Raw genomic sequence first — 288358 nt, 5'->3', positions numbered from 1 at the left:
TAAAAGAGATGATTGCAAATTGATTCTGTGTTGGGTGCTAAACAATAGGAAACTTTAGAAATGCTGGTAGGCAGAATTAAGTCTTCCCAGTTTCCAATCATTTTGCTAAAGCTATTACCAGCTGCTAGAAGTAGTATTTAATGGACTTCTATTAGAATGGTATCAATCTCCAATCTAATGCTTGGCATGAATGCAAATAAGCACATTATCCCAAGTGTGAACAAAAACTAGGCTATTGGATACCAATGTAAAAAACATATACAATGGTTTCTGTTGTCCTCTCACTTGACACATTTTCGGCCATTAGGTTTCTTTCAGTTCACTGGTGTCTATACCAACTCCTGCTCAACCGAGCTGCTAATAGTATGACTGCTGCGGTGAATATTCACTTTGTCATGACAACACTGACAAGTTTTAATTTGGATGCTTCATTAACCTGCTACTGTCACGAGAGTGTAGGACATTTCTGATTAACAGAATTCCCTCCTTTCCCTCCAGCCCTGACGCGAAGCCTACGGTGGTCACAGTCAGGGGACTCCAAATGAAAAGTATACCATCTCTGATCATGTACTCATGAGGTGGTCCCACAGCCATCTACACCAAGAAAGGGGATAAGGCGTAATGAATGAGCTTAGAGGAAGATTTCCGAGTGTTGCACAGTGTGCGCTCCGTAGGCAATGAAAAGGCCATATTTTCCAAAGGCCATGGGGGGGCTTATGTCACACAGTTCACTCTAAAGTGCTACTGTACACAGAATATAATTGATGTGTCCACTTTAGCCAGTGCAGGCATCCATCTATGAGCATCATTTAGTTTTAGCATATGGCACGAACTGATTATATTTCCCCACAAAACATCAAATAAAAAATGAAACTTAAGTCCAGATAAATCAAGAGACCTGTAACGACAGTGTCAATAATTCCTAGTCTGGTTTTCCTTCCAGTGTATACCTAGGATTTGTGCACTCTGACTTCAATTTATGATAATAAAAACATTAAAGTATTAAAATTCTAGTTATTGTAGGTCTCACTTTCCACTTCCCTCATTTTCCAGCCCCCCTTTAGTGTAATTTTACGCACCGTTAACTTTCTGTGTTTTGGATTTTAGCTCTCAAAGTAAATTCCAGTTACATTAAAGGAGACATATTATGTTTTTTCAGTCTTTTTCCTCTAGTGTGTTTTTTTTGTGTGTGTGTATATCTAAAAGCTCTGCAAAGTTAAAAAGCCCAAAGTCCACGATAACGGGAGCTCCTCTCCCCAACAGAAAAACGCTATCCGACCAATAATTCCACCCAATTGTGATCATATGACATCATGATTTCCCACATTTGTGTAATACACAACTAGCACCTAGTCTGGCATGCCCCCTAACAGAGCCAGTTAAAGCCAAAGCATATAGGCCAACAGTATAGCTATATGGGGGTGGCTTTAAGAGACAGTAAAACCAAGCACTTCAGACAGAGGCTGAAAAGAGGAGCTGCAGTAATGGACAGTAACAGGAAAGTGATGTTTTTTTGATCATGAGAGTGTAAACCTCTTCAAGTAACATATATTTAAACTATGAATCTGAATATGGACAAAATGTCTTCTTAGAAAGAATAAACAATTAACTTGCATAAAAGGTAAAATTACATAATTTAAAGAAGTTTACAAACTTCTCATTGTCACAATTACATTCAGTATTTTAGACTCAGAATCAAACCTCGTTAGAGTCAGACTTCAGATCAGGATTTTGTGAAGCAAGTTACAGTATGATCTTTAGATGCCAAGGGAGAGGGTGGGTCTAATCATACTCACTGAGTCACTGTAGCTTAATGTGAATAATGATACATGTTCAAGTGCCCAAATCCGATCTAGGAACATGAGAGTGGACAGCATGAACATCCGCAACCGCAAAGAGTACAGCAGGACGTCTCTACTCTGTAGTCATTAGGTATTCACTTTTTCCTCATACTTTTCATACTTGTACATTGATGCCAAACCAGAAATATCACTGAAATGGGTCAAAAAAGGACAGTAAACACACCCCCAGTATTAAGCCCACGCTACGTGCAGTTGCTTTCCATTATGTTTTCTATGCCATGAAAATACAGAACTACTCTTGTTCCAGACGGCCTTACTAATTCAATTAGTAAGGCCGTGGAGTGTGAGAAATTAAGTACCAACTGACTGAATTACACTTTTTGAAATGATAGCCAGAGAATAACGACAAATAGTTTGTATGACGGCATCATAAACATGCATGAAACAAATGCTGAACATATTTTTAAACGTTCAATTCCAGAAGAAGCATAATCTGAGACAAACTAACATTATTGGGCTAAATGTGTTGAAAGATTAATGAGTGTTTGATGCAGAAGGTTGTCAACCCGACCACACACAACACACGTACCCACACTCCCTGGACAGGATTAGATGTAGATTTTTTTTGGCCCACTAAAGCAAAAATGGTTGCGGTGAGTGAAGTCGTAATTGGGCTTCATCAAATCACGAATCACCCGTGACGAGATCGTGAATCCAGACAGCTCTGCAGTTTTACACCAAACATGTGTATATATTTATCTGACCGGGGGGAGGAGGGTGAAAAATAAAAATAAGAGTTCCATAAGTAACATCTGGAGTAGTGGGCTCCTGCATTGGCAGAGTGCACCCATTTGATTCCAGATTTATGGTAACATTACAGTTTTGGCTCCGGCTTTGCAAAAGCAACGCGAGGCCTATTTATTTGCTCGCCTTCAAAACTGGCTGCCACACTCATGCCACGCTGCCTGCCAGGTCCAGCCTCTCACTCCGGGTCTCTCTGCCTCCACCTCCCTGTATGTTTAAATATCACAATATGCTCTTATGAAATGGTCAAATGTGTGTGTGTGTACATCTGTGTTTAATACCTTTTTTTTTAAAAAACATTCAGACTGTTCTGTAATACCATCCTTGTAAAAATATGTCCTGGGCGTTTCACTGGACACATGTAGGCCTGCTTAGTGAGGGATTTATCCATGTGACAATCAAGAAGGTTTGACCCACAACCCTGTTCCTTTTACACACATTGACTCACGCACGTCACTACGCAGACATGTGTTTGAATCCCGCTGCAGTCCACCAACAATGTATCTTTTTGCTCCCAAACACAAAGTGTTAACGTGAGAGGACCTTTCAGTCTCTCTCCAGGCCTCGCTCGCTGCCAAACCGCATTCCACCGTCAGCTGCCATTTCTTACATCTGCTGCATTGACGTGGTTTCACTTGACTGTAGTGAGGAATTTATTTAGCTTTTCTGTGATGAAATATTACACAGAGACACCAGGCCCTGCTCTCCACTACGTCTTATTTGTGATCCCCCGGCTGTCGTTATGTTGTGAGTGGTTGTGGCTTCTGTTTTACTCCGCATTTGCCCGGCGCTGTTGCTGCTGCTGCTGCTAAAACTCACAGCGTGTGGTGGAAACACTCTCTGCCCTCACAGGACTCAAACATCGTAATGTGGATGTCAGGGTCCTTAATACTGAAAGTTGATAAATCAGGGAGGCCAGAGGAAAATGAAACTGCAAACTTTAACCTCTACCCTGGGCATTTACAGGTGGATAAACAGAATTTAAAAGCAGTCAGTCAGTAAGAAGAAAAACACCAATAAAATACTTTGTCAAGGAGGTGGGGGAGTGATGCAGAAACAGAGAAACAGAGGCAGGCAAACGAGCAAAAGCTACACAAAGAGCATTTACCTCCGCTAATGCCAACAGTCTCCTTATGAAATTACTTTTAAGATTTTGATTAGACATGTACCAAATTACTCACACTCGTAAATATCAGTTTCCTACACATCATTTTTTTTTTTCATCAAGATCCATTAATTCTGTGGAAAATCAATGAAAATGTTTGAAAACATACTATTTCACAATGTTAAAGAAAGTGACAACAATCCGTCATCTGAACCAGAGCCACACAAAATGTAATGGGTTCTTTCTTGGGTCATACACCACCCCTCCACAAAATTGAATGGAAATCAGTCGATTTTAGTTTTTGCGTAATCCTGCTCACTAACAAAAGAGCACAGAGGAAAACATACCCTCCTTGGCAGAGGTAATAACAGTGGAAAGAAATGATGACGTGGAACGGGAAAGTGGTTCGTTCCTAACAATGATCCTACAGAGACTGATTGCTCAACTCCTCACTTCCCCTCAGCTCTACAGAGCTGTTCAGCCAAAAAGCTCCGATAAAACCGCTGCACTGAAGCTATACAGTGAACAAACAGTAGTGTAGGATGTGGAAGCTGAAAAACAGATTGTTTTCTCAGGAGTTGTGTTGTATTGAACCCACATTGGTCAGGGGGCCAGAAACACGACTCCAAATGAAGGCGAAAGCTGCTCTGTGGCTGCTGGATGAATAAATGTTTGCATTTGCCATTATAGTAGATATGGTGATAAACTGTCAGTTGTGTTAACGGCATGTTATGCTGCTCCCAAGTGACCAAAATAACTAATGTATTTTAAAGAAAAACAAGTACATTTTCTTTTTTAAATTGGTATTGAATTTGAATATTGTAATAAGTAAACCCTCCTCCAGTATGTCTGCCCTGTTATTAACATTAAATATAAATATTATAAAATATTTAACCTTTTAAATATATTTAGACTTAACACAGTCATTTATCAATGTTTTTATTATCAGGTGTTATTATTCATATGGATGGTTTACTTACACATGTTAGAGGGGTTTGAATAACATGAGTACACTGTGTGCAACTGATGATGAAAAACGAGTTTCTATTCTCAGGTATGTTACTGATGTTATAAAGTGATCATTGACAGTTGACACATCACTTATAGGGTGGTTCGATCCCAGTCTACCCCAATATGAGTTCCCCAAGTGTCCTTGGGCAAGATACTGAACCCCAAAAGATTGCTAGTGCTGCACATTGATGGTAAATGTAAAATGGTCTTGTTGACCACTCAAAGCACTTTGTGTGTGTGTGTGTGTGTGTGTGTGTGTGTGTGTGTGTGTGTGTGTGTGTGACAATTTATAAATGCCTCATATAGGGATGTTAAAGAAACTGGGCCTTCTACACTGAAGGATGGTGCACCCACCTCTATGAGGCACTGTCTAACCCTAACCTCACAAAGATACTACTTTTCTTAAAAAGGGCAATCCATCAGGCTAAAACCAACATTTCAGTGCCTTGCTGAGGGCAAAACCCCACAGAGAACCAGGCAGTCCTATCTGCTCTGGAGGATGAACACTGAAGAGTAAAGTGGCCCTGCTGGTGACACCACAGAATGCGAAAATAGCAATCATGCAATCATGGCATATGGTGCTGCCATGACAGTAATTTCTGAATGTTGCTGCCCCAGCGACAAGCAGCACCCATAGTGTTCACAGGAGCTGAAATTAGACTGCAATGAGAGGTTTCTTCCAACACAAAATAATGGCTCTTTGTACCGAAATATTCAAAACATCATTACTGCGACCTTTGACTGCACCAAACCTTTTACTAGAGTAGATCATGACTTGAGCGATGCTAACGCCCAGACCAGTGGCTCCCAAGCTTTTTAGCTCGTTACACCTTAAAACGAAGCAATGTCTACTTGCACCATTAGTTGGGAAATTGTTAGAAACCCACAAGGGTTTATGAATCCATTATCTCACAAGTTAGAGTCTGAAAAAAAAACCTGAAGTGTCCTGTGATCAAAGACAGAAATGTCAGAAAAAGCTAAAAAGTGGACCATGAGATTCTTTGTTTTGTCAAATTGCTGTTCACAGATCAGAATTGTATTGCATTTCTTTCTAGGAAATGATTTACTTTGCTGGGGTTGCTACTCCGCCAAGCTTTAGGATTGGACGCCTGTGATGTCAGACTCACAATGGACAAACTCTGAAAAGGATTGAAGTCCATGCTGCAAAACATTCAAACATTCTTCTGGCTACTACATTACCCAATATGCAACTTGACCACTAACAGTTTTGTCACTCGTTTGGTTGTGTTATGCTAGTAACAGCCTATGGCAACAGTTAATGTAGCCTGAAACATCTGGCCTCAAGCAGAGACAAGGAGACGGGTCCGGTAAACTCACTTCTCCACACCACCAGATTTTTCTTTTTTTCTTTTATAAACTTGTATTCTTGTAGGTTTTATTTGACTTCTCTTTAACAAGTTTTCATCAAACTTGTAGCCTTGTAGTTTGTATACAACGTTTTCTCACATTAAGTAGCACTTCCCCAACACCTTTAAACAAACTTTGAAGTTTAACGTCAGTGGAATTCTATTTTAGAGTCTACATGTGGTTTGTAAGATCCAAACAACAGCAGTGAAATCATATAACTGAGATTCTATCACTGGGCAATCTCATGTGTATGAAATTAGATGAATCATCTTAATGTTTGTTTGCACCATCAGAAGTGGAAGTACCAGTTCACACCCCCAGCTTGTATGTCATTCTGCTCTCCCCAGGTTGCTCTGCTTCTCCTTGATCCCATGTTGGCAGACGAGTGCTCGCTCGGGCCCACAGCACCCGTGGATTGGGTCTCATTGTTTGTAGCAGCTGTTTAGTCGGCCTCTCTCAGGAGCTCAGACGACGGCCAATTACCAGGATTTAGGCTGTTAGGAAACAGCTGAGGTGCAGGCAGCTAAACCGCCAGCTTGTCTAGCCCTGTTACTGTTATCGTGTGAGCGCAAGTGACTCTTGGATGGACTGAGATGTGGGATCCTGGGAGGAAATTCACAGGCATTATCCTCCAATAAACAAAACAGGGAGAACCAGTGCATGTGGCTGTGCATGGTGGGCCTGTTTGGAAGCAGGAGGAAAATGGAAATGGGTCAGACTAACCTTTGAACACCAGCGCTGAACATGAGACCAGGGCTTTGCGGTGAGACTATAACTGGGATTATGTGAGTTTACAGCAAAGAGGAAGAAATGTTTTGCGTGGTTGGAGTTGGTATAAGCGTTGTTTCACCGACAACACAGCACGTGCATGTACGCGCAACTGCGGTCGGCGAAATCGTGTGAATGACAACTCGACACCAGGTATCAAAGCAGAGATTTCCTGCATTCCCTCGCCCCCCAAAGACCCTTCCTGTTCCATTTCATGAAAAGTGTGTCTCCCTTTTTCTGAGAGCAGTTTACTCTGGCAACTCATCCACCTACATTTATCCATTTCCTAGTCTACTCAGGTCAGAACTGTTCTTACAAAGGCAATTGACCCTTTTTGTTTGAAACTGGCAGTGCCACTTTTTCCCCCCGTTTCAAACCCAGACCCTCTCACAAAACAAAAAAAAAGGAGATGATGTCCACCTGGAATAACACATGTCCTCAATTGGCCAAAACACAGCATTTGCTTGCGGTTCCATGTAAGCACAGCCCTATCCCTCTTGTTTCTCGTGGTTTTTAAAGAAGTTTATTATGAGAAATGAAGACAGGAAATATTTTTCAACTGCCTTAGGTTAGCTCAACAAGGAGAAGACTCAGAAACCGCCTTGAAAAGCTGAATCTAGTAGAGGACCTGGAAAAATATGGCTTTGATACGATAATGGAGACAAGCACACGAAACATCAATTAGTTGGACATGAATGAAAATTGTCTCGTCGTAAAATGATCATCCAGGAAAAAGGAATCCACTTGGGTGTGAACAGCTTGGAACAAAAAGGTTTTCTTCATCCTGAACAAATGCTTTAGGGAGTAATTAAAAAGGTTTTTGCAGGACATCCAAAAAATCTGAATTCATGCGGGAAAGAAACACACTGATCGAGTGCATAGGGCCTTCACTGAAGTAATTAAGTTAGTCAGTAATCTATGTAAGCACTACGCAGTCTAATTCCTCTTCACTGTTAATGTTTCCTTGTATCATCCAGTGGAAGTTGCCAGTATCATGCAAGCTCAGACTGCACTCATTTACAGACGTGCCCTTTGGGGAAAAATGCTAATTTGTAAAGTGCCTGACCCTTTTGTCTCCTGTGTGATTATGTCTGGTTCACACAGTGTGCAGGATCTGAGCAGTGGCCTGCGTGCATCACCTCCTCAAACACCCATGAAGTTTGAGCTGATCCAAAACAGCCCCGGTCCTGAAGTGATTGCGAGGCTGGAACAAGTTTTTAATCAGTCAATTCTTTCAGGAATCTGACAATTAGGCAGCAATTTCTCCCATATTTGTGTCCAAGGTCCAGGAGCAAGCAAAAGACGAAGTTCTGGCTCTAATGAACAGGGGCTCCTCGGAGCATCCTTCACAGCAAGGTAACTAATTATTTCAGCATGCCACGGGAGTCATATTTCCTCATCAAATGGGAAATGATTTTCAGAACGTCTGTGTTCTTGGATTTCATTCCGTGTGGTTTCGCCCGCTGCCGGTGAAGTCGAGTCTCTGGCGGACTAAATGGCCAAGGTGAAGTCTGGAGTCTGTCAAGTCGTGGGGAGAGCCAAGCGAGAATCTCCACTTGTCTGTCTCGTGTGCCGAGATAACCATGCAGTTCCACGACTCCTTTCAAATCTTTCAGCAGCACAGAGAGGAGGCACGGATGAAAAAAAGAAACGAAGGGAGAAGCTATAGGCAGCATGGAATATCACTTAGTTTTTCAATGGAAAATGTGGCTCAGGGGAGGCGGGGTTTGGCCGGCTCAGTGCAGTGAGAGATGAGAGGTCAGAAAACTTGATAGGATTATTTGAGGAAGTTTCGGGGTGAGCCATCTCACAGGGCCACGCTGAGGTCTAGAGGCAGCTGATCCACAGGAAAACAAATGGGGTAACTTGTTGGATGTTTTGGCTGCGTTATAGGCTGTTCCCTGATTGGTTCTGACTGACAATGGAACCACAGGATACAGTACTGTCCAAAACTGGGCAGCGTTCGCAGATTGTGGCATTTGCTGCGACTGGCTTGGGAGCAGCTCCTGTCATCAACTTTATTCCAGTCTCTAAAATCGCTTCTTGTATTTTTATTTTCTTCTTCAGTATCTCTCTCATTCTGTCTTCCGTGACGTGAGAGTGGTATTGGCCTCAGCTCCATGGCACTGCACAGGTTCAGGCGGTGGCATGGTAGAGCCATTAATATACAGGAAAGACATGTGAGACTGAGCCCTGAGGAAAAGGACACACCTAGGAAGTGCGAGACATAAATTCAGTCTTCCCCTGGCCTCCCAGAGATGCCAGACACTGCACAAAGACTCAGTTGTCTGTTGACGCTATCATACAGGATGCGCAATACCACAAGCTTTCAAATTATACGTAGAGACTTCCTAAGGTATCCACATCACGATACACGAAAAACCCCAACTTCATAAAATCTTTATTTATAGACATTTATATCTTTCTGCTGCTGCCCTCTGGAACTCCAGAGAGACAGATTCTGATCTGATCCCAGGTCAGGCAAATAAAGTGAAATGCCCAACATCCTTCTAAAGGTAGCAAAAATACACAAGAGACAGCAAACGATGGGGCCCGAACCACTAATGTGTGGTATGTGGTTGACGCAGCTCACTGCTGTATACATTCAGCTCTTCCAATGGTTTGTCATGATTAGTTTGTTTAGCTCTTAAAAACCACGCCGACTTGTGTGTCATAAACAAACAAATCCCACATTGCGTTCAGTGTCGAGCCGTGGCCCATGGTTAGAATTAAGACTTTTGCCTGGTGACATCAACAAAGGAAATCTAAAATTGCCTAAAGTGGCAGTTTACAGGCTACAATTTGTGTTTGATTTGTTCTTTCCTCAGAAAAAAAATGGGGCTTTCAAATGATAAACACACACAAAAATACAGACAAACATGTAATCTGTGGCTATTTAGAGAAGATTAATTATCTACAGGCATCTTTCAAGCTGCGATATTTTTATATTAACAATTGAACCAATAACTAGTGTTAATTGAAAGGGAATTATTCATAGTGATTAAAAAGAGATTTATTGCCAAAGTGCGTAGTTCCCCTTAGCTCTACAGAATTCGTAACTTAACTTTTTCGGGAAATGTATTGTTTTGAACTGGTAAGCATCTAGCTAGCAAAGGACTTTAGCTGCTTAAAAGTGCTACAACCTAAGTTAGTTTTCTCTGCTGCAGAACGTGGTTTCTTGCTGGGATCAGGTCGTGGTGATAGTTGCTTGCTATAGGAGCTTCATCCGTCACTGTGTTTGCTACACAAGACGTTATCGTACACTTCAACGATATAGGATGGGCCGGCTGGGCCAGGGCAAGTCGGTTAGCATCCTAATTTCAGTAGAAGAAAAGTAGTGACAGAAATAAAAGCAAAGCTTCTCACTGTTGGAGACAGCTCTTGGAAAGTAATGGAATGAAGTTGGATGCGGAACTCACAACATTTCTGCTAGATCAGTAACAGCTGGTAATGCTAATGCTATGTAGCAATAGCAAAAAAGAGCCAGACATGGAGACAAAAACATACCTAAAAATAAAATGGCACGCATTAGAGAACATACCTACGCCAAGGCCCAATAGCCTTTTTAAATTCAATCAAGCTGCACTACTTATAGATACCAGTCCCAGACTCTCCTAAATAGGCCAGATTTTTTTTCCCATCAAGATACGTGAATTATTTCCCGGGAAAAAGGTGAACATTTTAAAAACGTCCTGAAAATAAATGCTGGATCCATTGCTAAATTGAATGGGTTCTTCTGTGACCCATACTGCATCCTTTTTTAGTATAATCTTGCTTAAAAAACAACTAACAAACAAACACACAGGGGTGAAAACAGTCTTCTTGGCAGAGGTAAGGAGTAAATGTTTTTAAACAACTCCAAATAAATGGTTGTTTTTATATCTACTGGATGGATAAAAATAAGAAATAAATTTGCGAACACATTTGCCATTTATATGGTACTGTCACTGACCCCTATTGGCAAATTAGTGTTTTATGCAAATAGATTAAGCTTTTAACAATTCAAATGAACAAGAAACAAATGAGATGCCTTTCATTTAATTTCGAGGTTTATTCATTGCCTTGACCAAGTAACAACTTTTTATAAAAGAAACTTTACATGAGAGCAAATTGGACAATACAAGGAGATATGCATTTGGTCATTGGATCGAAAATCCAGTCTCTATCAAAACAAACAAAAAAAAAAATCTGAATTTATATAACTTAACAATAAAAAACAAACTGTGGTCACCACTTTCTTTGCTTTTACAAAGTCTGTAATAATAATTTATAGGCTTTATTACACACCGTCGCTTTCAATTTGTTAGCATGGTTGTGAAAGCAGGGTTTGTGCTGTAGAAATGCATGTACAGAAGTTTGGCTGTAGGAACCACTTTGTTGGTACCCATAGTGTCTTTGTTGCTGAGCGACTGCAGGTATAGGAACAACAAAGGCTCCTCTGTCGTCTCTGGAGCCTCCTTTCTCTTGCTCTGTCTCTTCCCAGTGAGCGAGTATCGTGTGAGGTGTGAGGGTCGCGAGTGGTCCAGAGGTTCAGAGGTGCGATTAGAAACACACGGAGTGGGCCCGGCACTACCCCGCAGCTACCCTTCCTGGATAAAAAACACATGTGGGAGCCCACAACCCCCACTGCATAAGCAAATAATGCCTGGGGATTGGCTAGTGCGATTCATTTCACTATTATTCCATAGGCACGCTAACAGGAATAATATGCCATTGTCCTTTTATTTCTTTTACTTCTCATCACCTTTGTGTAAAATCACATCCATCCACGAGCCAACCAACCAAAAAACTGTAAGTGCACCTTTTTTAAAAAAAAAACAGTTTGCACATTCAAGACACATAAAAAGGTCAAAATGTCACTGTGCAGTTTAACTCCCTCTCCCCAAAAGTCCTTGACCATAAGCACAGTCTGGGTTGTCGAAAATAAAATACAAAAAACTGCACAATTTATGAAGGAGTGTACATTTTGACACGCATAAACAGTACCTTGAAGATATACATAAAATTAAAAAGTCAGCATAGAGAGCCAACTTCAGTTTCTCCCATAAGCCCAACAGTTAGTGAACTTGGCATCCCTCGCCGCAAACGTGTATACCATATGCACCGTACATAAGTACTTTCTATAAAAAATAAAAAAGATTCTTTCCATCAGATGACAAAACAGATCTGATTGCTATATCGTTAAGAAAAAGTACAAAGTTTGATCGAAAACAAAAATGACCACACATATACAGACAGAAGAAATACTTTGCACACTTGCCTGGGCGACAAAGATAATACTGATGTGTATTTTTGACAAAAAAAAGAAAAGCGAGGGGGAGAAAGTCAAACTTTTAAGTCCTCAGGCTTCTTGTAAACTGCAATTTGAATGTAATGCTTAACAGCTGAGAGGCCTGAGGTTCAGGAGGCTGGGGGAGCGGGTGCAGGATTCTTTTTTTTGTTTATTCACTCCGGACTATCGTGTTCTTAGCACACACAAAAAAAAGTGAAAAGGCCACACTGTCGACAAATAACACTGATATGCCAAGGCAAAAACATCCCTTTTAGGTCATGGCATTCTTCCATTTAGTACAAATACTGTACAGAGCATGTCCTTGGATCTACGTAGAACTGTGTCACTGCATGGCGAGTGTGATGTCATTTGGGTCCATGCGTGTCATTTGTGCACATTTCAGCAACTTAAAGCCTCAGATAAGAAAGGCTTGCTTTGCTGGTTAATGAAACCCAAGGCTGAGATGTGGACAGGGTAGAGAATGTTGGCTGCTTATCGACGTGCTGCTCACGTTCGAGCAACTTATCTACTGTATGTATCCAACAGTATTGTTGGCGTGCCAGAAACAAGAGGCTGACGGAGACAAAACAGGGTTCAGTTTACAGTCAAAATGAAGACTCCAGTCTAAACAAGAACAGAGAATTGATGCTGGGCATTAACTGAGAGAGCGTGTGTGCGTGTATTATTCGAGTTCATCAGCGCCTCAGATGGTGAGCTCATTCACTTAAGGCACATGCTGTTATGGTGCGTTTCCATTCACAATCACGACTAAAGTGTAAAAAATTTCTTCACAAATTCCAAACAGGCACCTCAGGATCTGTTCTTTGCATTGACCACAGTCGGTGAGTTATTTGTCTAAATAACAAAGGCACTTTGGCAAAAATACACATTTTGTAACGTAAAAAAAAAAAAGAGAAATAAAAAAAATCAGACTCTTCCAAAAATAAGTTAACATTACAAAAGTGTCTTGTTTTAGGAAATACTGTAGCGAAACTATCACCAATACTTGTCTGTCATACTTTAACCCAGCAAAGAAAAGGATGGTCAAGGCCTCTTTTGCACTTTTTTGGACACCGATAACAACCCAAAAAGATTTGAAAGTTCTCTTTTTGTTCCACACTTCCTCGCCTCAAAAACCCCCTTTCCTCAAACAACAGTCCTCTATTCATGTCAGGGAGAGTTTATTTAGACTCTGGCGAGTTTGCTGACACAGAAATGTTTGCTGGTTTGCATAGAGAGATGGGAGCATGACGTCGGGGCTAATATTTCTGCAGCAGCGGCACTTTAACAGTCTTGATCTCTGCTATATGAGACGACTTCTGGATGATGCAGCTGGTGGTCCCGGAGGCGCTGTCCTTCCCCTGCGCCAAGTTGGTCAAGGCCATGGCGGCGTTGATCTCCTTCCAGTACGTCTCGTCTTTGCCCTTCACCTTTTCCTTCTGCGCAGCTCCGACACCACCGCTGACACTGATGATCGGCACAACATGCAAACACGCGCACAGAAGAACAAAACAGAGAAGAGCATTAGAGGTCAAGTTGAGCTTGTGATGAATGACAAAAAAAGGATATAAACTTGAGGTCAGGGGGAAAAGAAAGTCCACTCACTTGTCATATTTACTTAATCCATGGTCTGTGGTTTCTGAAAGCACAAAAAGGAGAAAAAAAAGGTTAATTTTGCAGAGTTCTTTGGGGTCAATGAAGATTTATTGAAATTTAGGAAAAAATACTGGTTCAGGAGTTGTGTGTGTGTGTGTGTGTGTGTGTGTGTGTGTGTGTGTGTGTGTGTGTGTGTGTGTGTGTGTGTGTGTGTGTGTGTGTGTGTGTGTGTGTGTGTGTGTGTGTGTGTGTGTGTGTGTGTGTGTGTGTGTGTGTGTGAGGTCTGCATGCGTACACCTAGCCTGTGCAAACATGTGTTGCTCTGTTTTCTCTCTCTCTACTTAGATCTCGGACAAAAAGGACCTTTTTGCAAGAAGCCGTCAAGAAACAAGGTGACTAATAGGATCAATTGAAAGATGTTTCTTATGACTCATAAACTCCATTCGCTAATATTTTGTTCAAAAACAAATGGGCCCAAGCCAGTGTAATTGAGTTTTCTGAAGAACTCAGATCGAAAATGACTGAGCGTAGAAGATTTGAGTGGGAATGAGCAGCAGCAAGTGAGTCAGTGAGAGAAAGATGGAGGCCTTCCCTCCTTTTTCTATCTCATATGTAAAGCATTAGCAGGGAATAGCAAAGTCATTAAACAATGAAACCGAAATTTTCTTCGGGGCAACCGAGTGTGTTTATTTCACTGATGCTCACTTGGATCGTGTGCACGTCTGTGTGTGTTTGCTCTGAACCTGTCTCCTCTTTTGGGTCCAGGTAGGTTTTGCCCAGCAGTGAATACGATGACACTGCCTTGGCCTTTCATGAGGCATTAAAAGAGAGAACAGAGCATCTGGATTTCCTAGCTGTGCTGCCTGCAGGCGCTCTCCTTAAGTTAACTAAACACGCAGCTAAGGCTCCTGTGAGCTTTTAAGAAGTTTAGTCTTGACCAGGTAGAGCTGACTGACTGACTTAAGAATGTTCAAAAGAGGGAAAATTCCCTTCCAATCTCCATTTAGTGCAAGCAAAGTCTTTGTTTTATCTACAGGTCCTTGACTCAACAATGACTTCTTGCTCTCTTGAATGTGTCTCTTTTGGAGCGTTTGTGGCTCAGGAGGTAGAGCTAACCACTAACCAGAAGGTTGGGGGGTTCGATCCCAGATTCCTACCTTCTGCGTGCCTTGGACAAGATAATGAACCACAAATTGCACCTGAGGGCTCTGCTGGCAATTTAATAATGACGTATGATTGAGAAAGTCCAGCAGATAGATGTAGATGCACTGTTTGAATGTGTGTGTGAGAATGGGTGAATAGAAAAACTGCTCTGCTTTGAGTGGTCACAAGGCTAGAAAAGCACCATGTGCAGCCATTTCAACACACCACCATCAACCACTACACAACAGTGGACGGCTGTTCCTGAGCTCGGATTCCATTCCTCTGATTGTTAGACGAGATTGAAAAGTTTGCACGAGGACACTGTTTACGGATTTAGCGTTGTCACAGACGGCCAAAGACGGGGAGACAAAACTCCTCTGGGCTCGGGGAGAAAGCACACACAAGATTTTACTGTTCTGCTTTGTCACCTCTAACCTAACCAGATCCCTCCATGGACTTTCCAAAGATTTGGATCCAGTGTTCAGGATATTGCAAGCTGCCATAAGTGCCTAATTATTCCCAAAGCCTTCCTCTGTTCCTCCCTTGTTTTCCAAAAGTGTTCCCATGAAGCGTGACCCAACACCCAGCACAACCGGGTTTGTAAGGTCCCTGGCTGATGTGGGCCTGATTATGAAATTTCCCTGCAGTTTTCCTGTTTCTTCTGTAATAGGTGTATTCCACAGAGAGAGAGATAGACTTCACTCTCTGCAGTTTTCTTCTGTTGATCGTTCTTAGACAGAAAGAAGAGAGAAATGTGTGCGCCCGTGTGAGACAGAGATGAGGACAGGATAACCCAGAAGTACAAACCACAGAATGAGATTTTAGGTTTTAGAGTTCCAACAAAATCCTCACACACACTCGCCTGGCCACAATTCCCCGTGGTCCTATCATTCCCTCGGTCTTTATCTTGCTTTATCAGCGAGGCCTTTTCCCTTTTTATTGATATTCCTCTTTTTCCTTCATCCTCTGTCCTCATCTATTTCAACTCTTGCTGCAGTGATTGGCTGTAACACCCCTCTGATCCAGGTGCTCAAGACTGACCATGCCCGTACAGTCCAGCCAAAACAAATGCAATATTTCCCGTCTGTGTTTTAATAACGGGTGACTGTGCTATGTCAAGAATAAGCACGTCTTCCACATTTTCAAAAGCTGTTTTGGAAAGCCTTTGATTTTATCCATTCTCTTCTTAATCTCCTATTTTTTTCTGAGGCTCTATTTCAACCATTTTTCAGCCACTTATTATCTTAGCGTAAATTGTGAATATCAGGAAGAAAAAGGCATCCTTTCTGCACTCTATCTCCATCTACTCTTTTGATTGTTGCCAGTGCTCCGAGGCAGATAGCTCCTGATTAAAAATGTGCACAATTCCCCATAATCACAGCACTGTAATTGCAGGGCCAATTACATTATTTTCATGTGTTGTTCATGTTCCCAAGATATATTAGCTCAGTGTTTACTGCTCATGTGTATAAATTGGTGGGTGACAGCACCAAAAAGCTAATCTCAGTGACATCAAAGGCAAAACGATAAGCAGAAGAAAGACGAAAGTGCCTTTTTGTGTGTTGTGAAGTCACTGTGGGCTGTGAAGTGCAGTGTGTGAGTCTTTCCATCCACAGCGTTAAGTGTTTCCAGTGTCAGTGTGTGTGAGACAGGCACTGTCCAGATGCTGCATTCAGAACATACAAACCGTGTTTTTAAAAGACCGTGTGGAGAGGTTGTGAATGCAAAGTTGAATTATGCCAACCCCCCCCCAACCCTTCTTAGACTGAGTATCAGTCTGTGCCCACGGGAACCCACGGGAACCCCGACACCAGGATCCGAGAATGCACCACAGCATTCAAAAACTGTGTTTCCAAAGCCCTGTGCCTAAAACATCTAAAACTCAGATTTTTTAAAACAAGCGCAGTGCCAAAGACTCATATAAATCACCAATAAATCACACAAGACATTTTATTATTCTCTCATTCTTCTCTCTCTGTTTTTTTTTTCTTTTTTCTATCTTTACTACTTTGCTACTGAGCACTCAGGTCCACTTTGCTGTTGCCTTTGGGCTTCACCAACAGTAGGGTTTCACGGACCGCCAAAGGGGAAAGCTAAGAAGTCTGATGGTTTCTGGCGTCGCGCTGGAAATCCAAAAATACTCGCTCACTTAGCATCACCGCGGGGTAATGGAGGGAGAGCAAGAAGGGGGCAAAAAAAGAAGAAGAAAAAAACTGACAAGCTTTAACAAAACTTGGTAAGAATGAGGGAAAACAAGCAGGGGCTGACAAATTAGAGAGGGAGTGAGGTTACACCTGTTAAGACGACTGAGGAGGACAGCGGTCGACTATCATCATTACCATCTGGTGCTGTTGTTAGCAACATACAACAATAAACAAGGCCGGCCCCGCTACAAAAACCAAGGGCTGGGCTGAATTAGGCCAACAAATAAACACACATTCACACGTTTTATATGAGATTTACATTGCAGGCTTCTATGAGGTGTTTTTATCCAAAGCGACTGATAATTGTCGATTCTAGCGGTCAAACTAAATATCTGCACGTCCATAAAAGACAACGGAGAAAACAGGTTGGAGGTATTGTTAGGTAAATAGTTTAAAATGTAATTTCTTTCTGAGAGTTAAATGAGAAGATACCACTGCCATGTCTGTGCATTTACTATGTATGGAGTTAATTTCCTTAGCGTAGCATGACGCTAGCTAACCTGGCTCTAACGGCACAGCTACATTTAGAGGTTTAGGCTTATAACTTCCTGTAAAATGAAAAAAAACACACTAACTTTTTTTCCCCCAAAGTTTTACCACCTTCAGAACACTTCTTTATAGTAATAAAGAAGAAAATGTCTTTGTCGTACTGTACCCTTTAATGAGTTTATAAGTTTTAACATTTGGCTTCATTAATAGTTCATTAATCCTAATCCTTTATTTATGCTGTGTAGATGAGTTCTAATGATTTATGGGTTGCCAGGTTGTGAATCATTTGTTTTACTGGTGAGTCAATAATAAAGTTATTATTTCTATCAAACCATCAAGTTTACAATGTGTTAATAAGTCATTAGTAAAGGGAGTAAACCATCAGGTCTGAAAGTTTCTCAGCTTCTAAAACGACATAAGAAGAACCTTAATAGTCATCAACAATCATAAATGTTAAAATGCCATTGATAAAATACAACAAGTCTGCGGATGTTAACGTAAGTAAACACTAGAAAGCAGCTTTAAAAAATGAGAAATTCTCCTGCTGGAGGAGGATAAACACCCGTCGGAGGGTTTTCATGACAGAGTGGCAAATAGTCATTCTCAGAAATATCTTAAACAAGCGATCTGTCAATTAACCAACACATTCATGTTAACAAATGGATCCTTTATAAGCTTTTTGGGGGTAAAAAACCCCTGAATGATACCAGACTGATGGTGACACGAGTTTACTTTGACAGTAATGAGCAGATTATTCTATCTCTGGAGGAGACTTAAAGTTGGATACTCACACACACGCACAAATCCAAATCTCAATTGCTAAAGCAAGGAAATGATCTCAGCTGATTTCCTCTTAAGCACCTGATGAGAACCAGAGTGGTGTTGCAGACTTGACGATCTGCTCGCCGCTGACCTGTGAAGCCGCAGCACAGGTCAGCGTCATTACGCAGCCTCTTGGTTATATAACACAGATGGCCAAGGTCTGCGGATGAGTCAGAAGTTACTGTCACCACGAAGTGAGTCATAACGCCACTCTGGACTTAAAATGCCTTATCGTCTGTGTCATCGAGATTATACTGAATGTACAGTCTCATTCAAGTGAGTGAATGTGCAGACATGTGATTGCATGGACCAGTTAGGCTACTTTTAGCCAAATCCCCTGACCAAAAAGGAAATGACTAGCGCCCCAGGCGATGCATGGCGACGTCTATCGATGCTATCTTTGATTTGACACTAACCCAAGCCGCAGTCTTGAGCGTGAGGTGCGATGCTGCGCGATCCCTCACATTTTTGGGCTTCCTTATTCATCCTTTATAGGTTTCTTTAATGATCTGTGCTTTTTATAAAGTGAAGGAGGGTCTGTAAATGGAGTTAGAGATGCCTTGGCCCTGTGCTGCCTTGCGTTCTGCCAACGTTACTTTTATATCACCCCTCCCACTGTCTGTCTCAACGGGTGGTGAGAAAGTCCAAGTCTGAGACTCCAAAGAACCAAACTGTCAATTCCATTCAGTTAGCCAAATACATCATACACGGCATGAATTTAATGCCTTCTCCGTTTGCCCCGACAATGCCTTCATCACTTAAAAAATAATATTGAATAATTAGCTCTTACACTATTAAATGGAACATACACACGGTGACACAGCCAGACAGAAACTGAGCCGCTACCCAAAAAAAACTCCCCCCATCCGCTGCATTTCTTTTTCTGTGTTGCTCTTTTTCCGTGTCTGTGCGGCAGATGACACACTGGTGTGGCTGCGGTCGGGACAGATAACCAGGATCCAGCAACGAGGATTGCCTTGTGTGTTCTCGCTAGATGGAGAAATAATAACAGTGTTTCAGAAGTCTAAATGCTGCCAGGTCGTCATTGTGTTTACGAGTGCCAGTAAACAGAGTGTAATCAGGGCCCCAGTAAATCAGCCAAAATGAGAGGAGCGTCTCGACAGAGAAGTAAATACGTTGTCATGGCAAGTGTGTGAGCGTTTCCTTTATGTGCTTGTGTGGATGCGTGCGTTGGGACCGCAAGGGTGTCATGGACAAACAAACAGATAAACAAACACAAAAATCAAGGGCCGCGTCAGGAAAAGGTCAGGGTTTGGGATATGGCACGACAGCGGATGACCGCATGAAAATCAACATCACAGAAGCACTGAAGAGGAGACAGTGATCGCGTCTGAAGCGACATCCACAATAGAACGTTTTCATTTGAAAATGCATCAATCTTGCTACGGATACAACTGGCATCCACACTAGTCAGGAGTTCTAGAGCTGCTAAGACTGAGAAGTTTGGAATCGCTGCTGGCCCCGTTTTAGTCCTGACGGGCAGAAACTGAGATGCTTAAAAATTATGATAAACACTCAAAACCACTTGCTGATTGGGTCTTTTCATCAGGATGTAGCCATCGCTAATTCGTCAGGCGCCTATCACACGAACCTATTCAGAAGAAAACAACTAGTGTTAACCTCGGCTTCCAGATTAGAGCACGACACGGATAATCAATTACAAGCGTGTTCAGGTGAAATCTGCATTTTACAATAATACAACTGTCTACATATGTACGAGATGAGCTATTATTTAAGCAATCGGCGACAATTCCTGTGTCAAGCTGGACGTGAATGCCTTCCTGTTTACACATGCACATGCCAAGTGTACGTGAGTGGTCACATGATATGCATTTTCAGACTTGTTATTATGTACAGGGATTAAAACGGATTCGAGACCAAAAGCTTGTGTGGACAGAAACCTTTTTCAAACTAAAAGGTAGTATGGATGTAGCGTGAGAATCAGAGGGTTCGTACTTAAATTACTGACTTCAACTCATCGCTGATGACAAACAGATGATCGCTTTGATACGACAGGTACAAAGCTGACACAACAGGGTCGACTCATCTCCTCCGGGGGATGAAGGCTTGTTGTTTGCGGCACACAGAAGACACACACACACACACACACGCATGCATCAGGGAAAAAAAAAACTTAAACCACGAGTAAACATTATTTGGATTTTTAAGTGTTTTCATGTGCCCAAAAATATCCTTTTTTCGGGAGCTCGAGGCCAAATGATATGTTTGCGCAGCACTCACTGCATCATTATGTTGCAATTCTTCTCAGTGGTAGATTGAATTGCCCTCTCACACTCTTGGGGGATTTCTCTGTGTGTGTGTGTGTGTGTGTCCTGTGTCCCTGCTAGGTCACACCTCTGCTCTCTCATTAAACCTCGCCCTCTACTCTCTGCTCCGCTCCGTCCCGTGGGAACACAATGGAAGACTATTGTTCTAGACATGGCTCAGTTTTTAAAATGGAAACAATTTGTGTTTTATACAGACCAGGGCAGTGCAGCTCGGTTTCCCTGACTAGGCAGGCAGCTGTGCTCTCTGTATCTGATGACCTTATTATGTGTGTGTGTGTGTGCGTGTGTGTGTGCATACGTCCCAAAAAGCTTTAGCCTGCTGCTGATTTTAAAGCGATCAGATTGTGAGGGCTCATTATTCTGCACTTTTCCAGTTCTATGTTAGGGAGTTGCACATAAACAGTGTCTGCGTCGATGTTTGTCTGTGAACACTTCCCCGCAGGATGACGGCTACAATGAACGCCGCCTCAGTCTGCTGGTGTCTTCTCTGTTTACCTCACACCCAGCCTCCGCTCAGTGGTCTGAAGCCAATATCCCATCTTCCAGTGACAGAGATTCACCATCCGGGTTTTTTTTTTTCTCTCAATTCTTTTTAACTATCTCTGTATCTTCTATCCACCTTTCCATTCGCATGAAGCTGCACCACAGTTTAATGCCAGGATTATACCTCACCTCTGCCAACTCCCAGTCGTTCCCACCGTCAGACCAGACACACCATGAAGGACACCTCACAGGTTCTCATATCCTGTACATCTCTGAAGACTCATCATTGTGCAGAGCGTGTGAAAAATGACTTATGTTTATGTAATATAGTTAGTTATATATTGTGTCATGCACACACAAGCACCCAGCCCACATGGGATTATATGACACCAGCTATTGTTGCAGCTGTAAAAAGTAAATTTAAAAAACTCCCTTCCCAACTCTACAAATAGTTTCTTTTCCTTTTATATAATCATCCATCCAGAAACAAAAAACGGAAAACAATGACCTCTGTCTTTTTCTAAAGCTAATGGTGGAGTACATGAGCATAACTCTGAACATAGCGGTCAGTGACTCTTGTTTAAATTCTGCTTCACAGACGCTTCAGCTGGATTTCAAGAACACATTTTTTCATATGATTGTACAACGATAGTCCTTCTATTTGTATAAATGAGGAATAAACCTCTCACTCTGACACATACAGTAAAGTACACCACCACTATCCTCAATCCAAGTCCTCTCTCTAAACTGACATTAAAGGGTCAATCCACCCAAAGTACCCCACAACTTTTCACCCTGGTGGTTTTTAGACAAGGGATGTTTCAATTTCAGAGTGAAAACAGACACATTGGTTTCTGTTTCTTCCATTTGATACATTTTAAATAACGTCTCACCACATAAAAAAGAGGACATATTTAATTGGCATTTAAGTCACCATCTGTCTCCAACACAATGGTGATTGTGCCTGTGGCCCACAAGTGAAAGTTTTGCAATATTTATGCAGGCTATTTGCAGTATTAGAAAGTGGGTGTCTGTGGAAATGCAGACAAAGTGCACCAAATGCATCACCAAAACATGACAACGGTTATTTTGGTTCCTTTCTGATGACGGATTAGAATAAAATATCACAAGGAGAATAAGAAGAGTCAGGAGCCGCCACAGAAGAGCTGCAGGCGACAGACTGCACATTTCCCTCAAATGGGAATTGAGGGACTGCCCTCAGACTCTGCTACTACCAGTAAGTATGAGTATCACCAGATCAACCAGGACTGAAAGATTCCAGATATTGTATATAAATATATCTGAAAGATTCCAGATATTGTATATAAATATGGACAACACATCCTTTTCCTCTTCCTCCAACCATCTAGCACTAACCATTGGACAATGATTCTGCAGACACATCTTGCTTTTAAATCTTTTAAGGGAACTTTTTTCAATAGCCTGTAATAATAACATTATCATCATCTCCACTGCACTGGCAGGCGTTTCAGTGAGAGGTATTTTAAACTATCTTCACGTCCAGACAACACAAGGAATAAGTGCAAGAATAGCTCTGTTTTTTGTTTTGGGGAACTTAACCTTCACTGTGGTTTAATTGTTTGTGTCACCTAATTCCCAAATCCAAGTTCAATGCCTCAACCAGAAACCATTCTCTGTGTCTCTTAATCATTGCCACCATGCTGTCTTTCTTCTCCCGACAGGCCACTGCTGAAAAAAAGCTCAACTCTCCATCTTGATGGAACAAGTACCTCCCTCTCCTCTTCTCATCCCTTCCACACTGAGTCCTAAAGCCCAACCTGAATCCAGTGACTCTTGGCAAAAAACTGCTGTCTTGGAACAACATCCCCAACATCCTCGTCTCTCACTCTCCCTCTCTCGCTCTCTCCTTTCCTATGAAACTGTGGAAAGAGCAAGTTGAAGCCAGTTTATCCACATCTTTGGATTCCAGATGAGGAGTCCTGAGCCATCACTGTCCGGGAGTGGCTCATTGTCTCCGAGCGGCCGCGTGTTGAGCATTGTCTGTCTGTTGCTCTGTGGCCCACATTGAATTACACCACCGCTCACCAGCAAACACTGACGACTCTTAAATCAGCCACAACAGCCACAAACTCTCAACAATGCTGCTGTGTAAATCATCACAGTCGGGCTTCTCAGAGGAAACGAGAGAGACAATAACAGTAGAGGAAACCCAGTTAATTATATCCTGTTAGTCAAAATATTAAAACAGCCAAGATGAAAATCTCTTTTTATCACGAACAACCATCACATCTTTCGGCCTTTTATACCTCAAGAAAAGAAATCCAAACATTCTTGAACTTTTCCACATTAAGACGACATTTCTTCCATTCACCTGGACGAGTGCTGTGCCACTAAACTCTCCAGGATTCAATAACTGTCTGGCACTCGCGCTGTGGTCTAATATGAAAGGCCCTTGGGATCTCAGCTGCTGCCGAACTGTTTTCATTGAACAGATTAATGTGTGTTTATACACACGTTTAATTAGTACCACTTTAGGTGATCTAGTAGTAGGGCTATGCATAAGGGTAGACTTATTCTAGAAGGAGAATAGCAGGGAAATGGCGAGTATTCAGAAAAATAATAAAGATGCTTGCTGAAATAATTTTTTCTTCATGCTAGTAGTTGATTGAAATATCTGTTTCCAAGAAACTGACAAAGACATTTGTGCAAAAATCATTAGTGCGTTCAGGATGAACTCAAACAACTTTGGTGATGCCCTGACTTTTGGATGGATTGCCATGAAATTGCGTGTTTGTGTGCTTCTGCTTCATCCGTACTTTTTTGGGTCTAATTAGCAAATAGGAGCATGCTAACACTTTAAACTGAGCGGGCAAATAGCCCCCTCGACACATCAACAGTTTCATGTCTGTAGTCGCCAAGAAGATCCCTCATCAGAAAATCATATTTTTTTTTCATTATCTTAATTTAATACATGCACTTTTGAAAGATGCACATTAAAATCGAATTATTGGAAACTCACTGGAGGCCACTGCCTTGCTTTCAGCTATATGTACTCTTCCGCATCAATAGAGACATTGGCAAGTGTTCCACATTCACCATCAGGCTACTGTACTCGGCTGTAATCAGAGACCATAAAGGAGAGAACCTGAGAAAATGTACCACTGTCGGCCTCGTGTAAAATGTCTGACCGAGATCGCTGGGTCCCCGTCCGCAGAAACGTTGGGAGTTATTTGGCGTATAATGATCCATATGATATCGGACGGGGCGAAATCTGGTACTGAGCAAGAAGAAAAACATTCAGCCAGATTCCTGCCATTTAATATCCCATTAAAGGGTAATTTGGCATGAAACCCCTGGCATGTGTGATGGAATTCTACTGCTCCTTGTGTTCAATGAAATTCCCCAAAGGCTTTTGCCTGTAGGTGTATGTGCATGTGGGTGTTTATACTGGATGTGTGTGCCTGTGCTTGTATGAGGCCCGTGAATTGAACACGTGTGTGTGTGTGTGTGTGTGTGTGTGTGTGTGTGTGTGTGTGTGTGTGTGTGTGTGTGTGTGTGTGTGTGTGTGTGTGTGTGTGTGTGTGTGTGTGTGTGTGTGTGTGTGTGTGTGTGTGTGTGTGTGTGTGTGTGTGTGTGTGTGTGTGTGTGTGTGTCCTTTCAAGCCAGCAGAAGTTTAGTTTTCCACTGGGGTAAATCTACACTCTCCATCTCCTGCCACGTCTGACTGCCCTCTGTAGTCACAGATAACACTGTGGGCTCAGGCCGCGGCCACAACAGCCAACTGGCCCGCTAATGGACTTTTGGCCAATGGTATGATGGTTGCCAGGCACGCCACTTCTGCTTGGACCAATCACAATTGTTTTACAGGCATGGAATTCAGCAAAAGAATGTGCCAAGAGACATCGTTCGAGCTCTTTCTTTCAAGTTCAAATTCTTTTCCTCCTTGCTGCCTGAACGACATTTTGTCACTGTCAAAAAGAAACCAGGGGAACATTCAGAGAGCTTCAGTCTTATTTATTCTGTCTGTTTTTTCTCCGTATACCTGCTGTAAGTACAGATTTATGAGAAATCCGCAGCTCAGGGAAGGATTTTTCTCATATTATGAAAACACAATAAAACAATTTGTAAAGAGAAATGTGTTCACTACAAAAATATCTGGAATGTGCAAACCACAGGAGGAAAAAAAAAAAAAAACAGCAGAGGAAATGATGCAAACCCAGGCTTAAAATTATTTCTCTGTCTCCCGCTTTCAATTGCTCTGTCTGCGTCGGCGAGATCAGATGTGGAACTAAAATTTCACTCTCTCGACTTTTCTTTGTTTCATGTCTTCAGCTGGGCGATCGGACCACGAGGGCCCCAGCAGGTGTTCGATCTCATGAGTCAACACTGCTTCAGAGAACTTTCCATGTGCGGACTCAAAAAGCTTCTCTTGCATGTAACAGAGTAACACTTCTGTGAATGTGCCAGAGCACGAGAAATCCAAGAGGGAGACGCCAGTGCCAAGAAATTATATTAACCATAGAGATAAAATAGTTATTCTCTATTAAAAACAGCAGGCCGGCCAGGTGAATTAATCCTCTTCCTGGGATTTCTCTTATTAAAATCTGGTAGAGAGGGCGTTATAAGTCTCACTTGGTCTATCCATCTTTTTCTTCCTTCTCCATCTGTGAGTCCCAGCAGGTGCTTCGCTGTGAAAAAAGCCTGATGTTCGTTCAGGTCACAGGGTTTTGAGTTTTTTTGATCAGGAGGACTGTAACAGTCGCTGTCGCTGATGCATTTTATACAAAGTCTGCTCACACACACACGCACACAGACACACACCCCACCCTGCATCACGCTCCGATAATCTAAAACACATTTGTCCATAAGAGGAGCTTTGAATGAAGCACAATAAAACCTGCTCTTCCCCACACAAAGCCCACATCCTCCGTCACTCCATCACCTACACCTTCAAATCCGCCCCCTCTGGGCCCCGACCTCACTCAACAGAGAACGAAAACATCACTGTCGGTCGGCTATGAAGTCTGTCTGAACAAAGGGGCAGTGTTCTCACAATGAAGAAGACAGATCTGACCGTGATTGTTCACGGCTCAGCTGAGCTGTGAACTGACACGTTGTTAAAGCCCGAGGTTTGTGATTGGCAAGAGCCTGACACCAGATTCACAGATTCACCGCAGAACATGAGCGTCAATGAGAAGCACTCTGAGATTTCTTCACTTCAATTAAGTTAAACTAAGTTTCCCTGCTGCCTTGAATACGTGAGTTAGCCAAACTCAACATTAATAATTGGCTCAAAGTAAGACCAATGGAAGGTTTAATGTAGTATTAAAAAAAACTACAAATCTGTAATATGAAGTCAGCAGCAAGAATTTTCTTTCTTTAGAAAATTAATTTTTATAGTGAACACTGCAGATCATTCACCAAACAAATTATTATAGAGTCACAAAACTTCTATTTATATATTCTGAAATTGTATGAAATTTAAAAAAGAAAATTATACATTTTAAATTTAAACTCTAACAAAAGTTAATTACATTATGTTAATGATAATTATATGTGGATTGTGTTTAATTCCTGTGGGATGTTTTACAGTGATTATAGATTATAGATGGATATACATTTTGCAATGAATGCTTGATTTATATTCAGTTTATTTACTTTTCTATTCACATTTGGTTTTTTAATTCAATTTGAAAAGAATGTGTTAAAATTGGCTAAACTAAAGAGCTGCCGAGCAAAGATGTCCTATAAAACATGTGGAAGTAACATTGTGTGCAAGGTTTAAAGGATTATTGCCTTTTAGTCACTAATTTCTCCACATTTGTTTTGTGTTACCTTCATGAAATCAATATGAAAACGGCCAGAAAGAAAAGAATAAAACCTCCGGCTTCAACCTCCCTCTGGAGGGAAAACAAGGCTGATACCCTCAGCTCTGTTGAACATCTGCGATAATATTATCTGCAATAATAATCGAATGTAAATGGGACTTTTTAATGTTATAATGCATTTGGAGGAAACACTCATCAATCATTTTAATCTAAAAAAATGTGGACAGTTCTGCGTAACGTCAGATTTTTCTTTCGTTTTTTTTTTTTAAAGCCGAGGTGAAATGTAAAAATCTTTCCATATCACATGCTGCTGACACACAAACACAGCTCGACTTCCTTGTCGCTGCTCCCTCAGCAGGACCTCGTGTAGGATCAAAGGCATGCCAAACAGTAGTCTGGGGGTGAGCATGTTCCATATGGCTCTGTTGTGTCTGGCCTGTTAGAGCCTGGTCAGGAGAGCTGGATGGGAGGAATTCCTTCTATGCTCGGCTGGAGTGAGGAGGGGGAGAAAGGGCCACTGTGCAAAATTGTGTGTGTGTTTAAAGTGGCAATACATGAGTGTGTGTGTGTGTGTGTTTGACACATGAGGGAGCACAAATTTTAAGGCTCAGGGTCCTTTTAACTGCATCTCCATGTCAGTAGTCACAAGAATCACCTTGAGCTGCATAAGGCCTGTGTTGAATAAAAGTATGGAGGTGTGATAATGGAGCCGCAGTGTGATACAGAGAGAAGGCCGGCATTTGGAAATAATGGAGCAGCTGCAGGAATTAAAACAAAATGTGCAGATGGAGGGGGACAGAAAAAGAACAAAAGTGAAGGATGTCGTGTGTGAGAGGGAGACTCTTGAAGGGGAAAGAATGTGAGAAATGTGGCTCCTTACCAGCCCGATAAACAAAGTTCGCCTCGGCCTCGGAGGAGGACGGCGAGAGCAGCTCGTCGTCGTACTCGTTGGAGCTGAAGGAGCCGGAGTGGTTCCTCTTGCGTGCGTCCATGACGGCGTTGGCCACCATGACGTGGCGCAGGGAGTCGTTCAGGTAGCGGTGCAACAGGCTGCTCTTGTACTTGGGTGGAGACACGTAGTCCTCGGCCAGTGATGCGGCTTCGGCGGCTGAGCGCAGCCCTGCGCCCATACCCATGCCCATGCCCATGCTCATACCCATGCCCATACTCATGCCCATGCCCATGGCCATGCCCATGCCCATGCCCATGCCCACCATGGAGGAGCCCTCCTTCTTGATGACACTCTGGTACATGGGCTTGGTGAGCTCCTCTGGGCCGCTCTGTGTCCTCTGAGGGTTGTCACCATCTACAATATCAGGGGGAAAAACAGACAAAAAGGATTCAGAGTTTTAGTTTTTTCACTCATGTGCAGAAAAAAAAATACTTATCTTCTCCAAAGCAAAGAGCATATTTTTCCAGTATTTTTACTAATACTCTTATTTATTCCTGTCTCTATTATTGTTGTTTTAATGTATTTTGTCTTTCACCTGCAACTGAAAAGCATTAATTGACATATAGGAGTAATTTACATAGTTTCCTGCATTAAAAACCAAAAAAAAACCTGCATACTTAATCTATCCTCCTTCTTATCACTATTATTAGTTGTTGTATAAGGTTTTAGTTTTTGATTAAATGTTTCTTTTTTGGTAATTATTAGGAGCTCTGTTAGTTTTGATGCAGTTCAGGATTCACAGCTAAAACCTTTCTATGCTGCTGTTTATTCCTGCCTTGTCAAATTTAAATAAATGAAACCTGTAGTTTAGTTTGTCATTATTTGTCAATTTCTTCACACTTTTGATTTATCTCCTCTTACAGACTTAATGCCACCACAACAATTGTCACTGATATCTGCAAAGACCTTCACGAGATGTATGATTTTTCTTGTTTATAATGTTTTTTGTTGTTTCATTAATAGCTCTCCCCACACATAACCACTGTACTAACAACAGAGAACTTCATATCATGATTTATGTAACATTCTCTCTTCAAATATAAAAATATCAATTCATAAAATTATCAGTATCATTGCTCCCAGCAATCACACATTTTCTTTAACAAATGCTTCACTGATTTAAATTGTGTAACTTCTGTGCATTGCATGTTCACCCCCACTGAGTCAGAGTGAGGGGACGTCAAACTAATCTTGGATCTAAGTGCAGGAGCAGGGGGATTTCAACCTGGCGCCCCTGCCCCTCTTGTTGGCATGGTCTCAAGAGCAGAAAGCCTATAGCCGAGACTTCCTCCCCGTCAGAAGCACGTTGCCCCGCTGTTCCCCTGCAGAAATAAATAATTTCCAGGACGATCTGCAGCTGAAGAGATTGAATTAGAGCACGGGTCCCTTCCCGATGAAAAGAAACGGAGAGGGGGGAGAAAGATAAAACACTGCACTGAAAAACCAGATATCCTCTGGCAACAGTGAAATCAGGGAGAAGTTCACTGTAGATACTGTCCCTGCCAAGACTGTAATTTTGTAATTTGGGCAGGTTGGACATTCGATTCAGTGCGCGCCAAATGAAAATTATAGCTCCCACATATCAGAAACACATGGAGGTATCGTACTTGTCCTCCTTCCCCTGCGCTGACTGAGGTAGAACTCGGTGAACACTCAGCGTCTCCTCTGAAACCACATGAGCCATAATGGAATTGTCATTATAATCCCATGACAGGGTCCTTAACCATCAATGTCTGCCATCTTTAAAAGGAAAACGTCTCTTTTCACACCTCCATGACAGCACGTTCTCGACATATCCATTGCAGAAAATACCAATTCCTCTCTTGGACTTGCTACTGTACAAAACAAGCCAGACCATTTCAGGACAGTAAGAGGAATGTATAGCGGGTCAGGTCTGGCCCCGAAAATAGCCTCTGGAACAAAAGCATAGGCATAAAAAACATAATATAAGGCCTTTCGGTGCATGGGTCAGAAGTAGGAGCAAGCTGCGGAGAGCTTCATAACCATAAAGTGACAGGGAGAGGAGTCAGGGAGATATACAGAGCCTCCGGTGGTACAGTGGCCTGTGGCGCACACAATGCAAACACCATGCACACATTCCTCTGTCGGCCGCACGCTCAGCCTCCACTCCTCAAAAAATCTAATTAGAGATCACCGACACCACAGCGCTCTTCCTTTCTGTAAATTCTTTAAGCTGCGTGAGCATGTATGTTTCATTTATTCTTTCATTTTTTTTTTTTATGTTTCCTGAACCATGTTTTCTACGCTGTCAGTGAGTTGAGAACGCCACCCGCTCCCTTGGAAATCAGCATGTGTTTGCCGTAAATACACGGCTGACAGCGAGCCGCTCATTTCCAATTGCAGGCTGGGAGACAGGGATTGGCTCAGCGGGGTGTCTTAATGACAGCGTGTTGCAGCCCGCTGGCCTCGGCGTCTCTTGGCCCGCTCACACGCTCTGCATTTATATACACCCAGAACATGACTCTGCATAGCATCAGCCCACTTTAGCTCGGGCGCACAGGAAGATGGTCTGGCCTTAGGCCTCGTTTCATGTCATAATGCTAGATTTGAATTTCGGGGGCACAACAAGTATGATGTAAGGAGCCTTTCCTGGTCATTCTGTACAAAGAGCACCAGGTTCACAGCAGAGTGGGGCCAATTCATAATGGACGTCTGAGACATTATGATGTCTTATCTTTGAAATGATCATCCATCACTTTGATGGGTGGAGCAGTTACGCAAATGGAAAAGTTTTCCACTTTAATTTAATACGCTGTATATGCCAATCAAACAAATTCAATGATTTTTAAATTTGACATTCTAGAATATTACTTTAGATTTAGCATTCGTATAGTGCAGGTATTTATAGAAGTGAACTGTAGAATAACCCCAAACTTGCTTGGTCATCATGACATGGAACCATAACTAAGGAGATAAAGTGTCACGGACAAGATTCTGATGACGAACACAGCTGTGAGGGAGAATTGCAAAATATATAATGATTTTAACATTACTTTCAGTTTTATAGATTAAGTAAAGATGGAAAACATACCCCGGCCATAAGGAAAAAATAAACTGATGTAAATGTATGCAGGAATAGGTATCATCTAAAGAGTAACTGTAACTGAAATATTAAAGACCAAAATAGCCCTGAATCTGCCTCACACCTCAGAGCCAGCACCCCAGTGGACAGTAAGTCATAGAAAGAGAAGGACAACAGCCAGCTCTTTGTTGTCGAGGACTTCTCGCCACCACCTTTGCCTACGACTGTGGATTAATCTGACACCATAGGTCCCTGCGCAGGGTTTATAGTCACAGGAAAGTTACAAATTACAGAGAGCATCATCATTGGATGGAGAATGGTGTTAGTTTAATATTAAACTGTGGAAAAGACGGCAGCATTGAGGGAAATGTATGTAAAATCGTAATAATTTAAAAAGCTTCTCAATAAGAACGACAAAGGCAACTTGTGTGTGTGTGTGTGTGTGTGTGTGTGTGTGTGTGTGTGTGTGTGTGTGTGTGTGAGAGAGAGGAAGAAAGAGTCCTCTGTAATGTTATCTCCATCAATTAAGTTTTCATAAAGTTACAGCTCCTGTGTCGAGGGACAGATCACATTTGATTTTATGACTTTGAATCTCTTGCGTCCTAAACCACTGGATCCTACAACTCTCATTCTGCAACTGTAGAGCATCTTTCATTATCCCCTTCTGACGTAAAGGCTGTTTTCTCCGACTTGACAAAGCTCCTCGAGAGCCACGGAGCATATTATACAAGTGTTTTTACAACTGAGTAGAAGTCCATACGAGTAAAGTGCCACTTCAGTAATATTCTGCAGCAGGCAGCGGGGCATGTTCAAGATTTGAGAACAATCAATAACATTTCTTCCTCCGCCAGTTGCAGAACTTTATAAACTTGCCCAGCCTTGTGAAACATATTAATTCCTGTTTAACTAGATGTTAGCTGGCACCACCATGCTAACCCCAGTCCAACGACTATATTATATGATATTTAAAGAACCATATTAGGGAACATGATATGTAAAATAGGGAAAGTGAGATCAGGATTATTAAAAGACTATTTTCAGATTGACTACATGTGGCATTTCGTCGGCAAGAGGTCATGGTGTACCCTGGAGTCTATAGCCCATCCATCACACAGTAGAATCATACAGTGTTACCTCTGTCAGTTGGTGCAATTCCCTGTGAAATGTTTGATTAAATAACCTATAAACCTCCTGTTACACTGTGAACCGGGGGTCCTCAGAGCTCGGGGGCAGTTGCTTATTTCAGCAGTCAAGCTGTGATACCGGTGGATTGTGAATTCTCCACTTTTGCAACACACACCTTGTGTTACTTGGACTGTACGAGTGAAACTGATGCTGTATTGTTGTAAGGACGTACCTTCCGAGCAGCTGTCGTCACTGCTGACGCTGAGCCTCTCCGCGTTGCCCTGAACGTATTTGTTGTAGAGTTTGATCCTGAGCGCCCAGCTGAGGTCTGGCTGCCTCACCGTGTTCTTCAGCCGCCTCCTGGCATTAGCAAACCAGTTGGACACCTGGGAGAGAGATGGAGAGCGAGGATAGGAGAAAGTGGGAGCAAACGGCAAATAGGAGCATTATTGTTTTGATTCCAAACACTTCCACATCCGTATCAAAACAAAGACTATACTTTATGAAAATGTCTGCTCTCGGCCTGCCGTCGGTCTGATTCAGAAGAACCAAGAGGGGCTGAGGCTGAGGAGAGGATCAGAGTCAGGTTGCGGTGCAGCTCTCTGAAACTGAGCTTTGAGAAACATCCCAGACGCTCCGGAGAGACGCATCTTTTCTGTATCAACACCATTCAGAAACATTTAACACGCTCCAGGACAGACAGTGAACGCAACGTTTCATTAACCAATGTTCCGACCGAGATGTACGTCCCGTCCCCCCCCCATGCTTATTCTGGACTCGCACAGCCTCCCTGAAATAATACAAATTTTTCCAACACTGTCTTCAAGATGCAATAAAAAAGACACTTGAGCTGGCACTCGTCCTTTCACTGGGAAGGGAGACCATTAGATGTTATACTAGAATAACTTTTCATGCTCAATAGATTTCAAGCAGCTTATGAAGGGGCTGGGACAGGGGCCTTATGCTAGAGTACTTATTTTTCTGATCCTCTCATTCAGTATCGTGTTTCTCGTTAACTAAGACCATCCCACATCCCTTTGTCTCGAGCCCTGCAGCGCTGTGGCACTCCACGGGGAAGGCGGCATCCAGTACATGTGGCTTGGCCTGAGGCGAGGCGAGGTGAGACGAGGCGAGGCACGGGCCTGCTCGCTAATGAGGACTGGAGGAAAGATGGCTGTCACTGGGGGTGAGAGAAAACAGAGAGGAGGGGAGGAGGAGGAGGATGATGCCACACTTGCTCAGATGACACCGGCAGAGAGAACGTGGGGGGGGGGAGCGCAGCAGCCAAACCAGCTCTTTCACCCACGGCCTGTCTGCACTGTGTGAACCGTGGAGGAGACGGCATGCAGGCACGGCGAGGGATTTCAGCGGTGGTGGAGAGATGGCACCGGCTTATGAAGAAACAGTTCACAACATTTACATGGAAAAAAGGAGCTGTTACGCTCCAACATGACAGATTTAGTTGCTTCGGACACCTGGTGCCAGGTGGGAGCACGCAGGGAAAACTGCACAGGGAGTGATGCGTTCTACAATACTGGCAGCGGCGACATTTGGACCAAATAGTGGAAGAAGTGGGTAGTTCTTAGCCTCCATGAACGGATGGGGAGGGAAAAAGAGCTGCCACCTTAGGGCTGCAGCCTGACAGCTATATTAATCTTCAATAAATTCTTTTGTTCGAATAATTGATTCATTGTTAGAGAATGAGGGACAATAGTGAAAAACATCTGTCACATGTTCCCAGATCTCAAGGTGACAGCTTGTTGTGGCCAAACAGAAGTCATAAAACCAAAAATAATCAAATTCTTATGTCATCAACGAAGAGAAAACGGAGAAAAGCTGCAAATTCTTACAGCTAAGAAAGTAGAAACAGATATCCGATATGTTTACTTGATAAATGACGAAATGATTAATTGATTGCAACAATTATTGGCAAATGATTTTCTCTTGATCAGCTCAGCGCCACAAATTAAAAAAGACGACAACAAAATAACTTGAGTACAAAACCCACAGATCCCCCTGAGGACCTCTTTCATGGTGGAAAGTGTGATGGAAATAATTTACCTTCGTGTCACCTCTCTCGCTCAGATTCACAAAATCTTCCACTGACCTTTGACACCACCGCTGCTGCTATTTGGGTGTCAGCTTAAATGAATGCGTGTTTGGGATTGTTCGTGTGTGTGTGTGGTGTATGTGTGTGTGTGTGTGTGTGTGTGTGTGTGTGTGTGTGTGTGTGTGTGTGTGTGTTCACAGCACGGCATCCCACTGTCCAACACAAAGCATTCCTCTGCACTCTGCTCGCGCTCACCAAAACAAACAGCTCCATCAGGCCCCCAAAATGAGAACCAGATTAAGCGACGTGGCCGGCGGCCCGAAAAAGCTGCTGCAGACGTTCTGAGGCCGTATCAGTGACCTTGTCAACCAGATGATACTGTACATACACAGCTGGATGCACCAGACACAATATACACTATTATTCACCACTGGGTTTTCCTCTAAGTGGTCTGTTTGTCAGCTCTTCCACGTTGCTCTGGTATTATCAGTAGAGGGTGCAATAGAACTTAAGGCATAAAGAAAATCCTGTATTCATAACTGCAGTGTATCCAGTGTAGACCAGTAGTGTGGGTCAGGGGCTTTTTGGGGGTCTGGTGAGAAATAAAATGGATCATGTAACAAATAAAAGAACGAGAAATAAGGAAATACTTATTTTTCAACATTTAAAAAAAAAGTCTTAGAAAATTATGAATTAATTAACTAAAAGAAATGAGAAACTGAGCAGCAAGGATAATAGACAAGTTTGTTTCAGCGGTTTTAAGTCAAGAATCACTGACTTAGACAACTCCAACTTTCATTTAGGACGACAGCAACTTTTTCCAATAAGTGTTAAATTACAAATGAATGAAGATAATAGAACTGTAGCATTAGGAATAAATAGAAATAAACATCAACGGTGCAACAGAACTACAATACACTATAGTGCAGGCGATTTACAACATGTGTGGGTTTGGGCCTTCATGGGGTCTGAGGATAAATCCGAGGCGTCATTTTCAGAATAGCTTTAACCTAACGACCTCCACAAAGTATTAGATTTGAATGAGTTGAGAAAAGAAAATTACTTTCTGGTTAAAATGCAATATGACAGGAGTTGATAAGTATAAATTACTTTCTTAATGGGTCATAATTCTACAAAGGTCACAGCCAAAGACACAGAACACGACTACAATTTGTATTTATGACTACAAGCTTCACACTGCTGTGGAATAAGAAGGAACCAACGTAACTGCCAACCGTAGCATTTCGAAGAAAAGCAGAATTAACAATTCACCGCTGCATGAGAGCTGTAAAATAAACAGTTCAAGATGTAAAAACACTTTGGACCCGAACGCTCCTAATTGCAAATGCGAGTTCAAATCCAGCTTTTCAGACCTAATTAGACAAACACTAAACCAAAGGGATCAAATCTCACTTTTCCCCCTCACCGATCACACTCATGAATGGTCCATAAACTCCCTCTCACTTTTTTTCACTAATGCAGCATTGCATTTTTGTGATTATTATTATTATTATGAGCTGACTGGCAGCTTGACAGAGTCGACAACAATAGACTCACCTGGACCAGGGTCATTTGTGAGCCGAGGGCCAGCAGGATTTTCTCCGTCTTGGTGGGGTAGGGGTTGTCTCTGTGCTTGTAGAGCCACTGCTTGAGCGGCCGCGCCATGTCCTGCAGGGCCTGGCGCTTGTGTCGGACTTTGCCGCCACCCGGACGACCCCTGTGGAAAATAAATTAGCTTAATATTTAGCCATGTATTAGATAGAATATACAGTATAAGGCTGAATAATTTCTTCTTTTTTAGTTATTATATTAAATAGTATTGATTTCTCTTTTTAAACTAACAATCAGACACATCAGCCTAAAACACGTGCAGGATGTGGTTGTTCTTTGGGTCCAAGATAAACATTTTGACAAGTTTACTTTATGCATTTTACATTTTATGACAGAATTTTAATTTATTTGTCCTTTTTCAAATTGAAATTCAAATCTGGCCTTAAACTCATCAACCAGAACCAGTGTTGTTTATCGAAGTGAACCAAACAATGTAACACAGCTGCAAGTGCTCTGCATGTAGTCTGAGTTGGCCAGTCATGACACATAAAGTGAACACTCTCTATGCAGTGTGCAATTTTCTCACCCAAAGCACTGCAAATTAAGCTAGGACACATTGGAGGAGGGGAGAGAGAGAGAGACTGAAGCAGACAGAGACAGAGAGAGAGAGAGAAGCAGACGGCTGCTCGCAGTTTTCTTTTCATTGCGTGTCCCACAAACCACCAACACGTTGCAACGAAACAAACAAAAACATTTTTTTGCCAGATTAACATTTTACACGTGGGCGAAGTGGATCAAGAACAATGTAGCTGGGTCACGATCGCAGCCAAGCCATCACACAGGGGAGTGACACAAAAACAAAAATTATACTTCTGCGTCTTCCTTTACAGAAAAGAGCTGTGACACATGTCCAGAGGAAGCACACACAAAAAACATCACATCAGGAATCTGCCATGGGGTGGACGTTTAAAAAAAGCAGAAGGGCTTTTAGGTACAGCTGTTAGAAGAATACTGTAGTGGGATTGCAAAAAACCCACTACAAACTATCCTGAAATTCATTACTGAGTCCCTAAAGGAACATTTAAACTGTATCTAAAGCCGTCTTTCGTCCTTCCTGAGCTGTGAGGGATTCTCACCTGTAGCTCCAGGTTTTATGAACCTGTAGATGTCAGTGTGGTGCTGTGCTCTGCTTCTTCTTTTATCTCACCAGAAAAAAAGCTCCACTGACTGCAGATGTAACATATTTTAGTCTAACCTCAAGTCTGCCTGAGGTCCATGTTCTACAAATATTTTCCTTGTAATCTAGATCGGTATGAACATCCTAAAGGACATTTTACTCGGTGTTCTGAACTTCTCGTGCACATAAACACACACACGCACACTCTCACACACTTCTTTTTTAAAAATAATTTAATGTTCCTCATTAGTCCTGATGTTTCCCCTGAGGTGACACATCACACTTTATGATTACAGGTTCATAGGCTTCTTAAGGGCACTGCTTCCCCTCAGTTGTCTCATATCTTGGCCACTGCACATTCAAACAAACATGTAATATCAGGACATGACCTTCACTTACACCTGCTCTCTGTCACTGAAAAACAAAACAAAATAAAATATATACTTAAAATGTGGTCTACTAGACCACACAGAGAGTTGAAGGACGAATTTCTTTATTGGACACAGATGGAGACCTCTGTGAGACACGCTACCGAACAAGGTTGACCTACTTATTAATCTTAAGATTAGGTGTCCACATCAACACCCAAATGAAGACGAAGGGTATGATTTCCTGATCTCTTATTGCATTAAAGCCACGTGGAAAAAGTCCGACTGGAACATCAGATTAGTGTTTAAGTCTTATTGTAAAGCATGAGTAGTTTTCCACATGTAATTGTCATCCAATGTGGTTATTTTATCTGTGCGTAATCGTTGGATTTTGGGGGTAAACGGTTACTTTTTACGCAGCCACAGAAACGACTTGATCAGTTTGAAATTTAAAGAATTGTTACAAAACCCAATGGGGCTCGTGCACATATAAATATCAGCAATACATCTTTGTAGTAATGTGACCCCCCGACGCCCGGTGTGAGCTTGATATTTCTGAATCTGTCTTATCACGCGCACAGCGTGGAGATACGATCACAGGGCTCTCCGACCGAAGCCAACTCTTTTGTTCACACAACTTTGTGCTGAGCGAAACAACCGTGAAATAGAGGTATTCCTCGTGGGGCTTCCGGCACTCCAGTTAATCCTCATGTTAATACAAGCCACACATGCCGGGCAGCAGCAGCGTTACACACAGCAGCACAGGGGCGCAACACATACCCGCTCCGTCTGTGTCTGATGGCCTGGTTGTCTCTGATGCTCTGGTTGCTGGACAGGAGGTCTGGATGTTGCCCGTCGATGACTTCTAGATAATTTCTGCTGCTCATCTCCACCTCCTTCGCCTTCTCCTCAAACAGGACCTGGCTGCTCAGCTTGTTAAACACAATGGTGTTCATCTTATGGCCGGATAGTCCACCCGATTTCTCTGGTGCGCAAAAATGTTTTTAAAAAAAGGAAGAAAAAAAAATACAGATCTCCTGGGTTTTGTCACAGTGGCCCCGCGTCTCTCCTGTGGAACAAGGGAAGATATTTTACAAAACGTGTAAGTGGTCGTGACCAAATTATTCCCTTTGGTGGGCGATGATTATGAGAAATAAAACTTAGATATCAGGGAAAAAATAAACGGAACAGAATTTATATCAGTCCTTGAAAAAACACACGTTAAGCATGAATTCTTATTAGATACCTTCACTCCGATAAGTCTGAGTATGGTACTTGTCACTCTACCTGCTGCTACAATAATACTACACTGCATTAAACTGTCTGCAGACCATCTCCAGTTAAAGCGGACCACGCGTAACTGCGCTGCTGTGATGTGTCAGTAAAAGGTGGCTCTTTGTGCAACATTTGCCTCTGCGATTCCACCTCCAAAAAAAGAGTCGAGTTTATAAGTTTCTACTTGTTTCATCAAATAGACATTTTTGGAAACAGACGCACATTAAAGCCCAGAAGAATCGGCGCAGGTCCATTAAATCCATTATGGGTAATTTGGGGTAAATACGTTTAACTTTGGTCGTGCGCAGAAATTCCGCGCTGCAGCAGAAGCTCATTCACAAGTCAGGAGAAAAATCAGGTTTGAGGCTGAATAAAATCTAAGTGACATAATTCCAATGAGTTCTGTTTAAAACACATTGACTTAATTTCCTGCCCGGAGGGGAATTTACTCCAATCTGCAGAACAGGGTCGGTGGTTTGGACAGCAAACACTTGACTTGGATACAAAAATAAAAGTTGTGTTAAATTCAGGAGTGAATATCCCTGCGTCTCCTCCTCTCCATCGCGGTCGCGCTTCGCTATAAACCCTGAATGGTTTATTTTGGTTGGTGCGCTCCGTTTTTTTTTTAAATGCACAACGAACAAACCTGCAGGAGCAGAAACGTGCTCCTTTTTGTTTTTGCCTTTTTAATTTATCTGTAAATGTAAAATATTGAATCTGTGCAAACGGTGCGGCACCGTGATGTGGTGCCACAGGGCAGCAGCCTGGTGCCAACTATGTGGAGCCCCGTGATGTCCAACGAAACAAATAAAAACTCCTATTTAGTATCTATGTCTACATTATATATTATATGCATCTATATGAAAGTCATACAGACTAGTGTCCGGATAGAGCGCAGTGTAAACTCAGTCCATTCAAAGTTGGGTAAACTGACTTTAGATGAGATTATCCTCCACTACATCCTCGCTGCAATAAATAACCTGAAAATAAAAATAAGAAAGTATCGGTCCTTTGCTGATCAATACTCTGTGTGTGTGTGAGAGTGTGTGTCAGGTACCTGTCCCGGGCCCCTCCTGCGTCTCTCTGCTGTGTGTAACAATAATCCTGTTCCCAGTCGCCCATTCCCCGCTCACATGTTCCTGTCCTGAGATCCGGAGCTCAAACCACACGGACCGCCGTCTCCTCCTCCGCTTTATCCAGCGGCCTGCGCCTCTCCGCCCGGGACTCTGAATATCCCACCCTGCTCATGTTTCCTCGCACACAGGCCGAGCCTGCGAACATATTGTTGATGGTTTACGCCGGTTCTGGGGCCGAGGCCAGCACAGGGGCGGAGAGGGAGGGAGGGAGGGAGGGAGGACAGCACGCTGCACAAAGTGGGCTGTCTGAGATCACTGAAGACAGGCTACTTTGAATATGTTGCTTCTCTTAAAGGTTCAGTGTGTTAGATTTAGGTGAAAGGGATCTTTTGGCAGAAATTGAATATAAAACAAGTCTAGTGCTGTTTTCACTATTGTGTTTCATCTAAATTCTACAAATTGTTGTTTTCTTTATCCTACAATGGGCCCTTTATATTTTTAAATGCTTATTATTTACATTGGGAGCGGGTCCTCTCTACGGTGGCAGCCATGGATTTTACAGTAGCCCAGACTGGACAAACTAAACACCGTTTTTATGACAACTGGAGGCTACCACAGGTTTGCTTTCATGTTTGGAAGGGGAGGATATTCAGCTGCAACATGCAACGTCACCACTAGATGTCACTAAATCCTACACACTGAACCTTTAAAACAAGTTCATCGAAGTGACATGAGAGACCTTTTCTTCATTCAACAACTTTCATTTTCTTTGTCTAATAAGTCTTGTTACCTCGTTTTATAACACACCCTTTATAAAGGCTTTATGAGTTAAATGAGTCTTTCTGAAAAACTTTGATTAAGTGGTTTATTAACCGCAAATAAAGCCATGAACTGCATCAAGCTTTAATAAATTATGTTTTAGAATTTGTAGCCAACATGGACTAATTTAGAAGGGGAGCACAGGGAAAATATAACAGAATAAATGTTGGGTCCCCAACCTACGGCCCTCTGTACTTTGTCTATGTACCCTGTTGCAGTAAAAAAGCCACATTAAATAAAAAACATGTTTTCAGTATTAATCCGATGTCCCTGTGTTAATTGTAGCAGCAGTTTGCAGGAGAACCTGTGAGTATGGTGAGAACATGCGATAGCTGCAGTTACTGCAACAGTAACTGGGAGGGTATCAAAGGACTAAAAACATGGTGTAAATGACGCCGTTTCGAGTCCAATTTAAATGTCGGGGCTTACAAATATTTGGACGACACCACAGGAGAGTTGTTTTTTACGTTTGAAGAAGTGGTCGCCATTTACTTCAGTTGTATTGGATTTAAATTCAATCAAATTCAAATCCCTACTAAACCAAACATTGGTCTTAAATGGTCCTGTGGTCTTATCACATTAGTTTTGTACATGTAACTTCCTTTGCATTCCTCACCTCAGCAAACCGTCCATCCTCTGTCGTGTGGAACATCATCTTCAAGTTGCCTGAAGCGGACGTCAGTATCAAACACAGACCCACTGCTTTTGCCGCAACGACGATTATTTCATCAGAATCAAACCCAACATAATCCAGGCTGGTTCTGGTGACATCGAGAAAAAGGATCGTACTATGTAGCCATGCCACTGTTCATTACTCCTGATGTACCCTGTCATTGACTTCCATTATAAAAGCTGTCACAGTATGAGCTCATGAGTCATAGGTCCTGTGGTGCTCAGCTGTGTGTTCCTCTGGGGTTTATTCAAGGTAGTGATTCGAAGGACGTGACTAAGCAGCAAGAGCCATATGAACGGTTAGAGATCTGTGTAATTATTGTTTATTTGTACTTATTTAAATTTAACAGGGGAAGTCAATGTAACCCAAGTGAAACATATGGTTACTATAACTGTACATGTAATTTAGAGAGATAGTGTGTGCTGCCCCCTAGAGGAGTGTGATACACTGTTGTACACGTTCAGTAAACAGTGTTGGGGGTAGTCTTTGCACTTCCCGGTTTGAGACCCCCGCATGAAAGCACCAAAACATGATGTAGCTGAATAATTACAAATAAATAACACCAGCGAGTAATTCAAAATCGTGATTATTCTATGTGTCAACGCTAATAAGCTGTTCGTTCATTTGAAACTCAACTCAGAATGAGAGGCAGACATCTTTTGCCATGTTATCAGTTAGCAGTTGGAACTGCAGTGAGCTAAAACACTCATGCCTCTGCTAGCTTGTTGCTATAGTTACTGTGGAGAAAGACTACACTAAACTTGCTAGTTAAGTCAGATACTTCCCATAAAAAAACAAGTTAATGAGAATGTTTTCTAATGTTTTCAACTTAATTTGGTGCTTGTTGTATTATTTTAATGCTATAAAAAGATTGATGTTTTAGGTTGTTAGAGTTCATGTTAACGTGCAATATATTGACTGTGTTTAAAACAAATTCATTTGTCATGCTAAAATGCAAATACTGTGTCATTCATGTTGAGTCTGTCAATGTTGTCATAACGGGAAATGATTCCATTGGAGTTGTAGAATGTCCTTAATAATCAGTTAAACTGTGTATTATAAGTTGTTTAAGACATTGAAAAATAAGTTAATGAGGATTCTTTGATGGCCCAGCCTGTGAGACTGTGGACGTGTCAGGGGTGTGGCCAACCGTGGGACAAGTCCACAGAAGACACCCGACCTGCTTGATTCATCTAGCAGAGAAGTGTACACTATTATATCTACCCAGGCAGAAAAACATTCAACATATTCACAAGGACAAATACTGAACTTTTGGAACTCACTCTCCTTAACTTGGAGGACGGAAGTTGGAGGTTACGCTCCAAAGGGACTCTTTTTGTTGTTTAATTAATTATTTTATTTTATTATGATTACCTTTTCAAAGAGCTCTATTTTAGTTTTCTACCCTTTTGTATAAAACTTACAGCGCTGGGCTGGTTAAGCTGTGGGTGTCAAGCAATAAAGCTGTCAGCTGTTCAACATCAAATAAACTCCTCTGGTGGATTGTTGAAGTCACACTGAACCTCTAAACCTAGGTAGATGTTAACATCTCAGTTATTCCCATCGCTTGAGACAAGAGCCGCTACACTAACTTTTACTAACCGCTTGTGCAAACATGCTATGAAGGGCCCAGTCATGAAATCACGTAAATTAAGGTCACGGAGGGTTTATTTGCTCGGGTTATACACAATATGTAAGTTTTCCTTCTCGCCCGAAGTGAACTCATGTTACCTCCCATGACCTCGTCTCTGTTATTGAAACCTGCGGGTCACAACAAACTTCTCTAGGGATGTGAAAATACATAAGCTCGTCATGAGCATCTCTTTAATCTGAATGCACCTCTTCCAGAGCCTCTGCTCTAGCTCAACATATCTGTGTTTCAGACTCCTGCTTGTTGTCTAGTATGGGCGTACCAAATGATTCAACAGGTAGGAGCACCACATTAATCATGATGTCCTGCTTTGTCGGGGTTGGTGGCAGGGACTCTTTAGGCAAGCCCTGTGCACGGCTCTGTTTCATCTCAGGCTGGAGTTCATGAATTACTCTGGCATCTGCTTTCGTTGTCCTCTAATCTCTGTGGCTCTACTGGTCATTTGCATTTGACTAATAATGGTTTTCAGAGGCCTGGCACCAACACTTATATTTTAGATTAAGTTAGACACAGCTGAGACATTGTGCAGATACTGGCAATTTTTGTGCTCAAATGATACAGGAGCTGAGGAACTGATTCTTGTATTAGTTAAAAAACTTTCCTGTGACACCCGAGTCTCCTACTCTAGTTCCAGGGATACAATAGAAGTAAAATCCATAAGAATAGTTGAATCCATAAATAAATGAATAGTAAAACCTTGATTATTCCAATAAACACACCACATCTTTTACAGTCAATTGACTTAATGTGTAAAATAAATGATCTGTAAACAGTATACGTCCTCTGTAGCTGTGGAGAAGATTTAGCTGGTGCGACATGACTAACCATGCCGTCATGGTTATCTCAACTTGGAGACTACAAATTCGAACACAAATTACGTGTGTGGAGTTTGAACAATGTGGTGTTTACAGGCAACATGTGTCTGATGAAAGATGCTATTGAATGGCATCATGGGAAGTGAGGGATCCAGTATTTTTAACACATACCAAGTGTCGTCCATGCTAAGGCCTCACAAGGGCTGTTCACACCAAGGAATGACACAGCTGAGGTTCATTGACACACATGCTAACGGAAGCCAGTCACAATATCTCAATATTAGGCCATTTATTACCCCTAGTATCGGAGAGCAAGCCTGTATGCTAGATATGACATTTATACACAACTAAAGTGCAACAAATATATTTTGTAGGAAGCATAATTGTGTCTGGATCTCGTTTTGTTGTAAACATAGTGAGGACATGTTGTTAATTTACATATTTGACAAATTGCAAATATCTTGAAACTGAACATATCAATAACATTATAAACATATTTGTTTATACCACCAAAATATCCTATCCTGCAGTTCAATATTAACTTGTAGGGACTCTAGCCTTATGTTTAGACTCTTACAACTCTTGGTTAAGGTTTAACCAAAAACCACAATCCTCCCCCAACTTGTGCTTTTCCTTAAACCTAAACACAGACAGGACTGTGGACTTGAACCTCAGTCGCTGGTGTGACAGTCATGCACGTCTGACTGCCCACCGTCTACCCCAAACACGACCCTGCAGCTAATAAAAGTGTGGTTTCATTCATTCAAAACAACAGAATTGTCCGTCATGGAGCTTGTTAGCTCAGTTGCTGGCTGCACAGTGAGTTAACACATTTGAATATATCTATCTCTCTCTGGCATTTTGTTCCCACGACTGCAAGTTGGGAAAACAGGACAATAGCTTTATTGACAACACTTATTTTTGCCAATAACTAGATAGATAGATGGACAGACAGACAGATTTGTGTCTATCTGCTCTCATCTGTTATCAAATCCGCTGATTGTTTTAATTTAACTGATAAGAAGTGGGGCTATAAAATCTGAATACCTCGGCTGCTTAGATTATGACAAATCTTTTCTTTTAAATCTGTCTTTTTCTCTTTCCCAATGTTTGTGTAGTGTAATAATAAACCACTGAGTAACCTTTTTGATAAAGACCCAAATTCTAATATATCTCTATGCTGATTTGTATAATATGGTCTATGAAACCGTAGTTCAACGTCATCCTACCTCTTCTATCCAAGCCAATTAAGTTTAAATGTCAGCGTCATTTTGGGATCATGTAGCCCCGTTCTTACATGTTTTATATACATGTGTCACTCACTCTAGCATTGTTTTATATCACGTGTACTGCAGTTAATTTTAATGTGGCTTTGGGTCTGGGCCGTCGGAGGGACAGATGTAGGGAAAGTTTTACTTTCTTGCACTCGAAACATTTGTTTTACTCCTTAAACTTCCAAATTAACTCGGATCCCTACAGAAAACACAACAGTAAGAGAGGTAATCAAATGTTTTTTTTGATCTTTTGATAAATGAACTGTTGTATTGATGGATAAAGATCCACAACACATCCTCAAAATGTAGGACTCGTGTGTCTGTTTTGAAGCAGTGAAAGTAAAAGCGAAAAGCAGACGTTCATTAAACATCATGGATCCAGCAGGGAACACTCTGTTTTTGGCCTTGAGGTACTTCATCATTCAATATGTATTAAAGGATCTGGCTAGGAAAGGTGGCCATTACTTGAAATCAGTGTTAGCTAAACGTCAACACCTTACGCCATTACAATCCAAATTATCTTTTAAAACCACAGTTTCAGCACCCATAATCTTCCCCCCCATTTAGGATGATGTTTTCACTCCAGGCCGGGACTTAATTTCGTCATGTAAACCAAGTTGGAATTATATACTGTGGCGCACAGACTACTTGTAAAGCCACAGACATATTTGTTTGATAGTTTCCCGGCTTTGGTGGAAAATGTGACAGAGGAGTAAATTTGCAGGTTGTTTAAAATGACCCAATTACAGTTTTCAGGGAGGTTTTAAACATCCAGGACGCTAATCAGGAAGCTGCAACGTGTGGCGCTCTGTACATGTCTTCTGAAAGGAATCAGGAGTCAAAACCAAGTGTCATTAGATGTCACTGGGATAGCTCCTTAAAATTACAGTGGGGAATAATTGCAACTTGGAACACCCGGTGCTCTTTTAAGCTTCCCAGCATAAGCATCCTCTGTTGTCTTTCTAAATATGGCTTTCCAAGAATACACAACTGGCTACGAAATAGGCACATGCTGCTTCACAGGGGAGGAGATTCCAGTTCAGTGTCCAGTGTACAAGGAGGCGATGGATACATCTGTCTAGTAATGTGCTTTCACTGTGAGCTGGACCCTCTGATTTCCTTGTATTGTCGATCCAAGTAGAATTAAGTCAAACAAAGCGTGCTTTTTGCTCACCTAGGCTTTGCCAAAACTACTCACTCATGTTAGAATAACAAAAAGGCATATTTGACTTGGTCATTAATAATGCCAGCACGGAAACTTCAGTGAAGTCTTTCAGTTATCCGTGTGTCATCGCCTCAACAGCTCTGGTTGTACTATCTTTGATTGTTGAGTCTCCAGGTATTTTTTTCTTTGTGAGCAGACAGTTGCAAAGCTCTGAAGTATTCGGGGAGTGCTTGGGCAACCTGACAGACAGCAGCGAGCTCGTCTGGAGCAGGAGGTTATTTATGTATCACACAGAGGGAAAGGACATTTATTAATGTCAGAATTAAATCAAGTAGAAAAGAGAAAGAAAGAAAAAAATCATTGGAGTACCGAGGTCAAAGACGAGATTGTCACATAAAAGAGATACAACACCACACCAGAGCCGAAAAATGCACTTTTGAACGTGAGCCTAATTGACCACTTTAACAAATATTATTCTTAATTCTGTGAAGGAACTCAAGCTGACAGCATCCACTACACTTTTGTGCTTTGTGCTCGTGTCTCAAAGTGTGCAATCAGTCACAGATTTAAATAGGATGTTCTATAATGCCTTGCTGATGATTTGTTGATTTGGTGCTATTCCCCTCAGTTGCATGTCTTCCCCTCAGGTCCAGAGTTGTGATAGCTTGATGAAAAGATTCTGATGAAAACTCGGGGATAATATAATTTTTGGTGCGGTGCCATACGCAGCTCTCAGGTTGGTTCAGGATCCAGTGGGGGAAACCTGGCTGGACTTATGGTTCACAGCTGTGCGGCTGGGAGTGCGTGCCAATTCATCACTGTCTGCCGTGTGACGATCTTGGCATTTTTGAGCATCACTACCAGACATTATCCTTTGTCTGCAAAAGAATATAACTGCCTGTTGGCTATCAGCATCCTCTCCTTTCTAGTTTGGTGTAACCGCGAGACGAATATGCGCAGACAGGCTGTAGGTCACGCAAAAAAAACTTTCTGTGAACACAAAGCTGAAAAGTACAGTGAACTACCACGTGTCACATTACAAGGAAAGCTGTGGAATGTAAAAGACAGTAAATCAGTGTGAAAAGAAAATCAGTGCAAACATGTTGTTGCTTAAAAAAGATGCACTTACCTTTTGGAGGCTAATCAGTGTGATTCTTTTTTTTAAGTCGTACCTTCCAAGTTTCATCAAATCAGTAGTGGTGTCTAAAATTTCACAATTTCCTCAATTTCAAGGTCAGGCACAGAAAAAAAGCTCAGATCTGTTAATGCGGTTGACAAGCATATCCTAAACCCTGGGCCCCCTCCCTCTTCCACCTTACACTGACTACAACAGACAACAGATCCGGTCAGTGGACGCTTTCATTAGATGTTGAGTGCCGCAGCAGTTCGGGATGAGCCAGGATGACTAATCTAACATAAATCCTGCCCAGAGCCTCCACCAATCTTCCTCTTATATTCATGGGATAAAAATGTCAGTGTTTTTAAAGACAAATACTGACTGGCAATTCTCACAGATGTCTGTGGCTGCATTAAATATTTCTTTGTGAAATAGAAACTTGGTAGAACTTTGGGGAAGTTGGGAGTGGTGGGTACTGACGCTGTTCCCTGGATCACTGACCATTTGATTTAACAGAGATACCGAAAGGAGCCAAAAGGTTCATGGTAGAATAGGTTTGAACAGTTTTTTTTAAATGTTTATTTGCAACATTGCCTCCTAATGGTCTGCAACCCGTTCTCTTTCGTTCTTTCATGGAACACTTTGCCCTTTAACAGTGCAGGCTGAATGGAGCCCTACGGTGCAACACAGCTCCGATTCACTTTTCTGTTTCCTCAATGTACATCTATAGGGAGATGGTTTCCTATTTCACGGCCATCAGCAGAGATTTGCTGGTCAAAGCTTGTAATATATAGTTTTTTTTATATTTGATTTGAACAAAGAGTGATTTAAGTTAAATAGTTTTTGAACTATATTAATGTGACATGTCATACTTTGAGTACATTTTAGAGCCTGTGCTTTTATACTTTACCTTGAGTAAAGAGGTTGAATCAATACATTTACAAAAATGACCCAAGTAAAAGTCAATGTATTGATTCAACCTCTTTACTCAAGTTAAAGTATTAAAAGACGTTTTGACACAAGTATCTGTACTTCTACTTGAGTAAAGAATGTGAGTACTTTTGCCACATAGGCCATAAATCATAGACTGACTAAAGCTACCACGATTTCACTTCTTGCCCGTGCTGCCATCTATGCGGCATTAAGCACTTTTTTTTTTGCCAGCACATTTATTTTGTGGAGAAATAATTACGACGGAAAAAATTCGACACAGCAAACGTTCTTGCGACCGCACGTATAAATGAGCCATCCTGGAGGTGCAACCTGATTGGGCTGCAGGTACCGTCACATGCCAGTAGTGACAAGGACACGAGCAGAACACAAAACTAGAGAAGAGTCAGTCAGGAAGGATAAGGAGAGAGCAGACGTGCTTCCTAAATGCACAGATTGATATCCCTGAAGTTTAACTGACTTGGTGTAATACTGTGACGATCAAGCGTTCCCTTGATGTTTTTGACCGGTATATATGACACTGCAAGAAAATGTTTTGTCATAAAAATGTCCTGTTACATAACCAGAAGTGTGACACAGTCCTAAAGTGTGGCCATTCAGGACAGACGTAAAACTTTATGCATCTATACATGTTTCATACGCGCACTGAGACTTAAAAAGCCCAATACTTGTAATTAACATATATTACTAAAAGCCACAGCTGTCATGACCAATGAAGGTATTATTAATCTTCCTGAGACCTTTATGGAGACGTTAGTCCTGCAGCCTTGAAATGTGACCCAGACGCTGTGGTATTTACCCACTCATTTCTCTGTTTATTTATTGTCATGCCAGCTTGTTATTTACTCTTTATGGAAGGGGATGTCAGGATTCATTAGTGCCGTGAAAACTCTCCTAAAAATGTCCTTGAAAAGAAAGTCCACTGAGAAATACATGTGCATCACAGGACAGCACTTTAAGTAGCGAGAGAGTATAGAAATCTGAGATGTTGTGAGGAGTGGAACCACGGATGCAGAGAGGCAGGCCGCTGAGCAAACAGCGAGTGAGAGCAACACGCGTGGCTCGATCCAGCAGAGCTGCTGGTGTGAGCATGCTGTAATGATATAAAAGCTAATTTACAGACTGAGAACAGAGGAAGTGTTCTCGCCCTGGTCCCTCGGCTTCCAGAGAGCACTGCTCCGTGTTTGGACGGAGCTCTGAGAGGCCGTTGTGTACACGCATGTTTTTAATGGCAGCAGCGCAAGCAAACCACGCTGCTGCCACTGCTGTGCAACAGTTTGTCATTTTATATTAAAACTGGCCCTTAGACACTGAAGGGGACGAAAAGCCACTTCTAATATTTGGAAAGGACTTTTACTGTTCATTAGTTACTTTTATGAAATATTGCTGCAGGACGCCTGGGGAGATGTGGGATCTTTAAAAAGACTTCAAAAGGTTGGTTCCAACAACTGTGCTAGTATCACAACACACAGCTCACGCTCTGAGGGACGGCCTGACCGTAAAAATAAGCGATATATATTTATTACACCATCCACCCAAAATGTGGACAGACTAAGGTCACGTCTGCAGGAAGGATATTTCCACACGTCAGTCTTGTGTAATATGTAATAAAGTCTTCAAGTGTGGTTGCATCCATCAACCCAATCTATGGGAAATGTCTGCCTCAGTCTGGACAGGGTGAAGGTCAGGCCAATGGTGAGACATACCAGTTGACATGCAGGGGTGTGGCAGATGCCGGGGGCCCACATGTACCTCAAAACAGGGGCAACAACATCAGGGATATCCCTACACTATTTCAATCCCCTCCGTGAAGAAATGAGAAGCATGGGATCTTGAATGGTAAACAGAAAGGCCAGAGCCGGACGTAATTGCTGCCTCTGCCGAGGCGTGGAGGCAGAACCTCTAATTTCCTGTGAATAATGTCCCTGTGTCAGACGGCAAGCCAAAGAAAGTGGCAGTTTCTTTTCCCAGAGGGTTTGTGGCTCAACTAATACACTCAACTGTGGCTTTATGACCAATGGGCCCGAGGGCCAGGCTCCTGAAACCGACTTACTACTTCCTCTCGGCCCCTGCTCTGGGCTGTGCAAGGTTCAACATTTGGCACGGAGAGGAGAGTGAACCACTTTTTCTTTACTATTTTGACAGGGTTCCCAAGTTTTTGTTGTGTTCCCATTTCTGTAGGCATACAAAAAAGTGCTGTCTGAATTCAAATCTTAGCGTTTGTTTGAGCCACAGATCAACAGTTCATGGCTGTACAGGAGATGCGCCACTAAAGGCAAGGAAGAAGAAACCTGTCAGTAAGGAAACATGGATGTAAACATCGCAAAGTATTTAAAACTGCTTTTGTAAATGCTTTATTAGGAAGCCAGGCGGAGAAGGAGCCACACTCACTGTTTCCCCTCTGCTTTTAGTCTTCATGTTAAGCTAAGCTAACCACATCCTGACTCCAGCTCTCTACTTAACACACAGGCATGAGATTGATACAATCTTCCTACCGAAATGTTGGAAAGAAAACAAATTATCTAGTCCCCAAGAAGTTTAACTATTTCTTTAAGTTGTGAAAGTCGAACCAGAAGCCAAAATGAAGAGAAATTAGAGAGTTAAATATAAAAGTATAAAAAAGGAAAGTCTATAAGCAGCCGCACAAGAAGAAAACAATATGTTTCCTTCTTTATTTGTTCAACTGACTAAATGTTTTTCCTTTTTAACATTTATTCAGAATCAGTTTTGACATTGGGCATGCTGCAGAGGCCATAAAGAGTGCTGCTTGGAATTAAAGAGCCATTAATCATAGTGAATTTATTTGCTCTGAATAGTTTGGAGACAGTGGCTTCCTTCAGCTCCCCGTTCGTTTTTTTTGGAGGAAGTTGCTTCTCCGGAGTAATAAGTTCACCCGCATACTCTCCTCCTCTGTCCGTGCTCCTCTAGTGACCCCCGCGTGCAGCTGGTAGTGTTTAAACTTCAAAGAGTGACGAAGATTTTCGACCACATATTTTCAGTGTTTTGCTAATTTTTGATTTTAGCACGTGGCCAATAGTAATGATGAAAGTCCCATGAGATCTTGTGGCAGCGTCTGTGGTTAGTGCTGAGCATCCAAGCTAACTGGGACCAGGACAGTGGGATCAGAAGCAGATAGGCCGACAGACATGCAGAGGGGCGGCGGTGGAGGCTTTTACTGAAATGTGCTGTGCAACAGGCTGTCAACCCTGACATGGCCTGTTTATCATAAACAAGAACAGAAGACAAAGGGATCAGACGATCCCAGATCAGCAGCAGAGGGCTGCGTTCACTTACGACTGCTGTGTCTGAATCTGTAAAGAAAAAGACAGGATCCTCATCGGGGAATATCATTTCAAAACTGTTTTATAGTTGGTGTTGACTAAAAGCCATACGAGTGTTTGGCTCCCCAGATATTTCCAACTGGACAAATAAATACATTTTTGTTTTTACTGACAAAAATAATGAGCTTGTTTGACAAAGTAAAGTTTTTATTATTTATCATAAATACCCCTACAAAATGTGAAACCACTGTGAACAATCTGGGAGTAATGTGTAAAATCGCAATTAAAATTCATTCTTGTACATATCTGTGATGGAGACAGACACTGTTGTATTCCAAATAGCTTCTAATGACACCAGAGTGTGTTCATAATATCATGTGACATTTATACAGATTTGTGCAGATGCTCTGTGTTCCACGCTGGTGCGAACAGTAGGTTATTCTATTTTTCTAGATGGTGTGTTTTCTGAGTTTGGACGTGTTACAACTACCAATTTTTCAAACTGTATAAGAAGAGGTTGAGCAACCTAAACAGATGTGGGTCTTGTTTAGATATTGTGGTCACGTGTGGATTACTTAAGGAATGTTCCTGCAGAGAACGCAGCTTCACGCTGTCTCACACCGATCAACGTATGGGGCATTTGGCAAAAGAACAAACGGGAGAAAGACGCATTTATTTTTATCAACACGGTTTCTAAGTTAAGGAAAGGGAGCGAGAAGAAGGCTTCCTACAATGTTTGGACGAACCCTTGATGAGGTAATTGATGTAAATTAGGAGCTCAGGATGAAAACGGAAGCAAGGGGGCAAATAAATACACACTCATCAATCAAGACAAAACATTTTTATTTGAAACCTCAGACATATTTTGATACAGCAGGTTTGAAACGCTTGCGGTTCTGCACTTTTCTCATACATTTTATTTGAAACACATTCAGTGAGAGTAGAGCAAGATGGATGCTGATGTAAATATTGGGCTGTCACAGGCTGCCCCTTTGTACTGGTAGGGGACTGTACAAAAAATGTTTTTTGGGAGGGGGCAGAAAAGTAAGGAGCCTCCCTAGTGTCAGGTGGGAGAAAATAAAGTATACTGTGTCCACGCATTGCAAAACTCTGCCCACGGTTTTGTAATCTGTGCTCACAGATTTGTACACTGAGCGTCAAAGTCCTTCTCCAGGGAGGCCGGAGCATCCGCCTGGTAAATCCAGTTTTAGATTTGATATTCTAGTTTATTATTGATATAGATTTAATATTATATAGATTTGATATTGTATTGTATTCTGCAACAGACGTTTCAGTTTTCATTGTGTGAGGTCGAATTTAGTGTTTAGCTCACTTAGCGTTTTTAGTGAGCTCACTCAAACCCAACAGTTTCAGTTTGAGGCTAGCAGGGAAGCAGCTTAGCTTTCTTTTAGCCTAGACTTCTATTTAATCTTATGGTGCGAATGCTTCACAACAAAGTGTCAGACCATTTTGAGTTTCCAATTGTTTTGGTGGGTCCCATGCACATGCATCATGCCTCAGTAAACACGCCATACAGTGTTCAAAACATGTTGAAATTCTTTAACATGTTGAAATTCTTTAAATTGGGCTAGTCTGTCATAGCCCCCATTTCATCCATATACTATCGACCACATAAACCATGTGAAGTCACTGAGGCTCCATCCCATTTCTCCCCTTCTCCCTAGCCCTACCCCTTGTTTTCGAGGGTTATCTTGCCCCTTGATATGGATTTACAAGGGGTAGTGGTTGAAATCTTCCAATGCGAACTGGGACAGCCCTTCAAGAAGCCGTTAGGTCATAAGGAATCAGTAGTCGTCACGGGAACCCGACACATCGTCAGTAGTCGTCAATGAAAGCAGACGAGACAAAAAGTTTTGCCTGGGATGTCATTGTTATAAAATTGTTGATCTTAAATAAACCAATGCTATTATTTGCAGTTACTAAAGAGACAAACCTATAATATCCAAATAACATCTGTGCTAATACAGGTGAATCAAATTACCAGGTAAATGCTCAGGACATGTTTTCCTGCTTTCCCTCCATACTATGATAATAATGATATAGCACAATGACATTTGCCATTCATCCCATTGAAATTGAAAAGCTTGGATGCATAAATTGTGCATAAATCAGCAATAACGATGTAACATTAGCATGCTAGCTACCGAGACATCGGCAGGTGTAACGGTAGCGATTTCTTTTAGGGTTGTTGTGAAAAATATGACCATAATACATTCAAACAATATTAAACTAAGATATTACAATTATAGTAATTTTTAAATCCTTAATGGAGAAAATACTACATTTGTGTCTGTGCGAACACACAAAACGGAGGGGTAGGGCTAAGGGGTAGGAGCGTAGAAATGGAATTGAGCCTTAGTCTACACTTGCATGTGCACATACATGCATAGAATTGAACATAGCCATATTTATAACAAATGTGTCATGATCACCTGTTTTGTGAAAAGATTTGTCAATTAGCTATAAACATGCATGTAATACATGTATAACATGCATGTTTATAGCAAACAAAACAAACATAAGCCCTAGCTTTGCTTTTCATGACAACATAATTTAGAACAGGACTTCAGAACGGTCTCTGGATGTGAGGAATGGTTGGATTTCCTAGAGTTCCACGATGTCAAACGTCTTGTGACTGAGGCGAATGTGAGGAAAACCTTACTCGAAGTGGCTCATAGAGCCATAGTGCAGGATCCTGCCTGTATAGCTCATTGAAGCAGTGTGCTCAAAGGGCTGAATTTGCCACCAGGAGGTCTGAATGAAGTGCTGGCCAGTCTCACTCCTTCACCCAGGAAGGTTATAGCCATGCTACAATATTAGACCCACAGCAAGAGAGAAAATCAGACTGTTATGTTTCTGGTATGTCAAATAACCTTAATCAATTACAGTGATATCAAAGAATTCACTACAGTTCCGAATTAACTTCTTGGGGAAATCAGCAACGAACTAAAGATAGTACATTACAGAGAGAGAGTACATTTACAAGAAGACCCCAGTCCCACACTTGAAGCTGCGTGCTGGAAGTCCCAAACAACTATGGGTCATAGCCGGAGTCTGGGGAAGAATTCAGCAATGTCCTTGAGTGTTTAGCTGAGGTAACGTAAGGTCACCGTGATCAGTAGTATAGTATAAAATATTCAATCAATCAATCAGTCAAACTTTATTTATATAGCACCTTTTGAAACAAATCAATTGCAGTTCAAAGTGCTTTACAAGCGATTGACAAAATGTTAAGAGAAAGGATCGAGCTCAGAGACCGATGCACTCATGCATTGAAAAAGATGAAGTAAATGATAAAACGAGTAGAAAAGTAGAGAATAGTAAAAAATACAAATAATAATTGATAACAAATAAAATTGAAATTTTAAAAAGCGAGAACATTATAGAGCATGACATGAAAGCCAGACTGAAAGGGTGTTAAAATCATTACGAAAATGAACAGGCAACCAGTGTAGGGACAGAGAGCGATATCGTCCTTATCATCCACCCACTTTCCCTTTAAGTTCCGGGACTATCTGTATAGTTTGACGACTCAGTACCACCCCCACCTAGTTTTCGGCCAGGAAAAACCCTGGGATGCAGGAAATTTGCAACATTTGGTATGTTTACGATTATTTTGGCGAATGCTGATTCCGCTCCTAATGTGTGGAATTGAGTTGAGCTGTTGAAATGTTTTTCTAAGTCAGGGGGAGGGCCCAAAAGCAAATATTAATAACCCCGGGGGGGGGGTGCACTATTTTAACAAGTCAAACATAAAGCTCAGAGCCTCTTCCCACAACTTTTTGCAGTCCCAACTGAAAATTTCTTGGGTGCTGTGATCTTCCCTGCCAGAGCCTGAAGTCGGATGTTGCGCACACAGCCAGCAGCTGCATCCTGGAGTTTCTCGTCATCAGAGCCCATGATGAGGATGAGGGGCTGCGGGAGAAATAGACAAAGGTCACAGTCGGCAGGAGGAACAGATTCCAACTAAATTATTATTTTCCAACAGTGGACAAACACAACTTTGGGAAAAACATCCAGGGCCTGAATGAGTAGGCTACTGTACAGCCGCGTCAGCTTCAGCCACTGCACGCCACCACTGGTGATGGCTGCAAAGATATACAGTGGCTGTGCGGTGACAGTTTCAAGCTGCGCAGTCACGTGCCCCCTCTGTGTGCGCGCATGTGTGTGTGTCCTACTTCCCAACCATGCCTCAGCAAAGGGGTTACAGCTGCGAGCACACATGCTTCTGTAAGTTTGTTCAGATGAAAGGCATGCAGGGCGAGCTCAACATTAAAAACCTGAGCATGAACCACACCACTCGACAGCCTTTCCGCTGCTCCAAAGGTCAGATTGTATCCGTCTATTAGTGGCTTGTGTAATGGATCTCGTTAGATCTTATTGCAGAACAGGGCCTTTTGCTTTCCAGAAATCTCAAGCTCTGGAAGTTTATTTTTTGGTTACATAAAATTGAACATTAAAAAAAGATTTTCTATCGTTCAAAGAGCCGCGAATTATGTAAAACCGAGCGAAAAAAGGGAACACGCTGGATAAATGGAATTACTGCTGAGTGGCATGTGTTTTTATAAAGTGAGCTTTTTTCCCCCCCTGTTTTATCTGCAGCAAAATCACTACGTTATGTTTGTGGGCGGTTTAAGGGGCTGAATCAAAATAAAACTAAATGCAAGCATAAATACCCTGGTGCAAGGGACGAATCTAAATTTGTTCAATGTGTGCCGTGTGGTAAAATCACAATGGTGCGCCACTGAGGTTTCCCAAGCCACACTTTCAATTATTTAGGGTAGTCTTGTTTACATCCATAATGAAGCAACAGCAACATCACATCCTTCAGCTAAGCACATAAGGGCTCCCCGCTCCTACACATAATGAAGCCTTGATAAATACAGTTACCGCCGAGACGTCTGAGGCACTTTTAAGCCCCCGTATGTGTATAAGGGCCTTGTTCCCCGCTGAATGAGAGGGGATTTTGAGAAAGATCTCCTTAATGATGAGCATGCTGCAGCAGGCTTACATGTGGTGTTGGAACACCATCTGGATGGTTTCCCTGGTTTCACTGCAGCAATGCCACATCGCTGTTGATCCTGCTGAGCAACCCAAATGACAATATCTACACCGTCGCCGTCAAAAGGATTCAGTGACTAAGCCTCTTCAAAACTTACATCCATCTGCTAATTTAGATTTAGTTTACGGCAGCAGATTGACTCCGACAACTTCTTGTGATTCTCCATTTTCTAAACGTCTGTCCTGTCTCATTATTCAAAACTGTCATCCTGCTCAGCACAGGCCCCACATATCAACATAGGAAGTGATGAGATTCCTTTGTCTGTTTCACACAAATGAAATGTCACTGTCGATAAGATTCGACATCATCCACATTTCCCCAGCGTCTGTCCAGCTGATCAGCACTCAAAGCAAACCCGAGTCTGCCTCTGTCTCAGGTTATCACTGCGATCGTAATGCATGTCTGCGCTGAGGTTGACCCCGACCCCTCTCCGTGTTACATGCAAACTTAAAACGTCGCCCTGCACATTTGTGTGGTTAGCAAACAGCCGGGGAGAGGACATTCCCAGGGTTTTCAGCACAAAGATAAACAGTGAAAGGAAAACAGATGAAAGACGAGGTGAGCCGGCTTGTGCATGGGCACGGAATCTCTGTGAAGCTACACTATAAGTCCAGTCAAAAACTGAGAAAATAATATCCTTCCTGCTGATTACAATCACATCATTTTGTGGGGGAAAAGGCACGCAGCAGTGCAAGATGTTAGCTCCTCTCAATGCACCAGTGTGGAGGAGGCTATATGAAGCGTTCGCCCTCAGGTTTTATATGGTTTTTAAATAGCATCCAAAACACCTCCAAAAGCAAACTCACATCCACAGGCTGCAGGATACATGCAGCTCGCTAGACAAGTCTCTTTTGTGAAAAGAGAGGATGCCTGAGAAGTGCCAGAGGCAGCATTTTTGCCAACCTCATAGCATGTTATTCAGACGTCGCCAAATAAGGTCTCCCGAAGCGCACAGCTAGGCTAAGATAAGCGTGTCTTTCTATGCTAGCTTTTTTTCAAGGCTGCTCTTTCCCTCCCAGCTGGGAGCTCGAAGAATATAATACGCCGCTTGTTGGATATTCCCTGACTGTGGTAACATGAACACTTGCCCCACGATTGAAAACTGGATCGTGAGTTTTTGAGGTTTCTGCACTTCAGAGAGCTCCAGAGAGTACTGACCTCCAAGAAGGGAGACGGGGAGCAAGCCCCCCTCCCTCCCCAGCCAATGGGGGAGAGGGAGGAAGAGCGGGCGTGGAGTCTGGGAGGGCTGCACATTATTGTTGCATGTGTACACCCACACACACACACACGCACACATGCACACACATCTTATTGCACATGGAGGTGTCATGGTGTTAAGTGCGCTCTGTTGGACCGCTTCTGCTCGCAGGAGTTCAAGCTGAAATTCCCCAGTGCCGGGTCTGACAGCCTTTATGGCTCCACCACCCCGTCCCCCCCCCCCTAATCCCAGAGTTCCCATGTTCAAGACTTCACTGTGGAGGCAAACAGCACAAACAGACAGCAGTGTTTAGCTGGGCCGAGGGGAAGTTGGCGAGGGAAGTCAAGGTAAACAACATTCCCTGCAGCCTCCAGTGAGCGAGAGACTTGCTGCTTTTTCTGTGTCTCTTAAGAGGAAGAGGAAAAGAAGGGAAGGCAGTTCAGTCTGAACCCTGAGCCTGTTCGACCTGAGGAATATGGCTCGGTATTTCTGGTCAGGGCGCGAGGGAGAGAGGCTTAAGTTAAGGGCTCTAAAACATTACAGTCCAGGGATCTCAATAACACGTTAGTTATAGCGGAACAACGCACAACGGCTGTATCATCTGCTCACCACACACAACATGAGGTCATGTTACGCACAAACCTTCAGATTTAAACCTATGATGTTCTGCTTGGTTTTTATTCCCTCCCTTTACGTTTTGTGTAATTCATGCCCCCCGCGGTGTCGCTGCACTTTCGCTGCTGCAATCTGAGCGTTTAAGAGAGAAAGACATTAAAACAAACACCGATCGTGCTGCAGCAGACGTGTGCTCGTGGCAACAAAGGCAGCAAACATTTTTTCCTCTTTGAGATTAGTTAAAGCCCAAAATACATACCAGGGCCTGGCAAAAGCCACGCTCTGGAATACCCTCAGTTGAAAATTACCAATAATTACCATTCGTATTTTGCAATTTTCATCAATTTACTTCACAAAGCTTTTCTTATGAAAGAGCTTAAATACAAATAGCTGGCGGAAAGCTGTCTACAAGGATTTATGGTTTCAGCAAACAATCCCCAGTCCTTTGGAAGCAATGTAAAGCACAATGGGAAGGAATGTTGATTTTGTACGTGACACAAAATGAAGCACATCCGTATAAAACTGCGAGAGTGAACGTCAAATTAAATGGCCGGGACGATTAATCTCTAAGCTTAAAAATTCTCTTATCCCCGGTATGCATTTCCTGTTAGAGCGAGCAAGTGAGTCCCTTTTCTTGAACAAGGCCTGATATGATCCAAAACATTCCACAGAAGGCTTTATCCAAAAACATGAACTTAAACTGTTTTTTTTAATAGGTTTTTGAAAGTAGACATAAAAATAAAACAAATATTGGTCCTTTTCAATTCCTGATGCACGGGACTGGGTCAGACACCATTATGTGGGCTAAAGCAACTTTAGAGTAAGAGAGACCCTTGCTCATTCGTAATCATATACTACATGTGGCCGAGCATGTTTTGAGAGTTTCTCAACGGCACCTCAAAAAAAACTCTTTGAAATATGGTTGTAATAATACAAGGAGCGGTCCAAAACTTTGCAGAGGGTCATAAATAAGACACAGGGCCCGGTATCAATACTCGATAAACGTCCAACCCATTCAGAACTATTGGACATTGTTCTAACACATTCTCCCCACCAGCTGCTTGTATATCATGTAGCTGAGCACTGTAGTGCACACAAATTGGTGGAGAAAAGGCAGCTCCCACACTGTAATGCTTCCTCCGGGGTCAGGCAGGTAAGTATATCAGCCTCCCTGTCCAGACTGACTGAGACTCAGACCAGACTGAACAATGAGGCTGCCTGTGTTGTTTCCATGTCTGAGATTACGAACAAATGCAACGCTGGTGCAGTTACGTGGCCTTTGGTGATTAAGCTCTTTAAAAGTCTAAAAATACATTATGGAGTAGTGTTGCAACCCTTAACTGGTACATTAATAAGGGCAAACACAGACAGATTAAAAAGGGTGGTATGTCTTGCATTTGCACGCACACACACGCACACGCACACACACACACACACACACTAAGAAACACTAAGAGTTGTCAAGTTTTTTGGTTCTAACTACAAAAAGTAGAAGTAGTACAATTATCTAAATGACTTCTGCAAATTGGACATAACTCTTTCATAACTCTTTTGGAACACCCAATGTTCAGTCCAGCTATAGCAAGTGTTGAACCACATTCACTGTAGCAAGAGATCAAGCTAAAGTATGCCATTTTACGAACATGGGAAAAAAATATCTGGCTGCAATAGCATAACCACTTCATAATTTATACTGCAGTTGTTATTTAGAGGGAAAAAAACATTTAAAGTCACAGTGGCCGCAAAAAGATTTCTCATGAGAAAATCTCTCTATGTGAAACATGATTGAATTAAGGAGTGATAGCAATGTTTTCCCAAAATTCTGAAATATGGGTACAGGACCATCTGTGACAAGACATCAATTGCAGCCCAATCTGAACATAACATCTCTTCATCACTGTCAGAGACAAACATAAACAGTCTCTTGAGCGGAGCGTGGAAACAGCGCGAGAGGCGAAAAAAACGTGCAGCAAAACGAGACTTGTTTCTCTTTGGAAGAGTGCTGCACAACCGCCATGATAAAGAAAGCTGGCGGATGTAGAAGAGAAAAAACTTGACCAGCTCTTACCCTGCTCCCTAGCCTGAGCCATATCGTTGTTGCATTCTACCCTGATGTCCAGGAACAGCCCTTAGCAACAGTTACCCCCAGTTACAGCCCTTTGACTTGTGCTGTGATGGCATCTAGGGTCTACCGGAGAAAAGGCACTTTGCACACACTGAGCTGTTTGCTTTTCTGAATTCCCATGACAGCTAGAAAGTGGAGTCATGTTTCCGCCACCGAATAAAACCCACTTTGTTTCTGCTCCATCGGTCAAAGGCTCTGAATACAGTCACAGCTTTTCAAAGTTAATTACTCAGAGCTTTTCACACATCACTAAAACAGCAGCAGTGGGAGGCCGAAGCACATTCTCCTCAATGTGTTTATGCCAGATTTAGTCTCAAAGCAACAAATAACTAGATAAATAAGTAATGGTGTTAATCATCTACAGAGAAAAAGATGTGAGGATTCAGAAATCCAGCTACAATAGTTCTGCAACTCACCTTGACCACTCCCTTCTCATTCATGGTGATACAGTTATTGGGGTCTTTGGACAGCTGATACAAGGCCATGGTTGTGTGATAGTGGACTGTGCTGTCGTGGGATTTGAGGTAGTCTACCAAGGGGGCCACGACACCAGCTTCACCGAAGGATGCCTTGTTGCCGTCCCACATACAGCAGTGGCCGATGGCCTCGGCGAGGTGCAGACAGAGTCTGTCATCAGTCTGTGGAGAAGAGAACAAGATGCTATTGGTCCTTTGTGAATAGTCGCAGTCTTTACAATGCAGAGAACAACAAGCTCTGCAAGAGAGTCTTGGCAATATCTACAAATGTTCTTCTCATTAGTTGGATTTATTCTCCATTGAGTAGGAAAACACCAACTAAAATCCACTGTAAAGACAGTTATTTGTACATTTACAATCACTGCAGTGTTCTTGAATAGTAAAACCTTGTTGTTTGTCTCCAGCGGTGAGCAGTACTTACTGTGTTAGTCAACTTGGCCAGCAGCGGGACAACGTCGTGATCAGTGAGGACTGCCAGATTCTCCTTGTTTTTGGCTATTTTGGAGATGGCGGCGCAAATGCTTGCCAGGACTTCGTTGTTTGTTGACTTCAGCAAATTAACAATCAGTTCCAATCCACCGACAAGAGAGCGCACAATTTCCCCTGCATCCTATAGTGAAAGAGTTTGTTATTAGTTGGTTCTCTAAAATGAACAAGAAGGGAGTTAATGGATGGGGAAAGAGGGGAGGCAAGCAGGGACATTTAAGCAAGGCAGACAAAACAAAGAATACTACATAAGGACAAACAAAGTATTTTCGTCAGTTCAGGCATCACAATCATGGTCCCATCAGTGCAAACCAAACTGGAAGGACTATCTTTGTCTGTGCTTTCAAAATAAAAACACCCTCTTCTACGGTACTTCTGTGTTTTGCATGAGCAAGCAATAAATCTGACACTGTTGTAAACCTCTCCTCTCACCCTAGAATGTCAAAATGAAGACGAAACATAGAATTTAGAGCTCAGAAGTAACATTTAAACCTTTCGCCTTGGGCTAACACAGTGTAGACTCAATACTTCATGGTTTGAATTCACGGCACCAGCTGGTACCACAGGCCTCTGAGCCACTTATGGGGCAATGCGTACCAAACCAAGAGGCTGGTAGGGAGTGCTGAGGAACCCACAGCGGAAGAGCGGGCAGAGACACTGGCACATCAGGCCGCTGTTTAAAATCACAACTCACCGTATTGCTGGCCACAGAAGAACAGATCAAGGTGGCGGAGTCTGTAATGTTCAGTGCTTTGAAAATAGAACCGAATTTTTCCCAAAAAGCTTACAATTATGGATCCCTGGATGCAAATCACAAAGCATGCTTAATTTGAGTCCATTTCAAATCTACGTGTCCGGAACTGATGTATGTCACAGAACCATCGAGTACAGTAATCACAGAATTCATTATGTGCACTGTATAGTAATTCATCAAATTCAGCAGTTAGCTGATTTATAGTTGGAGTATTCAATTTGGGTAGATGGGTGATGTACTGCTGTGTTCTCCTCTCTAATACAGAGCTCACAGCTAAGATCAGGTCAGGGTGCGTTGCAAGGAGCCTGTGATGCTCTGCCAGAGGATGAGCAACGTGTGCAGTGCAAGGCAGGGAGGGCTGTGCCGGGGCCAGGAGCTGACCCCCCGACACACAGGAAGCCCTTCCTCAGGAATACTGATGATGCCTGGCCGGGAGTCCCTGCGACAGAGGAAGCTCTCTCAAGCCACCAGCTGCGATAGACTAGCCAGATCTCTTTCATGGCCTGGACGGGCCCCCACATCTGAAAACTGCAGCATTATGAGGCTGCACACGGAAAGGCCTTTCTCACTATTCTCTCTCTCCCCCGTCCTCTTGCCCAGGATGAAATGAAATAGAAAACACATTATCTGCTGTGCGTGATTTCAGGCTGAGGGGAGCAAGCCAAGCTCAGAATGGTAGAAGCATGCCCTGACCCTTTCTCTGGAGCAATCAGGCTTCTGTGACATACATGGCTGCTATGTATAGGAAAAATAAATCAAGCATCTCACTGTGCCTCTGCATCCAGGTGAATTAATGATACACCCCATTACTTGCGCCTATACTTCCTTGATTGGAGAACAAAGATAATTGAATGATTCACTACTAAGTCTACGTGTATGGTACTGAGTGAGTTTAGGTTGTGGACCTGTGGGCATAGGGCACAGTGTCTGTCTGTGGAGAGGCAGCCTCACGGTATGGAGCATCCACCAGATGCATATATACCACCGCTCTTTCATAAATCCACTATGGAACTGCTAACTCAAAGCACATGGGGTTTTTATCTAAATAACGACTGCACCCAAGCAGCTGTATCAGGTTCCTCAACTCGATGGGTAAAGAGCACTATTTAGCTCTTGTCTTTGCCCCAACTCTCCGGAAAAAAATCACCCAAAGAGCATGTTCATGAATTTCCCACAAAATTGGTGTGCTGACGTCCAGACAAACATTGTCAAACTTTGTTAGAGCTCAATAGTGGGTCCGCAGTCCCCCCTGCTCCCTCCATGTGGTTGCCATGCATCACTTTTGCTACACTTCTGGGCCAGAGAAATTCCAGCCAGCAAAAGGGCTTCACCCCCAAGACACCTGCCCGGGCTCAATATATGTTTAAACTTAACCAGATTGTCCCACTGACAAGCTGTTTACCTTAATCACAGCGATAATCTAATAGAACAACATTACGTGTGTGGTTGGAAGCCATACAAGTGCCGAGGAGATCAAAGAGCTGCCGATGTGTAACTGAAATTAGAGTTGGTTGACAACAGAGCTTCGATTAAAAGGCTAAAGGTCTGTGATGATGGCATACCCAAGCTCAAATCTTTTTTAAAAGAGCCCTCCACTGAGTTAGAATTGCACCTATAATAATGTCAGACGCAGAATGGACATTTAAAAAAAATATATATATGTTTTTCCACATATCCTTCTCCACTGTCAAAGCCTCATAATGTAACTCGATTGCCAGCAGTTCGGTGGGTGAGCGAATTTAGCCTCGAGCTTTAAGCAGCGGGCTACGGAGCAATTCTGCCAACTGTGTATCAAAATATTTGAGTTGATGAGGTAAGCAGAATTCAAAGGTATGTTGTGAATTCTTTTGGAAGCCATTTGTGCACTGTTTTCAATAGAGAGTTGGGTTTACAGAAACCACCAGCTACCCTGTGCTCTATGCGTGGATCGTATGCCTCCGTAACTATTAGCACGTTGAGGGAAGATTTTCAGCTGGGAAATCAGAAGCCATGTCACAGGATATTACTCAGTCTCCCTGCGTTCTTCCCAATTCACCAATCCCTGTGTGCCAAGGAGTCCTCTCTGCTTCGTATTAGCCCAAGGTTCATGTAAGCCTCCGCTGATACAGCTCTACCCCTGCTAACTTCCAAGCAGCAGCAGCGGCGGCAGCATATGAGCTTGTTTAGTGAGTGTGGGATAACCCTTCACTCTGAAACAGCACAAACTCTGCAGAAGTCTTTGATTTACAGGCAACATATGTGCACATTGTGTGCTTCACGTGTGCAGACATAGACAAGAAGAAGAGGACAAATCTGTTGTCGACGAAGGAAAAAGATATTGTGCCTCACTGTACTGTACCTTGGCATTCTCAATGCATGGACAAAGGGCCCACGCAGCGCTGGCCTGAACATCTGTACTGGAGTTTTTCAGTAAGGACCACACAAAGCGGACCCCGTCAAGCTGGCTAATGACTCTGCAGAGACGGAGAAACAGTGTGAGAGAGAAAGGGATTAACCAACAGAGGATAAGCAAAACAAAAAAAGTTTTTTTAGGATAAGAGCTAAATTAAATCAATTAAGACTGATTCATGCTTGAAACTTCTGTGCACAACTAAGAACACCGAGCTCCTGCTGCATCAAGCCTTCACACAACTACAGCCAAGCAGGATCAAAGCGTCGATCGATTTCAGCATTGGCTTTCATCACAAACTCGCCTTCGGTCCTGCTCATTTCCTCTCCAGGCCCAGAACCCACCCACTGTCTGCTTGCTAGGATCACTCTCCATGGAAAGCTTGGCTATGCTATGGACGGAGGTTAACTCGCTCAAACCTGTGTATAGTGCTTCATACATGCATCTATAAATAGATTGTGAGACAACCTTACACTTTATGTTGGTGGCTTGTTTTTCAAGCCGAGCCAAAAAGAGGACCTCTTTCCAAATCAAACAGAGCCAGAGACAGGCCGCTCTGTATTTCATAGGGTTTGAGCGAAGTTTACTTAAGCATGAGCTATATTTCTTGTCATATACATGACTGTAGTCTGGGGTCTGGGAACCCGAAGAATTACGCCACAGTGCACCCGTTGTCTGGTATAAATAACATGTAACGTGTTCCCCATGTGTGCTTCCACCAACAAGGCCGACATTGAATGCTGTCATAATTACTTAAACACTCCCTAATCACAGTATCTCCGTGACTGGCAACGAGCGAACACTCATCAGGGACGTCCCCTTCACCATCTGTCTTCCGTTTGCACATAAATCAGTCTAGAGGGATCATAACATCAGATCCAGTCGGCGGGGCCCCTTAAATCCGGACCAAAAACAAAAGTGAAGCGTCATATCATCCGCCAAAACAGCTCTGTCTTAGCATGAAGCAGGTATGAAACAGATTAGCAATGAAGCGGCATCTGACAGTGATGGATTAGAGGAGGGGACCACAAACCCTGGAGGCATTAAACGACGTGTGTTCACTCTTGTAGCTACACGGGATTTACTGGAGGAAGCGCTACGTCATTAAGCACACACTGCGTACTGGTTGAGAATTTAATGGAAAGCCTGAAAGTGATCGATGCTTTTTTTGGGCTTTGACTGGTCACGGACGGCCTGAGTCACAATTATGATGAGAGAATGATTGCAGTGATCACCAGAAGTTTTGGATGGTAAAAATAAAGTGAAATTAACACTAGCTGACTGTGTGGTATCATGCATACGTCTTCATAATATTTGTTAGCTCGCCGTACACTCTCTAATCTCTGGGGATCTCCAGAGAAACTGCTACAGCCATGCTGGGTCGGAGCACGGAATAATCAAATGTGAGCTTTGTTGATTGCTCAGCTCATGACTGTACACACACATTCCCCATAATAAGCCATCACCACAAAACATACAAAAATCTGCCATCGAAATAAGACCTCTCTGTTTACAGCCACGTGTTAAGCCTGAAAGTTTACAAGGTCTGGCCTAAATATATATATGCCGTGAGAAAATATGGAGAACATGATGAACCTATGCAAAACACGTCTCCTCTTGTGTGAAGTTTACCACAGTTGGTGGCTTTCATTTGACATGCTTCACTTTTTAATGAACCCTTGGTTTTCGCCTCCCAACAAATGTAACAGGCTCGTATTATAGCATTAACAGCTAACGAACAATGTGCGTTCAGACATGAGGTTGTATTTGTGTCCAGTGCTAATTAAGAAGGGTCTTGTATTTCATAACAGCCTTGTAAAACCAATAGGCGCAGATGAAAGACAATGCTGTGCAGTATTGAGGGTGAGGTTAAATGAGCACAGAACAAAGACTTTGCTGGACTGTGGTTCGCGGTGGTTTCCCAGCAATGTAGTCTTGGACAGGGCGGGGCCTTAGGTATGTTCGTCTGACCAGCTCAAGTCTTGACAGTGACCGCAGAGCTATAGTAAAACACTGGGAATTAAACCACAACCGTATTTAACACAGCAGGTACAATAAACAAAGCTTTTAAAATCTGTCATTAGGCTGGGGATGAAGGAGAAGCCTACCTGCGTAATAACAAATTAAATGTCTTCAAGCATCAGCCCGTGACAGGTTAATGATACAGGAGTTGTGTGTGTGTGTGTGTCATTCCCTTGTCAAAACATATGACATCAATACATGTCCGAAAATATGTTTTTGAAGCTAATGCAGTAATGTCAGTGAGTACGCCACTGATCACATTTTAGGAGACACCTCACACAGGGCTGTTTGCCTTGTGTAAACTGTACTGCAAATTTCAATAAAGACTATGTTAGCTTGTTGGACACACTGGAAGAGACAGAGACTTACGTCATGTTATCCCGGTCTATGGCACAAGCACCAACTGTCTTTGTCACGTTCACGAGCAGCGCCTGCGCACATGACACAAATAGAATGTACAGGGGTAAATCACACAAATAACATGTACACGGGTAAATGACAAAAATATAATGTGCATGGGGAAATGACACAAATAACATGTACATGAGCAAATGACAAAAATATAATGTGCATGTGCAAATGACAAAAATAGAATGTGCATGGGGAAATGACACAAATAACATGTACATGGGAAATGACACAAATAACATGTACATGAGCAAATGACAAAAATATAATGTGCATGTGCAAATGACAAAAATAGAATGTGCATGGGGAAATGACACAAATAACATGTACATGAGCAAATGACAAAAATATAATGTACATGGGCAAATGACAAAAATATAATGTGCATGAGCAAATGACAAAATATAATGTGCATGTGCAAATGACAAAAATAGAATGTGCATGGGAAATGACAAAAATAGAATGTGCATGGGGAAATGACACAAATAACATGTACATGAGCAAATGACAAAAATATAATGTGCATGAGCAAATGACAAAAATATAATGTGCATGTGCAAATGACAAAAATAGAATGTGCATGGGGAAATGACACAAACACCATGTCCATGTATGAATCAATATAGAAATATTCAACTTTAAATATGAATATATGAAGATTAAACTTGCCTGGTTTGTCTCGGTGAGCAGATTGATTAGTGGCTTGATGCCTTTACACTTGCGGATGATTCCCCTGTTAGCAGCTACCTTGGCAAATTCTCCCATCGCTCCAACAACGTTTACCAGCACATCTATAGGCTGATCAGTCAGCAGGCTAATCAGGGACTCCAGGGCTTTGTGTTCCTGAAACCTTCCAAGGAAAAAGAGGGAGAGGTAACATTGATTCATTACAAATTGAAGAATCTGCAGTCATACCAGTGGCCCCGAGACAGAGGGCTTTTGCACAGCTGCACTTTCAGCACACACATCAGCAATCTAAGATAGTAGCTCTGAAGTGCACTAACAAGCTCAACATTTTTCTACCATTATTTGAGTCCATAATATTGGTGCTTGGATCGAAACGCTAAGTGACAACATTAGCAATGAGCACAAAGTTCAGCTGGATGATTAGAATGTTGTTTTGTTTTACTTACTTACCCTAACTAAGTACTGGATAATAACATAACCTAATGATGGCACTAGATGAGGAATTAGGGTTACTATAATTTAAACTGCGGAGAACACAAATTACTGAACGGAAATAAATTGCATTCACAAATGTCAACCTCAAGCTGTGGGATACATCACCTGGTAAACCATGAATGCAGGTACCAAATTTAGAAAAACTTTGACCTGCTGTTGGTGCTAAACTAAAAGCCAGGGGATCATCCAACTCATTATGATTTAACCCCTTGTGGACCACGGATTTTATGATAATGTGTCTATTAATTGTTTGCATATTTCATTCCGGACCGTTATTCATGGTGCGATCAGCAGACTGATAAAGATTGATATCACGGGAGCCACACGACTATTATGGCTACCGATAGTCCAAGTGACAAACAGTAGCTGCAGTGCTTACTGCAACCCAGTGGCACAGACAGTTTTCCCACGACTGCTCACAGTTGTCCCTTGTATGTATTTTGCATAACCCAAGTTTTGCTGCGGCTTGGAAACTCTCCCTCCCTCTTTTGCTGTGATTTTGCCTTGTTTGCCAGTGCTATAGAGTGGTAAACTATAGTAAACATTTAAAAGGGATATAATGTGGTCGCGAAAAACCTCAACAAACCTCTGATGTACAGTTAAGTTCTATGACTGTTTTTATTCACAGTTACGGTTGCTGGCATCATGGACCGTAAGCTATTGTAGATGGCCAAGGTCATTTGGTTTTGGTCAGGGTCCACCGAGAGACAGCCTATTCTTGCAAGTGAAAACACTGCTAATGAACAGAGGAGCTGCCAATGTTAACTTCAGTGAAGTTCACCATAAGAAAAACAATGGTTTCCCTATGCCATCACTGAAGTGTCATCTGCAGCTGACTACAGTAGAATTATCTTGTAATCACAGACATAACTTTTGATAAATGAACGGTAAGTCATGTCTGTTTTTGTTAGGCCGGTCCCAACTGAAGTAATTACGTGATGGCAAGAGTAACATTACACAAAGAAGCCCGGAGCAGCTTCCACTGCAAACACTGGGCTCCACGCAACTGGGAGCTCCATTAAGGCCTGTACGAAGACACAGGAACCACAGTGGGGCTTCTGTGCAGCAGACTTTTATGATTGATTGTCTGCCTTTTCCTTTCCTCATTCATCTGCACGAGTCATACATTCAACTATAAGTGCAGAACGCTTAAATACTGACAAGGGTTTTTTAATGCGGAGCCCAAGTGAAAGTGAGGCATTTCAGGGAGCCTGAGTCGCTTATCAATCACAAAGGAAGATAAGAAGCGGAATTAACCTGAAATGTATCAGACAGATGGATCTACGTGAAAGAAGACAACAGATCAGAATAACTTGGGTGAGCAGAGACGTTCTGTGAGGTAAGGAGAAGAATCATTCGGAAGGGTAATTATGGTCTGCTCATCACAGGGCTGGAACAAGATGGAGGGGTAGTCGGTAATTGGAAGCGAACCCCACAATCCTGACCCCAAACATTACTGCACTGGCAAATACAGTCTAGGACTTGGCAGTTGTGACTTTCCATTGCAAAGTTATTCCGTCACCCTTTTGTTAAGGGTTTTTACAGCATTTTTCTGTGTCCATAACACCTCTATAATATACAGGCTCTCATGGCCACATATTGATGCATCCATAAATCTGCACAAAATTATGTTTCAGTGTTTCCCAGCAGGACTTTTACAAAAGGATTTTCCTAGTGCAAATAACCTTGGTTCAGGTACAGCCATCTCTGTAGCACTGGAACGAAATGGATACGATAAACACAAGCTTATGTGGTCTTTTAACATAGACACTCAAGTTATCAATGTCATTTTATTTTAGGGCATCAATCATCTTTCATTTTGATGCATCATTAATCAGGAAAATGGATAACACATGGCTGCTACTTGTCTTCACTGGAGGTTGCCCCCTAACCAGTATACTGTCCATGCACCATGCAAATCATCAGTCACATAAAAGTAAAAATCATGTTGTTGCTCTGGTTTCATTTGAGCGTATACTTATTGAAAGAAAAGAGGGGGGGAAAATCCAAATCTCTGTCTCCTATTATTTCTGCGAGCAAGCAACATTCCAAAATGATTTTCATTTCAGTACACCACTCAGCTTATGATTGATTCTGAAATGAGCGCATGCCCCGAAAACCCTGTCACCATTAGCAGCGTTTCCTTTTTGACAGTAATGGCTCGGTCACTCCATTCCAAGCTTTTGCCCCGACCCAGACAATTTAAGTGATTCAAATAAGCCCGAAGGACTATGAAAAAACAGATCCACTTACGCATTCAAGTGTGCATTAAATCATTTCTCTGTGCATCGCGCTAGTTTCCTGCTGAGGAGGAGGCCACATTTCACCTTCACTCACACCCAACTGGCCACATCATCCAAAAATACAAAATAAAACACAACACACACACGGAACCCTACTCACTTCACCGCCTGTGGTAAGCTCGCTCAGGCAACCCTGCGACATGCTAAATTTGGATTGAAGGCTCTGATATCTCGTGTTGGTTAATGTCACTGAATGTGGTTCACATGTGATTATAATTATTTCTATTATTGTTATATTCAGTAGTAGTAGAACTGTTTTACATCGCTGCAGTGTGACAAGTCATTACGTATGGCACAAGGCCTGCACTGGCAGCAAGTGTATTAAACTGCCACATTACTCATGGCCAGCGCAGTTAACTTGTTTCATCGTCATGCCAAGCTGGAGTCAGACGGGCTCCCAATCTGTGCCAACGTTTTTTTTTGGGGGTAAAATATTTATTACAAAGCCATCTGAAAAGCTCTGTTTTGAACCATGAAAATAGAAAAATAGAACTGTCTGTCGAAGCAAATGAGGCTATTATCTTTAAATAATCGGCTAAATGAATTCCCCCAAATGATTTTCTTTCATGGTTGAATAGACGGCGATCTGTCCGTCTTGCTTTAAAAGAATGTTGCCGTCATGTTTCTGCTTCTGCAAAGGAATCCTCACTTAACTGGATGTGGCAGCAGACACTCAGCTCCAGTTGGGAGGACTTAACTTAGACTTTAAATGCAGGATATCATTCTGTCGTTTGTGATATATGAAGTGCAGAAAGATCTGTGTGAGTGCTGCTAAGCCGTTTTTTCTTGTTATTTTTAGAGTTCCACTGCAGTTTTAAACTGTACAGAGTTTCTGAGTCAGAAGAGAAACATTTACACACTCTCACCTCAGCAAAAGTCCTTAAATTCTTCATCATGCAAATTATAAAACACAATGTCTTATCACTGTCTTGGCTCCAGTGGAGAGAAACAGTTTGAGTCGAATTAATGTCTTACCAAGGTATAAAATAACTGCATGTGCTTTCTACATTATGTCCCCAGCCTCACAGTGAATAAGAAAATAAACACAGCAAATCATTCTTTCAAGAGCGAACTGGAGGATGTATGGAGGAAATGTATGGGGCTGCCAGGGCACAGTCTCAGGGCATTATTAATTTTAAAGGGGAAATTACGAACTTGTCTAACATTTAAACACTTAAAAGTGCAAGTCAGAAACTCTCCAGAAATGTCACTGCAGAATAACCAGGCTAAATGACACTTAAATAAACTTCTGCTTTACATGACAAATTATTAAAAGGCTCTGTCATATCGAGGCCGACTCTGTCAGCATGCCTGATTGGTTCAGTACTAACAGCCCTGGATTCGCATATCATTCTACAAAATCAGCCTTTGTTAGAGGTGGAAAAGATTCAATTCTAAAGGCGAAAACTCATTAAAGATCTGAGCTAATAAGGAACCTAACAAAACTTTTTCAATCAAATAATAACTTCACATAGACACAGTGGTGAAGGGGAGCAGGACATGACATCAGCATCAGGAAAAAGTTAAGAATGAATGAGAGCCAGCATAAAAGTAACATATGTGATGATGGCATGACAAAGACTGGAATGGCACTAATAGAGCACATGCATTACACTAGATCCAGATTTCATATTTGGAACTGCACCAGATTTCTCACAATCATAACTGTCAGTCCCCTAAACATGCCTGATTAATTTCATCAAGATCCATGAATTATTCTGTAAGAAATCAAAGAAAATGTTGAAAAACACCCTATCTCACAATTTTAAAGAAAGGGAAAAAAATAATCCTGTATCCGCACCAACTTGTTATGGGGTCTTTCCTAACCGATACCGCATCCATGCACCAAAATGTGTGGATATCTGTCCAGTAGTTTTTGCTTCATTCTGCTTAATAACAGACAGACACACAAACAAACGTGCCCTCCTAGGTAGAGGTAACACAAGTTGGCTGAACCCCGTCAGTTCTATATCCACTGCTGCCATTACTGCTTCCACACACTAACAGGCTGCTGTTGCCACATCAGCTTTGTAAAAAGTTATGCGAACATGTGGGTGAAATGCAGAATCACTATTAACCCCCTGTCTACATCGAGCCTCATTAGATTGCTGTACTTACAGTAAGTCATTTCTCAAAGTCACACTAATCTGGTACTACTAATTCCGAGCACAGAGGCATACATTTAAAAAGGTATGGCTAGAATAGGGTTCCGTATCTGTGGTGTGTTAAGTCTTGGTGCATCTTACTGTGCATGTGTTTGTGAGAGAGAGAGAGAGAGAGAGAGAGAGAGAGAGAGAGAGAGAGAGAGAGAGAGAGAGCATGTTTTTTACTGAGGGGTAATATGGTGAGAGAGTGAGTCAAGTCATACTTAGCCACGTTCTTCTTGCAGATGGAACACTTCCAGATGGCCCCGGTGGCTGCGGCCAGGAGCTTCTTGTCATTGGCCTTGCCCAGCAGTGAGACCAGTGGCTCCAGACCATTGTACTTACGCACCAGGTCACTGGTCTGCTTGTCCTCTGCACACTGCAACGCAAAAGAATAAAGATGTCAAGAGCTGCAACAGTTCCTTTACAGTACCAGTCTGATTGGGAGGAAAAAGACATAGCAGATCATTATTTTCTTCCAGTTCATTATATTATTTCACAGTGTAGAAGTGGGGAAAACAGGTACCTTGAAGATTGCACTTGCACAATGCATTTGTAGCTCATTGTTGTCACTGCTTAGGTTTTTGACCAAATCCTTGATCATGCCCTCAGTCTTAATGGCAATCCTGTAGCATTCCTGTGTCGATACACAAATTTAACATCCACGTAAACACGAGTAACCTAAATCAACATCAACCAGCAATTTTCCCCCTTATATTTTTCTCATTTCTCAGCCACAGAATGTACAATCCTATGCCCCCCCCTCTCACCTCTGAGGCACACTCCTGCAGGGTGCCCACCACAGGGATAAGCATGTTCACATCCGGCGACTTGAGCAGTCGTCCCAGCAGCGGGATGCCGCCGGCCACGCGGATGGCCTCCTTATTCCTGTTGCACTTGCTGCAGCTCCAGAGCGCTAAAACTCCGCAGTGGGCCACCTCCACATCCTTCTCCTGGTTTGGACTCATGTTGGCTAAATTCGGCACGCAGTCCAGCAGCTTTACCTGAGCACAGAGACAAGGTACACAGACGCACATGTGGATAAACACAAACATAGAAACGTGTCCAGGCATGCAGGCCGACCACACATGTTTAGGCAGAAAAACCTCCATACACACATTTACACAAACTTGATGAACTCGACACAAATTCGAAGACTCTGAAACGTTTGCTTGCAGGATTCGGGGGGATAATGGATGGTGTCAGATGGGAATAGCAACTTGTTGGCTGTGATTAAGGGTGTAATTAAAATTCTATTACTACTGAGTCTGCAAGGACGAAAAAGCCCGAGATTTTAGCAGTGGAAAACTGAAAAGCCCAGTGTGACGGTTTATGGCCGTCATTCAGTGTGCTAATCTATCGTTCCTGACCAGTGAGACAGAGTAGGCACAGCTATTACCCACAGCACAGTTCAAAGGTGGTCTCATAGCAAAGCATGAAATTAATCTGCCTACATGAGTGACTCGCACATGAGAACATCCGATCTGGGGCTGAGGAAAATATACAAGGCATGCGGGCTTTAATCACAGGTCCCTTTGTCAACAAACATGAATGCAGGTCAGAGGATGTGAGGGACATTCTATCTGTTTTACCACAACACCCATTCGGGGGTTGTTTTTTTTAAATGGATGGCGCACTACCTGGCATCTGCTGTACAGAGTGCAAACGGAACGAGCGGATGATTGATTTGCTGTGCATCAAAACAGTTCAGCATAGTTTGGATATGTGTTTTACACTCTGAATTAAAAGCAAATAGTAATCATAATATGTGGATCACCATCCGGTCCGTCCACAGCTTCCAAGATGTCTGTGGTTCAGTACAAAGTATTTCGGTTGAATCACACACTAGCTGACACAGACATAGACTGACAAGTGTGTTAATGGAAGAAAACTGCCAATGTGGGACATAACATTTTTTCCAATAATGCCAATAGAGAAAGATCAGGTTCTGGTTTGTAGTTTTCTCTGCTGTACAAGAATCACGTTGCACAAGCCTGAATTTACATTTTTCTGTCCTAATACTCACCAGTTTCCTGATTCCGCCGCATCGCCTGACGGTTGTCCTGGCCTTGCGGAACCTGGCCACGTTGGCGATTGTCTCAGCAGCTAAGGCCTTGAGGTCCTTGTATGGCCTGTCCAGAATTTTCACGATGCTCTGCAGACCGTCCATGTCAAGAATGGTCTGACAGATTAGCATATTGTGACTAATCTTTCGTAGGACTTTCAGAGATCCAATCTAATCACAAACACACACACACACAGCAAACATTAACAGTAAGTACAATACCTTAGTTTGATGGAAACTGTTGTGTCTATGCCAACCGGAGGCCTCAATCCAATAGTAAAAAATAAAAGGAATAAAATCTGGTTTAAAAAACAAGCACACATGTCATTAGGCATACTGGAGAGAAATTGTTACCCTGTGTCTTTAAAGGAACGTTCTCTGCCCAGCACTAGTGTGTCTGTCACTAAAACACAGGCTGGCACACACACAGGATTCTGTTCATGCCTGCGGGCCATCCAGGTCCAGCTTTGGCACAGCTACTCACTTGGCATTTGACTTCATCTGAATCCAGCAAGTTAAGGAGGACTTCAATGCCACCTATGTCCCAGATGTCCAGTTGGCAACCCTCCTGCATCAGATTTAAGTCCAACAGGGCACACAGGCAGAGCACGGTGGCGGTCTGGTCGCCTCTCTGAAAAGATAATGCCAAACATAAATGAATGAAAATTGGAGGCAAAGAGGGAGAGAAGAGGAGAAAATGACCCTCCCCGCCTCGCCCTCATGATACCGCTCCTGCTGGGGTTGTTTTGTTTATTCTGCAGCCTGGTAAGGGTTTAGCTTTGTGGAGGTAACCACTGATGGTGAGAAATGATTTGTTAACAGAGGATTGAGCTCTGACAACAGTGTCAAGCTTAGAAACCATTAGACTTTGCCTTTAAGAGGAAAAACACTATTAGCGCTAACACCCTGATTCTAATGATGACATAGTTTCATCCATGAGGTGAACTCGACATCAGCCACTTCAAGATGCTTCACGCATTTTGTATCTTCCTTTGCTGCAGGTGTCCTGGACTGAGCTGACTAGAATGCTGAATGGAGGTCTTACTCTAGTTTGGTTCGTCTGCAGCAACAGACTAGATTCTCCAGACACGGATTGCCCTGCCTGAGCTACTCCACGCCTATAAATCACTGCATTAAGCAGATGGGAGCAGGGATATGGTTAATAGGGCTGTAAAACGATACCCTGTTGACCTCAGGCTTCTTTCTTAATAAAGTTAGGGTTGCTGTATGTATATTGTACATTGTTGGCTTGGATGTCCTGCCAACAGGGGTGGACGTGTATATTGAGCAATAGCGTTCAGATACCTAAGAGTGGAGACTCGCGCCACTGCCAGTGCTTCATTGAACTGGGTCTTGGCAGAGGCCGAGCCATAGAGGATGCATGAGGTTTCTACAGCAGAGGGAAGGCCACTAACGACAAGAACAAACCCGACCTCCTGCTCTACTCAGGAAAGGTACTGGAGGGACAGAATGATTTATTACTGCTGTTTTTTTACCTCATATTTGACATTAGATCTCCTATAACTTGATCACTTAATAGGCCTTGCCCTCATAAAACGAGCACAGTGCATGCTGAGAAAATGTCTATTCACCTTTTTTTTGGTTGAAAAATCTGCTTAATTTAGGAATTTTATGATTTAATTATTCTTGTGAGTAAATCAGGTAGTAAATGGATTATAAACTGTTTAAATCAAATGTTTCAACTGAATGCTACAGTTATTTAAATTAAAAAGCATCAAAAATGTCTTGATGACTTAGAGCATAAATATCTAGAAATAAAATTATTTTGAGAAAATGAACTGATATTGGCTGCTGGTACTGGAGACAGGATTTTGAGTAGCGACCAGTAGAAAAGTTCTCATTTGAGAAGATAGGGGCAGCAGTACTGTGACTGCCCAGCAGAGGGGGAGCAACCTTAGTGAGGCCGGAACACAACAACGTGTCAGGACCCAGATCCCCCCTTTTAATCTATGATATTTTTATTGATGGCAACAGAAGCATCATTTTAAAATGCACTTTTGAAAGCTGTTTCATAATTCTTTCTTTTGCTGTGACTATTTAAAAAAAAAGAGGAGATAATCAAAAAAACATCTGCTCAGAAAGAACAAATAAATTATATAAATTAAAAAGAGATCAGTAATGAAAATGTTAACAAGACCCAGTATTGAAATGTTTACCTGTTAACTGGTAACATATTGTATATCAGACACAATATTTATATATTTTTTTGAGAGTATGAAAAATTGTTTGGTGTTTGGAAAGCCAGCAGCCACCCTAACTGATAGCAGCTGGGGAGTTTTGTTTTTTATTTAAACTGAGACAAAACATTCAAATTATCATTTGTGGCTCTGTTGCTGAACTTAACATGTGAAATGTTTCAGTACGGACGTACTCAGTAAACAACCCTTTCTCATTTTAACCCTTCTCTTAGCAAAGTTATTAGATTAATTTTCTCAGGTCTATATGCTGTACTTGTATCATATATACAGAACTCGGACTATAAAAATAAATGCTTAACTGTGGAGTATGATTAAATGCCTGCTTATACTGTGGCAATGATGCATTAAAAGCTAGAATAAGAAGGGTGAGTTATGTTTAAATCCATTCATTTCAATTTCTCTCCTAAAACACATACAGTACACCCACACAATCACGCAAACATAAACCCATAGACTTAAATGTGCATGCTTGATTTTGCGAGAGACCATGTAACCATTTCATAGTCGCAGATCTCCAGTCACACAGGCATTAAAACAAACACGTCGGAACCCTGGGCAAATATTCCTGCATAAATATCATTAAAACACAAAACAGAACATCCATGTGTCGCTTTCTGAAAGTGTTAAACTTCCTAGAGTACAAACGGCTGTCTATAGCGCGAGGGAGAAGGGGAGGGGGGGGGAAAGATCTCCTCCTAAAATAAAACAGATATTTAACTTGGCTCATGGTAAGTTTCAGCGTCTGATGGTAATGATATTATAAAATGACTACTGGACAAACCCCATAAATAACTGAACTGTGTGGTTTCCAAAGAGATAGAAAGCCGGGACATGTTGGTTACTGCAGTGCTGCGTTGTGCTGAAGCAGGAATACACACAACCCTAAAGCTCACAATCCCGCTAAAAAACTATAAAAAATACAAACCAGTGATGTTTTTTTTTCCAACAAAATTTGCCTCTTTCATATCGTTTACATCATCCTTTTTTCTTTTCTGGAAAGGAGCAGCAGCCTGGTTTTAGAGTGGGAATTTCCTTCCATTATATTCTGTTTAGCTTAGCTAAAAATATCTGCCTCAAATTGAGCTTTACAGCAGCATTTTCTATAAAAGATTTACTCCGTTGCACTGTGAACAATTGTATTTAGCAGCAAGCCACATAAGTCAGAACACGAATCTGTCGGTAACGTAAAGAAATCCTATACTTTATGAAAATATGTTACGTGCACTATGGCTACACATTAAAAACACCATTTTAATGTCTTTAAACTGAGGCAGCATTGAAGGTATTTTACTGCTGTACACAATGGGATGGGTGTGCAGCTTGCAACAAAACAGATTCCTGTCAAAGTAAAGCAAAAGCAGTTTGTTCTAATATAGTCTGTCTCAATGATATTGTCCAGATAAACAGACAATAAGGACGACTGAGTGAGGCAGGTCATAGGTATTCCCAGCCAGTCTGGGTTAGTGGCGTTTCTGTCCTCCTTTCTCTCCTCCTTTCTTTCCCTCCCATGTTTTGACACATTAATATTCACCATATGCCCTGTCAGACCTATCACAGGCGTGATTTCATTTTTATGCTTTTTGCGGTGTGGGCAAACAGCGCGTACAGCTGCTGCCGTCAGACATTACTTTCCCCTGTGCCTTGGCTCATGTGCAACCAAACAGGCTTGTGTCAGAAACCAGGAATCTCCGAGCCGAGCCAACCACTTCAATAGGCATCTTCCTGCAGAGCACCGCTTTAAATTGGAGCAACGTTTACTTAATTTCATCGAACTTAACGTCTTTTTTTAATGAGTGGCACCTTGGTATGACTGAGGCAAAACAGACAGGTGGGATTATGTGATTGGAACATTACTTTTTGTCGTACAGTCAATTCTAAGTTCTTCCACAAGTCCATGACTAAATATTATTTTCCACGCTCCGCAGTTCAGGCGAGGGTTTTGAAATTTAAACACTGATTTAGGTTTGCATCGAAATTCTCAGGAAAGGTGCATGGACTTTCCTCTCAGTTGTGCCCCCCCCCTCACCTCCAGTCTGTACACATCAAATTTTTGGGCTTTAAATCCATTAGAAATAGTAGAAAAAAGTACTGAGGGTGACAATCTCATACCTTTAAGAACTTGAGTAGTTTGTAGATCTGCCAGTAGTCAGGGGACTGTTCTGTCTTAATCTGCAGCCGACGGTCTGACAGCTCTTCATCCTCACTCTCAGTTGAACTGTCACTGGACAGCTCCCCCGTCATGGCTCCTGCTGGGGTTTTACTGACCAACAGATAACAATGCACTTTTTAACACAGATAACGATCTACAAGGTGTGGGACAGTGTAATAACTGGATAACACATAGGAAAAGAGATTTCATGCTATTATATTCTATCCTTCTGTCCGGCTGGGTTTTAAACGTAAAAACAGCTTGTTCATCCCACACAAGGAGACCGATTAAGGATTATAAAATTCAAGTGTCAAATTTGAACTTCCTCAGAATCTAAGCAGCAGGAAAAGAAAGAGTGGAATAATGTTATGTGAAAAAACTCTTGCTCGGCTGTTGATGCAAACAGAAATGCAGATGGCTTTTTAAAGCTGCTCCGGCCGCTTGGAAAACAGTATCCTGAAAACTGGGCACTGCGGAGTAATGAAATTTGGTACACGTTCAGATGGGGCCACTGAGGGACAGTTCCTGTGTACATCGAAATAGAATTTCCAGGGGAGCACATTATCGGACGGAGCCAGCTGATATGAGGGAGTGTTTTCCAGGAAGAAACACGATAAACCCTGAACAAGAGCTTCATGAATTTGCCAGGCCTACACACGGTCCTGCGTGGTGAATGGGGAAAACTGAGGAAATGCACCCTGAGGTCATTTTTTGCTTGCAAGAAAAAAATCGTAACAGAGGCTAGAATCCGCTGCGTCAATTTCTGATAAAAAGAGTACGTATAGATTGTCCGACAAATGACAAAAGAGCTGGAGAAGGAAAATGCTTGTACGTATATATACAGGTCATACTTTCCGTCAGAACTTTAACCATTAGTAAAACAGTATTTAGTTCATCTTTATGTAACTCCATCTACAGAGAAAGAAAAAGCCCTTATAGATTAAAACAAAGCAGAACTAACTCAAGATACTTACCTTTTCTGGGGAGTCATGCGTCCAGGTAAAGAAGACAAAGAGAATTCTGCTTTCATCTTGCTCTTGGCTCCTGTTGCCTGCTTTTTCTTCTGTCCAGGGTTGTTTTCCTCCACTTTTCTGTAATGATGTGAAATAAGAACCATTATGCCGGCTCCCATTTTGAAAATTGATATTTTTCTGATACAATCATTATATAACAACTTGAGACTAGAGTTATACAGGTTTTCATTTTAAGCAACTGAGATACTTTTATCTTGAGCCAGTTTCTTCTCAAATGGGTACGGATATCACAAGATACAGCTGCAACAGCTCAGCCCTGCCTAGATCTATCTATCAATCAAAGACCATATGTGATGGATCCTCTGGGGATTTTTTCAAAGACCGTTTTCCAAGCTTTCTCTCTGTAATGGGGCAAGTAGGGTTCCCCACTGTGAACGTATTTATTAACTCTGATCATTGTAAGTGGAAATATTTTCACTTGTCCTAAAATTTACAAAACATACAAGCATGTCTTTATGATTTGTGGCTGCTGGCACACTGAACACACCTGGAATCACCTTCATCTGAAGCTCCTCTCTTCAGCAAGAGGGAGCCTGAAAATATTTCAGGATGGGAGCTATAACTTACCCACATGGAGACACGAGACCTTGATTACTCCATCTTGGAGATGGTTCATATTTCTTCCCGCCAGGTTGAGACCTCTGGGGTTGGCCTTGTTCCTCCATTTGAACAGATTTCCTTTGCTGGGTCTTCTGTGTTGATGGGAGTTGTTGGCTCTTTTGCGGCTTGGATGTCATGTCCTTCTTTGGCATCTTGGAAACAATTTGTGGGTCGAAAACAATTGCCTTGTAACAAAACAGTTCAGAAGAGTTATACTATACTTCTTCTTCTTCTTTGTTTGGTTTATTGGTGGGTTATTGCCGAGTGGAATCCAACTCAAGGTATATTACCACCATCCACTGTGTCTACATCAAAAACATAAAAATAATAATAGTGGCTTCAAAGTAAAGGAGAAATGGAATGTAAAGGAATGCCTTTGAGTGCAAACTGCAGTACCTCTAGGAATGGTGCACCAACACAGTAGGTGGTGTAAATGCACCTTGGCGTTGGTTGCCACCCGCCAATAAACCAAACAAAGAAGAAGACAAACACAGTAGATGGTGGTAATGTACCTTGGTTACCACCTGCTAATAAATTGGATTAGAAGAAGAAGAAGAAGAGGGAAATTTGTAAAATTACTGACATCAAAGGACTGACATCAGAGGAGGTGTCCTGTTAACATACAGGGTCCCATTGAAATCCATTAGTACTGAATCAAATCAATCAAATAGACTTTATTGTCACCAAGGGGAAATTTGTCTTGGGCCGAAGTGCTGCAGCAGTTGCAGAAGAGTGCATTGTACAACAAACAACAACAACAAAGAAAAAACAGTACAGAAAGACAATAAGAATGTTGACGGTTGTGTATATGGGAAAGAAGAAGAGGAAGTAGGATATTGAATAAAACAGTGGATGGTGGTAATGCACCTTGACATTGGTTGCTAGAGGAGTACCGTCCCAAAATTGCATACAGAAGAAGAATAACTCGAAGGAATTCCTCCCGAGAAATTTTGTGTGTGCTTTATGCTTGGTGCGTGTCTTTGATGCTCATGTTGCCAGTATTAAGTAATAACAAAGTGTAGATGTGAATTGATTTAAACCGCTTTCATTCTTTGTGTCAGTTCATTCATTTTGTGTCATGCAATAAGTTCCTGTCATGTAACCATCTGGGGCTTTTATTCTGAAAACCTAGCTTCTATACAGGCTTCCTTTTGAGGTCTTATAACCATTTGGGCCTTTTATTTTGAAAATCAAGCCTATATTTGGGCATTCTGGTAAGGTCCACTAACCATCTGGGGGCTTTTATTTTGAAATTCCAGCCTGTTTCTGACACTGTGTGTGTACCTTAGTTCTGAATGTGTGTGTGTCATTGTTGTCACATCCCATGGGAACTGCTCAATGCTAACTGCTAAGTGCTGTTTGAGGAGAGCAGTAGTAGTGAACCCTGCAGTGGTAGCAGAATTAGTAATGTTAGTGGCAGTTACTTGTTATTTGTTGTTAATAGTTGTTATTGTTATTTCCTTCTTGTTCTTAAGATAAGATGGTCCTTTATTAGTCCCACAACAGGGAAATCTGTAAAAAAGACCTGTTTACAGATGGTTTCCGAGCCCGTTATCTCTTATATGCCAAGCCAGCGCTCTACCATTTGAGCTGCTCCACGTAATAAACAGCTGACTTTTTCTTTATTCGGTTTATTGGGGGGTGTCAATCAATGTCAAGGTGAATTACCGCCAACATGTACAGTTATGGTTAAAACTTGTTTATTTAAACCACAATGTGATTGAATGTTACAGCAGTCTGGTTTTGAAAGGAGAACAAGTGCGGGAAAAGGGGAATAGAGCAGGTAAAGAAAGAAAAAAAAGTTTACTATTGTGGGGAAAAGGTTGTTTGGTTCATTGGTCTTTCAAATGTCTTGGCTGTTTTAATATGGAAGTGAATGAAGACTTTTGTTGGTACTCCTTCCGTTTTTGAGCTCACAGAGCCAAAAGTCTCGGTCTGCTAGATTTCACAGTGCCATTTCTGCAACCAGCACGAATTTTCCTGCTATTTGAGCAAAAAAATTATGTATGAACAACTACATTTGTGAGTTTGAGAACAATTTTAAGAAAATAGTTTTAGAGGAATTTCAGACCTGCTCTCGCTCTAATGAGTGAGTCCCATTTAAAATGCATGGTCAATTTTGTCGCATTTCTTTGCGATTTTCGAGCAAACTGTTTGACTATGCACACCAGGGACACATAATGATAATAAGTATGCAGAATAATAGTATGTTTGCCTTGTGCTATGCACATCAGGCACACATATTAAATCACGCATATTTCAATCATAGACTATATATAAAGCTGGACCATACACTGTATATAAAGGATTTCAATGTCTATGTGTGCGTGTGTGTAAAGTGGGTGGGTGGTATGGGGGGCTCAATCTTTTTGATGTTGGAACAAAGAGGAGGTTGATTCAGAAATTTTTCAACATAGTGACAACCAGACACTAGCTCACTAGCGTGGAACAGCACAGACACTGATTACACAATCCTTACTCTGTTTATGAACGTGAGTCACACAGCATCAGTGATCAAATCAGAGGTTTAGAGGGACTGACCCGTTTCATAGGACAAAGAGGCTCTTCAACACCCACACATTGTTGAAATTCAACGCTACAAGAAAAGGGTTTTAATGTGTTGATGATGATAATTGCATCTGCCTGTATTCTGCTGTACCTGCTTGTTTATGTGCTCAGCGAAATATGGAGATCTGCTCTTCAGGAGTGTTAGCAGGTCTGTGTACGTATCACTTGTTCGCTCGTAGCCACTCTCCGCCCCCTCCTGTTTTATGCCCTGTGAAAACAAAGTGAAAAACAGCCTCATTATTTCCAAAAACCACAATCATAATGTGACCCACATGCCAGCCGACCTCAGAGAGGAAGTGTAAAACCATGTAAACCGCTAAATTAAGTTTAAGACACTACTGCTCTTTGAGGTGTCTCTTGCATCAATGTCCCCCATTTGGTTTTAGGTTGTGTGTTTTTTTTGACTTGGACGAACTATTTCCAGGTGGAGAAACAGAGACAGGAAACCGAAGGCTTGTCAGCAAAGTCACTGAAAAGTGAAAGGTGTTGAAGCGTGCACAACCTCGTGTGATGAAATGATTGCACACACTTGAAGAAAGATTACTGACATGTTTGGAATGTTTGAAGGGACAATGTGTTTGTTTAAATGTGGATGCATGTCAATGTTTTACTGTTGATACAAATATTAATCAGAGTATATTAACAATATATCAAAAACTTTAACTGTCTCTTGACAGTTCACATATTCTAACGTTGCACTGGCAATTTTTATGACCTTTTTGATAATAGTAATGACAATTTGCTCTTTATCACCTACACACCTGTTTGATACTGCGAGGGGCCGCACAGGACATAATATATTCCAGGCCTCCCACATACTAACATTCTCTCTCTCACATACACATGTTCTCCTTTCACAACAGTACAAACACATGATTTCACAAACATTTGTGTATTCTCACTCTTACTTACATACATTCTCCTTTCACTATGCATTTAATTCATTTAATTGTGACATCATGACATAACAACGGTCAATGGAAACCAAAATCATCAACCCATTGAGGGCTGGATTAAAAACCACACTGAAAAAAAAAAAAGTAAACAATTTAAAACACAGGCTGATCCAACTTCCTTCATCACTGCAACTCATAATGTTACTCAGTACTGTGTATGGCCCCTGCGTGCCTGTTCCAACAAAGTCTGGACCTGCTCCTGTTGAGTCGGTGGATGGGTGCATCAGTGAGCTCCTGGACAGTCTGCGGTGGTACTTGATGGCGTCGGATACACTGATACATCACGTCCTATAGGTCAGGGGAACGTGAGGGCCAGTCAATGGCATCAATGCATTCGTCATCCAGGAGCTGCCATCACACTCTGGCCACATGAGGCCGGGCATTGTCCTGCACCAGGAGGAACCCAGGGCCCACTGCAGCAGCGTGAGGTCTGACAATCGCTCTGAGGGTTTCATCCTGGTACCGAACAGCAGTCAGGGTACTGTAGGCTATGATATGGAGATCTGTGCGACCCATCAGGGTGAGGCTTATCCTCACCATGATGATGATGTTACAGGCAGCATAACATTCACCACGGCGTCTCCAGACTCTTTCACAGTTGTCGCATGTACTTAGTGTGAACCTGCTCTCATCTGTGAAGAGAACGGGGCGCCAGTGGCAGACCGGACAATTCTAGTGTTCTCTGGCGAATGCCAATCGGTGCTGGGCTCGGCTGTGAGCACAGGTTATGTTTGTATGTGAACAGAGAATATAAAATGAATGGTGTCACTGATAGTGTCATAATGCGTCTGTGGTTCAAATTGGCGTAACGTCTGCCGAGATTAAAAACAAAAGGGTCGTATGCAACTGATGGCTGGTTCTAACTCATCATGTAGTGGAGAGCATCAACAACTGTCTGTGTTTGTCAGCTGCAGCCGATGTGGATTTTATGTTGCTTAAACATTTTCACATTTTGTGCTGCTTTCTTCTGCCGTTAATTCTATAAGAACATGTATGATATAATACAGTTCAACAGCACACACACTACATCCTCCAAAGTTAGCACACAGTTGAATCCACAGCTCTCTGGCAATTTTAATTAACTATAATAACAAAGTTAAAAGTTAATAATCTAAATTTGAATGGGTCTACAGATTTCATATTACCTTACTTGATAACTATTTACTACTGGTCACTTTCGGTAGAGTTTTCACCTGGGAACAGCATAAATGCCTGGAAACAGATGTCATCTCTTCGGGTTGGGACAAAGTTGGGCACAAAAAAGCTTTTTAATGTTCTCGGGGCTCTCTTGGAAAAGAGATCTTAATCTCACTGAGACTGACTGATTAAATAAAGATTTAAATTTTATTAAAATGTGCTGCTCCTTCCAAGTGGAAGAATGTACAGGGGACCTAATATTGTCACAAGCAATTGTTCATGGTGAACAACAACTACACGCTCTCCTCAGAATGGCTGGAGCACAGAAACCATAGAGGTGGATACACTGACAATTCACTGACAGTGCAGAGGTTTTTGGTCTATTAGGTAATTATTAGCCAGAGAGTTGGTTTACCTTTTGATATGTGAAAATTCTCTCACACAGTAAAAGGAAACAGCATCACATAGACTGTTACAGTTCACAGTGCTTGTCTTACCGCGTTGAGATAAACTCCAGCGGTGCTGCAGGTGATGTGGAGGTCCTCGGTGTCACAAGGCTCAATTATGAGGTAACATATCTCACCATGCACCTGTCTCCACGGGGGGGCGCGGCAGCCGTTTGAAAATTCATAATCTAGAAAAGAAAACAAGGATTAAAGGAATGTGGAAATCCCCAAATTGCACCAAACTTTATAATATGTATTGTATCATGGCATCAAGTCACAATCACAAAGAGGATGACAGCACTCGAGCAGCATTTTCCCAGAACAGCTACGGTTTTACTTGCAATTAAATTCAACCACTAAAAACATCTTAGCGAACAGCCACCGTCATATTTCAAATCTGGTTTTAAGAGTATTTTTAAGGAATGTGTCCTTCAAGCTGGGAAACAGGGGACATAGGCAGCATTTATCACTTACTGTGCATATGCCAGTGAATGCTTTGTTAGAGAATGATAAATACACTGCAATTAGGCCAAAAAAACTGTCCTGACTAATGACTTAGTAAACTGTAATCTGACAGATATAATGACTTCCATGTCTTCCGTGGCGGCAGAACACAGGCTTTCCATGCTTTGGAATATCCAGCATTAGTGTTAATGGCAAATGCTTTACTCTGCAACCCAGTGACATGTGCAGATAATTCAAACCTGATGTGTATCGAACCGACTTCAACACCCTCTCGTCCCCTCCACTGCAGAATTGTTTCAGCGACTCCACGTCATTGTTTGCTGCGGCCGGGTCGAGCCTGACTTGTCTGTGACAAAAGAGAAAAATGGAGAAAAACAAAACAATAATCGAATTCATCTCGTTCATTCATGGTTAGTTATATAAACCTGCTGCTTCTTCCAATCAGAAACGACCACATATCTGAGTGGCTCTAACAGACAGAGGATAGCCGTTAGGATGGATGGGAAATCTGAATGAATTCTCAAGGAGTCAGAGAACCTACTCTGATATTTCTTCAAGCAGCTTGCTGAGGAGCTGTCGGTCCATATTTTGGAGCAAACGAAACAGCTTGACCTTGACCTCTGAGTCCTTTGCTGTGTCTTCGTCTACCGGATCGGTTTGGGTGTCCTCTCTCTCCAAGATGTCAGCAAAGCGAGGGCCAAGAATTTTAACCACGGCGTCTCTGTTTTCTGAACAATAACAGATTTGTTATAACTTAACAAATTTTCAGTACCAGATGCTGTTCGGCGTTTCTGAAAATGTGAATTGGGTTCAGTAACAAATCACTTTTCAACATTCCCTCTCTATTAAGCATTGACAATGCGCTATACCAATATTAATCATGTATTCCTCTGTTGGGACAAATATACTGATATCTCCTGTTAGCAGTGGCCTTAAAGTAAATACATATCTGTAGGGGAATTACCAATGGCACTATATCAAATGGTTGTAGAGAATAACAAGAAGGACAAACAAATGAAGTCTGTTGGTTGTGTGACGTATGCTCGTGGCTAGACTGCTTAGGATGCAAATCCTATTCAACCCTCATCTTGTGGTCATTGTGCTTACCTTCTAGACACGTTCGAGCTTCCTCCAGCTTCTTATCAGCTGCCAGATGAACTAGTTTAGAGAGCTGGCTGAAGCTTCGCACATAAACAGTCGGAGGAGACAGCCGGAGCAGTGGTTGCCCTTCACTGTCTTTCTCATGGGACTGTACATTGAATTCACTAGGGGGAGAAGAAAACACAAAAATGTAAATACCTAAAGTTTATCTCTACCATCATGTGTTTTATATTAGATTATGAATGCCAACATAATTAAGGCAGATCAGAGTCTGTATTAGTGTTTTTGTACTTCTCTACTTTCCAGCTACAGGATATAAAGCTAACCACACACTGAAAGTAGGCCAGGATTTCTGATGAAATCAAATGGAATGTCCTCAGTCTTACTGAAGCTGAAAAACAAATTAATTATAGCCTACTGCTTTGAGTATAGCAAAGGTAAAATACATTTGGACACCATGGTGACAGCATATCCTGCACAGACACGTAATACTGAAAGCAGTGGCCAGCCAGCTGCGAGCCTCATGATTAGACTAACCTGATGTCATAGTCTGTTTTGAAATCAGATGCCACTAAAGTGGTACTCCAGTGGAGGGGCTCCTCGAACACATGCTCGGCCTCCTGTGGGTGTCTGGAGACTAACTGCTCCACGGAGCGCAGCACTTCTTTCAGCAAGGACTCATTCATTGGCGTCAACTCCAGTTTGCCAGTACCAGAGCTGGTCCACTGGGCTGCCTTGGTCAGCGATACCCCCATTTCACCAGCCGGGAGATTCTGAAACCAAACAGTAACACGTGGCACTTTGGAGATGGACCTTTTGTGAGGACATTCAAAATGACCCTCTGAATTTTTTTTACCTCAACCAAGGAAGTTGTGTTTCATGTCTGTGTTTGTTTGTCTATAAATTAGCAAGATTACAAAAAAACTACTGGATCACCACACAACTTGGTAAACGGATGCGGTGTGGGTCAGGAAAGAACCAATTAAGTGTTGGTGCCTCCAGGAATTTTCTTTTCACTTTCTTTAACATTGCAAGATTTTTCAAAGAATTCCTTGATTTCTCCGAGAATAATTCATGGGTCTTGATGAAAAAACAATCCGGCAAGTTTAGGGGACTGACATTTAAGAGTTTGTCAAATTTGGAACAGATCCAAATAAAAATCCAGATCTAGTGAATTAAAATGTGGTTTCATGTCTTTTATACTCTTTATTCTTTAGATTATGCCCCATCACAGTATTTTAGTTGCTTACATTTCTAAAGGAGAGAAAAAAGAAAAAGGAGGTATCACTCAACTTTACAACGACCACTGTATTTCCCTGCATCTCTTCCCACCCACACTCCCAACACTGTTGATTAAAACCAGTCCATCAGCAGAAAAATGACTTTTCCTCAGAAATAAGTGTGTAAATAAATGTTTTACTTGTATTCATATACCCAATGGATATACAACTATATCCTAGTCCTACAAGTCCTCCTAGCCCTAACCTGACTATTATGTTCTCTAAACTAATTCTTACTTAACTCTTAAACTCACACTTTTAGACAACAGACACCACAGACACCACAGACATGCAGACAGGAGACCTACATCAGGTAATTCAACACATCTGTGTGTGAGCGGCCATGAGTGTAAAGGATGAAAACGCGAAGGCATCATTTATTTATAGATCTCATTAATGTGGAGGAGTTAGCGGTGTCTCCTGTGACTTCATTACACCTCTGTTCTTCGTGTGGTCTGTGTGTCAGAGTCACTAACTAGCTAACTAGCTAACTAACTAGCTAGCATCACTAACGTTAGCAGAGCTGACAGAGTGCGTTTCTAACATTAACTGCGTCGTGCGGATATGAGACGAAGAACAAACTTACCGTCAGTTTCAACTTCCTCTTCTTCTCCTTCAACTATCAACGGTGTCCATGGCAACGACAGGCTCGTACCCCCCGCCCCCCCTCCCCGTGTGCGGTTGCTACGATTCATCCAAACACTACGGGCAGCGCCTTGGGTCAAAAATCACCAAACCCAAACTTTGAAATGTAAAAAAAGGAAATCCCCATAAATAAAAGGAAGGAAGTTGTTGACCTACAGTGCTATACACTATACTGTAATACACCACATACATGTTGTCATTAATATCTTCAGTATTCAGATGTAAATTCAGTTGGGTTCATATGTCACATATTGATAGTGTATAGGGCTTTTTTTATATACAGTCCATAGTATAGAGTATTTGCAGTGAAATACAAGATGGTTTCCTCTTCAGGCTGAGGTAAAAATGATTTGATTAGATCGGCACCGCCCACACTTCTCTTCTACCTGTGCGAATCTAACTTTGGATATGTTGTTGTCACCTTCGTGGCCAGAGACTCTAAAACGTTAAATCAAATGTTGTCATACTAATACAACAAAAATCCCTGTATGCCTCCCTTCTAGAGTGTCCGCATGACCGCATATTTGAGGGCCTATTTCCTCTCTCGCTGCTGGTTTGGCACTGTCCTGCAGGCAAACATTGGTCAGTGAAAACAGTCTATTTGAGTGGATACTCTGTTTAGACGCAGCAAATGAGTTCACTCAGTTCAGAGTTAATAAAGCCATAATGTCAGTCCTCACAGGTACCGAGTGTTAAACCGTATTCTCGACACGGAGAAGCGAGGGAAATAAAAAGTCTTTCCAAGCGGAAGAGCCAGTGACACCGAATTCTAGATCTGAACGCGATAGGCAATAACCCTTCTCTTTTTACGACAAAAGCCATGCTCAAGAGAATCCTGCGTCTGATTCTCTTTTATTGTGCACACTGAAACCACTCAAAAGTGATATGAAACAGAGACAGTGTCTGACTCAGCAGGCAGCTTGTACAACTTCAAACATGCTCCCAGACACATGATTCATAAATAAAATACAGACGGATTAAACTCTTTTGCTCTTAAAGAAAGAAATATGTTTTCCTCATTGTGTGGCAGCTGCCCACCTGTCCCAAGGCTGCCTGAGAGAAAGGCCAGTGAAACCTGGGATTTTCTCCGGTATCTATGCTTGGCACGCTGTCCGCCACCTATCCCTTTCTTCCTGGCGCACATGGCAACACAGCAGGTGGAACTACTTTATCTCCTAAACAGTGTGGGTGAGTTGGACCGAGCCTGAATGTAAATCAATCAGCAGCAATCCCCCGGAGGAGAGCGGTAGTAGCTCATCTCTATTATAAAGAGAGATCACTGTGGATGTTGTTGTTGTCGAGGGCTGGATTTATGAGTTTCCCTCCCCCTCCAGGTATTTTTTTGGGAACTAGGCGGGAAAAGCTGTCAAAATGAAGAAGCAGTGAGAATCTGCAACGGGGTCCGGAAGCTGGTGGAGCTCAGACATACCAGCGAGGGAACTCAGACGTAAAGCGCGTGCATGTCTGACTTTGCCTGTCTGAAGCACTAAGGGGGGAGGAAGACCTGCAGTAGGATGGAAGAATGAAAAGGAAAAAAAGGGGGAAGAAAAAGCAGGATAAACGAGAATCTTAATACATCTAACCCGGGGTCTCATTAGTGAGTCTAATTGCTGTTTGTTAAGAGGGATAAAATGAAACCCTCTCCCCAGCCGGGGTCTTTTACAAAGTAAAACAAACACGCCCCGAGCTCAGAAGCACCTGCTCGCTCTTAGATGTTCTTTGACTAAAACCTAATACAGCATAATAAACACAACTGCTCTCCATGCCATTTCTCCAGTGCTCAGAGCTCAGTCGCTGATTGAACAGCATGGAAACAGTCTGATGACCCAGGCAGAGAGGAACCGCGGCCAAGCCTCCGTACAGATGGACATCGTGATTGCATCCGTTTAAACAGTGTGTCCGACCTCCACAACACTCCATTAACACTCGAAGGAAACATACACACGGAGGCTGTGCGTGAGTAAGAAGAGGGATGGCGAAGAGGTGCACTGGACTACTGCTCCTGCTCCTGGTTTGGAGAGAGCCTGCCTGGAGAGCTGTGTCTCCTGATTTGTATCCAGGCATGGGTTCGTCCACCGCAGAGCTCTGGTGTTATTACAGGCCTCAAGACAAATCCAGGTTCAGCGCGGCCAATGGCAACACAGCTAGAAAGGGAAAGGACAAGGGTGACAACGGTCATCGTAATGAGGGATGTGTCGGGTGAGTCCTTGTGGCAAATGGAGTCTAACATGAGGCCGTGACCACATCCCATGGTTGTAAAGGCTGCAGAATCATATTTGTCCTTTCCCATAATCCTTTGTGTTTTTAGGCAGGACAAGAACGGGCAAGTGATTTCAGACACGGACAAGAAGCTTGAAGAACTGTAGTGTAACTTTCCTCCCAGGACACACGGGGTGCTCTGCAATACACTCTACAGTCATTATCAATACAGTTTATCTTAGCTTTTCCTATTTTTAATTGGACAAACACTGGTGAGGTAATTTGTTATGAGCAGCTGCCTTGTTTATTGACTGTTTAAATAGGTAGCGTGGTTAAAGAGGCCAATGGAAAAATATTTTTTTCCATTGGAAGCAATGGAAGCAAAAACAGCAGTCAAAGAAAAATGAACATAATTATTCCTCGCTCAAAAAAAAAAAGATCATCTCCACATTAACCGGTAATTGTGTGTTTTTGCCCAAATTGTACCAAAGGTTTTGATGCACAAAGTTCACTCGACGAAAATTAATCAAAATCGGTTCTAAATGAGTCTCAGCAAACAAAACCCGATACTGCTGAGAATATTTTTTTCGCAACAATATCATTGCTCGAGCTTCTTATGAACATAAACCTGCAATTGTGGGTTCCAAATACTGTGTACAGTATGTATTTCAAGTGGCGATCGCATAGTGCCAGTGCTTTCTTTGGAGTGGACGGACGCTTGTCAAATATAGAAGTAACGCAAGGGGGGGAAGCCAATGACAAAGTCTCCATCTACGTGACTTAAAACACTTTTTGTTTATTCTGTAATCCTGCGAGGCGACACTGGGCTCCTGTTTCAAAATGCACTTTACAAGAGCTCTGATGTGTTTCCAGAAAAGCAGAAAGAGCACATGCGACCACAAAACATATCTTTGAGAAAATCATATCGCCATAAACTTGAATATTCCCAGCTCCTGTAACTGCGCTGATTTGCAAACTGTGCTTTTCTTTGACTCTGCAGTTTTTCATTTGATGTAAAAATGGAAAAACAAATATGCAGCCATGGTAACAACATAGATATAATGGGATGGAATGGCTGTGTGTTTCTGTGGTAGAGATTATCGCAGGAATTTAAATCTGTATTGGATATATCTTTGTAAATAATATGAAAATTTCGCAGCGATTTGGTTGTCTAGCCTGCTGCGTGTCTTAACAAGCACCATATAGAGCTTCAATTGATATCATATGTTTTACATAAAGTCAGACGGGGCCTGTGAGCTCAGTTCACGGTGTTTTAATATTTCCATGGCTGTGGATTTGACCCCTGCGTTGGCCACTGCCAGGTCTTTTTGTGGCAGAGTTTTCTATAGTTAGAGGAGTGATTTTCCCCCAGCTGGCCAAATACAAAATATTTCACGCCAAGTAGTAGTCTTCAAGCAAACACCCCGCGCCAAAGCTCTTAGGTAATTCACTGAATCTGTATCAGCACCTGCATGGGCAGATATTAATAAACCCTGCTCTGTTCTGCTACTTGCAGTGGGAGAACCAGTGCAGGGACCTTACTGGAGATCAGCTGACTAACACATTATTAAAGCGGGGTCTCTCAGAGGGGGGGGGGGGTTTGCATCTGTTGGCAACATTCTTCTCTTACCTCAGACGTGGTGACTTCTCCTGCCCATGTGACAGAGGGCAAATCAAGTTTTGAGGGACGTATTGACGAGAGATGAGAGTGATCAACTAAGAAAATCAGCTCACCTGAAGTGGATTTAGTCCTCCTGCCGCAGGTTCGATTCCCAGGCTCTTTGCTGCATGTCCTCCCTGCTCTTTCTCCCCCTTTCAGCCTCACACTTAACTTTATTCAAGAAAGGTGGAATGTCCAAAAATATCCAAAAAAAAGAACTAGGAAACTTAAGGAAATGAAAATAAGTAATACCAAACTTTTGAGTGACTGTAACACACTCACTCCCTCACTGATGGCCAGTGACTTGAATGAATAGTCAAACAATTATATTTGTGAAATTAAGCTGGAAACAGGAGCTGAAAAAAAGAAATTAGCTTAATGGTTGAAATCAATACTGATGACATTGCTAATTACAATCAAGTATTACAAAAAAAGTAATACTGTACAAACACAATTTCCCACATTCCAGCAGACTTGTGAGAGGCTTACTTCACAGCAAGTTAGTCTAATTCGTCTTTGAATTATTCCACTGCCTCTTCCAGAATAATAAAATACAACACATCACATCTGGAAAATAAAAAACCTGATGAAATATTTGTGTGAAAAAAAGCAAGTCCATCGTGCATGGCCACACAAACCTGTGTCCTTGGGTAAAATCTGTTATTGTAACCCCTCCTGACCCCGAGACACACTTTGTGCTTTGTGTCATCTCCAGATCCCCAGAGGGCAGTAAAAAGACCTGAGGATCAACCAGGACTGGAATACTCCATCTGGTCCAGGATCATTGTGTGTCGATTCATTTGAGCTAATGTGATTGAACACAACTTTATTTTTGGGACCAAACACCATGAGACCACAATATCCAATAAATAAAAACCTGTAACATTATAAACATCCTAAAAGTAGAGAGACAGACAGAGCCACTAGCTTAGGAAACATTTCAGTATTCAGACTATCACTATCGTGGTTAGTGATAGTTTTCAGACCCTTTCACTTTTTTGATTTATTGGGTTGTAGATTAATATTGAAATGTTATCCATTTAAAATCTATTCCCAATAGATAATGAAATAGACTATAATGGCACTCAGTAAAGTGCATACCTCTGCCGAGTCCCCAACGGTCCCCACAAGAAATTAAAAAAGATTTTAATTTAGATCTGCACATAATCTCTGAGAAATCAATTACAATGTCGAAAAATACCCTATCGTGAAATGTTAAAGAAAGTGGAAATAATAAATGAATCCCGGATCCACACAAAAATGCAATGCCTTCTTTCCTGCATCCTCGTTATCCGTCACATCGTTTTTGCGTAATCCTGCTAATTTACAGACAGACAAACAAGAAAACCAACAGTAGTAATCATAAATAATAAAATGTGCAAAAAGGGAAGCAGCCTCAGGGCTTTGTGAAGCCACAAGTTGTGTAGAGAAACTTGGCGCTTTGAGGCCGGGGGCTGTTGCCCACTTTGTTCCTGCTGACCACTGACCAGGCACAGTAATAGCAAAATTCCTAGTCAGAGACTGGTCAAGGACTTTGGTTGGACGTCCTCCCTCTCCTGTCTTCCCTCATTTCCGGTCAATTAAAATAATAAAAATAATAAAGCCGCCCAAATTCCTGATGAAAGCAAACGTGAAAGCCGTCTTCGCCTGGTTCATGTGAGGATATGTTGCCCCCACCTTGACCTGTTTACCAGATATAGAACTCTAAATACCCTTGAGCTGGCGAAATCCGTTCTGCTAGACTTGATTGCCTTGCCTCCGTTCCCCCCTTCCCCTTGCCCTGAGATAGCAGCTGGTTCTACTCTTTCAAGACTTTCAGCACACTTAAATAAAAACACAGATCTTCCCTCTCTCTCGTTCCTCCTCCCATCACCTCCTTGCTCCTTCTGTCTCCCTCGCTTCATCTCTTACAGTGTAATTATTATTTTGAGAGTGCGGTCTGAGAGGCCGTCCACATTTGGCACTGCCTCACTCACTAACGCTCAGGGAGCTCTAATACAATTTGACTTTTGCCTTATAACGTCTCCAGGAAGACATCAGGGGCCCTTTGTTCCTCCCCTCCCCTGAGTCAGGATGAAGGGGGGAAGCTGAGGTAGCAGCCGAGAACAGAGAGGAGTGAGTGGGAAGGAGGTGAAGATGAACACATGGATAAAAAAGAGTGAGCTGAGATGAAGATAGATGTTGAGTGGTGGAGAGAAATGGAAAAGGTGGGGAAGGGAAGAGAGGGTGAGGACGGACAAAGAGGGCGACTTGTTAAGTGCAGTGAGATGTGCACGGAGGAGGAGGAGGCTGCTCCTCCGTCCTCCCGTCATTAGAGGAGCTGGGTGCTGAGACCTTTATGCTGGCGCAGCACCAGCGCTGGCACAGTCAGGCCCAATCAGAGAGGAGTATTGCTCCTTGGAAATATTGTGACATGTACTCGCGAAAGGCTCGAAAGCAAAACGGCGTCACTGTGAACAGACAAACATAATTTAGAGAAGGACTTTGGCTCTGTTGTCCGTCACATCCTTTACGCACAGAACCGTACACCTCTGTCACTTCTCTGTACTGTCTCAATAATCATTTAGTTATAATGCAGCTCAAGAGAGTTTGAACCTCAATTCTCATTTCTTTAATGCTTTGAATTAGCCTTAGTTTTGAAGGAGATTAGTACAATAGTGATGATGGTATTGACACTCAATCATTTTTTGTTCTTTAATAAAGAATTGATCTAATGCAAGTTAGTTACAGTACTACTGTTATTATTCACTTTGTATCTGTACTGTATACAGTGCAGTCTGCATTTTACAAGGTAAGAGAAATCATCATTGCTTTGGAGGACACTATACAACCTGTCTGAAGTTGAACCTCACATCACATAGCATAACATTTCCGCCCAGTCCATGCTGTGCAGTACAGGTACGCAGTGAGATCAGCAGGCTGCCAGGGCGCCTGCAGTGTCATTACACATGAATAATGGCTGCCAATAGTCAGTATGAGGTATTAAGCTGAGCATGTAACTGTACATGAATGCCTTTTATTGGCAAATGGTGAAATGCATACAGCCGAGATGCTGTAGCTTAATCTCTAAACCCTCGCCTACAGATCCGGAAGCCTTCTGGTTTCTAGTTTGACCGATCACGTTCAAGCAGGCTTTGGTTACCCCTCAGTAAAAAAGAAAGAGCAAAAGAGGCAGAACTGGGTTGGAACACATCAACCAAAATGTATTTTTAAATGTATCTGCAGTCATATGCAGAAAGCTGTTTTAATAGAGACTATCCAAAATGTCGTCTGGACCTAAACCACCTGCAAAAAGTATCACCGTTTGTATTTTGTGCTAAGAAACATTCGACGCATGTGAAAAGAGGAAAACTAGTCGGACTGTAAACAGTGAACAGCAAATGGGCTGCTGCCCTGGGCTCTGAGATTGGCTCTTGAAGGCAAGATGGCAACATTTTGTCAATTTCTTAACTTACAATTTATTTTATACTCAAGTTGTTGCCAGGCATAGCGTAAAGATCAGGCAATCGCCACCACTTGCTTATTGTTCCCAAACAGTAGCCTCTCTCATGCTCAAAGAAAAGGACAGCTGCACTTAGGGAAGAATTTTGGAAAAACAATATGTTTTTCTACAAGATTTCGACAAGCCAAGAAAAGGCAGTCGGTGCTTGTGCTGTTCCAACGCAAACAGTGTAGTGTAATCACAAAGCTCCGAGGACTAATCAGCCTGTCTGCGGCCTGCGTGTGAGATTCGCTGCTGCTCGGACTCGGGGGGGTTTGGTATAAGCCTCGCGGCGGGAGACTCTCTGGAGGGCTGCAGAGCGGTCAGAGTGCCAGGTAGCCAGACTGTGGACCGTGGGCATTTCCTCTTCTCAGATGGCTTCAGTTAAAGGGGCGCTCCACTCTCTCAACCCCTGACTGGCTGTGAAACAGCCCCTGTGGAGTGTCACTCATTAGGGCCTGTGGTCCGAAGCCAAAATCTCTACTGCGGCCCGAGCTGCCGCAGCACCGGTCCCTGCCATCAACACCTGCTAACTCATCACACACAGGCTCCAGTGGACTGCTGGAAAGAACTCCCCTCCGCTCTCCGGCCTTTGACTAACTAGGCCCTAAGCATCTCTTTCTTTTCCTGACGCCTTTGTTTGTCAGGTGCCCCTTTTCAGTCGCCACTACTTTTTGACCTCATGCTGCATTTCCTCAAAAACACCTCAGAAAGTTCCAAAAGTTATCACGCTAGTGTGTAAAACTTATTAGATATGAGTTGGCAAAGGTAAACCACATTATGGTTTGTTTGTCTTAGGGCCCCGCCACATGATTTCTCTACTGCTTTGGAAGTTTCACTTGTGTGGAGGAGACCTTTTCCACCAGGTCTGGCCTGGACACGACCCGGTAGCTCAGTCCCCGGTCTGCTCTGCACATAATATACCCACATCCTCACCGGGACCTATGGCTCCTTATTGGAAATTACATCACCTCGTAAAGGGACGTGACCAACTGTAAAATCACACTGCTTCTTGTTATTCTTTCTTTTCTAAGAAGTCTGCAAGACTCTAATTTAGTCCCGTTTTAATTCTTTCCACCTTGACTCTGAGATCACGTGAGAGTCCGTCATACCGTCCAGGAGGGCAGGCAGGTCATCGAGGCTGGACGAGCCCTTGATTAGAAACACAAACATCACCTAATGAGTGAGTACACAGGCACCCAGCGCTCTTCCTCATACCTCACCATCCACAGAAAGAAAAAGGATGACAGTGTGTCAAAACATGACACGTGGAGCACGCAGGTTCAGGAGCCAGGCCTCGGCTTTTAGGGTCCGGGAACAAGCCGACACATCTGTGGATGTCGGGATCAGGGTCGAGCCGCTGTCAGCCCCTCGCCGTGTTGATACAGAGATGCCAACAGCTCCTAACATGTCACCATGTTTCAAAGAACACGGCTAACACTGTGAAATCTGCAAGTCCATCAGAAAGGCTTTTTACGTGCAGCAGGACCCCGCTTTGCAGAAAAGATATACATTCTATCAACCGCTCGGGTTTCACAGGAGCACTTGTTACACAGCTCGTTAAGTCTACCCCTGTTTTCTTAGAAGAGGAGATTCATAATGTGATGATGTGTCCTTGTGGATCTATGGTGTATGAAATCAAACCTATTTCTTCACATACAGGGAATCCAGCATTCTCCCCCGATTAGGTCACACACGTCCTCTAAGGCGTCAAGACCACATGTATTTCATGTTATATTTGGCAATCAGGGCTATTGTGCAAAAGCCATAAAGTCCTGCACAAAGGACCAGATATATTAAAATAAATCATAAAAACAATTGATTTATATCACTAATGTGCAGCCATAGTAAGATGATTTATATGATCTGATGCAGCTTACTATAGAACAGGGAATGCCACAGAGCAGCCATGTCAGCAGCAGGTGCAGGTACTTACTTGGCTTTTACTTTGCCAGGTTCTGAGGTTTGAATTACAGTTTGTTCTGTTAATCATCCAGAGTAAAGTTCATCTGCATGTAACTGCTGTAGCTAGCTATAGATGACACGTTAGTTCGCCAGCAACAGGCCACCCGCCAATAAACCACACTATGTAGATCAATACTGTGATGGCCACATCCAAATCTCAAGGTTTGTTTAAAATCAAACAAGACATTGGTAGTTTGCATTGTAATGTAGTTTTCATCATTACTTGATCCAGATTTTGAATAAAGTTAAGCACAAAGGTGCAACTAGAGATTTTGGTCTCACAGTTACTCAACCGTCTGTTAAACAAACTGACTTCGCTCGTCTTGATCTGACGTGGCTCTCTTCGGTTTCAGAGTGCCGTCAGCTCATCCGAGACCCTACGCAGAGCAATGAGCTTCTTAGGTATCTTGGAGGTCTGGGGCTCAGTCCCTGTGGTGTAGCTGCTGCCACATGAAGGTAACTCTAGTGGAATTAATATTAATGACCAGTGACCAGGGCCTCCTTGTAATCCACTTACTGCCATTACACCGGGTCAGCATGGCTACTGCCGCTACCCCAGCTGGACGCACTGGTACATTCCATTTGAGTGGTGTATCGTTGGAAGATGGAGAAACACGTTTTGCTACTTACTTTTGCATGTACTGGATTTTACAAAGTTGCATGGACTTGTTCAACTGGATAATACAGGCTATAAAAAGAATGCTCCACTGCAATGAAAACAGACACATTTGGAATGCAGGTGATATTTTTCTCCACTGCTCACTCACCCTAACTCGGGGAAATCATGTCAGTTTCGAGACTAATTTGTAGCACACACGGGGAGGGTCGTGAACTCCTTGTGTGACCTCTAGCTCGAAAGATGACAGTTCAGAGTCTGTGTAATTAAAACTGCTTCAGTAGAGGCCAACAAGGCTCAGGGGAAGGCCACAGCGAAAAGTTTAAGAAAATACAGGTGGACAGCTCCGTACTCCTCTAACATAGTCAGTGCCTTTGTGCAGCCTCGGCCCCTGTACACTGCTTTAGCTCCACATGTGTCAGAGGAATTCTCAATGCAGAGGACCCTCCAGGTGAACTTTTACCCCCTGCGCTCATTTACAAATGTACACAGAGTTGAGTTAACCTGTGGAGCCCTGGCAGGCGGCGTATAAATATGCCACCCTGCATTAATGACCAACTGGGCTACGGCTATTAGACTGAGCGTGTTGTTATGATTCCCGCACGTTCTCATCAGCGTGAAAAGGTGTTCTCAGGGTGGGGAGGAGCGAAGGGCATCCCCTGTTCACTTCTCACTCCCCGCCCCGCAGCTCCTAAAGTCCTGTAATTGAGAAATACAGCTCAAGGTAACATGCCCCTAAGACCTTTGCTCAGAGACATGAGGTAATGGTGAGACTAATTAGGCTGAGGAGACAGGGTGGGCGGAAGCCCCCGGCCTGAAGTCCCATTAGTCTACGGTACAGTCTCCCTATGGTCAAGGGCATTTACGCCAGGATGGGGAAAACAGAGCGGCATCGCTGGCATGCTCCGACGGTATGGTGATGGACTGAGTCACCACATGAAAGGCTGGGCACAGGCAGGATAGCGGAACGCTGGAGAAGCGAAAGACTCTGGGAGAAAGGCTCATTCAAGAAAAAGACGAGGAAACCCAGCAGGAGTCCGGGGGGCCCCTCCCTCTTCTGCCTGCCCACTTCTGATGTTCGTGATGTACAATTTGTCATGTGACAAAGGCAGGACTTGTCATGTTGAGCCACGCACAGGATATTGGCCCTGAAGCTGTAATTTTAACGTTGTAAATCAAAATGATTGCAGCTTATATCGTAACGCGAGACAGAGACATTTAGCTTTAATGGTTTCCGAAATGCGTCGGGGGGACGTTGTAGGAGCCCACGATGACGAGCCGCTGGGCTCGGGACAGGACGGACCTTCTGACTTTTCCACAGCTTAATCCTGTCTGTTTGTCTGCTCAGCCCGATGCTAAGGCCCTGGCCCTCATCTGCTAAACAATGGGTTCAGTTAATACATGGATTTATGGACATGAAAATAAAGACATCACAAGGGTAAGAAAGAGAGCGGTTCATGAGACCTTACAGCAGTGCAACAGGGGCGACATTAATCTCCATGGTCTGAGATGAAAGCTGAACCTAACTTCCTATAAATCCTTGGCTTCCTAATGCGTTCTGTTAAACTATTAGAGTCGTCCGACCACAAAGGCGAATAGATGGAGGGCAGGCTTTTGATTTGGTGAACGCCAGTGTTCTGGTCCTGAGCTGGGGAAGCCATTGCTCGGTCTTTACGCACATGGCAGCTCACTAGTCAGGGCATGACAGAGAAAGATGAAAAAAGAGGAAGAGGGAGATTTGTTATTTTAGAGCAGTCGGAGGCTGCAGCCAGAATTTTATAGAACTACATTAAGATTTATGAAAGTGTGTCGTACTTTGTTACAACTTACTGAAGGGCAATGCCATTTCCTGCTGTTTCTTCATCATATGCCCCGACCCAAATGTACACAGACAGTTTTTTTTCACTATTACATCATCACTCATCTAAAGTGCCTTTGCATATGTGGCTGATCCTTTCATTATCCATGGGGGTGGGGGGCCCTAATCTGAGAACGCATGTTTCTTGTCCTCCTCTGCTCAGAGCAAATAAAGAACAGGCTCTGGGCTGATGCAACACTCTCATTACTCTAAAGATGGCGTGGGCTCCTGAAGGCGCGGGCTGATGACACGTCACAGACCAGAGAAAACCAAACAGCGTGTCCGTCACTACCTTCAGTGACACATCATCAGGCGCTGGTCGTTTGTCACGGAACAGACTCCAGGAGTTCAGGGAGTACCTCGTACTTGTAGGGCAACTGGAGTGCTATCAAAACAAAGCTCGACACCCTTGACACCTTAAGTCAGGCAAAGCCTTATGAACACAAGGAAAACACTACAGTGGATGAGATAGGGGGTTCATAAAGATGTTATCTTAAGTATGATGGGTGGAAGTGTGGAGTGAAACAAGATCACAGAGAAACGGCTAAAACCTGAAAACAGAAGATGGAGAAGGTGGCAGCAGGTATGACGACTCCCTAAAGTCTGAGATGAGGACATCTTCACCCACGAGGAAAGAAAGAGGTCCCATCTATCTTTTGTTTTATAGTGTGAGTGGAAATGGGGTCAGTTCCCTCACTTAGAACCTACACATGTCGGTGTCCAAGCATTTCCAGAAACACTGAACTCCCTGAGACAATGCAGAGTGGCGTTTGTCCCGTGTTAAACATGGACCATTGAGCTTGAAGGCTTTTGGAAGGGAAAAACCTTGCTCACTCGCTCACTGGCTCACTCAGTCTGCCTTAGCTCAGAGGGCACAATGAGCCAGCGCCCTGCTCCTGTACGCAAAAGCTGGCAGCCTACGAGTCCCCCGGCACTCTGCTTTCCTAATTAGGAGGAAAGACAGAGTGGGACAAAGACACAAAGAGAAAGTGAGGAATGGAATAGCCGGTTCCTCCCGTCGGCCTGAGCGAGTGCCGTTACCTCCTCCTGACCTTCTCTGCCACCTCCTCCTCCACCTCACAGCATCCGCCTTGGCTGTAAACGCCCCCTCCCCTCCCCGCTCCACAGAGCCATCAAAGTGAGCACTGTGGAAAGGAGGAAATGTGAAGGTTAGACGAACTGATTTGGATCGGTGGGGGATTTTTTTTTGGAACTTCATCAAGCGGAGGCCTGCCGAACCCTCCGGAGGGGAGGCTGCTGGCTGGAGGCTGGGCTTCTCAAGAGCCCACTTTCACCACCCCCACGGACCCCCGCCCGTTCACAGAACCACTGTTTTCAAAGGTCCGGTGACATCTGAGTTAGTAATTTGGCACGCAGCTGTAGCAGGACACTGGGGTTTAATTGGGCTGCAGTGCTCTGCTGGTTTTAGCATTCGCAGCATTCAGGCCCCTTTCTCCATTCTTGATTCAGTAAATCTACGTCTATTTCCAGAGCTCCACCTGGATTTCCAGGTAACAACAAAAAGTGCATTGAAAATCATTCATTCGCATTTTGCCTTTCAAGAAGTTTCTTTTAAATGTGTGCTAAATTCGTGAAATAGTTTCTGAATACAATTCCAGGAATACACAAGTTGTTTTAACAATCTTTAACACTTTTGGAAGGTTGCTTTTAAGATTTTTCATCTTTATTTAGGCAAAGGCCAACTGAGCCACTAAGAAGCCAACTTGAGAAGAAGAACTATTTGAGGTTTATTATTTCATGTAACTGCATTCTAGGAAAGGGTACCTCAGATACCGTAAACACAGAAATCAGCTGTGAAGGCTCATAGGTGATAAAAACAACCAGTGACCGATATTTACTGCTCTCTAGAAGAAAGGTGTCAGCTGTGTTTATGCGACTCTGGACTTCGGAGTGAACTTCTGTGGAGCAGCTGAAAGATGCTGCTGGAATATTTTTCTAAAAGCTGAACAAAGCTGAATGTGATGTCCCACAAATGCTGGAATATTTTTCTCATACCGTTCCACCTTCATTGCTGACTGCACGTTGCTCAGTCATGAGTTAAAGTAATGTATCACCTTAGAAATGCAAGTTTAGTTGGATCTCCTTTAATATAAAATGCAGCAGTTATCAAGAACAGCATTTCATTTACAGCAAGAAATTAAAAATATATTCTGGAGAATGTACAAATCTGATTTGGAGCAAGAAAACTGATGGCAGCTGGTTCAGATATGAAGAGATGAACAAATAGAAAAAAAACATAATAAATGGGAAAAACTAAAAACAACAAGCTAAGAAGTCCCTTTAAAACATGTATTATCATCCTGAAGAGCATGTACGCTCATTACCCTTTGTGAAATGGAGAAATCAAACATATCAATTTTGTAGTCAGTAGTAAAAAGGTCAAATGCAGATGAACATGATTTGGGGGATTACAACTTGAGATAGACCTAATGTATATTAGCCAATTTCAAATCTATGGGAATAGTTTGACAATGTAGGAAATTGGCTTAATGCTTTCTAAGTTGGACTGATAGCACTCTCACATGAGTATCTGGGAGGCAGTGGGGAAGTTTAAACGTATTCTCATCAGTATCTCTAAATCTGAAAAATTAGCCTGTATCCTGTTCACAAAGAAAAACAAGTTCATAAAAACACATATTAAGAAGAATCAGTGGCCATGTTTTTTAACATTGAAGAGTCATGCTAGATGTTTCCAGCAACAATAAGCTAGCCCCACATATAGTACATGTATTGGATGTATGTATTGTTGCCCTTTTAATCTTTAAAAAAACTTTCTTCAACAGGTTTTCACAACATTATTAAGAAAGAACCAATGATCTACAAGAGCTGTAATAATGCTAATGCTAATGACAGAACCACTAGCTGCTTTTAAATTCAGTCTCTCAGACATTAGAGAAAAGTATTACTATGATAGAAGCGAAAAAAAGAAAAAGCACTGAGTAAAAAAACGAGTAAGTTAGACTGGGAATGGGAGACTCAAATTTGCAATAAACGTCTAATGCTCATAAAGTCAGGAGCGGCTACTTTGCATTACTCTAAATTAAAATCCTGGAAGTGCGCTATGGGCCCACCATTAGCAGCTTCGCTGAAGCCATTTTTATGTGAATAAAAATAGAGCCCCCACCCTAATAAAACAGAATGGTGAACATTTTCTTCTAGGAGACGGCCAAGAGTGTCCAGTTCTGGGACTTTAAACGGCAAAGCTGTTATGCTGGGCACATTCATATGAAGGGTGGCTTTTCAAAATGCTCCTAAATGGAATATATAACACCTAAATAAAATAGCTCTTTCAGTGCTTTGTAGGTGGAAAACTAGACTAGTGTGATGAAATCAAAACACTTGACTGAAAGAAGAGATGCCTCTAGAGTAAAGAGCTGTCAGGACGAGGCTACCATTAAGAAACAGGATTCTCTAAAAGTCGAGATATGTTTATAAAAGATATGCAAAAAAATTGATATTAGAAAATATATTAATTTCTCTTAAATTAAATTACACTTATTGCCCTTTCTTGCGAGTGTACCTGACAATGTTTTGTTTGGAGTAACAGTCATGGAAGCATTTTAGAAGCACAGACATATAGTAAGACAGAAGGCAAGTATGTTTTCTTTTCTCCCATTTCCCCCTCAGAGGTCGTGTTCTTTTATAGACATATACATGTAAGTTGTCCGCTGAGAAGAAATATGTCAATCCCTTTGGTTTCTAATGGTCTAATGTAATAAACACACTGAAAAAGCAGCCGTGGTTGGCGGCGTCGCTGATGTGCTGGCAGGACTGCTGGTGCTATGATGATCCAGGCTCGTTCCACATTCTGGTTTGGAACGAAGGGCTCCAACTCATGGCCATGGCTGTGTGACCCGAACTGGGATCCAGTTCGATGTCCAAGGCCCATATTCTGGACGGACTCCCGCAACCGCAACCTCGTCAGATCTGGTCAGACCTGGAGATTCGTGTCCAGACCGCAGCTGAGCTCTAAATCCAACCTGATCCCATGCAGGCGGCAACTTATTTTTAGCCTTGTGCACCACAGGTACAACAGTCTGGAGTCTTGCTTTATTCCTTTTACCCCTCCCACATCCCTGATATAAAAAAGACAAAAACCTGCTCATTCTTGTCGAAGCCCTTCCCTTTTCTCCCTTTTACAGAAATTCTGGGTCTCAGGAGTGAGTCCAGCTGACTGGAACCCAGTGAGTCTCCATCTCAACTTTCTTTAGCGCCAACCGCAGCTCGCCGAAGGCCGTCGAGAGGTCATCGTTCACTATGACCTTCTCGAACAGGTGACCATGCTGAAGCTCAATGGACTGGGCCGTGTTCACCATCTCCTCAAAGTCCTCCTCCTGCAGAACAGAGTGGAGAGAACAGGATGGAGGTAAAAAATGATGAAAAGAGATATCTGCACAAACCATGAAAAGCCGTTCATTTCAGGGCTGCACGTCTGCTGCGAAGAGGAAGCACCGGCCACCGTAAACCAGAGGAGAGATAATTCACATTCGGTAAACACAAATTGCACGGCCTTGAATGCACAAATAAGCACAAAGTGGCTCGTACGGAGCCGGTTATAACCTCCCAGAGACATGAACTCTGGCACTGACCACACAGTAAAACTCCTCCATGCAACAACCTGACCTCAAGGAATTTTCATCATTTCCTCCACAGAGTACACATGGTTATCCGAATCAAAAAGAAAAGAAAATATCCTCAAAATAAGCAGAAGACAAAACATAACCATCATTTTAAGAAGACAGGCGTGTTAAACACACTGTGCAATATTGCTAGTCTGGATTTTATGTGTGAGCGGGAAATGACAGCGTGTTGACAGTGTTTTAGTTGAGAGCTCAGGGAGTGTCGACCTGCTGCACTGCACTACCCGAACTGAGCTGTAGGGGTGCAGAGACTTCTCAGAGGCAGAAGTGATCTTGTCTTTGGACTCATTTCATGAATTAGACAAAAGGTGATGCCACAGATTCAGATGCTTTATTATCAATGATGTGAAAGTGCAGTTACATACAGACGTGCATCTCATTAGTTTGCATGTCTGTTAAATCACACTAGGCATGTGTATTGCTAAGGGAAGTGCAGTGTGGAATTTGGTGTGATTTGAATGTGAATGAATAAAGCTGTTTAATATTAATAAACTTTGAATAAAACGGGCGCATTAACGGCTACAGCTATGACATCTGATGCTCCAGTTCAAGGTCCTGCACACTGAGTCGAGCTCCACTGAACTTGAACCTGAATGAACAGCTCTTGGTGCAGCAGCGGTGGAGCAGCTTCAGGGTTCTAAGGACTGAGTCCTGCAGTTGGTTTTACTTGCTTTGGCTCTATTAGTGCAGGTCACTTTTACAGTTTGAGAAGGAAAGCTGCAACCAGCATCACCACAGACCAAGTAAACAGCTCATTCAACCTACTGTTTATTTAAATGCAATAACCACAATTTTTTTAAGATTTCATAATAAATTCATTCACAAATGTAACTTTAAACTGGTATTTGGTAATGACACGTCATTGCTTGTGTGGGACATTGAACACAAAGTTCAGGACTTGGACTTGGCTCAGAGCCTTACAGCCAAGACCTGAGACCAGGCTACAGTTACAGAGCAGTTTCGTCTGAGAAGTTTTTCCTCCACCTTCCAGTTCCGTCCAGTGACGCTCGTATGACGGACAAATTCAGGCAGTAAATAGAAACAGTGAGGCAATGAAATTGGAAATGGAGATGTTGTTATTCTACCAGACCACAGACTACAGCATCTCTGTCATACTGTGTTTACAGTCTGTGAATACTTTGCTCAATATTTATTTATTTCACACATCACAGGTTTTTGAACAATTACGCTGAAGTTGAATCACCGCCTCCCAGTTGTTTGCCCCCGCCAGCCAGAGAGGTTGCAGAAGATCTGGTCACAATATTCCCATTAATTCCTCAGTTTATGGCGTTTGAGTCACAGCCAGAAAAAGTCTTTTTGCACAACATTATGATGTCATGGTGAAGATGAACTTTGACCATTTCAATATAGAATGTTATCTTTAGAAATCTGTCATAATTAAACACATGAATTCTTGAGTTGCGATAACAAAACTTGTGACATCAGAGGTAAAGTACCTGAAACATAGTCAGACCTGAAGAAGCCAATTAGATTAGAGGTGAAACGTCTAGAAACACAAGCAGTTGCCTACATACAGCTCCTGAAGGTAACATGACCTGGATGACTGAGAACCTTCCCAGATTTGTGACGTGATACTTAACTTGACCTCTGACAACCAAAATCTAATCAAGAAATTCCTCGGATGTGTTCCTGAGAAACTGTGTTCATGAGAGTGGGACAGGCGGATGGACAGATGTAGATATGTATGACCCAAGGGCAGGATGCACAGACAGACACCTGAAAACATAATGCTGCCACGGCTGTTGCCAAAGTGGAGGCAGGAGAAAGTCAAAAAAAATCCTCCTCAACTTTCTCAGTTGTAAAAATGCTTACATGGAGTTTATCATGCTCACTAACAATGTGTGATACATGGATGTCATGGTAAAGTACAGAATGTCCGAGTCTGGAGTTTCTCTGGAGTTTGCCTCACACCTACACAATGAAGCAGGAGATTCTAACCCTTAGACATGTTCTCAACAACAAGGAAATCTTTGGAGGATTCAGGTGACGGGGGGGTGCACCGGCATCTGTCCTTAACACCAAAGCTCTCCCAACCTCTTTGTCTGTGTCTTCTACGTGTGTGGCACTTGTGAGGTATTTGTTTGTTTTTTGTATCTGTCACGTTAGAAACGTCATCAACACGACCACACTAATCCTGCGGAGGATCTCCTGCTGTGTTCTCATAAAGGCTCCTCAGAACTTTCTGAGGACTTGACACTAGGGGGCCAGATGGATAAAGTCTGGAGGCTCTTACTTGGAAATGTGTGTTCACACATACAGAGAATGTTCAGTGCATGTCTGAAAGCAGCCATAGATTAAAACTGAAATACTGTGGGCTGAATTAAGAGTGGAGCCCAACAGATTCGGAGACGATGTCGATACTGACATTTGGGAGTAAAGCATTTTCGATAAAGAAATGTAATTAGGGCTTGATATTTTACTATTTAAACATAAGCTTTATTATAAATAACTATAAATAAAAAGAAAACACGAAGAATTAAGAATAGATCATTAATTGCACAACTTTTCTTTCATATATCAACCGATTCAACCTCATTAGGAGCCTATACTTCTTTGGTAGTGTGAGATCCATTAAAAGATGATGAGGACAAGAGGAGGGACCTTTGTAAAACCTTTGCATGATAGAGGCCTGAACAGGGCTCCTCCAGAGGATGGAGAGTTTTCCATGTATATATGCAAATCAGACTTCTAGTGTAAAGAATAAAACCACGTGCTAACTGAGAGGAATAGCCAAATAGCATATTTTAAATCAGGTTAGGGGTAAACATTGCCGACCTGGGGCTCCTGTATTCATAGATAGAGTATTCTGAAAGAGCACAGGTATATATCTCTCCATGGTGGTCCCTCTGAGGCTTTCTGGTTTCAGCTGTGTGGGCTCTGGCTCATCCCGCTCTCGGCGCAACAGCACGGCCGAAGCGGCTGCCGCACTGATTTAGCCTCATGCTTTTACTGGGAACACTCAATGCATTTTCTGGACAGATACGGTTTACAGTGAATCCCTCTTGCCAAACACACAATTATAAATACATACAGATGCACATTCATGCGCAGAAACTCAAACACACACACACACACACACACATGCTCCGGCACCCACAAACACGCAGGATCAAGCCGAGTGTGCGTGCGCAATGTGTACGCACATAAACACACTGTTATTGAGGCTGAAAACCTCCTAAAAGGCTCAGTTTTTAGAGACGCTCCTTCCAGCCAGGAGTTACTTCACAATGTTTCTGGTGGTTTTCCGCTTCATAATGGATTAGCAGCGCAACTAAATATAAACACTCACTCGCTGTGTCACTTAGCAAAGGCCCCGTCTGCTTTTTTTGGCAGGGCTGTCTAGCATGTATCCATCTTGCAGAAGCCAACCCGTGCCACCTCACAGTCTCGTGTCTTCTGTGCAGATCGAGAGATGGTTTTCATCATCCTGTGCCGAGGACGACAGGAGGAGAAGAGGCTGAGACTGAAAGACAGCTCAGAGAGGGCAGGAGGTTTGTTGACTCGTGGAGGAAACTGTTCCACTGCGGGACGATATCCTGTCATCTGGGCCGCAGCCCCTGCACGACTTCCAGTGCTGGACCACTGTGACCAGCTCCAGCAAGACAACCCCTCTGAACTGTCCTGGCAACGAAGGGGAACCTGGAAGTCTGCTGTGCCGAGCGTGTGATGTTTCCATGTCCACCAGCGAGTCTGAGTCTGTCTCTAGTTAGGCCATTCCAGGTAAAAGAACATTAATCACAGCAGGACGCCGCTTAACGGACGACAAGCTGGGCAGGGAGATGGAAAGAGAATCAGAAAACTGAAAAAAAGGAGTAACAAGATAGATGAAGGGTGAAACATGAAGGGCAGAGAGATGAATGTAATGAAAGCAAAAGAGTGGAAAGTGGAAAGCTGGGCAGAGCAGGAGCCAGTGGATATTCTTTGGCAGCCAGTGATCTGTGCTGGGTCGCTCTCCTCGGAGGGCAGTTTGAGCTGATGCCACTTCTGGAGGGCCAAACTCGAGAAGCACCGGGGACTCATTCATCGCCACAGCCATTAGATTGCTTAATTTCCTCATGAAATGATGTAGTGTCTTATGCCTGTTTAAGCACTTTGTTAGGCTATTGACTCTCAGATTGGTTTTCACCACTGATGTTTCTCCTTGCTACGGGCCATAAACGATGTAATGCCTTTATGACTTTTATTTTCTTTACTTAATCATTAGATTTGTACTTTGACTGTGCCCTAACCCTATAAACCTTTTTCAACACTTTCATTGCACAAAACAACACGTAATCTTTAAATACACAACACAAACACACACACCTACACAGGCACACCACGTCCTCAGCAACAAATGTGATTAATTGATGCCAATAAAACACACCTGTATTTCCTATTTAAACACATTTAAAAAAACAAACATATCTCTGCAAATTAGGTTGTGCTTGTTTCTCCATCATTCTTCAGCTCCTACTCTGACTGGTTGCCAGCTCAAACAATGGGGCTAAAGTCAGGCCGCTGTGCTGAAACAATGAGACGACTGTTCCTCAGCCTTTATCATTAAAGCAGACCTGTCTCTCTGGGAGAAAAACAGCTGCCAGAGGACAGAATCTGTCTGAGACGATTCACCCCTGAAACAGCTCCTCTTGCAGAGCCTTTAATAGTAAATGTGTCGAAGCTGAAGTCCTGTCAGTGCACGTGAACCTTTACATGGACCCTGGTTGTATGTGTGGCTAAAATATGACGCCCTGTCACACAGTTTCATTCCATTGTATTTGCATTACTTGAGAGAACAGCAGAAGCTAATAAAGGGGCAGTGGTGAACACAGGCTACTGCAATAGATTGTAAGCAATCATCATGTTTCTAATAACTACAGCTCAGTGTTCTCCGGATAATGTCTGGAGAACACAGCAGGAGGTCTGATGTTGGTGTCAATAACAACAATCAACAAAATAACTTGATCTCTGTATCAGAATTTTGACATCACATCCTGTCCTGCCTGCTGCATCACCCCTCACCTGAGCACTCTGGAGATTTATGTGTTGTTGTGAACACGTCTGAGCCGAAAATCTCCTGCTCATCTCCTGTTCATATGTGAAAGGCAAACCCCGGACACAATTGTGTGGACATTCTCCAGAGTTCATTGCTGAAAACTGCTTCATTGTGTCTATTCAGATCACAGTTTTCCAGTTGTTTTGATTGTTGCAGCTTACATAATGTCGTCAGTATGTTTGCTCTATAATGTGTTAACTAAAATGAGAAACCACCGTAATCTTTGTTGCGAAACTTGACCTCATCTGCTGCCTGTTCTTTTCACTGCTTCACTGCCTCGAATCAGACGAAGAAGAAGCTACGGTGGTCAGCACAGTGGAACTGGGAGAAAACATCTTTTCCCTTGTGGGCATGGAGGTGAGAGAGAGCCCCTCCACCTGAACCAGAGGGTTCATCAGAGCAGCTGAGGGCTGTTAACTGATTCCTCCTCATGTTCATAAGGCAGCAGCAGAGCTGCCACACGAGGACACAGGGAGAAACTCAGAGAGAGGGACTGAGCTGAGCTGCCACACCAGTAGAAACTGCTGGACACTTCAAGTTTAGTTATTAAAATGTATGTTTGTGCCTGTGTTATATTAATAAAAAGGATGCTGAAGAGCAACTGGTTCCTCTCTGGCTGCTGTTGGGAGACTATTGCCACATCCCCCTATGAGTTTGAACTGGTTCTGTTTTACCATTTTCCTACCAAGTGTGTGTATGTGCTTGTGTGTATGCACCCAGCTTGAAATCATGGGGCATAGTTTCCTTTGTCTTTCACACGCCTGCTGGCTGCTGCAAAGGCTTTAATAACACTCACAGAAGACAACCTGGTCTCAACCAGCTTTTTTGAATTTCCATCACAGCTCATGATAAAACAGACTGATGCAGATGCTGCATCTTATCAGGGAGTTAGTTCAGCTGACTGGTCTCAGGTGTAATTTATTATGGTCCAATTTCTTCAGTCCTTTCCTGCTTGGATTCATTATTCGGACTTTGCATCGCTCACAACAGGATATCCCATCATGCCCACTGTAAGAGATTTACTCCTTGCCATAGAAAATGAAGTGAAGCCAGTGGCTTAAAGCAAGGTGTGAACCAAGTGTTTATGCAGTGAGAGGCAGCTCGATCTGACGTAATGAGGAGGACTTCAAAACTTTGCGGTGACTTTTATAGCTGGGACTTTTCTGTGCAGCATGAGGTCACCACAGGGTGGTGAGGATTTTCTCGGAACTTCATACTCTCATTTCATGAGGTCTTTAAGATGCAAGTGAAAATTAAAAGAAGCATTTAAAAGTAAATTTGAAATGCTTCCAGATTGGGTTATGGCAACCTTTTCTCTTGTTGTCCAAGATTTCATGATAACTGAAGGAGTTTTTCTACCCAACTTACAAAAGATGCAGTTAACTAAAGGTACTGAACATTTATTTGTATGTATATGGTAAAGTTTGACTGACAGCTCTGTCCTGGGGGGTTTAAGGGACTGAAAGACAGTGGAAGATCAAGTGAGCAAGAGGTGAGGAGTGTTTTCAAAAACTAGGAAAAATGTAAAATTGTAAATGTCTGGCCTCAGGCTCTGCACATGTTCTCAATAGAGAAAGAGATAAAACATAAATAAATAACACTTTGCCCATCCTGCTGCGCCTTCAAACCCTAATTCACACCCCATCGCCTCCTCTGCTGCTCCCTTCACTTCACTCCTCCTCGCGGCCCGACTCAAGCGCAGACTTGCAGTCAGTCAGTCTCCATCTCTCCGACAGCCCTGTCTTTCTTTCTCAGCTTCCTCCCCCTTCCTCCTCATGTTTCTCACCTCCTGGCGGCACACCAGGCCATCCCCGGTGTGCTGCTGCCCGGGATCATAGCCTTTTAAGTTGCCTGTGGTGATGCAGACACGCGAGCAAGCGAGCGCTGGGCCCGGTGGGGCTGGGAAAACCATCATCCACATTCAGCTTCACAGCAGCGCAGAACACTGTCTAATTGGTTTCATCTGCGTCCCCGCTGGGCAGGGATAAAGGTGTGTGAGGGATGACCTCATCACTCACACACACATAATGTACACACAGGGTCCAGATTGTGTTTCTGTTATTTCTTGTGCAGCTAATCTGTTAGGTGTGAAGCCATGTGTTTCTACAGTATAATACCATTTCATCATCATTATCATCATCATCATCATCATCGACCTGGTGAGTTCACCAGCTACATCCTTAGAGTTCTAACCTTCTTGCACCCTGTACAATAAATAACTTATTTGATATAAATAACTTAATTTCTCTGTTTAGAAGCCCTTTGTGTCTGCAGTACATTTAGTCTGTGGCTCCATGTTTTATATTCCCCTTTATCCTGACTTAATGTACCCCTTATTAGCTGTATCCTGTTATTTTCTGCTGTAATTTCCTCACAGGGTTCATTAAACCTTCATCTAACTTAATGTAATCTGAATGGCATATTAAGGCAAACGTGACCCATCTGGTACTTCAAGCACTTTAAACCGCTCTAAACAACATATTAAGTTGATCAATGTGAGTCTGGGTGAGAAGTAAACGTTCTCCTCTCGATGCGTTATCTCACCGTGAAGGGCTTGGCAGATCCCTTGTCGTCTTTGCTTGATATGACTCTGCCGTTCTTTCTGGTCTCTCTCAACTTCTCAATCGTCGGAGGCTTCACGAATACGACAAAGGGTTTAAACTCCGCCGTCCGCAGGTGCTTTATCATCTGAACGGAGAGACAAAAGAGAACGAATAAAGGTGTTATGATCTGGCAACGAAGGAACGACAAAATATTGTTTGCGCTGTTGCCTTGGATAAAAAAAAAACTAACATCTTTTGATAATCAATTCATTGGTTCATGTCATTTTCAAGCAAAAAAGCTTCAGATACAAAGATTTGCAACTTTTCTCAAAGCAAATTTCATTTCTTTTTATTTTGAACAAAAACAAACATCTTTCTGGTCATATCTTGTGACAACTAGTTGCTGTGTTTTCAGGGATCAAATTAATAAGGTTGGGAAGCATTTGTTTATTCTTTGAATGAATGACAGAAATAACAGGCCTGTGCCTGTACATTGCATGTGGCTTTTTTTTTTTATAGTGGAGGATGCGTTTTTGTCCACATCTGTTGGTTCATCTTTATGGTGACGACTGCATGAACCAACGCCATGGATCTGGTGCTCCAGAGGTAAAAGTGAGGTCAGATTTGGTTAGTGGTGGCGTCAGGCTTCAGGGCCCTCCTCTGGCTCTGGCACCGCGATCAAGGCTCCTCACTGTGCTAATAGGCAGTGGGCCCAAACCCACAACTGATGGGAGCATGGATAAAAAAACCTAAGGCAGGGACAGGAGAGGAACCCCTGGGAGGCGTTCATTGTGGCTTTCATCAGTCGCTCTGCAAGTCAACATGGGAGCAATAACATGCTTTGACACTGATCTGATCCATGGGATAATGGGCTCATAGTGGAGATGGGGGTGGGGGGGGGGGACTATTGGCTTACACCACCCCACTGCAAAAGCACGCTCAAAACAAAGAGTAGATAAATAAATGTACCTCCACCCACATCAGCTTGTCCAGATGTTTTCTCACACTCTTTACCTGAGGGCTCTGGGCTGTGAGTCTCACCGCTGAGAACATGCCAGGCATAACTATATAATCGTTTATATATTTGTGCATGTGTGACTTTATCTACAAAACACAAACAAAAAGAGACAAAAAACAACAGAAGGTTGGTGGGGCAGGAGCTGGACGATACGGAACCAGCCCTGGATTTATGGGAATTGTTCAGCAAGCTCAGCCATTTGTGTAGGGTCTGATCGCCACCACCCAAGACACATAAGCCAAAGAGGAAATCTTCAAATAGAGGAAATTAGCAGTAATTGCTCCCTCAAAATGCCCCCTTTTAAAAAAAGCTGCTTTTGGTAACCCAGTAAGCAGCCAAGAAGCCAAAAAGCCAGAGAAGAGAGATCTGCTTCCGAGATAGGCAGCAGCAGAGGTGCCAAAGAGCTAAAAACACCGGGAAGGGAGGAATGGTGGGACGATGAGATGCAGAGGAAGTGTTTGTGTCACTCACATGAGGCTGGACGTCCAATAGGCACACTTTGTTCTTGGAGAGGACGGAGCGTATTGAGTCCAAGCTTGTCCCATAATAATTGCCTTTGTATTCGCCGAATTCGATGAACCTGAGAGGTGAGATGGAAAGAGATTGGAAAAAGAAAAAGAGAAGTGTTGTTGAGCAAGAAAACAGCCCTTTTGATGTTTAATGCACATTAATGTCCCTTGGGTGTGACATTATAATCCTCTCCTAATCTTGTCGACTGTGTCAGCACACTCCTGAGAATCCTTTTTAGAAATAATGATATAAAAAAACCTACAAATCCATAGAGACAGGCGGATTACTCTCTCCGCCGCAGACAGATCAGAAGATAGCATTCTCGAGCAAAACTAAAAAACCAGACACTTTGGCTTGAGCGTGTTTTTTATATAATCTCCCATGCTACCCTCTCAATCAGTAACACCTGTTTGTTCCAGAGAGACCGCAAAGCTCCCTCAATCCACCGGGACTTCAGCGACTGCATGGGTGCAGGCAATCAAACTCTTTTCCACCAGATAATCCTCCCCCTTTCACACCAATCACATGTCATGAAAGAGAAAAAGAGGAAGGGTGTATTTTTAGCTAAAAACAAGGAGGAAAAAAGGCAGCGAGCGGAGTAACGACGTGGAAAGAATTCTGAAGCTAATAGGACGGCGTGGTATGCTCGCAGTCTGCTCATGACGAGTGTCGGACCGAATGAGTGCCACACTGTGACCAGTGCCATGTAAAAAGAAAGTTTTATGGTAATTCCCCCATGTAAGAAGCTTTTCCTCAGCTTCTTCTCGTTTTTTTATTTTAAAGGCAAGCCTCAATCTCAGTAAACCTCATTTTCCGTTATGGGAAATTCATTTAAGAGCTTACAGTAGCCCGTGTTTAAAAACTCACACCTTGCAGCTTTCTGCGCTTCCTGGCGTCAGAGGAGAAGGTATATAGATTACAACAGAGCTTGCCAGTTTGGGTTTGGATACGCCGAGAGTATGGATTGCTGCCATTTTGACAGAGAACAAGGCTTCCCTTGGGAAAGTTGTTCGAGCTAAACACACGTTGTTGTGGCCCAAATTCAGAGGCCTTTTATTTCTGCACAGAGCTCATTGTTTCTGCTGCATGCAACGAGGCATAACACAAACAAGTTCATCTCACCCCTGCTCTACACTGCTGCCTTGTAATTTCAGCGTGGAGTGTCCCACGCATCCACCCCACATCACAGCCTTGTCACTCACCCCTCCGACTCCCTGAAAAACATTGCATGCCTCGACCTACACCGCAACATGGCCTAAATATACAGCCCCCCTATCCCTTCTTCTCTCTGCATGCTCTGACACTCAATATGCACTCAGCAGCACAGACTCCCCTCTTAGTCATAGTTAGTGTCTGTGTGTGTTTGCGTGCATAAATGTTTTGCATGTGCACCCTGCAGTTTGTATTTTTGTTACCCTCCAGCTCGTGTGACACCAGCAGAAAGGCATCAATCATTCTTATGACTATTACAACTTGCATTTCAATTTGTGGGCCACAAATGTCAAGGCGGGCCGTGTGGCTGCACAGAGAGAGAAAGCGCCTGAGGCAAAGAGGAAGCTGACCCAGGAGACCTCGGGGCCAGCGTCTGGAGATCTGTTACCGACACAGGGCTGGGCCCTGTCAACACCAGCTCAGACTGGGCTGCAGAGACACACAGACGACAGCGGGAAGGATGTGTTTGGACAGTGGCAGCGAGTACTGGAGCAGTCGGCCTGCTGACTTCACTGCGGCACTGCCTCAAGTGGTTTAGAGCACAGAGGGAGGAGTGGATATGTGGTGGTGATCTGTTGTTTTCATTAGGGTGAGGGGTCTCAAATATCTTGGGCACACACTGTAATACACTAGAATGGCACTCAGAAGAGCGCATACCTCTGCCAAGGCCCACATTTAAAGCAGCTAAATCCGGATTTTTATTTGGATGTCCACCAAATTACACACAGTCATAGATATCAGTCCCCTAACCATGCCTGTTTTTTATCATCAAGATCCATGAATTATATCCTGGAAAATTTATACTAATGTAAAAAAATGATGCTCAAGAAAGACATTTAAAAACAAAAAATCCTGGATCTGCCCCTTTAAGTCAATCTGCTCCAAAATTTTAATGAACTATTCATTGGTTCTTCCTTGGCCCACACCCCACACATCCACCAAGTTTCAATGAAATCAATGGCCGACGTAATCACACCTGAGACCAGTCAGGACTGGAATGGAATACATGTAATTCCTTCTAATGAGATTATAACAATAAATCCATTCATAAAGTAAGGAGTCACAAACAATTTGGATTATCAGTTCATTTTTGTCACTATTTTCTGACCTAACAATTCATCAATAAATCAGAAAATAAAAAACTTTCCTCTTCTTTTTATTGGACTTGTTTGAAACAGCTGAGCTGGTTCAGAGATCCAACCGCGTTCATGCATCAGGAATATCTAACATTAACAAAACATTTAGTTCTTTCAAAATTAAACCCTTGTTTTTCATCTTATGTCGTTCATCGTGCCTTTATTCATTAAATATCATGGCATTTTTTTGCTCATTAAATACAATAGAGTAGAGTTGCAAGAAATAGATTTAGAAATAGAAAATCATTTAAACTTTATAATTAATTATTAGGAAATATCTGCAATTAAAAATGACAAAATTCTTTTAGTTAATAAGATTGACTGAAAAGAAAATCTTAATTTTGCCACGTCACAAAAACATATATGTTAACCTGCAACTAGAATTACCGCCTCACAGTTCTTTGCCTCCTCTAACCAGTTGAGCTGCAGGAAATACAGTCACAATCTCCCCTGGTGTTACTGAGTCATTCTGTTCAATCCAAAGACATAATGCCTGTGGCCACAGCTGTCGCCGGCACGGAGGGGAACATATCGTGAAACAAGGACAAGAAATGATGTACTCTTATTTTTCCACTTCATTGAAATGAAGACATTAAGTGAACTGGACCTAATAATTGATGCTTGGTATGTGCAGTGGGGGTAACTCCAGCACATGGAGGAAGAAATGTTTGACCTTATTTTCACTTGTTTAAACTTTGCTGTGAGAGCCCGTCATAAACGTGAAATGGATTATTCACAAAGGGCAGCACATGTTGATCTTCAGCGTTTAGAATTGTAAATATTGCCATCATTAGTGTCTGTCCACTGGATCTACTGCATAAACTCTTTGTACAGTCGCAATTTTTCCTTTTACTTATACCCGCCCCAGTTGTGCCTACTTGTTGTTCTGTATGTCCGTCTCGAAAAGACTTTTGGAGATGAAGTGGTACTCCACGCCGTCGCTCTCCTGGTTCCTCTTGGCCCGACTCGTGTCTGAGAGAGGAGAAGAGGAAGAGTGATTACCTCAAACCCAGACTGTCTGACTCACTCCTGAGGCAGAAACCATCTAAACTCAGACCCTTATTAACATCCCTGGAAGTCTGAAACACAGCGCGCTGGGCCATGCCAACCCTTGTATATATTATTGTGTAATAGCACTATAAAATACATAACCTGTAGCGCTGCAGCACCAAACTCAGACACTTAACTGACATTCAGCTGAGGTTTACTGTGTCTTATTAAATTTGTCTCTTGTTATGTGGCTGCAGGAACAGAAAGTGTGGCATTAGCCGACAGTGTTAGCCGCAGTAAGGTAATTGAGTTTGGGTGCGCTCATTAACATCAAGTCTCTACATTTACTTGGCCATAAAGCCGCGCTGTAAAATGGGGCGGCTGGGGCGACACGTGGAGAGAACGTGAGCCGGCCGGGCTTGTGGATTTGTAAGGGTCAAGAGGTCGACTCACACCCGCGCTTGGTTCAGGGGCACTTCACAAGGTCAAAGGGGAGAGGTGAGCACCCATCTGACACTCTGAGCACTTCCAAAACAAACTATTAAACTTTTATCACCTGCAACCAAAACCGCCAAGTTCGGCTTTTCTTTTCGTCGGCATGTGTTGAGGCTGTGCCCGCGTGATGGAGCGGTGCCTTCGTTTTATAAGGTCCAGACCAATCTACAGAGTTCATGGTAAACCAGTTGTGTGATTTATACAATGTGTCACTTGCTGGAGCAGGAGGGAAGACGGCGATAAATCCAAGCGTGGTGGAGAAGACGCTGAAGAAGATCAATGACTTTCTGTCCTCAGCTCAGACAACAGTAGGAAAAAGAGCAGGCGGGGGCCAGACAGGCCTTCTCATAAGATAACATATACTTAAACAACCCCATTCAGAAACGTGTAAGACACATTGCCAAACGGCCCCTCGATAGTTAGACCAACACCATCCACCATGCACTATTTTGGCATCTGCTTTGTGGCACAGAAAATAATTACAGTGCAACAAAAGAATGTGCATCCGTTCATTCTCAAATCATGGAAAATATCAGTAACCTTGGACTGGAATTGAAATGTTTAACCCCCCTACTCTAATGGCTTATTGCAATGCTCCTTGTGTTTCTTAGACGGCTGGTTTACATTTGACAGCAACAAGTAGAGAGAGAGCGACGGAGAGAGAGAGAGGGATCGAGAGAAACCCAAGGTTTAACCGGGGCCACAAGTCGGTGGTCTCCCCAGCACCGGTTTTCAAATTAACAAAAAGGGGTAATGCTTTTGGGGCTTAATCTGAAACAACAGCAAGTGTTAAACACATCCATGTGTCCATTGGCAGCAATCAAACGTTGAGATGAGATACTTTCCGAGTCTCTTTCCTCTCAGTGAGAGCCAGCGCTTGTGCCATACGTCTTCTATACAGGGTCACAATCAGAGTGTCTGGGTTCTATTAAAAACAGCATCACAGGTCACATTTGAGAACAATTAACAGCCCGTGTGGAAAAAAAGGCAGAAACGATGGGATTTTAATACCATGGACATTTCAAGTGTCAGCCTTCCACTGGGACACATCCATTATGCCACACGGCATGTAACAAACACGGCAATTAATATTAGCGGACTTTATACTTTCTCAAACTCGTGGTCTCCCTCCAAGCTCCAGATGGTAACAACAATTACTAATGCTGTTGCCCTGGTTAGATGTATAAATCAAAGAGATTTATTTGTCCCAACATGCAGGCTTTGGGACATCTCAGAACTGCAAAAACTTCAAAAAATGCTGGCAAAGTGCGGAGAGCCAGTCGTTTGCAACGCGGCTGGAGGGTGTTCAGAATTACGGCAGCTGTCTTTCGGTCCGTAAAAGGAGAAAAAAGGGAGGAGGCATAGGGCGAAGAGAGAGAGACAGAAAAAGACATAAAGAAAGTGAGAAAGAAATTGACAAAAATAGGAGAAAGAGAAGCTATCTGCCAATTCGTGAAGCAGTGGAGTGGCAAGTCTTCAGAGGTAGAAAAATGCCATTTTCCCCCGGTCATTTGGAGCTGTTCAGGCAGACTGTGAAAAGCTGACAATTACACAGGGGGAGAACCATGTGTCGAAGGCCTTGAGAGCGGCGGCCGCGCTGCCTGAGACCTGCTCCCCAGTGCGCTGCTGCGTGTCTCAGACAGAACGACCATCGCTCAAACAACACAAGCACTGTCACACACTGTGAAAACTTCACTGGAACCAGTGAGCTAAACATCCTTTCACCTAAAGTGATTATTTTGATTTGTTGCTAAAAACTCACAGGGTGCACCGGGTCGCTGTGTAGTCGGAATTTGATCTGGCATCTTGTGCGCTTACATTTCTCCGTGAATGTGTTTCCAATGTGTTTGTCTCCGTGGACAGATGTAAAAGAAGCTTCTTGGGTGCAGGGATTCAGAGGATCTGAGCCGGAGGTGAATGATCCACACGAGACAGCTTTGGTGTCGGTTACTTAATGTTCACGGGGGGCTCACAAACAGAAAAAAGATCCTGTACACTTTTTTTAAAATGAGAAAGGAATCAATTTGGTTCTTTAATTGTTATTTTATGACAATATATGTTGCAGTTACATTATGTATACAGTGGGCTCAAATACAGCCACTTTGTTTTCCACTCGAAAGTAATGGCTAAGTCGAAAATTTAGAAACGTGGAGCTTGGTTATACGAGATCTTGAAACCAGATCTTGAATAATAAGAAATATAGTCCTGTCATCTTTCCTCTAATGTCTCAGTCATAATATTGTAAGAATAAAGTTAGAATATTACAGTCATAAAATCATAATTGAGAAGAAACTAAAATACGTAAAAGTTGTAAAATTACAACTTAGATCCTCGTAATATTACGACTTTATTCTCTAAATCTCAATATTTTTTTTCCTTCAACATGGCCTCTGTCATTCTTCTTCTATTTAAGATTAAGTATAGAATTAGAGGAAAAAGGAGAACAGAATGAGAAAATTAAGAGATGAAGTTTGGTTTTACGGTGGTATAATTTGATTCTCTGACTGAATCTTAAGGTCGAATTTGAATGCTTTCTATTTTATGAAAAATGAGCCCTACTAAACACCTTGAAGGATATTTGAGTTTTATCAGGAAGTAACACTTAACTGAATGAGCACTTGCACATAGTGACTCTGCCTCCACATTTGTTTTCATTGGCCACTTTGGGTTTTTTGGGGCTAATTTCACAGTTCACAGTTGTTTTCTAACGTCTCCCAGTCCATCTGCCTGACTTATAAACCTGTGTGCACCATGTGGAGAAGGCCAAACGCTGTCCATTTGCCAGTAAATAGCAGATCTAAAACTGTGGTCTGGTAAAGAACTTATGGGGGAAACAATGTATAAAACACACACACACACACACACACACACACACACACACACACACACACACACACACACAGGACAAACACATACACACAGATAAGAAAGGAGAAATAACCAGAGAGGAAAGATTGGAAGACAAATGGAATCTAGTGGAAGATGCTCAGCCAAGGCTGGATTTGACCAGACACATGCACAGACAGAGGGTTCGACTCCACCTCAGAGAGACGAGGGAACTTACGTGGGATAGTCACACTGAAGTGCTGAGGGTCAGAGATCAGCAGTTTCCTCTTCAGCTCGTTCAGACCGACACTTGTAGGTCCTACACAAACACAGAGACACATGAAAGTGACATAAGTCGCAGGTCAGATAGCCACAACGCCATGTTTAACGACTTCCCTTGATGTAGCCATGGCGTGAAAAAAATCATCATTACATATTTATAATTATGCAGCATTTTAATGGAAATATCAAGCATCACAATTAAGATTTTTAGGCTGATTGTTGCAATTCAGTGTTGCACTACTTTACAGACACAACAAGATAAAACCCCAGCTCTCTGTTTTAAATGTGTAGTTCCAAGGCCAAGTCAACATACAGGACAGTCACTAAGATAACATCCTTAAGATAATGATGATTTGATAGGATGATATGAAAAATCTAATAAAATAAATGTGTGAAAATGGTGATGAGCAAAAGATAATAAGACCTGAACTTTGTCTAACACCATTTTATTAATATTTTTATACTTGCAGCTGCAACGTGCATTTCTTTCCTATTTTCTCTTGAACTTTTCTTTACCTTTCACTGACAGTGACCATGCTGAGTGTGCTTCTACACCAGTATCAGTATTTCCCCCCTCTATGAAAGTATGACTCTTTCTGTATTTGTGTTTTTTGTGTGTAATTTTAAATCAATTTACCACAGTGTGAATTTCATTTCATACCAAATTATTACACAATCAACCCAGTAAAATCCTTCGGAGCAAAGAAAATTGATTTAATATGACAAAGCAACAGATATTCTACAGTTACAGTCTGTTTTTTTAACCAGTTCCTCTCTCGTTGCAGTTTGGCAGAACATAAACTTTGAATATACTGCAAGTTCACAGTAAAGGTAAAAAGACCTTTTCCGGCAATGTCCTGAGTCGGCTGGATTTCCCATCACATTCCCAGTGGGGGAACGGAGGCAACGAGTGGGAGAGGAGAAGGAAGGAGAAACTATTGGAGTATTGACTATTGATGCATCTGTGGCTCCACAGGCTGAGCGTCCCTCCAGCACTTAACGGAGGCCAACATGTGGAGATGGTAAAGTTCAATCAGACTGAGGAAATAAATTCAATTTTGATATTTAGGAACAGAGACGATTTGGCAGCTCAGCTAAACTGTTTTAAGCGAATATCTCATATATATTGTAATTTCATGCAAAATACAGTCAGTAGATACAGAGGCTATGATGTTTTTTTGATGTAAGAAACTTGTTTACACTGGTTTTGATTTGGTGGAAATGTTTTTGCAGCTCTCCCTCCATCTCATTTTCTGCTCTTTGTTTCTGAAAAGTTATCCTCCAGTGTTTTGATGGATGTTACCAGGCAGCTATAACATCATCCTAATTTGAACTGACTGGCATAAATGCCTTCAACGAACTGGACAAGAAATCCGTTTTGGAGTTACAAGTGCATGGCTCGGTGTTGCAGTGTTTCACCGCCTCTCTGCAGTGTGTGGACAGTTGGAGACAGCGCTTGATCTGGGCTTGACATTCTTCACATGCCTGGCGTTCTGGGCAGGCACTACAATCGCATCAATCCCTATTGGAAATTCGTTTCTCCAGGCAAATGTGTTTAGCAGGCTGCTCCTCTAAAACAAATGGACAATGAGTTCACTTAGTGATGCAGATTAGGTGGAAAGAGACGGAGGGGATGGAGAAAAAAAACTATCTCAAAAACACAATCTCTCCAGAAAGGGTGCTCCTCTGTGCCCTTTCACTGCATTTTATCTGGTGTGAAGATTTCCGAGCGATCCACAAGCCGATAAATAGGTGTGGACAACACAGCTCTTGAGCATAAACTCTGCTTCAAACACACACAAATTCAAAACCCATGCTTTCCCTCTGCTTCTGCACCCAATAACACATGGATGTGAGTCCTATTGTGCGACTGCTGTAAGTGATAAAAGCTGTTTCCTCAGTGTGCTCACACACACACACACGCACACATGCCCTTCTGTGAATTCAAAAGGAGAAAAAAATAAAGAGAAAAAACCCCGACCCTCTGTGGAGCGACGGCACAAGGCATTTTGTGGTTACCGTCTCACATAAACAAGCACATGGCCAAGCAAAGACAGCAATCAATCTTAGCAGGGGAGAGGGACTTTTTCAGTAAGAGAAAAAAAAAGTCAAGTCAGGAGAACCTGCATGGGGGTTAAGAGCACGGGTGATTTATTAAGATGAGGAAATGGAGTTCATTTTGAATTTGTTTCGGGAGCTCAGGAGGAATGTGGCGGTGCTGTTTGAACATGGATGTGGACCGATGTTGTTGGAGGTGCTATAGGTGGCAGAGCGTGGTCATAGAGCCACTTTTATTAACCCCATCACAGCAGTGTGGAAGGTCAGCCCAGCAGGACGTAAACCTCCACACAGCCTTGTTTGCTTCAATCTGACACTGCCTATCAGAGTCCAAGTTCTGCGAAACGACAGAGCCATTTGTACAAATGCCACTGTGCCACTATCGCATGCCTTAAAACCGTTTTCACCTTCTACATTGCTCCCTTGCTTGCCACTCTTGACTTCAATGGCGCATGGCAGCCGAACCTCTTCAGAATACCTCAGACGACGATTAAAGCTTATTCCAGCTGTACCACCGCCTGCCAAAGAGGGCCAACAGGCCCACCACCAGGTTTTTTACAAGCAGTAGCAGTCCTGCTGGTCCTGTTCCACCATCTGACCTTAAACACGCCACCTCTTTGTGCATTGTTTGTGTTTAACAATGCCCCAATACAGCTACAGCAACATTATAAATCCGAACGCCACAATAAAAAAAAAGGCATAACTCACAAAAAAAATTTGGACGAGGCTGCAGCATTAATATTGTTTATGTGTTTTTTTTCTTCCTCCATCTGTCTCTGTCACCGGGCCTCCCTCGGTACTTCTGCTGTGCCAGTAAAAGTGTCAGACTTCATTACCGCACTCATTAGAGAAGCTATCACAAGCGTAATAACTTCCAGGCCAAACATGGAGCACATCGCATGCAGTTTCTGCAGTAAGGCCAGGGCCAGGCCCGATGAGGCCCAGCTCAGGGACCCAGGAGCCCTGACCCGGCCTAAAACCTCCCAGCCTGCCTCACATCCAGGGCGGGCGATATGTTTCGCTGCTACAACATTTATAAGATGACAGTGGTGCACTGTGGTAGCCAGAGATCATTTACAATCCACTGCCACTACATTTTAAGCAGGGGAAAGTCTTGATATAGAGTTCTAATTTTATACATTTGGATACCACATAAACATTCACTTAGGCATTAGTGTATTTGAAATATGTTAAGTCTAAACCCCAAACTAAAAACTTTCAATTCATCAAAATCTTACTGTAAGTTTAGTGGGTCAAGTTACACGGACATGTGGAAATCAGCACACCATTTTGTCAGGTTAAATAATCAGATTTCTTTCAAAACCATCAGCGGTTGGGTCAACGAATCTATAAATATGTTTTGATTGGCCGTCTGATTTAAAATGTATGAAAACCCAGATAAGCATCTTGATTTATTTTTTAAACAGATCTCAAACTCTGTGCTCCATTCATGCAGGAGGTGGGCAGTGGGTCATTCATTAGCTGGTACTGTGGACCTGTGCGTCCACATTAATGAAAAACACCTTTAGGGTAGAAGTGAAAAGTTCCAGGAGAGAAGGGGGGGGCGGGTGTTTGATATAAAAATAATGTCAGGGGTAGAAGGCTGGAGCAGAGCGGAAAAAGTACAAGACTGAGGCCAAGTCAGGCACGGAGGGGTTGTGTCCCGTCTGCAAGTCCTACAATAATACAGACTTAACTTCAACTCCTCTGGAGGAAAGCGTGAAGCCAGTACGGCTGGTAGAATCTGCCAGCGACACGAGTCAATTGATTCAACAAAGTCACCGGTCGCCTGATACAAATGAAACGCCTACACCTTATTATCACTGTGTGGATTAAGGATCCACTGTTACAAATATATTAAGACTTTCAATAGTATATTATATACAAAAGCTGCCTTCACTGAACTGCTGGTAATCTCCTGGCTGTATGTGAGAACACAAATGACTGAATGAGCGGCTCCGGACTTTCTCCAGAGTTGCCGCTTGTAAAAACTCAGGATAATCAGCCCATGTGAGAACACAGAAGGAGATTATCCAGAGGATTCGCCGCAAGCAAGTGGGGGTGTTGATGACATTTCTAACACGCGAATGACACAAAACTAATAAAAAGAAAGAGAAGACTAATACCTCAAGATGAAAAGAGGAGTCATACACTTAGAAGACACGGACAAAGATGTCAAGCAGCTTTTGGTGATAAGAGTCGACACCGTTATGTTGATGTGCTGTAAACAAAATCACGTGATGTCTGCAGCTGAATTCATACGTTACGTCCTGCCTCTGCCTGCTGCACCACCTCTCACCTGAATGCTACGGAGATTTCTGTGTTGTTTAAAATGATCAGAGTACAGGTCTGAAGTTGGGAGGCTGGGTTGTGTGTGTTTGTGTGTTGAAATATCTGGACAATAAAACTTGCTTTAATAGCTTAAACGAACAGCAGATCCTCCTGGTGGACGGTGATTTGAAAATACTTAAACCGAGGAAAGAAATGTCCCTGAGTAACAGGAAAAAGGCAAAAAATGCAGCTAGAGAGAAAAAGAGTTGGAAAGCAAAGAATTGTAATAAGAAAAATCAAGAGACTCTGGGGAGAGGAAGAAGGAGAGGGGGAGGCAGAAAAACATAAAGCAGATCCTTCCTTGGCCCTCCGCTTCGTTACGTGTGAAATTGTCCATGGGTTGTCCTCCAAATTATGGAAGTTAATTGAAAAATATTTACATTCGGATGACAGGTGGGAGAGGTTCAGAATCCTCTGTGTGAGGCAGTGACACACTGGCAAGGAAGTAGGCTCGCTAATTAGCAACTTTCCTGATGAAGTCCATGCTCCGTGTGCCGCATTTAAGCGAACCAAGTTAAATCAGGCTTTAAAACACCACTCTGCAGAGAGCATGGGACCCTGTTGCCAGTGGTATTCATTTCTAGATTCAACTCTGCAGACAGACAGACTTCTGAGTTCTCGTTCCTTGAGCGCATCTCTTTTTTTCTTTGATGAATGGAAACAGATTGGAAGGAATCGCCCTCAAGATTTGGGGAATGTTTTGTTCCATCCGTGTCCGGGACATTCTTGTCATTTTTTGTTCCACGTAACAAACCTAGAGAGGAAAAGTGCAGAAAATCCTGAAACTCACTGATGGTACAGTTAGAAATATTCAAGACTTTACTGTTGCACCTGGCCGAGCATATTGTTCCGCCGCTCTCTGGCAATGCTCGTCTTCCAGCCGAAAAATACAGAACGAGAAACTGCTAACTTCATTTCAAGACCTTGGCACGTTATAAAGCTCTTTGGAGGGCTCTGTAACACCCGCTCCCTCCAGGCAAGTGTTAACAATTCCATCAGTTCGAACAATTGAAAGGACGTTGAGAGTGAGGTGCCGTAAATGAAAGTATTAAATGTGACTGATTAATATCAGGCCTGCTCTGTCGATTCCACCGAGTGCTAAAAAGTCTAGAAACTCAGGAGGCCCAGGATGACTGAGCGAGTCGCTGCGTTGGGAAGCTTGTTTCTGTTTCGGGGGGTCATGGGAGGGCAAGGCCAGGCCACCTGGGGCTCCTGGAGCTGCGAAACTCTGAGTCACACAGTCGATTCTGTGATCTGTATCTGTCACCATGCTGGGAGGTGAGAGTTATTATGAAAATTTATGGCCTCTCCAGCGCCAGGTTTCACAGAAAGAGAGCCGCCCTAGAGTCAAAAACAAAGTGTGAGGTAAGCTGTTAAGAGTCCCGCTCTCTACTCACCAACTAGGACAACCAGCCTGTGTTTTGCTCCACTCTGCCTGCTGTACGGCGTGACCTCCTCGTACGTGGGCACGTCGGCTGTGTCATATATCTCGCTCTTCTTGCACTCGTACATGGACTTGTTGGTCTTCTTCTTGTCTCTCCTGCTGAGGCGAAAACTTCTCCTGAACCCAGCTGGAGGTCGGGATGAAACGACAGAGGAGACGGGAAGAAACACATTAATCTACAATGTACAGGGGGAAAAAAGAGAAGTGTGTGTGTCGGTATGTGTGTCAATGAGGGTGTGTGTACGCTCCAATGTTACTGTATGTGCACATAAGCCCGCAGCTGTGCAGTTCGATTTATGGTCGTTTCAGCGTCTTGGCAAACACCTCCACTCAGCCCGATGTCCAATACCTCATATTGCATTGTGCAGCTCAGTTTTATGACAGCTATCTTTTCTTTAGGTGAAAGAAGTACCGCGCAACATTCTGCCAAACAGTTTCCCTGGAAATCACACTCAAACACTTAATTCACATTTTCCCTGGTTACATGTAATGGAGGTTTTCTTATTTTGTGCAGACACATATCTCTTGGAGACTGGTGGGGGTTTAAGGGCTTTAAATGTTTGTGAAAAGCGATTTTTAAAAAAACATTGCTGAATGCTTCCTCGTCAACTGCAGTACATTGCTGTTTTAATCATGGTAAGAATGACTCATCTTTGTTCTTGTAGATTGCTCTTGAAAGTCGTGTCTCCACAGACAGATTTTTGCTCGAGTCATTGTGTAAATCAGTAAAAACTATATGTTCTTATCACGTAAACGACAGCTACAGAATTTGAAATTACTGCTAGTTGGTTGTCAAAATGTCCCGCTATGATTTACAATCCATTCACATTAGAGTTTTAAATAGTGAGGTATGTATTAGTGTGTCATTTAGCGGTGTTTGGCACGCTTTTCCTCATGTTCCTCGTGTGTTTGGGTCGGAATACTTTACAACAGTTGTCGTCTTCAATTGGTTTATGGCGTGTCCTCGGACTGGCCTCGCAAAGGTTTCTTAAAATACAGATCCGCCAGCACGCACGCCTAAATCTGATGATCTACGACAGTATCAAAAGGAGGAATTTACCCCTAATTTGAGGACTAAGGTTTTATATTTATGACAGATGTTGGTTGAAACTAAACGGAGGTAAATCTCCAGAACCCGGGATGTCTATAATATCCTATTTCTGCATATGCTCATGTTTTTTTTTTCAGCTTCTCCTTTCATTATTTCACTTAATCAGTAATTAATGAACTCAAAAGTATGATATAAGATGCCCGAGTAAGATTTAGACAGCATGAAAATTATGGACTGAGAGGAGAGTCAGACTCCTGATACCCACCCCTTAATACTTTCCACAACATTTTCAAACCGCTGTGGAGCTGAGCAGACACGCAGCGAAGAGAGACAGAGAGAGAGTCTGCATTCTTCTTCGCTTGTTCTTTCCCAAACAGACCCTTAATAAGGGACGGAGCTACCGACTTACAAATGAAACACACTGTAAGTCATTGGAGCAGAAATAATAATGTTTTTGCATGAACTCGTGTATACACATATGAGTGTATACACATGCCCGGGCACTGACTATAGTGTTACGTTGAACATTTGAGGCAGACTTTGTTCCACTGTGAGCGAGTCCTGGCTCACATTGTCTGTGCCATTTTTCTCCTGTGGTTTATCAACTCATTCAACACCCGCACCCCAGCTCCCCCCCCCCAACCGGGGAGCATTACCCTCTGCGGCACAGTGGAAAGCACACGCCGCTGATTTGCATGTCTCCTGCAAAGACATCAAACAGAAACCAATATCCACAAGGTCTGACATCATTACAATAAACATGTGGATGAGATCCCATTGAAAGCGACCTGTCAATTTTCAAAAGTGATGAGTTATTTATTGCAATATAAACTCACTGCTGGTGACTTTAAATAATATTATAAAAATCATTAGTTCTTTCCGTCTTGGAGTCTGACAAGCTGCCACCTCATTGGCTCAGGCTAAGGACGTGATCTACTACTTTCCACAGGGTAGGAATGTGTCTTTCAACAATCAATATAAATGCCTTAATAATCCATCCACCCATCCATCCATCCATCAATTATCTCTACCGCTTATCCTTTGAGGGTCAAAGGGTGAACTGGATGGCTGACATTGGGCAAGAGGCAAGGTACACCCTGGACATGTTGCCAAAGTATCACAGAGACAAACCAATCACCAACCCCATACAGCCAATTTAGAGTTTCCAATTAACCTAACCCCAATCTGCATGTCCTTGGACTGTGGGAGAAAGCTCCACCTTGCCGCCTGTCTCAGTAATCTAGTGTTCCTCAAATGTACCTAAACCCTCCATGACAGCTGCGTCCAAACAACGGGGAGAGAATTCTCCTGCCTCCGTCATAGTCCTGCCTAACGGTAAACAAATAAAAGCCTTGTGCATCAGCGAGCAGCAATGCTCCCCTCACCAAACGTCTCCCCCTAACAACCAATCTCTTTGTCAGTACCGATGGAGACTGAATTTGACAGAGGGGATGGAAATTAATTTGATCCAGAATTAAGGGATGATTCATGTCTTGTTCAAATGAAGAAAGTCTGCCTGTTTGTCATGAAAAGCCTTGGAACACCCTCATGTTTGTCACAAGACGATCCAAGCGTAAGGGTTACGAAGAGAAAAGGAACATATTATATGTGTGGCACTGAGATCCAATACCTCATTTAATGGCTTGACAGGTCAAATCAAATTTGTTGACAATTGTTCTGTTTCGAATTTCCCTGAAACGAGATCCGAGTAGTGGCGAAGGAGCCTTGTGTATCGAGGGATATGGAGTTAAAGTCTCATACACACACGCACCTCATAATGGTGTGCACCAGGCCGTGACTGGGTAATTGCCAGGAAGGCAACTGAAAACTGGCATGAACACACACACACACACACACACACACACACACACACACACACACACACACACACACACACACACACACACACTTTGTCTCAGTCCTAGTCTCTTGTGCACATTCTCTCTCGCTCGCTCGCTCTCTCACATGCACACACACATGCTTTCACTCTCTCTCATGCACTCTCTCTATCTCACTTACACACGCACACACACACACACTCCAGCAAAACAGAAACAAGAATAAAGTGCAGGAAAAAAAGATGAGCATATTCAACACAGTGTAAACACAAGCTGTGACTATGCACACATGCAGACGCAGACACACACACACACACACACACACACACACACACACACACACACACACACACACACACACACACACACACACACACACACACACACACACACACACACACACACACACAATTGCTTGGAAGTCGGCAGCGGTCCTGCGAGCCCATTTTCCAGTGTGATAATATCTTACAGCCACGTAGGAAATTCAGCATGTGCGTAAAGAAAGCACCCTGAGGCCTTTGCAAACTGTGAATGCAAACTGCCCACTCGGACACTAATATCCTGTGAATTTCTATAATCCCGCATCTGTAAAAGAAATGGCTACAACTGTAGCACAGTGCAGTAAGACAAATGTTCATAAAAAAACAAAAACATACGAGAAGAAGACTCAGGTCCTGCATTTGCCAGTGGATGTCTGAAAGAGAAGAAGCCTGAGAACTGTACAAGCATCAGGTCTTCCAGATGTCACGTGTAGGCGATCAGCGAGATGACAACACAGAGAAGGATAAAAAACGAGCGCTGTTTCACCTCCAATCAATCTTCATTTTGATCTCAGAGAGAGAACAAGTGTGATGGAGCAGTAGTAGGTGAAATCACCTGTTGCAAGGCCCCGCTGAAGTGAGGGCCCCTGCCTACAGGGGACCATCTGCAGGGCCCTCCCGACTCTCCCAGCGGGGGACCCTTCTCCTTGGGACTAATGGAGATGACATCTATGGAATTAACCAGACATGGCAGCTGGGGATCAGGCAGGCATTACACCCTCGGCTCGATGCCACACGCTGCGGTTTAACGCTGTAACACTAAGTCCTGTTCGTGGGTACCAAATGTGGGAAGCATTACTGGCTCCCTCAGCCTGATTATATGTGCCCATTACCAGCTTGGTTGGAAGGGATGAGGAAGGCTCATGATCGGGAGTTAGAAAACGCTTTCCACACTGTCAGCTATTATTACCCCAACAATGAATAAAAGGAAGACATGTGTTGCTGTTCATAACAACAAAAATACAAAAGCCTTGGGTAGACAGGACTGCTTGACTTGATTTATTACTAATTTGATGTTCTCGCATAATACAAGGAAGCATGCTAAACTCTCAAGGCCAAATATGCCTGGATTTCTGGAGGTTTGAGATCATTGTGAAGAAAGAAGTTGAACATAATGCCAATGTGGTTCAGAGAAATGTTCTGTAAAATGCCTTCACGAAGAGTCAAGAAGTTCTTGAGAAGTGGAGAGGAGAGTAGGAGTAGATGAGTAGGAGAAGACTAGGGAGAGGAATCAAGGAGGAGGTGAACTGGGAAAGGGGAGGAATCAGAAAGGGAATCAGGAGAGGCGAAGAAACAGGAGCAAAGAGCAGAGCAAGTGGGAGAGGAATCTGGAGAAGATGGGAGGACAGCAAGTGAAAAGAAGGAAGTGGCCATATCCAGACAGACATGCGTGTGTCCTTCAAATGCTCCCTCCACACAGCTGCTTTAGGGCATCTGTGGAAAGGATTATGCTACAGTAGTAAAGTGGACTCCATTGCTGATCTGGGGATATTTGTTTGTATAAAGTGTCTTAATGTTTCCGGCAGCGGCGTACATACAGAATACCTATTCCAGCTGGGTTCTGGCCAGCTGATGTACTTCACTTCTCTGGTTGGAAATGCAATCAAAGCTAAAGGTGAGGTTCGCGGGTGTGACATTTGAAATATGTACATGTAGGAGTCCACTGTGGAGAAGTCATTACAGTGTTATCTGGGGAGAACACATTCAGGGAGTAGTTTCCATCGCCATTGCACTGAGCAGTTGGAAAGTGGCACCTAACCCAAGTGTTACAGGCTTATACGGTGAAATAACACTCCAGACCTTTGGCTGCAAGAAGTCCATTTGTGTCAAGTGCTATTTGTTTTTCCCCTGTGTCTTATCCCACAGCTCTTTGGGCTCAGGAATGTCTCTTCTTAAAACGATGCCTGATGCCTTATGTGTTGGCAACAAAAAAAAAAAAAAAACACTTGCACGCACACACATGTACCTCTCCTTCTTCTGGAGTCCTTGAAGCCACTAACAACCTACCAAATGGGGCCATTGGGTGCCAAAAGTAATTAGGCCTAATGCCTGCTTTCCTGTTTGTCTCATCAGCCTGATGTTCAGACAGAGACGATGCTCTACAACCAAGCCACAGTCAATTCCACATCACTTTTCTGACTCTTTAAACAACTGGAATGGTTGGTTTCTAAAACCAATAAAAAACACACCTGTCAAGCCAGTGCATGAACCTGCTTTGATAAACGTTGGATGTCAATTCAAATGCATATAATTTTAATCTTATAATCCCCCTGCACTGGGGGGAAAAAACTCACCAAACCTAATGTATTGGCCCCTGCAAAGCCACAACTATTGAACTTGGAGCCTGATGAACTCATCTCATATTTGAAATGGAGCGTTCTTTATTTCCGTTTATAACACTTTTTCATTTTTTCCACAACTTGGACATAATTGGATTGTGAGAGGCTGATGGATATCCCAGCTCCTCTTGGTTCAGCTTTAACTGATTTGGAGTTTCTTGCTTGCCCTGCATCCATCCATCCACCCATCCACCGTCTTTCTCTCTGGATGTTCAGAGTTTGACTTTTGGAAATATAAAGTGAAATGTCACTAAACGCATCCATATCTCATTGCAGATGTATGGATCTTCTGGTTATGTTTTAAACCGAGTACACTGAAGGATCATTGGAAAAAAGATCTCTTAGTGGATTTTCCGAACACAAAAATTCACTCTGGGTGTCAAAACTACTCTTTAATGCCTTGGATGGAAATAAAAATCTTAAGCACTGCTTTCTAGAAAGAATTGATAAAAAGGCATCATGGGACATAGGTTCCCTCCTCCTCAGTTTGGCTTCATTCTCTAGTCTGCTGGCTCTAAAATCAAGCAACATCTGAGCACAGGAATCTGCTCGCCCCCGAGTAGTGCTCGAGGATCGCTTTTGGCAAAGGACCTTACAGACGTTGCATCACTGAGAGAGGCATGAAGGGAAAACAAACCCAAAACTAAGGACAACAACTGTGTACCCCCTCCCACCGCCTCCTTTATTTCCCCATGCAACCTCCGTAGCATTGCAAAAGCATCTGTAAGTTCTAGGATTTCAAACTTTCAGGGACGGGCCAACATTAAATCACACAACCACATCCAACAGGCAGAAAAGCCATGCAGCAAGTACTCTCATAGACAAGATGTTATTATAACTCACAATTTTTTCTCCTCCTCCTCCTGAGGTTCTCCCATTTCAGTTAAACCTCGTTCTGGGCTGCTGGAGTCCAAAAATGCTGCTTACCCACTAGAGTTCTGGATGTTGTTGGGTACAGAGGTGGAAGAATAGAGACTGAGGTCATTGACCTAACAGAGGAGGCAGGGTGACAGTAAGGGCAAGCTTGAAGGGGACAGAAAGGAGTGGAAAAAGACTGAGTGGCGTTTGGCATAGTTCAGCCTTGGGAAGTGACCCTGACTGAGCCTGGGAGACATGGCTCAAACTATATATTTATAAACTCATGTGTGCACTGGATATCCTGTGAAATCTGTGAGTCTAAATGGTGTAGAGTGCAAGGACAAGTTCACCTCCTGACCTCAAATTCTGAATATAGACTGAATGGGAGAGGGGGGGACTGAGAGAATGAGAGAGAGAAAGAAAGAAAGAGAAACAGACAGAGAGAGACATAAAGAAAGAAAGAAAGAGGGAGAGAGAGAGAAAGAAAGAGAGAGAGAAAGAGAGAAGGATACACTACAGAGAGATGAACGCACAGGATTTGTGTATGAGCCAGTTAAGATGGCCTGTGGTCCTCCAGAGGGACGATACCTTATGATTTGTCGGGAAAATGACAGTGGTAATAAAAACACGATGGGGAAGATTTTCTGTACAAGACAGAGAATTGGAAGCAGCTCTCTGGGAAGGGCTGTCAAACCAAAGCAGGCCATGGTAATTGTCATTAAGTCTGACTGGGACCACATCAACAAGGCCGGCCCTCGGCCGGAGCTCCAGAACAAAGCGTGGAAAACAAGCCGTCCCTCTAACCCAAATGCATCCAGAACCCTTCTCAAAGATGTCTTCAGACCCACAGCAGAGGCAGAACAGGATAACTACTACATTCTGCAAATCTGTGACCGGATCTGCCAGTGCACTCATGTTGTCAGTAAAGGGGCAGAAATAGCACCCTGTCGGCTAGTGTTCCATGACCAAATTATGCTGTGTTTTCACATGGGAGTCCAAGATGAATCCGTTCTACCAAAAGACACTGTGGGATTTAGAACAGCATGTCAAGTACATCACGAAAATAACAATTTCTTTGTGTAAAATGGCACAGAAAATAAAGACTAGTCTATGAAAAAAAGGGCTGAACAGTCAGGGAAGTGTTAAAGGAGAGGACACATGGAAATCTAGCAAAATCACGGACACTGTCTTTGACTGTGTATGTGTTGATTAAACTGCAACATCAGAAGGGCAGAGGACAAAAGGGAAGAAGATAACATCTCTCACCTAGGTGAAATCCGCTACTATTTTCATCGTCCTCTGATGAGAAGAGAAAGAAGGGAGAAGCCAGAAGAGAGGCACAAAATAATGTTAAAGAGAAAGTGACAGGTACCTACCCCTTTAACCGCACAATGTCCACAGTCCACAGAAGTACACAAAGTACACACAGGTAGAGTTAATAAGACATAGGTCCTTTAGAATTTCTGGTGATTATGTCCAGCTTGTCCAGAGTGATAGCCATTGATGTAGTGGTAAAAAAGAAGAGGGGCTAAATATTAACCCTTTAGGTAATGATCATCATGACAAATGACTATGATGAAGAAGAAATATTTGTTTCCTCCTCAAAATAGAACAATCAGAAGATCTAGGGTACCCAAAAATGGAAAAAACCCTATTCTTCAAATCAAAATCTGCAAGTGAATTTGGGATTACACTTCACTACATCGCTGGCCATTGCTTTGGATGTTATTTTGGAAGTCCATGAATATTATGAGTGAGTTGATGAGTCTCCAAATCGATGTCCACTTTAATGAAAATGACAAGTAAGCAGGTGAAAGATGAAGCTTTGCACAATACAAGAGCCAATGACCTGCAAACTCTTAACAGTTTTCAGAGGAGAAATTGGAAGTGACATATAATGTTTCCCTTTAAGAGCGATTCATTTTGACATGAGTAGACAGGCCAAATGAAAACAGGAAGGATAGGGAGCAGAGGTGAGCGGTACATCTTTCATTACATACAAAAATTATGGAGGGATACCAGTCTCTGCAAATGGTTTTACCGTTTGTGTATTGTAAAACTATAAAGCCCTATCCAATAGGAGATGTAAGCAGTACCTTCGATCTCCTCGGCTGTGAGTGCAGTAGAAGCAGGGGATGGAAATGAGTCACAGTTAGAGAAAATACTGTAGTAAGTAAAGGTGGGTTGAGGGAAGAGATGAGATAATAAGAAGAAGAAGAAGGAACCTACCAAACTCTACCGCCACATCATCTTAGAAAAGCAAAACAAAAGACAAGAAGAGATAAGAGTAATTTTTTACTCTAAAGTTGTGATGTGTCTGTGTTTGATGAGGTAGGTTCACAGGTTCGTACAAAATCACAACGACTCCAAATAAAATAACTATACATTATATATAAAGGAATGGAAAATAAACTCTAGGGTTGATTACTAGTTTCTAGTACTACTACTACTATTATTATTTTAGCCACATCTCACAGTATTTACCACAGATTGGAGAGTTTGAACCAAACTCATGTCCATGTGATAACAACTAAGACTAAGAGCTTTGGAAAAAGCTCGTAAGAGGACATGAGTTAGTTTCTTTGCTTCAACTTTGACAATCACTTTTCAAGCTAAATTAATATTTCTACTGTTTCTGTTTTTATATCCATCGTTACCTAGTGAGACATAGTCGGTGACACATGTCTGTGTTGCATCCAGTGAAACTTCACAAAGAGAAAAAACATTTTGAGTCAAAAGCTCCAACAGACAACCACAAATATTCATACACTTCTCTCCAATTCAGACCCAAACCCTGAAGTGGACATTTTGACCCTACCATTTTGAAAGGGGAATGCATTTTACAGAGATGCAGTCCATTAAAATTCAAGCAAGCTTTTGAAATGACTCCAGATGTTTAAGAACACCATCCAAACAGCTATAAGATGATTCAAAATGGGAGCCAAGGTATGAACTGCGTGTATGTGTGTGTTTGGTACAAGATGCCTTTAACATTTGGAGGCACTTATAGATGCTTCCTCTGCGTCACATGTTCCCTTTTCGGCCAAACAGGGTTAAATCAAAACATACATAACACCATCTTACACAGTTTGGTGCTCGCCTTCTACAGCGCTGTGTTCATTTCCCAGAGCGCACTGCAGCTCAAGGAGATGTTGCGTCACAGTTGGAGTTAATGGCTAGCCAAAACAGCAGTCAGGACCAATCACTGCAAAGGTTGTTTCATGCTTGAAACTTCCAGCCTGAGAGCGGTGATTGTTTTGATGTGTGGAGACAAACGTGTCCGCCTTTATCTGACATCTTGTTTCACATGTTAGCGTTCACGGCAGTGTTCCTACTGATGTTGCCCTCCTCCTGTTGTAATGTGACATTTTAAGTTGAACCAGCACCTAAACCACAATTTGAGTCAGACGTGAAGTAACCGGAGGGGTGGGGGGCAGACAGAGGGAAACTTGAAAGAGGAAACAACAAGGACAATATGACAATGATAAAGCTATCTAAAATCCTTCCAAGTGCTGCCCTTATTTCAATCGGGAAGGCTTTCATCTGGTGCCTATCTTCCACAGGAATGATCCACATTTCCCAATGGCCTTGTAACCTTGTACACCAACATTCCTGTTCTAATGAAACACCCTGCGATAACACTGCAGAATGTAAATGGGCAGGGCACTGTCACTCTCTGAATTCTTAAATGGTGGAAGTGAAACCTTGTCTTTTGCCCTTCTGAGAGTAGAGTTCACCCGCCTGCCCAGAGAAACAGTTTGAGAGCACTGAGAATAAGCAGCAGTCATGATGTGAAGTGAGTATATGAGGATGGCCAGGCCTGCAGTGATGGTGGCAGCCAAGCCTGTCATTTACTGAGCGCAGGGAGCCACGGCCTCCCGGATTGTGGCAGCCAACTTTCGCAGACACAGTGCAGTCGACCAGTCTACCACCAGTCAGCAAACCAGCCTTACTGGATGCTTCATGGCAGACCATCCCCCTGGAAACGGACGCATGCTTAGGGGTATATCACGTGTCACCCACATACCAAAGATTCACCGCAGAGGATGACAGAGGGGGTGAGAGTAGGGTAGCTCTGGAAAAAAAAGAGGAAAGGATCGATGGCAGAGAAAGATGACTGGATGCACTGTTTGTTTAAGGATAATTCTAGGTCTGATTTTTATAGTTTTGGATGTTGTTTTGATGAATTATAATAATTTGGTACACATCACAGTATTATTTGAGACCTAGAAACATGATAATATTGCCACTAAGTCTCAAGGGGAAAGAAGTATGAGTGGTCAAACGATCTAAAAGGTGGCCCTAATTTGATTTATTTGAAAGTAAAACCAAAAGAGACGGGATACAAATTGTTGGCAGCAATCCCTTATAGCACAACAAACAGTGTATGCACAACGACAGCAAATATGCTGGATTCAACTGTGATGGATGTTCGGGTAACAACTGCACTCTTCATCTTCAATTTCTCTCCCAAATAAATTTAGCAATTAGTTAGATTTAGCAGTTTGGGACTAGAGTGACCTTGGGTAAATAATGAAAGGTATTGGATGGTCTATTGTATACTATTGGATAATAGTTGGCTTTGGAGGTCTATGGATTATACCTGGCACAGTCGACCATCCAGCATGTCAGTGGCGCACGGCTGCTCGAAAATCTCTAAGCTATCTCCTTACACGGGAGGAAGAGACAAAGGAATGACTCAGAGTCAGCAGTCTGTAAATGGCCCTGAGTTATGAGCTGATGTCACCCTTCACAACCAACCAGCCTTCTTCATGAACAAAGTGGACACTGTCACTTTCTTTCTCTTCTGCTCTCTACATCTTACTCCATTTATTTTAAACAACAGAGACATGAGAGCTGTGGATTTTTCCAGATGACGCAGAATGAGATCTTCATCGTCAAACTTTTGGCCTTTAAATGCTCAGCTGATTATTGAAAGTCAGGATAAGGAACAGAATGAATGACAGAAGGGAGCTGGTCTGCATTATAAGGCTGACTGTATATAGCACAAAATGTTACAAGCATCTTTGCTTCGGGAAAGTGATAGTGAACCTAGATGCAAGGAGCTTTAATGTAGTTACAGCTTTAATGTAGTAATAACTTGATCTATAAATCTTTAAGGGTGGTCTCTGTGGGGTTATCTGGCCCTAACCTTTGAGAATAAAATGGAAATTTTCTCCTGCAGCCATTATGCTTTGTAATCCACTCCTGTGTCTGTAAGTGTTTAAGTCGAAAAAATTAAATGGACGTCTAAATTGAACACAGGGCCAGGTTCAGGGCCACTTAAGACCAATCTTGGGTGCCATTTCGCAATGGTTCAGGCGCTCGCTGTAGAGAGAGGCAGCAAACGTAAGAGGGATAGCCCTATAATGCAAGGAGAGAGCGACGCAGAAAGACCCCAAGGTGAGCGATAAGTGTGTCCACGTGTTTGGCAGACCGCGAACCAAACCAAACAATCAGACAGTGGAGGGTTTTGCATGTCAGACAGAGGAACAGACATGCTGTAAGAAAGCCCAGAGAGCCGTCAGTATGTTCAGAAGGAGCAGATGGGGAGGCTGGAGAAGAGCCAGGTATCAATGGTAGGGAACTGTGTGGTGAAGAGGGGCGAGGCGGGTACACCAGATTGACCTGTGCAGAGGTAAAATGGTTTATCTAGCCTGCAGCCAATTAATAATTGGCTTTAACAGTGAAACTAATTGCACTTTAAACATCAGTTTCATAACTGAGGAATGCATCCATTAAAGCGGCAAGAGCAACAGTCAGGAAAGGGATTATTTATATCTTGCAAATGTTAGGCGTAAATGGACACGGTTAGGCAATGCTTGCCGTAGCCCCTCGCCAAGACCAATATTGTTCCAGCCGACGGAGCTCCCGGGCTGGAAAGAGAGAGAGAAAGAGCAGGCGAAAGGGACCCCCTCCTCAATCACCACCTCTTTTCTCCACTTGGTAACAGTGGGGTCTCCACGGTATCCTTCAATTAGGTTGTAGTTTATGGCCCCGGGGCCCAGCTGGGCCAGCGTGCATGGGGCCAGGATCCAAACTTTGTCCCCCTCTATCTTTACTCAGCCACTACCTCTGCACGGGCTCACATCTGCTACCGAATGTGACCCCTCGACTCCTTCTCTCTCCATCTATTACTCCCTCAGGCCATCAAAAATCCCCTTTTCACGTTTCTGCATCCTCTCTTTTCACATTCAAGTTCACTTTTGTCCACTCAGCTCTTTACTTACACTCCAACTGGATCCAACATTGTTCTCTTAGCTACTTTTTTATTTTATTTTGGACACTGGGAAATGAATGTGTGTTTGTCTCTGCAAGAACACAGAGTGAACCGTTATCATTCCCCCAGTTAATCCTTCAGTCCTGAGAGGGCCTTGTCAAGGGACTTCCTACTACTCTTGCATACACAACTAATCCTTACAGTGTGCATGACATTAGCAGTTAAGTATTGCTGTAGCTCAAAAGGAGACTTATATTCCTTTGGTAGGGGCTGCTGCGGACTCTGCTACACTTTACACCTGCCCACTGTGCATTAGGGAGGTGGAGGGGGTTTTCAAGGGGTGGGCTTTACAAATCCCATTACTCATAAGAGGAACTGTGCCATTAAAATGAAATAGTACGGCAACCTTACAGCACTGTCTGTTTAAAACTATTTAGCAGGCTATTTTTGGCCATCCTGCACCATGTATGCCAGTGTGCGGTTGAACATGACCAGGAAATGACAACATCCATAACTCAACCGAGGGTTTGAATGTGAGGTAAAAGAGACTAATGCTAAGTTTAGACGTGGTCAGTGTAGCTCTGTCGGTTATTTCAGAGCTACACATTGAAAGAGTCACGTTACATTAAGGGCTCACCGCCATGTTGAGGGGAAGCGAGCAGTCAAATGGACATGTCTGCCTCAAAGTGGTAATCTACAGTGAAAAATATGGCCAATAAGAACTAGGCTTTGGTTCAATGGGGTCATTGTGAGACCAGAACAGGCCTATAAAGCCAAGTACAAGTGTTATGTATTTTTCTGAGCGTTCATATGTTTGGGAAATTCCAAATGAAAGGAGGGACACAAACTGTGCACTGCAGGGGACGGCCTGTGCGCTATTTAGGATGATTATATGACATGATATGATTATTTGTGATTGACAGTAGGCAGAGGGATGGGTGCAAAGGACAAAATAAGGCCAAGATGAAAGGAGGGAGTAAGAGGAGAGGTGGCTGCAAATAGGCTTGCAGATGAGACATTTAAATGAGGAGCATATATGTAACCCTGGAGAAATGGTGTACGTGGGATAACTGTCTGTTATTCCTCAGATATTGAAGCTGCAATAGACAAGCTCACATCATGAGTTTAAGCTGCAGGAGGAGAAGTTTTTTTTGTGTCTTTTTTTGGTTCTTTTAGTAAAGTGTGCAAGACACAGCAGATACTGGCAGCATGGCCTCCTCCTCCAGGCAGGCACAAGAAGTCATGCAGTAATGCAAGGCCACAATGCCAGCTGTATGGCCCACGCTGATGTCTTCATGCACTGTAGCTCACCATATACAGACCAAATTGTTATTTGGCAGCTGTTTGTAAATAACAACGAACGTCTTTGTCATTACGAAAGTGCATTTCAGGGAATCGCTTACAGAGATTTTCAGTCAGGTGCAACGGAAAGTATTGCATGTGTGGCATAAACACCAGCCGCAACAGGTGGGTGCAGTCTTAAAAAACTTGACAATGTTGCCAACTTGGGTCAGAATTTTTTTTTTCTGGCTTAAGAAAATCTGAATTTTGAAGGAAACACAGGGTTGTGAGTCATTGGGAAGAAGAAATGTGACTGTTCTGGAGTCAGCAGCTGGACAAGAGAGATTGAGAGTGTATTTCACACTGATTACAGTCTTTAAAAAACAAGGGCTGCACAGTATTTAGACCTGCAACACATTTGTTGTTGGTGACTAATGAGAGTGAGGAGTTGTTGGCTTCTCTTTTAGAGAGAGTTGTGTGAAGAGGACAAGCTGTGTGATATTCCAGTTGGCACGTATAATGCTTTAAAATGTAATCTATTACTATTAGCACTATAAATCGAAAACGGTGGCCTTGGTCTTTTTTAACTTGTTCACTCACACCTTCCATAAAGCCCCCTACCCATTTGGTGTTGCCCTCTATTAGAAATCAGGCGACCTGATTCAAAGCAGTTTTTATACGAGACGTCTCACGCCAGCCCATTAACTGAAAAAAAAAGAATGCAAAAGCCACACAACAGAAACAAAATCACAACACAAGTGAGTGACAACGAATGCAGGCTAAAACCTGTGCCACAACCCTCAGATAAACAAGCATCATAATTTCACTTGACTGCAGTAAGAAACTAATTTCACTGTCAACACCCGTTGAATGCTATTGTTGTTATGTAACCGCTTTTCTAGTTGAGTTGTGGCTTTTGCATTCGTGTGTGTGAGACAGCTAAGCCACCATGCTTTTTCTGTCATTTTACTGTGGTGATATTCAGTGTAGTGGTGTGAGAGCTATTCTCACACCACTACAATGAACCTCTTTACTATACTTAAACCTAAAGCCAGGATCTGTAGGCCATAACTAATCGTTTCTGCTGCTGCCCCTTTCTTGTGTGACATGGTTTATGTCTCCTGTCTTCATTATGAGGCAATCAACCATCTTTGATTTATAAGGGTAATTTAGCTATAATCCCTCCATTTCCTGATCTCCTACATCCAGGCTTGTTATAACACATTTCTGCTAAGTACTCCAGCTGATGCGTTCTCCCTAACTTTGCTCTAGTGAAGAGCAAAGGTAAGAGTTAGGGTTACTATACAGGCCCCCATGGTAAGGTACATTAATGTGCTCCACAGTAAAGTGTAGCACCTCCATCACATCTGTAAGTCTATTATCAGATCATTAAGCTGTCATTAGGCTAGCTGAGATGTGAGGAGGTGAGCTGGATAGGTAGGGTGCCTGGTGTTTTGGCTGGAAGGTGTTAAGGGTTCGAAAGGTTTTCCAGTGTGCAAACCTCTTCCTTGTTTGCATTAAACCTCCTGCATGACTTAAATCACATCAAGAAATGGCAGGTCAGAGACAGACAGAGGAAGGAAAGTCTGGAGAGAGACTGCAAGAGAGACAAGAGAGTGAAACACGGAGCAGACGGGAAAATAAGAAGGAAGGTAAATCCAGACACAGCACTTCCTCTGATGACAGGCGTGAAGCGCTGGAACTGCACAGTGGGCTGCAGCAGTGGCTGCAGAGAGCAGGGATGAGTTCTGACTAACAAGCTTGATGTATACACTGTGTTAAAATGCTTTCAGACATGCACTGAACTCGAATAATCTCCTGAAATTATCCTGGGGCTGCATGTGGGAACGTTAGAGTCAGTTGCTGCGGACATTCTTCATGTGTGAAAGGAAAACTCTGGAGAAAGTTCGGACCCCATTGTGTGGACATTTTCGGGAGTTCATGTCTGAAAACAGCTTGAGTCACTCCCTTGCATTATCTTCCCTGAGCCCCCACCAGCAGTGCACTGGTGTTTAAGTGTGTTGTGTTCTGGTTAGCTGGGGCCTTACAGCAGACAATATATGCTTACATGATCGTCTGCTCGAGGTCCTCTGGAATGGGAGAGTCGCAACAGGTCGTCGCATTGCAAATCTCCTGGAAGAAGAGAGAGGAGGATTAAGAAAAAGAGGAAAAAAATAAAATAAAACCATCGGTTTTCATGACTGCGTTGGGAATAATAAACACTACAGAGAGTCCACTCGTCTGTATCCACCAGGTTCATTCTGTCAGGTGAAACGAGTGAAAGCAAAGATGTGAGATGGCAAGTTGAAATAAAAACACACTTGCTGTTGACTAAAGATAAATCTCAATGTTTGTGAAATTCTCTCTTTCTCTTCTTTTTCCTCCCTTCATCTTTACATGTGTGCATTTCTTTTTTTTCCACCTCGGGTGCTTTTGGACGATGCCAAGAAACTGCCCCAGCCTCCTCAGCTCTGTGTTGCACATCAAGTGCGACCGTCCGAGCACACACTGATGTGCGATTTTCCATCCACTTGCTGTCCAAAGTGGATCAGTACCAGCACTATCATTTTCTGTCATTACTCATTTCGGGCCAGACTTTGTGCGGAAATCCAGACTATTTTGGCAGTGTGAAGAAAGAAAAAAAAAAGAGAGTAAAAGAGGGATAAAAACTTATGAGTGTGACAGGAGTAGAGACAGTTGAGCCAGCCTTGTTAAGCAACAGCAGACAGAAGAGGTTGGTCTAGTAGGGTTGTTTCTTACCTCTCCTGGAACTGTTTGGACGGTATTAAGCCAGCACGGGGGTTAGCGTCACCCTCAAATTTCGCCTGCCACCACGTTGCATCATCTTGGCTCATGATCTGAAGGATGGTGCCCTTCTTGAAGGCGAGTCCAGCCTCTTTACATGGGATGGCGTTGTCATTCTTAGGGTCGTAGTCAAAGAGTGCCTTCACAAACACCTGGACATGCAGCAGGGGAGGGGGACAGAGGAAAACAAAGAGCGGGATTGAGGGCACAACAGGAAAAAGCAACGTTTCGCCGTAAATTACTTTTCCCTCCATTTCATGGACTGTGAACTCCAAGTCAACACTGCAAACACAGAAGGTGCTTCACCAACGCTCAGGTTGATTTGTCTAGAAAGGTCACAGCAATCAGAGCTTGTAACCAACTTCTGGCCAAGTTAGTTTCTCCATATTGTTCCATCAACACTTATAATGGACTGATCCCTGCCACTGTTTTCCAAGTGTGGTGAGACTTAACATATCCTGAGTCAGAGCCTCCAGCTGGATGTGCTCTCGTTCACCCTCTGACTTTCTCTATTTCTAAACACAAGCTAATATCAGTAATCTTTCCACACCAATGACCAAACCAACACAGAAAAACTGGTTGTTTTCTTTCTTTAAGGATTATGTCTCATTTGCTTTGGCAGTGCGGGTGGGGCACACTGCATCAACACAAAGAAAGCTGGATCTAAAAGTGGAAAATCTGCACCATCTTTTCCTGTTGTGGGTGCTGAGAGACAACCTGGGGCATCTTGTTTCATCTTCAGTCCATATTGAGTCCTGACATAATGAGTTATCACAACTAAGATAACCTCAGTACATGTGGAAAGAAAAAAAAAACGAGAGGGAAGGAAAGTGTGAGAGAAAGAAAAATGCTGTAGAATGAGAGTTAGATTAAACTTTTTCCAAGTCCTCTTGATTTAAAGGGTGCTTTGTGCCATGTAGTGAAAATATGTTTTAGACAGAGATGTTTTGTTTGGGCCACAAAAGCTGCTTTGGCCACTAAACAGCAGAATACATACATCTACTTAGATCTGCTACTTCTCTTCTCTTGGCTCAGCATTTTGGGCCTGTACGAATTCAGCCAATTATCTGCCCTTTGATGCCTCCACACTACCTGACGTTAAGTGCACTAGCTATTCTCAGTGTTTGGCACTGGCAGACTATTTTTCAGATGGGTTCCTTAAGGAGCCAGACAGTTTCAACCATTACATGATGACAAAGGATGTAAGTGGCGTACCCTCCTCAGAGCCTTTGTTACACATGCAGGGTGGGCTGACCTGTGAACAATGATAAACTGCCTTTGACTTCGAAAGATACAACCGGGGGAGAGGATCCAGCTTCTGTCCGATCCTGATAGATGAGCATGTGAGAAATGGTGTATCAACACCTCAGTGGGTGAGAATGATGGTACGCTGGTTAAAGTGGCAGTTAAACTACCTCTTAGGATGGATAGCTACAAAGTACTGTCTACTGGTGAAAGGAAATTACTAACTTTGCCAAGGAGGTTATGTTGTCAGCGTTTTTTTGTTTCTCAATGGATTGACACAAAACTTGGTGGAAGGATGGGTCAGGGAAGAACCCAGAGCAGATCCACATTTAAAAGTGGTTACACTAGGGTACTGTTGGGCCTTGGCGGAGATAGGCACTCTACTGTATGCACTTGCATCCCAGAAAAAAAAGCCACTCCGCTAATGTCCACGGTTATTTCACATTCAGTTTAGCAGTATAGTTCATTGTGCTGATCACTGTTTAGGGCTGTTTGGTGTTTAATGTTCATTCACATCCCCAATCCTATCCCTGTCGAATGCCTTTGCTGCATCTGTTACAGTCTTGCTGAGCTAAACTAAGCTAGTGTTTCAAATAAGTCTGGGAAAATCACAAGTTGTATTCTTCAATGTAAGGTATTGCCAAGTGTATTATTCTCTTAATGGTCCTAAAACTCAGGTAGTGTTTCCTCACTGGTGTCAACACATTTTAATAATGTACACAACTCATAAAAGGGCTTGGTTACTTTATTTTTCTTTCTCCTTTTACTTCTCACCACTGTAGAGCACAGCTCCCTTCTTTCCTTGTACATAAATCATATCCTCTCTGTGGCTCAAAAACAATGCTCTGCATCCAAAAAGGTATCACACTGGATCTGAGAAGTTCACTTAGTTTTTTTTTTTGTGTGTCAATAAGTGAAACCAAAGCAACTTAACGATTAATCCAGGACAGAACCTACCTTTGGCTCCTTGGTTGGCGCCTCCTCCTTCACAGCGGGAACGACTTTAAAGGTAATGGCTCCTTGGGACTGGGCCTGAATGTTTAGAACGACAAGACAGATACAGTAAGTTTGGTCAGGATGGAGGAGGTGGAAACATCAGCCATCTGCCCTTGCAAATATTTTACACCTAATCCAGTAAAAGTCACACAATGGAAAGCACAGTTTGATTCATCAGCAATGGAAGGTTTATTAGGATTAGATGACTCTGTCTAACAGGGTAGAGTGTGGGGGGAGTGGGGATAAAACAGGAGTGTTGAGAGCGATCATCTGCCTTTGAGGCCTTTATGTCCGAGACTTAAAGAGACTCTCTCGTTCCTCTCCAGTTGTCCCTCCTGGCCGTGACCGAGCTCATTTTGAGGCCCGCGGCAGAGCCCGCTTGGAGGAACTACTGAGCATCAGTCTCATCCAGGGGACTGTGCGGCTCAATGCATGTGGTCTAGAGGCCAGGAAAGACTTGTAGCGAAAGGACAGTGTTTGGTTTTCAGCACAGTGACGGGAGGCACAGGGTCCTAGATAAGTTAGGGGAGGGTTTTGCCATCACAAATAGGGAATGTTAATTTCACCAGGAAACCTTTGGACAGCGCACACGCACGCACGCACGCATGCACGCACACACACACACACGCACACGCACACACACACAGGGCCTGAATGCAGTCAAGGAAATGAGGCTTACCAGAATACGAATGATTTCCTCTGGTTTCTTGTCCTCTACAGGGATTCCATTGACCTCCTTCAGTTCATCTCCAACATGAATCAGTCCTATACCACACAAAAAACACAAAGTCTGCATATCTTCAATCGCTCTGATAATCCAGTACTTTCATGTCCTAATATAAGTGAGCTACTGTGTAAAAGTCCAGTGGTTACAAAGCCTGCGGATGTGTACACTACAGCAGATTAATGTTTATCGTCATGGTGGCATTTGAGATTGGAGACGAATCAAAACATTATTGTCGACACATGTGGAAATTTGCCTTTGGCTTCATTGTGGCAGCGCTGGACACAATGAATACAAAGTCAAACAAAAAACATGTGGACAACATAACAGAGCTTCTCTCTATCATTTGTTCATATTACAAAGTGAAAAGCTATAATCTATGGACAGACGTGGAAAAATCAGGTGCATAGATGATTCCTGAATACTTTCCTGTACTGCACACTGGATTTGACTTAGTTGTACTGTAAATCACTTTCACAATTGATTCCAGACTCACATGACTGAACCCACATCAGAGATAAAAAGTGTTGGAACTGACCGCTTCTGTCGGCTGCCCCTCCTCTCATGATCCGGGCCACGAGGATTGCTCCTGTGTGATCGTCACGCATTATTGTTGCTCCCTACAAAGGAATAAAAGATGGCAATTCATATTTTGTCTTTCAATGATGACAGTCAGAGATATCTGGTCGAAATTCAAGGATTTGAACTTGCATGCTCATTTGTACCAAAATGGCTGATTTAAACTCATAACATTTTGTTTTTAGATCTCAAACAGATCAAATCTTTTGTTTTATAAAAGTAATTTTGGAAAAAAAACAGTCAGGCAACTTGACTCATCACCAAAGCAAAGACCAAATACTTGACAAGTAAAGTAACTACTTTAAACCATAGACTGTATATAAAGATGGACGACCACTTCCTACCAATATCCTGAAATTAAGCCAAAATAACGACCTAACGTTGTCATCCTGTGCATTTGGAGTCTGTGCAGTAGCGATTGTTGGATGGAGACCCTAATACACAAGCTCGACCAATCGTGACTCAGTCTCAGCTGTCAATCATGCCATTTCATTCCGTTTTTATAGCTTCAAATAACTAATTGAAACCAAACTTCCCGGAAAAATTATGACTTGTACATATCAGTGTGATAAGAATAACCTAAGATTACAGAAGCCATCTTTAACTTATTTGATGTTTACTTTGACTTTTTACTTTGGTCCGTGTCCCATTCACTAACATGGAGGAGACGAGGTTTATATACAGTTAATGCTCTAAACTTTCAAAGTTTCATAAGTGATATATAATTTAAATTGTAAACCAAAGCATCAGGAAAAAGAAACTTAAAAAATGTTGACACCTTTCAAACTAAATTTAGCAACAACATGAGCATGCAAGTGAAATTATCCAAAATTTTAAACCGAGTGATTCACACTACCAATCCTTTAATATCATTCAGTCCCTGCTGTAGTAGCGGGAGAAGGTATCAATCTTTACAAAGAGAGCTGGACCAGACGGAAAGGGGAAGGGTCAAACAGGTACGAGGTATTACACCTAAAACACACACATATAAACACACGGTTGTTAAAGCCTTGTAGCTCAGCCAAAAAGACACATGGAGAAGAGGATAGTGTTTCAACTTCCTTATGTGAAATGACAGTATTCATCGGTAATGCATTTACCAGAAAACCCAAAATAGCTTTTGCGGTTTAAAATAAAAGAATAGACTTAATGGGTGCCAACCTGTCACAGCCGTCCCACAAATACCAGTAGGGCACCAGCCTGGCTGGGATCCGGGATGTAATACGAGAGCAAACTGAAACTTAAGGTGAGTGTCATCCTCGCTTGGGCCTGACGACTCGAACCAGACGGTTGCGTTGTCTAGTCGACACATAGTTAGTCGCGGCTGAAACTCATCCTTCCACCCTTACCTGGCTGCTATTCCCATCATCCCTGAAGATTGTTTTTATTACTGTTGCAGAAAAAAAGGGTATAGGAGCCTCCCCTCACCCCGGTCACCAGCCGTGGTTTATTTCAGCTGTCTGAACCGATTGCTGCCTGGGTCGACCAATGAGTGCAACAACATGGCCCTCTGGTTCGTGAGATTTTCCTGTTTGCCTTCCACTGACAGGCCTGAAGTACTTCTGGCTACTACCATGGATGGGAAGCACAGCAGGAGATATCAAAAGAACCTCCTCAAAGACCAAAGAGGCCTCTGGTTTGTGCCACTTCACCAATCTATTAACATGTCATCTTGGTTATTTTCATGACCTTTTCACACCTAATGGTTTTCCTCCTAGATAATGGTTTTCTCAAGGCCTTTTGGGGTGGAGGTAGAGATGGAAAATGGGGAAAGACATCAGGATAAGACAGTAGTAGTGTCTGTAGAGAGTCTAATATAATAATAGGGGTAATTAAAGCGATGGGAGAGGTTGCAGTAGGAGAGAAGACAGTGGAGCAGGTCAGCAAGGGGGGAAGGCACTTTCGGACCCCTGTGTCAGGGTCACATAAAACCCCAGCAGTGTGACTTAAAGCAGCTGTCTGTGATGCAAGGGCCCCCAGACAGACAGAGAGACCTTTTTGTGTATGTGTGTCTGAAAGAGAAGATTGCTGCAGGGAAAGAGACAGAATGTGACAGACAACAGGGTGAGGTGGGGAGTTCGTAGGAAATCTCACAGGAGTATTCAGACATGTGGTCATTACCTTCTTCTCTCTACTTTTTCTTTCTGCTTCTCCAGAGTTGGCTGATGACCAAGGGTATGATGGATTTTTATTAACTGTCATCTGGGGTACCTGGTGGATGCTGGCAGTCTAAAGGCTAACCAAACATTAGAGAGGGAGCCTTGGACTCAAAGTCTGTGAGGACAATAGGCTGCAAAAACTCTGCTGCACCACATGCCCATGGCTATCTATGGAATCTGCTCACATATGGTGTGTAGATATAAATTGTGTTTTGACACATATGGCTTAAATCACATGTTGAAACCCTGATGCCATTTAGAAACACCACTTTTATGACTTTTACTGCAAGTGGCAATGGTGATTACAGGGCAGCACATCTAGAGCCAAACACAAAAAGATGGGATCGTGAACCTGAATCTTTGGGAAGCGAGTAGACCATTTTATTCCCATTCAAACCACCACGCTTTATATGTTTTATCACCAGTAGAGAAACAAACATAAGCGACAATGGATGCATTTACCATATTTGGTTTCCTCTATAAACCTCTCTGACGTCTTACGGTTTATTTTAAACCGTAATAATTTTAAACTTTATACTTTGCAATTCTCATCTGACCCACTGCCCTCCAAAGTGAAGGGTCCACATAGTTCAGCCAAGCCAGCAGCAAGCGAGCAGGGGATTTGTGGAGGGAGGGGGAACCCCCCGTCATAATCTGGCCAGCCCCGGCCTGAACTCAGCACTGGTACGGTAGCCAAATGAGCGCTGTCTGATAAGAATAGCTGAAGGAGGCCAAAACGCTCCAGTGGCAACACCAGAGAGCCAAAAAGGAGGGTAAGTGGAAGACCAGAGGAGAGTCGGGACAGGACAGCCAAGTAGACTCAGAGAGAGGGAGAGACAGCGGGGATTGCTGAGTTGGGGTTTGGATAGAAAGGCGGTGTGGGTGTATGTGAGATTAGGGGGCAAATACAGTATAGACTCAAAGGATATGATGAGAGATGGTGACAGAATGTAAGAAAACAAGATCATCACCTAGTACATAGCTGGACCACGTAGTGTTGTGAAAACAACTACTTACAATAGAAAGAAGCTAAACTCTGTTCAAGAACTTGCTAAATGTAACTAGATATACAGTAATATGATAATATTCATTATGCAATAGCATCAAAGTTGCATTCTGCTCACTGTCAGCCAATTTCAGCTGTTTCTCCCCTCTGTGTGCTCAGATATACCATATTTAATGCAGCCAATAAAGCTGTTCTCATGTGCATGGTTTTCTGTTTTTATTGTCACACAACATATCAAATATCCAATAGTGACTGAAACGCAGCTCATTGAGACGACATGCCACATCAGTGACTTCCAAGCCATTTCCTAGCTGCTGCTCTGCTAACATCATCAGACAGATGAGTTAAAGACATTTATTTATGCCTACATTTAATGTGATATGATCACTCAGAGAGAAAGTTAAAACCTAATTTATGTAGATGTATGTCAGGCTGCCATGCAATGTTGCTAGGTGCTTTTGCCTAGGTGCAGAAAAGTTGGTAAATTTCGTGAAACAGGTGCTAAATTGGCAAAACTGCCTATAAAAGCCCCTTGATCATGAAACGGTTAATTCCAATTCATTCATTTTAAATAAGCAACGTGTGAGATTCTATGACTCGCAAGGGCGACCAATGGTGTAACTTTAATCAGTCAGTCTGTAACATTTGCGTTTATATGGCTGGCCCAACTGTTGTGGTCCAGCAAAGAAGAAAAGAGGGAGAGGGTGTGTAAGCAACAAAGAAAAAGAGAGCGGGATAGAGACAATAAGAAAACAAGAATCCTTTTTTTCCACAGGAACTAAGCTCAACAAGTCCTTTATCTTTGTTTACATTACCTCCATTAAAATACTATTCGATTTGTTTAACTTACATTAAGTACCAAAAGTTCCAGCCTGTCATGCTTGGCTTTTCAATTCCAGAAATGAATACGCTAATACTATGCTTCAGACAAATAAAGTTAATTAACCCCAATGGCAGAATTATTGACATCTGCTTTTAAAGGAGAAAGTTTATTGCAGTCATTGCAATATGTTTGTGCTGCTTTTTCTTTTCAACATACACAAATAAAAACCTAATATATTCAAATTTTGAGGAACCCAATTTCCCCTATCCTTGATTATTTTAAGTGAGTCACTCTTTTCCTTTTACCTCATTAAATCTACAGTCCACCTTCATTCTCTATTTCAATCCTCCGGGGGTGTAACAGCCTCTCTTGGAGGCCTGATGAATTCCTAGGAAGCACCGAGAGGCCGTTCAAATCCAACCTCCTGAACTCAGCATCACCTTCCCCTGTGCCTTGATACCCTGTGGGTACTATCATCAGCATTCAGCCTTGCATGACCACTCATGAGGAGTGCCTGCTCTGTTAAACAAATACATAAACAGTTTGGCTAGAACCTAAATAAGCTGCACACTGTGTATGGGGAAGCACACATAAGGAAGAATCAAGGGAGGGGAAGACCCTCAAGCACCTAGATGGGCTTCCTGGTGTAGCAGTTAAGCATTAGCACAAGGTTTACACCCAGCCTTCAACGCCTGCTGGCACATGGAAGCCATTTCAGACATTTCCTTTTGCATGAAAACAGTGCAGGAAGTCAGAAGGGGAATATCTATGTCTGTCAAAGCACATACACGCATGAGTGACAGCATGTGTAAGTGTGTTTTTGTGTGCATGCAAGCACGTCTGCGTGTGTGTTTCTATGAGAGCGTGGCAATGGGCTTCTACCTGAAGTCAGGTCAAACCGGCCCAAGAGAAACCTCAGAAGACTGGATGATTGATGCTGGACAGCCACTAAACCTGATGAATGAGCTATATTAGCAATTAGAGACAGAGGCGCCACTTAACCATCAAGTAGATCAACTCCACTATTTGCACAGGGAAAAGGTAGCACAGTGTGTATACAAGACGGTGCAAAAACTTGTTAAGGACTCTCTCTTTCTGTTGTCAACCACTGCCGTTTGCTTGAAGAAAAAAGATCAAGTCTCTTCACAAAATACAAGCTGAAGGGCAGAATGCACAGAAATACACAGTCAAAAACCGAGACCAGAGGGGGTTCATCTTGGACCAGGGAGGGCCTTCGAGCTGTGGTCAATTAGTCATTAGTAAGGCGATCCGAAGACTCCACTCCTTACGTGATCAGCACCATATGCAGCCACCGCTCCTAGCTCTATTCCTCAATTTCTAACACATAAATGCCTCTGATTGTTATTGTTGGGCTGGCTCAAATACAACGGCTCAGTCTCTGCTGTGTGATGAGGAGAGCTGGAGTGCCGCTTGTCCGTATCAAGCCATCACCCCTCCCAGTGCATGCACTGACTGGAGCACACATGCTGAGATGGCAGGCACATTAAGTATGTGATGACAAATGGCTCACACCTCATACAGTGCGGAAAAGAAGAGAGAAAAAGGGACTGAAATTTGGATCCCCTCCTGCATTGAAGGCGTGCGTCGTTTAGACAGAATGAAATGGAGGCAAGATTGTCCAGGGAACTGTCAGCGTATCGTAGTGCTATGAAACTTCAGCAGATAAGACGAGTAAGACAAGCTGGATGTTGGATGTCTCGTCATGTTAGCTTGGCTATAGGAGCGGCCACAAAAAAAGGCTCTGGCAAGCAAAGTCTTTATGGGGCAATTAGAGTGGCCTCTGGCTGATGGACTGGATGGATGGCTGGATGACATGATGGAAGCTGGCTGGCTTGTACAATGGTTGTATGGATGACGAGAGGTCTGGCTAGTTGTCCTGGCTCGTCATAAGTCTCGGGGTCTAGGGCAGACTATGTACGGTCTGTTTACAAAGTGCCCCAGTGGGACAAAGGGATCCTAGAGTGTCTTTACCTTAGCGATGGCCACAACTCAAGCCACTCCAATATTCCGACAAGCAGGTTGCTCCATTTAAAAACACACAGCTCTCGGCCCGTAACAACCACTCAAAACATAGCCCCATGAACCAAATCGAACGTCCGGGCATTTGACAAACATTATTTCACCCTCCAAATTGAGAGCGACAAGGGAAAACAAACATGAGCGGCCTGGGCAGAGAGGCCGACGTGTTTTGACATGATGTCACTTAACAGCAAAAGTGTAACGGCGACAATAAACTCCTGCCGACTGCTGTGTTGACTGGTATGTTTAGAGGTATAAATACAAGTGTAGTGGAAACACATGCTGGCAGTCTTCACACCAGATGTCGACCATGGAAAGAACCAAATACAAAGTGGGAAAGGGCCTCTTGGACATTAAAATACAATTACCTCCAATCATATCTGGTGTTGGAGTGTGTCATTTCATCTTACCTCACTGAGATGGCATAGAGCCCCCACATATAACACACATGACCGTTCCACGCACTACAGTCCAACTTATTTATGAGTTCTTACAGACTTTCTTGTCTGCTACAGGCTGCAGTGCTGCTCAGAGAGAGTAAAATCCTGTAATATTAGGGCATTCGGTCATGATCAGAAAATCCATTTAGCGTTATGGTCACCTATAAAGATTAATACAGCGCTGTAAAGAATTAGCAGGGGGCCAGATGAAAATCCACGTTATTGTTGCAAAGAGGAAGAAAAAAAACGAAAGAAGCCCGGCGAGCAGTGAAAGGTACTTGAGGTTTTCTGTCAAATGGTTTTTCTAGCTGATGCAACACAGCTCCTGCTGCATGGCCAGTCCCCTTTGGGTGACCCGCTGCATGCCTTTCCACCTGTTTTATTAAATCACTTGTGATTGCAACTAATAAAAGCTCCCCGCTCCCCACCCTACCCTCATTCCTTGCCGGCCTCTCAGCCTAAGCCAGGCTCTAGTTTCCCTTTTTTATTTCCTTAACCTCGGTCTTGACCTACCAGTCATAATTAACAAGTATACTGAGAAAAAGGAAAATTGCGGGTCATTATTATGATAATTACGGCAAGCAGGAGGGAATCCAGGAGCGGCTGCCAGGTAGTTTAGCGCAGAGGGCCTTTTGACTGGACGGCTTACCTTCATTTGTCTTCCTCCACCCCCTCTTTCCTTTTCCTCTGCTGCCTCTTTAAACCTTAATGTTAGAACAAGTCATTACGCTGTTGCTACGAAAACACACTTAGCGGCCCACCTCAGTACTTCAGACAGGTGCCGGCGAATTTGGGCGTGTGAATATGTGTGTAAGTGTATGACTATCTCACCAAATGTGTGTATTTGTTTCCATGCTGTCCACATGAATCACCATGTAGACTGAGTGGAATCACCGTCTCTTTGCTACAAGCTGGACAGTGCCAGATATTTAGTCATTATGTACTCTGTGTGTGTGTGTGTTTGATTCTTGTCCTGCATGAGCTGTATGAGCGCATACAAAGAGACAGTTGTGTTACAGTCGAGGAGAGGTCTATCTCTGCTCTGGGATTGTTTAGCGTTTTCCCTGTCGTTATCCCAAGTAAAGAAAACAGCACTTTCACATGTCACTTTTCATTTCCAAAGTGGGCTGAGAAGCAGAGCCGCCGAGGAGCGCCTGGCCCGGCGGGGCAACAATGCCCACATTCAGCCACCAAGTGGCTCTCTGAACGGCAAACAGAAAAGAGCAGAGGGGTGTCGGGGATGTGTGTCCATGTGTATGATTGCACACGATGGGAGGAAGACGTTTTATTGAAGAGGGCCATGAGATTAGGATCTGGGAATGCCTCAGATGTGGCTTTGGAGGCTCTGCGTGTTTTCACATTCACAACTCAACAGGCTGCAAGGGCGGTGAAACAGCAGCTGGACCTGAGTGTTGTACAAGCACACACCAAAGAACAGGCTCAAGGCTCGAGCTTTTCCATGTCTACTTTATGCAATCCATAAACATTCTCATTTCCTATGTAAGTTGAATATAATTTATTTACTATCGTATTTGTAATAACTTAATATGAAAATGTATGTACAAAAAGACTTTTATCCATATCACTCGTTCCCAATTTTAATTATGCATTAAACTGCAGTGTTGCCACCAAATAATATTCAATGATAACCTGTGAATTATTAATCAGAGAAATCTTAGATTGAATATGAATTCTACTCTTAACATATTTTCTCAGACTATTTTAGGGAATTGACCTCTATGTGACCGTGGATGAAGGAGGTGTCTTATCAAGTGTCTAAGCCATAGTCAAAACTGTTAAATGCATTTACTCACTTGATACCTCAAATCCAATAAAAGGCATTGAAAATGACATCATCCTCTAAGCTCTTGGCTGTAAGAAGTGCAGCCCAAATGGTCTTTCTATCCCCAGCTTGAAGTTTTGAAGTAACTTTGGCTCCGCAGCTAGAAATAATATGGACATTTCTGAATTAATTCTATTGTGTGTCACTTTGACACACAGTATACAGTGGGCCTCTAATCCGTTAACTGAACACTTAAGGAGGGAGGGGATCCTACTCAAGTTCTGAGTTGTGCAAAGTAAACATAATGTGTATGACAAATTCTGGATCGATCCTATCAGGTCAGGTTGTCTATCACACTGCATTTACAGGACATTCAACTCCATCTGTGTGGGCTATTTTACAAAATACAGTGCAGTGAGAAAGAAACTGCTTTTACGAGTGTTATAAATAGTTTTCACAAGTTGTATTTGTGTTTTCTTTTCAATCATATTTATTTATAATAGTTTATGGTTAGCCTCAGTTACTTTTTTAGAAAAATTGCACTGTGTGAAGTGCATACCTCAACCAATGCCACATTTAAATTGACTAAATCCATATTTTTATTTGGATCTGTATCCAATTGCACACACAGACACAATTTCTTTCATCGAGATTCAATTATTCTTGGAGAAATCGACGAAAATGTAAAAAAAATGGGTTGGATGGGTTCTTCCCTGACCCATTCCACATCCTTCTATCAAGTTGCGTGGCAATCCGTGTAGGTTTGCGTAATCTTGCTTACAAACAAACCAACTAAGAAATGGACAGGGGTATGGGCCATATATTGGTATCTGCATCGGCAAAATGTATATCCTCTGGACTCTATCTTGCACCTGGATATAGCAGATAAAACCACACACACACACACACACACACAAGCAGTTGAACCTAGTGCTGGATACACGTAATGGCACACAGAGCCAGTCAACAAAAGCAGCGCCCTCCATTTGTCTGGATGTTTTCGAACGCAGTGCTCCATCTTCCTCTGCAGCACTCCCAAGATGCTGCAACCTAATCCATCAAGTGGCAGATGAATTGCTTTTAAAGCACATGGGTCTATCTGCAAAACACTAACATGTGTGCTGTCTGCTTTAATCTCATTAACTGCTCCATTAATCTACAGCCACTGTCATTACTTTCCCCTTGCTCGCAACATTCTGAAGCAAAATGGACAAGTCCCTTTCAAGAAAAACCCACACATATATGGAGATGTGTCCTTTAACTTTCTCAATTAAGAACTTACTCAAGCAATAAAACTCTAAAACTGTATCCATCCCATAAACCTGTGTTTGTGCACATTCATGCCAGCACAGATTTAACACATTATGATGTGGATGACTTTTGGACTCAGCTGAGAAGGACACTGAGTGCAACTATCCGAATGAATGCATTTGTAAAGGCTTCCAGACAAATGGAATCAGAGCTGCCACGATCCGACCGTCCTAATTGTGTCAGGGAGAAGAGGCGGAGCGTCTGAGAAAAGATGAGAAAAGCATGGCATGTAAAGTTGCCAATAGCTCATTCCAGCCACTGCCATCCGTGGAAAACTAAGCTGAATCGATCACAAGACTTTCCTGTCTCTTTGCAATTATCAACTCCCTTATTAAGAAAAGAAACTCCACCGACATCAATCATACAGTTGGAGCTTTTACAATAATAATGTTGGACATGTCATCTATATTCGTATGTGCAGCGACTACTGCAGCTCTGAAGTCAAACCAGTGCTATTTCTGGGTCTATAATGAGAAGTCCAGCTGATCCGCTAGTATCCAGTGGCTGGGGCGGCTGGGTGGCCGAGCCCAGCGGTGTATGGTTGTATTGACTGGTGCTAGCTGTTGCCAGTAAGGATGCCATGTAGGCTGGCACGACAAAGTGGATGGCAGGGACCCTGCAGTCTAGTGTTTCCATGTAGTTACACCCAATGACACCCAGTCATGATAGGAAAACAGAGCAGAGAGAAGAAGAGAGGAAGGGGAGCGACAGAGTCCGATATTGGCTTGGTCACATAACTGGCAGTAGCAGTTTTATGGCTGCTAATGATGCCTAACAACTTGAAATGGAAGAATCAAGCGAGGAACGGATGGATGGAGTAATATTGCACCAAGGCTCAACAGGAATGTGAAAGAAATGAGCACAAAATATAACAGTTCAGAGCAACAGGTGTCCACATGGAAATGGCAGAGAAGGAGAGAGGGTAACACTTCCAAGACAATGAAATGCATTACATTTAAAGCATTTATTTCTTTACAATGCCACAAACAAAATTTGTTACCTAATATCTAAACGCAAAGACTCCCTAGAAAAAGAGACTCTGATAGAAAAACCAGATGAATTTACGAGTGGGAGCAAGAGAGAGAAATATGGCGTGTTAGTAGGAGGACATTTGAAGATGAACTGAGTGGGAGAAGTGAATGACGAGTCCTCCGACAGCGATGAGGTCCGGCACCGAATGAGTGACATTGAGCGAGACGACGAATGATGCATAAAACCAAACGTGAACACAGTGGGGGCACATGCGCCGAGTATCTCCAATCCAAGCCTGCTATTTACATCTGCGTCACACAGGGCTTCCAAAACATCCCAACGAGCGGAGCAGAGACGACCACAGCAGGCTTGTCAGTCTTTAATGTTCTCACATCATCGCAATGGTCACCCGGCTGCTGCGGCGTACCCGCCTTTGGACGCCCCAAAGTCGTCTTTTGCTGATGAACATATTTTCTGTGTGGGGGGACTTGGAATTTCCAGAATGCTTTGAGATGACGTAGTGACTCCTCCACTGCTAAGAACTATCAATTAGCCAGTCACAGAGTGATGATTATAAATGGTCAACTATGGCAGATTACTACACCAGCACCAAGAAAATGACAAATATCAAGAGAAATTATGGCATAAGGTTTCATTAATAACAACTTAAGCTATAACACTATATAACTTTTGAATTAGATATTTTTGCAGGTCATGTTTTAGGGTGTCTGGATCCGAGCTACAAACTCCTGGACATGAATTGTGTAACACCGGTGAATTCTGGCTTCCTTCAACTTTTGTCTACAAAACTCCTATTAGTCAGTCTAAACTCTGGCCTTTTATCACCAGAGGCATATTTCTTGAGTATATCAACTACACCGTGCATTTATGCAGCACATTGATGTACTGTCCCAACACGTGAGCTAATAAATCAGCCCGTTTGGGAAAGCAGCGGGAGAGCAGGGAGTACAACAGGAAAAAAGGGGTTAGAAGAAGAAGAAGAGGGAGTTTGTCCTGGAAGATAACGTTTTTACTGTTTCACTGAAATGTGGCTTGAAGTCACGCTCTGAGAAATGATCGCAATCAATCAGAGCTACTGAATACAAACCACTCAACTAATCGCAATTAACATAATGGATGAGTCACAAGGAAAGGGGCCTGCGTGCTAACTACAGCCAAATCCATATATCGCCCAGAACTTTAGAATGAGACAAAGGCTGACTGAGAAAAAGAGAAATACAAAAGAGCAAAGTAAGGAGAGACAGAAAGGAAATGAGATATCGTATAACCCGTTGTTATGATGTCAAGTTTGAGAATTTCAGGCTGATTATATGAAATTGCGAGTTAAAAGGGCACTTCCAAATCAATTTGGTGCGGCGGTGAATGAGGACCCTGCAAAATTAGAGGGTTTTTATTGGTTAGTTGAATGGTTGTGACTTCACCATGAGCATCTGACCCGCTGGCTGTTTCCCTAATGTACAATCTAACTGTTCATTAGGGTCCATTTCCCTCTAAAGATCTACAGGTTGGCAATTTTCAAGGGGCCACAGGTAAATAGCAGAGCCTTAAAATTTACTGTAAGATTAAAGGGTCACAAAGACAGAGTGACTTCACCTGCACAAATGACAAAGTACCATGAGGTTATTTAGTAAGGAATATTAGGGAATTGCCTATTAAGTGTAAAATTGTGACTTGTGTCAATGCCATGTCAGCACCTTTATATATGTATATGGTGCAACAGTGCAAGAACAGTGTTGGAACGCTGAATTATATTTTCATAAAGAAACAATTGAATTTATGTTTCAAACTTTAATTAACGAATCAAGAATGCAATAACTTACAGTTAAGTTTAAGTAGATAACTATGATTAGTCGAAAAAAAAACTTAAAAAGTGAGCATGATAAATCGCATTGCACTGCCTTGTATTAAGTAAGGAAGTACGTTTATTTTACATTGGACCTTTCTCAGACCAGAGTAACAAAGTACTTCAGATAAATAAAATAACAGAAAGTTACTTTTTTTTGAAGGCTTCAATAGATACTGCAGACAGTAAATGTATAAGGAGAGTAGGAGAGATTGAATCCTATAGTAACACAATCGTAGTTGTTTCATTTGTATCTTTCATGTATCAGTTTGTTGGAAAAGCATCGAGATGTGTTTCCCATCAGCCTCAGTGACGGAGACGCACATCCCCAATCCCAAATAACTGTAGAAATATCTCACTTTCTTCTGGAACTTACTACAGCGATTTGTTCCATTCCTCCATGACCTACTTGATCAATGCACGTCTCATTCTCTTGGGACATATTAATTCCTCAGTGGACACAAGACAAAGAAGAGTCATAGGCTCTGACAAAACAATGATGGAAGTTTAAAGCACCGTCTGTCCCTGAGGTCTCAAAGCATTTGTCCAAAAAGAGGCCAGGTCTTTCTTACCTTGGCACAAATTCAAAACCATCACACAGGACATTTCTGAGGTGGCTCACTGCCATAATAGCCGTTCTTTAGTATTCATTGTTTGCTTCCATGCACAAACAGAAAAAAAAACATGCCATGCAGTAGAAACCCTACTGTTGTTTACACCACGGTCAGGCCAAAATTATAGCCACAGGAGATTATGGGCAGCAGTCATGCCCTGTGGGTCCTTTGGGCAGTGGAGAGGGCAGCTATGGCTCCTTCGAATGAAATCACTCCACAGTTATAGGCTGGAAATTCAGGCTCATTACTCTGCTATGGAAGATGTTGCTGTGTAGTTTGATTTTGGTTTTCATATTGCTGAATTAGTTGCAATGAAAGAAATGTATTTAATCTAATGCAAATTGAAAGTTAATTTGCTGCTGTAAATCTAAACTAGTAGACGGCTTTGAATCAAAGACTGCTGGAGTCTTGACGATCACTTAAAGTGCTTTACAGTACAGTATTTGCCATTCACTCATTCACACACATTCATACAGTGCATCTATGGGCAGCACATTTTGTTCTATGAGGGGCAATTAGGGGTTCAGTATTTTGCCAAAGGACACTTCAGCATTCAGATGGGGAAGAATGGGATCGAACCGCCAACCTGAAATTCTAATGATATATTGTATTTGGAGAAAAACATTCAATTTTTTTAATTGGAGGAGTACTTATAAATCTGACCTTGTGTTGACCCCTAAACGAACAGGCACATTGTTTTCTCTATTTAGATATTAACTCAAAAACCAGTTTGCACTCTGAACCTATAAACTAAAACTGAGCAACTATATTACTTAAGAAACACCTTCAATATTGTGCATATACACAGCATCACACATCATAAATTTGTGTTTCAGTTTAACTCAGGAGCCAAATCACTGAGACAAAAAAGCTACTACTACGTAATGGAATAAATGGGTAATAGATGATTAAGCGAACTGGGATGGGTGTAAATCCCATTATGGTTTCGGGCAACGTGATCCAACATCGGGCTCGGGAGAGGCCTTAGCAGGAAGCACCCGGGACAATGTGTGTTGTGAGAAAGAGCGAGAATTCCTCAAAGCCACATTATTACGTTCAGCAGCTCCGCAGAACATGCTACAGGCAGCAACCCAAAAATGGCTTAGGTGTGTTCTCCTTTCCCCAGGGTGTGGTGAGAGGAGTGCGCCGGCCTGGAGCCAAGGTGGTGGTCAGGGCGAAAACCACAAAGTGAAAATAGAGGCGGCTGTGGGCCCAGGGCATGTCCGGCACAAATCGAAGGTGGGCAGGGCCACGGCACAAAACAAAATGCGGCGATGACAGATGGAGATCTTTCACAGACCATTGAAGACTTGAGCAGTTGCGTTCTGGTGGGGGTGACTGAAGCCCACTCCCAAATGTGCCTCACTAGCTGACACGGCCAGGGGGAATGCATGGTATGGCAGTCATCTAACAACGCAGACACCCAGGATGTCGAGGGATGTGGTGAAAATGAGAATGCCAGCCAAGATGTCGCTCCTGCACGCTTAGGGCCCAAGGTCTAGACAGATGGGTGGTTTTTTGACTCCTGGGACCGTGTCTGCAGAGCACTGACATGAGAGGCATGTTACAATAAGAGAGCAACACTGACCAGGATAGAAAAGGAAGCCGTTCACAGACACCAAGCCTAGACTGGCTGAAAATACTCATGGCCAAGAGCAGGGTAATTGTGGTTAGCTTTGGTGTGCTTACAACTTCAAGGTTGTGGGTTGCATTCCCACAGGCAAGTACCTCAAAAGCAAAAGCATTTATGGTATTGGTTTGACCTGTGGTGTGGATACTGCTTTGATACAAGAGGTTTTTAGAAATCCAGGGATCAGTGAACAACAGATAGATAACATGATTTTAATAATATAAAGATATTCACCATAAATAATGATGTGCCTGATGATCAATTTGTTCTGGAGACATTTTAGCTTTAAGTACTTTTATAAATGTACTAAAAAATTGATAGTAAAAGCCCCTGGCATTCTCTGACTCCATCCAGGAATGTTGTGGCCAATGGTCTGCAACTTAACATCACTTTTAGCGACTAGGGTGCACCAAAGATTTAAGTGTTTTAACTTCCTGAAACCTTCTGCTGAAAACCACAATGTACAAATCAAATAAATGATTTCTCAATATAGCCATTTTCAGACGTGAATGTCCGGGAAAATTCGGTCCAGCCATTATCATAGTTTGCACATATGAGGAACGCAGCAGGAGATTGTCCAGATCGTATGTGTTTATGACAACAGGAAAATGTACAGAACATTGAGGTGAGGGTGTCTGGGTCGAGCATACGAGAGGCAGGACATGACATAAACTCTGCTACGGACATCACGTGCATGTGTTTACAGCACATCAGCACCAGTGTCGGCTCTTAAAGCCAAAAGCTCTTCTACGTCAATGACACATCTTTTTCATCCTGATATATTTGTATTCTTTTTGTGTCTCTCATGTGTTGGAAACGTCACCAATATGTCAACTAACTCGCTGTAAATATTCCCGCTGTATTCTCATATGAACTCATTCAGACATTTTCTGGCCATTTCAATAGGGGGGGTGGCAGGAAAAGTTCGTCCAGAATAATTTCAGGAAACTGTCTTTGCTTCAGTACATGTTTCTAACAGCAGCTTATAACAGACAAAGTTACTTACAAGAGGCTCCTTGTTTTTAACCAGTCTGATGATTTTTACTGAATCCTCATCATCGTCAATGTCGTCAGGTAGTGGAGGTAGTTCGGGGTCGTAATTCTTCAGGGCAACGGTATCGTGGACTTTCAGAAGGCTCTAGAACAAGAAGAAAGAGGAGAAAGGAGGGATTGATGAGAGGAAAGAAACAATAGGCAAGGGTTATCAGTCAAACCATAAAGGCCTTAACTTTACCCTGGTATAATTAGCAAAACAAAGTAGAGCAGTACATGCTATTAGGAGTTCAATCTATCACTTCTTTCTTTGAACAGGACAGAGAAACTGCAGAGACTGCAGGGAGGATGGTTATGAATTGGGGTGTCTCCCTCAAATGCTGGGTGATGGATTTGGAAGCATTCAGGGCCAGGACGTGTAACTGCATGCTTTAATTGTTATTAAGACCGAGCTCCCTCCTCCGTACATTTCTCTGATTAAAAGGCAACCTGCCCTGGACTATTGCTCACAAGCTAATGCAAGTGGAAGGGTGTGTGTGTATGTGTGTGTGGGGGGGGGGGCAACTTTGGTGACTATTTTCAGTGCCGACGATTTCCAGAGCAAGGTGATGTTCCGCACCTACGGCGGCGAGCTCAAAGTAATGAAGTTCTCAGCCGCCTCAGATATTTCACACGTTCACGAGCAGACATAAAAAAGAGACGGGACACAGACAAGAATGATGCCATTGAGACGTTCATTTCTCAAACTATTTAACGACTCCGTGTCCGGACCAAGATGCAGCTGGACGCGTGCTGCTTTTTCCGTGGTTGAGGGGAGGGGGGGGACGAGTGAGAAAAACATCTTCCAACTCATGTGCCAGACAAAAAGTAGAGTGAGGGAGAGTGAGAGAGAGAGAGAGAGAGGAGGAGGAGGAGGAGGGAGAGACAGAGAGAAGGATATGGTGAGAAGAGGAGCAGTGTGTTTTATGACATGGGAGCATGCTGCAGTACAGTGTTCAAGATGTTGCTAACTGGGAGCAGATGAGAGGAGGAGACAAAACTGGGTCTCCGTGGCTGCTATCCACCGACAGTCAAACTGAGCGGCATACACACACACACACACACACAAACACACATACATACAGTTTATCTTGTGTAGTTGTGAGAATTTGCTTCTATTTTTTCCCTTAGTCCTGACGGCAACCTTAAAGGATGATTCTGGTCTTTTACAACTTTTGCAGTTTTAACCATCCAACAGAATTGATAGCGTTGTATCAATTCATGAAGAAAGTGATGAACTTTGTCCCCTATAATGTTATCCTCCACTAACAATGTTAAAGGTCACATATGGTGAAAATTGAGATTTCCATGTCCCTATTTGAATTTAATGTAGGTCTGGGTGTGATATAAAGTTTTGGAGTATCAAAATTCTTAACCACAGGAGAAATGCACACCGCCAGTATTCAGAAACCGTGCCTGTAAAGAAGTCGACAATACTTCCGTGATTTTGTGATGTCACAATGAAACAATCAACGTCTCAGCCATTCTCCCATCATGGCCGACCTGAATGTACTATTCAATGTTGTTATGTTTTTGCCGCTGTCCTTTTGTTTGTTTGTCTGCAGGATTACGCAAATCTACAGAGCAGATTTTCACAAAATCCGGTGGTATGATGGGACTCGGTCCACGAAGGAACCAATCACAATTTGACATGAACCCAAACAAAGGGGCGGATCCTAACATTTCTTTCATCACAATCTTTAACATTGCCAGACTGGGCATTTTTTTCATCCTCACTATTTTCCCAGGGATTAATTCATTTATCTTGATGAAAACAAATCTGGCATATTTAGGGCTCAGTGTTTCTTTTCAGCTTTTACATTTTTTTGAAATGGCTATGATCAATCATTATAGTTTATGAGTTACACAAACAGCTATTATTATGGCTGTGTGTGTGGACTGTGGACTTGCATTCTCACAGCATAAGGGAAGCTAGAGTCTGAGCTCTGAAAAAGGGATAAGCTGCTACCTGTGGTCAGCCTCTCTTCTGATTGGCTGACTGATCTGATCTTGTAGAGCTCCAGACAGATGTAAAACTACAATGAGATGATTTTGGTGCTTAAAACCCCAAATATATTTTCAGATGGATTGATGAAAAAAAATTCAACTTACCCCAAATCTAATATTAACTCTAAACAGGATTCTGACTCTAAACTAATCCAATAGAGAAATGGAGACCAAACAAATCAATAAAAAGATGACTTAAAATCCCAGAAGAGCACAAAAGTAATTCTACATTTTTCTCCTTCTCATATTTTCTCCCTGAATTTCTCCTGTTTTCATGGACTTCTTGTCCAAACTCCTCTCAGATGCCATTAATCCTCTCTCTTTTACTTGTTTTGTTCTCCTTCAGTTTTATCTTTAATGGAATTTTCCCCAAATCTTCCCAGCATCACTTTGTGCATTTCTCAGAAGAGGCCTAACAATGTGTTCCTGGCTTTCATCTGCACCATACATAAACACACACTTTGTGTTGTAGTTTATATATAGAGATACTGTCATTATGGTATTGAAGTATTCGCCTGGAACGCTGACAACCGAAACTGTTTGCAGATGAGGACAATAAACGCAAAGTGGATCTCAAACCAGTGCTCAATATAACAGATAAATGATGTTCAAGCAAACAGTCCAGAAATGGATGGAGAGTTTGCAGTTGAGGTTTTCTCAAAGTTGTGATGAGATCAACTATGTTACAAACAAAAATGCAAGCATCACATGTGAACATAAAATGGAGGAAAGGTCTTATTTTAATTTAGCGTTGTATCAAATTCCTACAGATTTCTGAAAAGCAAGACAACAAACTCAGAGGAAGAAGAATTTTTTGGTTTGTTTGAGGTTACCTACATGTGGTGTTGCGGCTTTATGGTATTTGACCGTCTGTCACAACACCTGATCTGTGTCGGGACAACATGTGGGTCAGCTGGGAATCCATCAGCCTCTCAGCAGGGTGAGACAACCACATGGGCCTGGTGCCCTTGACGCACAACTTCAATCTTTTTCTTACAATGTGCAACATTAGTTCCGAGATTGAGATTGAAATTAATCAACAATGATAATGATCAGGGAATTTCCGTTTTTCCCTATTCTCCACTGACGGATTCATTGATTGATTGATTTCCAACTGTGCATGCAAGTAAAACTTAATCTCAACCTGATTAATTCATTAATTCCGCTGCATAGATCAAGTGATTTTCTTTACAACACACCAACACCGTTGTCACCTCTTATCATCACAAACTCTTTTGACACCTTCTACGTGTATGGCTCTGCTTTTTCATCCCGGGATATTAGTTTTCTTTTAGTTTTTTTTCATTTCTGCATCTGTGCGTGTTAGAAGTGTCATCAACCCCCCCACTCGCTCGCTGTGCTCTCACATCGAATTCTCACGACTTTATACTAAGGGGCCAGGCGGAGAAAGTCCGCAGATAATCCGGAGGCATTCAATCGGACATTTGTGTTCGTACTTCCTCCGGAAAAAGTGCGGATTAACTCTCGAGTTCAGTGCATGTCTGAAAGCAGCTTAGGTTTCGCCTGCACTTGCTAGTTTTTTTCAGTATTACCAACCCCGGCTTTATTTGACCAAATGAGAAATGTGCCTGTGATAGCTGTGATTTCATTAACATAATAAGGATTAGTCAATTTCAACTAAATATTATTCTGTCTCTCTCTACCCTTTCCCTTCTCATGCTCACCTCAACCTTTCCTCCACTCAACTGCCAGTTGCTGTTTCCTCTGAACTGAATCCATCAGGCCCAGTATTTTGACCCTTGGGGGTCCGCTCAATGATGGCACTTCCTTAAGTCTGGCTATGCTCTCCACCGCCACATTCTATCCCTCTGCTGTGCCTAACCAGCTGTAACAGAGCCACAGCTAATTCCTTGTAAAAACTTTCTGGTAAGGAGCAATAATAGCTCTATGCTAATAGGTAGCACATGGTACATGCCCTGGCTGGTGACCATTGACATTGGGTACTACACAGGTAGAATTGTGTTACACAACATTGGATATATGGAAGCTTTCTTCCTGTGCAGATATGAGTCAGTGGGTCTAGTTATGCCTCAGTGTTGGTGGATTAAATGCCTAATCAAATCTGGAGTCATGTCCTTGTACAGGCCCTGCAGCTGAAGCCTGAAGAGGAAAGGAAGACGACGGAAAAGTGAGACACGGAAAGAAAGATGAAGGCAAGCAAAACCACCCTTGTTTTCCAGGCATCCTGTCCCTTCTCAGTCCATGTGTTTGTGTTCATTAGGTATAATAGGGATCCTAGAAAAACAGATCACTGCACTTGACAAAATAAACCTGCCTGTACATTCCTGGCCCCCCAGCCCTGTCACTGGACCACTAATTTTTTAGCTGGCAGCGCGGGATTGGTGCAGGGCAACTGCTTTACCCAGGCATTAGGGACCCTGTTGTGAGCGTTCTGCCCTGGAGGCATTGTTGTATATGCCCAGCTTGGAAATGACACTCACGCCCACCGTCTCTAAGCCTTGAACCTAAGCACGCACTGTCAAACACTGCAAGCCTGCATACACAAACCTACCACCACATAATCTGGCAGGAACAGCCGGCCATCATAATTGGCACTTTCATCACTGTCAATATTAGTCTTGCTGAGGGGGGCTAATACGGTCGAAAGTTGTTTTTTCATGTGCGAATCGTAAATGAAAGATTGAGGAAGTGGAGAAAGAGAAAAGAAGAGAAAGAGAGACTGGAGTTTTAAGGAGCCTGATTTATATCCCCACCCTAGAAATGGATAATTTCAACCATAATTAAGAGTGATACAGTTACTATCGCACAGAGACGCCATTCAAAGGCAACAGCCATCTGCTTGTGTTTTACACCCCAGGCCTTGTGATTTACACTGGGGCTGGCTGGTACGGTGTCAAGTGCCCTGGAGGACAGATGGAGACAGAAAGAGAGAGACGCTGCAGTGCTTCACTCCTGAAGCCCACGTACTGCCTACACTTTCAGACACATTCACAATCAAATGGCATGAGCCTCCACACTTCAGTGTGGTACAAACAAAGCTCTTCCAAACCGCGATGCTGGAGTCAATCTATTGTCAAACCAGTGTTTCTTCTGAAGGCAGCAGGGAAATTCAGCTCGCTGGTTTAAGGCCCACATGCTCAAAACGTGCTGATGGAGTCCAGCCAACATGCGAGAGTCGAGGTCATGAAGTTGAGAAAATGTGCAAGTGTGTGAACACGTGCATATGTCAAATGATAGGCGTGATCCCCTCCATCAAATACAGATAAACTGAAGCTCACGTATCTCAGAAAAACTTTTGTATAGAAGAAGATAATTTTCTTTGATATTTTAAATGACCATGATTACAGGAAATCATGTAGATGTAGGTTTAGTCCAGAACACTACACATTAAAAACCTTTTATCAAACACAAAGACCAGAATTTCGGAAGCTTTTCGACTCCTGCTTTCTTTAACCCGAGCACAGACTGCTATTTACATGGCACCCTTGAGAGTTTTTGACTTGTAGTGCTGCATAGCAGTGCTTTTGTTGAGCAGATTCCTGTCCTCAGTAACTTCTGTGCTTATGACATCTGCCGATGTGAACAGCCAGCAATAGCGGAAGCAGTAGCTGAATATTTTCCATTGTTTCGTGTAGAATTGTTTGGCTGACCTCGTTCTGCACTGGAGCCGAGGTTGGCTGCCTCGTGTGTGGAGGTGGAGGGAGATGAGAGCAATGGTATTGAACAGAGGAATTAAAAAACAAGTAGATATTGTATGAGGGTCTTCTTTGGTAGATGAAGCTGAAGTTGGAGAGACGACTTTGTACTAATGCAGAGGTGGTAATGTTTTCTCTGAGTTAAGGAGTCATGTTTACTTCCCAGTAGTAAAAAGCTATGACATGTTGTTGGAAGTTTTTGTACTATTTATTTATTAATAAAGATGATTTACCATTCAGCAATTTCAAGTGAGGGTAATCTGTTTTAATTAGGATGATTTAAAGAGCAACTCAATACCAAGTTGGAAGGCTGTATTTTACTGCTCTGTCTACAGTGGTCGAGCTAAGAGCGTTATAAATAGTTTACAATTTACAGAGAGGGGCCAATTATATGTCCAACATCCATGCACAATTCCTCAAGTTATTCCTTTTGTGCTCTATAGCTTTGAACAAATTTTGAAAATTGTTCCTTGTCGAAGACATCGTGTTCTTTAAAAAGCTTAGAAAATAAAAATTCTATTTATATCATATTTATTGTTAGTAAGTTTATCTAATAAAAAACAGGACAGGGGAACTTCAGGGGCCAATCAGATTTCAGCTTGGGCCAGTGCTCCCGATGCCTCACCCCTACCCTTCTGGTCACACATGTAACCGTACCTCACAGTGATGTCACAGTGTGCTGACACACCATGCGATGCATTTCATCACTGCATACATTTCATCACTGCGAACCAGTTAAACAAATGGACATTTTCAGCTGCTAAATTGCTCTTTAATGTCATTAAGGGTAAATTCAAAGGCTTATTAATGAGCAATGATAAACTGCCATCAGTGCACACAAAAAAACTGTTTCACAAGACTTTCACATGCTGAACGGTTTGATAGATTGTCCCTTGTCGTGCCAAATACCTTCACTGTAAGTCTAATAGTAGTAATAAATGCAGCCTCTCTGACACAGGCATGCTTCATTGCAAGTGTAGTGATCGTTTGTCACCATATTTCACTTCAGGCTTGACAGAGACAAAGGTCACAATGTCCTTTCATAGCAAGGTAGGAGAGCAAGACTGTGATAAATATCAAACATTTATCTTCAGGATAGTGGCTATGTGAGTGTATTTGAGTGTATATACTGTATATCAATGCGGGACTGTGTTGATAGCTGGTAGAATTTTGGTTTCTTTCGTCAGAAAAACACAGTTATATTAGCAGAATTCAAGAAAGCCATCATTACATCACTAGGAAAGACTTTAAGTCCTTTTTGGAACCCCCGTCCCTTCAAAAACCTGATGTTGAGACATTTTGGTTTGGAATAATTGTATGCTTAAAAAGTGAGTGAATTGTGAAGGGGGACTTGATGTTGAGCTGTTGTTTCTGGCAGAGCCCAAATAAGCGTGATGACAGTGCATTATAAAGGAGTTCGTCCAGCTCTGCTTCTGTCCCACCATCATCAAGGCAGCTCTGTCTGGCTGAGACACCTGTGGGGCCTGATGGATGAGCAGAGCTATGGTTTGAAAATAAAAACGTGTACATTTATTTTAAAGCTGTCTGCGTCTGGCTAATGAGGCCAGCAGCTACAGCCAAGAGGATAAGAGTTACCGTCCGTCTTTCTGTTGTATCCCTTCGCCAAGTTTAGATCCACGTTTGTCCAGACTTGTGAAGACATCAATGGACCTCTGACCAAAATCTTATAAGTCTAAAAATTTCATCCCAGTGTCTAAGTGAACGTTTCTGCTAAATGTGGAGAAATTCCCTCCAGACATTCCTGAGATAATATGCTCACAAAGCCAACAGCGTGTTTTGTGAGGTCACAGTGACCTTGGCTTTAACTACCAAACGCTAATCAGTTCACTCCGAGCCCAAATGAAACAGACACATTTTAAGAAATTCCCTCAAGGTATTACCGAGATAATACGTTCAATAGGATCGGCCCCTGTGTGGAGGCATATAAGACATGACCTGGCTCTAACAGTACAGCATGATAAAAACATCAATGTAATACTGATGCGTCACAAACAGTCAACATCCGCAAGCAAAACTTTGAAAGACTTTGTTGTATCCAGAACAGGATGCTATTCCGATGTTTCTTAAAGACATTGTAATCCACCACAAAAAGGAATGTTGTCCAACTCACCTCGATGTGGAGTTTGGTCAGTAGTTTGAGAAGCTCTTTAATTTCTTCATTGGCCGATTTCCCTTCCAGCTCCTCAGACAACTAAAGAGGAGAAGACACAGATCAGAAGCAAATTAAAAATCCCAGTCCTCTGTACATATAAGATACAAAACAGACTTAAAATGAGGGCTGACAGGTTACTACATGTGATGAGGTAATCTAATTACTAACATATATCAATATTTTCCATGATATTCTAATTATATACTGAACCATATAATAATTGTACAAAATGTTAACATTTAGGTATGTGCCTCTGAAATTCCATTGCATCAGTATCTGTATAGTTTATGGTTATATGCTGTTAAGCTATAAGTGCTTCATGTTTAAAATCTTTGGCCGACGATACCAGGGATTACATTATATATAGTACGTTGACATTCTTCCATTTGTTCTGTATTATGAGTGTTTCATTCACTGGGACAAAGAGAGAGGAAGTGATTGCAGCGAGCAGGTTTGAGAGATTGATGTGTTACTCCACTATAGTTCTGAAAAGAAGAAGATATATGTGTGTTTCCCTTTATTTTGCCTATTGAATTGAATTCAATCCAAAATTGGTTTCAATTATATAGCATCAAACCATGACATAAATTATCTCAAGGCAATTTATAGGACTAAGACAGGAAAAGAACAGAAACCGACAAACAGAGCAATCCTAATTCTGTCTGTAAGTCTGTAGCCGCTGCAGCTTCAGTGTGTAGTTTCATTGTCAAGGACTTGCATGTCGCCTATGTCCGAGGTTGATGCACAGCTATAGATGCACCTTTACACACACTCAAGTCTGGAAACGTGTCATCATAAAATAGTGAAGGTCACCAAGGTGCCAATAGGCAATGGAGAAACAACTCCTCTTTTACTTGTCCCACCCAAATGATTCCTGTGGGTCCCGGGAACAAACTGCCACCACTGCCTAGAGAAAATACTAATAAAAAATGATTCGATTTATAGTCATATCTGTTTTAGTCAAAAAAAAATCAGCAATTAACCGAAATAATTTAAGTGGTATTCAATGTATATCACCCTGTGCCGCATCCGGCCTATTTTCCTGTACCTTATTTAAGCTACTGACTTGAATAAAATAACTGATCATATTACTTTGTGAATAGTATAACATTAGTATTATACGCAGTTAATGACAGCAAAGTATCCCCTGTAAGGCTTGAGCAGAACTTGTAAACTTGAGGGCACTATACATGTAGGCTTCAGACAGCTGGGAAGCAAAAGGAAACGTCCCCTAGGAAAAGTAAAGGTGGTAAATCAGATGCATTTTAGTGGGAGGTGAGGCCTCATGTTGTCATGGGCCCTAAAATTCTTAATTGTGGCCACATTTCTTTTGATAACATTTAATATTCAGTGGGATCATTGTTCAATGCAAATCTCAGTAACCAAAGAAATCAGGCCATTCCTCTTGGAAACAATGTGAGCAGTGAGAGAATCTCTGTGGTAGCAGTGGTGGGATTGAGCTGGACTACACTGATGAATGTCTCTGAGTCGAGTGACTCTGCTTCCAAAGCCCAGGCCACGCTCCTCCGTCTGCTCTCTGATTTATGGACGGTCCTCCTGGATGCTGCTGGATGTGGAGTGAGTGTGGAGAGCGTCCCACACAAAGAGCTGCTTGTGCTCTGAGAACCGGGATCAGGAGCTAAAGTCGGCTACACACAAAGGGCCAGTGGACGTCATGGACTGAGGCTTCTGTGTGTGTGTGTGTGTGTGTGTGTGTGTGTGTGTGTGTGTGTGTGTGTGTGTGTGTGTGTGTGTGTGTGTGTGTGTGTGTGTGTGTGTGTGTGTGTGTGTGTGTGTGTGTAAGTGAGAGCTATCATAGTCATGTTTCTTCTCTTGTATGTATGAGCACATGTGTACAGCTGGTCATACTGTACATGAGGTTACGTATATATTTTGTATCACATATATATGAATTGCCCCACAGGTGGGATATAATTCAACATTAGAGTATATTTAAAGTATAAGGACAAGTTATTTATGCAGTGTCCTTATTTAATAATAAATTCCATTAGTGAACAAAATGACAGAGACCTCAAGTGCTAGAAAATACTTGGTGGACATTTTGCACACCAGCCTATAAGACATTTTACAGTATAAACTATTGATCAAGCAAAGAAAAGATTGATTAAACAATAAAGGAAATAAGGTTTCAAAATATGACTTGGAGGACATCATGAACAATGTTAAAGTCTATGAAGTCTAAAATAATCATAAGAATTAACAGTACTAGAGAAACAAGAAACAGAAAAGTAGCAACAATTATTTTCAAATATGAATTAAATACAAAATGAGTGTGAAGTAACATCTGGTGCAGAGGCAGAAGTTGCTTGCCGCCTGACAATGAACTTCTCATATCAATATTTGAGAGTTTAAAACATCCAGTAATGATGTGATATTGAATATCAACAAGTTTTTCTATCTGACTTTTGATAAAAATGCCATTTTTGTATTTTCTAAAATGTTTTGTAATAGAGGTACTGCATTTTGCTGTAGATAAATAAATATTTTTAAAATACTACTAACATATGTTTGGAATTTCTCCACTGAAATTTGATGTACCTCTGTTTGTCCATGACGCCATTCTACAACTGCTACTGTCTCTTCTATCTTGTTCAAACTAAAAATGACTTCAGTGGATAAAACTGGTCACTGAGCAATATTTAATATTTCCTACAATAAGCCATACATGATAGATTTGAAGGTCAAAAAAGTTAAATCCATCACTTTGTGAGTAAAACGTCTCGTCCCTCACTTATAATAAGATAATACTGCGTGATGATTAACACTTTAACGCATAAAGCATTTATAAAAGCCTTTGCATATAAAGCAGTGTAGCAAAGAAGCATGGAAGATACATGGATCATTTTGGGGGCCTCTTGCTGTCATCACGTAACAGATAAGTTGAACAGGGGGATCTCCTCCAAAACACAACGAAGCCATTTAAATGGGATGCTGCAGTGGACGATGACAGAGGTTGGAAAAACCTACAGTGTGTGTGAGTAATGACCCCTGAGGTGTGGGAATAAGGCAACAGAGGTGAGGCAGTGGTAGACGCATGGGTTAGACTGGGGTTAGGGAGGACGCTATGTCACTGTACCTGAAAGAGTTTGTTTGTGTGTGTGTGTGTGTGTGTGTGTGTGTGTGTGTGTGTGTGTGTGTGTGTGCCTTCTGAATATATCCATTAGTGTCTCTCGGGGTAGTTTAGCAGAAACGGCTGAGAAAAAGAAAAATGAGAAAAACGAATAGCCACATTGGTCAAGGTTACTCTAGCGTTACCCTCCATTCAACCCTACATTACTTCACTTTATCAAATCTACACACAGATAATGAACTCTGAGAGAGCCAGGTCAGAGTAAGAGAAAAGGGAGACCACATGTGTAAAGGGAGCAGGAGAGAAAGAGGTGAAAAGAGAAAAACAGAGGAAGGTAGAGGCTGAGGTGAGTCGGGGTCAGGGTCTTTAGTGAGGGAACATCTCTTGCTCCTAAACAGCATCCGTCCATCATGTCATCACTAGGCTGTTTACAGCTAGGGAGAGGGGCACAGGAGGATGGAGAACTGTATGTTTCCACTCCCTTGAACTGTCCTGTTAAAACACCTCATCCCATAACTCAGTGAGGACGACAGACAGGACGTCTTTGACTGCTCTCTACCTTCGTGCTTCTCCGTTAGAATCACATTTTCCATCCTCAGACCGTCACCAAAAGTGAGGGAGGGGGCAAAAAAAATTATGCTGGTCTCCTCCGGGACTGTGTGTATTTCATTTGTTAAATGTCATGGCAGGCACCCAGTGTTCAGATATGTTTGATTCCCAGCTTGTCGGTTTACAGCTCTCACTCGACCCTGAACGACGACAGGAGTTTTTATACAGCTGCCAATTCATCAAGCTGACCTTCTTTAATAGCCATTATTAAAACTGTTTAAACATATTAGCCTTTTATCAAAAAAATCTGATCGTAGCCCAGTCTGCGTCATCGGTTTCATACGAGGGATAAAATGCACTTTGGCTTGATTTGTTGTGTCACTGATTAATAATACACTGGCTGACTACAGTGAATTCATGTGCAGCATTTTGATTTGATTTTACTCAGTTATTACGGAAAAAGATGTTTTCCTATTATTATATTTTATAGATTTCAATAAAAGTTTTAATGTCTCATGGTCTCAAATACTGGCTTTCATATGCCTTAAAATAAAAAATGAAAAGGAATAAATACAGGATTTTTTTTTTCTCATTTAAAGAGAGTGAGCATAAGAAGTGAGTGACTTCAATCCAGATATATTTTAATGGGGTCTTTCTTGAAAACACAGAGTACATCAGTGGAAGATTTATGGTGCATTTGTATTTCGACTGGCAACAGTCACTTGCAGGCAGCTTAAATTCAAGAAGTCATGTATGTATACAAGGACATCACACTACCGGCTGTGTGTGAGCCATATGGAATGGAAATTAGATTACGTAATAAAAAAAATGCGATGGCAAGAATAAAACGCTGAGAGTCTCTCAATCAAAACTGTAAGAAAAGTCCTAGTTTGATGATGTTGTGAAGCAACGTGGGATCATGGGAGTTGCTGTCTTCACCACTGATGAAAATCTACCTGATAAAGGACGAGCAAAGCCACAGGTAAAATGGGTTTGAACATTGTTGGAAACATTTTGGACAAGTCAACAAAATGCATAACATAGGTCTGGACATATTAATGAGGAATTGTTATTTATTAATACAAAAAAAACCTGATAAATTTCCAACAATTAGTTAACAAGAGATTGTACTTACATAAGGAAAGTAAACCTGTCAGTCAAAAAAAGTTGCCTTTATTGTCCGACTCACAAGAGCAATGCTACGAGTTATTGCATCAATATCTGCCACAACAGATCAGTTACCATTGACCTTGAAATGCAAAGCAGGAGCACACATATGTATTTACATCTCAAAACTGTCCTGATGGTCCTTGGTCTGAGTTTCATTTACAAATTTGCAATGATGGACCAGGAGCCACAGTCAAAGCTAGAATTACAGACCAGTGCACTCTGATGGCACCCAGTGGTCTTACCGAGTAACAGCAGGTCTTTGGGTGATTATAAAGATGTTGGGCACCTTGCCAGAGGAGGGAAAGTGTGTTTTGAGCGGAGAAGGACGCAAATGGGCCACAGTCTTACTCCGAGCGACGGACAAGGGACTGGCGCTCAGCCTACTGTTGATGTGGCATGTTGAACTTACCCAGAGCTGGCACGTGTGTGAGGCTGATTTGCCCCTTTTGATTCATGTAATACTGTATTTGACATTCCACAATGAGGCAAGAGTGCTTCCATTTCAGTCTTAATGAGCACTGGAAGAAGATTGTGTGAGCAGTAATAAACGTCTATGTACATCCATGAACGTGTGCGCACAGTCCCTCACTGACATGTCTTTATAAGTGTGTAATACAGCACCTATTGCTCAGGCCCAGGATTGATCGTATTTCAGGCGGCGTTAAGCGGGGCAAGTTTGCTTGTGCGGTGGCAGTCACCTGCTGAGTGCGCTAGACAGTGCAGCCGGGGGCAGACGAGGGTTGAAGTGTCATTTTATGTTAGGCAATAAATTAAGCCTCCATTACCCGTAACCCTAGCCCGAAATGAATTTCATCTAACTCTAGATCTCTCCCATTTGCTTTTCAGTCCTCAGCCACCACTTCAATAGCATTCATTTGGAGCGGTGACATGGGTGAAAAACAATCCGCTTTAAAAATACACTGCAACGCTCCAGGTTGGGAGTTTTTCTTTTTCTCTTTTTTTGGACTAGCTAAGGAAAGAGGGACTTTTGGTTTGCAGTGTGCTGTGAGACGCTTTGATACACCATCTCTGGGCTTTATCCCGATACCTGATAATCCCAGGGAGACGCTTTGCGGGGCATTTACCAGGAAGCTTAAATTTGAAAGTCTGTAATTTGACAAAAAAAGAGGGGGAAAGAAAAACTGTAAGAGGGAGGGTAACATGTGGGTTGATTGTTGGGGGTCTCTTTAAAGGTCTGTGGACTCTTGCCATAAGCCATGGGGAGAAAGAGAAAATCTGAGACAAGAGAAACAGAAGCGATCCCTCACACTGTGTTGTCTGCTTGAAGCTAGTGGAGTTCTCGATCTGGTGGTACCTGGTTAGCAGTGTCAGTTTGACAACACTAACAGCAGGGTAGCACACAGAAAGAAGAATCTAATGTGTTTTTGAGAATATTGTCCCCACAGTTTCAGGCTCGGCCATCCAAGTTTGGTTCGGGGTCCTGGGTGGTTTGGGACGCCTGTCATCCGTATTGGTATGTGTATGCCGTCCAGGATGGAACGTTCTGGCTACCGCTCTGACATTTGTGGCGTGCACAGTCCGGAAAACCACTCTCGACCACAGGACGGACTCTCTTTCATGACGGACTCAGGACACTCTGGACTCTCTCCTGCTCTCACCCCAAACGACTGTAAGAGCCTCAGCCCCTCGTTCTCTCGTCTTTCCCTTGACTCAGTACTAATTAGGATGATGTATGGCTGTGGGCTCTTAAAAAGGGGTGGAATAGTCGGAGGCACTTTGATTACAATAAACAGAGAGCTGGGGATTTCAAACAAAACCACACACCAGTAAAAAGGGCTTTCCCTCCTCTCCATTCACCACGCCAGGCTGGTTCTTGGGTTTACACAGGTGTGTGTGTGTGTGTGTGTGTGTGTGTGTGTGTGTGTGTGTGTGTGTGTGTGTGTGTGTGTGTGTGTGTGTGTGTGTGTGTGTGTGTGTGTGTGTGTGTGTGTGTGTGTGTGTGTACATGTGGCTTTCAATAAATATTGCAGATGAACAATACTGTAACACATGTCAGGATACTGGACATTAATGTAATAAATCATACTAAATCTCTTTCGCAGCTTGAGGTTGGGCCAGTGGAGGAAAATCATCATCAGTGGACCTATTGATATACTATTATTGTCCGTGTCATGGCTTCTCATTAACAGGTTGACCAGTGAAGACGGCCTGCACGCGATGCTGCCGTGTTCCTTTCCTTTTCCGTCTCATGCATCCTCTCCTTCCTTGAGTCCTAGGATGGGACTCAATCATTATCTGCTTCTGTCGTCCCGTTATTGCGTGCCCATCCATCTTAAGGTCAACCATGAATGTGTGGCTCTTCTATACGGTCTCTGCCACAGCAAAATGACCAGTTTGTCTTTGCAAAGCTGGGTTTTTGATTTCATGGCGTATGGCTAGACATCTGGTCTGGGAGCATGTGGCAGGGTAGACGGTGGATGCTGAGTAAGGACACTGCAGCATTAGTAGAAGAGGGACTAAACTCAAGACTATATTGAGAAGGGGACAGTGCAGAGTTCACCTCAGGGTAAGAGGTGAAAGACGATAAACATTGTCACGGTTCTGCACGCTACTGGGATTGGTGTTGAGAGTATGTGCATGTAACTCTGTTATTGTACGTGTTACAGAAACACAATGAAGAGATCTGAAGTTCCTGCATAACTAAGCTGTTGACAAACTACCTGCTTTAACTAAATCCCTCTGGAAATGAGTATAAGCAAATTATGTCTGCTTGGTTTTCAAACACAAACAGAGCATGCAATAAAGAGACGTAATGTAAATGCAGGGGACAGTTTAAAGACAAATTAAAGGAAAAACCTTGATAAATGAGTTAAGTCTTCCATACAGGAAAAGAGAATTCACTAAATGGTTTGATGAGCATAAACATGAATCATATGCTGTGGACTTCTCGGTCACCTGATTCCCATCCAGTCAGACACCAAGAGACTAATCTAGGTTATGGATGGAAACGGTCAAGCAGCCATTACTGCGGCAGTACCTCAGTCTCAACAACTTCTCATCAACATTTAGTCTAGTTTTAACAGATGGCTCGGCATCTTTCCTGCTGTGTTATCAGCTGCTCCAACAACAAACTGAGACTTTTGGAAAAACAAAAAGGAAAATCTAAACTTCTATTCTCCATGAAATCAACTTGACTTCAGTTAATCTCCATTATTATTGAATCCTCATGTTTCAATCGCATTATGAACCTTGTCTACAAAGGGCCGACGAGGGACTGATCCCATTACACACGGCTGATGGTGAACCGCCACCCTGAATATCTTATGCTAGCTTTGTAACTTGCTACGGTTCCTGGCTGAAAGGTTTCCAGTTTGTATTAAATTGTGTACTGCTTCTGATTTCAAAGCATGAATCGTGGAATTGTATGATCTGATGCTTAAACTAGCAAGGTCCTGCTGGGTTTAATCAGTTGCAACACAGCACTCCCACATCCAAAATGTGAAGGTCGGACAGAAGCGGTTCATCTGTGTTATTCTTTTCCCTAAACACTGTGTGTCATAATCATTTTCAGATTGGTCTTTCAAACGGAATAACTTGCATATACACACAGACGACCATCATTTGTCAAACCGCGACTTCCCCAAACATCTGAGCTTCCACTGTCACTGTAAATGTGATTACTTCTACTCTGCCACCTCAGTAACGGCAGTGGCACTTGAGGAAAGGACACATTAAGTCAGCCGCCAGTCTTCAGTGTTTTAATAGCAATGCAGGACAGTGATTTCCACCATAACCATCAGAACTTATTGGAGGAATGGTGTTCATCCTTCAGTAGAGTTCTCCAAACTAGAAGAATCTCTGCCAATGAGCATTAAAGCTGTTTTGGAGGTGCTTGGTGGCTTATAGGGCAGTCACTTTTTAACATTTGATAGAAGTGCATCAGACAGTCTGAAGTAGTTTGCCCTGTGATCCAGCAGAGGGCGCTCACTATCAACATCGAAGTCAGTACCGTTATTTTGTTCCCTACGAAAATGGAGGACGCTAGCTAGCAAAGCCGTCCTGAGCTAATATATACAATTTAATTAATGGTCGTGAATGTTGTCGAACTTGATTTTTGGAGAAAATGAAAGCCCTAATGGCTCAACACGTTACTTCATCACCTAATGTTTTTTTTCCTTTCATTTGTTACCCAGCAGTAGTTACAACCAAACAAATTGAAGACCTTCTTCCGAGAGAGGAACTTACTTCATGGGCCAGTGTTGTCGCGTTGTCCTGGACGGGGACGGGTTTGCTCTTTTCGAAGTGCTGCAGCCGTTCATGGATCTGAAAGGAAAGATTGTGTTCATCAGTAAGGCAGAGAGAGCAAGACATGAAGAAGGTCAGCACTACGCTGCAGAGGCCACAGCGAGACCTCCCTGAGCAAATACACACACGTGTAAGCAGGGAGTGAACTCGAAAACCAATGTTCACTGCTATGAACCCACATGTACGAAAACATGTACAGCCTCCATCCACACCACCTCGCACTCACAGACTCCCACTAGATTAAAACTGCTCGTAATCATGCTCTCAGACACCAAGAGTACAAACACAGATATTTCAAACAAGACTCCCTTAACTAAGAACAGCAGATTATTCTAAGTATTTCAGCTAGCTTAGCCACTATACAAACAATCCAGTTTTCCACCATGCAGTCGATATGCCCCAGTGGCCTGGTAAGGATTCCAAATCATTTCAACAGTCTGGTTAAATTGGCCAAACATTTCCTTATCAGCCTCAACACTGCAACTGCACAATGTTGAGAGACAAAGCTGCATCTCTGGAGGGTTACTAAAATGGAAAGTAGGCCCGAATCATGTGTTAACGTTTACTCATTTTCACACACAAAAACACTTCATCACTCAAAAACTGATATGTGGAACAGAAATGGAATAATTTATGCACACGGCCGCACGCTTGTGCCCACGCACACGTAGTCAAACACAGTCGCACACAAGTATTCCAGCCTACACACACATGCACGCAGACAGACACACAAAAGAAAACTACAACCATCCCATATGTGATTTAAGAGCAGCTGTGCAGGAATGTGTTGACAGCCTACAGGCTGCTGTCGGGTCCCATCAGAGAACAGACAGGGACAACGATCCACTCAAAAGCCACTCCGGAGTCTCTCCTTAGTGCCGCATGTTGAAGGGGAGCTAGGCCATTGGTCTGACTGATCGCTGGGCCCTGGGCCTGGAGATCCAGCTGGATGTCCTAGAAAGCATTCCAGCACGATGGTGGAACAGAAGGCCCTCTGGCTGGGGAGAGAGTGACAGAGAAACCCCTGGGCCAGCTCTGCGTCTGCAGGGCCAAAGCCACACATGTGGGGAGCTCATACACACATGTACACACACACAGATGGAGCAGTGACAATTTGCCACAAAAAATCTTTCAATGGGACAGAGGAGACACGAAGAGCAGTTTGTTTGCTGTCACATTGAGAGAAGCTGCAGATGCTGTTTGCAATTAAAACATCTGTCGAAAGATTGTTAAACAAGCTTTTTCTGACTCACTACACAAAAGATGTTTTAGCTAGACATCATTCTACAGTAGCAGCTCTGTGGATATTGTGAATGCAAGACGGAGTCGGGTACATGCTGTGAGATTACATAATCACAGGATGGGATCTGTCCCTTTTAATCATATTCCCTCGGAAATGTCTTTCAGTATTTTTGGCCCTCGGCTGATTAACAAAGAAAAATGTAACATGTGTAGATGAGTTCATTTCCAGCTTTTTTATTATTTTTTTTTTTTTTAGAGCTGTCATCTGTTTTTAATGATGCTCAGAGAAAACCAAATCCTAAAATCCAAATGCTGATGTCATTCAAAACACAATACAAATAGATAGATAATGTCAGCATTCCATTGACACTTATTTGACTTTCTGGTCAGAAAAATGCAACAGGACTGTCAAATGTCTGTGCACATGCATGACCGTCCCTGGCCATCAAAATTCGATTGGCTCTGAACGAGCTGCCATTTCAGCTCAACTTATCCAGACAGACTGCGGTGATAAATCACGGCCTGTTAGAACAGTGTCTCGGCCAAAAGAGCAGCCGTGTTTCAAGGTCAGCTTAGAGGTTCAAATCCCTGTGTAAAGCCGACATTACTCGGCTATAAAACATGGTGCATTAGGCGTGTCATGGAGGTAATCTGTTGAAGGCCTGAGGGAGGCTGATGGTTGCTCAGCTTAGCTGTAGACCGCAAAAAGCTGTGACTTGAAGACCGTAGAACAAGACAGCTTCGATGTGAGGTTAGACAGATGATGGCAAACAGAGAACGCTGGAGAGGAACAGAAACTTGCCCAACAGTTGTGATAAGGCTGCGGACAGAGATAAAAACTGGAATAGCTTGGAGTGGTTCTAACACATGAGTACAATCTGTTTTAAGTGGTGTGGAGTTACACTTTTGTCAGTGTGTTCCATGTTTTATGGCATCAAATGTAAGACTGACACTGGCAATTCTCGGAAATGTTCATCCTCATCTGTTTCATTTCACATAGCCACGTCACATTTGAACATCTCTAGTGTTCCTGAAGTCTCAACAACTCCACCCTGTGCTCTGACTCCTTCTGTCTGTTCTTCTACAGCAGAAGGCCGTAAGAGGACAGGCAGGCAGCTCAGGTTACTTCATCTGTCTTGATTATCTTTGTAAGAAAACAGATGAAATAAATGAGACAGGATACCAGGGTCTTCAGTGCGCCAACAAACCACAGTACTAGTGACATCTGCTTAGGTAGTTGTTGCTCCACCACCTCAACTTACTTAGTTACTCTGGAATTTCTCCTCTGCTCTATGAGCAAATGCACAATTGAAATGCTTTTATTTGCACTTCAGGACACTTTCCAAGTGCCTGTCCATGACGCAGTAATGTATTTTAAAGTCATTACCCTGCTTTTTTGCATAGCGCGTTCTCTGTCCTCTTGATGAGGCAGCACAGTCCTGGCAAACAGCAGAAGTGGCCTGGTGGAATTTAAAACAGCAAGAGGCAGTGTACTTCAGCCAAGGATGGCTTAGCTTAAACTGGAGCGCAACTCCTGGACACGCAGCCCAATCAAAGACTGGGATTCTGGAGCTCCTCTGATGAGAAATGTAGTGAAACTTCAGTGTAAACCAAGGGAGCAGAGTAAGGCTCAAAATGCTCAAAACTGAAGGCATGTTCCCCGAAGCACAGGCTGGGTAAAGATGAATGAATGTGCACCTTCACTGAGCTTAAAAAAAACAGGTTACAATAGGAGCAGTGTGCGCCCAGTCTCCACAGAGGCCTCAGACCAAGTTGTGTTTGCTTCCAGAAATACCCTGTGTTTTTAAAGTACACACAGCAATACATGAGGAGGAAAAAAAACATATGAAGAAAAACACAAATCTGGGAAAGAATTGATGTGAAAAAAATGGGAATCGACTGAAACAAAAACATAACATTCATCCATCTTCATCTTCAACTCCAACCACTGCCAAGGATCAAGGTTCAGGTTAAGGGTCAGACACCTTGGAGACCTTTCAAGAGACTTTTAGTCAAATTAAACCAGACTGTGTTTATGTTCTTTTCGTGATAATGCAAGAAAGAAGAACAATGACTGTCTCGAGCCTCGATTGTCAACGTGGAGGTATAGCTAAGAAAAAAAAAACATGCCTAACGTACACTAATCCAGACACACTGAAGCGAGCGGAATCTGGCACAGAGAGAGGGAGAGAGCGTGCAAGAGAGCGAAAGCTTGATAGATGGAGAGGTTTGCTGATGGAAGGAGAAGGAGAGGTCTGGAGATCACAGGGCTGGATAGTGTTTCTCTTTGTGAGTCCTGCAAGTAGGCTCAAGGCCTCTGGTTAATGTCCACTACCCAGAAAACTTAATGTCGGACCAGTTAGGGCTGACACTCGTTCTCCCACTCCTGTCTCTACATCTCCCCACTGGAGCAGATCCAGTATCAAGCCTCCATTAATCCACCTGGATCTGATATTTTGGTCTGATCCAGAACACATTTTCAAGCCATCCCGGGCCTGGTGGACTAGACCAATTGAGGGAGACAGGAACAAAGAGACGTGCAGGGTTTCAACTGGAATAGTTGTGAGGTGATATGTTTACTCAAGAAGCATAAGAAGAGAAGTGTAGATTTGCTTTCTCTCCTGTCGTAGTGAGTCACTTTGCAAAGTCTTGGCTTTAGCCCTGGCAGGATGGCATGAGGTCCAGGACATTGTGCTGCGGTTTGTGAACAATCCTGTAAATGACTGAGTGCTACCCTCCATCAGTCTGATGAGGGCACAATGGGCCATTCCTCCGACCTAACGTTTATGGCAACTAAAACTAGAATCAGCCCAGTGTCATCGAAGGGTTGACGCTGTTAGAAAATGACAGCAAAGTTTACACAAGGGGAGACAATTAAACAATATGTCCTCATGGATCTACCATCTCAGTTACCTTGTGTTGTTTTCTGTGGCGTTTGATACAAAAATGTACTCTTTAGAATTAGAAATATAAACAGCACGCAAATAACTTCAGCCAGTTTCTGTCAATACGATTTGAATCATAAATGCTTGTCCTGGACAATCAGTATAAAACCCTTAGGAGGCACTTAAGAGAAGCCAACTTAAAGTCCTCTTATGCTGGAATGGGTTCCAACCCACAATAATGCATTGAGCTGCAAGATTTAGATTAATTCAATAGTTGAAAAACAAAAAACTTAACTACTGAAATACTTTCCCTCAATATTCTAGTAAAACTAGGTTTTAGATGGGGGCGGAGTCACCAGCATATTGCAGGGACGTCATACAGAGTCATACCATTCACACCTATGGACAATTTAGAGTCTCCTGTGTTTGGACTGTAGAGACAGAGAGACCCAGGTCGAACAGGGATTCTTACCAAATATTTTGTGCTAACCACTGTTCCCTCCTTAGTCTTTCATACAAATAATTGGCTTTGTTGACTGTTGGTGGAAAGAAACAAAGCAATTTGAAGATGTTACTTTGGGCTGTGCAGACCAAGGGTTTCATCAATTAATGAAGAAAATAATCAGCAGATTAATTGGTGGAATGAAAACATTAATTGGTTGCAGCCTTACAATTGATTAATAGAGAAAGTGATGATTAGTTTTTTGTCCACTGACATTGCAGAGCAACAAATTCACAAAAACAAATCCAGCACCTTGTCATCACCCAGACCCCCAGCAGAGGTCTGGTGTCTGAGCTCATCTGTTGGTGTTGTGGAAAAAGGCCTAGAGAATGGGGGAGGAGAGGAGAGGAGAGAGGAGAAGAGAAGAGAAGAGAAGAGAAGAGAGAAGAGAAGAGAAGAAGAAGAGAAGAGAAGAGAAGAGGAGAGAGAGAGAGAGACTCCAGGGTAGCTGGCCAATAGTCATGACAATGGTATCATTTAGTGTGGGATGCATGTCGTCCGCTCTCGGCCTCAGAGCGGCCCCTGACACACCTCCACACCACCATGTATAGTCACACATACAAACAAAGACCTTGAGACATGTAGAATCTCTACTGCATATACATTTGTTCAGACCATCTTTAAAAGCTCCAGATGAGCCTATGATGTATTTAGACAGTTCCTGGGCCATTAGGGATCTATAAATACACCATATGGCATCATGAACCTCATTTTCCATATTTTGTGTATGGCGCAGACGTTCCATGTCCGATTACGATTGGCTTTGTATTGTGTAGACCTTCTGGTTTCACTTTGAGTCCTTTTTTTAAAAGAATAGAAAATCGGGGTCAACCAAAGTGACCTGGAATAATGGTTGAGGGATCACTCCAGAGATTTTCCTTGATTACCAATACAGACATTTGATTGACAGAATGAGGACTGGTGGACCAGTAGGCCTCTCCTCATTTTTACTGTCCCCCTCAGTGCTCCAGACATGGTTCGAGTCAATGAGCTTTAAGTAGTGGGCAAAAGGCCAATCTGCAGCCAGTATGCTGAAGAGTTCCCCTTCTCTTTCCTCTATCCTTGACAAGCTAGCCCTTTTTCTTCATCCTATGTCTATTCATCTAACTCTTCTGGCTCAATTCAGACACGCTTGTTTGCGGACACTGAGTATAATCTTTTGATTTCATGCTGCAGTCAATCATTAAACTCCTATGAAAACCACACAAAACACTGCAAGGCAGGGAATTTATTTCGGTTTTTATGTGAGGTTTGGAAATCATAAATTACCACCCAGTTTGTGTCAAAAAGAATATTTTCTTGCAACAAATGGCAAGTTGAATCACCGTAACCAAAGTCTGCACAACGTTCTTTCACTGCCTGCCAAAAGCCCTAATCTTTTTCAATTAAAATATAAGAAACTAAAGTAAGTTGACAAACTAATTTGCTTGGGGAACTAGATGAAAATGAAGGGTATTTCTTTTTTAGGATGGAAGCTCCCTTCTCCAAAGGAACCTCCTTTTGCTCGCTCCCACTGAGGGCTCCTGTTCCCTGAAATAACAAATACAGACCCCAGAGGTGACCACATGCGGGCCGTGCTGACCACAAATAATATTAGTGGATCTATTAGGTGATGTAAGTTTATAGGGTGAGTCCTGTACCAGACAATTAAGTATGTTTTATTTCTGCATTAAGTGCATGTGGCTTAAACAACTCACAGAAGCTACTGCAGCAGGGTGAGAAGTTTGAAACAATTTATTTTATATGATCTCCATTTGTAATGGGGACCAGGAGCAAGGTATGTTCTGAGGTGTGGAAAGAATAAGGTAAGTGCCCAAAGGGCATGTCTAGGGTTTCTGTCATGGAGCTGAATTGTTGGACATTACAGGGTGAGTCATAAAACTTGGAGGTGTACCTGGAGCTTGAGCCAGTTATTCATGGGATACAGAGTCTGTTACTCAAGGAATACAGTCCAGTTTGTCTGAAAACAAGCTTGTTCATCAAAAATAGCTGTAACTTTCCGCTTGGTATAAGTGTCAGCGGCAGCACCTTTCCATGTCATTAAAGGCCTGTAGCAATGAAGAGCAAACTGGCAAAGCCACATCAATATCGCTGTGTAACAATGTAAGTGTGCCAAGCCTATTAGCCACTAACAGAAGCGGATTTAAGGGAAAACAGACTGACCACAAAATGAGGGATCTCTGGGACTGGCTAAAGGCCTGCTGACAGAAATTTGGTCTTAAAGGAGAGCCCCACCTGAGGCAGGTGGAAATTGAATATATTTCCTGTGGCTTTTTCTGGAGTAGGAACTTGGCAGTGGAACAGTGAGTGGAATTTATAGAAAGCGCACTTGAGTAAGTCCCTTAATTGAAAGGAGGCGTCATTAGCTATGCTGGCTGCAGTCTACACCCCAGCATTCACATTTCATGTCAAATGTACCGACAAGTCTACAAAATTATGGTGACCCCACAAGCCCAAGAGGCCATGAAGAAAAAGATTATATTAGAGACAATTTGTTTAATCTCTGTGACATAATCTGGTTGTATGTGGGACATGAGAGGTTGTCCCAACCATCCAGTGGGGGCAGGGGAGGAGAGACAGAAATGTCCTAAGTATGGTTTAAGTCTTTTTGTGGGTCTTAATCCTCTCTTCTTTCTTCTTGTTCTGTCTCTTTTTCCCATATCTGACGCCTCCTCCTCAGGTTCCTCTTTCTCCCTCTAGACAGACTGACCAGTAACTGATGCTTCATAATTACCCAGGTGAGGTCTGAGTGTTTCCATATGGGAGACCTGAGTTGCGAAGCCTGTCAGATTAACATGATGTGTGTGTGTTTTCTCTCTGCTGTTCGGCCTTTCTCAAAGTATCCCATTCACAGCCTTGTGGAATAAAAGGTGGAATCTGTGGAGATTCAGAGGTTGGGTTTTAGAGGAAGGGGACAGTTATGGCTTTATTAATGGGGTGCCACTGACGTAAGCCATGTTGACCTGAATGTTGCATCTTGAGTGCTGGTCTCCGCTGTAAGGTGAGATGGTTGTTCTGTACTTCTGTGTGATTCAAAGTCCATGCGTCTGTCCATTTGGCTCACTGGGTGACAGGCTGGCTCATGTCTCAGTACCAAGTCGAAAGCAGAGGAAACATATATTTCTGCTTGTCTGGAGTGGAGCATTTTCCATTTATGCCTCCACATTAACAATAAGAGACGCTAAAAGCAGCTCAGGTTCTCTACACTGAAAAAAGTAATAATAAGAAAATGGGTAGAAAGGGCTCATTCTAGTGAGGAATCAATGTGGCTCTTTGATGTTACACTGATGTATTTGATCATTTAATGGCTGTGCTAACTTTACTGTATTGGGTGCACTTATTCTGTCACAGTGGTAAGAGTGAATTGGGTCACATTAGCTTAGACCTTGACTAATACTTAACTTACTGAATTGTATTGACATAGATCCCAAAAAGAGAGCCACTCAACATCTAGCTGGCACATGAACAAAGAGGTAATCAGATTTCATAGTGGCAATCAACCCTTCTTTCATGCATACACCCAAAGTAGTGACTAACAGTTTTTGACATCCATCCATCCGCCACTTATTAGAAGCACACGATTGGAAGCCAGTCTCTCCCTCTCCCTGCCTACTATCTTAGGCTCCACCTGGGGAATCCCAAGATATTCCTAAATCAGGTGGGATTTCTAATACCTTGTGATTTTCATATGCCCTTGGGTCTCCACCCAGCTGGACGTGCCTGGAATACCTCTACTGGGTGGCATTCAGGGAACATAGGATTGAGATTGAGCCTGAACAACATCAACTGGTTCCTTTCAGTTCCAGCTTGTCCACCATGTTTTGAGAAGTGAGCCAACACTACAAAAACAACCAATTTTGATTGCTTGCATCCGCAATCTGATTATTTAGGTCACTGCACAAACTTCAAAAATGGAAATCCAGAGCTTCCTCTTCATGCTTAGCTTCCTCCATGAGCCCCGTGGTCCATCTGATGGAGAATATTGGAGAGGGACATTTTCTGCTTAGCTGACAACACAAGGGGGGGATTTTTAAAGCAATTAATACAAAGCTTTCTCTGCTTTGGAGTCTACAAGGTTATGCTTTTCTTGACTAAACAACACCTGAACTCTCTACCCTTTAGGTTCCTCTCGAAAGATTAGTCAGGTATAATCAGGGGTGGTTAGAGGGCGAAGAGACGTCTGGGAGCTCCACCCTCATGCCTGGCCAAATATCACAGAAATATAATGCCACCTTCATTAGCATCATTCCATCTGCCCCACACTACGCAGTGTTTTCTTTGGGGCCAGCAAGAATGAGAGCCCAAACATACGCAGGCCCTGCCCATCATTATCCATGTTCAAGATGCCTTATTCTTTGGCCATCCATAACAATCCAGGCATAAAATGAAACCCGTCTGGTTTCCTCAGCTCCCGACATTAGGGTTTTACTTCAGCGCCTGAGGTATACCATAATTCAGACACTTTCACATGCTCACATTTGCGCCTTACAATCCTGGATCCTGAACAAACACGCTTGCAAAGAAAAGATTGCTTTAAAGAGAGGGGATGAAAATTGTGTTGAATTTTCCTCAGTTGTCTTTGTGACATCATTTTCTTGGCTGCAGAGGAACAGAGACCACCAAACGAGGAAATATATCACGCCAGCACGTGAAAGACATGTTGGGCGTTCTTTCAAAAAATGGCAACCATATACTAAACACTGGCAAACACAGCTCTAACATCTAGATTTGTGTTTGTAAATTGACTAATAAAGTAATCTCAGTTAAATAGAGAAACAGTTGTAGCAGTTATTATATGTATTTACAGTTTGAATAGTGACTGAAAAACAAGCTGGTTTAGAGTTTAAAAAAAAGCACGTTTCCTTTCCAAAAGCAAGAGGCTGAGAAGGAGATTGGCCGCAGATTGCAGAGAATCCCCAGTGAAGATGAGGTTAGGGCAGACAGACAGAATGTGTTACATTCATTACCCTTGTCTGTCTGCAAGAATATAAAGATATCAAGTGTGCTCATCTTCTCCCCAAACTCTGCAGCTATCTAATTTAACAGGCAATAACTCAACCGCAAGCCCATTCGTGCTGGCAGAGGGACAGTTAGAAGATCTGGGTGGGTAGGGTGGAATGACAATAAACTTCATATTGTATGAATGAGGCTGGAGAGAAGGATTTTGAATACAGCAGTGTTGAACAAAGGTTTGTTTTATATTCTAATAACAGAGGTCTGTCTCAGGGATGGGGTGTCATGGGAGAGGGGGGGTTTGGGTTCGGTCCCGACCCACAAGAAAGGAAGGATGTGACGATGAAGGTGGGTAAGGCAGACAGCATTCGAGAGAGATGAAAGATTCAAGAAGAGGAGAATTACTAGTGAGGGGATTTCTAATTGAAATAATCATGATTATGAAACTGTTGCTCCTCCAATTCTTAATGTAAGATTATATGATGGTTTGAATAAAATAACATTTTCTATAATGGTAGACATGAAAATTGCTTGTTTGATAGTGTTTGGTTGCTTTAATAAAGAACTGAGGTTCCTCAACCATCTTATGAAGTAGCTCTATGGCAACCACAGTGTCCTAGGAAGACCAACGTGGCTTTAAAAAATGGACAAAAAACACTCTTAAAGCAGTAGAGAAAAAGAACTGTTCCATTGTACTGAAAAAGAAAGAAGTGGGTTTTTTTGGTGTTGTTGTTTTACCTTGACCAGCGAGTGGAGGCTCCTCTCCCCGAACATGTCCTGGAGGAAGGTGTTGTCCTCTGGGCGGCTGACATGGGGCTGCAGCTGGGAGGGCAAAGCTGCCAGCAGCTCATACAGGCCTAAAGGAAGGGGGAAGAGGAAACAGATAGTCGGCATGGCAGTGGGTGGTTTAAATGCATGCATGCAGTCTCACACACAGACACACAGAAAACAGATGCATAGAAACAGATGTTCAAACAGCTCCAGTTTACTGATACATAAAAGAAATAGTGTAAGTGAGCAGGAATGCATACACTGTAACCTTGGACACATTGGAGACAGACACATAAGGAAATGTGTATACAGGCAAATAAATGGCATTACTAAGGCTTTTAGTCACACACTGATGAGATGCCCTGTCATTTTTATCTGTGGATGCTCTCTTTGTTTGTGCATCTGTGGAAGAGAGCTATAAGCTTCATTCAGCAGAAATAAAAAAATGGATTTTTGCTCCTGAGGTGGCAAAAGGAAATACGAGAGGCACTACCACATTTCCTCCACTCTCTACTTCCCACTATTGTCCTGGCATTTTCTGTTGTTTGAGGAACACTGCTCTCCCCGGTAAGAAACAGCTCCAAAAACTCCATGTCAAAAAAAAAATCTACGTTTTGATCAGTGTAATAAAACAGATGGCACACAGGCTTCAGGAGGCTTCCCATACAACACATCTTCGATGCCTGTGAGCAATCACTTCTTTGGAGTGAATGCATGTGTGTTTGCCAAACTGGAGGTTTGGAAGAGATACTCCAGGTAAATTGACTATGTGGCTGCTGTGCTGTGGGTATGTCACGTATGTATATGTATAAATGTTTGTTTTATATAAAAAGCTTAAAATGGAATTGAAACGTTTGCACTTAAAAGAAGTGAATTCAAAATTAAGTGAAGTGAACAGAATTGGCTGACGTCATGAGCTTGCAGGGACAGCAGACTTCTATCCAGGCCTTTATTTGGACTCTATACAGGTCATCATCTGGTGACAGTGACAGAAACAGGGCGCATGGACCAGCAAGCCCATAGCTGAATCTGAATCCCCTCAAAACAACAATTGCCTCCAAGGCCTTTTGGGGTTTACTAACCCGACTTATAAAAAGTAGGAATATTTCAAATTCAATTTAAAGAGAAACAGACTGGGGAGCTGATGGTTTCAAGATTAGGCTGAGGGGAGGTGAAGCACTCAGTGGGAGAGAGCAGAAAACCAGCGAGTGAGTGGGGTTCCTTCCAAACACAACAGACTCCTGGAGCGAAAACTGATGGAGAGCAGTAGCAGATCCTTGTTTGCTGTTCTGTTCTGGTCTTCAGCGTGGCTGTGATTCCACTAAACCAGGAGATACATTAAAGGTCAGGCCCGTGCTTAGTGCAGCAAAGTTGGATTATGTGCATCAAAAGGCCTCTTTACTAATGCACCAGAAAATCCCCCCCAGATTCAAACTTCTCAGACAGAGCCACACAACGCTCGAAACCCCTTTGAACCAACACCGATCATGTGAGAAAAATCTAAACACGTTCACGGTGGAGCCATCGAAACATCAAAACAAACTCGAGCGGCTTGGCTACCTCTCTGAGGGCGTCTTTCATCAGAGGTCAGAGCTGAGGAGAGGAAAGAGAGGGAAGAAAAAACACACCACAAGTGCAACTCAAGTAATTCATAGCTGAGAATGATTGATTGAAAACACTGGTTGATATCGTTGGCTGATTGAATGACTGACTGACTGAACTGGCAGCGGCCGGCCGACTGGGTTAAAGCAAGTGTGCGCTGGCAGCTCAGGAGGTTTGGCAAGAGTGTGATGGCTGACTAACTTAGCTCATGTCATGCACTGCTGCGGCTGCTGGCCAGTCAGAGAGATGGAGAGTCACGTGCCACTCTCTCAACCCTCTGCTTTCCATTTGCAGGTGATTTGGGGTTTGATATCTTTGAGCACACACACAGGATATATCAAGATATCCGGACCTGTTCTCCAGCTCACAAAAAAGACTCTGTGTCGTGTTAGCGCTTCACGCCTCACTGCTAAAAAGGAAAGTAAAAGCCACTGAAGACGAGAGAGATTTTACATACATGTGCAGCAGTCTTATTAAAGCAACCCCCGTGGTTTTTACGCAAGCTAAGTGTGCGATATTGTCCCTGCTATACAATCATCCGCTGCTCGGTTCTGTCATCCTCATCACCGCTAACGTTCAAGCTAAAACAAGCCGGTCTAAGGGCCGCCGGCCCCTTCAATCATTTACAACTCGGAACTCCCAGCAGAACATCTCACATTATGTATTAAAGACGTGATTTAAAGAGACAGATGAGAGGATGAGGTGAGGGGTTTAGAAAGGGCAGTGAGAGTGGGGGGAAGAGATATGGTAATGTCATTACTATTGGCAGAGCTGAGATACAGGTAGGAGGGGATGAAGGGAACAAGGGAGGGAAGGAGAGAGTGAGATCCCCAAAGCGTGATCCTCCCCAGGTGCAAAGTCTCCCCTCCTGTCTACACTATCAAACATTCAATACTTTATTCCTTCTGACACCAATTCCTCCTTGGCCATACTGCGAAGAACTTAAGATGCTGTATGAACGGTGCCAATGGCACATTATGGGAAATACATTGACTCCATTAGCTAATCAGAAATAATAACATAATGGTGGGATGGGATAAAAGACACGGTCTGGGGTCAGTGTGTCAAGATGAACCCAGTGACCCTCAGAAATCCCAGTTTCAAACAACAACAGAAAAAGCTGTAGAGGAGCCAAGAGCTAAACAAGGACTCTGCAAAGCTGAAATTAAATACAAGATTGTATGGGTGGACAAGCGAAGAAAAGAAATGGAAGCAGAAAGAGGGAGAGGAAGGGAGCCAAAAAAACAACCACAGTGGTCACTGTGTGTAGACACTATAAAAAGTGAAGAGAAATAAATCTGCGGCCAGATGTATGGAAACATGCATAGATGTGCAACATCAGTAACCGTGTCCGGGCACAGACAATGAGAGACAAAATGAGAGAGGGGGAAAGAATAAGAAGAAAGCAATTTGACCGACTCTGCACCGCTAAAGGGTGGACCAGCTTCTTGCTTTCAGGGCTGGTCTGGCTGCATTTGATTTGTTTTGGCCAGACTACTCCGGACCCTCTCGTGCGGCGGCTGCATGTAGTGGACCTGGCAGCGCCTTGTAGTGGAATACTACGTTGTGTTGTGGCTAGCGCTGGACCAGCCCAGAGGTCCTGGAGACCAGCACGATGTTGCACACGTTGGCCGAAAAGAGTCTTCAGAGAAACCGGAGAGGCCAGGGCCTCCGAACGCTTCCCGTACAGAGGAAGTGACCACTTTAACTGCCAAACAGCACTTCCCCTCTCACGCCCACACCTCCACAGTGGTTAAAGAAAATAACAGTGTTTTTCATGGATCCCTTTTATGTAAAACACACACACACACACACAAAAAATCCCAGACAATGAAATGCATTAAACATGATACGAATCAAATTGCTAGTCACATAGGTCAACAACCTCAGGGGTTTTACTACAGCAGTACAAGATGAGGAAATTACAGGGACTAATCTAACAACACAGAGTTTAAATGGCTGTAAAATATGACCCTCACCGTGACATTGAAACTACACAATTGTTTACTTATACACTCAGTAGAGGAACACTAGCAGGCTGCTGTGAGACAAATCAGTCTGCTCCTGACTTTAATTGTTGGTCTGTACAGCACCAATGCTGAGGGACCTCACTTCTGACTTGTAACCGACACACATAAAGACAAACTGTCTGTCTGTCTTTCCTGAAAATGAACTTGTTCAAATGCAGGAAATGAACGTTGCGTTTTACACCCCCACTGCACTTATTCCCAGGTGCTGAATGAGTTATTGACCTCCCCCATATATAATGTTCATGGGGCTCACCAGACTGCAAAGGCAAGAGCATTGTGACAACATGTGGGAGTTTTCTTAGGCTTCGTTCACACTAATGCGTTTTCATGTTAAAAGTGTTTTGAAATGAAAACAATCCAGTCCAGTCGAGCATTTTAGCCGAGTTTCAGAGGGAATCGTCGTCTATGACAGATGACAAATGCATATTCACGTACACTGGGCATGAGTGTGCCAAGGTAAACGGGATACAGAAGGCAGATCTTCTACTCTGCAGTTGGTTGGTTAGTTACAGAAGATACTACAGACAAGTAACAGCTATGGTGAAAAGTCATCAGGCATTTCTTTGCTTAGAACTGTTACTGACGAGTGTTACTGTTACTGACGAGTGTTACCAACTCTCGTAATTTGTTCAAGAATTCCATTCAATGAGGCTGGATGAACGAGGCTGATGGAGTTGGTTTTCCACAGGAAAATGGTCACATGATAGGTTTGTGATGAATCAGGAAAGAATACGTTGTGGTTGATGTGACAGAATCAAGAAGCAAGCGTGAGTGACTGTGTCACCGTTCTGTCCGTTTAGACTGAAACGCAGAGTTTTCAAACTAAAATGGGGCGAGAGATTTATCCAACAGGCTCCGTTTTAGAGTCTTTGGAGTAGTGTGGATACCAGATGTAAACAAAGCAAAAATGATGTGTTTTAAAACTACAATGTACTAGTCCAACTACACCGATGGGTCTGTTGCCAATGCATTTGTTTGTGTGTGTGAGTATGTGTGTTTGTCACTTTGAAAGCCCCGGGCCCATTTGCATTCATGCTGCTAAAAGAATGGGGCCTTGTGCATCCGAGACCACCTCCGAATGTGGTCTGAGTGATCAGATCTCAAATATGTACTGCATCACTTGAAGCATATGTTACCAGGGCCACAGAGGGTCATTTGTGGAGAAAAATGGTGGCAGATAGAGGTGTCGCGACAGTGGAGCCTGATGTTTCTTTTAACTCCTCATTCTACATTTGATAGAAGGGCGAAGGCTACCTCAAGCATAACAAAACAAGACAAAGGCAGAAAGGAGAGAGAAAAACACAACATCTGAGATACACATTGACATAAATAACATCTGATTAAAGTGTATGTGCAGACAGGAGAAGAGTGATGACACTAAAAACAGAAGGAACTCTTTCCATAAGCACGAAATAACAATTACAGTGATGATGATTCCTGCATTTAAGCAAACAGGATTTCTCTCAGAAGGGAGAAGCTGTAGACAGACTGTGGGTGGGAAGACAGATTTCAGTCAGGCGGCAATGTAAGGAGAAGTGTTTAGGGCCCGTTGTTCACAGCCAACGCTGGACAGGACAGAATATCAGTCCACTGCCCCCATGCAGCATCTGATCTGTCCTGAAGACGACCTGTGCAGGACCATTTTTCAAACTTTCTCTTTACTAAAGGAGATGACAGGAGCATGGAACACCAGCTGCAACATCAAATGTCTGGATAAAGTGACTATTTGACTGGTGTGGCATCAACCTCTAGACGTTAAATTATATAGTATTACAAGATATATCAGCTGAGCAGATGCTGGGATTTTTAAACATAGTTTGTAATGGTCAAGCAGCATTCTACTTGGAAAACAACACTGGGAGACGGTGGGAGAGCGTGGAGAGACGCAACATATAAAGCTGGCCCGGGAACTCATCAGCAGGAGTCTGCGTTCCATTCAAGCCCACAATCCTCCCATTACCAGCTCCAACGACCAAACCACTTCCCCACATTAAAAAAGGTCAGGGGACAGAGCCCTCCAAGATCATCTTCAATGATATTACAGAGTCACGGTCCCTGAGTAACTCCATCATTTGAGAGGAAAAAAAGAGCAAGTACATTTTGCAAGATGTTAGTTAGGCCTCCACAGCATGGAAAAATGAATTAAAGTACTATGGGCCAGTCCAGGTGCAATCAAGCGTCACTCCAATCATACATCAGTTGTTTCACCGCCACTCGCTGAACTCTGAATATCTTTTCAGGGCCTACAAGGAATCTGTGGCCTTTGCTGAGATCATGTCTCATTCTGGGAAGTAAAAAGAATCCAGGTTGCAAGAGCTTAACGAAGTTGCATTTCGGAGCCAGGACAGGCCAAGCCTTTCAAAACGGATTTTCAATACGCCATTGAATATCACGGTCCTCACCCGTACTCTGCTCCACGCTTCGTTACACCTTCCTTGTTCAAAGGGCTGTCGACACATTGAAAACAGATCTCAGGACAAAAGGACAAGTCCAATCAACTCAATTGAACACATATAACCTGCATCCACCACCTGAGGAGCCAGTAGTATTTCAGCTACGACAGTTTTAACAATCACACTGGAGACTTGTGAAGCTTGAGCAGAAGCACCTGCAGCAGGACTAGAACGAAGTAACATAAATGGAACTGGGTATCTTGCCGGAGTTGTTAAACTGCCCTCTTACAACACTTCTCAAAATCTGGCAAAGGATATATAATGTAAGGACGGAAAGAAACGAACATGAACAAAAAAAAAAGACGAAGGTCAGGAATACCTGGCGAGACAAAAATATAATGACATTGTTAAAGCCAGATACATGAAAGTTCCTGTGTACACCGGGGTGTGCATGCCCAGTGTACGTGATGTGTGTTTTCAGCCGTGTTAGTAAGGATGGGGATTAAAATTGATAATGAGCCAAAACGCTTGGACAGAGATTGTTTTTGTTTGAAAACGCCAATACATAGAAGTATGGAATGGATGTAGCCAAAGTGGAGATTGATACTTGGATAGAAGGTCCTGAAATTTGCAGGAAGGCTCATCCAGAACTTCTTTTACTTATATTCTCTCTAACATGGCAGACAAAAAACAGCAGCCGCAACAAACCAGCCAGATGCAAATGACCTGCCACCTCTGCTTACTGTGGCAATAGAACTGCAACAGACATTCTGGAAGAGGACTGCATGTTCTGTCCAAAGCTGTGGCCAGCGTCTCACTTCTAACAAGTCTTCCAGGGATATATCAGAGGCAGACATACCAATCCACCTAAAAGCCTTCGTTCTGATCATACATTAATAGGAGCACTTGTGAAAATCTGTGCTAAAACCTTACACTAAATCTTTCTGTCTCAATCTCAAAGGTGCAGACTATTACTCAACATCCCATTCCTTGGTTGTCAAACAGAGCACATGGGCTGTAAAGCTGTTTTCAGGTTCTTTCTAATGCAAGTGTGCATGTCCTGCCCACCACTGACCGATTTAGTACCCTGTATGCTTTGGACGAGAGCTGTTGAAGATGTCATTCCACCTCAAAGAGAAGGAATTCTTTGTATTCAAACAAATAAAAGCTATCATTCCACTCTCAGTCACACTCAGTTTCTTTCTTTTACATCTGCTTCCCTTGACAGTGTTTTTATTTTTTTGGTAAAACGATGTGGAAATTTTAGTTCTGATGTAACTGGAAACAGGGAGCTCTTCCAGTGGCAACAAATCCTTGTGTTTCGGTACTGTATCACCGCAGCACACAGCCGGCTACTGGCCAGGGACCACGACAAATGGCTGGAAGCTCCCAGAGGAACTGCCACCCCCAACCCCGGCACAGACAAAAGTCCTCCCCCGGCCCTCCCCAATGTCTCCCATGAGTTGAAACCAGCCACGGCCAGATGCTCGGGATTCTTGACATCAGGACGGAAAAATTTACTGTCGACCTTGACAGAGAAAAAAACAATATGGCCATATCCTTATCATATTGCTCATATTATTCAGAGACTTGTGTGTTTTATGTGAGCATTTTTCCTATATAAGAGCATGTATGTGTGGGAGCAATAACACAATGAAGTGACACAGTGCTCCGCCATAGGAATATCTGCATCTCATTACCCAGTATCATTATATAGCCATCACCTTCTCCAACGGGGGGTGTTCAAGATTGGACAGAATAAGATGGCTGGAATCGCTCATCTATCGTTCTCGCACAAACATGCACAGATGCTGCCAGTAAGTTATTAGTGTATCTGGTAAAAGAGTTGTCCCATTGAAAGATTTCCATGTGCAGTCTTTTCATGCGTGTGTGTCGGCCACCTCCTCCGCAGCTGTGTGCACGGCCGAACCACCACCCTTATCATTAAATGCTGTGTGGGGACTGTAAACCTTGATAGAACATGCAGGTACGGCTTGGAATAACACAGTTAACTTTAATAAGGTTAATAAAAGGGCATCGGGGTCTTTAGAAGGGACAGTTTGAGAGTGTCGCTGCACGGCTTTAAGTGGGCGCATGATTTAAGGGGCACCACGTAGTGACAGTAATGGCACATTGGGGAAAGCGTGTCACTAAACTGTTAGCATTATGTAGCTCTAAGTGATTTTTGTGGGACATCACGACATATAATTTATCATAGCAATGAATGTCTCTTTCACTGAATCAACCAGATAAAAGAAAGAAACACACTGTTGACCTATATTTCTGGTATATTCATAGAAAGTTATCTAAAGTAAATATACATTTAAATAGATAATTATCTGGACGTTATAACCTAATCAAGGCTGACTTATATATATATTTTAGAGAATATGATAACATTATAAAATGGTTAACAGTGGTTAACATAGCTGCCTCAAAGCAAGAAAGTTCTCCGTTTGAATAGGTGCACAAGGGCCCAGCCTCCACCCCTCATTGATAAACAAATACAACTAATGGATGGATGGAATGGGTGAATATATGAAAAATATATATATGGCAAAATAGTCTGTATTTATAAGCGGCACAGCTGCCAGGGGCAATTTGGGGCTCAGTATCTTGCGTCAGGACACTTTGGCACAAAGACTGGGGGAGCCTGGCATCACACAGCCAACTTTCTGCTTAGTAGACAACCCACTCTTGCTGCTGAGCCACAGCCACCGCAATACGACATGATATGGTACAATATGATATGGCATTAACAAACATTTTGGATCCCTTACAACTGTGACCAAATTAACAGGACATTTGAAATAAATTCCCTGTGCTCTCTGATGAACAACCTGTACAGTGGATTCATGGTTTGTGAATTATCTCAAACATATCTAAATTTATATTCTGATGTTGATATAGCTGGGATAAACTGATAACATTGGCAGAAATATTGTCCCTGCACTACTGTAAATATCATTATGTTTGTATGCAGTCAAGAGCAATATAAGCAAATCTTAGACTCATCTGAAACACACACAGGTACAAGTCAGGTAAGATTTATGTCAAATTTTTGTTCCAATTTCTCCAGCTCTAAATCGCCTCTATCCCCCCATGCAACGTCTCCCCCACAACCGAACCACTCGACCAAAAGACTGCAGTCACATAACTCCAGAAACAGGTCAGAAAATGGGGCCAAAAGGAGCAAACACCCACTCTCACATCAGGGGGCTTACTGACCTCTTAATGGCATAAACCAGATGCTGCTGAGAAAAGGAGGAAGCTCCTCATCTGCAGACGGTGAGCTGTTACCATAAAAGCCAATACTACAAGACAGCCTGTATAAATACTGACATACTGTGTATGCAGTGAATGCTGTCATTGATTTCTGTACGACAGCGATGATAAACATTGCCAAGTCATTTTCCATATGTTAATTTTGAAATGAAACAACACTGAAATTCAACATCCGTTCCCTTTTTCGAGATCAGTTATTGTGTCTTTTATTGCATCTTTTTGGCATGAAGGCCTCTCTTTGTCATTGAGGTTGATCGGCCATCCTGTGATAAAAAAAACACACAGTGCAAAATAAATTAAAACTTGAAACTTAACCTTGGAGCTAATGGAGTTCGGAAGGGAGATTGATGGTGTGTCGCAGACAGAGGAGTGGGCCGGTCGTGTCCATGTGAGGATGAAATAAACTGACATGAGCCGAGCCAAACTGAGCGGAGGCGGAACAGTTATCTGTCCCTGACTGAGCCCACAACAAAAGTCCATCAGCGTTGAACAGGAGGAGGAATGACTAAACCCCAGCTGCAGGACAGACGCGCATGTGTGGAGAAGTGTTCAGATTAATTCATCTGTGCAGAGGTTTGATTTATCGTCTGAACATCGCTGCGAAGAACCCCTCACCATTATCAGCCCTGTGACGTGTTTGCACAGTTAGAAACTAATTTTCTCTTTCTTCTTGGCCTCCTTGTTAGAATATGAATTAATGCGTATTGGATCCTCAGAATAGCAGCCAAGAAAATGTCACATCAAAACCACAACCTCTTAAAAGCATGGGGCAGGGTTTTCTAGCAGCTGAAGGATGGAGAGTAGAGGTTGGACTCACTCAGACAGAATGTTTCAAACACCAAGAGCGGGGCCAGCATCATCAACTAGAAAACCTGCTACTAATGTGCTTCCAAGGCATTAATAAAAAAAACATCAAAGTCAGAAGAGTCCACAGCAAACCCAATCACTACCACGGCATCTCCAGCAGTCCCCACGGTCATATTTAAAGGTCACTTTTTCCAATCTTTCATCGTTTTTCAAGCTTGTTTTTACACTATTTGGTTTCATTTATTAGACTCCAATTCATACAAGGGCCTGCTGTTTACTTGGGCTAAGACAGAGAGAGAGAGAGAGAGACAGACGGGAGACAGAGGGATGGTATGATCTCACATGTGCCCTTCATTTATCTGCCCATGTGTTTGCTTTCTAAACACTCCAATAATTAACCTTTTCATAAGATCCACACACACTCACCTATTCTCCTGCCCAAATCTGGTGATGGAATAGGAGATCTGCTACTAAAAGATAGTTATATTAATGATAATATTTTCCCCCATTATGTTAAACGTCTCAGCACGGTGCTTCATCGTCTGTGTGTGTATGTGTAGGGACGCTGGTGTTGAAGGGTCTGGAGATGGCAGAGCTGCTAAAGAAAAGAATCTAAGCTTCTGGTGAGATGCTGTAATGTCTGTGTAATTACTGGCAGCCACTATATGTGGAGGAGTTATTGTTTGTCTCTGGATTTACGCTTGTCTGCTGACGTATTGCTGCAAACACGCCAAAGCTCCATTACTTCTAAAGGTTCCTGCTGTAGCGGATGTGAAAGACCTCGAAAATGTACATATACTGTTGTAGATAAAAGGATATACGCATGTTTACTTATCCAAGGAATTCACAACACTGCATGACACTAGAATGACGGTTTCAAAGTCAACACAGTAAATCTGCCACCATAGTATTCTGTAAATCAACAGGAGCACAAATAGTTTGACACGTTAATAAATCCAATGTTTAGTATCATTTTACAAATGTTTTTCTCAGCCTGCCTCATGCCTCAACTATGTCTGATATTTTTGCTAAATCCTTTCCCATTCATAAAACTGTAATCAATCTGAGGTTTCTAGTTTCCAAAAACAATTCTATATTTGTTTTTAAATAGATATTTTATAATTTTGTGGGTGCTTAAAATCCTTTATTGTGGCAATGCCCAGTAGTCAAGTCATTCTGAGACAGAAGTCATTAACTTGTTTTTCTTTGTTTTCACCCCGTCCATTTGTTTGTCGGTTGCTTTGTCTGTTTGTTTGCAAGCAAGATAACATAAAAACTACTGGACGGATTTCTATGACACATGGTGGCAGGATGTGATCAGGAGAGAACCCATTACATTTAGGTGCGGATGCAGATCAGGGGGCAGATCCAGGATTTTTTTTTTTCACTTTCTTTAACATTGCAACATTTTTGTTGATTTTCTCAGAAAACAATTCATGGATCTCGATGAAACAAATCCGACATTTTCAGGGGACTGATATGAGTGTATGTAATTTGGTGCAGATCCAAATAAACCGTGGATCTAATGAATTTTTATGTGGTATTTTAAGGGGATTGTTGGGCCTTAATGGAGGTAAGCACTCTGCTGAGTGCCACTCTAGTTTTGTATTAAAAATCTCTCTTTTTTGCATTATTGTTCCTCTCCTACGCCTCTTTGTTTTTTGTTTTTATCAACTGCAAAGATTTTTGATGTTTGTTGTTTTTGTCTGTTCTTTGGTGGGTTATGTTACGGTGAGTTATATTTTCTTACTGATGTACAGGGATGCACAGCGATTGTCCAAAAGAGTAAACTGAAGAAAAAGATACTGTTTCAGTGGAAAACCCATAAACCTATCTGTTTTTTAAAATATATTCTTACTTGGACAGGAAATCTTGATATGGCGTAATGGATATTAATCGTAGTCCAAGGAATATTTGGATCGAGTTACATATTACCAAAATAGCATTTAAATCTGGAAGACTCTCTTTTTTTGTCCTAGACCATATCTGAGATAACTTCAGTCTGGTTCATCTTACTGGTCAGGTAAACCCTATTATTTCTGATGGATAATCTGGTAAATATGAGGTTTAATCCCTCTGATCTGACAGAGAACAGATGTTGCTGAAAGGCTAGTGTTTTATAGGACACTACAAATGCATCACTCTTTTCCATCATTCCTGGTGGAACTTTACTCTTAAATCCACAACATTATTTTAATACCAAGTGTAATACTTCCAGGACCCTGTGTAAACGTTGGTACAATTCTGGCTCTTCCCAGTGCCAGGCCAGCCACAGGTATTCGTGAGTTCACCAGGCCTGCAGATCAGTGACCTAACGTTCATTCATAATGTTCATCATGTTTCACCTGCGCACACAACTTCACAGGACCATCAAGGGGGAAGCAGAGGAGATGGGCCAGAGGAGTCTTTACGTGTTTTATTTGGAAACCTGAGCCCGTGCCGGTAATTGCCCAAAATGACTCTAATCGTAATTGACGGTCTGGCTTTCTACTTTGTCTGCGCAAATTTCCAGGACGACGGGGGCTACAGTAACTCTGTTAAAAGTCTGGACACAGTAACGCACACACTCTTTATCCATCAGAGCAGGACTTTATGTCTGTCCTCCTTTTGTCCTTTCTGTGCTTGCCCTTGTGCATCTGTGTGTGCACGATGGTGCAGCCGGCCATTAAGCCCGACTGAGAGAAGGAGAGTATTCCTGAGGGGAGAGGTGGTGATTTCTGGCAGCTGTCTCAGCGTTGACAAGCTTTGACGTGTTCCTCCGTCTGACATCACACGCTCATTCGCACACACTCCACTTAACAGAGGGGTGAAAAGAAAGAGACGGAGTACAGGATGCACACCTTGATGTTATTTTGCTCTATGGTGTTGGATTGTAAATCTGAAACTGTGTGTTTTTCAATTTTGCAGGGCAAAAAATAGAGTAAGATGAAATTTACAGTTTTAGAAATTGTAAAGCAGCCTTAGGGAAGATGTGAGTGATTGATTTCTAATTTTATATCAAATTAAACACAAAGTGGTGGGCACACCTTATCTGACTGATATCTGAAGATATTATGATTCATTGTAAGGGCTCATTTAAGCTTTCTTTACGGATGAAAAGAGATCAGTCCATTTCAAACGATGTATCCGTCACTGCCGACTTACTTCCATTCATTCTTTATATTAGCATGTTTTTCCACTGGAGGGAAATGGAGAGTGGAGAGTTTCTGACAAAAAGCATGGCGGCAGTGGAGGAGGTTCTGCACCCAGCTGTTCTACCGTACCTTTTTGTCCCTGTGTTCAGGCGAAGTAACATCATGTAGACGCCTGTAGTTCCTTACCAAGTTGCAACGCCTCTCCTTAAAAAGTTGCCTTTGCTGAAGTTACTCCCTCGTGTCCAATGGTCATTTCGCTTGAACTATTGGCTACGCTGCCCTGCACGATTTCCAGTGGTACCGCTCTGTTTCATCGATATCCATGAGCTTTCAGAAGACGTGCGCGAAAGCAGAGTACATTTCCATACATGTATCTAACGAGCATAAATGAGCCTTCAGGCCATGTTCGTTTTAATGGATGTAAAAGTGTGATTTACAGTACAAAAATACTTAAGCAATTTTAGCTGGAAGCACATTTTACTGGTTTTGTGTTATGTGCAGAAAAACTTGAATTACAGCTTGTGTTCCTGGCCGAGGGGTATGTACCTGGCTCGTGGCCGGCTCCGGTGGCCAGGGCAGGCATGGCTCCTGCCGGCTACTTCCTTCTTCCCCTCAGGCTGTGGAAAATGACAGCAGGGCGTCAGAGTAGTGGGCTTCTCAACAGCTTTCCCCCGGGAGTAGCTGGATGTGAGGACAGGATTTATGCCATGGAGCCCTGCAAGAGAACAAGATTTTAGAGGCTACTTGTCAAATGGCAGAAAGGCCGCACACACGTGTGTCAGTCAGCTCCAGGTTGTGCGTGTCTATGTTTGAGTGTGTGTTATGGGGAAGTGTAGCCATGGTTATGAATATCTCCCATATGAGCAAATACTGTATATGAATTTGTGTGCAGGTGAACCAACAATGGACAGTGAATGATTCACTGAGAGAGAGAGTGTGTGTTTTGACAGTACATTCACAGTTGGCTCTGGGTGTTTACAACCCAACACTTCTTTTCCCAAGCTGATGAACATCATGCTTTGTACATGAGCCAAACTAAACACGCACTCAGACACACATGCAACACGCACCCGCAGCTATCCCACACTTTATTCTGCTTCCAGCGGAAACAAGGGGAACTTTATCCACCGAGGGGAAAGTAAGCATCTGAAAGCAACAGACCTGTGAAAAATCAAGCAGGCGTGGAAAAGCATCGCTTCGTAAATAACGGCGCTCAACTGGAAAGCCAGATAGAGCAGGAACAGGAAGAGAGGGGACGTAGAACACACATACAAAGTCCGTGGCTCATTGAACTCCCCCCCGAAGTGGATGAACATGTGCAGACACACACACATTTAGTAGTGTACAATAAACACAGCAAAACAGCTAATATGCATTAATTTGCATAGAAGAGGCAGCCAGTCCTGGTAATTAACCTAACAAAGCACTGAAAGGACTAGAACTTAGTATTTACCAAACAACACAAACGGCTTTGAAGGCAAATTAACTAGTTTAACCAGTGCAGTGCCCATTCTAAACCTGCCTGTTTAGATTGGGATGTTTACTTGGCCTGTGAGCGACTTTAGAATCATTCCTTTGTGAGTCCTCCTCAAAGAGTTCCCCAATATACTGTCACTTTCTATTTTTAAAGCAAGTGAAAGTTAAGCACAGATTAGGAACAACCTCATAACTGGATCAGGTTTGATAATATGGCTACAAAGCACTATTACTTAATCTGTGTATAAGTGATTGACCAGTCTCAGTGGATGACCTCAGCCCAAAGTAATCTGCGCTTCCCTGGCCTTGACTCAGCCAAAACTCACTGAACCTGTAATCGCCCCCCCCCACAGTATACTATGTATACATACGTACATTCATAGTTGCTGTTTTTAAAAGGCCGTAAACTGAACAATCCCTGAGTCCAGCTAAATCCTTCCAGCTTTATCTAAAAAAAAAAAAAGGAGAATGAAAAACAATTCGGTACGATCCTTTCAGACATTTTCAGCGTGCAGCTCAATGATCCATTACATGTCAGCGGCCATGACTCGTGGCCCAATCAAACTCAGTTACCTAAACTGTAGGGCCTCGAGGGTCCCATTAGCAGTTCACTTCACTGACAGAAAATGCTCAAAAGAAACAACAGCAGTGACATACGCTGCATTCTGTGTCTCCCATGTTGCTCAGTGTACTAAAAAGCTGGCTCAGGGCAGAGATTGAGTCACAGTGCATTATGGTTATTCTGACACAGAACCACTCGGCCGGAGACAGGGAAGCCCAAGACGCCTGCGCTCTTCCAGCTCATTAGGACCCCCGTCAGTGGTTAGGTGGCGTCAGCCACACACACACAACTGTTTTGACTTCAGGTGAATCTCAGCGAGGAAACAGTGGATCAGAAAATCCTTCAAAACCTATTTTCTGTAAAGAATGTTTCACTTAGCCCCCGTAGTGACAGCTGCACAGGAGTGACTATAATCCTGGCGCTTTGCCCCGCAACACACACAGGTCGAAGCGCGAATCAGTAATGATTTGCCTGTGTAACGAAAAAACGCCACCACGCCTGTCTGACATACTGTGATGTGAATTCACCTCAGGGCCAAACAGACCCCAGGTGGAGCCTTGTGGAAAAAACATCTCGCCAATAGAGTCCTTAAGATGCCTGAGTGAGCAGGTAAGCAAGCCACTGAGAGCATATCAGAAGAAGAATATTTTTCTCCTGGATTGAGATGTACAAAGTATGGTGCATTCATCAAAAGAGTGCTTAAGAAGGGATTGATTTTCCAACGAGAGGCGATCTGGGAGACGAATTCCAAATCCTGCTCCTATGTCACGCCAGCACCAATTTGTAGGCCAGATTTGTCAGTTGTCTGCCCGAGCTTTGCATGAGCATAAAGTACAAATGAAAAACCTGCTGAAACGGGGAGTGTGGTGCTGTTCAACCCTGTTGTGTACTTCAATAAAATAGGTTAAGGGGACCGGCAGAGAAGGGCAGTGGCGCCTCAAACTATGACCACAAAATCTCTCCAGCAGCCCAGATTGAACAGGGGACCCAACGTAACAGCCAGCGGGTTCATGCCAAGAGAAATGACCCATGCTAAATCAGTTCAGTGTTTCACAGAGAGAGGGCTACGGCACGGTTTTGTCATAAGACTTTGTGATTGAAATGACAGACTTAAGGAAAGACAAGGGAAGCAGGAATGAAGGGGGGCATGAATACTATTAAGGTATGCCGTGCTGTAATATTGGTCTTTTAGCCCTTTGTTGAATTCAAAGAGTAATGACCACATGATCCCCGATCTGTGGAAGGATCCATCTTTCCATTCGGGGAGCTTTCTGAGGGCCAGGAAGCATGTTGCCGAGCTGGGAACACCTGGGACTTTTTTACATGACCCAGAAGGATCATAAGAGTCAGAATTAAAGAAACATTCCCCGCTGTCAGAATGCTCTAACTGGGTTTGTGCAGCTCACACAATATCAGATGGTCAGGGAGTAAAGGGGACACTTTGCCATGTGGACGAGAGATGGGATACGCTTTAATTGTAATGAGGTATTCCTCCGTCTACCCCAGTGCACTTCCACCTGTTAGTATACTTCTGCCGCCATCTAGTGGAAGCTTTTGGTACTGCAGGGAGTAGTCACGCTGAAATCCCTGCTGGGACACAACTTGAAGCTCTTCTCCCAAACAAAGACCTGTATGTTTGTGTCTCAGGAGACGCTGTCTGTGTCCGCAAAGTGGTGTTCAGAGAGCAAACGCTGAGGTCAAATCAATGTTTACAGAGAAAACAGCTTGGAGGGAATGATTGATTTGTGGACCTATGAAAGCAGGGAGGTGTAGAAGACTGTTATTCCTCTTCTTTCATCAAAAACAAGTCCACCCTGCCTGACTCTCGACTGGATGCTGATGAAGTTAGTGAGAGAAACCACAGAGTCAGGAGAAAGACACAAGATCTATAATCTCACCTCATCTTAGGCCGTATCAACAATTTCCAACCTTTGAGTTTCCAACCTTGTATCGTTTTTTACTCTTGAATCTTTTGCTTCGTCCTTCCTCCCAAGAATGGATTTGACAGTGAAGGAATCGCAGCAAGTGGCCAAAAGGCAACAAGAGCCTCATTAGGAAAAGAAACAAGTAGAAAAACACGTCACTCTCCGGAACGTTCACATGGTTTTACTGGGCGGAATTGGTTCTGCATTCACGCTGCCTCCATCTGCACTTGGACAGGACGTGCTACTGGTGACACGGCAGAGGTCGGTTCTGCCATTCAGCGCGACCAAAACCTCCCCGGGGTGCTGTTGGCGTGTTGGACTCTGTTCGGGACTGTCCCACGTCGAGTGACAGGAAGGACAGCTTTTACTAGGCCACCATGACTGACACCGATCCGCCTCATCACACGACAGACTCACATCCAGAGCCACCTCTGTCACACCTGCTCTGGTTACAGCTCTAAGGACCAGTTTGCTCCAAAGCTATGCTCCAGCTCCAGTGTCTGCGGACTCACTCCAGTCTAATGAGTTTATCTACACTGGTCCTTGGTCAGATGATGGAGCTATTTGGCCTGTGTGACACCTGCTCACGTTACCAATTCCATACTGTCTGTTGCAACACTGTGCGGCTTTCGCCCTGCTGTTATTTTAGTCCTTTGTGAGATAAAGGAGATTAGGTTTTATTGACCAGTGTGCTTTTGTTTTCATGGATCTTTATTATCTTCAGCTACTTTTCCCTCCAGAAGTCACACTTTGTAACGTCTGGATATCATTTTCATTTCATGGCTACAGCTAATGCAACACCCGATTTCTGGTTGTGGCACCAGGACTATGTGGTTGTTTTATTTTTGTACGTTTTTCGTACTTGGGTTAGTACGGTAGAGAGTACACAAGTGTTGTGGTGAATGCAAAAAATACAAATAGATCAATATTTTAATGAAGCTCCAATCTCCAGTTATTATCCACTCTCGGAGACTCATCCCTTTATCTGAGCCTGCTGCCTACTTCTTTATAATCCCACAAAATATCCAACATCTCCCACTTTCATTCAAAGCTGCATGTTGAAGGGTGCACTGACTTGTTTTCACAGAAGCTTCTGTGCTTTTACAGCAATGATAACAAAAAGCAAATATCCCTCCATACAAAGAGGCATTCATATTTATGCTGTGATGGTGTTTAGAAAGAGAAAGCAGGAGTTTGAGCTACACGGAAAGAAGAAGAGATGTGCACTACCATGTGGGTTTTTCGAAGAATTCATAAAGTTGCTCCTTTTATGGAAAACTATGTTCTCTACCACTTCGAGCCCGACTGGTGGGCTTCAGCTTTGGGGTGATGGTATGGAGTAGCTGTGAAGACAGATTGGATGTAAAATCAATTTGTATTTCAGCTACTCTACATCATATTGGCTTGTAGCGACCACAAAGTGCAAAGTCAGACAGACAGAAGTAGATAGAGTTACAGCCACATGCACACAACCGTACATGACACAGTCGTAAGAGTATAATTTCAGCTGATCCAACTGTGGTAAAAGCGAACATTCATTTACACTCAGACGCACTGTGGAACTACATTTCAATGGGCTGTGCATAATTGCAGTGTATTAAACTGTGGTCGAGGGGAATGATCATCCACATGACATTTCGAGATGGAAATACCGAAAATCCTCCTGATGCCAGCTGCATTGGGCAGCCCTTCGCCTTTTCTGTTTCTTCTGTGGAAAAACGCATTGTTGAATAATGTCTTTCTCCTGCCGCGGCCAGCACTGCCAAGATGTCACCATGTCGATTCCTATTAAGTGTAATGTGCATGACGCTGGCAGGACAGGGTTGTGTTTTCAGGCGTGTGCCACGCGAATTCCTGCTAATAATCGTTAGCTTTACAAGGGATTGGAGCTGCTTAAACTAAGTCGTGGCGGTAGCTGGCATGGCCCAGTGTTCCTGGACTGACTTACTGCGTGAGGAGCAGTAATGACGATGAGCAATAGGAAGAAGTACACGCATACAAGTAAAAAACATGTGGAAACAGATTAGGGGAGCAAATGTGGAATATCACTGAACACTGTTAAGCCATGACGAAGGAAAGTTCAAAATGAGAGGTTAATAGAGAAATGGGAAAAGTGATCTCTCTTCCCCTCATCTCAGGTGGGATTTTTCTGACAGCTCAGACAGAATCAGCACACTGCCACGTGTTGCTCTGAAGCATCACAGCTTTCCACATAAAATACATCTGCTTATGTGTATATATGGGTGTTTTCTTCTCTCTCTCTCTCTCTCAGAATCACATACACACAGACATAAATCAGTGTTTAGGTCAACCAGTCCTTCCCGAGAGCCCAAAACATCTGAAATAGTTCTCTCCTGACAATCACCACAACACACAAGGAGGGTTTCGTTGTTAAAAATAAAATCACTTTTAAGAGAAGATTCAGCTCAACATTTACAAGAGGAATGGAAAGATGTATTTCAGGAACTCAGAGCTCACTGATATGGGAAAATATGAGGCAGTGAGCTCTGAGTAGATCAAAGATGATGCACGACAAGTCTCAACAGAACTAGATATTTATTACAGAGGGCCACAAGAGATGCTGGTGGATTTGTCGAAATTGCTTTGAGACTTTGCAATGGCTCTGACCACCACTACTCACACCACTGGGTCAGTTGAGTGGTTTTTACTTAAGAAAAGCTCATAATAAAAAGGGTTATTCTGATGTCATCTACATTGTAGGTGTGATGTTTAGGTTGTTAATAAATATACAATGATAAGGATAATAAGTCATCGCGGCTCAAACTGTCTTTGTCCTGGCAAACATTCCTCTGACCACACAAAGACCTGTGCACCAATGGAAAGAAACTCATCTGTTCAGGCACAATTAGTGACTGAATGGAGCAGAATCATTCTGATCTAGCAAACGAAGAAGATATATTAACACCGGTTATTAAACGCAACCAGTAAAATGGCACGAAAGCTTGGCAGGGACTTACCAGATGACTTCCTTCCTGCAACAAAAACATGGGTCCCGGTCCACACACAACAGCAGCGGGCACACCCACTCTGTTATTACAGTGCACGCTCACTGACTCCTCCCACTCAGGAAGACACATGCACAGCAGGTGCATCAGCTCACCTGAACAGACCTGATACTCAAGTTTCTGTTCCTGCTCACGGTGCTCCGCCCTCTTTCACCTTACACGACAACTCAAAGGTAAACAGTGTTAACCTGTGTAACCCTTGCTCTGTAATAATGGCTATTCAGCAAAATTACAAGGTTTTACAAAAAAAAAAATTGTCACACTTGTTGATATAGTTTTAAGAATAAAGAAAAAATGGTTCAGGGCTAAAGAAGTGTTAACATTTCACAAATTCCCTGACTGCGCTGGTACAAACCAATAACTGTGTCATTCCTTACATTTGTGGGAACTCTGCTAAACAATAATTAGAAATGATTAAATGTATCTAAATAGTAATTATTACTTATCATAATTGTTTTACAGAACAGCACTAGAATCAGATAAGACTATGTCGCTGGACTGGACACTGCCCTTAACTTCTCAAAGAGTAGTGACAACAAATGGCCACTAGATGGAGCAACTACCTTACTATAAATGTCCAGTTATAATATTGTGCAGGAATTCTTTTTTAAGGAAGGAGCAGACAGTGTTAGTCTATATTGTGTGTATTTGTGCACACAGCTGTATATGTGTGTTTGTCTCTGCCTTCATCACGACCTCACATGTGTCAGTAAAGATGGGAGCCAGTAATCTCATCCTTTGTCTGCCAGGGCCCCGTTATTACTATAACCAAGGAGGGGGTCACACAGGCTGAAAGCAGGCTGCCACATACACAGCAGTGTTTTTTGTCTTTGGTGGTTGTGCCTGCACAGAGACACAGAAAATATCAGCCATATCCAGACTGAAAATCATATCACAATACAGTGGATTAGCAGAACGGTTTTACAGCACCTGTCTGTCATATCAGCACCTTCAGCAACAAACATTATTCTAGGATGTAACTGTTTGAGAGATGGTGTTTAATAATGTCTCCTGTTGTTCAGGGAATTGCAAAAAGAAAATCCACTTGTTTTATTGACACAAATGACATGACGTGCAATAAACAGTCAAGTGTTCTTCTTAATGGTCCTGTGTGTGAATGTTGTAAATTAAGTGTGTGTGCTTTTATATGACTATATTAACTGTCAATGTTGTCATTTTGGTCAGGTCTCTATTGCAAAAGGAATATGATGTAGTTATATAAAATAACATAAACAAATGCAGAAACTAGAAGGGCACACCATAGAGCACAAACCCACGCCAAAGGCCCAACAGTCCCAACCTTGAACTCAATCAAGCAGCACGAAATAGTAAACACTTAAATATCAGTTGCTGGATTATGTCTGATTTCTTTCATCTAGAGACATGAATTATTGCCTCGGAAATCTGTGAATACATAAAAAAACGCCCTATCTAACAATGTTAAGAAAAGTTATCAGCCCCTTTGTTCACATCTGCCCCAAATTGTATGGGCACTGTCCCATCGTTCCATTAAGTTTCATGAAAACTTAGCCAAACAGCCAAGGGACAGGGGCAAAAACATAAAAAGTTCTAATTATACATTATTATTATTATTGTTATTACTATTATACATACAATATGACACTGTAGGAAAACCACTATATTCAAAATATTAAAATTTACTGGGGAATAAAATGCAATGTGAAGGCATTACTTTGTTGTTTCTAAATAATTGTGATACGTTTTTATGGAATAAAACTCAGAAAAATTGTTAATTCATAATATCTAAAACCATTAGCTCCAGCCCTACATTGTTCTCCCATACTCTTCACACCTCTTCCACCTCTTTGTCCTCCTCCCATCTCTCCCCTCTGGTTCCCATGCACACACAGCAGCTCTTTGTCTCTCTCTGACCCATTAACAGGGAGAGGAGGCACTATCAGTCGCCACTCACACATTCCTCCCTCACTCTCCCCGTCTCTGTCACACACACACACACACACACACACACACACACACACACACACACACACACACACACACAGTTTGGCGGGTCACATGTGGAATTGTAAATGACAAATTCAATTAATCCTGGACATGAAGTGGGAGACAATGAATCATCCTAATAAACTCTACAGGAGGACAGACAGACAAAAGGGTGGATGGATTGGTGGTCATAGTGGTGCTGGGAATAAAGGAGTAAAAATCCACACTTTGCTTAATCAAAAAATACCATTGACGTGACTGCTTTACTTAAGCCCTGCTGGACCCAGGGTGCCTGAATTAAATTGTATTTATTTATAGGGAGGGAGAGACACAACCCATTAATCCTCTATGCAAACAATTTATTTACCACATATGTACTTTGCAACTCCACCTTTCACCAACATTAATTAGATGATGACAGATTCTCCCACGGCATCTGTGAGGCAAACAGCAATGTGCCTACGATGAGAGGCCCAGAGAGAACAGCAGGTAGACATAAGCCTCACTAATCCGGACGTCCCTCTAAATGCCAGTGTCGCTGGGTAACCTACATCCTCGGCAGATACCACAGGAGTGAAATACTCTACCTGCAGCACTCGGACCGAGGCAGGACAGGGAATGCAGATAGAAAACAAGAGAGACAGCTGGTTTGACATACGGACAGATGGGATAAAGCATGTAAAGAAGCAGTGATGCAACAGACAGAAAGGCCTAAAGGGTAACATCAGGTCTGCAACCTTCCGTCTCCGCGGCTGCATACACATGCACGCACCCCTGCTGTGTGTGTTTACAGGACGAGCTGACAGAGCCACAGTGGGAAGTGGAACTGAGCCTATTAATAGATGCATAATTGATATAGAGACAGGCCAGAGGAGAGAAAGAAAATAAGAGGAATGAATGACTGAAACGGGAAAATGAAATCTAGAAATCCCTGACTCCATCAAGTCCACATGAGAGCTGTGTACATGACCACACTAACGCTGTCTGGCCCACTTCGGTACAAATATAGCTATTTCAACATTCCTTCATCCGCTGCTAAAAATAATCCTTCATAATATCAACAAGCATTTGTGGTTAACATTGTAGACTTGAGGCACAAAACTAATCACGTCAGTATAAGTAACGTGAATGAAGCAGTCCTCAGAGACGCTGTTAACTGCTGATATTGGCTCGCTGCAGATTTATCCTGAAGATTTACCCATGCAGGCACGCACACCTGTTGGCAAGAAACTGCACTACAGGATTCCCACAGATACTTTTGTCGTAATCTAGAAACAATGTTGCCATTGCATAGTTCATTGTTCATAAGTCTGCAAGGAAATGTTCAATTGTTAAGTGCCTTATGCAGCACCTAACTTTGTTAACAAAAATTCAAGACATCCTCATTAGAGACCCAAAGAGTTGAGAGCCTTACGAGCAGCTAAACACAGAACACATCTAATGCTAATGGGAATATCATCAGTTTTTCAGGCAATTGATAATCAACCACAGAATTGGACATATTCAATTCCTGACCAGAATCATAAGTGAAGGATTCACCAAAGTTATTACAATCAAATTGTGGAGGCAATCCATCTTGATAGTGGTTGAAATAGCCGACAGACTGAAACTTTCATCCCAAAAGCTGATCTGAGCGTAGGATTTAAAAAGTCAGTAATACCTCACAGTAATAGTAAGTACTGTATGTCAACAAAAAAAGCCAATCTTTAAAAACCTGACACTTTGTATAAATGTCATCTAACAAACAGAGGAAACTCTAAACTGACTAAAGTAAATATATGACTGAAGTATGAAGGACACATACTAACTTTGACCACATTTTGTCCTCATTTGGAAGAGTTCAGGTTTTTTGTTTACAATTAGAATGAGTCATTGATCTTAGGCTACATCCAAACTAATACATTATATTTTCATCACTTTCGCTATTGGCATTCAGACTACTCTGGAGTTCTTGAGCTTGTTTTTAGTTTAAAAACTCTGCAACCACACAACCCACAGTAGACAATCTGCTTCCTGCACATTACGCCAAGCGCATGCCCAGTGTATGTGAAAGGTCATGTGATGCATTTAGTAGTATATGGAAGGAGATTATTTCTGATACATAGCTGATGCTTGTCCGGACAGAGACTCTTTTCCTTTTCAAACACCAATATAATGTATAAGCATATAAGTGTGGATGTAGCCTTAATTTATATGGAGGCCAGGAAGGTTCTCCTGGTGCTCACTGATCAATCTATCAATTTAGACTTTTTGATTGTCTGTGCTACACTCACATTGTGACTGGTATGATGAAAGTTCCAAGGTTAAATACACAGCCCTAATCCTGAGTCCTCTGTGTAACTGCCAGGATTCTGGTCAATGCTAAACAGCAAAGTTAGGGGGCGATGAGAGCTCAGATGACAGAGTTACTGTTGTGCCTCAGGATGCCTAGGGTCAAAGTCGGACACCCGGTTAGGTTACACCAACGAAGATCCAAATATACATGCTATTACACTCAGGAGACAGAAAGACTAAAATTTGAGATATATTCTGAGACATGAGCTACAAGAACATTAGCCTACTGACCTACTTAATGATTCTATTACAGAGTCAAACCCCTGTGTGCAGACCCAGTAACCAAGTAAATCTGTGTCAATCAGCACCAGTTAGGCATTCATCTGCATCAGCTACTGAATGTCAGAACTGCCACCTAACTGTGAGAGAGCAACCTAAAAATAGAGCTGTTATTTGGTTAATCCCCCGAGTGGTGGCTTTTGGGAAATGCTGTGTTTTCATATGGCGGTCCTGCTGTCCTGTGTTGCAAAACACATCTTGGAGTATTTCGGCACAAATACAAATATAATGGGATCGTTTTCCATTTTGGGTGGAATCAATACCAACAGTGATTTGATTAAGGGCTTGTTTTCTTTATGCTAAAATAAGAATTCTGCCATATTTTGTCACCCCCAGACAAAGTTGTATTTTAACTAGAATTATGGGCTGGTGGTTGTATACCTCCACCAGCCAGTCTAGTAAAAGTTTATATCTACCTCTGTCCAGACTCATAATATATGGCGTAAAGAAAGACTTTGAAGGAAATTAATAAAAGGTATAAACAATATTTTGTTATAATTAGCGTATTAATGCTTAATGTCACAGCAGCCTGGACCATTGACCTCCAAAATGTAATGATTTCCTCCTTGAGACGGAGGAAAAACATAGAAGCATGATGGCTCAGGCCGCATCTGTTGCAGACGCATAAAAACAGATCTCAGTCTGTCCCTGTCCCTGTGCTACATTCACCTGCTACAGGTATTTGAAAAGAGGTTTTCTTTTGTCCTTTTATATTTTCACCTGGACCTTAACAATAGAGTCAGGTCCGGTTCTCACAGCAGCACTGGAGCTCCTCCCAGCAAGGAGGTGATGAATAGTCATACAGAGTAAAAGCAGAGCTAGAGCTGTAACGATTAGTCGATTAAGTGATAGTAAAATAAATTTGTAGCGAGTTTAACAATTGATTGATTGGATATTGTAAGATAAAAATACCAAACATTTGCTGTTTGTTTTGACACATGTAAGGATTTGCAGGTATTCCTTATTATAAGGAAGAGTACATTAAATATCCCTCAGTTTTAGAATGTTTGTCAACAAATTAAGCCATTTGAAGTAGTCACTTTGTTATAATGGTGTATTTTCCACATTTTGTCCCCACTATTTCTTTTGAAATTTAATAGAATAAACATTAGTTGATTAATCAGAAAATACAATAGTTATTAGTTGCATCCCCAGACTCAACCTCTCTGTTTTGGCTTGTCAGATAAGACACAGGCCCTCACTCTAGCTCTAACACAAAAACAGTACTTGTGTAGTGACTGATAATCCTCCTGCTAAGCTGCTTATGACAGAAAACAAACAATTACTAGATGCCACCCAGCTGATGCTGTTGCATCATTTTGTCTGCAATAAGTAGATGCTCTGCAGTGAAACTGTGGATATACACAACAAGACAGATACTTCATTACTGATACCTTATAAATAAACTAGAATGTCACTGGGAGAGCTCGCTCTTCCACCAAAGCCCAGCAGTCCCTTTATGAAAGCACATTTAAATTCACTAGATCCAGATTTTTATTTGGATCTACAACAAATTGCACACACTTATAAATACAAGTCCCCTAAAGATGCCTGATTTTATTCAGGATTCCAGGAATTATTCTTTGAAAAATCAACAAAATGCTGAAAAACTCCCTATATCGCAATGTAAATAGAGTAGAAAAAATGTAATCTTGAATCCGTCCCCTGATCAGGATCCGCACTAAAATTGAATGGGTTCTTACCTGACCCATACCACATCCTTCCACCAGGTTTTGTGGTAATCCTTTTGATAGGTATTTCATAAGCCTGCTAAACAACAGACACACAAACAAACAAATATGAAAACATAACCACCTTGGTGGAGGTAAAGATAACATCTGTAAGATTTGTAATCCTGCAGCCTAATCAGAGCATTGACATTGATTTTAGATTTTGTATTATCTCAACTTTCTTTTATTGCTGTCTTTTCTAGTATTGATTGTTTTGTTATGCATTATCTAATTCTGAATGTTTGACTCATTCTGAATTCATTTTTAACATCCTATGTTTTATAAATCCCTTGTAACCATGATTGCATTTGATTTGTTTAGGGGGTGCTATATAAAAACAGAACACAGAAGCAAGCCATTTATGAGAAAAGCAAATGAAACAGAGAGAAAAGAAAAAGTGGAAACTGTCTTTCACATAAAGACAATCCACATCCTCCTCAAAAACAAGATGAAATGCCTTTCCAGGCAAAACCGAAAAACAATAACAACAATTTCATACCACATTTATCATCCAGTGACCAAATCCTGCATTCATCTCGGAGGTGTTTCCCTGTGTAGGCCACCACAGGAGCCTATTCTTCCCATAAACCACCACACACACAGGGTGCAGCTCTGCCCTCTCTACCCCCTCCCTCCTGTACAGGACCCAAACACGGGTGTAAATCAGCCACGGTGACGGCTCTCGCATCCGCACTGTTACTCACACTGCGAGGATTCCAAACCACTGAGCATCCTCAATGCTCCCCCATCCTCAATCACCCTCCCACACAGTGCCCAGAGACAGTTAGGGCCTCTTACGAAGCAGTTATGAAAAGGGGCAGGTTTAAATGATGCCTGTGTCTACGCAAAGGGGAGTAGTTATAAAAACAGTGTGAGAAAAGTTTTGATGAATGCCAAAACCAGCCCAGAGAGATTCCACAAAGTGCATAACAGGCCGTGGGTGGACAAAGATGCACTGTTTGGAGAAGATACAATGTCCAAAGAAGGCAGAAAGTGTCGACATGTTTAATGTTACTGCTGCCATTTTTATCAGAAGTAGAATGGCTTCAGTAGAAAGTCAAGGATACCCATTTCCCACAGTGGCTTCTGAGAGTATACAGATCCCCTCAGTTTATTTTTTTGCTGATTCAATTCTAAATGGATTAAATCACCATCATGACCTGCAGTGGCCCAAAGTATGCAGCCAGTAAACCCCCGACAGTGTCTGACTATCCTTGAGTGTCTCAAGCCCAGACTTAAACCCGACAGAACATCTGTGGAGAAGATGGCAGTTCAGAGACACTTTCCATCGAGTCAAACAGAGCTTGAGAGGATCTGCCAAGACTTCATTGCTGCCAAAGGGGCTTCTACAAATAATTGATAGTCTGAATACTTTGGTAAATAAGAGACTTCAGTTGATTTTTAGATTATGTACAATTTGATTGTGGGTTATTTAGTATAGATTGATGAGCAAAAATGGCAATCTAATGTTTAAATCTACAACACGTGCGCAATGTGTGAAGCCATTTCAAGGTCAGTGCATATGGTTTATCGATGAGTTTGTCACGCAAGCATTAAACTGAAGGTTTTTTTCAATACAGTCTCTGTAATCTGTTGATTTGTGTGTAGTGACAAAGTAAGCCTAAACCTGTCACATGCTTCTGCGTCATTGATCAATAGCACACTGTCTTAACATTGCTGATATTTGAAGGGGACAGAGATGTGTGTCCAAAATGGAAGAAGCTATAGTTGCCTATGCTGCATTATTTCTGATGTAAAATGGAAAGCTGGCAACACGTAATGCAGCAGCCACAGAGTAAGATAAGCATGTCTGCAGCCAGCATTGGAACAGTTGAACCCTCCATGGATAAAGTATTGACAATTTAATCGACATCTTTGTGTAATTATCAGGTTCTTAAGTTGTTATGGAAGTTACATTGATGGACATTGGCTTAGCACTTTTACTGGCATCAGTCGACATTCAGTCACTGGCTGCCTCCAAAATTCCTCATCAATATAATATTTTGTATTCCACCAGGATGCAAGATTTGTGACTGAAACCTTAACATGAAACATAAAGTACTTAAATTGCTTAGTATTTAAAGGGAAATATTACAGTAAACACTTTGCAAATACTACAGTAATGATAACAACAACAACAACAAAGCAGAAAAAACAATTGAGAGCATAGTACAAAGAAGATAAAGGAGCTAACGTGATTGAAAAGCAGTAGCACGGTCACAGCTTACTAAAAAAAAAGAAGAAGTTCAGAAGAAGTTCCCCCAGTTTTCCCACAGAGAGACAAGGCGTTGGAGTCTTTGTTCTTCAAGGGCAAAAACCACACCTTTTCTCCTCCACCCCCAGCACATGCAGCCACTTCCACTCTGCCCCCTATTCTTCACTTTTAATTTCCCCCTCTATGTGGACATATGATCCCATTGAGTATTGGAGCAAGTCCTCGAGATGACCCAGACCTGACCCCGATGAAAACTCGCAGACAGAAAGACAGATGGGCAGCAGCGACCAGCAGCTGAGCCCCTCACTCACCCTATTGACTCAGAGGAATCTTAAGAGCATGTGGATCCAAACTATGCAACCCTGCATGTGGGTTAGTAGAGGAAAGCTTGAGAGGCCTGAAATATCTTACAATGTAACTCCTAGCAGCAATAAAGTTGTTGCTGATTTTAAGGCCTTACCATATTAGTACGTGTATTTTTATAGTGAGGTAACGAATGTTTTTACAAGGTGTTTTAAGAAAGAAATACTCTGTTAGCCATAAATCACGCCATCATGCATGTTAGCAGACCCCAATAACATTAAACACCCACTAGAGTCGGCCAATTGAATTTCTCATAAGCCCTGTGATACACACAATTATGCAACACACAGCACGGCAAGCTCCCAGCTAAACACAGTGAAGCCTGTGGCTGACATAGTGAAGACAACAATGATGCAAATTCCTTCAGATATTTGCACGAGCTTTAATATTATCACTGTTGGCATGGAAACAATTGGGTTAGCATGCATCAAAACCATTCATGCTTTGCAGGACAAGTTCTGTGACAGTGTGTGCAGAGAAACAGCGTGTGAGTCATCAGTCTGATGGGAGATTCATATCGGGTTTTCTCATCTCTGTATTTAAGAGTGTGGTCTTTCAGTTTGAGAGACTTACTGATTTCACATTCAGATTTTGGAATGTTTTCACTCAAAACCCTGTGCTCAAACTGCACTTGCACTCTTCTGCACTTTTCTTTACAACTTGACCTCAGCAAAACTTTTTAACACAGAATTATTTCAAACATCTGTAATACTATAATGAACTGTATTTTTATGTTTTTATTTATTGTATTATGATGCACAAATGTTTTCACAAACTGTATTGTATACACTTACCCATACATATATTTTGTATATCTATATTTATTGTTATTGTCTTAGTCTTTATTCTTGGCTGGAGAAACAGTAAGGAATCCAAATTTCTCTCCGGAGATCAATGAAGTATTTCTGATTCTGAAAATGAAATAAGTGCTTCTAGGCTTCTAATGCTCACTGGTTACATGTATTGCTGCGCTACCCGTCACATGTGTTGATTTACTGCTGATTTCCTGAATATTTCAAATTCAATTATATAATCAAATTGTGAATGTGCTGCATAGCAGAGTCACACAATGTCAATTTCATTAACTAAACATACAATGTGGATCAAGCAAATAATTCCACAACAACTGTGAATGGCAGAGAGTTCACAACCCAACTCAGAAGCAGAGGGGGATTTGCACTCTAAACAATCATGAAACCCTGTGGGGAAATACTTTAGATTTTAATCTGTAAACCACAAACTTGTGGAAAATCAAGATAAAATCGAATGCAAGCTATATACGCTACTGTAAGCAAATCATTCCAGCACCAGCAACCTGAGGGCACATTTAAAAAATGGGCACTCAAATGAGAACTCCACCCAAACAGCCTAGTCTCAACTCAAATCTTACACTTTAATATGTCGGTAAATAGATCTTTTGAAAGATATTTTCAGGCTGAAATACAACTATAGAAGTGGTCTCGTCTCTAAGAGTATTGGTTTGAATTCATATGGATGTGAAAGCGCCAAAAATAGATATTTGAATGGCGTTAACCAATGTCTTTCACAAAGATGTAATTAGAGCAGCATGTGTGCGTTCCTCTAATCCTTTCAGCAAATCACATTTTCTAGATTTTATTATCCCCAAGAGATTGACATCGACACGCGTCTGTGAGCAGATGGGACGGATCTACAGAATCAATCATGTCAATTTTATGTCATACAGATGCACAACTTGACCTTTAAGACTGCAAATGCAGCATTTTCCACTGCGAACACGGTGTCTCACATACACAAGCTGTTGTTGTCCCCTGGCACATTGACAGCAGCAATAATGTCCCGGATCAACACCTCCCAAATTACCATCCCACACTGGTCAACCTGCAACCAAATACTCCAGAAGTGTGTTAGTGAGGATGTGTGAGTGCATGGAGGTGCCAAACCTTCGGCCTTACCTAATCTCTTTTAGTCTGATTGCTCACCGCGACCGTGACCCTCACAGCAACCATTACAACGTCATTAAACTCCCAGTGATTACACATGCACTGTGCTCACATGCTCATGCATGACTTCTGTATGAAGCGATGCCAAGTGCAACAAAAGCTCAATAACCACATTGTGGCCCTTGTGTTGCTCATCTTTTATTCGCTGCCTCGAGTTCTGGATGATTTTTTTAGTTTGGAAAGGGAGTTGTAGATCTAAAATGTGTCCTGCAGTACAGTGTATAAGTCCCAGTTGTCTTCCTCTAACTAAAAGAGATTGACAAGGCGCCAAGTGGGGCTCTGGTAAGACTTTGGTCTGTTTCTAGAGTCAAAGCAGCTTTAGAATCAGGTTGCAGGATAAAGCTGGCAGGCTAAAAGGATGATGGGGTTGATAGCGACTCACTTTATGTGTGTGTCCCTGTCTACCCACAGAGTCCTGCCTTTCTGGTTCTTGATTAGATAAGTGTTAAGCTGTAACTCTAGATGGATGGGGTTGGGGCTTGACAGAGCCTGTCAGAGCAAGAGCAAGGGATTGCAATGTGATCTGAACATCTATTTGGCTCCACAGCATTTAATTCACACCTTGTCTGATTTCAGACATGCACTGAACCCCGGACATACTCCTGAATTAATCCGCAAAGGCTGTATGTATAAACGCAAATGTCCAAGTGAGAGCCTTTGGAGTTTCTACAGACTTTCTCCCCCTGGCCTCCTAGTTTAAAGTAGGAACTGATGAGCACAGCAGGAGATCCTCCTCTGGATTCCCTGCTAGGGAGTTGGAAGGGAGGGAGGGAGCTGATAACAGACACCAAAATAAAAAGCGGTCACATACAGGTAGAAGACATGTAGAGAGTTAGAGGTGACATGTGTAAACAAAAACAGAATTAGTATGTTACACTTTTCTTCTGTCTGCTGTACCGCCCCACATCTGAATCCTCTGGAGGATTTGTGTTGTTGTTAATGCATCTGAGCGGAGAATCTCCCGCTGCGTTGTTCATGTGTAAAAGGAAACCTCTGGAGAAAGTCCAGACCCAATTCTCCAGAGTTCTTCCGGAGGTCATGTCTGAAAACGGCTTTAGACCCAAGATCTGACTAGAGGCAGGAAGCATGGTTGGTGTTGCATTACAACAGTATGTTTGTGCAGGTTATGTGTACAAGATAAAAATCTTTTGGAAGCACAGCAGTAACATAGTTCAGGTAATGGCCTGTAAAAACAGGTCTCTGTGCAGCAGGATACAATAGCAACAAAAAAATATTTTCTGTCATTTGCTGTGGCTGCTTGTGGCTTTGCAGTGATGTTTGATCGACAAGCATGTTCATATGGCTCATTTGAACTCGTATCGAGTGCTGCACCTGAAGTTGTTGATGTTGGTAGTAATACCATAATGATATTACAGTGACAATGAAATTAACTACTTCATTTATTTTCTTCATCGAAACGGAAAGCCTGCTACTCGCCAAATTGACAACACACGGATGTCAGACACACAGTCATCTATAAACCAATCAATGTCAAGTATAGGTAGAAGCAGCCCAGATAGGCAATGGCGACAGGATGTACGTTGGTCATATTGAAGCTTTTAGTGTGCTCCCGTAATTATAAAGTAAAACCAAAACTAACCAGATCAAATTGTTACAATTATACTTTGGTTCAAACCTTGGTCCAGACATTCAAGCACTAAAGATCTGACCGGAAGCAGGGTTGATGTTACATTACAACAATATGTGTGTGTGTTTTTTCAGGTTAGGTGTGCTTAATGAAATCAATTCATTAACTTTTGGAAGCACCGCAACATAGTTCATGACCTGTAAAAACATGTCTGTGTTCAAAAGGTTACAATGGCCACAAACAATGGAATTGGCTGTGATCGAAGCAAATGGTAACATGGTAAATTAAAGGTGAAAATCAAGTCTGGTCATTACTTGAAATGAAGAACTACTGACTATTTGCCACTATTTGCTTCTTTGTTCCGTGATTTTTGCAGCATTGCAGAAGAGAATCCAAATAAATGATAAATCCTCGAGCAGAAAGAGGATCTAAAAAGAGGGTGCCAGTTTAGTCACAATTACTTTCACTCTGGACCACCGAGAGGCCAAGATTAAAGCAAAGCATTGCTGCGTGTTTCATCTTCAGTCTTTACTTCCTGTGTTTGCATTGAATCATTTCCTCCTGGTAATTTAACACTCTTCAGAATGGGAACAAAACCAACAGCGGGCGAGTTATTGCATGCAATTAGCAGTTAAACACAGTGGAGTTCAGGGGAAAGGACAAACAGGTTTTAACAGAGAGATCAGTGGCGGTTGATGTACAGTAAAGTAGCTCAACGACTTTGTGTTGGATTCGCTTGAGGCAGGGAATGGAAAGAGAAGAGGAGGGTCCAGCAACAAAAGACCTGCTATTTTATCTCCCAGTCACTTCCACCAATTAACACATTCCTCCACCACGCTATGCGCTACGAGGACATATTAGAGTGATAACTGAAAACAAGGGTGTGCAACCCCATTTCCCGGTACCCCAAGTCAATTTGCATGGGCTGCCAGGAGGAGGAGAGTAGGAGCAAAGTGGGGAGGGGGCATGAACAACAATGCCTCAATTGAGTATCCAGAGTGGTGCCCCAAACTCTGAATGTGACTCACCTCATTTAAATACCATAAGTCTTTAAGTGACTGAAGTGTAACAATGCAATGAAAAGGGTCACCGGGGCACTTTGCACCACAGTGGATCAAATGTGTGGTTCTTCTTGAATTAAAGATTCAGACATTCACTGTTCCTGTAATTGAGGTGATTGCCTACAGTTCTTTTCAGTTGTGTGTGCCCTCCTCTGTCACATGCATCACATGTTAGTGTGTTGTGGGCTAAAAGGCATTTTGTTGGGCTAATGATTATCCCCATTGTCTACACCGACCTTTTCCAAAGTCGCTAAGCAGCACCTGTCAGCAGCCTGATAATCATAATGCACACAGAAGAATCCCACACACACCTTTCCATATTCTTTCCATTTCCCACATTCTGAAGCGCTCTCTCCTCCACATTCCTAACATACACACACACACACACACACACAGTGACGTACAGCCAGCGCTTCCTCCTCCACTCAAGCAGAATGGTATCACTTTCCACCACAGCCTGCATCTCATCTCCCTGCTGCTTTGTAAGTGAAAGTGGAGACATGGGGAGGCAGATTGTAAAGCCTGGGATTAAAAAAATAAAAGTCTCCTTAAAATAAAACCAAAGGGGGGTTTTTCAAGTCCTTTAACTGGTTAGGTTGCAAGGTATATAGGTGAACAATAGAATTCATGTGGAAATTCAATAATCTTTAATCAAACGTCTTCTTTTTTTGCTGTGTTTTGCCAATATCAGCAAAATAAATGTGAAACTTTGCTGTCTCAACCTAATTTGGTTCAGGTTTTTCTTTTAAATACTGAAACCACTTATAGGCTCAAATGGTAAACTAGTGACTTTTCACAAATCAGGAAGAAACCACCTCATTCACAAACTCTGCAGATGATAAACAAACAACTAAAACAGCTTCCGACTGGGACTGATGTCACCTCAGCAACACAAGAGGGAACAAGACCTGGATTAAGTTTACTACCCCGTGAGAACTTTAGGAATTGAGAGTAAACTCAAGGCACTGCAGAAACACAATAGCAATCTACATGTCCCAGATTTCCCAGCGAAACTAGGGAGTAGCCATTACTTCAACATACTGATACTTCTTAAATGTTTCTAGATAGTGTATTCTTGGAAATACCCTCATCCTTTTACTGAGAAACCCCAGATAACTCTTAATGAGCAGTGGAGGAGTATCTGGCATCTATCATCCAGAGTAACTGAGGTAATGCTGCGTAATGTTGCCCAAGCAGCGAGCACATTGTAAAACGTCAACTGTGAACAAAGAGCCCACACTTGTTAAAATCATTACACTGTGGGTTAAAACCATAAACTGTATATAAAGATGGATGACATGTCTCCACTTCCTTCCACTATCCAGAAATGAAGCCAAAATACGAACGCTGCCATCTTGAGCATTTGGAGCACGAGTCTAAACAGTAGTGATCGAGGGATGGAGCTGCGGTAGCATGGTCCCGTTGATACGCATGCTTGACCAATTAAGTCAGTCTCAGCTGTCAATCAAATAAGTAAGTACAACCAAACTCATCAGAAACATAAACACATGAACATACATCAGTGTGATGAGAACAGAATCTATAAAAAAATGTATTTGAAGTGTACTTAGATCTTTTTAGTTTCATCCATGCACCATCTGCTAACATGGTGGAGGCAGGATTTATGACTATACTGCAGCCAGCACTTAGGCTTCACTTTTGATTTTTATCAAATTTTATATACAGTGTATGGTTAAAATAAGACTGTGATGGATAGACAAACAAATGCAGTACAAACAAATATTTTTCAGTGCCCACAGTGAAGTGTTGTGATGTGTCATTACACAAAAACTCATCCCTGTCTGCACTTTGCAATTTCAAATCACACAGTCATACTCAAGAATTTTACGGGCCTTGAGCTTCACTGACTGACATAGACGAACAATTTGTGTTAAACCAATATGAGACGCAAGACTCTCAAAGGTAAAGAAAATGCAAATCAATGTCTCCAACGTGGAGTTAATTTCTTTTTGACACCTAAAGGGAAAATTCCTTTTTGTATTCTAAGGTCAGACCGAGAATTTCCCAAGTGTGTACTATGTGACTGACAGAGAAGAGCATGATGACCTTTAGCAGACATGATGTGCAAATATAACTCAGTGTGCACAACACACAAAGAGAAATGGCAAGAGTTTGTCTTGCAGCCTTTCGCCCTGTTGCAGCCTTGAACGGAGATTTTTGAGACATCTTAAATATTCAGTGTTGTGGTATCAGACAAAAATGAATATTCACTCATTATCTACTCATCACTATCCCAATGGAGGGGTGGGTGAAGTGTTTGAGTCCACAAAACACTTTAGGAGTCTCAGGGGTAAACAGTGTTTCATCCAAGGCGACCTCTTCTTCAGACGTAATAAAACAACAGAAAAAAAACAAAACATGCCTCCATACTGCTAGTGTGGTTTCAATCGTATTGTATTCGGCTGCAACGCTGTTTACCCCTGAGACTCCAGAAGTGTTTTGTGGACTCAAACACTTCACCCACTCCTCCATCTGCATAGCGGTGAGTAGATAATGAGTGCATTTAAATTTTTCTCTGAACTAGCCCTTTAAGTCTACAAATATGTCCAACCAGTTCAATGTATAATCTTAAAGGGAACCTCTTCAGAGTTTCTTATTCCCTACCAAGAAAAACTGCTGCTATTAACAGACAATTCTTGCACAAAGCAACACTTTGTAGCACATGACAAGATAAAGATGCTCCACAGTATCATCAAAATGCATACATGTGTCTTTGCAGGAACGTAAATGTCATAATAAGGGAATCCAAATAATTTAGAGACATTAAATCTTCCCTACAGCGTTTATTTGTCTAATCTGGGCTCTCAAACAAGCCCACAGTGTGAAACATCTAGTAGAGAAGGATGAACAAACAAGACTGAATAACAAAGAAACCATTTCAGTGCTGGTTACTTATTCATTGCATACAGCTGACTCCAGACTGTAAGGCAAAACTGGACTGGTCATTGACATAATGATACAAGGGAATGAAGGAAGTGATAAGACCTCACATCAACCCAGTGGCCTTTCCTCTCATCGTCTCAGTCCACATCCGTCCATCCAATGTAGGATCTCATAATTTCTGTAATGCAAGCAGCTGCTCTGAATATGAGACATAGCTGATGTGACTCACTGCAAACTGACCAGGTTACAGCTTTTTGTGCCAGTCTTGTCTCAAAGCTTTTCAACGTTAAAATAAACTTGTGACACAAACGGACATACAGAAGGTTAATCTTATCAGGTTACAAATGCTATGTCAGCAGCACTTAACACTTTACCCGAGATTTTGTATATTTTTATTCCAAACACTTCAAGAGCTGAGCTCACTCTTTATCAGTTCCTCCCTCTCGCTAAAGTTGTGCTACTCAGCAAAATCAGCCTGTATAGTGTTTGTTTGGAATACAGTTTGTGCTGAGTAGGGTCATGACAGTTGAGACCCATTGCTTAGTACGGCTCAAACAATAAACTTGTTTGAAACACAAGCCTAAAAAAGCTAGCTGACCTCTTTGCCTGACATCCGACGCCTTCAGGTGATTACGCAAAATGAGGTATGCTTTCAAACATATGGAAGAACACCAACTATGTCATTGTCTATGAAATAATCAGAGCTTTTTCCCATTGCCTTGAATAAAATAATGGATTTCTCCGGGTTTGAACACTGCACAAGTCAACAAAATATATATATAGGCCTAAACATAGGTCTGGTCATTTTTAAAGTTTCCTTGGGCAAGATGTTGAACCCTGAATGGCCCCTTATCGATGTTGAAGGCACTAATTGGAAGTCGCTTTGGATAGGAGCATCAGCTAAATGACATGTAATGTAATGCTAGGAAGCTACCTTTTAGGGTGAAGTTTTTACACCTGGATTTCAGAACAAATTTCGACTGCAGGTTAGTTTTGACAGACACAGACAGCAGAACTGTTATATCAGCACCTGTTTTTGTATTATAGACACAATTTTACAACAATTACAGGTTTTCTACCAACAACAATGCCTCTCAATTAGGTATGGTAAAGTCTGCATCTGTTCATCCTAAATAAGCTCTAATCCTTTCTGCAACACAAGCAGCTCTGTCACCAGTGCTTTGAAGATGAGACATAAGCTGGTCACAGCCTCCTGTACGTGTCACAATCGATTGTCAGTTCGATTGTCACAATCTACTGATCCGTTCCTTAAAGATTAATATGAACACTATTCTTCTCCTCTTGAGGGGAGTAGTAGACTAGGTCTTTGCAGGTCACGTACAGCAAAGATGTCATAAGAGCTCAATTTCAAAATGCAATCTACTCATTTTCAGATTAAATTTCAAATTAATGTTTGCAAGTCAATGTCTCAAGATAGCACAACAGGATGACAGTGTACTGGCCAAATTAGATTATCTTTTAAAAGTAAGGACCGTTTCTTCCTCACACGAAGCTTGAATCTTTAACCTTTTCTGCCCTTGTGACTGGTGGTTCTATATTAAGCCTGCTCACAGCATTATCCTATGACACTGACTAATGATGATACTTTACATGAGACTTTTTCCACGGCAGTTTCCTGTCAGATCAACGGCCAAAGGTTTATCTCTGCAGATTATACATGAAGCCTGATATTCTACTTCAGTCCCTCAAACAAATCTCCAGGCACGTTATAATAAAAACTGACCCTTTAAATATTGTACATTTGTTAATATCATATACCTGAAGATGTGAATTCAGATTGTTTTGTTGTCAGGTGTGTGGTTGGGAAATGTCTCCCTGGCAGATCAACATTTGGAGCTTTAACACCAGTTTCCTCCTGTAAAGAAGCAGTGTGTGTCACTGGCACACAATACGTCTCTGTTCACCGGATGCCAAATGGTCCAGTCATCACCCTCCATGCCACCGCACCCCTCTGCTCCTACCCCTCCTTCGCTATCTATCGCAGCCTTTCTGTATCTGTCTTTCCCTGAGCACGACAGAAGCTGCTGATGGTCAGTCAGATTAGCATCCAGCCGCTGAAGGGCCGAAACAGACAGAGAAAGAGCTGCTTTGTCTTGATCTGGTGCCGACGACCCCGGAAGTAAGAGAGGAAACTGGGTGGATAGAAAAAAACTCTAGAGATATAATAATGTCCAATTGTGAGAGAGTGGGTTTGGAAGAGAACTTACATACAAAGCTGGAAGGATCTTGGTAGATATCACGTCCTACATCACATTAGATCTCTTAAAAGAGACAACTAAAAGATAAATAGCCTGTTTCTTATAATTCATGTTGAAAATTGTATTGCCATACTTCAGAAAACTCGATTTTTATTTGACACTTTAGAAATTAAGACAAGTCAGTATATAGCAGGCGCTGTATTTATTCAGCAACATGTCAATCCGACAGAAAGCCAACTCCATTAAAGCAAAACATTATTCTGTGCCATAGTTTAACTATAGTCTATCTGATGACTAGTATAGGAAAATAATTAAACATTTTGTGGATGCATTTATTGACTGTCTTACCTATTGGGTTGCTAAAAAGTACAAAACTATATCCTTGAGCACCAAAACAACATGTGCAGATATTATGCAACACCTGAAACTTAAAATGTCATGAGGAAGTACAGTCTGGCTAATTTTAGGGTCTTGCATAGATTATAATGGAGGTTATAATCTCTTGATAAAAGCTTGATAAAATATTCCCAAATCTGGATTGAGCTCCCCTTGTTTGTAGTATTATTGGAGAAAAACTTCTCTAACTTTTGCTTAAGTATTGAACAGAACTAAATCCATTAAATATCAGCTATTGGTGTTAAGGATCCTAAAATGGACTCGTTCTTACTCCCTTTTTTTATTGCAAGTTTTATTTACTCAATAAATATGGTTTAAGTCCCTATATGATGTATAATTGTACGTTATATATTCTGTATTGTCTATTGAGTTTTTTCTGTTCTACTTGTTAAATGTCCTTTGCACCATAAACAAACTCTTTGACCCAGTAAACCTAGAACCCAAACCCCAGCTCCACCCTGCCATCTATTCAAAGTCTATTCAAATCCAAACTGACTCGACAAACTACAAGATGGCACCGACTCCACCATTGTGGACAAAGTAAACTACTCCTACACACACTGCTGCACCAACACCACATGTTTTCTGTTATCAAAGCCCGCCAATCCAAAGCAAACTATATATATATCACACTTTAATTTCACCAGAGCCAAGAACCTCCGCTCCAAGGCCTGTCTAGGGGGTCACTTAGCAATTAGTGGTGAGCTAAGAGCTAAGTTAGCAGAGAAGCCTGCCCTTTGATACTACGGCACCATATGACAGGCAGCAGAGAGTGATTCCAGCTGTTTAAATCTTAAGTAAAGGGCAAATACCAAATTACATCTGGGGCAGTTTTAGATGTAAATTATGGCAGCTACTCGTGCAGGTTTTGTATTATCTATGCCACTTAAAGGTCTTTATTGGCAGAAATTGAATATAAAATAATACTGGTGATGTGTTCACTATAGTGTGTGATCATCTAAATTGTATGTATTGTTGTTTTATTTACCCTAGAATGGGCAATTTATATTGAAATACTTTATATTTACATGGGGAGCAGGTGCTCTCTTTTACAGTAGTCCAAACTGTACAAACTAAAACCCTTTTGAGTTTTTATGAGGACTAGGGCTACCACAGTTTCTCTTTCGTGTTTGGAAGGGGAGGGTGAGGTGATGGGTATTCAGCTGCAACATGCAACTTCACCACTAGATGTCACTAAAATCTACACACTGAACCTTTAAAGACAGCTGTTGAACACTTTACTACTAATGTGGCAAAACTGGCACTTGGCTACAAGATGACTACATGGTTACTGAAGGAAATGTGTTTGGGTAGTTTTTGCAGTTTGGGTATGGTCACAACTTCACCAATTTGACACAGTAGGACACAGAGATGAAACAAATCACTGCAAATACAGAAGATACAAGCAGGCAACAACTCAAGAAACATGTCCATAAAACAAACAGTGACACACAACAGCGGACACATTAAAGAGTAATGAACACACGAAACACAACGTTTCTTCTTGTGTATAATTACCATTTTAACAACAACATCTACTGCAGTCGCAGTAGGAAACGCACCAATGGAAATGCAGTTAAGCAGTTAGCTGAATTCCATTTAGCTGTTTCACTGTCTGGGGCCTGTTGTTTTGTGTACTGACCTATTTGCACAGCCTCAAGGATCTTTACAACATTTGAATAGAACAGTGCCATTGTTTTTGTTAATGACATCCCTGCTTTTCCTACTTTGACGACTCAAAATGTCTGCAAAGTATTTGCTCACTCATGAATTATGTGGCCTTACTTGTGTGATGCAGTGCCACTGCTGGGCTCAACATCTAGATGACTGTCAGCTATTATGGACAATGGTATTGTCCACTGGCCCTATGAGAGAATTGAGGTTTGTCAAGTAGCTTGCAATTACAGTTAGCTGTTCCCAAACTGCCATTTGCTGCAAAATAAATGCAGTTTTGTTGTAAAGACAGTGTGTGTGTGAGATTCCTTTATTAACATTATTTTTCTATTTAACAGAGCCAGGCATTTCAGGAGGCCAAATTCAACTCAGTTACTTTATATCTACTTAAGAATGTTGTATTAAGTGTGAATTTACTTAAGAATGTCATGTCAAGTGTGGTTCCACAAAACTGCCTTACTTAAAGTTAACTTAACTTGACTGTGTTCTTTTTATCTACTTAACTTTAATTAGTTGAACATAACAGTATTAAGTAGGTTCAATGTAAGAATAATCCATGAAAATTAACTAATCTAGTTAAATTTTATATACTCAATTCCCTTGTGTTTAATGTATTTGATTTCATTGAGTCTATATCACAAAATAATGTACCTTAGCAGTTACATAACACAGTTGTGTGGAACCACTTGACATAACCTTTTTAAGTAAATCCCAAAAGACGTTTTTTTTATTAGAGTATACTCTAATTTAAGATTTACTCTAAATTTATTAGCAATATATCTCACCCTTGATCAAAGGGTGTTATGATTATATGATATACACACACACACACACACACATTTAATAGGAAGTCAGTAAAGAAGCACAGATGCAATTGGAGGTATTTCACGCTTGCTATGCCAATTAATTCTGTGGCTACTTGCAGTATCTGCAAATCCAATCAATCAATCAATCAGTTCCAATGTTTCGAGGGTTGGCAGTAGCACTGAAAAGTATAGCACAACTAACTTAATCAAGCACCTCCAGAAAAATCATGCTAAATAACAGATTAGTTCAACTAAACAAAAAAAGGGGGACAATTCAAAGTGGCAGTTAATTTAAGATGCAAAAAACAACAATTTATAACAGAAATAATTATTGATTTCATTTGCATCCCCTGACAGTCATTGAAAACCAATGGGTAAACACATGGTACCATGTTCAAGTTAGCTGATAATGCTTGCATTGTGTTCTCATTGGACTTGGTTATATTGTTTTATACTGGAATTTCAATTCCTGGCCAGTTTGTTGCTGTTGAATTAGTGTTCAGTGCATGTGCTATGTTTTCTTAAGATGCATGGGTTAAGCTCTCTATGCCACAGAAATGCTTATTCTTTCCACCAGATCTGATAAGACCTAATTACTCTAATAGGCCTAGGGTTACAACTAGAGACATTAAACCCCCCAGTTAGTGAACAATGTACTGTAAGAAATGGCTAATATGAGCAGGATAATGGGCGGTGTCCAACAAAAGTACATTGATTTACAGGGAACAGAGAACAGCACATAGTCTCTCATTTGTTTAGACACCTCACGTTCCTATCTCCTTGTCTACTATCATCCTGACTGACTAGTTTCAATCACATAGGCCATGCCATCAAAGAGTGAAGATGGCATGATGAATGGTTCTAATAGGCTGTTGTGAAGGGGTTTTCACAGTCAAATTGCTCTAATTGCACTCAATGAGCAACAAGGGAATAGGCCAAGACTGGGTCTATACTGTTCTGAAGATGAATGGATGCCTGTCTGATACACACATACACAAACATACACACAGAGGCTTGAACACTTTTTCAAGTTCAGAGACAAAAGTGAGCATTCACACGCACATATACACAGACCTCCTTTTGCCATTTACGTGTTGTTGGGTGTAGTCGAAAGGCAAAAAGGGGCAGAGAAGAACAGGCGAATTAAAATTCAGCCTTGGGAGGGGCGGTGGGGGCCCTGCAGCCAGAAGGAGGCATCAGGAAACACAGCAACAAGTGTACAGAGCCACAGCTGACATTATTTGAGACGGCCCTCTCACAAAGGTGGGGATTTAGCCGGTGAAAGCCAGTGTTTCTGTCTGGAGGGTGCCTTTGACAACTGACAAGAAACAGACAGCTAGAGAAAAACCTCTTGGGCTAATCAGATCCATTCTGTTGGGCTCAAGGCCTCTACAAGACCCCACCCACCGTGACAAACAACCCTGCAAACCAAATTGAACAGGCATCCCTATTTCTTCCTCCTGTTTCCTGCGAGTCATCAAATCAATAGTGTTGTGTACCAAAATCCGGTGCCAATCAAGCACCAGTTTCAGGACCTTCTGGAACGAATCACAACACAGGTTTTGGTGCCTCATTTTGCTGCCTGAGCTATATACTAAAATAGTTGCCCTGCTTACAGGCAACATTTACATAAACATTACACTTAACTCCGGTGGCAAACAGACTCTCAAATGGCTCTGGCAGCCTATACAGCTAGCTTGTGGTTACCTAAAACTCTAGCTGACATGACAACAAAATGCCTAGAGCTAAACGATCGGAAGTGTGGCTGCATATCACACGAAAGGATTCCGACACCGGGACGTGCAGCAAAGGTTTGAAAACAATTAAGTGTGATGGAGGAACGCCACAAACATAATGAAGCACCTGGCAGCACACAGGATAAATTTGAAACCAGGTGGATGCACCGTGTTTGACTGCTTGCATGACCATGTGCCAAGCGCAACAGCTGGCCCTGGCGGTGGGGAGACAATTGATGGCGAGTTTGGAGCTGAAGTATTTTGCTGTATCAGGCACTGAAACTGTTACTTAGGGTTAAATTATTGTAGTTGGGTTAGGTTTTAAACTGTTTAAACAGTTAATATGTTAAATTTCAACTAAAACTGTTGTTATTGTCGATCATGCAGTTTTTTGAACAAAAGGGTATTTTTTCTGGCACCATTTAGGTGCAGGTAACATTTTAAAAGTATGGACAATTTTTTTTTTATACATAGTTACCCAACCCTACAAACCAATGCTATGGCCTTACTACAGCAAGGTTACATATATCTTGAGTGGCACCAGGAAATGAAGCAGGATTTAAATATATGCAGCCATTCATGGAGTGAGTGTGTGTATATATTAGATTTACAAGGAGATTAAAAAGCAAAGTGGTAAGCAACACTTCACCATCTGCACTTTTCTTTATTGTGTATGATCTCAAATGATACTGCAGCTAGGAAGCCATGAGGTGTCATGTGGTGAAAGCCGGATACTTTACCTGGAGTGATCTCTAACAGTCGACAGAAGAAGGGAGAAGGGAGCTTATTTTGATCAAAGAAAAGAACAAATTTCTCTCCTGAAAGAGGAACATACGTTTCATGTGACCTTAACATCTCAATCCTCTCACCATTACACTTCTAAAACTTACACTGTTTGCGACACAAAGTTGTGTTCCCCTCTGTTATTTGATACAGCAACAACTCTCCCAGCAACAAGCAGCAGATGGTAGCGACATCAGCCCGTAATGTGTGTGCTACAACATAAGTGTGTCCTTATTAGCCATAGATGGATGACAGTCTATATATTATGCAAGATGTTTAAGTTAATGCCGTAGTACTCTTTTGTGATCAATGCATGCGGAAGGAATGCAGGAAATACTGCAGCCTCATGGTCCAATAATACAGCAGCCGATACTCATCACTGAGAGATGACATAGCTCCTCAAGGCTGTGGGATCATGTGGCAAAGATGGCAAGTGGTATTTTGGTCAGTGGCTTATGTTCAAATCTACACCATTTGACTTTTGACTTTTTTAACTTCTTCAGTCAACTTTCCATCACCATGAGCACACTGTAGTAGCATATATACTAATGACACAAATTATCCACAGTGGCTGTGATTTGCTGAATTGAACCACAAACACGCTTTCCATCTATTTCGGTTCTGTTTGCTCGCAGTGTGTTGAATTATTCACAGAGCTGCCATAAGGGGAATAGGCATTGTAATGCTAGGCAGGGGGCCATGCATGGAAAACCCTCATTAATAAAACATATGACAAATAAGCCTAACATCAGTCAAGAGATCCCACTGTCAAACTAAGACTACAGCCTTCCCTGACAGGTGAGTGGTGGTTAAAAACATAGTTGTTACAGACATACAGTTAGTCCATGGCTTTAAATGCAAACATGGAGTGAGGCATCAGATATAGCTGAAAACGATAACCACTGTTTTTCGCAAATAGACCACAAACCTGACAGCTAACATCTTAAAACAGGAGCTCAGACATCGTAGCTTAACCTTCTTCCTGGGGGTTCAGGGTCCGACCTGCTTTCCCACACCCGCTGTTTTCTATCTCTCTGCTTTCGTCATCAAACGATAAGTGTGTCAAGAGAGCAGCATGCCTGCATGATGAGGGCGGCGTTTTATGTACACAAGCTGGAATACAACGTGGCCAGCACTGGTGTCTGATGGCTGGCATGTGCTGGGTGGGCTCATTCCAGTGCAGCACTGCGGAAGTTAGGTGGTGCGAAGGGAAATCCTACACCTCAGTAGGGCACAGGCAGGGGCAAAACAACACAGCAGCATCAGTACTGGTGATGCTTATCAACTGCTACCCTGCCAGAGACCCTGCAAAGTACATGGCTTTAATCCCTCTGTCTGGGATCAGCAGTGCAGAAGGAGGCTCATAGGTCCACTGTAGACTTGCAACAGAGATTAGTGATAAAACGGAGTAAGATGGTGATTAAGCGTAGAAAGACGGAAGCACAGACAAATAGATGGATGAATGAAATGAGAGACAAATATGTGTTTTGGTGAGTTGGAGAATGAATGAATGGAATGAAAGGATGAATGAATGGAGAGACAGATGTGTCCATGTGTATAAGGATGGTTGGATGAGCAGATGTATGTTTTACCCTGTGTATATATACTGCTCAGTTCACCACAACCATAACTATGAGTTCCTCAGTGAAAAACCAAGACAAACTGAATCAAATTATCTTTTTTACTGACAACACATATGTTCTTGTAGTTTATAGAAGCTTGCTTTAGTAATTTCATCATGTTTTAGCTATTCCATTTGAGAAAGAAATAATACTGCAACACTTTGCGCAAGTGCAATCATGGAGAAACCTCTGACCTCAGACCAAAACGCAATACCCAGTATGAAAATATTTTGATCATCCCATCTTCATATTGTATAACTGGATTAAGTTACTGCAACAACATGCTTGTATTCATATTTCATATGTTGCCAAGTTTAGCAATGGCTGTTCCCCTCAACATGTCAGTTGGCAGCGCTCAGAGACCTGGACTCAGATCCACTCTGCGTTTAATGAAGAGGCAGTGAACTCATTACAAGCCAACACTGATGAAACTGAGTCTCAAGGCAGCGAAAGCAATGTGACAACCTCTATTTACATTCTAGCATCTGCTTATTCTACTTTACTTCAGTACCAGAATGACCGCATTCTTTTATTAGCATGTTTCTTGACTTGTTGACATACCATCACACTGAAAAACCTTGCTGCTTTGCATTAAAATCAAGAAGAGAGGTTTGGTGCAATGTAGTGGACAAGGTTTCTTCTCATATAAGGCACTGTCCTGTGATTCTGAGATAGTTGATAGTGATCCAAAGTAATGCTTGGATTAAGAGTCTTAATCCACTGTATCCTACCCAACCTTGAGCTCCAGGAAAATAGCCCTGCTGCTGACTAACAGTTTGGAACACCAACTCTCAGCTTTGTCCCCGGCCACAGACAGCACAATGGCGTGGTGACAGGTATCTCGGCAACTCAAGTCAGGCAGTTGCAATGGAGTTGAGTGTTTGTCTCCATAAGCAGGTTCCTCAGACTCATTTTCAGAGTTGAACCCTGGGCACAGGAGCATTCTTGTTCCCACACCTTCCTCCCCCTACTGAGTGACCCTCCACGCTAGCAACAAAACCCTGGGAATGTGAGTTATGCGGAGCTGCAGCTCCAAGACACCTGTTCAGACAACCAACCCAGGGGCAAAGCCTCATACTCAGTGCTTTGTCTGAGCCGCTGCATCCGACCCCACCCTAACCCCAGCTGCCTACAGAGACACAGTGGTGGGCGACCTTCCCAGGAAATCATACCACAATCTTTTTAGCACACAATCACAAAATGTGATCTTTTATTCCCAATTTTGAAATGTACTGCACAGAAGATCCAGACTCCAACTATCCATTTGCATCATCTAAAACTCAATTTTATAAACAATGACAATATACAGTGTGTCTTACGTGTGCTATATTGTTTTAAATCGCATGTTGTCCACAGCTTTGAACTGCACAATATCCTTAGCTGGATAGAATGTGACCACCTCAGTCACCTCTTTCAATCGTTGCTCCTTTTATCATATTTTTTTAATGATCTAATGCTTCAGTCAGTGATAAGTAACTTTTTATATTTCAAGAACATGTAAAATATAGATAAGTGGAGTTGAATCCACCTGAACACTCTTGGAGCGTTCCTTTGGGTGGGTCATTTTAAGGTGTTTTTATAGATTTACTGTATTACCTCTGGAAGTGTTGACCGTTTCCCGACTATGTTTACAGAGAAATAGCTGGCAATGAAACTACCGCAGTCAGATATTGATGTTAAGTGCTTTTTCAGCGTTAGCTCCTAAATTATCACAGTGGAGCCATCTCGTCGATCAATATGTTGGTGTGTGATGCAGCGGGAATCTACGTTATTATGGTGGACATCTGATGTCCTCAGAGACGTCTGAGAACATCTTCAGGATCAATCCTAACATAAAATTGTCCGATCCTACTTCAGCACTGTGAGCATTAAATTAAGAAACAGGCATCCATTTTCAGTCCAGCTGGGAATATATCCAGGAGGCCAACTGTAGCAGCTATCATCACCTTGTATATTATCTTATTCCCAGTGAAAAAACTGGGAATAGAGGGCACAGACTTATCATGATGCCTAGCTGCTGACCTCATAAACAGAAACCAGAGATTACATGACCAAAACACTTATAATCAAAGTCTCCTGAGAGACTCTCCCTACCCCGTTGGAATTCAGACTACAGGCCTCCCACCTCTTTTTCGGCAAGATTTAAAAGAGGAACTGTGCTATTCCCACCGAGAGCAAAGGAGCTGGCCAAAACTGCAGACAAACCATTGAGGTTTCAGAGTTTACAGAGAGAAATGTGGGCTCTCTGGAGATTCCCTCCCTGTGACATTCAAATACAAGGGAAAGAAGGTCATCCTCTCACAGTCTCTCCTGTTCTCAGTCAATAATGGTATTGAGGAGGGGATCAAAAAACAACAACATCATTATTGCATTAAGCAAACTGATGAAGATATTTGCAATATTGCACAAAAGGATTCAATGAAACATGTTGAACTTGATATTCTGCACAACAGTGAATTGCAGTGGTACTTTAAAGAGTCTTGGTTGGTTAATGTCGCCTGTAAAGATGCTCCTTCAACTTTAAGTAAAGGAATAAACAACTTTGTTTCCCTCGAGCCCCACACATCACTCCTCAGCTAAATGATCGCCATGTGTGCATTCAAAAAGTATGCAGACTGTCACCAGGAATAAATGACTCAGTGGAATGAAACATAATAGCATTCCCATCTTCAAGAAATTACTACTGACATCTTGGGTCTCTCTGAGTCTTTACCACATAAAGAAGCAGATGATAGTGTGGCTTTTGAGGTGGGGGGGGGGTTAAAGGGATAGTTCACCCAAAAATGAAAATTCGCTTATTATCTACTGGGTGGGTGAAGTGTTTGAGTCCACAAAACACTTTTGGAGTTTCAGGGGTAAACAGTGTTGCAGCCAAATCCAATACTATTGAAGTTACTGGGGGACTTCAAAACAGGAAAAAAAACAGAAAATGCCTCCATACTCATCCTGTGGTGTCATCCACGTGATGACATCAGCGAGAACTCGTGAGTATCGCTTATGTCTTGGGCAAGACCATAGAGGCTCAAGCTTGTGCAGTGTTGAACGTGAACGTGGCACCGGACTGAGGAGAACAGTGGACATTTTGGCTAAAAACACGGTTTCAAGTCGAATTTGAAAGTCACCATAGGAGCAGTATGGAGGCATTTAATGGGTTTTTTCTGTTGTTTTTTTACGTTCGAAGAAGTGGTCACATTTTACTTCAATTGTATTGGATTTGGCTTCAACGCTATTTACCCCTGAAACTCCAAAAGTGTTTTGTGCACTCAAACACTTCACCCACCCCCTCCATCGGCATATAGGGTGAGTAGATAATGAGTGAATTTTCATTTTTTGGGTGAACTAACCCTTGAAGGCAATTTGATTTTGAAGAACAGATGCAGAAGAACTACACCATGTGACAATGCCTCAATGATATCATGGTAGAAAGATCGTTTTTTGGAAATAATTTTTTTGGGGCAAAAATAAAACTCACCGTGCACTGTACCATTATGATCTACAAAGTCCAAAGTATGCATACCAAGAGGCTGGGGCTGGGATGTGATGGAGGCTGGCCAAGTGCTCCGGACCAGGCTAAACACCGGCACTGGCACACCGTACTTCCTGGAGAGTTTTGAGGAAGCCCTCTCTGCGCTGAGGGTGGGTGTGGGTGTGGGTGTGTGTTTTGTGGAAGTGGGGGGGCTTGTGTCACGAGGAGATTTGGTACCTGTAGTCCAAGTTTTCACACACACACACACACACACACACACGTATACGGAGCTATACGGTCCCTGCAGGTAGCACCTTAGCTTCACGTGCGCTTGCTAACGTTACTACAACAGCTTAGCATTGTAATAACAACACAGCGACATCACTTTCCCACGAAGACAGGCTTCTCTACACATGACGTCAGGTGGAATTTAATTGAAACTGAAAGCACACCCTGAGAAACACTGGTCACGTTGTGTGAGCGCAAAGTTTGAGAGTTAGTTTTCATATTGGGTCAAAACTATTTGAACAAGAAGAAGAAACGGCTAATGTCCCTGAGGGTTAGTTGAATATCCTGAATATCCTGAACTTGAGCACGCTGCCGGGTGACCGTCACTGGGTTGTAGCTCTTTTAACCCTCCATTAAAGCACAGTGGTGTTTTCAGGTTCTCACTGGTGCTGCCCTTTTCTTTTTTGTTTTCATTGTTCCAGAGACAAGTTCTCCGCTCAACACATCATGCTGCTACTCACTTTGCATGGGAGGTCTCCGCTGAATGGTCCCCTGCAGTGTTTACTCCAACGGCTCCTTCCAGAGGGAAAAGTTAGATTCTTGTACTTTAAAGTTGCGTGATTTTCTCCCTTCACGCGCTGACAGTGGTCCCCGCGGTGTGAGCCCGATGTGTGCGGGACTCCAACCTTTCAAAATGTTACGCCTCGGCTCCGCCACAGGGCAGATGACGCGGTCTGTGGAGGCGCTGGCCTGGGAACGGTTTGCGTGTTTGGCCGCCGCGTTCGGCGTGTGGCTGTGTGACGTCACCCCGCTGGTCTGAGATCTGTCGCCGGACTACGCTCTCGCCCAGGCAACCGCCCACTATATCCTGTCATTGGTCGGTATTCTGCGAGGGCGTGCACAGTAGTTTGAACCTGCGTTCTTATTGGTTTGCAGCCTTCTCGATCATCGGCGAACGCCTCCATCGTAAATTCTCCTAATCCGCCTACGGAAGAAAACAAAACAATCACAACTCTGACATGACGTCACAGTTATCTAAGAAATATAGTTTATACTCATGTCCATAAGAAACCACGAGACACAGAACTCCTACTCAGCATCGTGAAAAGCTTTTTAATTTATTTGCCTTCAGTTGTACCGGTACAATTTAACAGGAATCATATCAATTTACGATTAATCAAGTATATTTTTATTCAGGGTTATTACTTTTATTATCTTAAGAGTCAAACTTCCCCTTATTTCAAACAGACAATAGAACCACACATATAAGTTGGAATGTTGAGGAAATATTCACTTGAGAAATCTTCAGATAACCTATGAGATAAGATCTCTTCATCGTGATAAAGTTGGAATAAAGAGAACTTTACTTGTTTCAAGTTATTGTTATTTGGGAGTGGTCAGGTAATTTAAGACAGTATTAGTTTGGGGAGTTTTGTTGCTAATGTACCAAAGGTTTTTAAAAAGAAGTGGTTTGATAGCTCCCTCTACAGTCCATGTTAAGACAGAAAGCAACAAGTAGCCTTGGACCAGAAACAATACGTTTGTAGAGGATGTGAGTGGATTCTTCCCCAGATTTTCTAATGAATAAATTGATTAATAGAAATTGTGCAATCCCTTGTCTTAGATCAGAGTTTATTGTCCCGATAAGAATGTCTAATCCTGCTGACCTAGGATTGTGGGGAAATCATGCACCAATGAATTAAAATAGAATATCTCATTATTGTAAGATTGAGCATAGAGACTCACAAAAAATGGTGTGTCTGTCTGTCGGTCTGTCTGTGTGAACAGATTCTAGAAGTAATAACAATAGGAACACCCCCCCTTTGTGCTCTCTTGTCCCCACATTAAAGTGTGCTGTGTGCCAAAACGCTGAACTGCAACTTCTTTTGTCCTTGGCCTGGGATATGATGTGGGACTTATTGTTCAGGAACAATGGAGCCCAGCAGCCCTCCTCTGATGGATATTCACCCTGAAACATCGATAGAGCCTTTACACAGCCGCAAAATGTGAAGAGGCTGCTTTGCAGTCACAAACTTTTTATTAATATTAAAGATATTAAGTAAGTTTAATATGATTTATCTTTCTATATTTGTAAATTGAATATACTTTCACTCTGTCATTAACGTACTGCTGTCTTTCGGGCCGAATGCTCTTCAGCAACAGACATCTAACTGTTCAACTGAATTACTTAAACAGGATGAATTGTCTCTTTGACAAGTATAACAAATTGTGTCCTTAACTAAATGTAATATGTCGCCATTAATATTAAATGTCGTTGTATTATTAAATTAGATGTCTTTGATTTTACATTTTGTATTCTTTTATTTGCAAAATTAGTTCAAATTACATTATGTTATTTTACTAGTTGTCTTTGATGCTTTGTTTTTATGTTGTTATATTGTAAACCACTTAATGACAACTGTTTTGAACGGTGCTACATAAATGTATTATATTATTATTATTGTTACTATTATTCTTATCATTAATATTATCATGGGGGATTATATGGAGCTAGAAATACCGATTTGTGTTTAAATGTATTGTAATAATCAACGACTATATGACTATTTTCAATTATCACCAAGCTTACCTGCGATATTAAAGTATAAGCACTAGATGGCGGAAGAGAACAAGTCACTGGCTGCTTGTGCGCCTCCGGCGGCAGGTAAACACTGTAGCGTCCGATGTGCTTGTTGTCACTAACAGCAAAATGTATTTGTGGACATTAAAAGTGGACCTTCATGGTAAATACATAATATAAAAGAGTGGACCCGGTGCAATAGTGTCTACAAGTTGTTGAGACTGTGTGACTCCAGTCTGTGTGTCCCGGATGTTCGTCGGAAGGGGGAGGTAGAGAATTTGCAGTTGAGGTTGCCAGGTTTGTACCACAACCCGCATTGCCGATGGTACTTGTTTGTTATTTCCTTCGATATTGGATTTGTGTGGGCAGAAAAACCTCCCGCTGACCGGCACCAGACAGTTTGGATACTAAATGTATGTATTCCTTTATTTTTTTGGTAACGTACTACTTTCCAGAGTTGTCAATATATTTTTGATAAAAGGAAAAACACAAAGGCAGACACAGTAATTATAGTAAATATGCTTATTGATGCTGTGAAGCAGTTGTAAGGGTTGATCCAGTCAACCCTCCTCGGTGATGTGGTGACATGCTCGTAGTGCGGTTCATCTCAGCTGATCGTTGGTGTATACGCAGCCGTCCCCTGCCTGTTATGTGGCAACCCAGGCTCCAGCCCCAGTGCAGCTCAGTCTGCAGCCGGAGACGCTGAGTGTGCGAGTGGGAGATGGACTGAGTGAGGGCGCTCTTCCGACCAGCGCTGCCGATAGCATTCAAATACCCACAAGCTAGGCTCCAATCACTGACGATCCCAGGTCGCAGAATCAACAAGAGAAAAACACGGCACCGTTTTCAGTCTTTCACCTCCCACTCCCAACACACTAACACGGCATTGATGGTAATGTATGCAAGGAAACAACCGAGACTCGGCGATGGGTAAACATCCTTTCTTTTTTTATTTTTTTACTTATTCAGATTTTCCTTCTCCTCTTAGCTACGCTTTGACAATCCGCCATTTTTGCTGAAACCAAAATAAGTGTCTGGAAACTTGTCCGCTCCGCAGTTGCGGCGCCGCTCACTGTTCTTCAGTATTGACATTTGAAAGTTGGACTCATCGCTGTTTTTCTTTCCATTTGCAGGTGCGACCGAAGAGATTCTCAGCCCTATCAGGTACTTGTTAGCTTGACGTAGCCTGCTAGCGAGCTAGCTAGCAGCAAATAAGATTAAAATGGACACTCGAGCTGAGGCTTCCAGGGAGCACAGCAGGCCCCAGTCAGTGCGGAAAATAACGTGAAAAGTACACGGTTGTGTTCGAAATGGCCGCACAAGCCCTGTAAATATCCCACAACGTAAATATTGTCAGGTAAAGACGACGCTGACTCAATGTATTCGTCGAACTCAGCGGTTTTAGAAGAGGCTACAGGCGAGTTTTATAGCAGCTCAGAGCTAATGTTAGCTTGTTACTGTTAGCTTGCCTGCTAGCCAGTCCGATTAGGGCCTGACCGCAGTCTGTCATTTTAGGGATACAGCTGGCAAGGATCGCCAAACATCAAAGTTCTCGAGATGTGAACTGCAAACTAATACATTAATGCAAAGCCTTAATCCACATATTGGATAATAAAGTTTGCCAATACTCGTATGTATTCAATTTGATGTTTACTTGGTCTTTATCCGAATTTATAAATGTATTAGTATGGATGCATACATTGTTTTCAAGTGAGAGACTATTAAACAGCATAGCTAAGATGGCTTCATCAATGGAGCATTAGAAATAATTGATATAATGACTCACAGATCATAAATAATTAGCTGCTTATGTGATAAACACTGCAAATGAATACCTGACATAATACGCTCATTCATGTGTTCTTTGATTTTATATTCTCTTCAAATAGCCAAACATGGTGTTAGACAAGTGGCTGAAACTTAATTGAGAGACCACATAAGTCATTGTACATACAAGACACTAGATTGTAGTGAGGTTGGTTTTTCTTCATTTGTGTGTCCACAGACTCTCAAATACTCATCGAAGAGCCATCCAGGAGGGGACCACCGACATGAAAAGATGCGAGAATCCTCAGATGTCACTCCTCCTTGCAAAATGCTCCGGAGGTCTGACAGTCCTGAAAACAAACACATCGACAGCACGGGGCACAGCAGAGCAAAGGCTGTCCACACACACCGGGCCAGAGACAGGGATGGAGGTGAGACGCAGTGGTTGTGCAGAATAAAATGGGTTCAGAGTGAAGCAACACATTGCTTATTTAATGACTTCAGATGATGCTGTCATGTAAGGAAATGGGAGGTTTTGTCCCCCCCCACCCCTACAAGTGTACAATTCACACAGATGAGAGCTTTGATACTATAACTCTGCAGCTATGATTTTTGATCTGCAAACATAAGTACAACCTGCTAAAAGCTTATTGATGTTATAATGCAGTAAGTATTCCAGTTGTAGTCTTGGATCATATAAGCACCAGCTAAAGTGGATGCACTATTGAACTTTAGCAGCATCTGACATATTTGTAGTTCACAAAGATGCATTTTAAACTCACACACAGGAGTGGGGGCGGGCCCTGCCCCCACTCACTCGCACACTGACACTCGGACGGTGAAGGAGAGATGAGAGGCGGTAAATGTCGAGCAGTAGTGACAATAACAGTTTAATACAGGGTTTGCGCGACAGACCTCAAAGACAAAATGATTACTGCCGCTGCTTCAGGATCAGAGCAGAAGCAGCGGTTGATTTGTACCGTGTAAGAGTCTCCTGTCTGGGCGTCCTCTCTCCATACTCCTGCTGACCTGTGCTCATTTTACACTTCAACAGAAAACACTAATCAGAGGTTATTATGACCTGAACAATACTGAAGTTTACTTTGTGTTTGTTTGATTCGCTCCAAAGTTTGTGGCACGAATTAAAACACAATGAAAGACACACACACAATCCCTAGGTGAAATGCTGGAACACTAACCAAATACAATACAAAGCTAAATCATAACCATCCCATCTAGTTTGCCGAGATGGTAACTTATATCCTGAGCCAAATATTTATTCAAGAGCTATTTTTTTGTTGACAGGGCCACAGAGTCAATTTTCTTTATTGTTTTGGTTGTGTGGTTAATATTGTATTTATTTAGGATATTTTTAATTCTAATTCAAATGTCAGACTGAATATTCTATAGAATTAAGTTCATTGCTCTTTGAAAGGGTGTACTTGCACGATAATGCTGTAATATTATCATTATAACAGTGTTTTAAATGGTTTGGAAATTATAATAACATCATTTATCGCAATTCCTGGGACAATATCGTCCAACAAAATGTGTTATTGAGACAGGCCTACCACAATATTCCTATTGCACCAAGTGAGAGGTTTCCATGTTCAGTTTACAGCTTTAGGTCTCTGAGAATTTCTTTCATATCCAGGCAATATTGGTGTTGTACAAAGTAAAATCCTTAACCAAATTGATATTGAATCGAGACCTTGTGAATCAGAATTGAATCCATTTAGGAAATCGGTGGTGATACCCAGCCCTAGTTAAGTTACCAATATATATTGGAACTGTCAAAAAAGGTATTGCGGTGCCAAAATGCGCAGTGAAATGTTTGGGTGCACCTAAATTATGTGCTGGTACTAAATGAAAAGGCCTGGAGCCCTGTTTTATGTTAACCAGTTGAATAAACCTCACCTTTCATCAGCTGATTGGGGGTTCTATAATAATAACTACAAATCTAGATGTTTTGTGAACTTTTCATGAAAATTAACAACATGCACACTGTCCATGCATTTGTGTGTCGACAGGCCATATTGTGTGAGGGGGAATAATTATCTTTTTGCCTGCTATAGGTTTTATATCCAAATTTGTTCATTTGCCAGCATCACCGTATGTTAGAAGTGAAGTCTTTTTTGAGGTTAGCAAAGATGGACAGATGGTCACTGAAAACTCATAGAGCGGTGATGGCTTTAAATCTGTTTTAGTAAAAAATATTGTCAGTGATTTTCTTTGCAAGCTAACTTAAACATGAGGAAACAAACTATTGCTCAAAACAGATGGGGCAGATGTGTGTAGCAAAACTATGGTTAATGAGATAGCTTTATTGTGATTTGGGGCATAAGCTTTGACAGAGACCAGTATGTTTATTTGCGAGAGTTGAGTTTGGCAAACAATATTTTGTGTAGCTACAGAACTAATGTTGAATTGCAGGAGTTACTGCTCTGTGTGCAACATCTGAGTTCATCCACAGATGATTTGTTATTTTTGCCAAGAGACAGAGATGTTGCCTGGGGGGTTGCTTACTTTGTTGATACAAAATTGAGAATATGTCCCTGAGGTCTACAAATGACGTTATTGGAATTGGTTCAAAGATTTTAAAAGACAACATTTTGTGTTTTTATTTTCAGATATTTGAGGTTGATGTTGTGTCTAAGGTTACAGACTCTGGCACTGGCAGAGGTTGCCAAAGAATTGGTGTTATTTTATTTCTATATTTTGGCTTAGACAGCATCAGTATAAGCTTCCAATATTTGCTTGTTGGGTCATTAAATCACACGTCTGTTTATTACTATTCAAGTAAAGATAATTAGTAAAACAGAATATACACATTGTTGCATCGAGGTCTAGAGTAAATATTACCATTATCTGCCAAAATGTATCATCCATTTTCCAAATTAAGCTCAGTCAAAAATGTAACAACAGATCAGTCAGACCAAGTGATGTGATCATTAGTGGACAGCTTGAAAGTCCAATTAATACTTGTGTCAAATCCACACCGTAGCTCCGTTGTACCCTACGCAGAACCCTGACGTGCACCTCCCCAAAAATATAACCGCGCGTTGAAGCGACGCAGACTACAAGAGCTGTGATTGGGCCACTTGGTAGCATCACATTTCCGGCAGACAGTATTTGTGGAATCTCTTGCTTCTCCTTGCTCGGTTTAGTGGTCGTACCGACCAGCTCCTCTGACATCTTTCTTTTCTTCGTTGCAGAAAAAGTAACATCTATCAGCTCCAACTCCAACATGATAACACTTGCCATTGTTCTGAAGTAAACAGTCGCCAGAGAATTTGTAAATAAGTGGAACAGAAAATGGAAGATACTAAAAAACTTCACAGTGAAACAATCTTTTACTAATGGTAAAGTAGAAATCAATATTTGACAGTCAGTGTTAATATTGTGATAGTGGTCCCAAATAAATCAATATATGGGAAACACTGTAAAGTGTACTGAAGCTTTCAGCATGTGGACATAGGGGAAAAATCTTAACACAATGATTTTTTTCTTCACATCAGTCGATAAATCAAATCAGCGTCACTGCACTGCGGCACATTACTCTGCGCAGGTCAACAAGTGACTCTACTCCTCTGATGTTTTCTAATCACTCAGATGTTGAACTGATCTTTATAAAAACCTGCTGAATTCATATTTCTGTTCCTGGATAAACGGGGCGTCGCTTCTTCTGCAACACTGAAGTTAAAACACATCTACAGGAAGAACTTCTCTTCTGTCTGCAGGAGTGTGTGTCTGCTCGTCTCTGTCCCTCTTCACACACTAACTGATCACATTTATCTAGTTATTGATCGATGGTGTTGGATCATGAATCCGAATAGTTCCGTCACTTTAACCCTGATGTCCTGTCTGTGCACGTTACATCTCGTGTTGTGTAGCAGGTTTTAACATGAGTCTCAGAAACTCGTGTTTAATGTTAAAGTGAGTGCAGGTCAGAGGGGGAGTGAGGAGGAAGCAGACTCAGACAGGAGACTCTGACACAGGACGACCGGACCTTTTAATAGCTGCTGTCCTGATCCTGGAGCAGCGGTGGTTATAATTATGCAGCGTAGGAAAACCGCTAAAACAATGAATGTAGCAGAAAACATGAATCGATTATGTTCAGTCACTGCATCGATGCAGAGTCGTCCACCTTTATGAAGTAACCCAAACATTGGCACATGTGCTGCTGCCGGCTGCTGCTCCTACACTCTGTGCTGTGTGCGCCAACGTAACCTGACGTGGCTGTAACTCTATTCCAGCCACATGATTGGTTCGGTGCGGCGCTATTCTCATTATCATTGGCTGTTCGGGTTGTCTGTCAAAACATGGATGGAATGAGTTCTATCGACTATGTCTTATACTTCTATCGAGGAAAAGTTATAGGGACAATTAACTTTATCGTTTTATCGCCCAGCCCCATGTGGACATGGTTCTTATTTTAATAAAAACAGACGAGCTGTCCACTATTCTGAGGACTGAGGTGATTTATTGTGAACATGCACATAGTGTAAACTCTTATTTTTACCAGCATGACAAGATAGTAGGTGTCACACCGAGGTCTGCCATTGATGTGGCCGGACTGATCCCGTTGCTATCGATGGTCGGTCTGACTGACAGAAGGTCAGTGTGTCTGTGTGTGAGAGAGCAACAGCATGGCAAAGAGCACTGCACGCGGCTCTATACTGAAACAATATGACAAAAAGTCTGATCTTTTGTTATAATGAAAAGAGTTTAAAAAATGGAATTGTGATTAAACTGCGGCAGGACAAATGAGACTATGGCAGATCCTACCACATCTCTAAACAGGGCGTCAGAGATGCTGCTTAGTATCGCTGTCTCTATTTGAAACTTGTTGTGTACGTGACCAATAGATCAAATGACTATCTGTGATGTTAAAGAAGTTTCCTGTAGTGATGTATCTGCAAAGAATGATCACTCAACTCTGCAATCCCCCTACAGCTCTATGAGGAGGTTCTGCATCTTCAGCTCATTGTGTTGGTTTTCTGGCCAACTGCTTTACTGTACTGTCGTGGTAGACCCTTTGCTGTCATCAGTCCTGTCTCCAGTCGCAGCAGGCGGCTGACTGTGTACGCTTCTCGCCGAGCACCAAACAGTTAACTGACAGACAGAGAACAGCAAGCAAACATATCAAAGCATTTAGCTGCTATTTCTCAGGGATTGGTGAAGACAAAAACAGAGCACAAAGGCGAGTGAAGACCCATCAGATGTGAAAAAATACATCTCCAAGTGAATGTTCCTCTTTCTACTAGATGCATATAAAGCAGTTTTGTGCTTACACTGGTATTATGCTAACATTATAAGCTGCTTTATGTCAAATGTATGTGATGTAGAATTTCATTGAGGAGTTCTGCCATCTTATAGCTTAAAATGATTTGATCCAGTATCTGGAGCTAGTACCTCGTTAAACAAATCCGGTGTGCAAAGTAGGCAATCTGTTTTTTCAATGCAACAGATGCATGAATGTAACATTTTTTTATTTGTGCAGCGCATTCATTTTAGGGTTGTAGTAACAGGTCTCTTCCAGATGGCCGCTGAAAAAATCTTTCTACATTCTCAGCTTTCAGCAGGTGTTAACGGGTCTCATCTGAAATTTAGAGTTTTTTAACTCACTTGCTAAGGACAACTGCTGAATCTTATTCGATTTGAAAAATTAAACCAAACTGTTAAAATTCTGTAGCTTTGTTAAAATGCTATCAAAACACAGAGTGAAAGATAAATTCTCGTGCAAGAGAAAGAACTGCATTGCATGACGCAACTGCAGCTGAAACTATGAGGTCTGACTGCGTGGACAATAACGTGAGCATAGAAATAGGGCAATTAGAGATCTCTTATGTTGTTATGAAATGTTTTAGTTCATTATGAAACTCGATTAAGAATATGGAGGGCTGCCACAGTTCAGATAATTAATAGGAAACACTGCAGCACCTCAACACTTGTGTCTGCTCTTATTAACACTCTCAAATCTCATTGTCAAGTTAAAAACTTTGTCAGAGTCTGCTATGTGTATGGCTCCTCTTGGTATTTGTATTGTATTAAGTATCGGTTTTGTGTCTGTTGCATGTTAGAAACGTCATCCCGCCCACTCGCTGGCTGTGAATTTTCCTGCTGTATTCTCACTTGGACATTTTCTGAATATTTTACAAGGGGGCTGGCAGGAAAATGTCCAGAGCAACTGATTCAGACTTTTACTTTCTCACATACAGCCGCCTCCTGACATGTTCAGGGAAATGTCTGGAGTTCTGTGTGAGAGCAGGTTTACAATCTATATGTCGTTGAGTACGTTGAGAATGCTTGTTGCTGGTTTCTGAGTCCCGTTTGAGACCCCACAGAATTTATTAGAGTTTTAAAAATAGGTGAGAAACCTTACAACGCAGCATCATAGGAAATGCATTTGTCTAAAAATAATACGCAGTGCACTAACGACAAACAATGGACTTTAAGCAAGAACATTTTTATATTATTACGGTCATAGAATTCAATAAATCTATGACCGTGGTGCTCGGTGCGTCTGTCCTCTCTGTTTGTGAGAAGACCTTGCCACCAGAGGCCTTTCATTCAAGCGTGCCTTCCCTTTTGTGGTTTCAGCCACTGACATAATTATATCCCCAAAACAATCTAGAAAATGTTACAAATGTCAAAATATCTGGAAGTGCTTACACTTGAAGCCTCTAATAACAGTTGGGCAGAGCTGAGAGGATAAAGCGAGCTAAAACAGGTTCAGTCTTGCCATCTAATTGCTATGCTTGTTTTGTTACCTGTATGGGTGGCAGCGTTGTTTTCAGATCTATTGTGATGAAGGTAGACTTGTTCTGGGACACGTCTTTAAACTTGAGATACTTTGCACGGCAAAAGGGTGTAGCAACAACTAAAATAGAAGTTGTATTAATAAATGAGATGTTTTATCTCCATGAACTCAGCATGTTACTGTTGTCTGTTGTTACTGATGGTGTCATCCTCTGCTGTGTTTTGTTGCAGGAACCAGTTATTCCCCTCAAGAAAATTCTCACAACCACACCTCCCTTCATAGCTCCAACTCTCATTCAAACCCCAGCAAGACCTCAGACACAGTAAGTGTTGCCTCTGCTTTGGCACGGAGCCAGACTATGGACTAAACATGTTTTTCTTTTCTTTTTTTGTTTCGAATTGTTTCTCTGCGTTTGCTGTTGTTCAGTATTTTGACAGCTTTCGCATTAGTGAAAAGCTTTCACACAGGAAAACTGTGCGCATGGACTAACATTATTTAATGGTAAACTTTCCTTACGTCATTCTCTTGTCATTAATTAAAAATGTTTTGCAGATAACACAACTCAAAACAACATATAAAAGCTTTTATTCAAAGCTTCTTTCAAAATTGCCAATTAAATCACTTTTTGTCTTACTCTTATGATTGTACACCCATTTTACTCTAATGCAATCTGATAGAACAGTCTTAAAGTATATCCTCCCTCTTCAAGGTGTCATGTAGGAGGATGTAGTTTATGGTGCTGCCGAATTGTATTTTACAGGTAAAAGTTTCAACAGCATCCCGGTGTCCCTAATAAACTGTCTTTATGCTAATTCTAGTTTCTATTGTAGTGCTTGTTCAAAATGTATGCACCTAATTAACATTTTAATATATTTTATCTAGTTATCCAATCATTGCATAATTTCCACCTCACTGCTGTCTTGATACATGGTCACAAAGGACCAAACAACCGATGAGTTTATCTGTTGTTAGATTGCAATTGAGAAGGATCAGTGACACTGTTTTTGTAGCCAGTGTTTTCCTTCCAATTGACCTTGACAGCTTAACAAATGTGAAACATTATACAATCTAAAAAGCCTTGGATCTCAGCCTAAAATGGTAACCAAATGCATGAATTGAGCACAAGAACTAAGTCACAATACAGTGTCCTTTTTTAAAAGAGAAAAGTGTTTCACATTGGTTACCTGAAAAATCTGAAGCTGTGTCTGAAATAAAAACTAAATAAAGATTTTCTACCTGATAAAAGTGCCCTCTGAAATTGTCCCAGATAAAGCAAACTGCCTTAAAGTCCCAATCTCTCTTCTACAATTCAGGTTACATTACAAGAGCTTACATCAGACTCTCTGAACACACATACACCGTCTGCTTTGCCTCGTGTGCATAAACATTTGCTTCTTCTTTTTTTTAAAGTCCTACGAACCTGGTGACGACTGGTCAGAGCACATCAGCTCCTCTGGAAAGAAATATTACTACAACTGCAGGACAGAAGTGTCCCAGTGGGAGAAGCCCAAAGAGTGGCTTGAGAGGTACCTGTAATTCTTTTACCCAAACCCATATTAATCACTGTCAGGCTGGAACCATGGCTAATATCTGTATTCTTGTGTGTTTCACAGAGAGCAGAGGCAAAAAGAGGCAACAAAGACTGCGGTTGTCAACAGTTTTCCCAAAGACAGGGACTACAGAAGGGAGGCTATGCAAGCATCGGCAGCCCCGACTGGTTCCAGTAAGTCTTTATTATTACATATATTTTCTTTGCTCTGCCCAAAACATCAAGGATGAGCTTTCTCCCTCTCAATCCTCCTCAGCAGCAGTATTGTTGTTATTGTTTGGTCGGTGATGACTCTCGTTGAGCTGACGTTTGACTGATGAATGCTAAGGAACTGCTTACCAAAAGACTGAGACTAAACAGCTGAACCATGCATGCTGCTGTGGCTACAAACAAAGGACTGCAGGTGTACACTAAAATCTGTTGAATCCTTTACAGTCTTGTACAGGGAGAGTTTACAGTCGAGAGATAATATGATCGTGTGTGAGAGGGTTCCTTTAAGTCCAAGTCTGCTCTCATTAAACGAAGTGTAACAAATTGCTTATGGTAAGATTCAGCACAGAATATTACGTGTTTGTGAGCAGTTGAACTGAAGCTGGCTGAAAACAGATGACGATGAGAATTGTGTTTTTAATTGACTTGATGAGGTTTCAGTGCAGAGCAACAGGTCACTGGAAGTTCATCTCACTATTGTGACATTCACTCGCCTCCAGCTCTCTGTAGAGTTCTTGTTGCACACAGCTTTTCTCCTCTGCTCACAGCCTTACATTAACAAGGAAAACGGGGGGGAAAGAAGCAGTCACCTGCTTCAGTTCAATTTTTATGACTGATTGCTGTGAATTCATTGCGGGACGATTGTAGTCTGGATATTGTCCAGTGTGTTGATTGTGTATTTACTCAATAAGTTTGTGATGCTGTCTATCTGTCAACATTTTGAACAAAATCTTGGAAGAAATAGCTTTTATCTGGATGGTGTAGGTCTGTTTCATCTTTAGTCGTTCTAACACAAACTTAAACTGGTGCCAAGTAGGGATGTACATTTTTATTTTTATTTAGACTTGGATATTAATAATGCGTGTGTCTTGAACACATTAAACAAATACCAACACTTAATTCTTATATAACACGGGTTGACTTTTACTTTTTACAAATAGCAGCATAAGCAAAAGAATATGAGGATTCACCCATCATCACACACCTACAGAGTAAAACAGATAAGCTACAGTGTATCCCCTTAACTGTGCCTCCATAATCTAGTCTTCCCCACCAGAGTTTCATGATTATCTTTATTTTTATTTTTTTTTAAAGATAAAATAGTGTTCTGCGCTGTTGCTGCTGCTCTGTCAGTGGACCATCAAATCTTGTTGTCCAGTTGGCTATGACTAGGGATGTCACCATATGAAATATTGGTGCCACGATTATTGTCAGAGGAAATTTCACGGATTACACGATTATGGATACTATAGAAGGAAAAAGACACAAAACAAGCAATATATAGCTAATAGATGGATAATAATATAGCTAATGAACAGAAATATTTATGATTATCATCAACTATATCCAGTTAGTTTTTATAGTGTAATGTTTGGCTATTTAAAAGTAATTTATGTCAGCTATTTTATTCAATTGCTTTATTGTGGAAGGTTGGTCAGGGAATTTGTGTTTCCTGTCATCATAAGCAGTGTATCTGTTTGGGACTTTTATTGTGAAGGGTCACCAATGGAAGTTGTTCTGTTTTGGGAGCCAAGTGTTGACTAGTTGTGAAAATATATACAAGCATATTGTCTTGGTTCAAGCACATTCTTCATGTCCACATTATACATCTCAATATAGGTGACTTAAACTCTTTGATACATTTATAAGGGAGCGGCGGGGGACTAGTGGTTAGAGATGAGGGACATCGGATTGGAAGATCGCTGGTCCAAGGCCGAGGACTGGAGGTCTCCCTATCCCACTGTCTAAGTGCCCCTGAGCAAGGCCCCTTACTCCCCTCTAACATCGCAAGAGATTTCATCGCACGGCGCACACACACAAGTAACGTGACTCGCGAGCGGCAGGACACCATAGTTGGATATCTCTGTCCCCCAGGCTCTGTTGCTCATGAAAGAAAGCAGCGTTCTCTCCAAAGAACTTTTAAAATATAAATGTTTTCAAGTTAGTTTTTTTTGCTTATAGTTGCTAAGCACCTTGCATTTTTTCTGCTCTGTGCCTTTTTTTTTTTTTTTTGCTTGAAACATTTGATGGGAAACACTGAAGTCTATTCCACGCAAACTGTTGCTGAACATTTCTGCTACACAGTTGTAGATCTCTATAAAGCGTTCCTTAAGCCTGGCATTAAATATATTTCATTAATCATGAAATATTTGTTTCTAAATACCTAATAATAAATGCTGCCAATAAACCTTGTCCATAAACTCGCCCTTTTGCCAGTAGACATTCTGCCGACACAGTGGGATAGTGTTCATTTGTTTTGGAAAGCTAAAGTCAAGTTGTTTTCCTCTGGGATTTCTTTTAGCAGTGGGGGTGGTCCGGCCTTCATAATAAATACTAAAACCAATAGTGATATTATTTTTGACTATTTCACATCAATGCACTAAGGCTTGTGTATGTATCCGGGTGGTCCCTCTGTCAGCGCCCCTCTTGGCAGTGCCACTGCATCCAGGCGCAACCGGTCAACCAGACACTCTGTTCTTCTGCTCTTTTCTAATCACTCACACGTTGCTCTGATCTTTATAAAAACCTGCAGAATTTATGTTCTTTTGCAACAATGAAGTTCAAACACTGCGTTGTGTCATAATCTGCAGGGGAAAAGTGTGCCCGTCCGTCCGTCCGTCCCAGTCGCTCTTCAATTCACACAAACAAGCACGATCACTTGTGTTTAGGTATTAATCGATAATGTCGTGTGTGTGTGGGGCAGGTGAACTTTTTTTTCGATGTGTTTTTAACACGTGTCCCAGAAGCCCGCGGGCAAATCAAACAAAAACTAAACTTCAGTACTATATGTGTTCTAATAGCTTCTCATATGTGTCGGTGTTATTGTTAAAGTGTAAAGTGAGTGCAGGTCAGCGGAAGAGTGTAGAGGGAGGACATATGGCAGGGTAACACAGAATGGATACCGGGTCTATAATATAACCCAGAAGTGGCGGCGGCAACAATTTTGCAGTGGCGGGCCTGTCCCTAATAAACTGTCTATATGCTGATTCTAGTTACTATTGTAGTGCTCGTTCCACATGTGCCTTTTGAATCACTCCTAGTCTCTTCTTCCTTTATCAATCTTTTCAAAATATGAGACGTTTGCTGAGCTGTGTAAATGCAACCAAATGACATTGGAGCAGCGGATGCCAAAAAAGGCATTTGGTTACAGGCAATGGTGACGCATTTTGTGAATACTGTTTAACAATTAGCTGCAAATGATTACTGACCCTTTTGACAAATGAGACCTGTGAACAACACATACCTCAGCTCTTCACAGAACTTCATTTAACTCTGAGTGAAGAAAATAACTCTGCCCATTGTCTGTTTCATTGAATAAGCACTGCGCTTGTAAAGGGATTTGGCTTTGTACTAGTTCAGAGGAGAGGCTTTTCTCCACTGCTGGAGACATAAAGTTAATAACGCAACACAGTTTATTTTCCCCTTTTCTCCCCTTTACACCAGAACATACAAACCAACTTCTGGTTTTATAAAAACAATTCAAACAATAAGATCCCTGATGTTGGCCAGCAAATTACATATTTATTTATTGAAATTAGCTTTTTAATTACTTTAGTTTAATGCAATTGCATAACTTCAAAAAAGAACCTTAGAAGCTCAGAACCTTAGAAAACAGCTGTGTTCTCTCATGCACCTTTCTGTAAGACAACAAACCTCAATAACAGTCATTTCATTTGCAGCCCATTTGGCAAAAGACTGCAGTAATTCGTTTGGCAGCTGGTGAACTGGAATAACAATCACAATATTTGGCTCACCTTTCCTTTTATTGAACCAAGGGTCACCCCAACCCTACAGTTTAATATGATTTAGTATATGCTTGTTTAACTACAATATTTTGTCAGATATTTCCAACATTAAGGCCACATGTTGGTACAGCTTAAATTCCTTTTTAGCATCAATAATAAAAATCTAAATTTCATATGAACTTATGGACACTGTTTGAATTTGTGATGATGCAGTAAAAACAGCACAGAGGGCTTCGCAGAAAGGGTCATGATTTCCAAGGTTCCAGAAGGTCAATAAAAATGAGGTCCAAGAAGTTCAGTCTGAGTAGAAGATCAATGTGTTAAAGTCATCCCAGATACCAAAATACTCAATACTTAAACAGGACTTCACAACTCTGGAATGTTGGCACGTCGGCAACTGTTATATCATTGATTTGAAATCCAGAGGTAAACTGTAGTAATACATTTTACAAAGTAATAAGAATTTGCTCTCTCCTGTACCTGGTTGGCCTCCAGTGTTTGAGAGATGAAGCTGCATTGCATTACAAGGTTGTCAAAAAAAGTTGAAAGTGGCTCAAACTGTAATGACCCTGCATGCTTCTTGTCAAAGAGTTTCATGTGGGACCAGAAACCTTTGAAGATGCCTCTTGCTTGGCCGAGCTTTATGAAAGTTTATTGCATTATATATGACATGAGAAAAACATAACACAAGCCAAGTTTTTTATTTCAGACATTTTACTCTGTGGGAATTAAGATCTAAAACAGAGACGGGCTCTGTTCACATCAAAGTTGGGTTTTCTTTTATCACACTTTTTTTGGTCTGAATGGAGCATAAGGGTGTGAGCTTGAGACTGAGTCCATTCTGTGGGCCAGTATATTATCAAAAAGGAACTATATATGGATTTGTGAGACTGTCTCTGCCTGCTGAAATTAAATCCTCTCTGCTGACTTCACAGAGTCAACCCAGGTGGAGAAGCCCGCAGCGACCCATGCCACCCAGTCTCAGTCATCATCCTCAGGCTCAGGGGGCTTGAACCCATCATCAGGGCCCCCTGGATCGTCGGCCTCCACGGTGCCTGTGTCTCCGGTCCTGCAGTCGTCTGCCCCTCCACTACTTCAGGACCCCAACCTGCTTCGCCAGCTCCTCCCAGCACTTCAGACTGCTCTGCAGCTCAACAATGCCAGTGTCGACATGGCGAAAATCAATGAAGGTAAGAAAAATGCTGATCCATGAGGCAAACAATTCCACGAGTGTCTGTATTCTAATAGCTGCAGTGTTTGTTTTTGATGAGCAGTGATTACATGGAAACAGTTTGAATGCTGTTGGCTTTTTTTCTCTGACTGCTCAGTGTCAAAGGCTCATGACACGATAATCTGACCAGCTGGTCTGAGCACAGTGTTGTATGCTGTTTTACTTGATATCTGCATAGTACTACACTGTTTTTATTGCTGTCTGAATGTGTGGATAAAGCATCCTTCATGGCTTGGGTATTCTTGAAAAGAACCGTGTCTCAAAATGTCTTAAGGCAAAAGAAAAGCTGTTCAAGCTGTCAGAGTTGATGAGACTGACAGTGACAACATACAATAGATGTAAATATAGGAATACAATTACACACATTCAGATGATCTGTCTAAGAGGGCTGTTGCTGGGGGGCATGCAAACAAGCCACTTGACTTTGTCAGCCACAGATTGTGGCACTGTTAATGAGTTTTTTAAGTTAAAGCATTTTTTCTGTGAGGGGCCCCTTCATGTGCACTGAGGTTTAAGCTCTACTTCATTGACTTATTAACATTTTGTCCAGTCACTCAGTAAGACAACAGAGGCTGCGGTCGCAAAGTAAAAAACTCCTTTCCTAACCACTATTCCTCGACCCCAATGTTAAATGCCATGAGATCAAGGAAAGGTATGAAGGAGAATCTGTAAGGAGTAAGAAAAACAACTGAGGTGTGGAGAAAATCTGACTCCACTTATGCTGCTTTTAGACATGCTCTCGACTCCGCAGATCCTCCGTATTTTCTCCGGAGGAAGTGCATGTGTGAACGCAAGTGTCTGAGTGAGACGCTCCGCAGTTTCTACGGACTTTATCCACCTGACCTCCTCTCATAACGTCCGTAGAAATCCAGGAGAAGTCGATGTGTGAACACAGCAATGGATCCCCGCTGGATTCACTGCGAGCGATTGGGGGGGGTTGATGGCGCTTCTTATGCGCAACAGACGCAAAAATAAAGAAAACAAATATCTCCCTTTGAAAATGCAGTGACACACACGTAGAAGACACTGACGAAGATGTCGAGAGAGTTTGAGGTGATAAGAGCCGACGACGGTGTCGAGGTGCTGTAAACATGATCACGTGATCTACACAGCAGATTTGATTCGTCACCTCCTGCCTCTGTCTGTTGCACCCGGCTGCTCCACCAATCGTCTGAATAATGCGGAGGATTTGATGCTGTTGTGAACTCGTCTGTGCAGAAAACCTCCTGCAGCATTGTGCATGTGTGAAAGGAAAACTCTGCGTAAACTCTGTAGCCAATTATCCAGATTTTACCTTGAGGTCATGTCTGAAAAATGGCTTCAGGACGTTTTCACACCTCAAAGTCTGAACCAAGGTTCATGACTTTGCTAGATTGTATTTATTTGATGTAGTTAATTTTGGTTTCACATTGTAATTTAGGGAGCGGACTCAAGACTGTGTGTGTGTGTGTGTGTGTGCGTGTGCGCGCGTGCGCGCGCGCGCGCGCTGCTTCTACCTTTACTTAACTGGTTATACTGGCATGTTCTCAATTTGGCCGTGAATTGACATCTATCCGATGAAAACAGTACAAAGAAAAAAGGAGTCAGTCTGTTTGAATGGAGAATCACACTTTCTAAGAAACAATGTTTTCAGTTTATACAGGGTGAACATTTAACAGTTACTCACAGGAAGTAACAAGAAAATAGATATTATTGAAAATGAAAATATATACAAACAGAGCTGAAATGTTGAATAATGTCTGTACACAGGGTAACGGTGTGTTTTGTCTTTCCACAGTTCTCACAGCTGCTGTCACACAAGCTTCATTACAGTCAATGCTCCATAAGATCCTCACTGCTGGACCATCGGCTTTCAATATCACTACTATCCTCTCTCAAGCTGCACAACTCTCCAACCAAGGTAAATGAAGCCCACGTACACATGAATCTGTTCCACCGCTGTGAGCAGAGTTAGAGGAGAGTTAACCTCAATAAACTGATCAAGTTGATAGCAAAAAATCAGCCCACTGACTTTGAAACAAGGACAGCTAAAGTAAAGATTTTTACTCATAGAGGGATGTTCCTGTTTAGTATTTCTTTTAGATGATTGTATTGATCCTTTTATATTGTCTGACTTATTGTTTGTGTGTCTCCAGCAGCTCAGCAATCGAACCAGTCACCAATGTCATTAACATCGGACGCCTCATCGCCCAGGTCCTATGTGTCTCCGAGGATCAGCACGCCCCAGACCAACGCTGGTCCTCTAAAGCCCCTCCTCAGCACGCAGCCTGTCATCTCGCAGTTAAAAGTAAGACATTAAAAACCAATTGTCCTTGGTAAGGGTGTAGAGTTTCAAGCAGGGTGACTATAGTAGCCAGCTGTGTGGATTTGGGGACATTTTCTCTGAGAAAATGACAGGGACAACTCAACAAATGGCTCATGTGATCATAAAATCTTCTCTGTGGTAACGTTAGACTTTCTTTGGTTTTGTCAGACCTGATGTGCCTGTTGAAGTTGTGCTGGTTTTGCTAGTAGTGTGCATGCTGAACACAGGCACATCTTGGACTCTGTTCAGACCTGGTTAAAACATCTGTCCTGAGAGATCCAAACACAAGTGGACAGTATTATATTTGTCATTTCACACCTGGCATTAAAATGCTTCCGATGTCCCTATACGTGTGTAGTTGTCTGTGTGTGACTGTGTGTTGGTTCGAGCGAGAGAGGTAGAGAGAGACGAGTCCGGTGGGGCTGAATGAATCTCGTGTAGCTGTGCTGTGAAGAAAGATTTTAAGTATCAGTTATTATGTGTTGGTGAGTTTTGATATTGTGGCGCTGTCTAAAAAAAAAATGCATGGGCACTGAGAAGGGTAAAAATACGATTGGTTTATTATGAAACTGTAGCAGGTCACAGGACGTCAGCTGAGTAGTTGGTCCTCCCGATGTGGCCCAGATCGGTTTTGCTTTCACATAATGAAAACAATGTGGTCACATGCATCAGAACACCTGCGAATGTGGTCGGAGAGAGTAGATCTCAGGATGCATTGGGGAAGCAGTATCTTGTACTAGCTACACCTGTACTAAGAACTGACCAGCTGTGATCCGATCACTTGGGACTGATGATAACACCAGATCTGAACCTCAGGCCACATTCGGAGGTGGTGTGTGACACATCTGGACACAGTCTTTCACCAGTGTAAACGTGACTGCGTCCTGGGCCAAATATGAAGAACACGCTACAGTCTCATAATGATCCCAAAGTATTTTTACACATCTCAGTGTTTCGCTTGTATTGATTTGTGTCCACACCCACAATATTACACTGACAGTCACATATTGATTTTCTTTCAAATGGGGAAAAAGCATATTTCATAAAAACATTTATTCACTCAGCCCCTCCTGGCTCCATTCTCTCCTTCGCTCTTCTCACACAGAAACACACTCAAACATTAACAACAAACACATTTGTATAATCAGACTGACTAAGAATATCATTTGGTCTTGTGATCACAAATGATGAACATTAGAGGTGTGAGATATGACGATATTAGATCGTAAGCGATTAAAATGTCTCTATGATCTGCCTTTTAGAGATCTTCAGAATCTCAGACATTGACTTTAATTTCATTACATTAAGTTATATATTAATTAATTGATTCGGCCCAACCTGACTCTCCTCGCTCTCTTATCTCTCTCACTATCTCTCTCTCCGACACAGACATACGCCATTTCAACTGTAGTGGGTCAGAGATGTCAGCTGAGAGAGAGACAGACAGATGGAGTCAGGTTGGACTGAATCAATGAATGAATATATAATTTAATATGATTTATACTAATAATTTAACAATAAGTGCCAGTTTGTGGGTTAATTTATACAGTTGAGGTGTAGAGACAGTGACGAATATGTTGATGTAATGTCGTGGCTCTAAGGCGGCTGTAGCCAATGGAAAAGCAAACTGGTTCCTAAAATGTTAGAAAGCTCTGCACCAGCACCAGCACTAGTACTCTGTTCACTTTGGTGAAAAAGTATGCTGCCTGATTCCAAATCCAGTTCCTTTAATGTTATGTACAGTAGCAAGAGGGCACTTTACTTGAGTGGTGTTTACCTTTTGCAACCCGTGTTTATTTTGGGATGGGGTTTATGCAAATGTCTTGTAATAGAATACAAGTCTTAACCATGCCAAAATTCTTGTTGAATGTTCATACTTTGCAGAATTGCTCACTTGATTAAAATCTTTTGGCCTTAATGGTCTGTTATGGTTTTTCCTTATTATGTTTGTTACCTTGTTGGGCTGTACTTTTTTTAAATGGGGATATGACTTTGGTTGCCATGTAACTTGCGAGATGCCAGTAACTTGCGAGATATTCTTTAAAACCAACATGAAAACAAATTGTGATAAGATCGGTGATCATGATCCTGCCTGAAAAGAAATCGTGATTTGGTATTTTTGCCATATCTCCCAGCCCTAATGTACGTGTTTATTTTCAAATAGAGCAGGAAAGTGAGATCCGATCACAGGAGAGGCTTGTAGAGACGCATTCTAATACCAGGTGTGCAGTGATGTACCGAGGGGTTTTCACTTGAGATCAGATCTCTCAGGATGGATGTTGATACCAGGTCTGAACAGGGCCTCACATTCTCTTGAACCACATTGCAAAGAAAGTGACTGAGATCACACATGTATGTCTTCACTGAGGCATTGTGTGTATGGCGTGAGTCTGAAATCTCCAGTTGGATGAAATGTAGCATAGAGAATAGTCCTAGATAGAGATGAATTCCATATTAAATACAGTGTTGTATTGTGGACTGACTGAGGTCTCAAATAAGATTATGAATGAAATGACGGGTTGTTACAAATGTTGCGGACAGTTGGACAAAATGTGCTTTTAACATCAGTAAGCTTGTGTCTTGATCCCGTGGAGCGGACATGATTTGATTAACTTTGTCTTAACTTGTTGCGTTCAGGTGAGCTCGCAGTCAGTGAAGCAGGCGTCTCATCCTCAGCCCACATCCCATCATCCCCTCTCCAGCGATAAGCAGCACAGTCATGATGCCCCCACGGCCTCCCCACGCACACATCATCGCCATGGGTAGGTACCAACTCACAACTCGCTGAGGTTTAACAAGATTCACTAACAATGATAATAATAGACAGTCTTTGATACTGTTGAGGACAGTTTGGTCAATGGGTCTTCTTTCCTAGAAAATATCTTGTGACTGCATGAAGGTTATGTGTCAGTTTATATTAATGCAGCTTAGTCTGACTCTGTTTCTCTTTAGGCTGCCTAATTCTCTGTGCTGTCCATCAGAGAGGTGGTGAAATTAATCATTTCTTCGATTGCATTGCGATGCGTACGTATATATATGGATAGATGCAGAGACCGTACATAATCAATTCTCTCACACACACACGCACACACAGGCAGCAAACAGGAGAGAATTACTTCTCTCAGATTCACACAATGCAGGGTTGTTGTTTTGTTTTTACTTCATTATTGCAGAAGAAGCAAGGCCCCATTTTTCCCGGAACATAAATATTATATCAGCAGCTTTTTATAAAGATCAGCTTTAAGTGCGAGTCATTAGAAAAGAGGCGAGGAGCAGAATCTGTTGTTGACCAGCGGAGTAATGTTTTAATTAAGCATAGGTGTGTATTACTGTGCTTTTCTGCACATAAGTGGAAATACTGTGTGTAGCAAAATGCAGCTCAGCCCATTCTCATCAGCTCATGAATGATGACTTCATTGTGTAGTGTTTTGGCACCATCTGCGGGTCATTAATGAAACAACGAGGGGCTGTTTTCTGAGTTGCTTCCTTTCATTCATTGAAGTCACGCATTTGTATGTGGAATATTTTGAGCCGTAATATATTGAGATGTTTATTCGTTCTGCTCAGGGTAATAAATATAGTCAGTTTGACAATATTAACTGGTAATTACCAGGTGAGACTGTCTAACTGGTGTTTTCATCTTGTGAGTATGTGTAGTATGTATGACGTGTAGTCATGGATAATCATCACAGTGGCGGTTTCAATTAAAATATTGCAGTATACTTTTCATCAATATATCAGAATTTGAATATGCATCGATATAAGATTTGTGCACTGGGCAAGCACATTAAGGAGGTATTATACATATTGGTGTACCTCAGATTTGTAAAATGTTTTGCTGTTTATCAAGTGTTTGTTATTCTCTGCTCGTAGAGATGTTTGTAACATCAACCCTCACTCAGAGCAAATATCAGTCTTTGAACTGAAATGAAAACATATATCATGAGAATTCTTGATATCATCTGATGTGAACATTTTAATCTTAATAGCGGTTCCATCCTCATCTCCCCCGAGCATAGGTTGCATCAGGAACGGCAATCCGATGTGAAAACTTATTCTAAGTCGAATATGTGGCTATTAATTATGAATAAAATATTATATTTATTACATCAATAAAGTTATGAGAGCTCAACAGGCTGCACCTGCTGCGGTGAACATGCCTGGTTCGCAATCCGAAATAGTGGATGTGATTTCGATCTGTGTTTCAGGATTGTTACATCCCTAATACTGAGTAATAATGTTTTAGTGAATTCTAGGTTCCTTAGATGTTAAAATTTGCAGAAGAAGCTGACATGTTGCCTCAAAGTAGCTCGATCAGTTAATTGATATCCAAATATTTGCTGATTAGTTTAATCAGCTAATCGACTCTTCTTACTCCTTGCAGTTAGTGTCACATACTAACTCACACATATATTGTCCCAGAAATAATTGCGATAAACGATAATAATATTTTAAGACCTTTTTGTTCCCCACAGTCTCAGCATCCTGAGTTCAATCATGTATGTTGGTCAGTTTCAGTCTCCCCAACAAACAAACCACAATTCAGTTCATTCCAGTTAAATCGAGGCAAAAACATGCAACAAAAATGGTCCGCTCCGGATTTCACCACGGATCTTCTCAAACAACAACTTAACAGAAAGAGAAGCGTCCATGTCGTAGTTCAATAGCAGTGTTTCTATATAATATACTGTATTCAGGGCAGTCACGGTACCATTTATGGTTAAGTCGGTCAATCAGTCGGGCAAACGGCGTCAGCCTTTAATGCCGCCAAGGCCGGTAGTTCCAGGAAAAGTCCACAGGAAATATACAATCCACCCGATGATTTCCTCCTGACTCCGCATTTAGAGACTAGGTGTTTGCTCATGAGCGGCAACAACACGCAGACTTTACAACGCGCCTTTGCAAAGGTAAAACAGACGATCCTGTCTGATCCCTACGCTCATTGCTCTGCTGCCTGCCAGTCACTTCAGCTGTTTCAGGACGTAGTTCAGATAGTTTGAAGAACTGCTGCAACAGCTGGCACCAAGATCATAGGTTTTCCTTCAGTATTTAGTTTGAGTTAGGTCCCATTGGTTTAACAGTCAACGCTGTGCACATTTGTTTTGCCTGTTGCTTGAGCTTAGCTTCAAGTCGACTCTATCATATTCCCTTCAAGACAAAAATACCTCTGAGCAGTGGCTTTAGACAAATATATTGAATAAATCAACAAATACATTTAATATCAGACTGGGTCGAGCAGGAAGTTAATGTTCTTCTACTGCTTCAAAACTTTGTCAACAACATGCGTTCTGATTGCTTAGATGTGTAAGTGTCAGAAGCAAGACCTTGGGAAATCTACCTTGGTCCAAAAGTACTCATTGATGTGAAAGCTTGCATTGTGTGGATACGGGTTCAAATGGAATTAGGTATTGAATGCTCAGAAAACAGGTTTCTTCACTGGAACACTTATGGCTGTCTATCTGAGATGTATAGCTGTATAACTGCCTTCAAATCTTTTTTCTTCCATTTAGTTATTAGCTATACACTTGTAAAAAGCCAGTGATTATAGAAAAGCTTTCATTGATTATCTTCTTGTCCAATATTGTTGATTGCAGCAGTCAGAGGAGTCCCTCCCCGGGTCCCAACCATGTTGCCTCCAGCAGCAGCAATGCCCACAACTCTGCCTCCGCTCCCCCCACCGTCTCATCAGCCCGGCCCTCCTGCACCTTCACCCCCAGCCTCGCTGCCCACTTCAATGAGAACCTTATCAAACATGTGCAGGGTTGGCCTGCTGAACACGCGGAGAAACAGGTTTGTTCTGTCGACACATTACCTTCATTTACATGATTTGAATTGGAAAATAAAAGGCTGGTTTGGCATCACATTAAAGCTCATTGTTGTGTGTTGCATAAAATGATCTTGAAGGCATCAAGACTACGTGAAGAGGCACACACCATGGGCAGCATCTGCATGTCCGAGAACTGCACTGAGCTCAAAAATCTCCGGTCTCTGGTCAGAGTCTGTGAAATCCAAGCAACATTGCGTGAGCAAAGGTGAGAACCCACTTTGTCTGGAGAAGCATGCACACACCTGTCCACATGTAACGTAAACCTCTAATGCCCACTGTCCTTTCTGTCTCTTTCCCCGCAGGATACTGTTTCTGAGACAGCAAATCAAAGAACTCGAAAAGCTGAAGAATCAGAATTCTTTCATGGTCTGAGAACTTCTGGTTGGGAGTTGGAAGCGAGCGCTTTTGGAAAAGAGGGGGGAGAGACCCATTGCACATAGTTGGAAGCTGGCGTGGAGAGAGCAGTTGTTCAGCTCCTCTTGAGCCCAGTCTTAACACACACACACACACAGGAGCTGCAGTTGGGTCGCCTTTGGACCGTTGTGCTGGGGGAAACCAAGGGGGATAAAAAATGAAGAGCTGCTGTGGGAGAAGGGGGAGGGCGGGGGCGATTTTACAAGTTTTTGTAAAAAACCCTCGACGGAAAAAAATGTAGATTTCTTGTAGATGTTATTATCTATGTTGTAAATATGTTTTGTAGATTGAAGCCATGGAAAGCCATGCCTATCAAAGCTTTTGACATCCAAACTAATCAACACCTAGGCGGCTACATTCATTAGCTAGCCTTTCCTTCATGTTAACTCGTCTGCAGACTTCAAGCTTCATTCTGTCAGTTCATAGATCATTGAACCAGTGAGCATGTGTGGCCTGCATGTAAACGGAGGAGGATGTTGGAAGCCATTTTATTAACATAAAGCATAATAACACACTGGTGTCCAAATTACTTCTTTTCCTCAAATCTTGGTGAACTGACAACTGTCTGGATTCTCTTCCTCTGGGTGAAGTGTCACACGTGCTCAGGCGGGTGAACGTCCCCTCTCTGCAGGAAGATTCCCAACTGCTCACTGTGGTTCAGTGATCTATTAGCAGCTTCTGGTGGCCCTGCATTTCCCAGTCTGAAAAAAAGACAGTGCCTGGTGGTGTGGTGGAGTGACTGATTTAAAAAGAAAAACACACAAAATCAACAAAAAAAAAAATAAGTTAGAGATGTGATGGCGTGCTGCTTTGGACCATTCCCCTCCCCTGGCCTCAGCCCTGCCCTGCCGCACCGTCTCCTGAGGCTACACCTACACTACTATGTTTTCATTTGAAAACGCATCATCTCTGCTACGGATGTGCCTGCCGTCCACGCTACTCCGGAGGTTATAGAGCTGCTTAAGCAGAAGTTTGGAAACGCTGCTGGCCCTGTTGAAGTTTGAAAACTCCAGGGCTGCATTTCTTTTTTTCCTGGATGGGCAGAAATTGAGATGTGTGGAAACGATGACATAGACACTCAAACGCTTGCTGATTGGGTCTTTTCAGTCACAACGTAGCCTTCACTGATTCGTCAGGCTCCTATCACCTGGCCCCCTTCTGGAAGAAAACATCTTGCTGATCTTGTTGTCATTGCCAACAGCTGTAATGCGGTTACATTCTGCATTTTACAAGAGAGACAAGCTATTATTCAAGTACTTCCTGTTTACGCTGGCACGCGCATGCCCAGTGTACGCAAGTGGTCACGTGATGTGCGTTTTCAGACGTGTTGGTATGGATGGGGAATTAAAACAGATTTGGCTGTTTTCAAACAAAAACGTAGGAGTATGGCTGTAGCCTGAGACACCAACACTTAACACCCTGTTCTTTCTGTTTTGTTTGTGTTCCAGCATTTATTGTTCCTCGTTTTTTCCCCCTCTGACTTTTTAAGCTGAGGTGTTACCACTGGTTCATTCCTTTGTACAGTCGCTAACATAACAAGTGAAGTTTTAAGAGGCCGCAGAATTGAAAAAAGGTTTTTATTTATAAACAGTTGTAGTGACAAACAGTCCATCACGATGATATCCATTCTCATTTGCACCCGGTTCAGGAGTGGTGTTTCACAGACGTGACGTGGATCACCTCAGTCAGCGCAGGGCAACAAGAGGTCACAAGGTCAAATGTGAAATGTATGTATTGTAATAAACATATTAAACTAAAGCGAGCACTGGTTATTTTATTGGAATATTAAGTTTGGATCATACGCTAGTGCCTTGTTGAAAGTCTTAAACCTCATTCACCTGGAAAAATCCTACATTTTCTTTTTTCTCCTGTTTGAACCGACGACTAAAAGATCTTCAACAAGCACCTTAACGCACAGGGTTGTTTTTGTAGCACGTCCCATCCCTCTCTGATTTGTTTGGTCTCCACTGATGAGGGGCAGGGTCGTTTGCTGCAAAGCTGGGGGTTTTTTTCTTCTTTTTGTTCCACCATACTATCTATTGAGTCTATAACTGAACTGCACCACACATTCAGTAAAGGTGACCACATCATTGCTTTGTATATTGTTTCCTGAAGTATATTGACAAGTGAAATAAAATATGCCTCTCCAGGGCCACGTTGTTCTTGGGTTTGTGACGGTGCCTTTTACCTTGTGGTTTGTCTGGTCCCATTTTAAATACAAGTGTTTTAAAATGACTGACGGTTCAGTCAGTGTTTACAAAATAAAGTCCTTTTAGATGCATTAACTCTCACTAGTGAAGCGGATCCACAACTTTAAAATTCTGCACAACATTTGATTCCCACACATACACGAATCTGTTATATAAATGTGAGTGTGCAATAAAATATTGTCCTTGAAACCAATGAATAATCATACTCTCAATCTCAACATTCACCCAAAAATTTGACCCCAATAACATCAGAATGTGTATAACAATATTAGAAATCATACTTTGAGACATTTTCTACTTTTATTTTTCAAATAAATGATAAATTTGCTAAATGTTAGATTGTTTTCAGCCCACCTGCAATACCTCCAAGGTCCACCAGTGGGCAGTCACAGTATGTGGGTTAAAGAGGGACGTTAAAAACATAATTTTAACTTGTGCCCTCTGCTGGTGGTCTTCTGTTTCCACTCCAGACAGGGAGCTCAGGCCTCCTCTATGAGATGAATGTAATCAGATCAAAGTTCACCTGCACGTCCTGCTCCTGTCTCAACTTGCAAAGAAACGTCTTTCTGCTTCTACATTTTGGACACAACATCACAAGTTTGTGATGACAGGGCCGGGTGAGGACAGTAACTCATTTGTCCTTGTCTTAAGTTGGACTCTTTAAACTTCAGCAGAGTACTTACATACATCCATATATTATTTCTGTTACATGACAGGGCATTGGTCTCATCCCTTTTTGGGATTACTAGACACACCTAATTTTCAAATGTACATCTTCCAGCATCACATATGGAAAATCTAAATGTATGTCACACAAAAATCAAAAGACATCTCAAAGATGTCTGGCTTATTTATATGATTCATGTGTATACAGCCAACTCTGTGCTTGCATAGGTAGATAGTACATGCTATGGAGGAGTAAGGGAGAGTAAGACTTTTATCTTGTGGCACTCAGTAGAACACATACCTCCCCCAAAGCCCTTAAATCCAATCAACCCCACACCAAATTACATTACACACACTCATAGAAATCAGTCTCCTAAAGGTTTGATTGTTTTTTTTCCCCCCACTAAGAACCATGAAGTACTCCCTCGGAATTGGTGAAATGGAGAAAGAAAAGTCCCGTTTCGCAATGTTGAAGGAAGTGATAAACAGAATCCTGGATCCTGGCAAAAATATAATGGGTTCTTTCTTGGCCCCCGTCCCGTCCCTCCACCGAATTTCATGGAAATCTGCTCAGCAGTTTATGTGTGATCCTGCGAACAAACAAATGAAGAAAAACAACCAACAAACAAAACGTAACATGGTCAAAAACATAATAAACTGACTTAATTTGCAATTAAATCTTCCACTTTAATATAGGAGAAGGGAAAACAAAACCCACCACTAAACTTTATTTAACAGCTGCTGCGGATAAGTTTACAGTTTACATGTGCAATACTCTTACTGCATTTAGCCAAACTGACGTGGTAAATTACTGCCTTTAATAAACAGCAGAGGATCTGGAATCATTTCACATGAAAAGAGTTTATTTAGCTCCAGATCTGTTTTATTTATTAGGTTTAAAAACCTTTAAACTGAGTAAATTCTTCAGCGGAATAACAACATGTCAGCTCACACTCCGCCATGCAGCACTACCTCTCAATCTGGTTGACCTTTCCCCTTAAATTAAATCAAGCTGCACCAAACTACACACACTCATAGATATAAGTCCACTAATAGATTTAAAGATAGAAATATAATCGTTATTTTTCATCCAGATCCATGAGTTATTTACTCGGAAATTGTAATAATGTAAAAAAAAAGAAAAAAAGAATAAGAATACTTTATAGTCAGCTCACACTCCACCATGGTGCAGCTGAGCTTGATAATCAGCCCCTGGTCATGATCAAACACGCATTATCTGCCGAGTCATCTCTCCGCGAGGATGATAAGAGCACAGAGCAGGGCTGAATTAATTCTCCACATGAAACAAGGTGGGTTTCCTGTGTTGAAGAACTCTCAGATAACGTCTGCGTGAGCACTCCTGCCCGGCCCGAGACGTGACCCCGGTGTGGGACATCAAAAGCTGCTGGGCTCCACCGGGCTCCCTGCTCGTCTGCCAGCCCGCGGACCTGCTGAACCCGGCACACCACATCAACCCCTCCACCCCCTGATGCAGAGGAAGAGAGGAGAAGAAAGCGGATGACAGAGGATGGAGACAGTCTGCCTCCTCTGGCTGGTTTCTTCACAGACCTTGATATGGCTCACATCAAAGAGAGGAGGGGAAGCCGGGAGGTGTCGCAGGAAGTCTGTCTGACCTGCTCCTCGGCCTCCTGCATCACGGAGGGGGGACGGCCTCCGGGCTTGGATCTTCACATTTGGGATGACTGTGCACAAATAGATTCTTTTTTTTTAAGTCAGTTGTGACTCCATTGAAAGAGTTGTTTCAAAGCTGAGGGGGGGGCGGGGGTGTTTAAGGTTAAATGTACTTCTTGATGTCCACTATCTCAGGTAGACTTGACTTCTGACCCCCCCCACCTCACCCCCCCCTCCACCCTCTCAGCAGCCACCTACAGCCGTCGTTGGCCCGGCCCGCAGGGTTCCTTTTGTTAGGCAAAGTCCCCACTGTCTCTGCCGTGTCACACCTACAAGCGTCTCCTAATGTGTGAAACCAGACACAGCCCGTGGGGTGTAATCACTCCCTGAAAGGCCACTTACACAAACCCCCCCCCACCACCCTCCTCCCGAAAGCTTGTTGACGCTCATCCTCTCAGCATGGAAACACACACAGTTTTGTTTCCCTTCTCTTCAATAGCCTGTGTCAAGCTGCACGTTTCTTCTTGGGTATAGTCAGAATAGAAATGGAGTAGAGGGCCACTCACCTGATCTTATTCATTAGGCTCAGTTTCTTGGCCATATAGGGACCACTACTCTTATTCTGAGGCACAATGTGTATATAGTCAGCTCTGGAAATCCTGTGTTGTAGTTGACGTAATCATCGTGTGTGGTGCCTCTTTCTTTATCCTGAGATATTTGTATTGTTTTGGGATTTCTGCTTTTTTTTCAGTTTCACATGCATCACATGGGGGCTGGCAGGAAAAGTTCTGAAATGTTTTTTGGACGCAACTGACTCGGATGTTTGCGTCCTCACCGAATGTCCAGACTCCAGGTCATGTCTGAAAGCAGCTGTCGTGATGTTTCAGTGACATTTCGAATACAATGCATTACAAACCAAATGTGCTGAATGTAAGACGCTTATACACCAACGCTTTAAGAATAGACTACATGAAAATGCATCATGGGAAATGTAGGATTCAGCTTTTTGTAACTTGACCCATATACTAGACCTCGGCTTACATTTGGAATTAAACAGTGATCTTGGGTTTGAGGAGGTTGGTGACATACTGGCCCTGATACACAGATTAGGATATTTGACCACTAGATGGCGATGTTGATCCAGCCACCACATGTACAGGCCTGAGGAGACCGTCTGTTTTCACTGGGACATTTCTGATCATATGTGAACGAACATGTCACATGTTTTAAAACCTTCATGCTCTGATCATGGGTGCACGTCATAGTAAATTGCACATTAAGGGCCTCTAGCTGTTCCCAGGCGCGTGCATGTGCTCTGAAAACAAGACTACTATTACAGCCAGTATCAGTGAAACTGATGGAGACCAAAGTAAGTCACGCACCTCAAGTGATCCGGCTCTAAAACATCTGTCCCGCCGCTTCTCGTGCACTTCTTCTCGGTGCACACATGGATGACGCAACGTTGGACTGGCGCCTGTGTGTGTAACTGCGGATAATGACAGTAATTGCAGCGTGTAGATTGTGTTGTGTTCCCTCGAGCTGTGTGTGTCCTCATCCTGTTGTCTGGTGGACACAGTTAAGGCCCGGAGACACACGCACACGCACACACACACACACACACGCACACACACACACACACTGGCTCTACTCTTTCAACGAGGTGCATTGTGTTTCTCAGTTTCACTGTAATAATACTAATAATAATACTACAAATAATATAATAATATGTCATTTGTATCCTTATGTGCTTTTCTCAAGTCTCTTGTAGCAGTTGGCGCTGATACAGATCGCACGTTGTGTTTTGCATTGCCGATTGTTAAAGGGCAAAGAATGTGTGTGTGCGTGTGTGTGTGTGTGCGTGTCTGTGTCGCGGTGGCGCCATGGATTGCTAATTTGTGTGAGCGGCTGTCTCCTCCTGTCCGCGGCAGCAGCAGCAGCGGTTTGTTTCGTAAAACTATGTGTTTCTTCATTTACTTTGAACTGTAACCATGGTCACTATAGAGATAAAGAAAGTTGGTGTCATATTTGACACATGTTTGTTGGAATATATTTCAAAATGTCTCCATATTAAATTAAATGACATCACTACCGAGAGTCTACATGTCCACACTCTGTATTATTCAGACAGAGGACAGTCTCAGTGAGCTCTGTGGACACTTTGTTAACCTGGTGGAGAGACCGGCTCCAGTGGTGATGTGTGGAATATTGTATTACGGGATTTCAGGATGATGAATGAAGGGATTGGTTTGACCCGAGTCATCAAGTCAGACGGAGACAGAGAGAATGAGACAGGAAAATGGGTGACGTGGCTTAGAAAGTAAAAGTCTGTCCCTTCAAAGAAAAAGTCATCAAAGCTACCTGTGATCAAACAGAACTGACGTGCAAGTCTGAAAAAAATGTTTATGAGGAGCTTTGACTGCACTGACGAAACTTTTCACTTAACATATTATACATATATAATAATTTCTATTTAATATTATATATCCATTATATAGAAGTGTGCGATGTAACTTAAAGCTGCAGCTTTCAAGAGTAGGTCTGCATTTCGTGACAAAAGAGAAATGTACACATGGGTGTAGATAAACAGTGTGTGGTGATGTAGGTCAGGTAAACATTTAACAATCATTATTTTAGTCAAAGTGAACTTTATTCTCGTTCACAACATACAACAACAAGTGCACAGCACAACGAAATTGCGTGTCTCCCAGATTCATGTGCAAATATGAAAAAATAGACATAGTAGACAGCATCGACAGACGTGTATATTCGTATAGACCTAGGGACATATAGACATTTATAAACAATAAGTTGTATTATTCTGCCATTAAATCATCAGAACCCCGGCTGTGTGTCTAGAATCTTTTGCCTTTTCTGCACTGATAACTGCAAATTATGTACTTTTGACAATTTGATTTAGTCTTATTTTTACTGAAACAAACCACATGCTTAAAACCCACTTCACAGCTGAATTAGCTACTTGTGTATTTATGTGTTATCATATCATTTATTTTCACTTTTCTATTTAGTTTCCTTCATCCTGTTATAAAAAGGTCTTCACTGCCTGTTTACTCTGCTGTATTTTGAAAAGGTGCACCGGACGCAGCGTCGTGACGTGCCCTGACTGACGTCCCTCTCGCGGTTGGGACCAATCAGGGCGCGGGGGGCGGAGCTCCGACAGCTATTAGTGGCGCTAGCCCTGGTCTGATCGGAGAGAGACGGAGACAGACTGAGCCTCAGCTGCGGAGGAGACGTCCCAGTGTGTCCGACATTTGTCCAGCAAAACAAAGTGATGCTTCCCGGTGAGCGGCCGCACTCTCAGGCAGCGGAGGACCACCGGAGACCCCTGTGAACCGCAGCGCGCTGTTTTTAACGGAGTACATTTCACCTTCTTTCTGTTTTCTGAACTTTCGGCTTGAGCCACAAGAAGAAGAAGAAGGAGACGCAGTGTTTTTTCTTTTTTCCGCTCTCCGGTAATGTCGGGCCGCCTTTAAAAAAAAAAAACAAAAAAACATTCTCCGCTGACTTCTCCGCCTCCATGCGGCTGAGGACCGGACCCGGGGAGAACGCGAGGCGCTCGGTGTGTCCGTGTGGATTGTGAGCGAGCTCCGGAGCAGGAATGCCTCGGGTTTGTCCGTGAGCTCCATGTAAAGGTGTTCGTGTTGCGGCTCTTCGCCCGGCGGACCCTCGCTACTGGATATACGAGGAGTGTTAGTCTCTGCGCAGTAACTTGCTGTAAATGGATCGACAGTCCAGTTTCATTTCCATCTGGCTACAACTGGAGCTCTGTGCCATGGCTGTCCTTCTCACTAAAGGTACATCCACACACGCATGCATGTGTTCGTTGGGCCGCTTTAAACCCGATTTTACATCATCTTAAAGTACCATAACAAGACTGGAGTCAAACCTCACCCACTCTTCTCCAGATCTGAGGCGAAATGTCTTCTGGAAACTATAATTAGCTGCATTAAAACAACTTATAACCTCATTCAAGAAAACGACTCGAATCAATCTGCAGAAATTAGTTGAGACAATTGTATTTATTTCCATAAGACAAAACCAACTCTTCACTGTTTTGCTCAACGTGAGTCCTTGAGTTTGACTTAAGTGATTTAGTTGTTTTTTTAAACGATCAATATCGGTTTTGTTAAAATACCTAAATCATATTTAATGTTTTTTAAATCCGCATCTGTTATTTAAAAGCGATACAACTTCGACTTTTTAAAAATTCCGCTCAGCTACTCAATCTGCACTAATGCCAGTTTTCCTGTAAAGCGCACTGAAATGTTGAATGAACCACTTTAATCTCATTAAAGGAAACACTTGGATTAAACTACAGACGCAATCAAGCTCAACTCACTTCAATTAACTTGCTCTTGAGTTCAGTAAGTTTGTGGAGTTGGATTTACTAAAAAATTGTTTAAACCATCAACACACATTTTGGTGTTAAAATCCTTAAATAACCCAATGGAAACAACAACAACACAGGTTCAGACTTGTACAAATGCGTTTTGTCCTCTAAGTACATCAGCTTATTTTCCAGTCAAAACTCTGAGACATTATTATGAGTCCTCCAACACAATCAAGCCCAAATAACTGCCCTGTGTCACTTGTGTAACTCATGTTTAACTCGCGTTTTGGAGCTGACTGCCATTCATACAAGACTGAGCAGGGTCTAAAAAGCCTCAGTGCCCGGCCTGTCGTCCCCCCTCCACCGCCCTCCCCTCTCCCCCAGCCCACAAAGGGGCCTCTCCTCACTAATGAAATATTCTCCAAATGACCTGCCTGGGCCCCGCTGCTCCAATCCCTCATAGGGAAAACACTGATCTGATGAATGTGCCCCTGCTCTGCGAGTTGGTGCATTCACAAGGGCCACGGCCACCGTGGGGACCCCAGTTTGTTTCTGAAACATTCTGAACAAACATGCTGTAGTTTGAGCGTCATATTTTCATAGTAGGAAATGGAAAAGCAAGAGAAGACTTTTTTTATTTCTTTGCTTAGGGAGCCTTTATAGTAAGGCTGCTGTTTACACCCATTTTCATTCAAAAATAATCACTGCAACTCATGTTAAAGGAGCACACAACATTCAGGTATATTGTCCTGTGACACAACGGTAACAAAATAAGCCCACACATAAGTTCTTTCAAGAAAATGTTAAGTTAGGATTTGTCAGGGCAGATCCTTGGCCTGGATTTAGTTTAAAATTTAAAAAAAGAAGCTGTGGATGAACTAATGAGTGGGCCCGTGTAAAAGCAGGCAGCCCATAATGATAAGGTTGCTGGGAGCTCTGTAGATGGGACCTCAGCGCACCCTGCTCACCCCCCACTCCCCCAGGCAAGTCCTGACCGCAAGTAATGCTTTGGGGGGGGAACTCCTGTGCCGCTGCCGTTCCCCCTCCTCCCCCTCTTTGTAAGCAAGTTTCCATTTGGGTCGAAAAAGAAATTGACTTTGGCAAACAAACCACTAATTATGAGCTTGCAGTTCCTGTTTTATAATGCAGACAAAAAGGAGCATGAGAAGCTCTTCAATGAGGGGAGAGCTGCTGAGTTTGTGCAGTAGTGTGAAATATTCCCACAAGGTCTGATATCTCTGTGTTACTGCAGGACGTAGAGGCAGAGCGGGGGCTTTCTAAACCACGCTGGAGACTTGTTGGCTGGATTAGATAAGAATGAGTCTGGTAAAATGTAATCTGGAAATAGATTAGATGACATGACAAAACTACAGGCATATAACAGGGAGCAAACTAAACCGTGAATCAAAACTACACAGAGCAGAATCTTCAACATCTTGATATCTGTAATGTAATGAACCTGTACAAGGATCTTTGAGGGTCTCTGTTTCCCATTTTGGGAACATGACCTGCCTGAATCCTGACAATCCCGCTCCACAGTCCACCGTGTGACGTCTCAGATTGTTTTAAAGTTCATAACTTTTTACTTGAGTATTAAGTTTCCCTAACCCGTTCTCTTTTTACCCTCTCTGCATTTCCAGGAGAAATAAGGTGTTACTGTGACGCCCCGCACTGCGTAGCCACCGGATACATGTGCAAATCCGAACTGAACGCCTGCTTCACCAAGGTCCTAGACCCGCTCAATGCAAACTCGCCGCTCACCCACGGCTGTTTAGACCCCATCGCCAACGCCGTGGACATCTGCAGTGGCGGCAGCAGCTCGAGAGTCGCGGATGCCCTCAGCGGGGCCTTGTCCACGACGCTGGAGTGCTGCCACGACGACATGTGCAACTACAGAGGCCTGCACGACCTGGCACACACTAGGGACTCGACAGGTAAAGAGAAAAAAGAACGCACGGCTGAATCACTGGCTGTCAGCGATGTTTGTTTTTCACTGCAACTGAAATATGAAATGCTCTTCAGCTGTTTTTAAAATGATTTGCCTCTCTGGGGGGATTAATGATTCCTCTTCAGCAAATATTCACCATTTTCCTCTTTCCTGCTCCAGGAGCAATAAGTTGAGCGGCAGGGTTCTTCAAATACTTTGCTGTTTATGGACATGCAGCCCACCCTTGCCCCCCACTAACTTATTTTTTTTTGCTAATTCCCAGCTTTACAAAACTTCAATTTGACTTTTAATGGGATCCAGCTCTGTGCCTGGGAAGGCAGGGAAAAGCCAGTTTACCTTAAGCACTTGGACAGAGATCAGATATGCTCTTTTTTTTATTATGTGTGCACCATGTAATTTTCCCACTGAGTAGGAATGTGCCTCGTAGAACGAATATTCCCCGACAAGTCTGCATGTTGGGCAAGAACACTAGCTCGCAGACTTATGAAAGGGTGCATAGAGAGATGTAGGAGAAGGGGAGCTGTCCTGGGGGGGTTTCTGTTGTGACCCCGACCAGAGCAGACTATAGTTTATTAGTTCAAATTAATTTCTGGCTCTCGCGTCAGGACAAGGTGACTCATTTGTTTTTACCCCTGCTGCCCTTTCTCACTTTCTCGCTCTCTTATTTTCTCTTTCTCTGTGGTTTCTGGTTTAACTGTAGAGCAGAAGCAGGGAAACCTTCTCATTAAGCTATGAGCAGCAAACACGATGACTTGCACTGAAATCAGCCACATGCCGTGAATCTGTTTTATAATGTTGTGGAGCATTGTTAAGGAATGAGCGTGTATTTGAACAGATGTTTATCTCTGTGTTCACAGATAGGTTCCAGCCCGACAGCAACAACAGGAACCTGGTGACGCGGGTCCAGGAGCTGGCCTCGGCCAAGGAGGTGTGGTTCCGGGCGGCGGTGATCGCCGTGCCCATCGCCGGCGGCCTCATCCTGGTGCTGCTCATCATGCTGGCGTTGCGAATGCTGCGCAGCGAGAACAAGCGGCTGCAGGACCAGCGGCAACAGATGCTGTCGCGGCTCCACTACAGCTTCCACGGCCACCACACCAAGAAGGGCCACGTGGCCAAGCTGGACCTAGAGTGCATGGTGCCGGTCACGGGCCACGAAAACTGCTGTCTGACCTGCGACAAGATGCGACAGGCCGAACTGAGCAATGACAAGATCCTTTCTCTAGTGCACTGGGGGATGTACAGTGGCCATGGCAAACTGGAGTTTGTATGACTTCCTGCTGGGAACCAGGTGACTGTCACCTCTCCACAGCCAAACAGGACTGCCTCTCAATCGTTGGCTTTTTTCCCTTTTTAAAAGACATTCCCATGTTTTTTGTCCATTGGACATCTGGGTTTATGTTTTTTTTTTCCTTTTTAACCAGTGGCGAAAAAATACGAGACTGATATCATGCCGTGGTTTTTTTTGCTAGAGGAGCACTTTACTTGAAAATGAAAGGCGAAGCAGCGAGAAGCTGTGTTGAAGCTTGAGAGAGGGCAGGACTGAGGTGGAGGACGAGCTCCACTGCTGCTCCTGAGGATCCTGGACTTTTACACTGAGCGCTGAAGGATTCCAAATCTGTCTTATTTGCACATTTGTAAAAAAAAAACTCACAAAAAGTTGTCATTGCTTAAAAAAGAATTTTACACTGACACCAGGGTACAAAAAAGGACTTGAGGAGTAAAACAATTCAGTGTTTGACTGTAGGTGTGCACACTCCTCTGTGTACATTTCATGATTCAAGCTTATTGTAAAGATTTCAAATATATATGTATATATATATTTTTGTCTGATAAAACTGACGTGTGTGTGTGTGTGTGTGTGTGTGTGTTGTGTGTCTTGTTCTGGGTGAATGTCCAACATCTCTCTGTGATCAGACTATAAGCTTGATTGTGATGTGAAAGAAAAACTTCCATTAAAAGTGACTTTTTATTTATTTCATGATTCACCCTTGTGCTTTTTGACCTCAACCGATGAACAATGGGGAAAAGTTTTAGATCATGTTACAACCAGGGCTGTTTCAAAGCTTGGTGTGTTGAGCTGTTGCTCTTGAACCTTCTCCAGAGGTCACAGCTTTTAGTGTCAAATAACCTTTTCTCCCAAACCACAACCTCACTTACTTAATTTATCCTGGATGTAGTAACACATTTTATTTTTTCTCTAATCCCACTACTGGGTGTTTTCTGCGCCGTCAGTGAAAACACAGTCGCTCATGTGCAAAGCTGGGCGTCAGCAAACGATTTTACTATTATTACACTTAGTTTGTTTGGTTCTAAATTCCTACATTTGTTTTTGGAGTAGCTCAGGCTGTGTGATTATGGCCAACAATAAAATCATAAAATGTTAATATCTGTCGGTATCGATGAGCAAATCATAATATCCCTCAAAGTTAAGTCCTGGCTTTTGATAGCAAAACATTTCATAAATCTGACTACATTCAAAACTATTTTTGTTTTATTGATATTGCGATTATTGTCATCGCTTTATCACCCAGACCGTTGCCTTTTAAATTGACTTCCATATGATTCTTATTGTCAATAAATCCCATGAAAAATCATCAATGAATCATACCCCCAAATAGTGTGCGTATCCAAAACCTGACATATCTTCCTTTGTTACCATTAACAAACACACACACTACAGTTTACCTTGTTCAAATCTCACAACTCACCAAATACCCACTAGAGCACCAAATGTGTATTAATACGCTGCGGAAAATAATTCCACATAAATACACTTTACCTCCTGCTTGTGTGACGTGTGGTGAAAACCAGAATGTTTTATAATTTAAGGTTTAAGCTGGTATCAGCCTGAAAATCACCCTTTCTGCTACGTGGGTAGTGGGGGATGAAAAATTTACCATCAGGCGCAGCAATTGCTAATTTATGACATGATGCATTTGTGCCCAGTTTTGAAAGATTAATGTCGTCAGTAAGAGGCTGTGAGCTTCCGTGTCACGGGGGAAGAGAAGGGGGGGCAGGACATGTTGTGAGACAAACTGGTACATTGTTTATTTGGGACTTTTCACTGAATTAGTTTACTTTGCAAAAAATAAAACAATATTTGCTGTTAAAGGGCTGGTTCACCAAAAATGACAGAGTTGTATCTTGCAATGCGTATTGCTTTAGCTGTCAATTTTTTTGCGACATTCGGCCAACCACCCCAATTCAAAATGGAATTGCCTAAGTGATGCTTGTACAATGTAGAAGAATTCAACAGCCATTATTAGAACAAAGTATTTCACCCAACATGGCAGACTGTGACTTGTGTGCACACAGCAACAAGCGGAGCACTTCGGTCCTGGCAGTTTGTTTAGAGACGGGAATCACAAATCTGTCGACCTCATTCTTCACGACTTTCTAAAACTCTACATTTTTACATCCAGGAGACAAATATATGGGAGAGGTCTTGACCGGACAGCAGTCTGTGTATGATGTGACTCAGTGTGCGTCATCCAAAGCAAGACAAGGACATTTTGGGTTGAAAAGTTCACACCCCACACTCCCCCCTTCCAGTCACCGTGGTAACAGTGAGAAAGACATCCTGGAAGTAGTCTAAAGTCGAGCTGAGCGGTGACCCTTGTTTCTTTCCATTAGGACGACAGGAAAACACTATTAGCAGCAAGCCACTTAACGGCAGCCCGCATTAGCGCGGCGTGGCCCACGCTCAGGGCCTCCCCCAGGTCTATTACCCTTGTAATAATAACAATGTCCTCTGCTCGGCTCGCCTAATGTGACTGCTGTTTTCTTTAGGCTGATTCCACTCTGCTGGCTCACCCCTGGGTGTCAGGTGGCCGCAGAGACGTGAGGAAATCGCCGCACACGAGGACGAATGCTGTTGGTTTTGATCTTTTTTATGGGAGGACAAAGTAGTTGCATTCTAGGAGACACAGGGACGCACACTTCTACTTTGTTCTGTGTTTGGCTGCTTTGTGCGTTAATTACATGCACACACCGACACACACACACTTAACACGCCAGCGTCTGCAGTCGTAGCCAGGCCTCCTCCCCGTCTCTCGGACATCCAGCAGTCACAGCTCGGCCTCCACAATAGCCGGAGCCAGCGGCGGCGGCACGGTCATTAGCATCGGCCATTTTGAGCAGCACTAGGTGGTCGACTTGTTTGTATTCACATGCAAATTTAATGAGTTGGCCGACCAGCCGCCATCAAAAGAGCTCCAATTTGTTTTGAAGCGACTCCAAGCTGCCCCCCCCTATCAGTCTGCCAGCGGATTTTTTATTATTGAAGCCGATTTCCAGCAGAAATCCTTTCTTTTTAAACCACCACCACAACGTCACTCTCACCTCCGCTGCCTCTGCCTCGCAGGCCTCAAAGTTCTCCTTCCTCAGGGGCGTCATTTCAGGTTTTTACAACACGCAGCGATCTACGTGCGAGGTGCTGCCACCGTGTTGCTCCCCTGCTTCCGTCACAGGCCTCGTATCCACTGTGACAGCAGCAGCATGTGGAACAATATATGAAGTGTAAACACACATGGAACCTGTTAACACCTGAGCACAGTAATGGATGCTCACCTCCCACGGTATTACCAGACCTTTCTAAATCCGTTCATGCTTTTCTTGGGTTTCTTCCCTCTATGTCCCCACCATGTTTCACCAGCTCCCACTTTCCCCCTGGTCCAGCACACACACTCAGATTTGCTCTAAAGGTAGAGCTGGCAATTTGTTTCTGAAACACTTTATTTGTTGAAATCCTCTTCACGTGCTGATAGCTATCAATAAATATAGTTGTCTGAATAAAAGCCAGTGTCTGTGGCCCTTGCAGGACTGTAATAAACTCTTTCGGACCAGATGATTGGCTGGCGTATCTGTCTGTCACTAACCAACATCAGCCGAAGTGACACAGCTAAGTTTCAGAAGTTAGCGAGCTAGTCACAGAAAAGTCGGCTTCTAGCAGTTTTCAGTTGACGCATGGTCAGGTGTTTTGGAGGTGGAGCTTTGATACAAGGGCCAATGGGAGTCAAAGTCTCTTGCTCACTTTTCCAGGATTACCTACACTAGCTTTAATTTGAAACAGGGCAGTTAGCAGTGACATCAATGACGCAAACTGAAAATTGATCCAGCGTGTGGAAATCATGGCTCTTTTTCTGTTTATCATCATCATCATTATCATAAAGGTGACATAAACCCCACGTGTCATCAGTTCTTACATTAGCTGCATTTTCACTGCAGGAACTTTCGTCGGGATCCTGGAACCTTTGCAGGAATCTTTTCAACCCCTGCTCTGGGGAAAGTACGGGAACCTTGAGGGTGGGGCTTAAAGGGCACCTTGCCTGATTGGTCGAGTATTCCAGCATTTTATTTCAGCTGGTTAATCTCTGTTTTCTTACTTTAAGTTAAAAAACTCTTGGTGTTGAATTTGCTTTGTTACTAGTGCTCGTCTCTCGCTTGCGTTGGTTTAATAATCTCATATGCAAATCACGATCAACAGCAACATGGTTGGAATCTCCTCCATGTTTACAATTGTTTTAGCGTTCGTCAGTTTTCATATCATTATTGTAAAGTCTTCCATATTAACGCAGTGGAACAGCTTGTTGTAGCTGTTGGTTGTTCATATGTCAGGAGGCTAATTTGTCCAATGTCACCTGGACTTCAGACCACGATAGAAATGCAGTCAAACAACGCTCTGCAGGAACATTTAAGTCCCTTTAAGGTGTTGTAGGAATCCCTGCAGTCGATGTTGCATTAGGCGAAGAGCCTGTTGTTCTGTAGTGTCTGCAGCCCACTTCCTCCCCGATTTCTCTTTTTTCTTTACTTTATATCCTTTGTGCGATGAATCACACAAATCCGGATATGGTTGCACAGTTTTGGACTCAACGGCCTTCATGTAAGATAAAAGCGATTACAGGGGACGTGTGAAGTTGCTGTTTTGTCTGAAAACAACCTTGTGATCCAAGAAGTCCTGTTTGAGTTCAAAAGGCAGATAAAAAAAAAGCTGCTGAGCTCTTTATAAGACAACGAGTAAAGAACAAAAATGTTCTCACTGTGAGTATCTGTCATTGTGTGGTAAACAGTCACGATTCAGCATTCACATTACTGTAGTTGGCCTTCGAGGATATCCACTGCAAAATGTTGTGCAAAAAAACTGACCCCGTGTTTTCAGGACTTTTTGTGAGCGAAGAAAAAAGTGCAGAAGAATGAAGGGATTGTGTTCTTTCTCTTGCAAGGTTTAGGTCTGTCGTTCACACCCTTACACCTCCGCTTGCTTGTGTAAACTCTGCCAAACTCCACTCTCTGCAGAATCTACCTTTGGGAAAACTGTATAGTTAAGATTACGGTAAATTGAGGGTTGTAAATGTTTTAATTTTATTGATTTAATTCATCTATTTCATTTAAATAGGGAAATGTCAGGTCGGTTATTGGAATTGAACTCCTGCATTATGGTAAAATGAGGTACTGGCCCATCCACCATCTTGACACTCACACTCTTACTGTGTGAGGCGCAGTAACAACATCAAGTTGGTCAAGTCTGACGGTACCAGGCTGAGCTGAAGCTGTGATGGTCGGAATGTCGATTTCAGACACATTGTCGGATGCATCCAAGACCCAAACCCTGCTGCCAGAGGGGGGGCAGATGCTGTTAGTCAATACAACAAGCACTTTGTGAATCATAATGAGACCTTTACTTGAAAGCAAACAATTTGTCGTCATTACCTTGAGACTGCAGCTCCATGAGGTGCCCACAGATGTTTTCATGACACACGGAAGTGAATCAGTCCAGGGCGTAACGTTTGAGGGGGTTGAGGTAAAATACTCTTGATAATAACTAAATCATTTTGCCTCACCAATGAATAATCCATTGATATACCAAAGAAATGTTCTCTGTTTATTGCCATTATACCAACTAGCTAGTAGCCAAAGTAGCTACAAACTGCTAGCATTTGTTTGTGCACCAAATCAAAGTAAATTCAGAAAAGCAACCACTTTATCCTGTTTTATGACAGTCAATCATTTTCACTCACTGTAATGGCTTTGAGGGTATATTAGGCCCTAGGATTCAGGTTCTGTGAGGTTGGGCTTTGATCCATGGATCATTACTGCGTGCTGAAGTGTCCATGGGCAAGACAGTGAACCCCAAATTGCCCCTGACAGCTGTGTGAGTGATGTGTGATAGAGAAAGTGCTGCACATGTGTGTGAACGAGTGAATGGCAAAACTGTGCTGTAAAGTGCTTTGAGTGGTCATCGAGACTGGAAAAGTGCTGTTGAAATACAAACCATTCATCATTTTCCATCTGGGAACGTGTGAGTGGCAGGTTTGACTATTTTATAGAAGAAATAATCCTCTGATTAAAAAATATGATGAATTGATAATAAAAAAGCAGCTTACGTCAAGGCCCCAGCGTGAAGTAGTCACGGTCTAAATCAGACCACTGATACTTGAGGGCTGTTTACCAGTCCCCCAGTCACAAACAAACACAGACATTCCAGAAAATAAACACAACTCCTCGTCCAAAAGACGTAGAAAATTTGGATTTTCAATCGACAAATCTGCATGACGGCAGAGACAAGTCGTCCTCTGTGCTGACAGACATCCGCCTGAAAAAGACATGATCTAAATATTTAGCTAATTCATTTCCTCTCAGTGGATAAAAGTACGGCTTTAGTGCACGTCCCTGTATTCCTCCCCCCCTTCCCCCCCTCGCCATCTAAACATTTACCCCAGTGTGTTGTTAACATTTAGATAAAAATCTGCCCCAAATGAAAAATAATAACGTTGGGAATGTTTACAGGACGGCCCGGGCTTCTTGAAGCTGAATGTCACAGTGTGTAAATAGCAAAGAAAAGAAGTTTTGTTATGTTCCTAAACGAAGGGATTTCCAGCAAAGCCGAGTTAAAGGGTGATAAATGAAACGGCTGATACGAACACACACTCGTGCACGTCCACAGGCCTGTGGGCATCCCACACACAGGGTTTCAGTCCTCGGTGACGAGCTGCCAATGAAGTGTCAGGTGCAGGTCGGCTTTCTCCGGAGCTTCACGGTGGTGACGCGTGTCGGCCTCGCTGTGCTGCCAAGGGCACTCGCTGGCCCCTATCTGTCAGCTGAGGGCCCCGGAAGACAGATGGCAGAACAATGTCGTCTCCCTTCCACTGACAGTCCCTCCAACCACTCATCCACTCAAACATGACATGAATGGAGCCATGTGCTGTGCATGAGTGGTAGGAGTTCTTGTGTGTATGTGTGTGCGAGCATATGACGGAGAAGGAACAAAAACATGAAACCAGCACCCAAATTCTTTTGACTGTATATGGAGCATCGCACTTCATCGTGTGAGGACGTTCACAGCTTGACAGGCCTGCCCCCCCGTAACAGTTTTTACAGTTAATAGTCAATTTACCTACTAATCCACAAAGATCTGTCTGTGGAATGCATATCGTTCATCTAATCAGCTTCACTCTCGGCATGTGTGCTATTTGGACATGTCATATGTTCAATATCAATAAAAATGATATAAGCAGACGACCAGTAGCAGTGAGTGGGGGCTCTTGACCGTGTTGAACATGTCTTCTTCTAAGTCCTCGGATAAACTACAGCAGCGATCGGCAACTGGCTCAAACCACAGGTCAAAATTCCCACCAGATAATTTTGATAATCTAATCATTAAATCAGATAATTTTTATTTCACCATATCGAACTGACACAGATGGACTGACTCGCAACGGGTCAGATCTCAGTCATGGTAATACCATTCACAGAATTCCTGTTGGCAATTTTTCTTCAAAGTAATAGCAAAACATTTGTTTGGTTGCAGCAATGCTTTGTATCGAGCTGAATTCCCGAACTTTTATTTTGAAAAGCTTTGAACTTGGGCCTTAAAAAAAGGCTAAAATTCTCCCTGAAAACTTTACATTATGTGTCACTGAGCTGCTGGTGAATGAGTTTAACCACTGAAGCGTAGGGTACACCACGTCTGTAACGGTCACGGTCTACATCTTGGCGTGCTCGGTGTAGGTGACAGTATCACATTCTCCATCAGACCAGACCATCATCACGGAGAACACCTTTACTTTTTTGTTGTTTACTCTATTAATCTTGAATACATTACAAAAAGAAGATTCAAGTGAACATACAATAAAAGAAGAATATATAATGCACATGTAGCAGAGAGAGTAAAGTCTGTCATTGGTGAGAGGTCCTTGAAACACACCAAGGCCTCCCCAAAGCTTGCATGCAGGCTAAAAGTCCCCCCCTGAAAGCTTTGGGACTCTGGCGGCGGACCAGTTCTCTCATCCCGACAGAGATTTGCACCTTGAGCCGGCAGCGTAGCCTTGGGACCTGATGCTCGCTGGCTGGCTCTGATGAGGCTTGCTCATTGTGAGTGTAGATCCCAGGGATTACAGGGCTGAAAGCAGAGAGGTCTGACTGTGTGTGAGCGAGGCTCGAGCCACTATCAGAGGTTAGGAAGTGGTCTAAAATAACATGTGGTTATGAGATAGAGTCTAATCCTGCACAGATATAGGAAGTTAAATTCAAAGATTTAAGCTGTGTCCCACATTTCAGACTCATTCTACCGTATCATTAGTGTTGCTAAGTGTATTCCAGCATTGTGATGTTAACATTTTGTTATTTTTGGATTAAAGCAGCTTCATGAAACAATGACTATCTGTTCTTTTCCTATTGGTTCTGATTGTAGTTGGTTTTACATGCATTGGTGCAGGTATTGTTTCATTTCCTGTTGGCTTAGAATTTACATGGCTGCACACATATTTAACCACTCCTTCATCATGTTGATTCTGGCTTTGTCAAGTGCAGGCAGCCGTCAGAAAGAAATACTCTGGCGTGTACGTTGACATGGATTCACTTCGCGCTGCCAAAGGAGCGTGTTAGGGGAAAAGGCAATAGATTAAAAATCCTGAATTTATCTGTTGGTTTATGTTAGAGCGCTCGCTAACGGACGCAGATACCACATGTTGACTGCTGGGCCTCAGGAATATGACATTTAGTAGCTGCTGTATGTTAAAGAACACTGGGTGATTATTTTACTGCTGGAACGCTTTATGACGTTTCCTCGAAAATGTGAAATGCTGGAATTTGTTCTTGGGAAAATGTTGACGTTAACCATGGGAGATTTAGATAGAGCGTTTAACACTATGGCGCTGAGCAGGGTTCGAATTACAGGGGAGCTAAGAGGAGCCCGGCTCCCCCTGAAAGGGACACGAGCTCCTCTGGAAGCCTTCCCTGAGACGTTTAGGGGCAGCGCTAAAAATGTTTCACTTTTGTGTCACAGATTACATTTTATTTGACGTACATTAAGGGTCCTGAAGACAAAAATTGCAAATGTGTCAATGTTGTGTGTTTATTCACTCATTCCATTCCATTTCCGAACATCTGCCTCCAATAATTAACACAATTCTGTGTCTATTCCTGCTGTGGTCATCCATCCGGCGCTGCACTCGAATCACTAGGTGTAGTCACCTGAACTTCTCATCACTGACTTGGTGCGCGATATTTTAATGGACTGTAAAACAAGCAGTGTTTTTATTCTGTAGGTCGTTTTACAGATGAGTCAGAATGTCAAAATGGAAACAAGTCTCGAACAAGTTAGATTCACGAAAAACAATCAAAGACAACAACGAGTGATGACAACAGTGCAAAGCAAGCCCAGCGCCGCTGTCCAGGCCTGCTGGCAGTGACAGGAATGGAGTGAGTGGAAAAACAGGAAAACATGGCTCCTCTCTCTTCTCTCTTCTCTCTTGGCTCTTGGCTTCTATTTGTTGTTGCAGTCCACAGACAGAAGTCAGGGAAGTGAAGGGACAGTC

General features: G+C 42.5%; 5 protein-coding genes across 13 annotated transcripts; 2 read left to right on the top strand and 3 right to left on the bottom strand.

Annotated features, from left to right (window-relative positions):
- Positions 1–10889: 10889 nt before the first annotated feature.
- mkxa (mohawk homeobox a) lies at positions 10890–39760 on the bottom strand. The gene is made up of 7 exons (XM_035142758.2): positions 39585–39760; positions 38033–38321; positions 35714–35873; positions 32339–32492; positions 27867–28292; positions 13736–13769; positions 10890–13597 (listed from the first exon to the last, which is right to left on the bottom strand). Exons 2-7 carry the CDS (start codon positions 38206–38208, stop codon positions 13390–13392), a joined length of 1158 nt encoding a protein of 385 aa, XP_034998649.1. The 5' UTR covers positions 38209–38321; positions 39585–39760; the 3' UTR covers positions 10890–13389.
- Positions 39761–54515: 14755 nt separating this feature from the next.
- On the bottom strand, positions 54516–89205 carry odad2 (outer dynein arm docking complex subunit 2). The gene is made up of 21 exons (XM_035141928.2): positions 89141–89205; positions 87812–88047; positions 87281–87438; positions 86715–86901; positions 86413–86519; positions 85760–85896; positions 83261–83377; positions 80569–80753; positions 79942–80058; positions 78928–79078; positions 75084–75230; positions 74561–74770; positions 73305–73538; positions 73061–73171; positions 72759–72913; positions 67575–67755; positions 66867–66928; positions 64425–64539; positions 61268–61456; positions 60787–61008; positions 54516–55285 (listed from the first exon to the last, which is right to left on the bottom strand). Exons 2-21 carry the CDS (start codon positions 88027–88029, stop codon positions 55130–55132), a joined length of 3159 nt encoding a protein of 1052 aa, XP_034997819.2. The 5' UTR covers positions 88030–88047; positions 89141–89205; the 3' UTR covers positions 54516–55129.
- Positions 89206–103067: 13862 nt separating this feature from the next.
- Positions 103068–241105, bottom strand: mpp7a (MAGUK p55 scaffold protein 7a). 7 transcript variants are annotated; one of them, XM_035143119.2, is made up of 21 exons: positions 240869–241105; positions 204554–204722; positions 190724–190842; positions 180344–180421; positions 171286–171366; positions 163445–163576; positions 147756–147837; positions 147173–147258; positions 146455–146529; positions 144208–144404; positions 143516–143580; positions 136604–136651; positions 136176–136196; positions 136043–136057; positions 135213–135245; positions 127494–127667; positions 121664–121744; positions 117993–118086; positions 114728–114836; positions 113240–113383; positions 103068–105333 (listed from the first exon to the last, which is right to left on the bottom strand). In XM_035143119.2, exons 2-21 carry the CDS (start codon positions 204588–204590, stop codon positions 105154–105156), a joined length of 1851 nt encoding a protein of 616 aa, XP_034999010.1. In that variant the 5' UTR covers positions 204591–204722; positions 240869–241105; the 3' UTR covers positions 103068–105153. The 7 variants fall into 7 exon arrangements, with proteins under 7 accessions (XP_034999010.1, XP_034999011.1, XP_034999012.1 ...); XM_035143120.2 differs by lacking the exon at positions 136043–136057; XM_035143121.2 differs by lacking the exon at positions 136604–136651.
- A 2155-nt stretch (positions 241106–243260) lies between these two features.
- Positions 243261–268915, top strand: waca (WW domain containing adaptor with coiled-coil a). Of its 3 annotated transcripts, none has more exons than XM_035142311.2 (13): positions 243261–243341; positions 244062–244092; positions 244934–245126; positions 251689–251780; positions 252869–252984; positions 253072–253181; positions 257899–258153; positions 259972–260094; positions 260330–260481; positions 263137–263261; positions 266094–266289; positions 266404–266531; positions 266629–268915. In XM_035142311.2, coding segments are annotated over exons 1-13 (1593 nt in total). In that variant the 5' UTR covers positions 243261–243339; the 3' UTR covers positions 266699–268915. The 3 variants fall into 3 exon arrangements, with proteins under 3 accessions (XP_034998202.1, XP_034998201.1, XP_034998200.1); XM_035142310.2 differs by lacking the exon at positions 243261–243341 and adding an exon at positions 243576–243858 and having other exon boundaries at positions 260333–260481; XM_035142309.2 differs by lacking the exon at positions 243261–243341 and adding an exon at positions 243576–243858.
- Positions 268916–274442: 5527 nt separating this feature from the next.
- Positions 274443–279517, top strand: bambia (BMP and activin membrane-bound inhibitor (Xenopus laevis) homolog a). The gene is made up of 3 exons (XM_035143141.2): positions 274443–275060; positions 277237–277530; positions 278402–279517. The coding sequence occupies exons 1-3, from the start codon at positions 274985–274987 to the stop codon at positions 278812–278814; spliced, it is 783 nt and encodes a 260-aa protein (XP_034999032.1). The 5' UTR covers positions 274443–274984; the 3' UTR covers positions 278815–279517.
- The last annotated feature ends 8841 nt before the right edge of the window (positions 279518–288358 follow it).

This window comes from Hippoglossus stenolepis, chromosome 19, assembly GCF_022539355.2.
Source record: "Hippoglossus stenolepis isolate QCI-W04-F060 chromosome 19, HSTE1.2, whole genome shotgun sequence".
In the NCBI taxonomy this organism is placed as follows: domain Eukaryota; kingdom Metazoa; phylum Chordata; class Actinopteri; order Pleuronectiformes; family Pleuronectidae; genus Hippoglossus; species Hippoglossus stenolepis.
Note: the sequence above shows the minus strand (reverse complement) of the source record. Positions and strands in the feature narration are given on the sequence as shown.

Bases quoted from the DNA above. Each gene is read 5' to 3' on its own strand.
- mkxa (XM_035142758.2), bottom strand. From the start codon at position 38,208: ATGAACACCATTGTGTTTAACAAGCTGAGCAGCCAGGTCCTGTTTGAG. The intron at 28,293-32,338 runs GTACGTCCTTAC...CTGATATTGTAG, and splicing joins TGACGACAGCTGCTCGGAAG to ATGGTGACAACCCTCAGAGG. The intron at 13,598-13,735 runs GTGAGTGGACTT...GCCGATCATCAG, and splicing joins GGATTAAGTAAATATGACAA to TGTCAGCGGTGGTGTCGGAG.
- odad2 (XM_035141928.2), bottom strand. From the start codon at position 88,029: ATGGGGGTATCGCTGACCAAGGCAGCCCAGTGGACCAGCTCTGGTACT. The intron at 73,172-73,304 runs GTGAGAGGGGGG...GTATCGACACAG, and splicing joins TGCAGGAGTGTGCCTCAGAG to GAATGCTACAGGATTGCCAT. The intron at 64,540-66,866 runs GTAAGTCTCTGT...CCGTCTCTGCAG, and splicing joins ATAGACCGGGATAACATGAC to AGTCATTAGCCAGCTTGACG.
- mpp7a (XM_035143119.2), bottom strand. From the start codon at position 204,590: ATGCCTGCCCTGGCCACCGGAGCCGGCCACGAGCCAG. The intron at 146,530-147,172 runs GTAAGCCTCATT...CTAAACATTCAG, and splicing joins AGGAAATCATTCGTATTCTG to GCCCAGTCCCAAGGAGCCAT. The intron at 114,837-117,992 runs GTAGGCACAACT...CTCACCTCTCAG, and splicing joins ACGGACATACAGAACAACAA to GTTCATCGAATTCGGCGAAT.
- waca (XM_035142309.2), top strand. From the start codon at position 243,818: ATGGTAATGTATGCAAGGAAACAACCGAGACTCGGCGATGG. The intron at 263,262-266,093 runs GTAGGTACCAAC...TGTTGATTGCAG, and splicing joins CGCACACATCATCGCCATGG to CAGTCAGAGGAGTCCCTCCC. The intron at 266,290-266,403 runs GTTTGTTCTGTC...ATGATCTTGAAG, and splicing joins CTGAACACGCGGAGAAACAG to GCATCAAGACTACGTGAAGA.
- bambia (XM_035143141.2), top strand. From the start codon at position 274,985: ATGGATCGACAGTCCAGTTTCATTTCCATCTGGCTACAACTGGAGCTC. The intron at 275,061-277,236 runs GTACATCCACAC...CTGCATTTCCAG, and splicing joins GGCTGTCCTTCTCACTAAAG to GAGAAATAAGGTGTTACTGT. The intron at 277,531-278,401 runs GTAAAGAGAAAA...CTGTGTTCACAG, and splicing joins ACACACTAGGGACTCGACAG to ATAGGTTCCAGCCCGACAGC.